The following is a 243,244-nucleotide window of genomic DNA, read 5'->3' as shown; positions in this document are numbered from 1 at the left end:
CAAATCATTTCTTCAATATAAAGATTTTCCTGGAAAGTCACTGGATATATTGATAGATATTTTCATGTTTGACAAACTACAGGATTCAGACCACACTGGAACCCTGTTTCAGTCAATTTTCTTGTGTAAAATATAAGAATGTATGTACTTTAATAACATAACATGCATATTTTTGGGCATTATGTAAAAATAACTTGATACATTAATGATGTGTCACTTATTCTATTAAACAAACAGCATGACACATTGAACGCATTAAAACTTATATAGACATTGACTGACACTGGTTCTGCCACTTGACTTTTTTAATGGGGATTTTAAAACTGAAATGTATGTGGTTTAACAAACAAAACATTTTAAACACACAAAAAAATGCATAATAAAAGATTTAAAAAAAATACTGCTCTAAAAAGAAAAGGGTACTGCTCTAGTGACAGCTTTTGTACCTTTATTTGTAAATGTAAGGACACCAATCACATGCTGGTGATCAGCAGTTACAGTATCAGTATACAATTCTTACATCTATCATTTACACAATTGCACTTAATTGATTATAAGGTGACTTAACTTCTATCAATCACTTCCACACTGCAAAAAGAAAAAATGGCTTTCTTAGTTTTATTCCTCTCCAGACCTCACAAGGCAATGTGATGGAGTTAGTAAAAGAATATAAATATCTTGGCACTATTATCGATGATAAATTATCTTTTGGGTCTCACATAAATAATTTAAAGAAAAAAATTGAAGTTAAAGCTTGGGTTTTATTTTAGAAAAGTTTTGTTTTTCGTTTAAGTAAGAAAGAAGTTAGTTTCTGCTACTTTTTGCCTGTACTTGATTATGTTCAAATAAATAAATGGGACAACACAAGATGAAACAACACAAAGTGTGTTGTTCCAAAAATAACACAGAGATGTTTTAAGAACAACACATCTAATGCAATTGTTTTTAAGTGTTGTATTTGTATATTTGTTGTTTCAACCTGTATGTTGTGACTGTAACTGCTGTTTACTCTTGACTATCATGTGAAAGAGATTTTTAAGACATTTTCCTGGTCAAACAAGGGTAAAAAATAGTATTTTGGTTTTGTTTTCAGTACAAATATCTAAAATGACTAGCAAAATGAACTAAGAAAATAAATAGTTTTTAGACAAAAAATTTACAATTTAAAGGACAAGTTCGGTATTTTACACTTAAAGCCCTGTTTTCAGATTGTTTATGATGAAATAGAACGGTTTTGACTGAAATTTTGACATATGCGGCTGCCCCGAGAATTTTGTGTTTGTGTTTCACCTCCCACCTTTACAATGGGTTTAATGGTGCACTGGAACAATCCTTCCTAAAATGCATTACACTTTCGTTTACAAAGACGTGAAACTCACCGAGTGGTCAGGGGTGTTCACTGATATGCTCACATAAAAATCGCTGCAAAATACGCATTCCAACAGGTTTTATCGTAGTTTTTGCCAACTCCATTGACTAGTATTAGATGTCCTGTGAGGTACGGTATTACTCCGCGCCGGGAACTTTGTTTCTATTCTTGCGATTGGCAAAGGCGGATTAGAGCCACCACCTGGGCAGGAGTGTCTATTATTCAAGCTCTAAGCGGAAGAATGTACGGGTGTGAGGCGTTTGGAAAAATAGGTCCACAAGTTAACAACGAATGCTAAAACACCTGTTGGAAAGCATTGTTTGCAGCGATTTTTGTGTGAGCATATCAGTGAACACCCCTGACCACTCGGTGAGTTTCACGTCTTTGTAAACGAAAGTTTAATGCATTTTAGGAAGGATTGTTCCAGTGCACCATTAAACCCATTGTAGAGGTCTGAGCTGAAACACAAACACGCGAAAATTCTCAGGGCAGCCGCAAATGTCGACATTTCAGTCAAAACCGTTCTATTTCACCATAAACAATCTGAAAACAGGGCTTTAAGTGTAAAAAACTGAACTTGTCCTTTAAGTGAATTTGTGCTTAAAACAACCAAAAATCTCCCAATGGGGTGAATTTTTTTTTCTTAAACACTTAATACATTTGCAGATATTTTTGCTTGTTTTAAATTGTATATTTTTTGTCTAAAAACTGGACTTATTTTCCTAGGAAATTTACTCATCAAGAAAATACATCTTGATTTAAGAATTTTTATATATTTGTACTAAAAACAAGACAAAAATACGAAGTAAGAAAGTCATTTTTTGTAGTGAAAAACATAAAAAATAAATTTAGGCCATTTTATTATTATTTTATATAAAGTTATTTATCATATTTGTCTGGCTGAAGTGTAGCCCGCATCTTACAGCTGATTGGTTTGATGCTATTAAACATTTTAAGGTGCAGCTTTGATTATGTTAAACTTTTCTTATTAATATTTTATGTATCAATATCATAGTAGTGAAAAGAGATTACTGTTAACAATTAAAAGGACTCATTTTTAAATTATTTCACAATTACAGTTTATAAATGCCTCCTCTGCAATGGAATACCACTGAAAGTGCAATGGAGACCTCCATAATTTTTTCCAGCATTTGTTTTTTTTGAATCACTTATTCTGTACATCACCTTCATAGATTAGACAAATGTATAGAAAGTCATGATTGTCACCACAAAAACACTTTATTCTTATGATTCTTTGCAAATGAAACAACAAATAAAAATAAGTCATTTTTTTACACATTCTCTTCGCCTATTGGCAGTTTCAGTAAAGCAGCCATTTATAAGTTTTAAAGTTTCCACAATTTCAGTTGTGCCATACGAGTTTTTGTCAAAGTGAGGCAAGAAGACATCTTGTCACGAAAACATCAATCTATCCGCTACTGCCATTGTGCCAACAAAACTATGTGTCACAGCTCTGACAGGAAGTGTCCGCTGCGGATGAAAAGTTGCTCTCCACAGCAGTGTGCTTTAAATGAAACATGCTGTAATGCCAATTATTACCGATTATTACCGCATCATTATTTACAGAGTTTCCTCATCATCCTCCAGGCCGCTGCTAGGTCTCGTGGGCAGAGATTCCTTCAGGTGGATGTCATCCACCTGTTTGGCGCTGTCCTCTGGCTCCTCGGGTATGGAGGGTGGCAAGCTGTCAGCGTCCGAATTGAGCACGTAGCCTGGCAGAGCGGCATGGGCGCTGATGGTGGGACCTCCGCTGCTGCGGTAGACCCGGCTGGAAAAAAGCGTGGTGGAACGTGTGCCCGGACCTCCGGCCAGCTGGGACTGACTGCTGGTGCTGTTGTTGAGGCCGGTTAATACAGAGCCATAGCGGTAGCTTCCGCAAATCACCGGGCCCTTCCAATCGAAGGCAAGATTCCACCGCGTCCACGTCTTCTTGATCTCGGTCTGGACCTGAGGATTAAATATGAGGACACTGAAACGTAATAATTTAAAGGATTATTAGGAACACCTGTTCAATTTCTCATTAATACAATTATCTAATCAACCAATCACATGGAAGTACTTCAATGCATTTAGGGGTGTGGTCTGGGTCAAAACAATCTCCTGAACTCTAAACTGAATGTCAGAATGGGAAAGAGAGGTGATTTAAGCAATTTTGAGCGTGGCATGGTTGTTGGTGCCAGACGGGCCGGTCTGAGTATTTCACAATATGCTCGGTTACTGGGATTTTCATGCACAACCATTTTTAGAGTTTACAAAGAATGGTGTGAAAAGGGAAATACATCTAGTACGCGGCAGTCCTGTGGGCGAAAATGCCTTGTTGATGCTAGAGGTCAGAGGAGAATGGGCTGACTGATTCAAGCTGATAGAAGATCAACTTTGACTGAAATAACCACTTGTTACAACCGAGGTATGCAGCAAAGCATATGTGAAGGCACAACACGCACAACCTTGAGGCGGATGGGCTACAACAGCAAAAGACCCCACCGGGTACTACTCATCTCCAGTACAAATAGGAAAAAAGGCTACAATTAGCAAAAGCTCACCAAAATTGGACAGTTGAAAACTGTAAAATGTTGCCTGGTCTGATGAGTCTCGATTTCTGTTGAGACATTCAGATGGTAGAGTCAGAATTTGGGGTAAACAGAATGAGAACATGGATCCATCATGCCTTGTTACCACTGTGCAGACTGGTGGTGGTGGTGTAATGGTGTGGGGGATGTTTTCTTGGCACACTTTAGGCTCCTTAGTGCCAATTAGGCATTGTTTAAATGCCACGGCCTACCTGAGCATTGTTTCTGACCATGTCCATCCCTGTATGACCACCATGTACCCATTCTCTGATGGCTACTTCAAGCAGGATAATGCACCATGTCACAAAGCTCGAATAATTTCAAATTGGTTTCTTGAACATGACAATGAGTTCACTGTACTAAAAGCATCTTTGGGATGTGGTGGAATGGGAGCTTTGTACCCTGGATGTGCATCCAACAAATCTCCATTAACTGCAAGATGCTATCCTATCAAAAAGGGCCAACATTTCTAAAGAATGCTTTCAGCACCTTGTCGAATCAATGCCACATAATAAAGGCAGTTCTGAAGGCGAAAGGGGGTCAAACACAGTATTTGTATGGTGTTCCTAATAATCCTTTAGGTGGGTGTATAGGGTTTTACCACCTATTGATAAAACATAAAGGCCCGTGGACTGTCAGCTGGACATTGATAAAAGTATCTGCCAAATGCATGAATAAAAATGTTCACAATATTTTCGCTGGTGATAAAACATTGTGAGCCTATCTATAAAAACCTAAAAAAGAGCATTCTGTAAAAATATTAATCTTGAAATCTTAACATTGAGGAAGTAAGTTAAAGGGAAATAAATTAATAAAACAAATATTTATGCTTACATCACATAATGAGATTATTAGACTTTAGTCTCAACTTCACAGATAGATGGCAGTTAATATTGTGATTATCAAACTGCATTCATTTTATTTGGTTATTAAACATTCTAAACATCGTTTTTTTTTTACAGTACTTTATTGTAACTACAATATAATGTTTGGAAAAATGCTTAACGGTACATTCACTTTGAATGGGTGATGTCATGTGTTGCCGCCACTGTGATTGGCTACACTTTAAAAACATCCTTTGTCAAACGTTAACGCTGGCGCCCCGTGTGAATGTACCGTTACACTTTCTTTCAACAGAATTTCCCAAAATGTTTTTGGAGTCAACTTCAAAAACTACTGAATTTATGTATGTAGCCTTTGATGTCTGCATGCCTTGAGAATTTTATCCACACCACAGTATGTTGTTCGAGGCTTAAAATGAAAGAACGCTGAAAATGTAAAACGCAGAAAAATGTTAAAAACAAGTCATATTGTGTGCTTCAATTCATCTCTCCAGACCCCTTTTGATGCTTGGTAAGGATGTACTTTGTTGTAGGTGTTACCGTCAAACGCTTTCCATTTCCAACAGGGGAGAATCTTTTCACCAGGATTCATAAAGGGAGAGTATGAAACGGCATCACAAAATTGACTTTCACTCACGCAATGAACAAATCCTCTTGCACTACCCCATCCTCTTCACAGTCTACAGCTCTTCTTCATTCTCCTCACAGCATCTTCGCTGTTATTTGTTTAGTTTTGATAGATAACTTCTTTTTATAGCAAACCCATGACAATTGTGCAACAATTGATAACTTTCTTGAATAAATGAAGACAAATTTCTCATAATACAAAGTTCAGGCTTTCAAAACATACTGTACCCATTGGAAAAGCCCCCAAAAGTAAGCTGACCTGACCCAACCCAACCCATGGGGTACTATGCAATAAGACAAAAAGTTCAAGCCCTGAGACACTGCAAAATAGTGACATGCTATGCTGTCATGTAGTCCTGGTGTCCACATCATGTATACAGTGTGTGTTTTTATTACAATAGAGAAGTATTTGCTTTTGTGATCATTTTATCACTGCAGATACTCACCTCGCCATTACAGTAGCAGTAGATGATGGACACAAAGAAGCCCTGCAGAAAAAACAACAACACGACAACGTATTACACAATGTAAATGCTTTATCTATCTACTAACAAACAAAAGTATTGAGCTACATTTTCACAATAAGGGATGCTTGGTTTAGTTTCTGTGCAGTATTTGGGAATCAACAATTTAAATGCTTTAATTTCTATTTAACTTTTAGTTTCACATGCTTTTTGCAATTTATTGGCACATATATGAGCCTATGACTCTAAAAGCAAGCGGTGTCACAAGACAATGTGATATGTGATTTAAAGTTGAGATGCTGCCAAAGACTCTCAACTCATCCAGCAACCGTCAATCACAGCTGAACATCACAGAAATCAATGTGGTGTGTCAAGTGATGTCAGGCCCATTTGGAGAAGTGTGAATTTAACTGAACTTCTGACACTTGAATGTGTTTCTCCATCTTTCACAAGTACTTAACGACATGACGTTTGTAAAACACTATCAGTCTATCAAATTAGATACAAATAGTATAAAAAGATACTTATAACAAAATACAAGTTTTCACTAACAAAGCAATACCTGTTAAGAGAAAAAGAAAGTTATTGTGTTTTTGTTTTTTTGAAAAGGGAGAAGAGAAAGAAGTGCAGTCAATATCTATGTCAAGTATTTTTTTGGAAAAGATGGGTTTTAAATTGTTTTTCAAATGTTGCAAGAGATGTGGCTGACAAGATTGCAATAGGAAGGTCATTCCGCCAGCAGGGAGAAGTGAAGGAAAATGAGCGGGAATGTGATTTAGTGCCCCTTTGTTAATGTTAACACAAGACGCCGCTCATTGGATGCAAAACAGCATGATCGCACTGTCTTTGCAATGTTAAAAGGACAGTTCGTCATCAAAGACAACCCAGAGGTTTTGTGCTGTTTTGGAAGGAGAAATGGTCGTGTTGCCGAGTTGAATGGATATGTCGTGCTGCAGTATGGGTTGTGCCAGAAAAAAACAACTCTGTCTTAACGAGGTTCAGCTCGAGGTGGTGTTTCTTCATCCAAGCTGAGATGTCTTCTACGCAGGCTGTAATGCGTGCTGCTATGGTGCGATCATCTGGGTGAAATGAAAAGAATATCTGTGTGTCATCAGCATAGCAGTAATAAGAAAATCCATGTGCCTGTTTGATAGGTCCTAAGGATGTTGGGTAGATGGAAAAAAGGAGTGGACCAAGCACTGATCCCTGAGGGACCCCAGTGACCATATGGTGAGCTGTGGACCGTGCACTCTTCCACGAAACCCTGAATGATCTCTCGAAGAGATAAGATTTGAACCATTGGAGGGGAGTACCCGTGATCCTAGCGATGATAGGGTGGCAAGTAGGATTTGATGATTGACTGTGTCAAAGGCTGCCGATAGGTCTAGTAAAATCAGAAATGAGGATTTGGATTCTGTTTTAGCTACCTGTAATGCTTCCATGACCGCTACCAGCACTGTTTCGGTGAAATGGTTGCATTTAAAGCCTGATTGCTTGTCATCGAAGAGGGTGTTAAAATAAAATCTGTCCCCATGATGCTAGTAAATAAATTTAGCAATTTTATTCCCTCTTTTTTGTTTCTGGTTCAATCAATCCCTTGACAAAAATTGTGTCCCTGTCTGTGAAATCCCACAAAGTCTCAAAGTTTCATTCCAGATTTCACATTGATTTCCATATTTTACATGCTCCTATTCAGTCAATATTAAAGATACCAAGGTTATATTTTCACAGACTGTTCTTTACATTATGTTGGATGTTTTATTTTCTCCAAAACAAATGACTTTAGCTGGGTTTTTGCAGACTGGGTCACATATTTGTGAAGACATTTTTCCAAACAAACAAGGATGCTGATTGTAAGCTTATTACTCTTAATAACATTTGAATTTGCAAATCTCACTATTTCTGAGATCCTAAATATACAACAGTAGCACTATGACTGCAGTTAATGTTATAGAAGCTCAGCTCTTCCAGGATTACAACAGATCACTGCATCTTGCTACAGAGGCGTCTGAATGCTTGCATACTGTTTTAAAACAACCCACTGGATATTTTGCCATCTTCCTTTACATCTGTGCCCAGGGTGTGCTATTTCGTGTATTCTTGATTTGTTTTCTGACAGCTGCTTAGGTGCCACATGACTCAATGTTAGGTACCATTTTTTATGTACAGTATATGCATCAATATACACTCAAAAAAATATTTAACCCCAAAAGTTAAAACTTATGTATTTCAATTGCATGTCAATTCTCCATCCAATTTATTCACATAAATCTAATGTAAATGTTAACATTTTGGTTTAAGCTACACCATTACGTTCAGTTGATCTGAATGAATTAAATAAATTTTATGTAAATCAATGAACTGGGTTTTAAGACTGTGTGATAAATAAACTTTATTCTTTTCAAATAACTTATTGCTATTGATTTATATAACTATTGTTTCTGTTAATTCTGTTAAATAAATGGGCAAAACATGTTTACTTATTACTGTATGCATTTATTGTGTTGCAATTGCTCAACAAGTCAAAGGTAACATCCACTCTGAGCAAGTAATAAAGGTACTTAACAAATTAAGGCAACCGTTTAAAATAAAACACATTCTTTAGGACAGGTTACTTTCCTTTTCATTTATATATAACTGTACATAACATATCTTGCCATAATTTTGGCAAGACAAGTTTAAACATTTAGGGCAAAAAATGAGTTTCCTACTGGCTCAATAGCACAAGAGCTAACAACTTTTGTGTCAAGAGTATCAGAGCTACAAGGTGCATTATTGTTATCAGTTTGTATAACAAATCCAAAAGTTCACAAGTTTTCAAATGTACTTACAGTTGTTGGAAAAATCCAAACAATCCAAAAATGCAATTTTCACTCAAAATTTTGGTTTTAAGAGCTTAAACTTTTGAGGGCAGCTTGTTGTCATCCAAATTCATCAGTACCTTCTGGAAGAATTCAAATATGAATGAGGCTCTGAGGATAGCTTAAGTTGAGAGCGTAGATCAGTCCGAACAAGATCGCTAATCCAAAGGAAAGATTTTCAAGCGTTGAAGCAGCATCACACCCTCTATCACTACTCCAACATCCCCTAGTTTCTCCTCAGCACCAGCACCTTCTACGGATCACAAAGCCCCATAGTCTCAGAAATTCGTCCCTCAGCTTCTTCAGGGTTGCAGTCCTAAAGCCAGAAGAAAAAAACAACATTAACCCGGTTCAGTTTAACTGAAATATTAGACACATACAGCTTAGAAATGAGTTTATATCTATATATAAAGAACATATACAAACCATGAATTCTTTCACAAGTGTTGTGATGTCCTCATTGAGATACACACACAGACTCTTTATGACACAGTCTCGTTCGAGGTGTATGTCATCACGCTAGAAAATAATAAAACAATATTAAATAAAAAGATTATAGTGCAATAATTGTAATTAGTTCTGAATAGAAACAAAATACATTTTACTACACCTTGTCAGCAATTGCCATTATGCGTGATATATTCTGTCCAGAAGCACCTCCTTTGCTTTTGAAAACCTTATGTAGGTTTACCGCGTATCCATCCAGCTGCCCCAAGAACTTGGTCAGGAGTCGCACTGTTGTTATCCGCATGAATTCAGCGTTTATCTTATAGGAAAAAAGGCACTTCAGTTATAGAGCGATATACAGATGCGATTAAAGTATTTACATGGCCACATACTGCGATTAAAAACTGCATATGCCACCCTTTTTAATACAACTACTTACTGTGATTATAACTTAATGGCATTATTTTTATCGAAGTATTGTGTTTAGTAAAGTATAATCACAATTGACAAAATCCCATTGAGAGTGCAGGTAAACATAGTCAATGATACAAATGAGGTCTCTGCAATAAAGACGACATATTCTATTTCTTGTACTCAGCATTGAAAGAATGCATGTTTCACCTCATGGATTTGTTTAAATGCAAAATCCTATACAAGTTTGCATGTAAACAACTTATATCCTTAAAATAAAAAGCAACACTAAAAAATACAAACCTTAACTTAGTGATTGTCCTAAACGTAATCAAAACATGCTGGAATAATGACACTGTTTGGGTCCCTGCAATAGTAAAGACAACATACAGTTAGATTTCTTGTACTCAGCATTAAAAATAATGCATGTTTCCCTTCATGGAGTTGTTTAAACGTAAAATCCTATACACATGTCCATGTAAACAACTCGTATCCTTAAAAAGCAACAACAACAACAAAACACACAAACCTTAAGTGAGTGATTGTCCCAAACGTAGTCAAAATATGCTGGAATAATGACACTAATGGGTTCTCTGCAATAGTAAAAACGGCATATTAGATTTCTTGTACTCACCATTAAAAAGAATGCATGTTTCACTTCATGAAGTCGTGGATTCGACACTTTACAAGTTTAAACGCAAAATCCTAAACACCTTTGCATGCAAATAACGCGAATGCGCTCAATAATGTCCTTGTAGAACATTTCTGAATATGTGCAAATGATATTTCTGAAAAAGTACGTCGAGAGACAAAGCTCAATGACGGCGTTTACCGTTGATGCGCAGACCAATTATAGTATGACATCAAGTCCCGCGAGACAGTTGTAAGAGCACAGCTCTCAAATCGCTCTCGCGGTACTTTGATGTCATTAAGGATCAGTTAAACGAAGAGATTTGTTTCAACGAGATATCCTATAAACTTTCAAATGTAACTTATTTAACTCTCATATACGATCGATTTTGTGTGTTTCGTGTGTGCAACGTTTTGGCCTAATGGCAATAAACATCGAGATGATGAAGCTGTAATTTTCAGTAAGGTTTTTTTGTATTTTTTTAATAATACATGCTTAACGTTACCTGCCTAAGTTAGATAAATAAATAATAAACACAGCCAATCGAGAGTACGTTGTTTAAAAAAAAACGAAATCCGGAAATATTAAGTTAATTCGTGCATTCCGGGCAAGTTCAGATTTTAGTTAGAACAAGTTTTGATTAAATTATTACAAGTTGATAATGAATTTAAATAATTTATAGATATAAAAAACATCTTACCTTCTATGAATAATTCAAACATATTCCTTGCTGCTGAATCAGAATTGCGCCGTCGTCCACTTGCCTCCTTGGCGCCACCGGAAGTTTATGTAATCAAGCGCATGCGCAACACCTGGCATTGCGCCTTATGGTATCCAATTAAGTATGGTTTATGTAATTTGATCAGATTGCTCTTAAATACATCACATTCATGTTGTGTACGAGTAATTCAGACAGATAACATTTATTTTACATTTTTTCAAATAAATTTAATTTGGATTGTTTGCTTAATATCAATTACTGACAAGAATCATTTTTTTGAGTGTAGATGACAGTATACAGTACTGATGCTACAGTAGGTATTAGTTTATGCTGACGATGCCATTATCTACAGCATCCACCCCCACTTAGGCACATACAGTAACTATTTACAGGTAGCTTTTGACATGGGTTAAAAGCCGTTTACGCCAACTCAAGCTGGTGCTGAACGCAGATAAAATTACAATATATTTTAGTTAACACCAACACCTTTCTTACTGATTAGGAATACACAGAATGTTCGGCAAATTAAATTATTCAAGATGAAATTAACCTCAAAATAATTTTTTGTTATTTTCGCTGAACAGGTGAAAACACTGAATACATTTTACCAAACATGGAGGCTTTTGATGACACAGTCAAATAGCCACCAACACAGAGTCAGAGGTGCGCACGCTTCATAAATGCAGCAGCATTACAAGTTTCATTTATCATTTAACCTCCTAAGACCTGGATGTCCACATATGAGTACATCAAGTTGTTTTGATGTTTGCACCATAATACTTAATTCTATGTAATTGGAGCCTGTTGTACACAAACATGGACAAATACACTGCTTCATGTTCTTAGAAAAATATTTGGTTATTATAATAATTGGTTCTTCCTAGCTCCAAAATAGCTGGAAGAAATAAAAAAGGCAAACCAAAGCTTGGGTCTTAGGAGGTTAAAATTGAAGACATCCTGAACAACATGTTGCGTATGAGAAAGACACGGCGGCGATGATGATCCTGGGTACTCTGCTAAATACACAAGCAGGGAGAGCGAGAGACTCCTTAAAGGGGCCATGTCACAAGACTTTTTTAAGATGTAAAATTAATCTTTATGTTCCCAGATAACACATTAAGCTCCAAATACCATATAGATAATTTATTATAGCATGTTAAAATTGACACTTTGTAGGTGTGAGCAAAAATGTGCCATTTTGGGTGTGTCCTTTAAAATGCAAATGAGCTGATGAAATTCAAACACTGATCGCAATGATGGTGGTTTGTTGCAAGTGAAACTCATTTGTGTTGTCAATTATTCTCTCTCTCTCTTTCTCGCTGCACTAAATGGCAGTGCTGTGGTTGGAAAGTGCAGATTAAGGGGCGGTATTATTATAATAAGAGCTCCTTATGACATCATAAGGAGAGCCAGATTTCAATGAACTAATTTTTAAGTGCTTGCAGAGAATGGTTTACCAAAACTAAGTTACTGGGTTGATCTTGTTTACATTTTCTAGGTTGATAGAAGCACTGGGGGACCCAACTATGGCACTTAAACATGGAAAAAGTCAGATTTTCATTTCATGGCCCTTTAAAGATGAGAAGAGGAACGACGAAAAGCATCAGCAGTATGTAAAAAAAACTTTCTGGAACCAGTTAAGTCCTACAATGATAAACACGCGTATAGAAATAAAACGTTTATTAACAAAAGCATTTTGTTATGCTCCTGTCAATCTCTCGCCATCTCACACTCTTCCTCTTGACCCCGGCTGAGCAAGCACACGTGCATCCACTTCTTAACATAAGTGCTGCCTTTTGTTGCAAAAGATAGAAGTTAAGGTTGTGCGTTCGACCATGTGCGTACATTCGCTCACACTTAAAAATAGACTACAGTATACTCCGGGCATAAGCGCCGTTGCAAGTTTCTTAAGTTGGAGTAATTAATATGTAATTGCATTTTGAGCAGGAAAATAGAAGATCGGATTAATATCCGTTTAGCCAAGACTCATTTATGTGTCTGAATTTAAATGGAACAGTTTAAACAAATCAGCTTTCCGATCAGAGAAGTGAAATCGTGTAAAAAGGCCCTATAATGGCTGCTGGAATGTTAATAGTTAATAAGAAATATAAAAAGGAAACTTTTAAAATGTAACTTGTGCAATGGTAATAAAATTGGCAAAATAATTAAGAAAATGGAAACACATGTTCGGTATTCGGCCTTCAGCTGAGTGTTTCATCAGTTCAGCCAAGAATTTTTCTTTTTGTGCATCCCTATTACTGACCATTATTGACCACATAGCCGTCTTTTGCATTTTTAGCTCTGATAAAAAAAATTTTTTGTTGTTGCATGGGAAATAGTTTTTGGTTGATTTGCATTACTGTGCCCACACTTTCTTTTGCTTTTATTACTTTATTAATATTTTATGTAATATATTTTGTATATCAAGAATGTCCTTGAAAGTTGGTATTTGTATTGTGCAGATATTCTGTCTTAACCTGCTGTGCGCATGTAAACAACACCGTCACACCACAAGCATGTCTGTGTCTGTATTGGTGCCTGTGTGTAAGATAACATTAAATAAAACATTTACTTTAAATTTTTCCATTTTGCTCTACCATCAAACAATTTCAATTGAATGTAAATTACAGTATCAAATCATATTAAACTCTAACAGATATGTTCAGTTGATAGAACAGTTTGATTTGCTTATAAACATTTGACAAATTTACATAATTTTTCTTCCAGCGTTGCCCTTCTAATTTTTTATTCTATCGACTCATTCAATATTAAATCATGCAAATGAATGCTTTCTTATTATGATAAGTGATATTATGCTAACATCAAAATTTAAAATTATGATTCTAAGATTATCAAAAGGGAAACATACTCATCGTGACTTGCAGAGATGACTGATTACATTACTTATGCATACAGTAACAAGTATCAGTTCCACTTACCTGGAAAGAGTTGAAGAAGAGTTCGCAGTACATGCGCACCTCCCAGCCCAAACCTTCGAAGGTGTGAGGCATTCCAACAAACACGATGTAGTGCACCCCAAACACAAGCACCAACACTAGTGTGGATTTGGCGAGCTTCCTAAACAAACAATAAATGAAAACCACACAAAAAAGTTATTCTTTCATCTGGGCTTATTAATTCTTTTTGCACTGGCATGTATTTGTAACACATTGTAACTTTGTGATGTCAGCATGATTTTAATGAGATCTCTATGTGCGTTGGTGTGATATTACAGGTAAAAAAGTTTGTTTTTAATCCTGCTTTGATGAATGTCAACCAACACATCTTCGCATGGCTTTAATCAGAATAAAGAAATATGCAGCATTATCTTAATGGACACGTCTTGCAGTCAGGTTAAAATGTCTGGCAAATAAGTCACGAAAGAGTAAGATTACGAGGTGTAAATCCTTTTTTAATTGAAGTTTGATCAAGCGTTTTAGTAAAAGAAGCATCGCAAATCAAATTAAGTGACGTGAGGCTGCAATTTTTTAGCATTACTGTTTTGTTTTTATTTAAAACATGACAATGAATCATCTGGGGCTAGCCAAGCTTTCTCGCTAACCAAGGGTTTATGGCTTCCTTTCTGTCATGGCAGCTGTGCAGTCTGACACCTGTGGCTGCGCAGACCACAAATTAGCGGGAAAGCAGTAATGACCAAATTGATTACTGTTATTAGCGCAGCAAAATTACATCCCTTGGCATTGTGTTTATTCCCAACTGGATTGTTTAAGAATAAATCCTGAATAACATTTTGACTCGCCAATACCCGACTGAGCATTTATTAAGTCTGAAAGCATTTTATCCCCAAAAGCCAAATCAAAATGAAAGCTAAACATGTTTTTTTCAGCACGTAACAAGCTTGAATCTCTAATACAAAGCACTCGGGAAACACGATGCTGATGCAAGATGGGAGTGATAGAAGTCACAATCAGAATCAAATCATAGGCATAGAAAGGGAAGCTTATTGCGCAGTTTAGAGATGGGGAATTGACTCCAGGCTGTCAGATGAAAGCTTTTTAAATTTCATAAGGAAATAAACGGTTGCTGTAGGCTATATAGGCATGGCTTCTACTCTCAGCAATTTAAAGGCACAAAAAGAGGACGATATTGGTTTTGGCATCTTAATTACACAGACAATTTTTAAGGACACTAAAAACAGTCCCAATGGGAGTGAGAAGAACGTTTAGAGCACATATAGAAGATGGTTCACAAACCTGTACTGTTTTCTCGTGTCATATCTGCCTGCGTTGGTCTCGCGGATCTTGGTCGCAAGCACCCGCACAATATTGACAAACAGGATAAAGTTGAGCTGAAGAAGAGAGTGCAAAGAGGTGGCATTGAGTTGATACTTTGCTTTGAGGAAAAGCCAATTGACCCTTCTCTAAGCCCCGCCCTCCTTAGTTACTGTTGCTACACCTGACAAGCTTTGCCCCGGTGTCAGAAGGAGCTAAAAGTTACACAATGCACCTTAAAAAAATTTTTACTTAAGTGACTATAGCGCATGCAACCCACACACCGGAGGTGATATATTTTAGTGTATTCTGGTTAAAATACAGTGTGCGAAAGAGATGAAAATTATTGATAATTTTTTGTTTAACTTTATCTTAAATCCTTTAAAAATGGTTTATTACTGATAAGTAATAATACTGTCCTAGTATCAGCTTTTGTATATTTTTTGTATATTCCAGACAGTGTGGAAGAATTTTCTAAAATCAGTACAAATTTACATTTTAACACATTCACATTTTACATTTACATTAATTTACATCTAGCAGATGGTTTTATTCAAAGTGACTAAAAAAATAAGCAGATCTAAAATACAAGTTTTAAACAGGGTCAGGTCAGCAATAGACCTGAAATCAGTATTTTGGGGGCAGGCATGAATAATGCTTCAATCAGATCATAATTTTGTAATTTGATCAATTACGAATAACTGAAAAATGAAGCCCTATAGTGGAAACACAGGCAGATGGTCAGCTGAGTGATCTGGATGGTAGGCTTTTGAAGAATGAGTAAGTGACTTGAAAATGCTCATTTCAATCTGCTAAATTATAAACAGTGGGATGTGTGCATGTTTAAAAATAAGGTCAGGACAAAACTTGACCTCAAAAAACATTGAATCAATCAATAACAACAGAAAACAAAAGTGTATTCTGTGGTAGGAAACGTTTTGGGGGTTATGTATAAGTGTTTAATCTTAGATAAGGTATTTTATAGATGCAGATAATAAAAAAATACTGAACTAAATGCACTGTTTAGTTGGCAAATTCATTCAGATATGGTATTAAATTCCAGTATGACAGTTTTAATAAAGGAGAAATATGTCTACATACCTTTTCTATAAAAGACAGTGTAAGATAAAATCTATGTCATTCCCAATCACACATTTTAATTACCCCTAATATCCACCATATTGCCTCCATATCCAGATCTGTTTAGTGGGAGTATGGAATTTTTTGACAGTTTTTGGTATGTGAGTCATTACAGGATTTTACACATCGCTCATCATACATTTGACTTTTCAACTAGAAGCAGTTTACAGATCCCACATCAAAATGCATTTTCCTATATTTAAATAATAGATTTTTGCCACTCATTTTTATTATTATAATTTTTTTCACATCTGTTAACAGCTATACTACAGTCTTGACTTACCAACACATTTTAATTCGGTACTTTTTTACTGAGTAATGAGAAGATATCGCAACACTGTTTAACTGGAGCTTCCCTCTAATTATACAGTATACTGCATGACAAGAGGTTGGAAATATGAATTTACGGCATGGTTTCCAAGAAATGCTTATTGCTTAATATGTTTTTTTCCAAAAAAGTAAATTAGCATATAAATAAGAGAAAGCTAAAAATATTCATTGTATATTCACATTTCAGTGTATCTCATTTTTCAGTGTGTGAAAATGTGTGAACCTCAGTGACACAGTGTGAAAATCTGTTTCTGTGAATCGGAGTGGACCAGCATGCCTGAGAACAACACACCAACACCATTAACTGTAGCTGTACAATCAAAGCTATTTCCCTGTAAACCCGGACAATTTGAATTAACTTTAAATTAAAAATCTTACACTCTTAGAAATGAAGCATGCGTGTAGTTAAATTTAAGTACTGGTTTATGTTAAAATTACTAAAAGTATTATTTTTATACAGTAAAAATAAGCAAGTTTCTTTGCATTAAATTAAAAGTATAACATTTTAAGTCTAAAAAATTTAACAGATTAAAACCAATGTAACCAGATCACTTTAAACCTACTAGCGGATGAAGATTGTCCCAAATCGCTTTCCGTAGTAATCGCACATGCAGAGAAGACGAGACGACCCGTGGACGGCATTTTCCAACTGTTCGCGTACAACTTTGAATCTGTTATCATCCATAAACTATTTGGTAAGTATAACTTTTTTTAGTAATATATTTTATGATTGCACGTTTGTGACAACAGAATGTTGCCGTCAGTGATGGAAATAAAGGAGTTATAAATAAACGCGCTCAATAGAACAGGTTGTTTAACCATCCAAATGATTTCTAGACAGTTTTATTACGTTAAAAAAGTTACCAAGATCTCATTTAAAAAAACTATCGCAACGCCATGGCTGACACACTGGGCTGAACCGTGTTGTAATGTGAGTACCATGTTAAATACGTCGTGTTAATGAAAAAACTATAAATAACTTCACTGCCACACGTGAATGAAGCGTGACGTCACGTCACGTCGGTTTCACACCGCAAGCGTGAGCGGAGCGTGTTTTTCGGCGCCCGTGTTAACAAGTTAAAGCATGTACAACGCACGCGTGAGCAGCGCGTGCTCGCGTGGCAGGAGCGTCGCTGAATGAACAGTGCTGCGTGCCGATGGTTTCGGCGTCGACTCTATTTGTGCTGCGCTGGTCACGCTCAATTAAAGTAATGCATTGCTTATGCTATAAATGGTCGTGGATTGACGCGAAAAAGTGTAAGTTCACCAAAAAAATAATTGTGACGCCTATTAGTCATGCCTTTGAGCAATTTGAAAGAAAGGAATGCAATTTAAAAACACAGACTGCCCTGTCATTCACTGTCTGCCCAGCACTAAATGAGTCCTCATTTATAATCTTCAGAGAAATGGGTACATCTATAAATCTATGCTTAAACCAGGAGTGGGGAACCCTGGGTCCTGGAGGGCCACTGTCCAACAGAGTTTAATTCCAACCCTAACCGAACACACCTGAATTTAATTTCCAAGTAATCCTGAAGACTTGAATTAGATTGTTCAGGTGTGTTTAATTAGGGTTGGAACTAAACTCTGCAGGACAGTGGCCCTCCAGGACCAGGGTTCCCCACCCCTGGCTTAAACTGTTGAAGGGAAACACAATCGACTGCTTCATGCTGTAAATCATGAAGTTTTTTTATTTTATCTTAAAACTTCAGAGAAACAGATTTAATGTGCCATGGGCTTTTTATGTCTATAATTGTGTATTGTTTCTATATCTGTCATTACACAGACCAGAACAGCACGAAAACAATGTGGATTAATCAAATCACAGTTAAATTAATTACACTGACTATCAAAAAGCATCTTGAAGAGGTTTTGCTCATTAATGCATGTAAAATAAAGTAATGTGAACTTGAGATTTTTATACTGTCTGCACAGTATGCGCTGCAAACGCAGCCGGTGTGAAAGCACAATGGACACGCGCTGCTCACGCTACACATACGTGCTGCTCACGCTTGCAGTGTGAAACCGGCGATTGAATGGAATAAATAGCAGAATAAAAAATAGTGAGATGTTCATTGAGATATGTGCTTTCCTTTGTGCATGTTGCAAAGTCATAAAAAAGAACCGATCTTGGCACGTGCACAAACACTCACATCGCTCACTCGTACGCACACACTGTCACTCACGAACACTCACAAGGCTATCGCACACAGACACACACACGTTGCTATCGCACAGACACACACACTCACATTGCTCTCGCACACAAAACACACACTCTGTCACTCTCACTCACTCACTCATACGTGCACACACACAAACACTGTCGCTCACACTCACTCGTGCGTGCACTCTCTCTATCTCTTACACACACACACACACACTCTGTCGCTCGCTCACTTTCACTCACTCGTGCGTGCACACCCACACACACACACACACACTGTCGCTCACACTCACTCGTGCATGCACTTACACACACACACTCAGACACACACACAAACACTGTCGCTTACACTCACTCGTGCGTGCACTCTCTCTCTCTCTCTCTCTCTCTCTCTCTCTCTCTCTCTCTCTCTCTCTCTCTCTCTCTCTCTCTCTCTCTCTCTCTCTCTCACACACACACACACACACACACACACACACACACACACACACACACACACACACACACACACACACACACACACACACACACACACACACACACACACACACACACACACTTTTCCTCACACACTCTCTTCGCAGACTCACTGTCACTCACTTGCACACACACACACACACACTTGCTCGCTCACCGCACACACGTTTGCTTCCTCATTCACACACACATTCGCTGTTGCTCACTCACTCGCACACACACTTGCTCTCTTGAACACGCACTGTCACTCATTCACTCTTGACGAAACCCGTTGTGGAGGACAGAAAAAAAAGAAACCTGCTAGTCTTTTCTGAAGCATCACCAATGCGATGTAGGTTGTCGCCCACTATGACACACTAGGGTATACGAAATTAAACGATCGAATCTTGCGTCCTGACACCCGTCTCTACAAGACCGTACATCTAATGGATTGTGCAAAATCGTGTAATTTGAACCGGGCATTAAGGCGCCCATACACTTTGAACCCATCATGAGATGAGCCAGTGGCTCAAAATATACTTGTTATAGATTTGGAAGGGACTCTGTATCATTAACACTTTCATGTTTTTTTTTTTTAGGCTCTGAATGTGGAGGTGTAAACAGTGTTCTGAAAGTAAATCTACAAGGTACCAATTACTAAAACACTATAAATTGAACCATGGCCATTATGGCCAGGGACACTCCAGATATCCATGCACATACTATGAATGCCCATGCTCATTCAAAACTTGGAATGCACTTAAAACTCATTTGAGTCGAAGTCATGTTAATGTTTTACCTTTAAGGACTACAACAGAACAAGAAATATTGACATGCCTTTTGTGTCCAGGAAGTGAAATAGCATCTAGTAGAGAGTACTTTGCTCATGTTAACAACCATCTGAGGAGTTATGAAACAGTAACTTGTATGTTTGAAAATTGTTCTTTTCAAACCAATATATATGCTACTTTCAAATCCCATAAGAATAGGAAGCATGCACATTGTACTATAAAAGACTTTAAAGTTGAACTATTGAAAGGACGTGATACAAATGGTGAGCGTCAACTATCTGAAGAGGATTCAACTGCTGAAATTGCTTCTGATTTAGATTGTGACAATTTGATTGAAGCGGAGGCAGAAAACGAGAACTTGCAAGATACAATAATTAAAAAATTGGCATCAGTCCTTCTGAAATTAGAGACTTTGTCGCATGTACCAAGCTCTGTAATTGATCAGTTACTGGAAGAGTTGCATTTCATTTTTACTTCTGCTGCAGTCCCTGTATCACACAGTACAGCTTTTGACATTTTCAATAAGCATAACCTTCAAGTTAATCAGTCAGTAATTAATGAACTCATCTTAGCCATTTCTGCCAATAATCCTTTGGCAATAGCTATAGCTAAGGGTGGTCCATTAGCCTCAGCCTTCAAACGTAAACAGTATTATAAGGAAAACTTTAAGGTTGTGGAACCTGTGGAGTATGTACTAGAGGCAAGGTCCAACAAAACCTTTCAGTACGTTCCCTTACTAAATTCTCTACAGCAGCTACTTGAACGTAAAGATATAGTTGATAAGCTTCTTGATAATCATGCAGTTTCTTCTGCAAATGTAGACCAGTATGCTTCTTTTCAGGATGGTGAATACCACAAAAACAACCCTTTCTTTTCAAATGAAGATTTAAGGATTTCCTTATGTTTGTACATTGATGACTTTGAAGTTTGCAATCCGTTGGGTACTTCACGCAAAAAACACAAACTGTGTGCAGTCTACTGGATTTTAGGTAACTTGCCTCCTGGTAGCAGCTCAGTCCTGTCCTCAATCTACTTAGCATTGCTATGCAAAAGTGATCATGTTAAAACTTATGGCTACAAAAAAATATTTGAGCCTCTTTTGCATGATATAGTGACTTTGGAGCAGCAAGGGCTGTTTGTTACACAACTTGGGTCATTTATCAAGGGCACAGTACAATGCGTTGTTGCGGATAATCTGGGGGCTCATGGGCTAGCTGGATTTGTAGAGAGTTTTTCAGGAAAATATTTCTGTCGCTTTTGTACAGCTCAGCATTCTGAAATTCAGGAAACAGAAGTGAAATCAGGGGTATTTGAGCGTAGAACCAAGGACGTTCATCAGCTTCACGTAAAGACAGCTCAAGAAAAAGGTGAAAGCTGCTTTGGTGTAAAAACTTCTTGTGTTTTAACTGACAGTCTGTCTCACTTTAATGTGACAAGTGGTTACCCCCCAGATATTGTCCATGATTTGTTTGAGGGCATAGTTCCTGTAGAACTAGCACGGTGCATTAATGTGCTTTTATCTAAGAAGTTATTCACTCTTGAACACCTTAATAATCTTATTCATTCTTTTCCATACAAAGAGGGGGATAAAACAAACCGGCCTCATTTGCTACCTAAAACCTTTCAAAAGAAACGCACAGTGGGTGGCAATGCCCACGAAAACTGGTGTCTTCTTCGATTACTTCCTTTTATCATTGGTAAACTTGTTCCCAGTGATGAACCTGCTTGGCAGGTGATTTTGGATTTAAAGGACATTGCTGAATTGGTTGTTGCCCCTGTTCATTGTCTTGAATCGATTGCATATTTGGAGTGCAAAATCTCAGAGCATCGAGAACGTTATCAGGAACTCTTTCCTGATCAGAAGTTGTTGCCAAAACATCATTTTCTGGAACACTATCCAGAAATGATTAAATGTTTTGGTCCCCTTGTGTCATTATGGACTATGCGGTTCGAGGCCAAACACAGCTTTTTCAAGCAAGTTGTTAGGCATACAAATAACTTCAGGAACATAACTTTGTCTTTAGCTACAAAGCATCAGTTTATGGTTTTTAATAATTTATGGTTTTTCCTGACAATGAAAAGCCTTCCTTGGATGTTGCACGAGTTTCAAAAGTCCCCATTGATGTCCTTAATGAGGATGTTTTGAACACAATTACCCAGACATACCCTGACATCACTGATGTTAACCTTGCCCAAAGTGTCACTGTTAATGGCATAAACTACAAAAAGGGTATGATAGTTGTGCATGGATCATGTGGGGGTCTACCAGAATTCTCTGAAATAATTCAGCTGTGCATTATAAAAGATGATTTGATTTTCATTGTCAAAAAACTCATCTCATGGTACAGAGAGCACTATCGAGCTTATGAGTTACATCCAACAAGAGAGCTTGCAGCTGTTGGTTTGAAGGAGCTTGCTGACCAGTATCCTTTGGCCGACTACAAAGTTGGATCCCTACGAATGGTGACTTTAAAGAGATTTGTACACATGACAGGTACTTTTTTAAAATGCATTTCTAATTTATTGGTTAATCAAAATGGTGTCGTGTAGCAAAAGTGTGCTCAAATTCATAATACAAAAACTAATTGCATTTTGATAGAAAACATATAGGCCTTTTCAGACTCAATATGAATTATCCTTAAAGAAAATTTACTTTTGTTTTGCAGAATAAATACAAGATGTCTGCAACTCTGAGAGTCATATTGGGAGTAGACGACGCACCAAAATTAATCCTGCCCAATGGAATACCCGATTCCATAGAAGACCTTAAAGGAGAGATTCAAAGACAATTCGGCCTATCTGGAAATTTCAGGCTGCAGTATAGAGACGTTGATTTCGACAATGAGTTTGTGAACTTAACGGCAACTTCAGAAATCAAAGACAAGAGCACAGTTAAAGTTATTAACTTGTCAGATGAGACAGTCACACTCACATTCACTACTATTCCGCAAGGGGAAGATGATGTTTTGCTGTCCTCATCATCAGACACAGACATACTTTCCTCCGCTGAATCTACATCTTCGGGTGCTTCCCTTAGATCACAGCCATGGCCCACAAACTTTGAAATACCTCAGTTCAGTTATGAGGTACAGATTCAGTTAGAAAAGGCAAATCAAGCCTTCTGCAGCAGTGGAACTCTTCTAAAAACAAGTAACAAACTTAGGTCTGATATACTAGATGGTTTGGCATCAGAAATCATCAAATACAAAGTTTATCCTTCTAGTACAGAGCTTGATGATGTGGCTCAGGCTCTGATAACAAAGTATCCCTTTTTAAAGGAGAAAGGATCTGTCACTGGCTTTTATGGATGGAAAATTAGTCTAAAGTACAAAATGGCAAACTACCGCACCAGACTAAGGAGCATTGGCTGCCCCGAGTTGAGCATCAATGCTGTAAAAGAAAAGCGAGGTGCCTTGATTCATGGACCTAACCAGGTAAAGAAGCCACGGAAAGCAGAAGTCAACTATTGTCCTGATTACCCTGCAGGCGAAACTAAAGAGAGCCTTGAGGAAGAAAGGAAAGCACTTACATTGGAGGTGAAAAAGAAGAACAACCAACAGCTAATCAAAAGTAAAATGGAAAGAACCTTTGCCTATAGAAGACAGGAAGTCGTTAAAGATATGCCCTTCATAGCGGAGTTCAAAAACAGATGGCCAGCCCTGTTTTCTGAGAGCCAGGTAAAGTATTATTCATCATCTGTATTTAAAGGAGAACTCCGGTCAAATTTAACATTGAGCTTGTTTTTTGTTTTGTTTTTTGGAAATTTGGATTGCTGTCAATACACAGAACAAAAAAAAACAAAATAATCGATGTTGTCTACACTGTGTTATACCGTTTTTAAAATTTGCACCCTGTTGACTTAATTGGGGCACCTTTTAAAACCTGCTTTTATGCCTGCTTTTAACCTGCAGTAGATGTGGAAAATATGAAAGTTAATTCAAGCAGCGTACATGCCTGTATTTTCTTCCTGTTTTCGGTCAAAATCCAAAGTAGTCGATTGTCGAGTTCATGCACGCCCGTCTGAGTCTACACTGTTGCTTAGTCACGCGCACAAACTCAACAATCGAGTTGCCCCAATTTAAAAGTTGCCCCATTTAAGTCAACAGGGTTTTTCCGTTGTTCTGTGTACTGACAGCACTCCAAATTTACAAAAAAACGAGCTCAATGTTAAATTTGACTGGAGTTCTCCTTTAATTTAAATATATGGAATTAAGGTCTAAATACTGTATTTGGGATTAAAACTAAAATGAGCACATATTTAATTGACAAAGGTTTGGAGGCAATGTGGTAAGAATCTACACATGTGGTTGTTCTACCTTTTATTACAATGCACATTACACACACATCCATATAAAATGGTTACAGATACATTGAACCACCACATCGAGGCAAATTGGATATAATTGTACCATGGACTAGATATAGCCCACAGATTTTGACATTCCTGCTCTACACCATATGTGATCATTTTAAATATATTTGTTTTAACTTAAAAGACTCGTAGTGAATCTGTATTTTAATATGTTTCAGGTAAATGCAGAATTCACCCTCATCACCACAGTCCCTCTGTTCTCAACCTTTATGTCCCGACTGGATCATTACTCCAGCCATCTAATAAGGGTATTCAAAAAGAAGGGGGGAACAGCAAGACATGATATCGACATAATCATTGCAGAAATGGACAAGGTATGTGTTTTGGGTTTATTTAGGGCTCTGACCCATGGGGGTTTAACATTTACTTTTACATAATTATGCTTTTTTTGTATTACGGTCTTGAAAAATAAATTATTTGCAAATATCATAATCCACAAATACTACACTTTGTACAAATATAATTTGCTATCCACAAATAGAAAATTCTATGATTTGTACAAATATAGGTATTTCTGTAAATGTTTGTAATTTATAAAAAGGATACTTTATATTTTGTGCACGTTTACCATGAAATGTCAGTTGTACATCTGCAATTCTGCTTGTGAAGTGTTGACTCTGCTTTTCTGAATTGCCTGATGCACTTGTTCATTCGTCCATTCGATTTTTTTTTTGTCAAACTGAACGATACTGCCTTCTTAAAGGTTGTTAATGGTATAAACTTGAGAAAACACAAATCAATTAAAAAATTGCACAAATCAATTAATAAAAAAGCATGGTAGAATAAGGTCATAATAGATTTGTCAATGTGATAATGGCAGTTTTTTCAAATAAAATGTTCAAAATCAGTTGTTGGTTTACCACAGAATCCCAGTGTTGAAGTACGACGGACATGCATCCTAAAGGCGTTGTGCGTCTATTTGAATGAAAAGCCAGACAGCCTTATTAAGGAGTACTGCGTAAGTTACATTCTTTGTCAATCAGAAAATGTATACAGAATATAGGTATTTTTTATATTTTAATTTCACAAATCTGTGAATTGAGATGTGTGTTGTGTAGGCTAAGAACATGCATGTTATCTATTGGTTTTCAATTCCAGTCCTGGGGGACCACAGCTCTGCACAGTTTGTATGTCTCCCTTATTTAACATACCTGATTCAGATCACCAGCTCGTTAGGAAGGAGCTCTATGAACTGAACTGGGTGTGTCAGATAAAGGAGACATATAAAATGTGCAGAGCTGTGGGTCCCCGGTACCGGAATTGAGAACCACTTGCCCATGGTGGCAATATATCTAATTTTCAAAGAAATTTGAATATGATGGTTAATTGGATTAATTATCCAAAAACATAATGGCCAACAATTTCTACATTATAACATTTTTGTTAAAGTTAAGCCAAGTTAAGTTAAGCCAAATAAACAATCTGCCTTATTCAAACAGACAACCAAAATAATAAGCATATATACTTTTTGGGAATGAGTATTGTGTTCTCTAATTGTAGACTTAACATATTTTGGGTTTGTTACTAATGATGCATAATTAATAATGTGTCTCTTTCAGGCTATTGAGGATATGACAGAAATGGAGAGAGTGGCTTTGGGTGTCTACATTGTTCGACCTGATGGAGCAGATGCTACAGATCCACCTGAGGATGTTGGCGTCGTCATTGAAGGCTGCACAGTGCTGCAAGATCTGAGAGAGATTGCAAATGGATGTGCAGTCCTGTTTGGCTTGATGTACTGTTTAAACTTGAGTTATCCCAAGGAGTTGCGATACACTTTTGAATTTTTTCAGAAAGTGTTGATGGAATTGGATGGGAACAAGCTCTCCACTAAAGTGCAGGTCCTCAAAAACAAACTGCATGAGTAAAACCACTTGCACCAGATAAGACTGGAAAATACTTTAATTGACCATGTTCTTATTTTTGGACTGCTGCCAGACAAAATAAAGCTGCGACCAATGACTGTTTGTAATAATTGCCATTACACGTGGTAAGATCACCTAAAGCAGACAAAATTGTAGTTGCTCATCGACAGTTCTTTTGGATTTTGGACTGCTGCTAGACAAAACATCTAGCAAGACAGAATGTTTGTTGTGGAAATTGAAATTTGTTTGGTGATTTCTAATTGGATCAAAATATATTAAATTGTACATTGTGCACTGGTGTAGAAATCTGGATTGTTTTTTTTTTTTTTGGTTACATAAACATTATACATAAATTGAACGTTGTCGGATGGTAAAAGCTTCACATACAAGTTTTATATTTTTGAATTTTTATTTATATTTGTTTTTTGAATTCATCAATTTGATGGGAATTTAAACGTGCTTAAGATATTAAGTTTATTAAAGTCAGGTGAAGTTACTGAGTTCACTTTACTGAGTTTACTAAGTTATAAAAAATGTATTTGTTTAAAGAGGTAGAGGTTCGGCTCTCCAAATTTCCACTTAAATGGAATGGTTAAATATTACGCTACTGCATATACATGATTATTTAGCCTCATTGTGTTTCTGACGGTAAAAAAAGAGGGTAAATTACTGTATATCTCATTGTCCCAATGTCAGTGATGTATTTTGTGATGGAAAAAAAAGTTGAGACATAAAATCTGGCACATAGTGGACATGGAGTGCGCATGCGGCAATCATTTTTCCATTTAGTTTGTTAGTCTGAGTGTTATAGTTAAAACAGTTTATTAAGCTAAAAAACAAAAGGATTTGCCTCTATTTTTATTTCGGCAGGCAACACCTATAAAATGTTTATGTTGTCAATGTTCAGATTCACTTTTTATCTGACTATAAAGCTATGGGATTAAACATCAGCTGGTGAAAGCAATTCACATAATTTTTTTTGTTTTAATTTTTTTATATTGGTCTAATTGCATTTTATAAGTGGATTTATGTTACTGTCTTAAATTTTATTTGTACACTTTGTATTTGTATGTAAGTTTTGCTTGCATATTTTCAAACATTTTGTCAGTCATGATAGTCCCAGATAGTGAACCTTTTGACAAATTATATTTCAATGTTGAATAAAAATAATTAAAGTTACTTCAGTAGTTTTTATTTGACCTACAGATTTAATGACTGGAACTTAGTTACTCTGTTTAAGCACAATCAACACAAATGGATAACATTAGCAAAGCTTAATTCAGTTTAATAAATTGAACTTAATCAGGTCATGTTAGTTCAAGCTATAGTCATTAAATTCAATGTAATAATTTACATTTATTCAAAATAAGTGTATGATGTTCCATTTAATTAACATAGTTATGAGCGATTTAATTAAAACATTATGTTACAATTAATTGTATATTACCTTTTACATTTAAGCAACTAAGTTATGTGGGACCGGTTGACATAACTTACTTAATTAAATACAACATTTCATTTCTAAGAGTGTACATTTGAAGTTCAGTGCAAGTGTACATGTACTGTAGTGAAGAGATCATCTAAGTGTGTGGTTGCACAGCATTGGCGTGGCCATAACAGGCTAACCACCATGGCCATTGCGTTATTGTGACTGATATAGACACACTGCATTAGCCTTCAGTAAGGATTTGAATTAATATTATTACTAGCCTTTGCTCTTTTTAGGCATAAAGAGAGGCCAAGAAATGTCACAGCGATATAAAGAGAAAATTTAAGCATGCCAGACTCAATCCTGAAAAGAAAGCTTGACTTGTTGGTCCACAGCTGGTGTCAGTCAACCACTTTGAAGAGGTGGCCTGACACCTGTGGATCCATCACTATCACAGCTCTCCGCTTTGTTTTCCTAGCCAGAAAACATTAGCAGTGACCCTCTATGCCACTTGGATGACAGTAGGTCACTCAGAAAGAAGACAGCATCAGGCATCTACAACAGCTGTGAGGGCTGGACAAGACGAGGCTGTCATTTGAACAAGCATAACACAGAATGCTAAATATGTGACATTTCATGGCTTCAAAGACTGTCTGTTATAGCAGAAATAGTGGGCAGATACACAACTGTAGAGAACTTTGGAGAGTATTTCTGAATATTAATACCACCATATGAAATAAATAAATAAATAAATATATATGTTTATGGTGATAGAAAAAGTTGATCCTGACACCCCTGAACATTACACTTTCAGCAAACTTCATGGTTTATCCTACAATGCCTTTAAAAGTGTAAACAATGTAGCAAAAAAAGTGTTAACAATCACACTTTTCATGCCAAACATTTTAGAAAGCCAAATATTTTTAACTTGCATGGTTGAAAATGAATGACAACAACTAAGATAAAGACAAAACAAAATAAACACTGTAGTTGCTAGTTGTTCGATATTATTGGATATAGTGATCAACAAACTCTTTGGTTACTCTACAAACTTGATGATTTACACCTATAAACAAAAATGTATTTGGGAATAAGTAAAATTGCTAGAAGAACAGAAGTTGTTATAAAATATCTAGAATCATTTGTTTGAAGAAGCCAACTGGTTTAATATTTAATATCTTTAAAAGGGCACATTTCATTAGATTTTAATAAGATGTCAAATAAATCTTTGGTGTCCCCAGTTCTAGCTCAAAATACCCCACAGATAATATATTATAACATGGTAAAAGTGCCACTTTGTAGGTGTGAGCAAAAATGCGGCGTTTTTGAAATTTTGTAATCACAAGGGGAGCCAAATTTCAATGACCTATTTTTTCACATGCTTGCAGAGAATGGTTTACCAAAACTAAGTTACTGGGTTAATCTTTTTCACATTTTCTAGGTTGTTAGAAGCACTTCAGACCAAATTATAGCACTTAAACATGGAAAAAGTCAGATTTTCATGATATGTCCCTTTCAATACATTTTTAAGTGTGACTTAAAAGGGTAGTTCGTCCAGAAATGACAATTGTTTCCATTTTTTTCTTTTTTCACAAAAGAAGATATTTTAATAAATGAATGTAACCAACACAGTTGATGGTAGCCATTGACTTCCATAGCATTTGTTTTTGGGTGAGTAAATGATGAGAATAAGCATTTTTGGGGAAACCATCTTTTTAAAGGGACAATAAGTAGGATTTACCCCCATCTAATGGTGAAAGTGTATTTTTCATTCAAACGAATAGTGCTCTTTAGCGCCTTGCTTTTCCAAATGCGTGTTGAAACTACGGTAGCCGTAATATAATCACTGATCTCCTTATCGGTTTCAGCTGGTTCACGTGTTCTGACTGAAAACGCGCTGTGGAAACGCGTTGGTAGGCTAGTGCTTTTTGTCCCTCTCTGCTATTATAGTTTATTAATACGGCGAAACGACATGGAAGCCTCCTTGGACTTACCCGTTCAATGTAAGTAAAGAAAAGAAATTCTAAGCTTACAAAGAAAAGCAGATCACTGGCAAAGGTCATTTGACATCAACGAGGACATATTTATGAATAAAGACATTGATTTTGATTAATAAAACACTTAAAAACCTACTTACTGTCCCTTTAAGCCTTCAAATACATTCTGGGTCAATGTGATGTAAACTCGACTGGCCTTACTTTAACTTGCATTACCTTCATAAATGAGTGCCCTGATGTTTAAAATCCAGCTTAAATCTTGTCTTACTTTAAATGGTATATTGACCAAGAAAAAAGAAAGTGAGGTTGACACATGGACCATCCCTCTGAGATACTTCAGTCTTTGCTAATGCCCATGTCTGAATCACATGGCATGTTACTGTCGGCGTGCAGTAATTGGCAAAACTAGCATAGAGTCACACTTATCCAAACACGCTGTAATTATGCTAATGTTTTTGCCAGTCTTAGACTGACATTTGCCTTCTTTGCCAAAGTACTTTTCATCTTGAGTGTTGCATAATGGAAAAAAGTTTCAATAAAGTCAGATGATTTCTTGCACCTCGGGGAGGATTGCCTCAGTCTTTGAACAGTTTCTCAGACTGGCACTTGGTTCAAACAATGTATTTTGCACGTTGTTCTTACTCACCCCAATGGCTGTCAAAATAGGGACTTGGTAGATCCATTTGATGTTTCCTGCACTCAGCTCCCAGCATCTTTAGATATAATGATTCCGATAAGAGACAGAGAGAAATATAGTGATTGGGAAGATAATACAGTAGGGGGAGTGCAGATAAATCAAATAAAAGTAAGGATATTTATATACAGATGTATCTAGAAAGACATAGTTTTCATTCCCATAGGCGATGATAACACAGTAATTTTATACCGTGCTAAGGAAATTTACTAGGCATAAACAGAGCTTAAGCTTATATTTTCTTCTATGACAACAACATTATTTAAAGTAGCTGTAAATAATGGATCAATGTTAAGAAAAAATACTCAACATGGAGAAAAAAGTTTGGATGGTTATTTTTTTCTGAAGAGGTGAAAATTATTAATGGATACTGTCCACTGAAATGCTGGTTTATTTGCTCATAAAGTTTCTCTCTCTCTCTCTCTCTCTCTCTCTCTCTCTCTCTCTCTCTCTCTCTCTCTCATTCTTGAATCACTGCCCCCCATTCCGTTAAGTGTGCTAAGGAGCTTCAGGGAACTCATTTACATTTGTTTACCCCCATTTGCTTCGGCATTCATAATCCCATTAGAAATGTCGCCATTCATAATCCCATTAGAAATGTTTACTATGAAGTGTAGCTGAATGGATAATCTACCATGCAGAGTTTATTGCCTATAAATAGGATATACTATAAGCACTCAGAGAGATGTTGAATGGCCAACTGGAAGCAAAATAAGGAGTCATAATAAATATATTGAATTTAAATGACCTCTTTATAAATTGTAAAAAAATAATGGTAAATAAGCTTCAAAGCAGTAAGTTTATAGGGCTGAACCTTTTATTACTGTGTATAACATTGGGCAATACGCCCCATTTTGAGATCGTCCTATCGTTAGCCTATGAGATAGCCGATACACAATAGTATCTTGGAGTGAGGCAGGAGTTTACTCATTTATTTATTTGTTAATTTTTTACGTTCATTTACTAAGTCACTTGATTGATGAACAAAAAGAAGCAACTGCAACACTGCCATGACCGCAACCTTCTTAAAACTGATGCCATTGATCCGAGTTTGAAAAAGACCAGGGGCCTCATTTATCAACATTGCATAGAAAATGTTCTATATTTTAACCTACGAATGAAATTTAGTATGTGCATAAGTACAAAAAAATCGAGATTCATCAAACATGCGCACGTGGTTCCAACGCACATCAGTAAGAAATACGTGATGATAAATCCCATGTGTTCTTAAGCACCATGCTCGTGCACGTTCATGGTCATTTGCATTCGGAAACGCCTCCAATGAACCATATATGGTGACAACGCCTCCCTTTATAAGTCACGTGGTTGTGCTTTTTCCCTCACCGCAATAATGGTTAAAAGAGTGAAAAAGAGGGACTTTACCGACAAACAAATTGAGTTACTGGTGGATGAGGTTGAATCCTAATAACAAATACTGTTTGGTTCACTAAGTGCGGGAGGAATGACTAACAAAAGAAAAATCTGCATGGGAACATGTTACCAGTGCATTTAATTCTGTTGGGTATGAAGAGAGAAAACTTACCGGAAATACCAAAAATAAAAAAGTGATTTAACATAAATTATCAGCAAAAAAAAAAAGAAAAATGTGTCACAGCACACAGACGTGAAATCAGTGCAACTGGAGGAGGACAGACAACGACAGAACTTTCCACCTTGAACAGCCGCATATAACCAGCATCATTGGCGCGATCTTTGAAATAGCGCTCCCTGTGGAATGGATGATTCGCTGAGTCTTTCAATAATGCAAGATAAGCCATTGGACTATGTCAAGCATTTTTCATAGCTTTCATTTATAGGGGTTGAAACCAATTTGACGCAAATCACAAATAAATAATTAACTTCAACACTAGTTTGCTGTTACTATATTGACACGGATCATTTTGAACACCTGCTTGTGGATAATAATTATACACTTCTTTACACACTGGGGATGATCCTGTGTAGTATCGCTATTCTACCACTAGATTCTGTGCATAAGCATGCTCCGAGGTGTGCGTATATTTACACACATTTCTACGTATAAGTGCAATTTGATAAATTCCACACTTTGGGTAAAACTTCCTACGCACACTTTACGCACACTTCTGTTTGTATGCACACTTGATAAATGATTTCCTGCATGCCAGAGAGCGGGAACAACACACTCACTGATTTGTCCCCCTTTGCCCACTAACAACCTCTCTAGTACAAGGAAATGTTAGAGCCATGCGTATTACAAGCTCATGTGCAAGGAAGAGTCTGAATCATGCGCATTACAGAAGGAGTCCATGCCGAGCGCATTCAGGTCAAGCAAGAGTACAAGACGCGTGCACTAAGTCCAGGTGCGCGTGAGAAGAAATACACCCGCGTTACAAGCTCTCTCATGCAAAGTGAAACCCAAAAACCGTCTGATGTGAGGAAAAGCACGCAATGCGCATGTTAATGTCAAACTATGATGATAATAATACCCCTCGCCAACTATCGTTATAAAAAGCCTGCTATTGGCAATATGTCAGACGATCGTCGATACACAATACTATCATCTCTCGGCACAACCTTATATAGGTTATATTTTTTTATTATTTATTTCTTTATTTAAGGTGGTATATACTGATTATTTCCAACTGGAATATTACTGTACATATTTTAACATATTTAAATAATTACAATCTGTGTAAATCTTTTGTTGCACATATTAATCAAACTTATTCATTTATACGGCAGATGCTTCAATTCATTGTGTATGCTTTCCCTTGGTATTAAAACAATGACATCTGCACTGTTAGTGCCATGCTACGCCAGCTGAGTTAAAGGCAACTAGAACCATCTGAGAATTCCTGTCATCTTCTCAGAACAGATTCTTTACAAAGTGAAAAATAACAAGCTTACTTTTTTGTAGTTTCATAATTGTATATTTAAATTTTGTTTTAAAATTATATCTGTCGAATAGACATTTAACTTCACTATTTAGACAAATCTGATCACCATCACCTACAGTAGTCTACAAACATATGCTGCTAGTTTTCTGTGCAACTGCTGGTTGATTACAGCCGTTAACTATCACAGTTGAACCAGCTGTTTAAAAGCTTGTAAACAAACTTTAGTTGAGATGGGCTAACTGGCACTTCTTTGCTCAAATAAATAAGCTGAAAACTGTACAGCACTTCATGCCATCAGAACTCTCGTTACGCAAAACTCTAGTGTCAGTGTGCTTTTAATAAACAATCTGTGATAAGCTAACTATGCCACTTTAGTACCAGTGAAAACTCTAAACCATCTAAAAACAAAGCTTTATGTTGTTTGCAAATGTGTAGTGTCCCCAGAGAAACAGCTTGTTGCTTGAAGACATTTGCTTTTGTAGAAGCACTAACAGCCTGCAAGCTTGTCCTCTGAATTCTGTATTCTCCAGGGCAATATCATTCTTGCAAGAGTTTGAAAATAACCCAAGGAGGTAAAGATGATGCCTCAGACATGGTCTAGTAAAAACACACATACACAACTTTACAAAAGATTTAAACTCTAAATGATCTGGTAATAAGCAGTTTAAACAGTGCAAAACTTGTTTACAAAAACATCTCTAATTAAGAGCAAGTGAGCTTGAAGCGATGGGTTGCCACAACATCCATGAAGAACTAAGATCTAAACTAGGGCTTATTTGCAGTATTTTCTTGAACAATATTTGATCACATCTAGAGTATGATTAAAGATGATAAGGACATTCCCAGACAGGGCTTAAGGCTAGTCCCAGACTAACTTAAATGTTAAATTTTCCTATCTTGATCAAAAACAACTTGCTTCGACATAACATAAAATAGATTATGGGCCCTATTTTAACGATCTGAAACACAAGTGCGAAGCGCAAAGCGCAAGTGAGTTTGTGGGCGGATCTTGGGTGCTGTTGCTATTTTCCCGGCGGGAGAAATAACTCTTGTGCCAGGCGCAAATCAATAAGGGGTTGGTCTGAAGAAGGTTCATTATTCATAGGTGTGGTTTGGGCGTAACGTCAAATAAACCAGTCAGAACGCTATCCAACATTCCCTTTAAATGCAAGGGCGCAAGTTCCATGGCGGGTTGCTATTATTATGACGGATTTACCAGGCGCACGCCAGGAGCGGTTCACAGCCGAGGAGACCCACGTTCTTGTAAGAGCAGTCAAAGACAGAGAAGTTGTTTTGTATGGGGATAGGAGAAACCCGCCCAAATCAGCGTAGGTTAAACAGGCGTGAGAGGAAATTGTCTCATCAGCTGGCATCCCCATCGTTGCGCCAAGCGCTACAATGATGTCAGGAGACGGGGGAATCCCAAGCTTGCCAGCATAAATCGGGCACGCCGTGTAACGGGAGGTGGATCTGCCTCTACACAGACGCCAGCAGAGGACATCGCTGCGTCCACCCTCACCGCTGAAAGGGTTTGGCGGCTTTGAAATCGGACCCAAGAAACGCAAGCAAGGTCCAACCCCAAAGTAAACTTACAAATCAAGTTCATATACATTAAGGTTTCTTATGAAAACATTTTAATTATTATTTACATAAAATAAACGTAATACAGCCACACAACAAATATATGAAAATATTTTAATCGTTATTTGCATGAGAATTTTTTTAACGCAGCCACACAATAAATAAAAACTATCACCACAATGCTCACCACTATGATTCCCCTTATCTCATGTGTTAATATTTTTTATTGTAACAATTTATGATTAGCAAAAATAACTGTTGCATCTGTGTAGATTAGATAAGCAAAGTGTGTGCGCGTTGTGCACGCTATACATTATGGTCAAGCATGCGACCTTAAAATAGCATAATGAACCACGCGCAACGCGCCACTGACTTTAGACTAGTTTTTTTTGGTCAGTGGCGCAATTGTTTTTTGAAACTGCAAAATAGCATCAGGGATGGTTTGCGCAGCAACACGCCTCCTTTTTTGCGCTGAGCTGCCCAGGGAGCGCAAGTTCATTCCCTAGTTTGCCGACGTGCGTCTGTGGAGGGAAAAACCCGCTGTGCGCCGGTGCAAAATACGAATGATACATGCGTCACTGACAAAGTCAATTGCGCTGGGTGCAAGATAGGGCCCTGTGTCTCAAAAAGCACATCAGTTATGTTTACTTAAAAATGATGCTTTAAAAAATAAAGGTAAAAGGCTCAAAAATCTGGTCAATATCCTGATAAATTGGGTAAACCTCCTTTAATTAGGTAAAAAAATTACAATTTAAATCAGTCTTTCTTGCAAATTTTTTGTGCACTTAAAGGACTTTGCTGAAAAATCATCGCATAGCATTTAACAGATTCTGCCAACAAACCTGTCAGGATCCTGCCTGAATCTTGTCTTGTTTTAATTAATGTCTGTTTTGGCAGGGTTCTGAACAGAACAATGTTTTGTGTGGGAAATGAGTGGGGTAAGTATTGTTTATATTCGACCGTGTATTTCCCGAGTCTCATCACTTTTTACCCGCTCCCTTGCTTGTTATAATTTTCACCTGTTCCCCTCATTAGGTCTCAGTATTTATAGTCCTTGGCTTTTTCACAATGTACTGTTTAAAATTAAGTCAGAGAGATGTTGGTTTTGCCGGTTGTTGATGAGTAACAGCTGTGAGTGATCACAACACGCTTAAGCAGCCACGTGACAGAAAAATAAGTGAACAGTGTCCCAATGTCAAGCTTACCAGTGCCCGAACCCATGTGATACTGATTCACAACCTCGGGAGCTAGGGAACGAATTGAGACACAGAGCTTGGGTTTGATGTTCTTTAGGGGTTCGTTTTGTCCTGTTACCGTCAGAATATTTAGTCTAGTCATAGTCAAGTCCTGTGTTTAGCCTGTCTTCGGTTTATAGTATTGTTGTGTTGTTTGCTTTCCTGTTTTGTTCATAATAAAGTCTTCAGTGTTATATTACTGTCTGCACTTGGTTTCTTGTCCTGCCAACCCTGACAAAACCTGTATTTCTGAATTGCCCAAGTCCAGGATTACGCAAATTTGAAGGGAAAGTATTTAATGAACATATAATACATGCCGAGAGCATTGGGTCAATATCATTATCTCATTCCTGAGGTGCCGCTAAGCAGCTTTTGCATCTGAGCTTTTCACACACTGTACTTAGACATCACCTTGCATCCGCCAGTGTTGCCCTGACAACTGCCCATGCTGCTACAAAGATAGCAGGAACACCTGCAATTAAAAAAATTAAATTACTGAAATGTTCGCAAACACTGTCAAAATGCTGATTCTGGGCATGACACAATTATTAATGTTACAACATTACAAAATAAACAAACACATTTTTATTAATTTTAACAAAAATTAAAAGCTGTCGGCTTTTGTTGTCAACTTATCAGCATTTACGTAGACAAATAATTTTATGTAAATATGTGGCCTGTATGTATTATTGCAGGCCTCAATAAATATGGTTTGAACCAAACCTAACATCCCTGTGAAGAACTGTTTTAGAACATTTTAGGGAACACATTGAAGCACGATCTGAAACTGCAGGGGTCCGAGAGTTCCCGCAGAGACATGCGCTCGTAGACATTTATCGTGCAGGGTAATCTTAATAAAAATGCTGCTTTTCATTCATTGTCAATAGATGTTTTTTATTCAAAACAAGATACTACACAGAAAGAACATCAAATGACTTTTTTTCTGGAAAGTAAAAAAACATGTTCCGCCGCACTGAATAATTCTTTTCAGGGAAATGTCTAAATAATTTTGTTTTGCTTTAAATGCCCTGCATAAATTTAACATCAGCCTGCTTTGGATGTGATAAAAATGATTTTTAATTCCAGTCAGGTATGCTATTTTTCAGGGTTCAAAACAAAGTTTTATTGTCTTGAAAAAAACTGCTCTGACCATCCCTTTACCAAACAGTTTGTGACAGTTGCCGTTAAATAGCACTTTAGCCGTAACTTTAGATAAAAGTATCTGCCAAAATACATAAATATTAATAAATATCAACTACCGGTATGTGTTTTTCAGTGGAGATATCTATGGTTGATCTGATGCTTTATACATGGTTGTGTATAATGCTATTTAATGTTTGTTGGAATTTTACACTAGAGTATATTTAAGTTTACTTAAATTCCTTACATTTTGTAGCAAGAATGAACAGATACTCAAAATCAAATGACTCGGACTAAAGAGCAAAAAAACCTGAGCGGGACATCCCTAGAACAAATATTTCTAAAAACTGACTAATAATTATGACTCATTAATTTCATCAATCATTTATTTTAAACACATGAGAGCAGGTGACTCTAACTCCACAGAGATTTGGATGCTAAATCTTATAAATAATAAAAGGTATCCTGCATTTTATTCTAATGCATTTTATCAACATGTTTAAAGCCAATCTTTTTTGGGGGGGGGCTGACTAAACAAAAAGGCTGCTTCCCACTGATAAGAAGTGTGGTTAAAAACTCAGAGTAACCGGTATCATATCATGCATATCAAAAAGCAAAACTGTCGGGATCTCAGGGTGAGCGGGTCAGTTAAGGGTCCCCTGCTCTCAGCCAGCAGTTCCCATGGCGATAATGGGGTATCAGTGGGAGTCAGAGATTATCTCTGGGAAATAGCGTATGCTTTGACTCCAACTTTATTCTCTCTGTGACAACATTGAAAGTGTGAGCCTATTTCATGCGCTGTAACAGGCACACGTGCTGTCTTGGAAATGCAGGTGTGCCAGCATGACAACCTGCAAGCAATTAGGAAAATCTATAGTAAATTGAGAAAAAGTAGGGGAGCAGTCAACACAAAAAGGTCGTACATTTAGAGTATAAAAATCCCACTTTAACCATTCTTGAAAGAACAGTGACTGTGTGACTTCTGTGTAATACAAAATCACATATTTTAAGGATGGTTTCACGCTGACAGCATCAATCATACGCTGTCACTGCATTGAAAAATGGACTTGGGACAATTTGCACTTTCTATGTTGTGTTGAAACATGAAACAGCTTGGCAGTAAGTGAATGACAACAATTCTTATTTTTGTAAATCAATTTTAAAATGTTCACTGCCATAGTTTTTGCTAAAGTTTGTTATTATTATAAGAACACAATGCGACACTCTTGTGAAGTATTTTTACAGACTACACCCGGAGGTCATTAATTAGATATGCCAAGCAAATCAGCAGAATGTAGTGAACAGTCGCTTCTAAAACAGAAAATCTGCATATCAAAAGTGTCTGCATCTCTGCCTGTCCAGTAGTAACACATCAAACAGGAACAACATATAAATAAAGAACACTTCAACTTGAAACCCCTTATAAAGAAAACAACCTCTTCAAACAAACAGCACCCAGATATTTTTGTGCTGTATAGAGTATTAATGCTACGAATACTGGCTGTAACCCTGACTGAAAAATTATTCAGTGCAAGTATTCTAACAGTATTATTTACAAATAGCGTTAAAAACCCAGCCACACATGCATTCAGTTTTTGGTCGGGGGTGCCCCAACATATAAAGAGATCTTTACAAATCTTCTCCTTGGCAGTGCATTGAGAATAGGTTATGTAATAAGTCCTCTTTGGCTTCAGTTTAACTGCCTTCCATATACATTGTCCGCAATTGAATGTTCATAATCTGGACCCAAATTTGTCTTAATAATACCTTTGTTCAAGGCCGGGTCTACGAGGGCCTGGGGGGGCCTGGGGGGCATTGCCCCCTCCCAGGTCCCCACTAAAATTGTCCAGCCAAACAAATAGCGTCCCTTGTTGGCAAACGCTATGTCTGGCTGTCTTACACAAAGTTAAGAGGTCTCTTCAGCAGTATTTAACTCACAAAGAAAAGTAGCTTAGAAAGTTTACTTAAAAAAAGCATCTTTAAAGAGTAACTAAACCCTTAACCAACTTTTTTTAGTTAATTATCTGTAAGAATGATGCTTTATTAGTGCTGTTCATTGATTTTAGTAAGTTTTTTGACATTTGAATATAAAGTGTTCCAATACTATAATATATGGTGTAAAAACGTCTGAGTGCTGCCCTCTTCAGGTTGAACGGTGGCTACTGCAGTTGAATTTTCCTATTGGATGTTGGGTCCAAAAAAGAACTCGTGACGTAAGCAGGTTCAAGCTCACCACGCCCTTGTTACGATCTCACCACACACTTGGGACAAGCTTAGTTCGTCCCCTCTATCTCCGTTGGGATCTGCCCACTTTTCTTGCATTTTTCAAATATTGCTAGTGGGTGGAGTCAGGCTCTGAACAGGGGTTTAGTTACGCTTTAAAATATATATCAGGAAAAAATGCAATTCACTATAAACATAATAACACAATGCAAATTAATATGAAACTATTATATTCATAGTAAACATCCCCAAAATAGCCCCTAATCTTTTCTTAGACTCATCTAATTATTTATTCAAATACAACAGCCAAAGGCAAGTCTCCAGCAGCTTTCAATATGTTTGTTTTAGAGATAGTTTTGTCTATTAAAATTTAAATATGCAGTTTGGTTGTAGCAGATATATAGTAGATATAAATTATGTACGATGGTTATACAGTAAATATACAGTATTGTAACAGCTCCGCATATCGTGCAGTTATAAGTGCTTACTATGCCTCATGGAGACACGATTTTCCCCCTGGCATGTATTCCCAGGATATCTTGGGAATACATGCCAGGGGGGCATTCATATTCTCGGGGGGCAACCAATAGGTCATTTGGAAGACCTATATAGCTCATATATATGTAATTACATTGATGACATTACATACACTAAATATAATGGTAAATAAGATGTGATTAATACTGACATGCAGTTTGTTGTTAGTATTAAAGTTGTTTTAATAGCACACGTCTTGTATAGCTGTGCTTTAAGTCCTCTGTGCAGTTTGCTGGTCTATTATACAGAAAAAAACATTGAACAATATTGGTATTGTACGTGCTGGACATTACCTCGAAGTACAAACTGTATGCATCAGGAGATGTGTACAGTATGACGCTATCCAGGCACTGCATCCCAACACTTAGCTTATTAAGACAACTTTATGATCTTCTGCTGGCAAACCATTCAAATAACTTAAGAAGGTTTAATTATTTCAGTGTAGGCTGAAGCATTTAAACGTGGCTGAAAATGCCAGAATCTCTTCGGAAAATGCCAACTGTTGGCACTTGCTTGGTAGCATTTTGGTTGCTATGATACGGGAATGTCCAGAGAAATAATCTCATACTACTGTAGTATATGATTTTGCGGATAACCAACAATTTGTTTAGTTAACAAATAATTATATTATGAAATGGACACTCGTAAACAGAATATTAAAGAACAGTATGTAGGATTGTGGCCAAAACTGATATTGCAATCACACAACTGGTGGCCAATACACAAAATGACAACATAAACATCAGTTGAGGGCTGCAACTCCACTTTTTAAATAACAATATCCTGGCCAGAACACTGTTGTGAGTGATATTAGTATTTGAAATGAAAAATTATTTCTTGATGTCTAGTGACGTATCAGGGCCATTTTATGATTAATTGATATACATTTCTTACATACTGCTCCTTTAAACTTTGCATTGTTTTTCAGTCATTGTACAAGTTTCCAATTGGGGCTGATTGGTTGGTGTGCTATTTGTTGTCTCGGCCTTCCTCCACTGTGATTGGACAGCTAAGAGAAAAGTATAGAGCGCAGCATATTTCCCACAGTTAAACTTTAACTTTTTCCAACACACCCATGCCCCCCCCCCCAGTGCCGGGCTTGAAGAGACCTTAGATTGGTTTCTTTTGGTGAATTTATTTTGACAGTGTTTTTGCCTGTTTATTTAGATATTTACTTATTTTGTTAGTAAATATCTTTCCAAACGAGCCTCTCCATTCTGATTTGGACACCATACTGAACGTGTATCCTTGTACTAAAGGGTCAGTCTCTAAATTAGTGAACATAATTGTTAATTTGCATTTTTTTCTAATAATTCACGCATCATTTGGGCATAAGGCATTGGTACTGATTTTAATAACGTGAAGACATGAAAAGCGTCCCTGAACAGGGTTAACTCCTCCTCCTTCTGCACATGCCACAAACTCATACAGTGCAATTTGATATATACAGGCCACTGGTCTAAGGGCTCGCATTAACCCATCTATTGACCCTAAATGTGACAGGTGTAATTCCGGATCAGCTACTTTAATCCATATGTTCAGAGAGTGCCCGGCCCTGTCTTCTTTTTGGAGACTAATTTTTGACTCGTTGTACGCCATGTTCTCTCGACTTCCCACCTTGCCCAATTACTGATTTGATTGGGGTCCTCCTACTGTCCCTGGCCACTCTTGTCACCCTTCCTCTCACACATGCTGGGCAAGAGATGTTCTCTACTTTATGACGTTAGAGAAAATTAGGTAGTCTTTACACCAATAGCACCAAATTTGATAACCTTTGACAACCACTTTGTGAACATGTCCAAACTCTTTGACCCTGCTACAGTATGTACTTTTTCAACCTCCTGCAGACCTGTATTTTCTGTCCATAGATTGCATCTTCCATTTTTGTATCATGTTTTTACAATGATGTCATGGAGTAGAGGCGGCAAAACTGTAATTTAAAATTAATCCCACCCACTCTGAAGCGGCACTAAACTCCAATGAAAAAGCAAACAGAGATCAAATAAAGCAAGCTGAATCGGCATGGTACTGTACCTGACTGTACTATCCAATGGAAAATGTAAACCAGCATCTCATTTACCAAGAAATGTTACAAACCCATAGCGGCATATCCATAAGTTGCTTTTTTCAGGAAACTCACTATCAATACAAACTCACCCCATCCAATTAAAGTGAAGCCCCACAAGTACTTAGAGTCAGACAGGAAAGCCATGAAGATGAGACTGTGTAGGTACAAGCCTTCCACCAGGATCCAATAGTAGTTTGTAGCCAGGAAATAAATGAACAGCAAGACTGTCACTTTGCAACCCATCTGAAAAAAAAAAGAAAAACACATACCCTCATCACAAACAGCAGTTCTGATCAAATGGAGCCAAACGTCTCGAGTTATTTCAAAAAAGTATTGGTTGAGATGCAATGCTAGCTGTGACAAACCGATTTCCTGCACACAGTTGGATATCACCGCAGTTTTTTTTATAAACAATCCCCTGTTGAGGCACCTAATGTCATGTTCTAACTCTTAACCAGAAACGGCACAGAGAGATTACAGTGATAAGCAATTTTCTGTCCATGCTGGTGGTGGTAAAAATAGGGCGTGACGTGAAGCGATCAATCACATATTACAGATAATCAGAATAGTGTGTGGATGTGTCCTCGCAGTTTGCGTGCTCTTCTTCACATCTGAAAAACACGTGTATTCGACTATAGATCTTTGACGGATGCCATGCTTTTAAAAAATCTACAAAAGTATCATTATACCATTAACTCGGTGTTAGAATAATTGCCTTGCTAACTTTTTTGATAGTACGCTGTCAAAGCCAATGACAGGAAAATTCTTTAGGACAGAGAAACTGGAACAAAATGACAACCTTTCATTACAATCAGTTGACTGCGGGCTGAAGGTGGAGCGCTGAGCACTTTAATGAAGCTATTAGCTTACGGCCATGACTGCACTGTGTGGTTAATGACCATAAAACCCATCCAGACCAATGAACTGAATCAAAAGAATTTTCATGTCACTGATCAAAACAAAAGTCTACTGTTGATGGATATTGCTCTGCTTAATACCATTAATACATCCAGATAATTATATGGAAGTTTTAAACCGAACACAATTATCAAATCATTTTTAACAATTTTATTTGCATCCATTTGCATATTATGTGAACCCATCAAGTCATCCATCCAAATTACCAGTCAGAAGTCTGGACACAGCTTGTTTAGAAAAATAGTAAAGACATTATGCCCTAACACAAATGGAGTATGGGAATTATGCAATGACTAAAAACAACACACGTCCTAAACTATTTTATCATTTAGATTTTTTAATTGGTCAACCTTTACTTGGATGACAGCTGTGTCTCTGGGCATTCTAGCAACTAAATATCTCAACCATCTGTTAAGCTTTTAATAGCCTATACAGTAGTTACAGTATAGTAGTTCCCATTCATGTACGTTGGGAATTTCTGGGCATCTTTTCCTTTTCTGGTCCTCATCTATTTAAAAAACCCATGCAATAAAATAAAAGTACATTTCATAGTTAAAATGTAAAGAAATTCATATGTTGGCAGAACTTATGTTTGTCATTTAAGCATACAGGTAAGAAAAAGTTGTAACGCTCACAATTCACATAAATGTTCAAGAGCCAGATTTACGCAAAACTTAGTTAATCGCATTGCATGATTCATTTAAATAGTCTCCACTTTCAGAAATATTCAGCATTGATGATAATACAGTATTTAACTGCGTGTCTTAAGTACTATTCAGACGGGATTTGTTTTAGGAGGTGGGGTAAAGATATTTTTATCAGGGCTTCTCAGTGATTTTCGTCTCGTCTGAATACTACATGTCAGTAATTAATACGGACAATGTAAGTAAAGATTACAGCGACTTTTACCTTTTGTAAAAAAGGTCAGAAGAATTTACCATAATTTCCTGTTATTTTGCGGGTTTCTTTTTTAATGTAAATGCGCTTAAAGAAGCATTTACTTGCGTTCTAGCAAGAAAAACAAGTCAGTGGCAAGTCAGTTGAATACCACGAATTTTCAGAAAAACTTCTCAGAGGCATGGAACTGTTTCTGAAACTGACATTTTCCCCAAACTGAAATTTAACTAAGTGTTTAGAGTTTTTCTTGTCTGCGTCATGTTGTATGCACATGTGAAATCAAAAGCAAGGTAATGTGCATGTGTAATGAGAGATGTGACAAGCTGCGTAATCGAGTTACCCCTCCCACTTCTGAATGTTTTACTGAGATTTGTAATCGCATGCGAATTGACCATCAATATTACAGACTTCCTGTGGTAAAATTACATTACACCATCTACCCCTGTAAATATAATCCCGTACGAATAGGGGGAATAGTAAATCCTGACAGTAGTTATTTAACTCTTTCGCCGCCATCGACGAGATATCTCGTCAATTAAGAGAAAACGCTTCCCTGCCAATGACGAGATTTTCCATCTTTCCGCAATACCGCTATTATCCACCAGTTCTTAGTATTTTTGTGTTGTTTTCAGTAAAAATATCAACAAATTCTTAAATTAAGATGCTTTTTCTTAATGAGCAAAATGACCTAAGAAAATAAGTCTAGTTTTTAGACCAAAAATACCAAATGTAAGTGATTTTGTGCCTAAAACAAGCAAAAAAATCTGCCAATGGGGAAAGCAAAAAAATCTTGAAAATTTTTCTTAAACACTAAATTCAAGAAAATTTCAAGAAAAAAATGCTTACCCCATTGGCAGATTTTTTTGCTTTTTTATGCACAAAATCACTTAAATTTGATATTTTTGGTCTAAAAACTAAATTTTTCGTCATCAAGAAAAATGTAAGAATTTTTTGATATTTTTACTAAAAACAAGACAAAAACACTAAAAATTTCTGCCAATGGGGTGAGAAATTTTTGCTTAAATTAAGTGTTTAAGAAAAAAGAAATCTTATTTTTAGATTTTTTTCTTACCCTATTGGCAGATATTTTTGCATGTTTTAATCAAAAATTCACTTAAATTGTATATTTTTTTTGTCTAAAAACTAGACTTATTTTCTTAGGTCATTTTATATCTTGATTTAAGAATTTTTAGATATTTCTACTGAAAACAAGACAAAAATACTAAGTAAGAAAGTCATTGCAGTGTAAGTTGCACAGGTATTGTTTGATTTTTCAGAACATTTGAACCAAATGCTTTCAAAAAGTGGTGGTGACAAACTCAGCCATTTCAAAAAGTGGTGGGGACGTGTCCAAAAGCTAAAAAAAAGATTGATGAGGTTTTCTGGGTTTTCTGGTTCCCAAAATGCTTTTTTATAATTTTATTCTATAAAGACAAAGCTTTTGGTAACACTTTACAATAAGGTTCATTAGTTAAAGGTATTGCGGAGGATTTTCTATTTCCGGGTGGATCATCAACACTATTGGTCCTCCTAGTTGTCAATCAGGAGTGTTGTTCAATTGCATTTTTTTAAAACGTGGAGAAGGCGGTTCTTTTCTAAAATTCGAGAAAATCCTCCGCTATACCTTTAACATTAGTTAATGTATTAACATGAACAAACCATGAGCAATACATTTGTTACAGTATTTATTCATCTTTGTTAATGTTAGTTAATAGAAATAAAGCTTTAACTGTTTGTTCATGTTAGTTCACAGTGCATTAACTAATGTTAACAAGATTTTTAATAAAGTATTAGTAATTGTTGAAATTAACATTAACAAAGATTAGTAAATGCTTTATAAGTGCAGTTCACTATTAGTTCATGTTAACTAATGTGGCTAACTAATGTTAACTAATGAACCTTATTGTAAAGTGTTACCAAGCTTTTTTGTTTGTTTAATATTTAATATTATTTTTATTTGAAGAAACTGTTGCCAATAAATCAGATAAATATAAATCTACAGTAAAATACTGGCAAACTGCTGCATAACTACAGCAAATTATTTACAATGTTCATAAAAATAATTGCAACACCTCTTTATGTAGTCCTTCAAGCTATTAAATTTCCAGGCCAGATTAGAGAGCAGGGTTTTTAGCTCAGTTTTGGCATAAATCCAATCACAGATTTGACAAATTGCTGCTGGGGCTTTTCTGAACTGTGAGCATTTAACATTCTTAATAGCGTCAAATGTAATACAGGTGACTAAACACTTTCCATTCACATCTAGATTTAAGTGCACCTTTGACAAGATCAGTCAAACATTCTCATTACTGTTTCACAAAAGAGGATTGGGCTTTCTCCCATGTTCTTAATTGTTTTAGATCCTAAATATCTAGGATATAATTTTGTGTTTTCTTAACTGCAAGCACACACAAAACATGCAGTGTACTTAAAGGGGTTTATTCCGAGATCTGTTTTATTAAACCAATATCACACAAGCTATGAAATGTGCATACCAGCACTCTTGGAGTTTCTTTTTCATCAGCGGTCTCAAACATTTGCGACCCGCTGGCCATTTGCGGCTGCCCCTCTGCCCGCATCTGCTGTCAAAAATATATCATAATCTGGCCCGCAGAAAGATTTTTATTCACTTTGTTTTATATTCGTTAGATTTTTATTAAACGGGTCCATTCACGTGTTGTGTTTAACAAGGTGTGTTAACGTAGAGTCAAGACGTTTCTTATACTTTCCAAAGCTCTCTGGAGGTTGCGCTCCCATGGCGTGGCTTCACGGAACCATGAGTGAGTGATGGTGAGGATAATGAAATGCGCGATCGGATTTTAATTGCTCATCTGCACCTTGCGTCAATCATATCATTGTCACCATGCGATCAGTTAATTTGGTTGGGACTTTGGAGTGTTCATCCAGAAAAGAGCTGTTAATTTGTGGGGTTACTCAGCTGTTACTCAGAAAAGAGCTGCTGCGGGGTTTGGTAGTTTTAGTCACAGTTTCAATGGGAGAGAGAGCGAAAGGGAGGGAGAGCGAGAGATGTAATGCAACACATATTGAACTACAGATGAGTAAAAGAGCGCTCAAGTTTCCAGGTTAAGAAAAGAGGAAAGATACAAAGAAACACAAAGGATGTATGCTGCTATGTCACTCATATCAATATGAGTATAATTTGTATAAAATGAAGCATATCTAATATATGATTATGTAGCTTGCTATGCAATTACACATAGAGCAGTAATATACTTTTTTTCTGTCCAACTAGCTTATGTAACATTGACTACCCATTCAAAAGTATTAGGATCACTTTCACTTATTATTAATATTTTTCCACATATTACTATAATAGCAAATTCATTAAAACCATGGAATAACAGAGATGGAACATAATGAATTCAATACTGTGACAAAAAAAAAAAATCCAAAATAAATTAAAACAGAAACACTTACTGGTGTTAAAAAATGTATAAAACTTCATGAATGTATTCATGAATTGAATTTTTTAGTTTAGTGCAAGGTTTTAATAGGTCTAAGTTATTTAAGATAAAGTTAAGAAAAGATTTATTTACTTTTATAAAATAATGTATATAAAAATTGAAACCACTGCTTTTATATTGTTAAGTATAATTATACGTTAAATTATACAATTTAAGCAGTACATTTATAGAAATATTGTGCTTGTTTAACTTAAAAATAGCTCTGCTGCCTTTCAACAAAATGTCAATCCCAGAATGGCCCCAAACCAATTTGAGTTTGAGACCCCTGCTCTATATTTCTCTCTTCATACCTAGACTTTTAGTTACATCGACAAGTAAATATAAGTTCTTCATTGTTAATATCTTCTTTAACTATTCTTAAGACAATCAGCACAATGTGAATCACACATCAAAACACTTTTAATCATGTTCCTTTGAGGTTTGTAGACCTAACCTTAACCACAACATTGTCAATAACAAAAGGTTTAATCAAACTGGTTCTGATGAAACTTTGCCTGCCCCATGGGAAACATAAAAATCTACAAAAAGGAAACTCAACTGAATTTAGAGTCCACTTTTGACCCTTCCTCCCCTCACAGACACTTAAAAAAATCAGTCACTATGCACACACCTCTTTGATTTTGAAAATCTTCTATGTCATCTAATAAGCATTGTTAAAATAAACTGTATACTCTTAAACAGGGGTCCCCAACCTATTTTACACCGCAGACCGGTTTCAGCTTAAAAAAATTTGCTGAATGGGGGGTTTGCATTGGGGGGATGGCTGAGTTGCTGTTCGAACAAAGTGCTGAAAATTCTTTTTTTGCTAAATGTTTAACATTTTAAATGGAAGTAAAGATGCAAAGACCATGCATTAGGAAAATTAAGAACACAGCTTTTTTAAGTAGACGTGTGCAGATTTTTTTTCATTGTTTCACAAGTTTGACTGCACATTAAGTCATGGGGCCCTATCTTGCACCCAGCGCAATTGACTTTGTCAGTGACGCATGTATCATTCATATTTTTCACCGGCGCACAGCGGGTTTTTCCCTCCACAGACGCACGTCGGCAAACTAGGGAATAAACTTGCACTCCCTGGGCGGTTCAGCGCAAAAAAAGGAGGCGTGTTGCGGCGCAAACCATCCCTGATGCTATTTTGCAGTTTCAAAAAACAATTGCGCCACTGACCAAAAAAAACTAGTCTAAAGTCAGTGGCGCGTTGCGCATGGTTCATTATGTTATTTTAAGGGCGCATGCTTGACCATAATGTATAGCGTGCACAACGCGCACACACGTTGCTTATCTAATCTACACAGGTACAACAGTTATGTTTGCAAATCATAAATTGTTACAATAAAAAATATTAACACATGAGATAAGGGGAATCATAGTGGTGAGCATTGTGGTGATAGATTTTATTTATTGTGTGGCTGCGTTAAAAAATTCTCATGCAAATAACGATTAAAATATTTTCATAAGAAACCGTGAACTTGCGTTTAAAGGGAATGTTGGATAGCGTTCTGATTGGTTTATTTGACGTTACGCCCAAACCACACCTATGAATAATTAACATACTTCAGACCAACCCCTTATTGATTTGCGCCTGGCGCAAGAGTTATTTCTCCCGCCGGGAAAATAGCAACAGCGCCCAAGATCCGCCCACAAAGTCACTTGCGCATTGCGCTTCGCACTTGCGTTTCAGATCGTTAAAATAGGGCCCATGATCTGTAAACCAGTGTTTCTCAAACTTTTTCAGCCCAAGGACTACTTTATCTTCCAATTTTTTTCTGAGGACCACCTAACAGAATCCCACTCTAACAACCCCCAAAAACAACAAAATAGGAAGGATAAGCTAAATTTAAGTTTAATATGCAACTGTTTCAAGTCAAAAACTATTTTTTAAACACAAATGCAATGCTATGTTCAGAAATTATTATATGAATTTTATTTCATTTGAAAAAGTAAATGTGAAATGAGTTGCAGCTTAATATGAACAACAAACTGCACATGTAAAAAAACCCTGCAATTAAACATACTGTAACAGCCTAGGTCCCACTTAATGCCATTCCAAAGAGCCATTACTTTAAAACTGAGGTGGTGGGTAGGGTATATGAAGTCTATGGTTGTAACTATGGTAACAATAAATGCTGGAAAAAAATCCACTTAATGTCCAAAATCACTGAAATTACAGGGATTTTACACAAAAACAAAAACTAGTACATTACAAAACTAATAGATCTGTGGATTTTAGCTGCTTTCAGTTGACGCTTGATCTTTTCTTTTGACTCCTCTTTGATTTAGCCACCAATCCATTTTTACGTTATTAAAACACAATTGCAAGAACTGATATCACAGTTTCGCAACTGCTTAAAAAATACTTAAATAAGTGACGATTGTATAAAGACTTGCCTAGTTTAGGTCATCTTTTGGCGAACAACTGCGGGGGTTTGGCGGACCACTAGTGGTAGTTACTGCTGTAAACAAACTTGTCTTGCTGTTCTCGAAGGAAGCTTGAACCTTAGGTCGGGCTCTGAACCCAAGTTCAAGTAACAGAACAGAAATGAGCAGTGAAGGAGGAGATGAGAAGGAGAAGGGATGCCAGAAGAATTGCGACTGGGCGCATAGGCACGGAGACTCCTGTTTACCATATGCTTTTAATGATGATTGATACAGTAATAAATGTTTAGGGGAAATGTTTTGAAAACTTCCGATGTGGAAAAATGGCAACCAGAGGGATTAACTCATATTCGAGCTGCAAGATGTTCTGTGCACAAGAAATGATGCACATAAATGACAACGCATATGGGCAGTGGTGTAGTGCAGGGTATACGCAGATATACGGAGTATACCCACCTCTTTATTTGATGGCAGGGTGTATACCCACTTCTACTGGGGGCATACATTAAGAGTATACCCACTTCTACTGGGGCATAAATTAAGAGTATACCCACTTCTCCAGACACCACTACACCACTGCATATGGGTAAAGAAGATAAAAAAATCTTCAAATGTGACGAGCCTAGAAATTACCGTAAACAACACTGTAAGTGCGCATCAGAATCTAAATCCCAACTGGCTTGACTGTGTTTTTAAACCGTGGATTAATTTGACATTGATTAGCTTGCTCAGGTGTGTTTGTTCAGGGTTGGAGCTAAACTATGCAGTGCTCAGCCCTCTGGGGTTAGATTTGCATAGCCCTGCCCTAAACCAACTTTTTTTAGTTAATGATCTGTAAGAATTGGGCTTTATTAGTGCTGTTCTTTGATTTTTTTCATTGAGTTTTTGAAACGTCAAATGTCACCAAGCCCTTGTTACGATCTCACCACACACTTGGTACGAGCTCAGTTCTTAATCGCTTACAACTTTAATCAGTTTCCCTTAAGGAATTAGACTAGTCCTAGACTAAAATAAATGTAAAAGCTGTCCAAACTGAAAACTACTTGCACTAACATATCTTAAAATACATCAGTGCCCTGTGTTTTGCCTCAAAATGCACACAAGTAATGTTTTTAGTAAGGCATGTTTGTTAAAACTAGTTATATTTCCTAATTAAACTGAGTCCTAGTCCTGGTTTAAACTAATCCCTGTCTGGGAAACCAATCCCTAATGTTAAAGTTGTGCCACCTCTACTGCCGTGACATCATCGTAAACACAATACAAACAAGCTCTCAACATGGGAGCACAAAGATGGAAATGTGTTATTGATTCTCAGCAATGTGGATGTTTTTACCACTAAAAGGGAGTTTGGGAACTTGTAAAATAAAACACAGACGACACCATCACTTGGTTTGCTAGACGATGCACATGAGGGTATCTAATCTTGAATTTAGCAGTGACACTGCTGGCAACGATGATTCTCTCTGACCAATCAGTGATCTGCAGTGTTAACACGTCATGTTTTAGTATCAGTATGGCTCGCTTGGTACAGTAAAAGTATCAGGTACTAGGTACTGTACAAAATAAGCAGTATAGACGGTTTCATCAGACGCACATGCGGTCACGCGATTGCGCGTCTGGTGAGAACTTTACTTACGGTTTCTGTTTGTTTAATGGTCTGACTAGTTGTTAAAATGAACTCTTAAACAAATACCTCGTCTAAAATAATAAATGTTTTGGTTTCCTAGGTAATCTACGTGTTGATTATTTTGCTTGTCATATAAATAAACTACTTTAAAAGGACTTATTTATTATTGAGTTATTTATTCTTAGCGGAGTTTACCGGAAGTTACGTAATGACCACGAAAGCCACTTGTTTATGTTGTTACTGCTGAATATAAGGCCATGCGATCTAATAGAAAAGCACCATTAGAGAGAAAGAGATCATTATGCAAGCAAACAAGCACAGTTTCTTTAGATTTTATGTCCTATTTCTGGCAAACAATAGTAAAACGTTGACAACAATAATAGACAAGGATGGACAAATTAATAGAAAAATGATAAGACAGTCCCCATCAACAGCTTTGCAGAAAACAAAGCAAAAAAGCTAAAAGTGTGTAAAGAGATGGATTTGTTTTCCAAGAACTGATTATATCATAGACAAAAATAGAAGCTAAGTGGAATATACCTACAATTTTGTGGATGATATAAGTGGTTGCTTACCAGTCTAATTCAAAAGCTTTTTCTTTTAATAAAAGTCTTAGAAATGATGAGCTGCATTAGAGAGCTTTGAGTGGAAGGGATGATTTACATTTTAGTCTCCTCACATAAAGCTCTCTTATAGTCTCAGAAGCAATATAGTGATAAGAAATACTTTAATGATAAAGACTCTAATTACTTTAATGATACCCCTGCTTACGATATGCTTATCTTGTATTAAAAAAAGTGTAAACATTTCTAGAAACATCTGTACTATTGGGTTTCAAGAAAAAATCATGACACCAACATAAGGTTGAGTACACAATGACAATTTTCGTTTCCATTTTTGGGTGACCTATAACTTTAATATTTTCTTCTATTCTTACTCTTTCCTGAGGGGTGCATTGGGGGATTGAGTGGTGTCTGCCTCAGCAATTAAATAAAAGGACACACTGTTCTCAAAGTGGACAAGAAAAGCCACATCGGCTCTAGACACATGAAACTAGTACTGTAACTGCAAAAGTTTCAGTTTCTCTGACAGACGATCAAAGAGATGCCAGAGGAGAGCAAGGTGAAGATTATGTTGTCAATAGACATGGGGGAAGTGAACAGCTCATCTGAACATCTGAAACTTTTGGTTTTATCTTTTTTCTGCCTCTCCACTTACTAGGCATTCTTAAAGTTTAGTTTCACTAAACTAGTTTTCTAGAAAAGTAGGGAGGCAAGCACATGAAAAGTTTTGTCTACTGGTGAGGTTTGGTCAAATCTGTGAAAATGTCATTTGACCAATAGTGGATCAAAACATTGGTACATTATGGTCTTGTAGGAAAGTGTAGTTGATGGTATTTTAATATAACTTAAATGATTAATTATTTATTAAAAACATAAGCACTGCAGTGTAACATCACATCCTGTTGCTGATATTCACTGCAGGCCAAGTTTTTGTAAGTGTAAGCATTGTGCGACTGCACTTTTAGAGACTCCCACCTTTATTCACAGTACTGAACTGAAACACAATGACTAACGCAGACCACCACAGAGAAACAGTAGGGATAGAAACACATTCAGTGAGTCAAATGAATGTCAAAACCCAATGAAACCCTAGGTTGAATGTATACAACTTGAAACAAATGTTAATAAAACAGCTCTATTTATTGTAAGACTTTTATTGTATCCTTTTCCTGTGTTCTTTACAAAAAAGGAATATCCCTTCACTCTCAATTTAGGCAATTTCCTTTTCCTCACTTGTGACGCAGATCCTAGTCATTATAAATAATAAAAAACATGCATACTAGAAATGTGAAGCCAGCCTAATTTTCATACAATATTGTGGGTGGTAAATTGGATTAAAAATTAAATCCTTTTTAGTGACCTCTGGATACAGAAATTTAATCATTTAAGGCTGGGAAATGACTAAACAAACTGAAAAGAAAAAAAAATGAATTCATGGCAAACGTTCTGTGAGTGCACAGTAGCAAAAACAACTCCTTTTGTTACTGTGAATGCTGACAAGACATTTGTTTTAGGGGTCAGATAAAAAAGTGCTGAAATCACTATATTGGTCAAATTAATTAATCAAAAAAAGTTAAATATTAAATATATTATCTAAAAAATTCAGTCTTAACTGTACCTGATTAGGATTTAAAATATTGTAGGACCCTATGAAATCTGTTTAATTTTCCCCAAATTCCGTTTAATTTCTTCTCAAATTTCGTGTTTTCCGTTTTATTATTCTCAAATTCATGTTTTCCGTTTACATTTTTTCTGGATTCTGGTTTTAATGGTTAAAACAGTGGCGGCTTGTGACTGCTCATCCGAGGGGCGCAAATTCAAAATAAGTGTTTGGAGTGTCATGTGTGTTGTTTGCTTTTACAAAATATGTGTTTGTGCTTCATGTGAACCATGTGCATCACGTGTTTTGTCAAAACCGTTTATGATAAAAGAGACGCTCACGTTCACAAATTACACGTAAGACACTCCATTAACAGTAAACTCTGATTACGCATTAGATTATGCGATTATCTGGCAAACGCAAGCGTCTTTTTATCATAAACCCTTTAGACATGTCTGCAGCAGACACTTATTTTGACAAGACACGTGATGCACACAGGATCTCTCGACACGCAGAACACATATTTTGAAGAAAGGAACCAAACACATTACGGGCTACATGCATGTTGTGACGAACTTTGCATCGGAAGTCACCGGCTGCCACTGGGTTAAATTAAATTTCAGTCATCAAAAAGCATATCTTATTAACAGAAAACATTAAATGAATACAGTTTAACAACAATTTATTTAAAGTTTTATTTAAAATTATATATAGGCCGATGTATTTTGGCTGTCACAACACTATGATAAAATATATTGGGTTGTTTTTAACCCAGGGCTGTGTCACTATTGGACAGAACGCATTTCTGGGTTAAAATGACCCGGTTGTTTCAACTTGGTTGATTAACAATAGGTTTTTACCCAACTGCTGGGTTATTCTCAATCATCCATGTTGAAACAAGCCATTATTTGGGTCATTTTAACCCAGAAATGTGTTCTGTCCACTAGTGACCCAGCCCTGGGTTTAAAACAACCCAACATTTTTTAGAGTGTACAACAATGCTTCTGACAAGCAACCAAATGTTTCGTTTTTTTTAATCATAAGATATACTCATCTTGTTTTAGTTTTCAAGCATCTTTATTTAATGTAAATACATTAATTATTAGAATCTATGATTTAACATTAGCAATAAATAAATAAAAACCTGCACAGTCCTCACTGCATGAATTAAATGTTCAGCTGCAGAAGTTGTTTAGTTAAGAGTAGTTTGGGGGTTTTGGTGTGTAGCCTAATGAACACTTCTGACACAGAAAGCAGCAGGCTCTTGTCACTTTAAGACCCAAGACAGACTGATAAACATCCAGCCGTTCATGTTCACTTAAGCAAGAAAGGAAATCAGTGATCACGTGTTGACTGCTCGCTGTGTGCGCACTTAGTGAAACCTTATGTGTGAGGAACATATACGAGCTATACACGCTAGTAAACAGATGTCAAGCCCGACGTGTTGTGGGAACGCACAGTTGCACACACATACAGTATATTTACTGGCTGCAGTGGTGGATCCGCTACTTTTCTTCATCTTTTCTAAATTAGTGAATGTCCTGTAAATATACTTTCAAAGCGGTGCAGATGTGTGTGCGCACAAGGTAGATGTGGGAAGAACGTATACTGTACCTCTTTCATCTACCTAGTACCAGCCTTTGTTTGCAAAGCATGGCGAGAAACGGACCTATGCTTTTCTTTAAAACCACACCGATCGTGGACCCCATTTACTTCCACAATATTCTTTTTTCCTACTATAGAATTGAACGGGGCCCACGAATTGTTTGGTTACAAACATTTCTCAAATAATCTTCCTTCATGTTGATCAGAACAAAGAAATTTCTACAGGTTTGTAACAACATGAGGCTGAGTAAATGATGACAGAATTTTCATTTTTGGGTGAACTTTCCCTTTAAGTCCAACATTACACTAAAGGAAAATGTTTCGTGCATTTCTGTCCTTTTATTTGCCGATTAATAAGTTATAATGGGTTTAAAAATGACTGAATCCAAAATTTTCAACTTTCTGTGACTTTCCGCGTTGTACAGTAAATTTCATTTTAATGGATTCCGCGATTCCGTTTGCGTTTCCTCCATTGCGAAAATCATAGGGCCCTAAATATATTGTACCTTTCTTCTGGGCGTTTCCAAATTTGTTAAAGTTTGTCAGAATGAAGTGCTGGGAACAAAAAGGTGTCCAAAAAAATCTCACTGAACTCAATATGAACTCATATTGTAATTTTATTCACAAATAAAAGCAAGGAAACGCAAGCATGAGACATTCGTTTTGAATACGTGGAGCTTGTGTCAGCCCTGAGAAGACCTCACAGAAAAACTTTGACACATGGTGGATGACACAGAAAGCATATAAATACTGCAAATATTTACCACAAATTGCTTCTGACGTCATACTTTCAATTGAAGAAAACAAATGACCTGCATGTTCCTTGATATGTGAATTCACCTGAGCAATAGCCATCCACTGACGCAAGTGCCTTATTTAACTGAAATATAGGAAATGCAGCAAACAATATTTGGTGGGTACCTGTTATTGATAAACAAAGACAGATGAATGAAAGCCCACTGTAGCTTTGATCTCACCATATGGACTTTATACACAAAACAAGCGGTCCCAAAATCCTCCCTAATTTGCTCATTGCATTTATCTATGCAATGCAGCTGTTTGAAGAAAAATGCCAATGACGCATCGCCAGCACTGGGAATCGACACAAGCGTAGGTGGGAGTAAATCATTTCCCAACCAAAACACACCGAACGGGGACAAGTAAGAGTTTTAGCCTTTCTGAATGGACTGTTAGACAGGCCATGTGGTGGGTGGAATTTAGTAAGATGTATTGTTTATGAGATTTGGGGTGGAGACGGGAGGCGATGTGGAACAAAAGCCTTTTCTAAGTGTGTGGAATGACACGCAGCACAGGATGATATCTGTGAACACTTACAGCTCCTACTGTAGCAATCCAGAAACCTCTGACCTCTATCTTAGCATTTCCTCCAACACTTTTTAACCTACTCTCCACCCACAGACCAAGACGGGGTCTTTTCATTAACATTTAAATATTTATTTACCGTCATAATCCAAACTGGGGTCCAATTTTAACCAGATGTCACCTCTTCCAGGCCCAACTTGACTCTTTTCAATTTCTGCCCCTCTAGGGTTGTTTAAAACTCTATTGTGCATCATTGCAGCTTTGAGGATGTTATGGATAACATTCTGTAGTGATTTCTGCCTCTGGTTATGAATTCAAATAGCACATTTTGCATATAGCACAGTGTGTACCTGGAACAAACAGCAGATGATTTAAAAGAGTGTTCTACATGTGCTATTCTCGCTGTCACGGATATTTGCTCATCTTTTCTGTCTTGCTAGTGTCTAGTGAGACAATGGCATCCATGCATTCATCCATCCATCCATTTATCCATCTTTGATACAAATTTGTCACAGCTCACAAAGTGAGTAAAAAAAGTTATTCTTTCATTAGTTTCATTAGAATAGTTCTTCATTAATTAATGAACAAAAAGCATTAAAAAAGTAGCACGACTTTTGAAAAAGACACAGTCTGAAACTGTAGGATAGCACTTAGTGAGAAAAAGACCTCACTGAAAATGTCCTAATCAAACGTGATACACCAATTTGCATATGGAATAGAAAATGTCACTGGATACCAAATTAGCAAATAACTTCATGAGAAAAACATACTGAAATTATTGTATGCCTGTAAGTAGTGACGTGCATAGACAGAGAGGCACATGCATTTAAATAAATTTAATTAATTTGTATAAAAAATAGTTAGAGTACAAATCTGCTTTTACAGTTGCCTATTCAAGCATTTCTCATTCATTGTAAAATTCCTGGATTTTTCTAAACTAATACCCTTCTATCTTAAAGTCTTAATGGATTAATGCATCTAAAATTCACTTCCTCTCCTTTATCTCCTAAATAACATTTGTGTCTCTAATGTTTTTCTTGTCTCTTCTTTATTTTAAGTACTTTTTGATCTTTACTTGCTTACACATAAATAGATTATTGATGTGTACTTTTTTCTCATAAAATTTAAGTAAACACATTAAAATGAAAATAAGTGAACATTCTTAAATACAATAAAGTGCTGTAATTTTTAGAGCTGCCATAATAACACAGACTTATTCAATTTTTGACTTACAATAAAAAAATAGTCGTACTGTTTATGTGCATGATAAAGTTGACTCACATACTGTGATGTGTCCACTGGTGCCACATCCACTGCATTAGTGTAGTTATTCATAAGAACAGCGTCAAACTCCTGCAGGCCTGCGCTGGTGTGAACTACATGATCCTTTACAAAGATGCTGATGGCACGCAGCATGAAGGATACAAACAGATGCATGTGAATGTAGTTCCTGGTGCAGTGAAGACGCCTAATAAAACACAAACACATGCAAGGCTTATTAGAGCAGAGAATGAAAAAAAAATGGTTTTCACTTCATATGTAATGTGCCTTTATGGATGAAAATGTCTTGTATTTAAACATAAGTTTGCTGCATTTAAGCTCCCTTATACTTTGCAATTGCAAACAAACACCTCCACTTAATAATGCTGGAACAACACCACTGTACTCTGTTTCTCTCCCACTGTTGAATGTTTTATCTTCTTTATAAGGGACACAGACAGGACGAATGCAATACCAATGCACCCTACAGCCATCTGTTCCCAGAAGTCCCCAAGGTCTAATGTACAGTATGTGTACATATTGCACCACTTTAATAAATACTGTGGTGAGCTGGGAAAACTAAGTCAGGCTGCAAGGAACATATTCACATCCAATATTCTGGCTATTATTAAATGCTATTATGAAATGAAAACTTTTGTGGCTTTAAGACCTTGTCTATTAGCATTGATATCATCTTTATGATAGTATACAACTAAACATTTCCAAATTTACACATGTACATATTTAAAAATGAACAGTCATCACTTCTGGGAATACAGATCACAAATAATGATGACTCATACTGCGCACACTTATTTTGTCCAATAAATGTTGTGTAGAACAAGTCCCTCGTCCTGATACCACCTACTTCTGACTAAAAATAACAAGTAGAAAATGTAAATGCCTAAAGTTATTGCCTATTTATTTATTTACTGTAGCCCTTTGATTAGGGGTGGGGGAAAAATTGATCGAGATTCTTTATAAAATGATTTTGGGAATCGATTAGTTTACCTCGGTATATATACAAATACGATATATATATATATATATATATATTATTTTACTTTTCCAAAGAGGTGGTGGGGAGACTTTACCGATTTTATTTCAACAAAGGGCAAAACGTATTTGTTCTTATCTGTAATAGATAATGTTGTATCAGTTTCAAGCTGGAGTGAAAAAGCAAAACCATGGCAGAGACAGGGGAGCAAACCTCTTCAAGAATTATTTCTGCACTTTCAAGTGACAATGACACACTTTGATAATGGCATTTTGCGTGTGAACACGTTGTGTCTCTCCAGATGAGTGCACTGTGCGTTCGCATGCTCTCTGATTTTCAATGAATTTGGTTGCAAATGCTCCGTGTCACATTCAGGGCCCTATCTTGCACCCAGCGCAATTGACTTTGTCAGTGACGCATGTATCATTCGTATTTTGCAACGGCGCACAGCGGGTTTTTCCCTCCACAAACGCACGTCGACAAACTAGGGAATGAACTTGCGCTCCCTGGGCGTTTCAGCGCAAAAAAAGAGCCGTGTTCCGGCGCAAACCATCCCTGATGCTATTTTGCAGTTTCAAAAAACAATTGCGCCACTGACCAGAAAAAAAAGTTTAAAGTCAGTGGCGCGTTGCGCGTTGTTCATTATGCTATTTTAAGGGCGCATGCTTGACCATAATGTATAGCGTGCACAACGCGCATACACTTTGCATCTAATCTACACAGATGCAACAGTTATTTTTGCAAATCATAAATTGTTACACTAAAAAATATTAATACACGAGATAAGGGGAATCATAGTGGTGAGCATTGTGGTGATAGTTTTTATTTATTGTGTAGCTGCGTTAAAAAATTATCATGCAAATAACGATTAAAATATTTTCATAAGTTTGTTGTGTGGCTGTATTACGTTTATTTTATGTAAATAATAATTTAAATGTTTTCATAAGAAACCTTAATGTATATGAACTTGATTTGTTAGTCTACTTTGGGGTTGGACCTTGCTTTTCTTGGGTCCGATTTCAAAGCCCCCAAACCCTTTCAGCGGTGAGGGTGGACGCAGCGATGTCCTCTGCAGGCAGATCCACCTCCCGTTACACAGCGTGCCCGATTTATGCTGGCAAGCTTGGGATTCCCCCGTACAAGGACGTCGGTCTCCTCGGCTGTGAACCGCTCCTGGCGTGCGCCTGGTAAATCCGTCATAATAATAGCAACCCGCCACGGAACTTGCGCCCTTGCGTTTAAAGGGAATGTTGGATAGCGTTCTGATTGGTTTATTTGAGGTTACGCCCAAACCACACTTATGAATAATGAACCTACTTCAGACCAACCCCTTATTGATTTGCGCCCGGCGCAAGAGTTATTTCTTACGCCGGGAAAATAGCAACAGCGCCCAAGATCCGCCCACAAACTCACTTGCGCGTTGCGCTTCGCACTTGCGTTTCAGATTGTTAAAATAGGACCCTCAATGTTTCTGAACTTGAGACGAATTGAATGCATTAAAGGTCTTCACGGAGAACCCGAGTCTGATTAACTTTGTGCGTAAAACACTAGAGTTAGTCAGCGCTAACGCGTTTACGTGCATGTGCAGTATCAAAGATGCCTCCGGTTTCTATGGCGATAATAAACTGGCTCTTGTTTTAAAAGTCATGACCACGTACTGCACTTTCATTCTCAAGCATTAGTTTAGTTTGAAGTTTGTAGCACATATTACTTGTCTAGAGTCTTTAATATGTTATTAAATTTTAAATACATTTTTCAGTAGCTTATTAATTTATTGTTATTTATTGGAACAGTTTAACATAGCACTTTATTTTATTTCAGAGATTGTTTCTACTCATTATGTAGCACATTTGAATATTATATTTAAGTTCAGGGTTTTCGTATAGTTTTATGATTTAAGGTAATTCACAATATGCACTATGTATGTGGTCTGCTCCTGAAATTAAATTCATAAAGATGTAGACCTAATGCATTGTTTTTTTAATATGACTCATATACAGTCTGTTTAAGGGTATGATCAAGTATTTTCAATTGTCTAGCCTTTATTAGGCAAATAAAAATCAGATTGAAACAACTATTCGCAATACTCAAACAATCGCAATATGTATTGAATCAGCACACAAGTATCGGGATAGTATTGAATTGGCAGATTAGTGAATCGTGCAAGCCCTGCCTTTGATACTGTATGTTGATAAGTTTAACGAGTGTGTGAAGTGTGAAGGAAACTCCAAGGGTGGGTTGCACCAACAAGGATTAAATTAAGCAGAGTTTAGAGCTAATCTATGGTTAGATGATCTCAGTTTAATTTTAATTCGAGTTGTGTTGCATCACTTAAATTTAAACACAGATGAATGAGTATTAGATTAAAACTTTTACCTGTATTAAACCCTTCATCTGCTATTTATTTTGTCCGCCAAGAATTTGCCGGTGTAATTAAGCAGCAACAATGTTGATGTTGTCAAAAAATCTAACTATGCATTCAGACCGCCACCGGCGAGAGCGTCAATAAAAGCTCTGGCTGCCCTGACAACAACGCTAAAGAAAAGTTGTAGTGGACGCTCTGACGCTCGAATGCATTCTCTGAACGCGGAGGTTTCCGCCTTCCGATTGGTTGCCGGTGAACATTTCCGCCTTCCGAGTGGTTGCCGCCGAACTGCGTCATATTTCATTACCATAAAGTTGAGCTGATTTCAACTCTCCTCGACGCTCACGCTGTACATGACGCGCCGTGCCACTGCTCGCCGGAGCTCGCCACCGGCTCTTATTGAAAATTAATGACTTCCAGCCACTTTGACGCTCTCACCGGTGGCGGTCTAAATGCCCAGTAAGGATCTATTAAAACAACTTATTGTATTGATTAACAGAGCAATGTGGCAGGAAATATTGCAAAGCTCAGATATTGTGATATAATGAACAAGATGTGCTAACACATTTGTCATGAAGCGCTGCCGTGTGTCTGTTCATTCACTGCCCTTCATTTTCTGACTGTGGCGCACGTCACTGAGGAGAAGTGCATACGAGCATTGGTAGCTGTCACCGGTGCTGTTAATAATCTTTTTGAGCCGCAAAAACTCACTCTGTTAAGGCGTTATAATAAACGTATCTTTGAATAGCGCCACAATGCTTGCGGTGTCTATTTCTAATGATTTAGCCACATATTTAATTGTAGACTAATAAAAAATTATTGAAACCTCCTCATATGCAAGTTTAAGGTTAATCCCTAAGGATTTGTGCAGACCAAAACTTTTAAACGCAGCTAGAAACGCCTGGAGGACGCCAGCTGTTTTTTCAGCTAAGCAGTTTGGTAGCTGTGACACTTGAGCTGTGAACTGATTTGTTGTTGTGATACTTGTCTACTTGTCGATTTTCATGATATGTCCACATTAACAATTATCCTTTAATAATGAATGGAAAATTTCGGACAAAAAGATTGAATTTGAAAGCGTAATGAAAGTGGAATATTGAGTCTAGTACCGAATTTAAGGGAATACAAATTTGGTAAAACCTTTTATAACATGTACTAAATTAAACACATGTGCAGTTACTTACCTGAAATAGCCAATAATAAATATGGCCACAAGTAGGGAGCTGAAGGAAACAGCATAGCCTACTGTGTACATGACATGCAGTCTCTCAAAAAAGACTTGCTGTGGAGACAAAGAGGAGGTGTCAGGAAACTTCTACATCCATTGAAGACAACTGACAGCTTTGTTGTAGCTTACCCTCTTTTTGTTGGGTTCTGGGGATTTAATGCATTCTGTGTAGTTAACCCAGGTCTTGTTTGAGCTCTCAGCGAGCACCCAGGAACCGTTGGAGTCGCACCTCCTGTAGGCATGGCCTGTGAGATTGACATTGACTTAACTGAAAGGCTATGCTTAAAATGATGAAAAAACATAAAGAGTTTGATACACAGAGAAAGAAAATTTTCCAAACCTGCATGGTTGAAATCATAAATGTATCTGGGGCAGGGGGTCTTGGTCAGAGTTCCAGGAAAACCTTGTGCCCAACATATCAAACCATCCCACTCTGGAGTACACACACCAACTGAGACTGAAAGCAGCATTACATTAACACAACAGGAAATATCTTCACAAGCTACTTTCTGATTATTACAATATATATGCACAAATGATTCCACTGAGAGGCAAGCGTAAATGAGAAGAACCCAAGTGCAGTTTAATAAAACATGCAAAAAGAACAAAAACAAACACAAGGCATGGTATGGCATGGCATGGCAACTCACATCAGCAGAACACTACATTTAACATAACGTTAAACAAAGCCAGACAAAGGACAATGGGAACATGACATGAGGTTCTATTTATACAACTACAATTTAAATCTTTTAACCTCACTCTGTATTTTAAAATTTCCTGGCATTGACCCAAGCAGCTACTATAAGTTTACTATAAGTTTTAACTCAGACAATATCACTTAAATATATCAAATACTTTTAGGCAAGTTATTACTTTAAATTTAAAGATTACAAAGACAAACAATGCCAGGAATGTGCAAAGTAAATGGGGTACATTTTGAGTTCACGTTTATCACTTTTTTTATAACTTATTTATAACTTTTTCCCCGCCATTGACGAGTTATCTTTCCTGACCAGTTTTTACGGCAATCTATAGTTCCGCTATTGTCCACAAGGTGGCACTCTTACCCAATAATTACCCACTTGTAAAACACTGAAGCATCCACTGATTCAAAAACCGTTAAAACTCTGTGTATGTTTTGATCATTGTTCTGAATCTAATCGCTCTGAAAGTCCTTAAAGGTGACATAGAATGATTGAACGGAGTATTTATCCTTGTTCTGTGATGTGACATGTTAACAAATTTTTTTTGGGGGGTCTGTAATGCCTTAGAAGCTTCCTAAAAACCTCTCTCAGATAGCTGTATTAGGGTGTGGGATTTTAAACAAGTGGTTTTGCAACTATTTGGCTCCCCCTACTGGCTTAACTTGCAATCTCATTACTGATTGGCTGACTTTGCTGCCACTCAAAAAATGTAGCCAATAATTTTAAAGTGGAGGGGCAGTAAGATGCCTGTGATGTCATAAGCATCAGTTTTTCAGATTGGGCCGTTTTCTGACTGACATTTCTAAAAGAAGAATTTCTATGAGACTGAGATGTTTAGCATGTCTAGCATTTTTTGTATGTTTGTGAATGTGGGTAGATTACCATTATTCAACAAAGACAAGGTAAAAATGGTTCCCTTTCAATACGGTTCACTTCGCATTGCGTCAGTTAGCTGACGCTATGGGGGAAACTCCTGTTTACTCCGTGACTGAAGCCTATTGGTTAACGTCTGTACAAAGTACAGACCAATGACGTTTGAACCCGCGCGCGGGAGGAACGCGTCCCTATATAAGCGCGGTTCAATCGTCAGCAGCTCATTATTTTCTCCTTCAGCGCGAACCTCTCGCTGCTCCGAAGAAAAGAAGAAGCCTTACCTCGCCGTTGACAAAAGCCCTGCAGCGGAGTCCAGGCCTAGCGTCTTCCCCTGCCGTTTTCCGGCTGAGAACCGAAGATAGCAGAGTCCAGGCCTAGCGTCTTCCCCTGCCGCTTTCCGGCCGAGAACCGAAGATAGCCTTCGCTTGCCGTGGTACGAGCCCTGTGCAGCGGACACGCCTGACGAGGTCTCCCCTGCGGCCGCCCGGTAAGATCAATATTTTTAATATAAAGCTATAAGCTAAAAGAGCAGGCGCTGTTGTAATAGCGTCCAGCACAGCGGCTCGGTGAGCCTCTCTGCTATGAATTTCCTCCGAGCGCGTTACCGGTCTGGCACCTCCCACGCCGGGACCGCGCTTATGCTTTGGTTGTCTTATCCATGTTTCGTGCTCCCCCTGCTGTTCCTCTCTCGCCGGGATGAACACACGGCGAGCCATGAGACTAGATGGATGCATAGACAAGCACACACGGACTAACCCCCCCTGTGTTCTGTCACACCGCAACCGTTCATGCTTACAGAGTCCCTTCGCTCCTCTCAAATTCAGTGGCGAGATCTCTGGCACATATATTAATCCCCCGAGTGCATCGGGTGATACCGTCACGACGCATGGCTGTTCTGTCTGTGTTGCTGCTCCCCTCTGCCGTTCCTCTCTTGTTGAGATGAACAAGCGGGGAACCGTAGACCTGGATAGATGCATACGACAAGCAAACACGGGCGGTCTGCCCCTGTCTCTGTCATAGCACAGCCACTCGTGCTCCACGCTCGCGGAGTCCCTCGCTCCTTTCCCCACAGTGGTGAGGTCTCTTAACGGCTTAGCTAGCACGCGGTATTACGGCTCACTGCCTCTAAATGCAGCTGTCCAGTGTTCAACGATTACAGAGCTTCATGCCGCTCCCCTCTGGAGCGGCGCGATCTCATTCGTCTGCTCGATAGGGCTGATTCGCCGCTATTGGAGCACCAAGAACACTCATTATAAGAGAGCTTCATGCCCCTCCCCTCCTGGAGCGGCACGATCTCATTCGTCTGCTCGATAAGGCGGACACGCCTCTATTGGAGCGCTAAAACACTTATTATAGAGCTTTACTGGCCTGAGCCGATCTCACTTCAGATAGCTCATTTTTCGTCTGCCTGGTAATTTCTCTCTGGTTTAGACGGAATCAGAGGCAGAACGAATTTGTTTATAATATACTGAGGCCCGAATACCTCCCTTTATTCAGTCCCGTCCTATATCAGTGCGCTGAATATTGGTACATTCTTATATATATACCCGGTTTTTCTGCCCTTTTAATAAACGGCAAAACCGCGGGCCTCACGGCAGACTTCCTCTCTGCGATGGGTTCAGTCTGACATTAAACCACCTAGACATACTGCTCTGCTCCGTGAGCCGTTCGGTCACCGTCACTACTGAGGCTTGTGCACCTGAACGGCTGAGCTCTGGTCTCCGCAGCACAGCTGCATCAACAGAGAACGAAACTGTCTGGGAGAAAAGGGGTTATGTCGCGCCTCGGCTGGACTGCCCTGTAATGTTTTCTGTGTGCTGTTTATCCAAACATACTGTGTAATACTGTCGGCTATGCGACCTCACTATAGTGGCGAACGGTATTTAATTCCTCTAAAAAGAGTAATTTCCGTGCTTACTATACTGTGTATTGACACCCACGGTTGTACGGTGTCTCTAAACACTTTATCGCCTTACTGACAAGCAATCAGTAATACGCACACACGGTCCGCTGTCCATAATTCTATCGACGCTAGCCGAAAAGACCCCGGTTTGGCCATATACTGTGTATTGACACCCCACGACTGTACGGTGTCTCTAACACCTTTCTGCCAAATTCGCTCGCAGCCCACCTCAGTTTCTCCGCTACGATGCTGATGGCGCAAACGAGCACGGTCTTACGGCTGTTATTCTCTCTTCCTAGAGGAAGGACAGCCTCAGACTTTTGCATGGCTCCAAGCGTTTGAATCGCGCCCTCTCCGGACGGCCACTCAAAGGCTTACAGCCAAGCGGTTTATGACGTTTTTCGGCCATATAGCTGATTTATATTAGCGGATCCGAAGACGCTCACACCTCCGCTCCAATACTCGGAGATATTAAGGGTAATATCAACCTCAAGTGAGCTTGCTACCCGCCACAATAAGTTTCAAAGCTTAAAGCGCGCGCACAGTCAGACGCGCGCGGCATCTCGTTTAAGACGGGCACACGTACCCCTCTAACGAGCCTCAGAAAGCTGAATATCGTGGCATTCTGTTCATAAGTCCACTTCAGTTTGACTAAGCAAAGGTCCCGCCCCGAGCTGACGGCCGGGAAGCTTGCTTAAGTTACACACGGCTGCATGAAGTGCTGTCATTACGAGCTAGCCCAGCATTTGCTGTGGGTTGAACACGCTTTACGATGGCAATCAGCCTTCGGCGCGTGGAACGCCGTTTGTCTCATATAAATCACCTTGTACTGTGAATACGGTACATTATGAGGATGATTTAGCACTGCAGCACTCTCGACCGTGTTATTGTGATAATGCGGTCGGGCAATCTACGGTGGTTTCATTATTTACCGAACCAGACTGAGATCTCGCCCCCTGAACAAGCTGACGAGTCATCTCCTTTATAAACTCATTGCATCGCTTTATAAGCTATGTTCAATCAGAGTGATACGCATCTCATGCTTAAACTACCAATATTAACCCATTACGATGGGCGTGCGGAGATGGCATCCGTGGGACACGACCTACATTACGTGCCTTATGACACATTGACACAAGCTGCTAGGACCCCTTTCACGAGGCGTCCTTATGCAAAGTCTGATCCATTCTGTCTAGTGACATTTGAAAGTCAAAACCCCCCGCGAATCGCCGGGGGAACACTTTTCTCCTCACTACAGAGGCACGGCGGCTCTCTCCCCTACCTATATCTATGTGGCCGTGATAACAGCGAACCACGCTTTTACGACCGACCATTCATTTACTTCACAAGCCTGTCATCTCTCAGATGCGGACGGCGGCGGTAACAGCGAACCATGCTTTTACGGCTGGCCATTCACTTTATTCATAAGCCTGTCATTTCTCAGATGCGGACGGTGCCCGAGGCACAGCGCTCTGGAACTGTCCAAGGTCCTGTATGACACATACGTCTGACGTACATCAGACGATCAGCTGTTTATCTGCGTCACAGATCACTCACTAGAGCACCTGTCAATACAGGCTATTTATGGATCGTTGACGTTATCACCTCCCGTGACAATTATGCTCACTTGTCTTAGAGCATGGGCATGGTCTTAGAGGTTTCTCATTTGACAATTGTGACACGGCCGGCTGGTCCCCGCCGTCCACGTTGTCAGTTTACAGCTTCGACATCCCTGCTTCGCGCACTACTGAGGTTTGTTGCATTAAAGGTGCGCCCATTAGCTCACCTGTATGCACGATATGGGTTTTAATTATATGCGTCCACCGTGCGCTTAGAGAAGCTCACATGTACACGCTATAACATTTTGGTATACAATAAGATGCGCTTGGGAAAGCTCACCTGTATACACAGCTGTGTTATGCTTTGTGACACATACATTGTTGTTCATCTGTGTACGTTCACGGTGCGTTGGGTGCCCACCGTTACGTTCATCAATCATATCTGTACACATTCACGGCGCGTTGTGTGCACTGATTTATCTATACGCATTCACGGTGCACTGAAGAGTTCACCCGTGTGCGCACAATTTATTATCAGAACACATGACGGCGCGCTCGAGAATCTTGCCGGCCTGTGCATTATAACACTCTGATTCATCTATATGCATTCACGATGTATTCAAGTGTTCACCTGTGCCCGTGCAATTTATAGTCAATACACATTTACGGCGCGCTTGGAAAGCTCACCGATCTGTGCACTATAATACTACCTATATGCATCCCGATGCGCTCGAGGGTGCACCGGGGTTCACACTATTGTGGTATCTGTATAATCCCACGCTACGAACCGTTCTGCCGCATATTATAGTCAGATCGGCCGTTCGTGAGCTTCGCAGATCACTCACTACGTATGTCTGTTGCTAACAGTGGTTATTTAGATGGATCGTTGAAACCATCGCACTGGCTCACGCCCCTCTATGAGCTAGGTCCTATATAGAGCCCACTCTGTGCGAGTTTGGCTTCTTCATGAACTTGGTCTACAGGGGTATCTATATCTATATTTAATATCTGCTACGCGGCCGGCTGGTCTTCGCCGTCTACGTTGTCAGATTGTACAGCTTAGACGTCCCTGCCCTACGAGCGCAGGTTCTCTCGGCTCAATCATGCACGCTCATGCGTTTTATGTGTACACCACGGTGCGCTCAGCGAGCTCACCAACGTGACTCTGAATTTACTTGTCTCGCACAGCCGCGGCGCGTACCTCGCCGTCTTGTGCTATGTTATGTGCCCCCGGTGCGTTTAAAACCCCACCGTGTGCGCGTCAACAATTTATATGGTGCTTACACATTTGCTTTTAAAGCTGTGAATATGCCGGGTATAGGGCCACACGCAGTGTCTCTCCGGTAAGGCACTTCAGTACGTTGTGTATGCACGGCGTGATGGGATTACGTTCCCCCATAGCGTCAGCTAACTGACGCAATGCGAAGTGAACCGTATTGAAAGGGAACGCTTAGGTTACTCACGTAACCCCGGTTCCCTGAAATAACGGGAACGAAGCATTGCGTCTCTTGCCATGCTACAAACGTCTACGCAGCGAGTGTTATTCGGCTGCGCGCTTCAGTCGAATAATAATGAGCTGCTGACGATTGAACCGCGCTTATATAGGGACGCGTTCCTCCCGCGCGCGGGTTCAAACGTCATTGGTCTGTACTTTGTACAGACGTTAACCAATAGGCTTCAGTCACGGAGTAAACAGGAGTTTCCCCCATAGCGTCAGCTAACTGACGCAATGCTTCGTTCCCGTTATTTCAGGGAACCGGGGTTACGTGAGTAACCTAAGCGTTTTTCATTCTCTGTCCCCTTTAACAAAAATGCAATTATCTCAGCTTTTTGCTCAAAATCTGGTATTTTTTAAGAAATCTACACATATTTGGGGATAAAAAGAGAGCAAATGAAGATAGGATGAAATGTTTATTTCCATTGTTTGTTTATTTGAAAGCCGATGGTCTGTTCTTTCATTTTATGTGTTGTATCTTTATATATTTAAAGAAGAAAATGTATCTGGAAGGTATTAAACTTTTGTGAAAAATCATAAAAGAAGGCTGCTGCTGGCTGGCAACTTTAAGTGTACAGCAGGTCTTTGCCAGTTTAAAAAATTAAACTTGCTGTATACTTAATAATTCATAATTTATGCATCAACACACTCATTTCAATTTAGGCGTAACCTTACACCTCATGATGATGGATGAAAGGGACTGGGGAAGAGTGAGTCAAATTAATATTTCTCAGTTTGCCTGGTCACTACTAACAAAATGAGCAGGAAGGCCATTATACAATGAGTCATCTCCATCAAATTTTGGTGCACTTTTATAGAAGGACACGTTCTGTTCTCCCTCATCTGGGAAAAATCTGTTATAAACCAAATCTACAAACTGTAAAGACTGTGTCAAACAAAGGTCTTAAAAAAGTCTCTTCATCTCTGATTTGGATAATTTCTGTAATCATAAGTGAGCTGACTCATTCATGAATTCATTCATACTCTTTATGAGTGTTACTATTTGTAACTTTAGGAACAAAAACATGGTTAAAATGGTGAAACTGATATGGCACCTTAATTGCAAAAAGGATTATTTGGTGGTTATGGTGCCTACCTGCAGGGTCATCCATGGAGACCTTTTGTAGACATTGCACCTTCGCATCCAGGAGCATCTGTACCTGCTCTTCAGCTGTAATCTCTCCATCTTCACCTGCCTGTCAAAACAGTCAGGGGTAATTTCTCCATCAACTCCATAATGTGCTACATTCCAAGTCATCTGAAGCCATTTGTTAGAGGAGCAGACTAAAATTTGTCTAAAAACTAAAAAACAACAGTTTAAATAAAATAAAAATGATCATGTTATTTCAAACCTGATTTATTCGTCTTTTCAATAAGCTCTAATATATTTGTGTGTAGACTATTTAAAATAACGATTTGGGCTGTTTATACCTGGTATTAAGATACCAGTGCCCGGTTGCATGAAAGTCCTTAAGATAAGAAATCCTTAGATATATGTCCTACTGACCTTCATTTCTATTTTGATTATATTGTTAACTTCTTAATAAACCTCAAACAAACATGTATACATTTGTCCTCACATTCTTAACTGTAGTTCCCTCTCACATTCCTGCCTAAAGGCTCATTATGCAGCTCATTATGCAAGTCTTTTGTTTGCTCAGCTGTCAATCAATCCTTCTCGCATACAGCCCATCTAAACAAAAAGTGTCTTACAATTTCTAAATCAAAATTGAGTAGGTGAGTGAGTAGGCAGAATGATTTTCACATCATTTTAAAGAAAAAAACTCTACACTTCTAGATTCTGTTTAGAAAAGTCTTGTTAAAGCAACACTATGTAGTTTCCATGTAAAAATGACTTACAGCTCCCCCATGTGGTTGAAAAGCGCAACAGTGCCTGGTATCAGACACTCTTCTGCAGGCAGGGGGAGGGGCGGGGCTGTGTTTCCTACCATCCACCACCACTTTCAGAGTGTGCTTGTAGCAGCTAGGAGGCTGCTCAGGTTGCAGCAACAGTACATTTTGTCCAGTTAAAAGTTGTTCTATCACTGAAATAATTTTAGAGACATTATTTAAAGGTAAAAAAACTACATAGTGTTGCTTTAAAACATGTTTAGTATGGGTTTTGTGGACTTATATCAGTGACTTAAACATTTTGCTTTTTCAAAAACCACGCATAAACATTTTTCTCTCAAAAATACAAACATGTACATACATGTAGTTCATATTATATTGTAGCCCAGTTTGTGCTGAACGCAGTGTTTTGAGACACTTGCCATTATTATGTTTTAAAGCAACAGAAAAAAGACCAAATGTAAGAGCATGTCAAAACCTCTGCCAGTGTCCTAAAATTGTCGGAGCCCAGACGGTTAAGGGTACAAATAATAAAAAAATGTGTTGCAAGAAAAAACCTACAGGTAAGTTCACTTAGAGAACCATAAAGCTGTCGATAAGTATTTACCCTTAAATGCTAAACCTTAAGTTCTGATGCTTGATACAAAGTCCTTAACACCCATTTTATCTTAAAAACTTAAGGGACTATAACAGGTCCCTTAATGTCAAACGCAATGGCTGATTTTATGATTAATTAAGAAAAGGAAGTACCAACGTGCATTTCTAACAATCAAAATAATCCCTTAGCCCTGCTGAAAAAACACATATACCAGCATCATTCCCATGCTGGTCCATGCTGGTTTGGAGCTGGTTTAGCTGGTGGTCACAAGCAAACCAGCACCAAAACACAACATATGCTGGTCTAACTGGTATGCTGGATTTTCCAGCAGGGAGTGATGCACATTTATTAGGAGAATAGTGGTTTGATCGTCAGTCATTCCAAAGTGCTTCAAGTTAGGTAAGGGTGACAGTTAAGACCTTTGTTGCAATGCTCTTAAAGAAATCCCTTACCTCAGGGATTTTTTCTGCCTCAGGGAAACCCTTACTTAAGGATTTTCATGCAGCCGGGCACAGATCGATTAGTCGAATGAATCACAAGTGGGCGAAAGAGGCACATTCACGTTTACAACTGGTGTTTTAATCCATCTTATTTGTCCACTTTCGACCGCTTCTGTCCTAATTAATTCAATTGAATTCAATTCAATTTTATTCAATTCAATTTTAGACTCCCTAGGGGTTGAAAAAACTCAAAGGAAAAAAATGCAGGATCTTCCATGGAGTCCATGGAAATTACTTTGAGGGGGTAATCTGATGTTTTGATTATCTGGTTTTGTTGGTTTTCGTTGGTTTTGTGAAATGATGGATTTCAATTGATACGCACTAAAATTATGTCAGAGTTTGCTGCTTGTGTTGTTAGTAACATGCTGCACAGAGTTTTGTACAAGAGATTTCTCTTAGATTTTAGAGCAATCGATGAAATAAGCTTGCAACTTTTACACGCTCGTAAAATGAAACAAAAATGAAAGGCAAAGAGGCAGGGAGCAGACGCTTTATCAATGAAAGCTAAAAGACTGCTCTGAACACTGTGGGTTTGCGCAAGAAGTCAGGTCCGGTGTAAAGAAACATTGTGCTCGGTACATCACATTAGATCAATAGGCAGAGAGTATGTCTGCTTGAACACATTCAACAACACAAAAGCAATCCAGTCGAATGCGTTTTCGACTACCTGTGAATGTGGTCGAAAGTAGACAAGCTCAAAAATTTCATACCCTGTTTACACCTGTATTATGGAGCTTTTCCATTGCATAGTACCCCACGGTTTAGTTTAGTTTGGGTCGGATCAGCTCACCTCACTTTGGCGTGGTTAGCTTTTCCATTGAGTTTAGTAACACTTCGGAATGGGAGGGATTATAGGCGTGTCGTTATATTTACGCTGCCTTCTGCTGTGACATCATACAATTGAGAGCGTTGTTGTACATTCCCATAAATTCATTTATTTCTCAGTTAACCACAAAATTAAAATTGGCCACCACAAATAGATGTTTGCACATCGCGTTTATACCTCTGTCTCACATGACAGTTTCTGTTCAAACACCCGACCCGTGGCGTCAGTTGCAGGCGCTCCGCTGAGCCTCATTCAAGTTGAATTTAAGCATATATAATGCGGACGTACACGTCACGAAAGTGCCGCCACAAACTGCAAGTCTGGAAAAAACTGTTATGGTGTGCCGGATTCTCAACCTGTGGATGTTTTTCATCGCTGAAAGGGTGTTTGGAAACTTATAGCAGAACACAGATAACAACATGTTTGCTCGAGACAGCGCAAGCTAGCAGTAAGCTAAAGCTAATATTTACATTATAGCGATGACGCTTTTCTCAGACCAATCAGTGATCTACAGTGTTTTCGCGTCACGTTTGGTATCAGCTCGGGTCGCTTGGAACCCCAACCGAGGTGGTACGAAAAAAGTATCGGTACCACGTACTGCACCCAATGGAAAAGCTCCCAAAAGTAAGCTGACCCGACCCAAACTAAACCAAACCGTGGGGTACTATGCAATGGAAATGCGCCATTAGATTCGTCCACTTGTGATTCAATCGACCAAACACATCTTAATACCAGGTGTAAACTAGCCTGGTCCAACCAGACTCTCGTACATTCATTTCATTTGTACAGAGAGTCTGGCCACGCTCCATTGCAAAGCGTTATTTCCGTTAAGGAGGGTCCATTGTTGAAGTTTAAAACTATTGGATCTGATCAGAGTCACTCGGGATCTGCCAAAGCCAATCGCTAACGTGTGGTCGTGACATATATCATGCACCGAAACCGTCCGGAAACAACAAGTCAGAATAATCAGACAAACAAAACTTAGCAAACCTGGTTCTTGCTCCGGCTTTAACTTCTGTATATTCGGCAGTTTTGCAACAACGGACCGAATAGCTTTTCTCACGTATATTTCTCCGCTGCCATTACTGAACTACAACTCAAACTGACGCACGACCTCAACGTCATCGTTCTTAGCCACCCCCATCTGTTCGCTGCTTGGTCCTGCAGATTTTTGCAGGAGAAAACAAAACTCTATAGAGAAATCCCAGACGTACTGCTGAAGCGAAATGAAAATTAAGCGGAAGCACGTAGGAGGGCGGAGCCAGGCTAGGTGTAAACAGCCTCACTGACTCAAAATCTGGCTTTTCTCTCTCTCAATTGTCATTCAGATTTTCAAACCTAGTAGACACACTATGCCATGTATCCCATCAACTAACCCAAACACTACTGGGATGGTTAGTTAATATATCAACTTTAATTTAGTTCTATTCCCCAATCCCCACACAAATAATTGGAATAAAGTGCACCGGCTGCATAAACTACTTTTGTGGTGCTTTTTTGTCACTTTTGCAGCTCAGCAGTGATAATTCCCATTTCTCTTTCACTGCATAAGCCATAGCAGTGTGAACACTCAGCAGTTTTTGAACACTTAGCTCTTACATTTTTCAGAACTTATTTTGTGTTCACTGAAAAAAGCATAATGGTTTTAGAGTAAAACGAGGGTAAGTAAAACTTAACCGGATTTACAGTCAAAAGTACAATCCAAAAAGTACAGTCTCACAACAAAAACTGGCATAATGTTAAATTACCTTTCAGCCTGATAGAGATTGAAAAAAATTATGTGTTATGTAAGACGTAAACTGTGCAATGATGTGTAATGATGTGTTTATCAAAGTATTGGTGGTGATCTTTCAGATCTTTCTGTTTCTCATTTAATTCAATCTGTGGGGGAGTGTGAAGTCTTCTAAATACTCTGAGGAGTTGAAAGACATTTGAAGATTCACTCTCTGTAACAAAAACAGGTTTTAAATTAATTTAAATGCATAGCAGAAGTGTATCAGAACTGTGATTTCTGCCTGACAGACACTGAACTAATTAAAGTAATTTTCTCAGTCAAGCAGAGTAAAAAAAATGTTTATCCAGAAATTGTGCATTGTTCAGGTGGATGGCATAACACAGTTTAAAACTATTATATAACCCACTATAGAAAATAAGTGAGTAAGCTGAATGAAGAAGCATCAATTTATGTCTCGCTTTAGCAGTGGTGGCTCTAGCTTGTATTGTGCCCTGGGCTCCCCACGACCCACCCCCCTTCAGTGCTCCACAACCCACAGAAACCATCCCCTCACTATTTTCCCACCCACAAAAAAAGGCACTTGCTTTAACTTTTATATAGACAATATATATTCTGATTATGTTTAATACTGATGACAGCAAAGCCACTTGTGTGGTTCAATGACATACTGGACCTCTGATAGGATTTGATAAAACTGTGCTAGAGGTTGACACAAAATATTTAAAAAGAGCATCTAAATTTACATAAAACTACAGTATATGAGTCCGACACCCTATATGCATTTGTTGAACATGTCATTATGCACAACTGATCAAGCTTTCAGAATAGGAAGTTTTGAAATAAAAAATCATACATAAACCTCCTTGACAAATTCTAGGCATAAGATACCCCAAAAGACTCTACTAATACAACATATTAGCAAAATATAGAGGAAGCCACAGAGTTTATAGGTCAGCAGCAAGGAAATGCAATCACTATTTAGGTTGTACTTGATTTGTTGCAGGTAACATACATTATTTGATTAAACTATATATACAATAAGTTACATCAAGTGTTATTCAGTTAGCATATTGTAATGAAATGGGTGGCATCATGGCTATATATTTGTATCCAAGTTTCCCATTAGTCAGTATTTTGTGTGACCTCTCTTGGCACGAAACACATCTTGAGCTTTTTTGAGGAGACTGAAGTCCTGAAGTCATTCGATTAGAATTAGAAATTTGAATTTAATTTCATTTAGGTTTGAGAGATCTTGCAGATGCCTGCTATTTAACCTAAATACTTGACACTTCAGCTTATACTTTTATACTGTTTTTAATACTACATACAAGTTTTCTGTATTTTCTGGTTGTATTCTAATAAAGAGACTGAGAAATAATTATATATGATCACTATACAATTGCAAAAACAACAAATCTAATGGTAGCATGGTGCCTTAAAACTTGCACACGCACAGTACTATACAATATATATATAATATATATACACATACACACACACATAAATATATCTCATGGAGATGTGTATAAATAGCACAAAGTGTGAAAAATCATGCAATACATATGCCAAATTCCAATTTGGCGTGCATATGATACGCCAGTCCTTCCGTTCACTTAGGTTAGGTTCACTTATTTGTCGTTTTATGTATTGGTTTATAATTTTTTTTCTTTTTTCACCTTTGTCGCTTTGGTTTGGGGTTAGAACAACTTTTTGTAACATAAAATTCTATCCTCCCAACCCAAACCCCAATTACCCCAACTCCAAGCGATCATGGCTTAAATATAGAGAACCCTATATATTAAATAACATCCTAAAGCAAATCTAAAATCTAACTCAAAACCAGGCAAAAATGGTTTAAAAAGGAAAAAAGAAAAAATATATATAAACCAATACAGAAAATGACAAAAAAGATGCACCGTATTAAGTGAACGGGAAGGACTTGTTTATCATATGCACGCCAAATTGAAATTTGGCGTATTTATTGCACGAGTTTTTATACTTTTTATATGCATCTACATGAGAGTGGTAGGTATATATGTATGTTTTTAAGGATGTTTTGGAGTATATTGCATTACGTTAGTGTTATTCACACAGTTACATGTTTTACTTTTTTTAGTTTTGTGTTTTTACTGTAAATTTACCAGTAAGATTTAGCCTGTAGGCATTATGTTCTGTATAGGCAAACAGTACCTCAGAGAAACATTTCTGGTGAATGTCTAAGGGTTTCTTGTTTAAGAAACTGCATTATGGCTGCTTTGAATATTCAACATAGTTCACATGTTAATCTTTCTCATTCAAATTGAGATGTAATTTTTTATTAAATTTGTTGAAGGCCATATAGTCAAGTGGGCAACAAACCTCTGAATAAATGACTGTATAAATACCTTTAACGTAGATTAAGTCTTTAGAAAGGCACTGTCATAAAATAAGTATTCCTACTTGGAGTTCATGCATATAGCCTCTTGAAACAGAAAATGAGAAAACATGACATGAAAAGCATTTGTACCGCTTGACACTTTCATTTGTAGCAAAGTGCTCAGGGAAGCTGCTAATGAAAAAAATAATTTTAAACTACTACTAAATCACACAAAGAATAAAAAACGTTTACACTTTATTTCAAAAGTCCGCTTAGCCGCCGTTTTGCTTTAGAAGACATTTATTAAAGGTCACGTTCTTCCTGATCCCATTTTTCAAACTTAAGTTAGTGTGTAATGTTAGTGTTAGAGCATAAATAATACCTGCAAAATGATAAAGCTCAAAGTTCACTGCCAGGCAATATGTATATATATTTTAACAGAAGTCCCCTTTCAAAGCCTACAACGAACGGCCGGTTTGGACTACAGCCCTCTACTTCCCGATTGAATGAGGTCAATTAAACAGTTTTTGACTAAACTTCACCCACAGGAATACGTCAATCGCCAGCGTTGGCTCAAATGGCTCTGCTAAGCTAATCTACCATCGAATCACCACACACTAAACAAACTACACAATCAGAACTCGATACGTATTTTTCAAGGATGGACTTCACAGAACTAGAAAGATATCAAGACCGGAGCATGTGTTTTGGCCACTGTGAGTGGCTGTTGGCCACGCTTCAGACAAGCCTTCCATCAAGTGTTAATGCTTTTCGCACAGTGTGAATCACCCTTTTTGCTATGGAATGTCCCCACAAAACATTAAAACCAGAATGTGTGTTTATTACTAATTTAAAAGATAACCTGTATATAAGTTTGAAAGTGTGTGACATTTTTATTCTTTATTATATATTTCCTTTCATGATATGCCTGTACAGTTAGCACATGCCAAAAATAAATCTCACAACTCTCATTCAAACCAAAATGAAAGTGATAAGCCTCCCACATCTTGACATCAAAGGCTTTTTATTGTGTATCTTTTTTTTATCTTCGTGTTGTTCAAATGTAAAGAAACCCTGCTTGATTTCTTCTAATATTCTCAGAAGCAAACCAATCATGCGTTCTCATTAGAGCTAATTTCCATCTTAAAGAAGTACACTATATTGCCAAAAGTTTTGGGACACCTGCCTTTATATTTTCATGAAACTGAATGAAATCCCTTTCTTAATCCATAGGATTTAATATAGAGTTGGCCCATCCTTTGCAGCTGGATTTGAACTCAGTGCTCGAGTAAGGCATCGGGTTTGAGCTCTCTCTGAGGACAGCAAGCCAAGTTTTATTTTACCATCATTTAATAGACTGAATGCGTAGGCAAACTCCTGAACATTCTAGCAGTGATGAGAGAAACTAAGCTTTTCGAAGCTTCGAATCAATTGAATCAACTGCTTCGAAAAATTATTCGCTCAATTGAAGCGTTCGATAACCTGTTGGTAAAAACGTTATAAAAACAACAAGATCTCAGCCATTACATAAGATGTATGGGAATTTTTAGTTTTATTTAGGACAAACAGACCATTAACACTTTAACCCCCCTTTTAATTATGCACAATCTAATCTTATCTATAAACAAAAAAGTAGTAAGAATGGTAATGTTATCATTCTGAAAGATGAATGTTTCATGAACTTGCATAATAAAACTGACCCAAGTTCACCTAATGATATTAGACACAGGTCATTTGTGATCAACTTCTAGTGGTAATCAGTCAGATTTTCGAAATGTTTCGAAACAGTTATAACATAATGAAGCCTCGTTTGCTAAAATCATGTGACTTGGCCAGTTTGAAACGCGCACCGAAATAATGATTCGAAACAAAAGATTCATAAATGTTTTGGGGCTTCATGAAGCACTACTTCGAAATCGCACATCACTACATGCTAGAACTTTTAAGATTGTTTTAGTGTATTGTATTACTGTACTTTATGCTTTTAACAGTCTAAGTTTTATGGTATTGTTTAAATCTTTTGTGATTTTTGTAAATACACTTTGCAGGGCTCTCAAGTTTTACCAAAAGTTTGGAGTGAGATTACATCGTTCAGGGGAGGGGGTATTTGGGACACACAATTCTCAAGTTTTTGCTAACAGTTTAATTTTACCTAATGTTTTGTAAACAAATCCTTAATGAGCCCCATTGACTTCCATATAATTATTTTGTCCTACTGTGGAAGTGAATGGGGCTCATTTAAGGTTTGGTTACACATTCCTCAAAATATCTTTCTTCGTGTCCTTCAGAACAAAGAAATTTATACAGGTTTTTAACAACATGAGAGTTGAATCTTTATTTTTGGGAACTATTCCATTCCCTATTTTCACACACTCCATAATATACTGTACCAAAACTTATTTTTTAGTACCTAAGATATTCTTAAAAAACAAAGGTGTCCTAACTGGTGTTATTTTGAGATGTCATGAATATGAACTGATTTAGTACATGAAAATAGAGCACTTTTGGGGCACTATAAAATCCGTTTTATTTTTTCCCAAATTCCGTTTATTTTTTCCCCAAATTCCGTTTTCTCCGTTATAATTTTTGCAAATTCCGTTTTATCCGTTTAGATTTTTGGCAATTATGTTTTTTTTACCCTTTACTGTTATTTTGTCATAAAAAGAGGGTGCCTTTAATGTCAATGATTAAAATGTAAATGATTTGGGGAAAAACTGGATAACACGATTACTTATTGACTGTAAAACAGGCATTTACACACGCACACACACACACACACACACACACACACAACTCAATTCAATGCATTGTTTAGTGTTGTTGCAGAAGGCTACAGCAAGGTGTCAAAGCAGTGGTGCCTTCAGAAGTGCCTTAAACACATCGGTCCAGCGGAAAGCGATCCATATTTTATACACGATTGCTTGAAATGCATATAACTTTACAAACATACACAGGATAGTAATCTGATTTAGGACAGCATGAGCGTGCAGCTCTTTGCATGTGCGAGCGAAAGAGAGACAGAGAGCGGTGCCATGATGCAGATGATTATATTTTAAATGCGAGGGATTGTTAGTTTGCCTCAGCTCGCTTGAAATGCATAAAACTGAACAAATACATGAGGATTTGTGTTCGGACTTCGGAAAGATGCGAGAGCGCGTGCACGTGAGAGAGGTGCAGTGAGATAGACGTGGATGAGAGAGTGCAGGTATCTTTGCGCTCACCGTGAACAGAGTGTTGACAAAACGTACAAAATAACAGTTCTCCGGTCACAGAAAAGTCATGTGAGAACTGCTCGGAACTAAGTGCTAAGCGTCAAATTTCTTAATTTTTTCGCTGACGAAAGCAGAGTTGTGGAGAGCCGCTTCACCATGGTTTCAGTGTTTTGGAGGGGGTCTGAAACGACGGGAGGGGGTGTGTCGCCCAGATTTACTTCCCCCGGTCTGCATTTCCCCCAGACATACGTTCGTCTCCCACACAAAAACATAATTTTATTCAAAATATGTAATATTCCGCGTTAATACTAGATTCCGTGTTAATTTGCCAATTCCTCGATTCTGTCCGCGATTCCGAGATCGCGGAAATTATAGGGCCCTACACTTTAAGTAGATTATAGAATTGTACTCTTTTAACTTGAGCTTACTGAACACATACAGTATTGCAGAACATTTAATGATGAAAGGGCAATAATAATAATGAAATGCATCTCTATTACATTCATTTCAGGAAGCCTCTGGTACTTTTCTTAGTTTCAGTTAACGTAAGCTTCTGGTTGCAAAGTTGTTGGAGTTTCTGACTGAATCAATAATAATTAAGCACGAATTTGGCTTAATCCCCCAATATTAGTTCTCGTTGTCTTTCATCAAAGGCAACGATTTCATCCAGGAATCGTAAAATCAAAATGCTTCAAAAAATGGGTTATATCTACTGCATTCATCGGATCTTGCTCATCCAACTCTCGCTCCTATAAATCCATGTTAGTAACGAACGTGCTTGCAGCGGGATAATATCATTTATCCAAAAACAACTTCTCATTTCTTTCTGATTGCCTGGTAGGATGCATTAATAGGTGTGTACGACTACGACTAGAAACGACAAGTGGAAGACATCAGAGTAATGCAAGAGCGATTTTAAATCAGCCTCTTGCGGTACTCTGATGTCATTTGATTGTCAGTTCTTGCGGCGCTGCGTAGTTGAGCACACCTAAAAAACTCGAAGCAGAACTGCCCTGCATATGCCTGCGCCTCGTCCATTAAATGTATATAGCAGGACAATTTATCTCTTACTTCTCAGTGTGAGAAATACAAGGTGTGGCATGTGAGCATTTGAAATGACTCAAATGCGTATGTCTCACGGTGAATGCATGAGACTTGACAGCTCTGACTTTGTCTAATGTAATTTCACTTGTTTGTCATCCTTTTAACCTCACTCAGTAAGATCTAACCCTTTTAACTTTTGTAATTCAGAGAATAAGGCTGATTATTACAGCTTTGCATTCAACTTGGTGATGTAAGGCTTGGATGCAGCTGATCTGCCATGGAAACCCATTCCATGAAGCTCTCTAGCACTGTTCTTCAGCTATTCTAAAGGCCACACAAAGTTTGGAGGTCTGTAGTTATTGACTTTGCAGAAAGTTGCTGACTTCTGTGCACTGTGCGCCTTAGCATGCGCTGACCCTGCTCTGTGATTTAATGTTGCCTACCACTTTGTGGTGAGTTGCTATTGATCCCAACTACTTCCATTCTGTTAAATCACTAACAGTCGACCGTGAAATATTCAGTAGTGAGGAAATTTCACGAATGGACTCATTGCACAGGTGACAACCTCTCACTAGGTAAGGCTGCCACAAAACTGACGTTTTCACAATGTGTCAAGATCCCAAACGTAAATGTTTCGAAACACTGCTCTGAAATGTGATTCGAAACACCCATGTCACTTGACGAAGTGAATCGAAACACCAAAGCCACGTGACTATGGCTAAATAAAGCGCCGCATTTCACAAGTGTTTCGAAAGGTGGCGTATCTGCCGAATCTGTGCTTGACTGACAGGGTGGGAAAAAATCCAACAATACCTCATAGATGCGTTTTTGCACAGATTTTTCTCATTTGTATGTAACAGTTATTTCTAAAGAAATATCATTGCATGTCAGCAACAAGTGTCCCTTTTTTTCAAAGGCTGGAGAAATGATATGTAAAAAAGAAGTAGTCCTTCAATAGCCGAATAATTTATATTTCTGAATAAACATCTTTATATGTAAGCAATGTGGCATATTGTGGCTTGATGTACTTTGTTAATCTCTTATTATTTATTTGGTACTTATCTCTATTTAATTTATTAATTAAATACTTAGACCAGAATAGCCTATAGTCATTGACAAAGATGAACCTAAAAGCTCATGTAGTTGTCATACAGAAGTTAAAAACAAAAAAACATATTTGACCTGGGTTCAATCCTAGGTCTTAGCATAGAAGAACACTATCCACTCTCCCATTCGATCACTTGTGTCAATCAAACAACATGTGGGATACAATTTGTCTAAAACTTTGCCAAGGCTGCTTAATGTCAAATTGTGCAAATGACCACTAAGTGTCACTGTGGAGGCGGTTTGGATTGATGTTTCGAAGCCTCGAAACAATACGGCACAAATGCTTTAACTGTTTCAGTGTTTCACAAAGCCTCGCTCTGCCCACCACTACCTATCACATTACCACACTTGAATTCACAGAGTTCCTGTGGACGGCCCATTATTTTACAAATGTTTGTAAAAGCTGTCTGCATGCTTGGTGATGGATTTTATCACCTGAGGCCATGGAAGTGATTGGAACACCTGAATTCAATGATTTGGATGGGTGTCCCAAAACTTTTGGCAATATAGCCTAATAGTTTGAGAGGAAAGTCTGCATACTTTGAAAAAGTGTAAATATGCCGTTGTTAATATAACATATTGTTTTTATAGCATCTGATTCTTAAAAAGCCACTTAAGTTAAAGCAATTAGACAAACTGAACGTATGCCCCGAGACTAAAGTATGTGAGTTCAGTGTCAGCACAGCATTTTGTAATCTAATTGAAAATTAATTTCTCACTCCCTGGTGAGTTCAGAATTAGGCATCATTAATTCATGGTACATAATGTATTGTTTTCAAGTCTATAGTTGTATTGAATTAATTAATATCATGTAAAAGTGCTACTTAATATAAACATGGCTGCAGACAACAAACCTATTTTTCCTTCAGACAAATTTCACACGATCAAAGAAACACTTTTCTTTAAGTTGGTGATGAAACAAGAAGTAGCACAGTGCTGTTATACTAAATATAACCACTAGATACAGTGCTTCACCAATCAAAGGAGGAACAAAACCCTGAAACAATGTTAAAGGGATAGTTTTGTCAAAATTTTTAATTATACCATTATTTACAGACGAACACAATTTCAGTTATTTAAAAAAAATGTTTCCACAACTTTAAAGCCCAAGAAATATGCGATCATATTTCACAAAAGTAATCCACACAGCTCCAGGAGACAAAATAAAGGCCTTCTGAGGGTAACTGAAGTGGTTTTTGAGAAAAATATAAATATACCATATTTTTGCATTTTGTTGAGAAACTGTCCAACACTGATAAAAAACAATATAATCTTCCTTATTTAATCATGTAAAATTTCCTCATTTCTTTATAAACGACCCATTCTCACTCCCCAAGGCGTCGAAATCTGAAGCATGTTCAAACGCCTTCAGCGTCAGTATGAAGACGCGAAGGGTGCCCCTATGCATCACTATATCGACGAAATGGGAACTCTGTTACTTTCATGCTAATCCCTCAGCGTCGGATATAGACAAAAGGGCATCCCGGAAGGTGATGCCGTCACGTTATGCGACGTCAACGTATGCAACGATCGGCAGAATCATGCCGCTTCTGGATGTTAACTACTCAATTTTTGTTCCAATTTTTTTACCATTGTCACTTGGGGTTGGGGTTAGAACGACTTTTTGTTACATAAAATTACATCCTAACCCAAACCCAACTCTAACCCAACCCCAAGCGACAATAGTTTAAAGATCAGAAGACAAAAAGTATAAACCAATACAGACATCCTAACCCAAACCTGAACTCTAACATTGCCCGATCGTGCCAGTGCTTCACGTTCAGTCACTATATTTTCATCAATGTATATTATTTAACATCTTGGAAGCAGACATTTACTTTGGTAAAACAAGACGAAAGAAACAATGCAATATTTTGCACAGTTTGCTGTCAGTTTACAAGTAAAGCGGAAAAGTTGGGAGACTTTTTTCATGGGAACATGTCTGTTGTATGTATACAATTATATTTGACTTTTTAAATATGTGACAGACATTGACATTTTTATATTGGGGCCAGTGAAAATTTTGGCAGGGCAAGTGAAAACCCAAACCACTGGCCCAACCGGGCCAGTATAAAAAATTATTTGCATTGAGCCCTGCATAGGGCACCCTTCGTGTCTTCATACTGACGCTGAAGGCGTTTGAACATGCTTCAGATTTTGACACTTTGGGGAGTGAGAATGTGTTGTTATATATGTATTATTATATACCACATTATGTTGAACAAGTATGAAAAGACTCAGTACTGGCATAAGCACAGTTTTTCATCACTGAGTGAATTAATACACATTATGATTTTTATCATGTCACCTACAATCTAAACACAAGCACCACTCTTCTGAATGATGGTAATCACAAAACTCCACGTCAAGAAGAAACAGAAACTCAATCTCAAAGATAAATGAACATTTTAAACTCACAAGTCTTTCTTTTTAGTTTAAAACACACAAAATAGCATTTGATTACAATTTTTACTCTCCAAATGCCTTCCAACGCAAAGCATGCTGGGAACTACAAGTCTGCCTAGTTAGTTATGTCTACTTATGTCACTTCTACTACTTGTCATTGTTTTCATCAATTGATTTCGATGACAAAAAAGTTATTACTTGAGCAATTTCATTTAAATTCACAAATGTATTTGAGCACAAATAATAAAAAGAAACTGCAAGTAAGTCATTGAAATAAACGTGACATTTTGAAATAGAAAGACGAAAATCTTTGTTTGACAGAGTAGTCTAAATAATGTTCAGCTCTATGTTGGTCATAGCTATTGCAGCGACAGCTCAGTAGCAGATGAAAAGTCGAATGAAAAATACCAGAGGCTTAATACCAGCTGCATCTCTAGACACTCAGCAAAGGCATTCATTCCAATGCCCACGACAGTCAGTCATACAGCAGCAGTCAGTGTAATTTTCATCTTCATGAAAAACAAACCTCATAAATGTTATGAAAATATTCCCAGTTTAACCTGAAAAGCTGTAGTACAGAATTCCTGTGGGAGTCTGGGGTCAAACTATATACAATGCATTAATGGTTGGATTTGTGAACAGAAGTGTAGCGCACAGACTGAAGTGGCAACACAGCTGCATAATATTATAACATGATACATACATCACTCACTGTTTGAAAAACAAGAATACAGGCCAAGACTATGCACAATTTCTCTAGTTTATTACAATGATTTAAAGCAAAAGCTGCTCATGTGGCAGGTTTCCTTTATCTTTTTACCTGCATCGCATGTCTACAGATGCATTAATTGGTCATTGACAACCAAAGACAACAACAGTGAAAATGAGCAACAGTGACAACGATCATATAACTGAAAACTTAAGATGATGATCAGTTGTGCATCATACTACTTTTGTCTTATATACAAGCACTATAGCAACTCTTTATAAGTTTATCATTAGGATTACTAATAATGGAGCATTGTAAAGGCTGTAAATCACCAAACGCTTTTATCAAACCATTGCACTTAATGAAAAAACTAGAGTAAAGACATGCTTTTATGCAAAAATGGGTCGTTAGCCTGTCCACTTGTGTTGAATAATTACCCATGGAAAGCAGACTGCAAGTCAAAGGTCCACAGGTTGGTAGGGTTTAGGATTTTCAGTAGATACAAACAGCATCAATCACATTAAAACATGCCTCTCAAGTAGGTGTGAATTTTTTATGAAACTTTATTTGGGAAAAATTCTGATTTTGCTAGGTTTATTAACATATAGGAGAAAGTGGGAATATTGGGCTTCTTCATATTAACTTAAACAGTGGGTTTTTTCATCTCAGTGATGCTGATGCATGCATGCTGGTTAGAAGAGCACCTTTTCAATTATATGAAGTTTGTGTTTTTCATTGTCCAAACTAAAATCCAATATCATACTATTATTGGGTTAGAGTGAATATAATAAGACCACACTGAAGTTAAATTTGATAAGAAAAGATTAGAGAACAGATTTGAGAAACGTTATATAAAGTTCAGTTGTCAGTCACATACTATCTATTTGTTGGCCAACAGTGGTGTGGTATTTTTGTTTCGATTTTATTTTTAAATGAGTTTAATTTAATTTGAGGTTTATCTTAATCTTAAGGTCCGCTCAAAAGCTTTTAACAGAATGTTTAATGTCACCAATGAGAAAATTTGCCGCGCTGTTGTAGTAGGTATGACCAAAAACGGTCCCTGATCTGCCCAGATTAACAGTGAAAATGTTCAAGAGCTTTATTACATTGCCTACTCAGATGAAAACAGAAGTCGCCTCAGCCTAGTCTAAAAACATTATATGGATTATTATGATGTATGACAGTATGACAACTACCTGGTCTCTAGTGTAACGTTATGTCGAACCCATGTCTTTTTGCATTCATATCAATGTGTAGTTAAGTTGGTAAAAGTCAATTCTTAGTGAACCACGACAACAGTTTTCCAATATGATCCCACGACCGTGGAAATAAACAAAGTAACGTTAGCTTACCTGAGCATCAGCTAATATCCAAAGCAAAATGACTTTCCACAGGAGACAATGTCTCATGTTTCTGAGATGACGTTTTTGGTCGAGATAACAGACAGTACTGCTCCTTCAAGACTTTTCTGTTCTCCTCACATAACCTAGCGACCATGATCTACTCATATCATGAGTTAAAAACATGGTGAAATATCTTCGAAATTGTCCTTGTAGACCGCGGCTCCTCAATGTCGTGTTGAAAGCAGAGAATCACTTAAAAGCGCTCTGCTACGAACTTCACCAGATGTTCGTGCGTAATACAATCTGCCGCCTTCCCGTCGCTCAAACAAGCAACTTTATATAAAAGCAACTTCAAAGTTATAAGTGTTCTCCATAAAGACAATTCCCATATGGCAAGCTCCTTCAAAGCACTCTGCGTGAATGAGACCAGAAGATTGAATGAGACGACCACATTCAGCTCGTGTCTCTCTCGTGTCTTTACACTTCATGGGCGCATAGATCTTGAACATTCATACACCTTAAATGTTGTGCTGCTGTGTTCGCGAAGATTGATTCTTACAATAATATTTTAGATATATGTATATGCTAAGTGATTTGATCAAATAGTGATTTTATTTGATTTATGTATGCAAAATTAATGCGCATTATGAAATGACAGTACGTTAGGAAGTTAGTTGTGTAGTGTAATGTAGGAACTATTTTTCCTTCCGCTCATCTTTTGAAACGCTCGCACCATGCTTTCACACAGATAGGAAGCATTTATTTCCTACCCCACCACTACTAATTAAACTATTACTATTACTTACTTTAAATGTACTAAAATACATAATTACCAAAATATTTTACAAGTAAACTATAATACTAGTATTTATGTAGCCCTAATGCTGCTAAAGTTTATTATACTGTGGCCAATATTGTCTGTGTTTAGTCAGTTTGTAAGAGTAAAGTATTTTAAAATACTTAGTGGTTTAGTGACAGTATGATATCAGAAGGTAATACTATGGTATTTGATAACTCCATTCACAACACAATACCCTAAGGTGGCTTATATTATGGTACAACCATATACTTCTTTTAGAAGTGTTTGTAAATGTATGTATATTGTGTTTGATACATAAAAGATTCATTAAAAATAGACCTATTAAACTTATTAAAAATAATCTACACCCACTCTGAGGATTAGGAAGAACCTCAAGAATGAGTTCATAAAATTATTGTTGTTTGAACCAGCTATGGGTTGTGGACCTGTCCATGGTGCTGAAATTCCCAGAATGGTAGCAACGAGGGTCAGAATTCCTAATTTGCTGACCATGCAACCACAAACTTGCTTTTTTAAAACCACACTTTTACTTTAATAAGAGAAATAAAACAGTTCAAAAGCTATAAAGAAAACTTAATGTTTTATTCATACAAAACCCAAATGTTTATCCATCATGAAAAGGAATCCTGCTGAGCAAGACGCCAACACACTTTCTCACCCAGCACACCGATTGTAGAGCAGAGCTCTGACGATTCAGCACAACTCTTATCATTCAGCCTCAATATCTTTGAAGTGACAATGACATGCCACTGCTTTAACATTCAGATACTGAGCATACACACAATACACATTTTCATATGAAATGGTCCAAATTGGCCAAAAACACTTAAAAGAATACATAACATGTTTTGTGAGATGTATATGAATATGGGGACAATGATTGCCTCTAATGTATATAACTTGTATAATGCTATTATATATATATATGCTATGAGTTGAGAGAGATTCATGTGTGGAAAATCTGGGTATATGTCATAGCATTCACAAAATCCAGGGGCTTTTTAATTTGTTTTCTCTTATGCCTTCAGGTTTACTTATAGCTGAACTGTATACCAAAAGTCTCTCCTAAGAATTACACCCGACCAAATCTTGTTATTAAAGTTCACCACAATCTTTACTCAAACTTTTGACACTTTTGCTTTTTTTAAAGTAAATGTTCGAATTTGTCTTCTCATAGGGTCATTTTCATCAACGGTTGGGACGGTACATTTCATAAATATTCAGCACATAATCCATGTACTGTATAAATACATAATAAATGTGCAGCTTTAAGAGTGCATCAGAACTCATACAGTAAGGGAGAACTATGATCATAACATAAACAATTTTCAAGCAAGTGAGTCATCATTAAATTACCAGCAACAGAGATGTGAACAGGCATTTTTCACAACTTAAAGCATGAATATTCAAAAAAAGACTTCTTTTAGACTTTCATCTATACTTTTTGATTCACGTTTGAATAGATTTATCAAGGAAACCAATAAAAATGAGTCAAATAAATATGAAAAATCTCTGTGATTTTACCTGCTTCTTTTATTGCATGTTATTCAGTAGAAATGGTGAAGCAGTAATCACTACTGCTTAAACTTCAAGTGCAGCAATTATTTTTTCATTAGTTTTAGGAATGTATTATTGTTTTTTACCATTTTTATTAAAAATTATTATTGTATTGGTCTGAAGCCTTCTGTCTTTATTTAATCAGTATTTCTTTAGGACTACTAAATCTACTAAAGAAGACTAACCCTAACAAAATTCACTCTAGTACAAGTATATTACAATGGGCATGGTAACAATGATATGTTCATGATTAGATTAATAAAAACACTGTACTTAGATCTGTTCATGTATCTGTCTGGCTGAAGGTTTCACTTCTGTATTAACATTCATTTATTTACTCCTCCTGTTCCTGGAAACCATCTGAAATATTATAAATAAAGTAAAAAATGTAATACTAGATGTATAAGGGGAATTTCCCAATCATGGGAGTATATCCTCCACATGCTGTTGTAAAACGCCAGTCAGGGCTCAGTCTGATGAATGAGTAATAAATGCAGTGCAGCACTTTTGGGCCAAATGTAATTTTACAACAGGCAGAGTCCTCCAAAGGCCTTACTAAACCAATCTGACCAATAACAGACAGAGTTTTAAACTACTTTTTAAATTATAGCAGACAAATACGGAAAGAATAGCCTACATTAAACTTAGTCACATATATAACAAACAACCACTAGAAAAACATGTTGCATCGCTCTCCATTATACTCCCAAATAAACATTTTACCTGCTAATTGGTACACCACAGGAGGCTGTATCACATCATTATATAAATGCATGAGATTGACTGCATGTACATAACCAGAAGTGACTGGTGTTAATCTAAATGACACAGCAGGAACTTGCTTCTAATTGACTCATAACATTACACAATGAGGGTCAGTCTTCTCTCTTTGTGGAAATAATTGGTTCTGTACTATGACCTCCAGAGGTTATATGGAAAAAAATTCATTTTACTTCAAAAAATGTAGACAGACACCTCTAAATCTGTGAGATAATTAAAGAATGTCATTCTTCCATGGTTCGCTAATTTCTAATAGATTTCAACAGATCACAATACAGTACAATAAGAGCCAACTCCAAAAATAAAGTGTTGGTCATCATAGCTTACGGTGCAAGAGCTCACAGTGATATGCACATATTTTTCACACTTTAAGATATCTCAGCTGTCTACTTTGACAAGCTCCTGCAATGTCTTCTTATTTTAGCGATAGACCACAGAAATATCTGACACAACATAGATGCAGAGAAACATGGTAAAAAAACAAAGATGCAGTGTTTTCCGATCTTTAATACTGCAGAGAAGTTAATTTCTTTTAGTCACATCTTTCATGGGTCTTGCTCTCAGTCTTTAACCTTTTCATGTTGGGTGACTTTATGTCACTCCTGAGGTTTGCTTTCGTTGAAATTCAACAGACACTGAAAATCTAAAAATAATGATTAAAGTCAAAACTGTGGTCTCTTAATATTTTCCACGGCTGTATGTGTTTGTGAAATCTTAATCGTCTTTTGTCTTCATTATCCTGCATTATTTTCGCATCCTTTCTGGGCTTTCAATTTTTGTGCAGTCTTAAAGAATGTGTCATAGGTTATTTATCATACAAAACTTCTTTTCTCGCCTCAGCTAAGAAAAGTAATATTGGACGAGACCATTACTGTATAGTTACTCACAGTAAAAATCGTATCTCATGCCTTGTTACTTTAAAAGGAAAGAACACTGCAAGTAACAGAATCATAATTGGCTAAATTAAACGAGAGGTTAGTAGAAAGTCTGCAAAGTTCTGTATTTTGTCAAAGTTCCTGATCTTGAACGAAGGAGCACTTGTTTGCTTCATACATGCTCAAAACACTGGCTCTCATTACATTATTCTGCTGGATTTCAAGAAGTGATATATTTTAATTTGACTGGCCAATCAAAAGAAAGTTTTTTGGATAAATTTACCTTTTAAAATCCAGTGTTGGGTAAGAAACAGACTGATCTCACGGTTGTGTTATAGTCACGAAAAATTTGCTTAATTTATTAGTGCCCATGCATGCACTGTAAAAAATACTTTGCTGCCTTAAAATTTTTTGTTGAATCAACTCGGATTTACAAGTCATTTCAACTTACTATTATTTATCTTGACTAGAGACTACAGGTGAGTTGTTAGAACTTATAAAATTAAGTTGACTTTTCTCAACTATATTTTATAAGTTATGACAAATCATCTCTGTTGACATGACTTGTAAATCTGAGTTGATTCAACAAAAAAATTAAGGCAGCAAAGTTTTTTTTACAGTGTGGCACGAAATTCACCTTTTTTCGTCCCTTGAGCACAAATGTTTATTTTTGTGTCATCTGTGTCATAGAAGTGTCAACTTCTATAAATAGTTTTTGGTGTCTGTGGCATGACTTTCTTTTTCATTTCATTTTATGTATTGTTTTCTCATTGTTTTCTTACCATTGTCGCTTGGGGTTGGGGTTAGAATCACTTTCTGTAAAATTTTTAGGCATCCTAACCCAAAGCCCAACTTTTAATTCCAGGGGAGAATAGTTTTAAAACCAGAAGAAAAACATGTAGAAACCAATACATAAAAATACATCCTACCCCAATCCCCAAATCTAACCCCAACCCCAAGCGACAATGATTTAAAAATAGGGAAAAAAAGGAAAAAAAGACATAAAAAGACACGAAAAAGAAAGTCGTGCCACGGACACGAAAAACTATTTATAGAAATTTGTGTGACACAAAAAAGACATTCGTGCTCAAGGCAAGAAAAACAGAATTTTGTGCCATGGACACCAATAAATTAATCAAAATTTTTGTGACTATTATACAACTTTCCGTGAGATCATGTTGGTCAGAAAGGGACAAACCCAAACGTTGAGGTTACTGTAAATTAACCCAAAACATTTTTATATCTGACTAAACAAAATAGTTCAAAGCAACCCAGTATTTGGGGTTGAAACAACCCAGTATATGGGTTAGAAAGGGCAGGGCTTGTCCCTTTTAGACCCAAAGTTTGTTTACATTTATCAACATTAGCTTTTTTTCACATTTGCTATGTCTTTACTAATAATATAATATGATGGGCTGTATACATCTAAATACTACATTTGACTGTTTTAGCTCTCAATAAAATGTAAATTACTGTGGCAGTTTGTTTTTTGAAATAGTATTCACAATTTTCTCTCTAGAAGAGCTGCATTTGTCTCTATTGATTCTGCTATAATATATGTTATATATTGAGAATGATATAAACACTGCACAGATTTGTTGATTGTACAGTAAATAGTAGAACTTTATTGTTGAATGCATCAGTTTACAGAAATGATATCATTGCCTGAATATCCGTTTGAACACTCAAAAACAGTCTCCTGCAGATCACTTATAATAAGCACTTTTCACTTTTAAACCTGGATATATTAAGGCATTCAAATATAATTATGATGAGTCACGTTCACGTTCAAAGTTCACTACAATGGTTTCTCTTGCATTCATCTCAAGTGCTTTTATCCAAAGCCTTTGCTTGAAAATAATCAGTGAACCATAAGTGCAGTTTTGGTCAAATGTCAGACCTGTTTCATTTTATCCAAATTGCTTTGTGGCCTCCAATTAAGCCAATCTGGTCTAAGGAAAACATTCAGGTCCCCATGAGCATTTAGTCCTATATTGTTTAATTGGTGTTGACGTGTTTACTCATTTGTATTCAAATAAAAGGGAATGAAACTTCAAAACAACTAACAGCTGCTGTGAGTGACACCTGTAAAAATATGTTTAACTCTGCTGGTGAAATGCATGTAGAGGACAATGTTTCCATCTGCTCTGACAGCTTATATAAATAAAACATGCCATTGGATCAAAAATAGGATCAAAAAAGGTATGCACAAACATATGGAGGGATAATACCCTTTAAATAGGTCCTATGTACTATTTAGGTACCAAGACATACCTTTGATCAACTATTGGGCAGTCTTTGTTACCAGTATGTATCTCTGAAGTACCAATATACAATCTTTAGATGCAAATGTTTTTTTTTTTTTTTTTATAAATACTTTTTTTATAAAACTGTAAAAATAACTGGATGAGCATTTTAGGTGCAACTGGTTGAGCTATGGAAGGGGCTTCATTATCATCATCATACAATTCATACAGAAGCTACCTCGTAAAATAGTTACGAATTCCCATGAGAGCATTCTGCATTGCTTCACTGTTCATGCCTCGCACAATATAATTGAGACTTTCCATTTAAATGAAGATGACCCTGTCCTAATCTCAGCCTCAGTCGGCACACCCATAGCCCACCCGCAGCCTATTTACTTACCTTTTCATGCATATGAAATTGGAAAGCTAAATTGGATGTGAATATGTGATGTTCTAATCTGACTGACTGACATTTTCTTACTGCAAATTTCTGTCAATTGAAGCACAGCAGTCTGAAAACAAAATTGTGTTTACAAGATACTGTGATGACAATGGTTTGAGGAAGAACTAATCACTAGATTTCACAAAATTTGATAAGTTGACTCTGAAAGATATTTTGTATAACAAATACCTGCATATTATGATTGAACTTAACAGTTACTTCTGTGAAACTCTTCTGTTTTGTTTAAAGGTTATTTATATATTTACACCACCAGGATGAAGACAGAAAATAACTTTCCATTTTAAACAGTACATGGATAAAGCTTCTCTGTCAATTGTCTTGCTATAATTCACTATTCTTATCTTTACTCATACCCACATATCAGTTGTTGGTGTAATGCACCTAAAGTGCATTGACTGAGTTTGAGAACCTAACAGATAGAAATGTTTATTTCTTATCGTCACTATATAAAAAATAAATAAGAAAAACTTTGCACGCTCCTGGATTGCATCTCTTTCTCTCTCTCCATGTAATGCTCTACCAGACTGACGATAGTCTATATCTTTAGATCAACCACGCAGGGAACTGTCAATCAAAGCAGCCAACATATCAAGATGAAAGAAACCCTGATCTTAACTTTTTAAGGCTTTAGGATTCTTTTCCCATATCCAACACACCTACTGAAAAAAGAAACCTGATTATAGCATACATCCACACTTCTGACACTGAACTGAGATAGGAGAATGAGTTGAAAAGAGAAGTTTGTGAAGAAATGTCCTTTATATGACTTTGGCGCATGTTATAAAGGTCTAACTTTAAAGAGTTCATGAAACCTGCCAACCATCCTTTCATCTTTGTTATGGCCCACATTGAATGTCAGGGTACCATGCCTTTCATGGATGTCTAAACACATGGAACACCACAAATCTTGTTAAATGAAAGCTAGGAATACTAGACTGTCATCCAATAAGACTGGTAAATCTTTACTTAAGTCATTTCATTAGCGTTTGTCATGAATGTGTGTGTTGTCATCGGTTATGTAAAATGAATGGAGCCATACAATAAGGGTCCTTGAACCAAAATCTCACACTATTATACAAACCAGGTGCTGCATTGTCTGTAATGAAAAGCAAAGGCAGAATCCTTCATTTGCTAAAAAAGTATGTATAAAAAATCTGATAACCAACTGAAATTTTTTTATTATTCTTGATCTTATTTGCATACAAATACAACAATGAATACATTGGTAGAAGCAACTAAAAACTGCTGTAAAATTGTAGGCTTGGCAAAAATGCAAAGAATTGAGCTATTATTGTGCAAGACAAATGGCGCAGGCCATGTGTGCTAAACCGAAAACAATCCGAAATAAATTGGCAGAACTCATTGCTCTCTCACATTTGACCACTAAATTGTTTCAAATAGCAACATAAAAACCAACGGCAACCACAAGAGCAAAATTATTGTAGTATTCGGATGTACAAGTTATCACAAAAAGCTTATCTATACACAGCACTACTGTACCTCTCACCTATCATTGCATGTGCTATTGCTTTTTCATGGAATACAAAAGGAGACATTTTGAAAACACACTTCTCTTCTATACAACAATAACCGACATGTCAAGCTCTCAAAAAGACCATAAAAAAAACCATTATATATAGCATTATGGTACTGTATAGCATTAGCATGAAGCTGTGACTCATTCCAAACATGCTTTTTCAAGTGGCATTTGTAAAAAAAAAAATTTTTTAAACAATCATTGTTTCTTCATCACTTTAAAGGGGACAGAGAATGAAAAACCATTTTTACCTTGTCTTTGTTGAATAATGGTAGTCTACCCACATTCACAAACATACAAAAAGTGCTAAACATCTCAGTCTCATAGAAATTCCTCTTTTAGAAATGTCAGCCAGAAAACGGCCCAATCTGAAAAACTGATTCTTATGACATCACAGGCATCTAACTGCCCCTCCACTTTAAAATAATTGGCTACATTTTTTGAGTGGCAGCAAAGTTAGCCAATCAGCAATGAGAATGCAAGTTAAGCCAGTAGGGGGAGCCAAATAGGTGCAAAACCACTTGTTTAAAATCCCTCACCCTAATAGAGCTATCTGAGAGAGGTTTTTAGGAAGCTTCTAAGGCATTACAGACCCAAACAAAACAAAATTTGTCTACATGTCACATCACAGAACAAGGATAAATACCCCGTTCAATCATTCTATGTCACCTTTAAATAGCTAATCTCTTGCCCAGACTGTTTTTGTGGACAAACTTAAAACTCCACTTGTCTTTAAGCTTTTAGCATGCACTGCAATGAGAGAAAAGGACAATCAAGAGACCATATCCTTCACTTGCATGTCAAGTTTTTGAATATTCTGTAATTAATGTTAAATTTGGTAGTGACCAATGATGCATCATAAGTGTTCTAGTCACACTGAACTACAGGTGACACAACATTACACTGCAAGCTTTCTGTTTATCTCATTATGCAAGTTACAAGAGAAATTTATCACAAGCACTGCCATTTAATAAAATGTAGTCCACTTGATCCTGGGCACCTTGCTTTTTATACAAACTAATTGTTCAATCATCAAAAGAAATCACTTGCCTATTTCATGTTCAGCTGGTGTTTAACTGGAATATAATTGTGTTGATTATGTTTGTGAAACCCACGGTACTACAGTACAAGCTGCCATTTTAGTGAAAGGCAAATGTCAAACATAAATTTTATCTTCTCTAGCTTGGTGTAAAAATAACATAAAATCAACAGCAAATTACCTGTAATCATAGGGTAGATTTTTCAAATTTATAGTTGAATGCAGCAATTGGTTGGCCAAACATAGACTGAGCCTAAACGTATGCCTCTGATTGAACCAATGTTGTTCATCAATCTCGAATTCTCCACAGAGCCATCAACTTAACACTTTTCAGAGAAATGTGATTGGTGTGATCCAATGATTTTTTACATAGAAATTTTGATTAGATTCAGGGGAAAAAAAATCACATGTGCAATTCATAATGAACATGTGATACTGTAAAAATGTTAAATTTGTGTTTTTCCACACTTTATCATAAATGAACAATTATAGTATATACCGTAAATCCCTGCACTGACAACCTTCCAATCTCTCTGATGAAGCCAATACGGAAGTGGTTTAAACTGCAATTGATCGACTTGCCACTAGAGGCAGGCTCCAAAAGTGAGTCAATTCCGATAGACCTCCATGTTAAAATGGCCAACTTTACAGTAGAAAATAATATGTTTACAGCCTGGTACAAAAAGTGTTTTTGGTCTGTATAGCTAGTTTTGCCCCGTCATGATAACTGTGAGGGGGTGAATTTTTTTGTATCTCATCCGTTTAAATTATATTAAGCCTTAAAGTTCTGCATAATTAAGGGCGTGGCGACTTAAATGATGGTTGAACAGCCACTGCTGTCACTGAAGTCGACCTAAGCAGGCGTGGTTTCAGCAACCAGTCAACTCAGCTTCACCCACTTCCCGCCTCTTAACCCATGTCAGGATATCCGCGAGTAATGTGCGGTGCCGTGTGGCCAAGTTGGCAACGGAAGATTTTCATTTTTATTTTATTTTAAAATTTACATGTGCAAACAACAAGGCACCAAAGTTCAATGTACAATATACCTTCACATTACATTGTTGGGAACAGGCTCATACTTCAAGTAAAAAAACAAAAAAACAAAACAAAAACAATACAACTAGAAAACAAACAACATCAAATTTGAGAGCTGCAGGGCTTGTGATCTAGGTCATATTTAATTATGGAGAAAAGTTTAGTGGCATTCTTATTCTGCATAAAAGTAAGGGCTTTGGTAAAGAAAACTAAATCATTGTGAGATAGCGACGGAAGATACCGCCTAGTTTAAGCTTCAAAAACGATCTTCAGAAATCTATGGGTACTTGTGTATAACAAAAAAGCCCTTAAATTATATAATCTTCTTAAGGTATTTTTGATGATAACCCCTTGTGTATTTTTTTTATTTACCATTTATTCTTTGTGTTACCTAGGTTTATAATATTTATATTTTATGCTGCTATTTGGACTTCTTTGTAAAATAATAAGATTTGTATCTTGAGCATTGTTCTATTTTTTTTTATTCTTTGAGCAATAAAAAAGCTTCTGCTAGATTTGAAAGAAAAAAAAAAATAAATAAAAGAAACCTAAGGGTGACATCACGGACACTACGTCCATCTTTTCTTACAGTCTATGTTGACAGCATGTGTAGTGTATGAAAACTAGACAACCTTTAAAACACATGTGGGCAGTTTTATCATCTCAGTTTGTTACCATATTCAGCTTCAGATTGTTAATTACCTCCCATGCACAAAAACTAAAGTATGAGCCTAAAAACTGCTAATTGCCTTTCTTTCACAGCATGAACGACAGCATATTACCAAAGCAATGAACAGCATTTTGTAGTTTTTACAATAAAAATCATATACCCTACCAGCATGTTGCTGTTTCTCAGTGGCATTAATGCCTAAACTTGTAAAAAAAAACCATACTTCATTACATTATACATTCATTACTTAAGTAACACTTTGTTAAAGCACAAAAGGAGACATTTTTGGTGATCTATTTCAAAAGACAGTTCATGATCCATTTTTTTCCCTTCTATTTTAACATCACTCAAAAATGTAATTACATAAAGTACTACATTATCATCACGTAATTTACAACACATTATCATCATGTAATTATACATTATAACCCCATTTAAAAAAAAATCTCAAACCAAAAGTCTCAAGTTTAGTCCAAAATAACCACAAATGACGCACATTCAAGACTCAACGTGTTGTGCAAGCTTTTTCTCTCTCTCTCTGTGTCTATCAATAACATGTTTTTCATAACAGCTCATGCCTTTACCATATCAAAAAACTTTCCTCCTTTTTTGAGCCATTGAATGGAGGTGGGTTCATTTTCTGAGTGTCTGAAAAGCCACGTTTGATCTATCTGAAGTGATGATAATAATTACCACGGTAATGCTCACACAACAATTGCTGTCGGTGTCACAAATGGATAGCTTACTCACAGTTCAGATGCTCAGGATCTACTTTAATTTATAGGCATGAACTCGTGTATTTATTCATGTATACTGTATGTATGAACGCAATAATGTGGGGAAAACACTTAGGTATAGCAAACGTTAACAGAACAACACACTTTCAATATACCAACACCAGTGCGAAAGCCCTAACAATGATAAACACGCTGAGAACAAAGGAATGGACAGAGGCACCACCAACAAAACTTTCCCACAGACAATTTTAAAACTTCTGAACCTCATTATGTATCAGTATTTTAAGAAATAACACAAGTCCCCTCCTTTAACCACCTAGTTTAGCTCAAACATTTATCCTGACTACAAGATAATTGCAAGCGGCATTACCTCTGTTGCTGTAGCAACACTCCATTAATCGTATGTGCAAGAAGTTGTTTGCTGGAAGAAGAGCTGCCATGCCTTTCTTTTATCACATCTGTGTATGTTGTTTTGCATTGGTGTGATGCTCCTGCAATTAGTAGAGAGTTGTGATGATAATCATCTGTGGGACTTAGATCTAGAGCAAGGGTGTGGGGATGTTCTTTTGTAATCACTTTTTCACATCATTACTCTTTCAGTGTTAATGCCACCAAGAAAAAAGCTTTCCACCCTCAAACATCAAATATGTAACAGAAATACTCCAGCAATAAATGGCATAGCCGTTGATCTATGTTGAGTAACTACTAAATCTATTTCATGCATTCTGACTTAGAGTTGGATTCCTCATTTTAAAACAAATTGTCAAAAAAGCATTTGGATGTATGACAGATTATTTCTGTGCCGAATGCACTTCGCCAGGGTTCGTACAAGTTTCAAAAAGTTTTTTTCGAAACATGAAAGATTCATATTGCTTTATTTCTTTTATGGAAAATGCAGTGTAAGAAGTCCAGTGGAATAACCAACCAAGAGCTGATATGAAATCAACATCACATCACCAAAGAAATATGTTGCTGTTTGTGAGGGAAATTTAAGGTTGTAAAGCTTCCCAAAGAACCCAGAATTATTGGCACAAATTATGCATATAGTTTATCCGGGGTAGCAGCGGAGTTGTGCTTGTTTGTTTGTTTAAGACTGGATTTCGTTTAAATTAGTCGCATGCGGTATAAAACTGCATCAAATGTCTGTGTTTTGTTGGCAATTGGTGCGTAAGTGCATAATGTAAAGGACAAAAACATGAAGTGAATCATAAGTTATCTGATAAAACTAAAGACTCTTTGGATATATGAAGAATGTAATACTACTCTATAAGTACCCAATATTAACATGAGATAAGCAGAAACAGCATGTGTAATGTGATCTTGAAGGTCACGTTCTTCCTGGTCCCATTTTTTAAACCCTAGTAAGTGTGTAATGTTGCTATAATAGCATAAATAATATCTGTAAAATGATAAATCTTAAACTTCACTGCCAGGCTATATATTTTCTTTAACAGTATTCCCTTTTCAAAGCCTACAGCGAACATTCGGTTTGGACTTCAGCCCTCTACTTCCTGCTTTAATGACGTCACTAGAACAGTTTTTTGATTAAACTCCGCCCACAGGAATACATCAGTCGCCAGCTAAGCTAATGGCAAGCTAAGCTGCTATCGAATCACAACACACAAATTACACAATCAGAACTCGATACATATTTCTGAAGGAGGGACTTCATGAAACAAGGAAGACATCAGCCGTTTTAGGACAGTGAAAACAGTGCTATAGAGATATGTATTGCGTGTGAAAAATACCCCGTTATTTTACACGTGAAACATGAACACATGTTATATTGCGCACTGTAAACATAACCAAAGCTTCAAAAACACAGAAAGAATGGGACCTTTAAATGAAAATGTGTTTAAAGTAAAGGCAAGCTTGAACAATGCTGTGAGAAAATGATGTTGAATGGTTCAAATTGTCTTTTAAAATCTGACCATTGTAAAGAATGCAATACATTAAATGGTTTAAAAGTAACTAGGGACATAAAAGGCTTATTTCTTACATTTCCCAAGAACCTCTCCGATATCTAATGGAGCGAAAGCTCAAGCCGCATTAGAGGTCTTCAGCTGTAAAATCCTCTAATCCCACAAGAGAACAGCAGTTATCACAATAATAGAGGGAATGGGAAAATGTCACGAGTCCCACCACAGTGCCATTATGACAGATGACACCTTCGGTATTTGAATTACATTCCTCTTAATGTTTAAAAACTGGTAAATGTTCCAACATCAGTCTGCTTTTCTCTCTGTAGGAGATTCTTTCTTTCAATATTTCAAAATTTTGTATAGATGTTTAGTTAGATTTAAAGTTAAAAGATTTCTTAGCAATACATAACCTACATTTTGTCATTTAATTATTATAGAACAGACTCCAAAGCTATATTATACAGTAATGACTTTTAAGTGGACACTACTCTTGCTTTATTTAAAAGTAAATTATTAACAGTGTCTTTTCCGTAACATATTACACATATTACATTATTACATTTGACCAAGCGTGAAGAGCTTTCTTTAGTGTCCTATATTTTCAACTCAAGAGAAGCTCATTCCTCTTCATTACATTTTTTAAATTATTTATTTATGCATCCATTTGTTTGTTTTTCCCAAATGGCCTAAAATGCTTCAAAAATGAAAATGATTTATTATGCCATTAGCAGTGGTGTACTGTACAGTATGCAGAGTGATTTCAGGTCATGTTGTGACATAAACTGCAACACCTCAGTTGGGTCATACAGTATCAGGTTGATGGTTATGATGCACATGTACAGCAGGAATAATGAAGTGGAAAACAGAGCTTCATGTGAGGCTTTCACAGGTGTCACCCTGTTAAAAGGCCAGTGCATGCGTGTGCATTTACCAGAGTCACACAAAACTCTAGATCTTTTTGACATAAAGTTGTAGAAATAAATGTTGCATAGACGTTCCAATGCCTGTCTCTAGCTAAACATGTTATTTTGTGTATTTGGTATAATACAATGTGTTTGCGTGGTTTATGGTTAAAACAAACACATTATTTTCCGCATACTGTACATTTTTGTAGCTCCAGATTTTGGATAGATCCAGATTTCCGTGAAATAGTTACGCATTATTTTGCTCAGTTTTTTTGTGGCATTATCATGTATTTCCACCATTTTATGTGCCCATGAATTTTATGTGCATTTCTTTTCCGTGTCAGTTTCACAAATAGGAAAAACAGTTGAGCAACCAATACGTGAAACTGACACGGAAAAGAAATGCGTGGCATGGGCACGTAAAATTGTGGAAATACGTGACAATGCCAAAAAAATAGCAAAATAATATGTGACTATTTCACGGAAATTTGTGAGATCAGGTTTCAGCTGCCAGCTAATCTATACGTTGAGATTTGCATTAATACCTCTGACGTCAATGGAAATGTGACGCTCCTTACCATGTTTGAAAGATTTGGTTCCTAACAAGAGTTTACTTACTGTGAGTCAGAAGCAGGAGGAATTATGATAATGTCGATCTTGTCTACATCACCAATCCCAAAAACTAAAAACTGTTCCCTACAATCCGTGTTTTTGTTGTAGTCCAAGAAAAGAGATTAACGTTGGAGATGATACCTCGCGTCATCGTTTATTTTGGGGTTTTAACCTTTTTAACCTCGTTAACATGTACTAATACGCTTACATACCAAAGAAATTTTAAAACGTGAATTAAAATTAAATTGGATCGGGAACTTTCATACACACCTTAAAAATGCTGGGTTGTTTCAACCCATACACTTGAAAAAGTGGGATTTACGTGAAAAAAGCTAGTACATAAAAGCTTGAAACTTGTATTGCTAGCAGGTTTTAAAGAAACTGACATGTAAAGCTTAACGCAATTATCCTTCCTGTCTATTATATATTACAACAATGGTTCGGCACGGATTCAGTATCACACAAAAGAAAACATATTTTTGTTACTTAGGTCATTTGAGAAATACTTTTGGCACCAAAAGCACCAGCTCAACAAAAAAAAAAAGCTAATCTGTCATCATGTCAACCACATAGCAACTCACAGTAATGAAGTGTCTGTCCTTTCAGAAAATCCTGGCACCAGCACGGTCGATGAAAGTGTATTGAAAGTGTACTAAATCCATGGCTACAAGATTTTCTGATAGAGACCAGATCAAAGAAGTACCTGCTAATACTTATGGTGTTTTGGAATGAAATCACTTCTAGTTGAAATGAAACTGGTTCTTTCCAGCATCTTTTGATTTAAAATCAAAACAATTCAATTGTTTCTCAAGACAGCAAAGAGATGAAGAATAAAAACAGACGTTGGTTTATGCCTCCTGGTTCTTGTATTTTTCTCTTCTGAAAAAGTTTCAGAAGAGCAAAATAAGGTAAATAAGATTAATCTAACCTTCAAAAACTGTAGCAGATGGTACACTACCTGACAAACAAGTTTAAGAGCAAAACAGTAAATTTTATAATCTAATACTAAAGCCTAATATCGGCAGTAAAGTTACAAATCTCTGCTGAAGAAAGACTGATACGTTTTTTATCAATAAGCATTGTCACTGTGACTGCAGGTCTCTGAAACATTGTCAAATAAAATTAATAAGTCTCTACAATAAAAAATGCACAATACAGCTTTAAAAGCTTTATGGTATCAAAGGAACAGAGCTTTAATACAAAATAATAGAAAATCTTGACTTTGAGGGCAGGCACGGATTAACGCACGGGCCTACTGGGCACTTGCCCAGGGCACTGGGCCAGCAGGGGGCCCTGTCAAATTTACTGTGTCTATTATTTTCAAATAAATATTTTAATTTTAATTTTATGTTCAGTAAAGTTGTGTTAAATATTGAAGAATAATGTAGTTTTTTTGCAGTTGCAAAGTATTAACTAGTAAATAAATCAAATAAATAATTTTAATCTATTGCTGCGCTGTTGAGAGAGACATCTAGAGGCGAGTGAAAAGCATTGCGTAATATAAAAGTCACGCGCAGAAGATGGTTACTCAAAAACCAAAACAAAAATGAGTTTAAAACCACAACCAAGTGGATCAATGATAAGAAAGCACAAAATGACAGCTTTTCCTCACCCTGCCAGTCAGCAACTGTGAAGGAGAACGTTCATTTTCTCTAATGGCAAGTAAAAAACGAACTAAGAAGCAAAATGTGTCAAGGACGTATAAATTCACTGTCTTTAGGGGCTGGACACACAAAGCTTTTACGCCCGCGGCCAGCGCATGTTTTCAATTGATTCCAATGGAAACTCTGCGTTTTTCAAATAAGTAAGCAGCTAGCGAGTTTTTTCCGCGCTGAAAACCGGCGCTCTGGGTTTTTTCCGCACTCAGCGCTGAGAGTTCAAAAATATTCAACTTTGAGTGAAATCTCCGCTCGTCAATGTCAGTTCTCACACGGCCGTCCAATTCAAGTGGAGGAGGGGCGGGACATTACCACAGCAACCAACCGGCTTACAGCTACCAAAGCGCTCGGCTGAAAAAAAGTTTTGGTGTTTCCAGCCCCTAAATGCCTGTGGTGAACGACTGTGAAATGTAATGAAATGTCTGCTAAATGTAGAAATGTAAAATATTTATGGAATTTTCTCCTGTGATATGATTTGGAGAGGTCAGAATCTTTTTGATTGAGTATGTTGTACAGTATGTATGTTGACAGATACTGGTAAGATATAAATAAACCAATTTGTGGTGTGAAAGTACAGAATATTGTGTGCATTCTCTCCCCGTGTATTAGTGCCATTGTTAATCCTGTAAAATGGGGCATACAGGCAGAGGCGAACCAACACTTGAGCCCTGTGCATACACGTGCAACGCTGTTGCCCCAAAAATTGGTAAAGGGGGCCTTTGAGACATCCGTGCCCAGGGCACATCATCGCCATAGTCCGTCCCTGTTTGAGGGATTGTCTGTCTCTCCAAAACCTTGCTAAAGCTGTTTCCTGTTACCTGTAATCAAATTCTTAAAAGAAAAATCTGGTTTTCAAAAAGAAGTTTTGCTGTTACAGTATGCTATAACTATTCTGCTGATAAGCATATAAAAGAATGCAGACATTGAAGCAACTGTGCATTTGATTTATGTTACATGACTGAAGAATTACAGGAGAAATCATGCAACCAGGGCTGAAATGGGAAGGGACTTGGGGACTGAGCCCAGGGATTGAATCTCAAGGGGGACGAAGTTCCATTTCAAAAATTAAAGAGGATATTCATCTTTAGTCTGCGTAGCCTCCAAGCACTATGCAAATTCCATACATAATTATATGGGGGGGCTGGGGTTCTGTGTCTAAGGTTTAAAAATATAAAATATGTTCCTAATTAAAATCTCCCTAGTGAACCCCGGCCATTTCTGAGTACAAGCTTGTCAAGGTAGTCATTCATGATTAATCAAGAACTATGCATGCTGGGTACTGTTCTTGAGACTATGCTTGTGCACAAATGAGTCTATATGGAGTTACATCTATGCTTTCAGAATGCAGAATGGAAAAAGGTCAATAGTTTCATCTTCAATTGAGCAATAACTGCACCTTTTGTCTAACATTGACAACGAAGACACGTTGTCAACTAAAAAGAAATTGCACATATAAGACACAAAATGTATAGGAAACAACCATAAATGTAAAGACCACAGTTTTTGACAAATGCAGTTTATCAAAGAAACTCACATATGTTGTGAGTAACACAGTGACAGGACCAGACAACTAATAATTTAAACTACTTAAGTAGTTAGAGCAGAGTTGCAACTAATCTCTGCATTACGCACATTGTCGCAATTACAAGCATCGTCATGGTTACTCGTGTGGGGTCTCATTTATAAAGTGTGTGTACGCACAAAACGGGTTTGAAAACGTATGTACGCACGTTCCCACGCAAAGATTGTGAACTATAAAAAACAAACATTATGGGAGAATGGGCTTGAAGGGTGGGATCTAAGGATGATTAATGTAGGCACACTTGCAGGTGATCTGTGATTTATAAAGGGAACATTGCTTTGTTTGAAATTTTTGACATTTTGTGCGTACGTCGACTTTTAGTAAGAATCCTACGCACAGTTTTATAAATGAGACCCCTGGACCGAGAGGCAACCTTCCGATGTCTCTGATGAAGTCAATACGGAAGTGATTTAAACTGCAATTCATCGACTGGCTTCAAAAGGGAGTCAATTCCCATATACCCCCCATGTTAAAATGGCGATCTTTAAAGCCTGGTACCAAAATAGTTTTTGGTCTATATAGCTTATTTTGCCCTTTATGACAACTGTGAGGGGAGTGAATTTTTTGTAACTCCGTTTAAATTATATTAAGGTGACATAGAATGATTGAATAGGGTATTTATCCTTGTTCTGTGATGTGACATGTAGACTAAAATTTTTTGTTTGGGTCTGTAATACCTTAGAAGCTTCCTAAAAACCTCTCTCAGATAGCTCTAGGGTGGGGACAAACAAGTGGTTTTGCACCTATTTGGCTCCCCCTACTGGCTTAACTTGAAATCTCATTACTGATTGGCTGACTTTGCTGCCACTCAAAAAATGTAGCCAATTATTTTAAAGTGGAGGGGCAGTTAGATGCCGGTGATGTCATAAGCATCAGTTTTTCAGATTGGGCCGTTTTCTGGCTGACATTTCTAAAAGAGGAATTTCTATGAGACTGAGATGTTAAGCATGTGTAGCACTTTTTGTGTGTTTGTGAATGTGGGTAGACTACCATTATTCAACAAAGACAAGGTAAAAATGGTTTTTCATTCTCTGTCCCCTTTAAAGCATGGTGTAATAAATACTGTAGTTTTAGCTAATGTATGGTACCGTTTTTACATTACTGGAGTTTGCTAATTATAAAGATTTTATTATATGTTTAAACCCATGAGAATAGCTAGATGAATATACACTGAATAATGTTGGTATGCTAATAAATGCGTCCAAAGCTTCAATTATTATGTAAAGCTGCTTTGTGACAGTGCGACATTGTAAAAAAAGTTAAACAAATCTGAATTAAATTCAACTCTACAAAGTCCCTGAAAAATGAGGGCAATATTTCACACCACCAAATTTGCATTATTGGAGGTCAGCATTGAAGTGAACTTGAGTAGGTGCTTCATAATGGCCATAATCTACCTCTTGTGAAGCTGTTTGTATTGATCATGGTTAAATGTGAGGGTGCATGTAAAGTGCTTAACATTCAGTTGTAGAACACATGTAGAATATTTTAATTTCTGATGCATTAGCCTACATAAAATGGTCAGCCACTGTTGTTAAATGTGCAATAAATGAATTTGAACCTGAAAATGAGCTTGAAAATTACTGTACCATCCTGTGCCTGTAAAGCAATAAAGAGGTTGGCTACTTAAAAAATTGTGTCACTACCTTGAATGCAAATTACTTTTAAACTTAAAGCAAGGCACAGACAATTTCACAGGATACTGGTCAAATCAAAAACAATGACACCATGGTTCAATGCATCTTATAATTATTTAATAGAGACTTGGAGACAATCAATTTTACCTGTAATATTTTCCATGTAGCTGTACATGTTCATGCTACGACTCACTCACAAGGTTTTCACTGGGAAAATTAATTGCATCACTGTGCAACCGTAAAATCGCCTATAGACGGTTTCATCTGAAGCACGTTGCTGTGGGCCAAAGTTAACACCCGGTCTGTGTTTGTTTATCGGTCTATAGTAGCGACTAAACTGAGCTCTGGAACAAATACCTTGTTCAAAAGAAAAATGTTTCTGTTTCCAAAAGCCAAGGGGAGACAGTGAGAATGGATCGATGCTCTGCGGATTTGGCAGCCAGGCATGATTTAAAAAACTATGGGACAGTTTCCCAGACAGGGCCTAAGCCTAGTCCAAGACTAATGTAAATGTTAGTGTTGTCTTGACAGAAAAAACTTGCTCTGTCATATCTTAAAATATATTTTCCATCAGTCTTAATACACAATGTAACTACAGAAGAGTCAAGTTTTAAATAGGAAAAATGTCAAAACTCTTTGGTAATTTTTTAGGTGCAATGCCAATGGTCTAATCAGATTCAATGGATTATGCTAAGCTGTGATAAAAGTGGTAGCGCCAGACCCAGAGATCAGCTGAATGGATTCCAAAACTGTAAAAATCAAATGTTTAACTCTAGGGGATCTGGAAAATGAGCATATTTTCCAAAAAAAGTGGAGTGTCCCTTTAAATTTGTATACACATTAATTTTGCACAGTAACGTTATAGATCAATGTAATGGTTGATACGCTTTAGCTATCATTTGAACTAAGGTAATTTGCTTGTTATGTTTTGCTTATTATAAGAAATAATCTACTCTTGTGGAAGTGCAGAAAGTTAAGTTTGTTGGAACACTGGAAAAAACTAGAAAGGAGACACATTATGAGCACGATTTTATTATTAATGTACTGTATGCTGTAATTTTACCTATCAGTTTTCAGTCAGGTTCACCATAAAATTATAAGGTAATATGATATCAGACTTTCCATTAGTATCACTATAATTTATTAAAATGTGCCCTGTATCTTGACGATATGAATTTTCACTCAAAAAAATTAGCTGGACATACACTGAAAAAAACAACTTGTAAAATTTACTTTAAAAAATCCTCGTAACAATTTGCACAAACTTTTTTTAAGTAAAATTTACTGCTTTTTTATAAGTAAAACTAACCTACTAAAATCAAATAAAATGTACTTAAAATTGCATGATAAAACATATGTTAAATAATTAATTAAATGTTACTTAATTATTTTATTTAGAAGTTAAATTAATTTTAATCGTTTAGGTAAAGTCTATTAGGTTTTTTTGAAAATTGAAGCATTGCTGTCCTAATAATATTAAATAAATCGTATTATCTGTTTGTTTTTTTCTTTACATATTTCTATGGACGTAGTTATTTTTAGTGTTATAAATGGCATTATAACACAAAATTCATGACTGACAACAAGTCAGTCATTGAATAAACTTGATTCTGAACAGAAACGCACACAAACTGTGTTTCTGACATGCATTATCAGCACTATGGAGAGAATTACAATACAATGTTCTGAACAGGGTTCATGTAAAGAAACACTGATCACCTGAACGGTGACTTCACAAAATTATTATTTACAACAAAACAACATCAATAATATAAGGGCTTAAACCTTTATGACATTTTGCTAACAAATATTTAAGTAGTTAAAGTTCTTATCAGTTCTTATTCTGTGATAAAGCTTAAAAAATAAAAATATTCAGGCGCAAAGAATTGTGGGTATTCCTTACAACATGTGCAAATAAATGTAAGTACATTTTACTAAGATTTTTTACGTGAATCTGCTAAAGTTTTTGGTTAAAATTTACTTAATTATTTTAGGACTATGTGCAGTGACTATAAAACACTTAAATAATACAAGAAAATATCTAATTAGACTTACTATTCCCACACAGTTCATTTTTTACATGAATTAATTGTGTATTTATCATCAATTTACTTAGGAAAATCTAGTTCTCAATAAATGTTAATATTATTATATAGAAATTATGAGAGTTAATCAATAAATATTACTACACCAAAAAGTTCGTTTTTTCAGTGTAGAAGGAGCCTACATGAGAGCATATAGAGTCTTAAGGTCTTAAGGTCCACTAGAGGACAGCAAAGCTGCAGGAAAAATAAATATTTCCTGGAAAAGACACCTTACTAATAGCATGAATACAGTCATATATGCAAAAGTTTGGGCACCCCTAACCATTTCCATGATTTTCATTAATAAATATTTGGGTGTTTGGATCAGCAATTTCATTTTGATCTATCCAATAACAAAAGGTCACAGTATATTTCAGTAGTGAAATGAGGTGTATTGGATTAACAGAAAATGTGCAATATGCATCAAAACGAAATTAGTCAAGCGCATAAATGTGGGCACCCCAACAGAAAAATCACATCAATATTAAGTAGAGCCTCCTTTAGCAGAAATAACAGCCTCTAGACGCTTCCTATAGCCTGTAATGAGTGTCTGGATTCTGGATGAATGTATTTTGGACCATTCCTCCTTACAGAACATCACTAGTTAAGTTAGGTTTGATGGTTGCCGAGTATGGACAGCCCGCTTCAAATCACCCTACAGCTGTTCAATTATATTTAGGTCTGGGGACTGGCCATTCCAGAATATATCAAAATGTACTTGTTCCTCTGCATAAATGCCTGAGTAGATTTTGAGCAGTGTTTTGGGTCATTGTCTTGTTGAAATATCCAGCCCCATGCAGCGTAACTTCAATTTTGTGACTGATTTCTCAAAATTATTCTCAAGAATCTGCTGATATTGAGTGGAAATCATGCAACTCTAACCAGATTCTGCAGTACTGGCACTGCATGGCCACACAGGCCCACAGCATGACGGAACATCCAACTAATTTTACGGTGGGTAGCAAGTGTTTTCCTCGGAACGATGTGTTCTTTTGCTGCCATACATAACATCCCCTGTTATGACCAAATAACTAAATCTTTGTTTTATCAGTCCACAGTTATGCTGGCCCAAATGTGCGTTTGTATACCTCAAGCGATGTGTGTGCAGAAAAGGCTTCTTTCGCATTAAAATGCAAAGTGCGCTGAATTGTTGAAAGATGCACAGTGACAATATCTGCTGCAAGCTGATGTTGTAGGTATTTGGGGGTAGTCTGTGGGCTGTTTTTGACTGTTCTCACCATCCTTCGCTTTTGCCTCTCCAATATTTTACAAGAACTGTGCCTGTGGTCTTCCATTTCTTCACTATGTTCCTCACAGGGGACACTGATAGCTTATATCTCGCCAAAACTTTTTGTAGCCTTGCCCTAAACCTTAATGTTGACCAACTTTTTGTTTATCAGGTCATATGAGAGTTTTTTGAGGCCTCCATGTTGCCACTTTTCAGAGAAGAGTCAAAGAGAACAACAACTTGCAATTGGCCACCTTAAATACCTTTTCTCATGATTGGATGCACCTGTTTATGAAGTTTAAGGCTTAATGAGCTCACCAAACCAATTGTGTGTTCAATTTAATCAGTGATAAGTTGTTACAAGTATTCAAATCAACAAAATCACAAGGGTGCCCAATTTCGTTTTGATGCATATTGCACATTTTCTGTTAATCCAATAAACCACATTTCACTACTGAAATATTAGTATATCAAAATAAACGGTGTCTCTCTTGATTGGAAATTGTCAGGGGTGTCCAAACCTTTGCATATGACTGTATGGATTCTTATTTACTTTATTGACTGCAGAAGTTAATCTAAATACAAAAAGATGTAAAAGGAAAAAATTTAAAAATATTATACTCTTTAATATATATAAAAAAACTTAACATTGGACTAATTATTCTTATCATCCATATTATTTGTAGCCTATTAATTAATTACAATTGAAAACTCAGCTAACCCGTCAATTTTTTTACTGTTTTTCTACATAAACTCATCCTACATAATGTAAAGAACATTCTGTAAAAATATAACCTTGATATATTTAATACTGCTTGAGTAAGGCCATGTCAAAGATTGAAATTAAAGTGAAATCAAACTTTGATGCTCTTAATCTCATAATTAGATTATGAGACTTCAGCCTGGATTTCACAGGCAGAGTCAAATATTCCGAATGAAAGCTAAACATTTCTGTGTGATTTTGTATTTAGCATGTATCCATAAATACGTACAGTATATGCTCAAATATAAACTTTGTGGGTGTGAATGAGACAATGAGAAGAACTGTAATTTAATCAGATGACTCACCACAGAGACTCCCAGTGTCGGGGGGTTATAAAGCCTTAGATTTTCTCAGCATGTTTCCGGAAATGTGATTTCATTAGGAAGTTGATGTGAATGTTAAACAGTAACTTAAAGTGCAAATCCTGACTTCTCTGGAGGAGAACTTCATGACTCATTTCAGTAGCATGTGTTAGGGGGAGTAACACCAGATAACAACAAAGAATGATCGGATAGACAACGGACGCATAACACATGTATTGAGATTCCCCTGAGCCATCAACACAGTGGAGGAATAGTTATGGTGAGACCATATTCCTGTACTGTATTACCATATTGTTTTTTTTTAACATAGGACACTACTATTGTAATGGTGCCAAAATGGTTAATATGGCTGTGAAATAATACAATGGATGTGTGTATGATGTTTTTACATATACCATATATAAAATTACTGTATGCTTTGTAAATATGGCATGTGATTATGATAATCATTCAGTACTACTTTAGGTGCTACACACTGCATGTCTGTCAGATCTGGAAAATAATGCAAGTGACTGTTTTCCTGTCGATGAGTTCACAATGAGGTATTATCTCCCTGCGATGTACACCATCATCTGTGTAGTTGGACTCACAGGTAACCTCACCGCACTCTTCATATACCTGACAAAACTCCGACCCTGGAAAAGCAGCAGTATTATCATGGTAAACCTGGCAGTGGCTGATCTTCTCTATGCACTGAGTTTACCTGTGCTAGTCCAGTTTTACATTACCAAAAACTGGACCCTGGGGGAGTTCATGTGCCGTTTAATTCGCTTCTGCTTCCATTACAATCTCTACGGTAGCATCCTTTTCCTCACCTGCCTCAGCATCTTCCGTTATGTTGTGGTGGTGCATCCACTGAAAGCCGCTCAGATCGGCAGAAAAAGATGGGGCGTCTTGGCCTGCCTGGTCGTTTGGACCGTTTCCTTGCTGGAGATCGGCCCAATGCTGGGAATGATAACAGTGACATGGAAGGACAATATGACACAGTGTGTTGACTTTGCCAGTAATGATCCACAGGTGGTGTGGTGGTACAGTTGGATACTCACCACCTTCGGATACGCGATGCCGTTGGTGGCAGTGTGCTGGAGTTACGTCCGCATTGCGGGCACTCTGGGTAACAGCATATCCAGACATAACCAGAGTCGTTCCCGAGCTCGCATGCTCGCCATTCTGATTTTGGTTGTGTTCGTGGTATGTTTCTTGCCTTATCACATCATGCGCGTGCTAAGAGTTGATAGCCTGCGCCGAAGTGACGTGTCATGCACATTCAGGAGAGGAATCAATATGGCCTACATTCTGTCCAGACCGCTGACGGGTGTCAACACCTTCTTCAATTTAGCACTTTATACATTGGCGGGAGACAAGTTTCAGCAGGCTCTCTGGAGTTTGGTGCGCAGGCGACACAGAAACAGCAACATAGCTGTGATCCATACACCAAACACCCTGTCAAACCTCCGGAGGATCTGAATATGTCATTTGCCCGCTTCCTAACATGAAAACGAAGTGTTTGGACGGTGTTCTTGTAGCTCGGTGGTAGAGCTTAATCCCAGGGAAAATATATATGTATATATGTAAATGTTTATGTGGCATTTCATGCTATAATGGCCTTTATTTTATTATTAAGGTATTTTATATTTTACTTTTGTTATGTCCAACATATATTAAACACACAACCCTTTTGGTACACTCTACACTGTACAAAAATAATGGTAATAAATATGTATATAATTAATACAGTGGCTCCATTTTATGTTGATGAGTACACTTTACATTACAATGAGTAGAAAATATATACAATATATATGACTATGGACCACAGAACCAGTCAATTTTTTAAATAAAAATGTATACATTATGTGAAAGCAGAATAAATAAGCTTTTCGTTGATGTATGGTTTTAGGATAGGACAACTGTGTGAAAATCTGTAATCTGAAGGTGCAAAAACATCTAAATAATCATTACTAAATATCCTAATGATTTATGATATAAAATCAATAATTTTGACCCATACAATGTGTTGTTGGCTACTGCTACAAATGTACCTGTGCAAATTATGACTGGTTTTGTGGTCCAGGGTGACATATATACACACACACAGCTTTTTTATGAGTGTATTTGTGATATTTTATGGCTTAAAAAGGTTAAACCACAACATTAAAACTGAATTAGCAGTACTTCGACATCGGGTGCAGTAATATTGACGAAAGTTTGAGAGAGAGGGGAAGTAATCAGGTGTGATGATGTTACTGTGCAGGTAAAAGTGCTGCAAACTAAGTGCTCTTCCGCCATACAATATAGTTCTCATTTTTAATTCGCTTTAAAAATAGTCACATTTTGTTTTGTGCCACCATACTTACTCATGTAATGTAACAGTCTTTAAATAGGGAAAACATGGAAGTGATTGGTGGTTTCTAAATTCATCCCTGTGTGGATCCTAAGGAATAAATGGGGCTAGGCTAAATGCTAACATATTTACGACACGCTGTACAACCATTAAAGGGACACTCCATTTTTTTTAAACATTTGATTTTCACCGTTTTGGAATCAATTTAGCTGATCTCCGGGTCTGGCTGTACCACTTTTAGCATAGCTTTTTGTCCTTGATTATTTCACCAGAATGAGAGTATAGTTCCTAGCCATATTGCCTAGAAAATCGCAACTTAAAATTTTCCGTCTGTCTTAGTACACGATGTAACTACAGAAGAGTCAAGTTTTAAATAGGACAAATATTTTTAGCGCAATGCTAATGGTCTAATCAGATTCAATGGATTATGCTAAGCTATGCTAAAAGTGGTAGCACCAGAGCCAGAGATCAGCTGAATGGATTCAAAAACGGTAAGAATCAAATGTTTAACTCTAGGGGAGCTGGAAAAGGAGCATATTTTCAAAAAAAGTGGAGTGTCCCTTTAAGGGCACACAGTGAGAAAAGATAGGAATGTATTAATTTGTCTAAGTTAAGGTACAGTAAGAACATAATAAAATATTGAAAAACGGTGGTGTTTTCCTTTAAGATGTTTGCTTAATGCATGTGACATCATCCCTTAATGTTGGGAAATTTCCATCGTTCTACATTAGACGAGTGCTAATACAAAACAAGACATTCTTTGATCACATGGATGACTGAGCATTTCTACAGAAGCGTACTGTATGGCAGGCATTGTAATCACAGCAGCACTAAAGTAGTTGTTAAGTATTAAATTACTTTAAGGAAACGTTACCGTAAGTAAACCTTCATTCCTTCAGCCAGGTTTCCGGGACTTTCTGTTTTGAACAATGAATCAAAGATTACTCTGTGCTCCTCCATCATGCTGTTTGTGGGAAAGTACTGTCAAGACTGTGTCAATTGAGACTCCTTTTCCTTCCCAAACCAATTACAGTAGACACCATCAGAGAACAGACAGTTACAACATCATAGAGGAGAAAGACTTTATAACATATAAAAAAGAACAATTGAGTTTTCAACCTAAATCAAACATTTTAATGTACTAAAGGTGATCTGCTGTAAAATGACTTTTAAAGGTATTACTTTGTTACTTCTCTTCTCTTACTGTAAAAAGTTTACCTCTTAAGGGAAAGTGTACTTTTTCAAATGTGTTTAAAATAAAGATTCCAGTGGTATCACTGGAATCTTTATTTTAAACACAATTATTGTATTATTGCTTATATTTTAAGCTTTTTTACTGTAAAGGTCAAGGTTGGGTATGTTACTTTGGACACTTAGATGTGATTATGGCAAGTACAGTATAAAGCTCTGTCAATATTGTAGTTAATAATTGACGTTATACAGAAGGTCTACCAAACAAAATTATCAGCCATGTTCTGTGACCACAAGGTAACGCAAACAAATTAAACTAATCTCTGCACCTACAACAAACACTTAGATACAAAAGTGATCTTTTATGTGCGTAGCAAGTCTAACCTGACATCTTGTTATCTTGCTAAATTGTCACTTCTTAATGAAAGCATGACTGGTCTGTAAGCACATGTTTTTCTTATAGTGCTTTGTGTTTGTATGCTTTGCTGTCTAGTACAATAGTGTACTTGAATTTTATTTTGACAGATACTAGCATCATGGAAAATCAATTTATTATCCATGATTCCCTCATTACACTGTAGTAATGTCTAATAATAAGAGGGTTCCTAAGATGAAGGTGAGTAGGATTCAACTGGTCATGTGATCTCATTGTGGTGTTTGTTTGTTTATTTATTTATTTATTAAAACCATTTCAGCATTTATTGCTATATTCATGGTGAGAACTGGTTAATCCAAACACAAGTTAACATGCACACACACACACACACACACACACACACACACACATTCTGGTTTCCATGTTTTGTGGGGACATTCCATAGGCGTAATGCATTTTATACTGTATAAACTGTATATTCTATTCCCCTTACCTACCCCATTCCCTAACCCCAACCATCACAGAAACCTTTCTGCTACTTCACATTTTCAAGAAACATCATTCTGTTTGATTTATAAGCTTCTTTCCTCATGGGGACATCAAAATGTCCCCACAAGGTCACAAAAACACTGGTATTCCTATCTTTGTGGGGACAATTGGTCCCCACAACGTGATAATTACCAGGTACACACACACACACACATTCTGGTTTCCATGTTTTGTGGGGACATTCCATAGACATAATGCATTTTATACCATACAAACTGTATATTCTATTCCCTTCCCCAAACCCTAACCACAACCATCACGAAAATCTTTCTGCTACCTTAGATTTTCAAGAAACATCATCCTGTTTGATTTATAAGCTTGTTTCCTCATGGGGCCTCAAAATGTCCCCACAAGGTCACGAAAATACTGGTATTCCTATCTCAATTGGGGGGAGAGACAATCTGGCATCTCCGATTCATCTAACCCAGTGGATCTCAAACTGGGGTCCGGGGCCCCCAGGGGGGCTGTGAGATGGTGCCAGGGGGGCCCCAGTTTTATGACATTTTATTAAATACATTCATTTATGATGAATTTTGTGTAATTAAACCTAAAAAAAAAGGCTACTAACCCGCAAGCACTACTTTGTATAACTTAATATGTTTTGTTTAATTGAAATGTTAAATTTTAGAACCGTTTTTGTCATACATTTTCTTGGGGGGGGGGGGGAATGCACCGTACACAAGGGAAAAAGTTTGAGAACTACTGATCTAACCTGTATGTTTTTGGCCTGTGGGAGGAAACTGGAGTGCCCGGGGTAAACCCACACACTGACACAGTGTGAACATGCAAACTCCACAAAATAACAGCATTTTCTATTGCAGGAATTGAACTTATACACACAAATTAGAAATATGAAAGTTCAAATGATGACACGTTTGTTGAAGTTTATTAAATTCATAAATATTCTGTTGTGTTCTTGCAGAAACTTGTGTTGTGGTCATTTCGAGTGTGTTGTAAAGGATTCTGAGAACTCTTATTTGTGCCAAGACACCGAAGATCACAGAACATGAAAAACACGAAACATTTATGGAGCATCACTGACCTCTAGTGGTTGAAACAATAATACAGCACCTTTGACATTTTTTCACATTGGCCTCAGACAGTAGTTTGATATTCAAGCCATACTTACTTAAAAAAATGATTGAATGTCACTGCATTCGATATTAAAACATCAAACAAATAATAGTGGACCTTTTTAAAGATAGATTTGTTTGTGTAACTGGTTTACTGGTTTTACTAAAATAGTTGTTTTAGAAAATGGATGTCTTTTTAAAGGGACATTTCAGAAGACGTTTTTAAGATGTCAAATAAATCTTTGGTGTCCCCAGAGTATGTATGTGAAGTTTTAGCTCAAAATACCACACATATAATTTATTATAGCATGTTAAAATTGCCACTCTGTAGGTGTGAGCAAACTTGCAATTTTTGGATGTGTTGTGAAAATGCAAATGAGCTGATCTCTGCACTAAATGGCAATGTCGTGGTTGGACAGTGCAGATTAAGGGGCGGTATTATCCCCTTCTGACATCACAAGGGGAACCAAATTTCAATGACCTATTCTTTCACATGCTTGCAGAGAATGGTTTACCAAAACTAAGTTACTGGGTTGATCTTTTTCACATTTTGTATGTTAATACAAGCACTGGGGACCACATTATAGCACTTAAACATATAATAAGTCACATTTTCATGATATGTCCCCTTTATATGTCCCCCTAACTTAAACTAGAAACTGTTTTACACGTGTTTTGTCTTCTGTTTGAACAATATAGTTTTATTATTAAAAACAAAAAATGAATATATTGAAATACTGTGAAATAAATGCAATGACATTCTTATTACAGTGTTTACAGTATGTGCCAAACTTATTTTGAGGCCACTGTATATAATTAAAACACAGAAATGAAGTATTAAAGGAACACACAGCCGTTTTTCAATATTTTACTATGTTTTTACCTCAACTTAGATTAATTATACCTATCGTTTTCAATGCGTGCACTTTTAATCTTTGTACAGCGCTTTTTGAATGTGTTCACATTTAGACTAGCCCCATTTATTCCCGTTTTATTTTGTGCCACCATACTTACTCGTGTAACTACTCATGTAACAGTCTTTAAATAGGGAAAACATGGAAGTGTTTGGTGGCTTCTAAATTCATCCCTGTTTGGAGCCATATGAATGAATGGCGCTAGGCTAAATGCTAACACATTCACAATGCACTGTACAAAGATTAAAAGATAGGTATGTAATAATTAGTCTAAGTTGAGGTAAGAACATTGTAAAATATTGAAAAACGGTGGTGTTTTCCTTTAACAAAATTATCGCTTATGAAAATTGTCCATTTTAGTGTATTTAAATAGTCATTTATTTTACATGTGGATATTTCATATTTATTTAATAAATCAATGCTTATTAACAAGCAAAAACAGTAAAATCTCTGTACATACAGTATTCCACAAAACATCTGTTTTTCCCTTAAGGGGTGTTTTTTTATATTGCATTGCACTTAAATAAACCAAGCAATTGAAATACATTACAATCATTTCAGAAAACCCAAACTTGCAATGGCACACATCCTTATGTTTTTAGCCTCACAGTAAGAAAGTAATCGAGAAAACACAAAATAGCAGCACAGATTCAAAGTAGAAACATAGAACAACAACAATGAACAAAAAAAGCAAAACAATAAACTTTGATAGTCTTTTTTTTTGGTCTAAAATAATATTTTTCTGGTACTGCATTCCAAATATATTGTATTAAATGGCACATTTTCAAGTTCTCCATAACCACAAAGAGCAATACAGTTTATTTGCTTTTTTTCAAGGCTTAATTGTATCAGCAGAGTTGTATCATTTATTCATTTATACGCCAGATCTCTGAGGATCTTGTTATTGAAAAAGTGCTACAAGGCTTCTTTTTCTACCAAAAAAACCGATGTAAAAACCACAACCGCTTCATTCCTTGTAATCTGGTCAGGCTCTGGCATTAGAAATCTCCCAGCCAGTAAAAGTTGTAATTCAACAGCAATGTGTGAAACACAGGTGGCAGCAGTGGATGATGAAAGAAATGCTCGTCTATTCATTCAGTCTTTCTTAAACTACGTAACACACACTTAAGGACACATTCTCACAATCATTCTGCATTTTTACTGATAAACGAATACTCTGGTCATGGCATCTGGTCACACATCCGGATGAATGCCCAATACACTGTCACTGACATATCTCCATATAACTCGCAGTGGAGGATTTCTTGTTTCTTTACAGAGGTGCTGGAGGTTGTTTAGGGAATGGGCACAAAGCCACAACTTTAGTTCTGTTAATGTCAGCAGGATTTCATTGCAAAGTATCAGCAAAAATCCTGCAAAACCACACAGCAAAAATAAATAAAAATAATTGTCTTAATATTTCCATACATCATCTTATTTCTCAGTAAAAACATCCTCAATATTGGCAGATAGTTGTTTTTTTTCCCTATAAACATAAATTTGCTTAATTAAAACTAAATAAGTATCTGCCTGTAATGTTTTTCAGTGTCCAAGCGTATGTTTCCAAGATGCATCACCAATGGACCACTTGGCTGGCGTAATCCTCAGTTGTGGTGACCTGAGGTTGGTTATCCTCATTGGGTTGCTTACTCTGGTTGATTCTCCATTCCCTAAACCAGCGTCTCTCCTCGCGCCTCTTCAATCTCTCTTCCTGCCGCTCACGTTGGCGGCTAAACTGATATCTCTGCAAAAAAAGGTCTTTTGCAAACTCATACAACTGCATATCCAGGAAATTCAGTTGCTCTATGCGGTGGCGCATGTCATCACGCAGCTCCACGTTGGCCGCGCGCGTACTGTTGAATTGCGTAAATGCCGAAATAAATCTCAGGCGGAAGGTGCGCTCGAACAAGTACTGTGTTTTGCGCTGGAACTCCGTAAGGCCGTAGAAAGCCATGTTCTTTAGGTTGCTCATGGCACTGGCCAGAAGAATATGGTTGCGCTCGCTCTTGTTCATGGTGGAGAGGTTGTAGCAGCCCACCAGACTGAGATCTGCCAGCATACGTACTTGCCGGTTGTTGGCTAGGTTGGAAGGACAGTCCATGAACTCGTGCAATGTGACCCCTGACCAGTCGTCTCCGGTGTAGCAGGTGGGCAGCTCGTCCTGGGTAGGTGAGCGCCCGTCACACATATGAAGGGAAGTCTTCCAGGTAGCGCCACGCTGCACGTGCTTCCATTCGCTCAGGTACCGTGACACAGGGTCTCGCAACATGGTGATGTAATAGAAATTCCTGTAATGAAAAAGAAAAAAGGTTAATTTATTCAAAACTTAACATAAAAACTTAAAGGGATAGTTCGGCCAAATGATATTAAACCCACGATTTATTCACCCCCAAGCTGTCCGAGATGCATATAACCATCATTTTTCAGACAAACACATTTTCAGTTATTTTAGAAAATGTTTTAGATCTTTCAGTTAATCAAATGTAAAGTTACGGGGTCCACGTCTTTCAAATCCAAAAAATGTGCATCCATCCTTCACAAAATAAATCAGAACTGCTCCATGATGATAAATAAAGGTCTTCTGAGGGTAATCCGCGCCGTTTGTTGTAGAAATACACAAATTTTAAACTTTAAAACGGAAATAACTACCTTCCAGTAGCGCCGCCATCTTAGACTCCTCTGTATTCAGGAGAGAGTATCAGTGTAGTGTACACACTTTTCTTAGAAACGTATGACAAATTCGGAGGGCGGAGGCACAGAGCAGCAGCAGAGAAACCTCCATAAACTGCATACGCTCTCATCTTGAATGCAGACGCTACTAAGATGGGGTGTTACCGGAAGTAAGTTATTTTCATTTATAAAGTTTTACATTTGGATACCCTCAGAAGGCCTTTGTTTATCATCGTGGAGCCATTTGGATTTATTTTGTGAAGGTTGGATGCACATTTTTTGGACTTGAAGGAGGTGGACCCCATAACTTTACATTTAATTAACTGAAAGATCTAAAACATTTTCTAAATTAACTGAAAATGTGTTCATCTGAAAAATTATGGGCATCTCGACAGCTTGGGGGTGAGTAAATCGTGGGTTTAAAATCATTTTTGGCCGAACTACCCCTTTAAATGTACATTTTTTATTGTTTCCTGTTCGTAAATTGTAATTTTGGACAGTAACTACTTTAACTGGTGTGTATGAGGACAATAGCGCTTAGATACAATGCACTTAATGATGCAATTGGACATGAGACATACGAAGTAATGCTACTTTCCAATCAAAGATAATGTATTGTCGCTATGTCGTTATTTGCCCTAAATGCCTGAGTAGTGTAATGTGTAAAATACAATTAATCCTGGTGGTTTAACCTCCTAAAACCCAAGCTTTGGTTTGTCTTTTTTTTTTTTACATGAAGCCGTGTAATTGTCCACGTTTGTGTACAACAGGTTCCTGTTATACAGAATTTAGTATTTTGATGCAAACAACCAAAACGTCTTATGGGTTGAATGAGAAGTTGAGATGTTTAAGCATCTTTCATAAACATGCCCTACAAAAGACGTTACTTGTGTGTATCCTGAGACAAATCAATGGCATATTTAAGAGCTGTCAGTGCAAGTTGTTTTTAGTTGAGACAGCTCAAACATGTGTTTTAGTCTGAACTAGCCTTAAGCTTTGTCTGAGAAACTGGGGTAGTACTGTAAATGTATTTAGCAAAGATAGGGAATACCGCACTTTTCTGAAAGAACAGTTTAATCAAATGAATATTTGATTAAGGAAATAGAACTCATTTGTCCATATTGGTTGCAATTCAGCAGAGCTTTAGGCAGAATATTTCTCATAAAAATCAGTGATGCCCGTGATGACCCTATCTGTCAACAGGGTTCAAGCTCAACCCTTCAGTCATACAGTGTAATCCACCAGCACTTTCAGGACAGCGCGACGGCAAAAAGGAACATATTCTTTTTACACACATCACTGCCTTTCTTACAGAGAAAGACCATCTTCTCAATCCTTGTAGGCCTGAGGACAGCCACATGAAATATATTGCAAATCATTCATCCTTAGTAGCGCACAGTGGAGGACATCTGTAGGTTAAATAGTACATATTGAAGAAATTCAAGACTGAACATCCAATGTGACACTAGACAGAGTGGTCTGCAGGAAATGATCATTTTATTGATTATATATATGAAAGCATTGAGCTCAGATGCAAAAACCTCTAAGTACATTTGACATCTTTTTTAACAGGCTCTTATGTTTACGTTCAGTAATTTTATTTTATTGGCAATTTTATTTGGCCATAAAAAGTTATTGGCAATGAAAAATCCAAATTGCCTTATTTTTACTTTAGTAATTTCATTTGTATTTAACAAATTTAAACATCCTTCATGCTTGACCTGATCAGTTGCTTTCTGTTGGAAAACACAAGAGAGAGCAGATGCCACCAAAGTGTTTTTAGCAGCAGGCTGATACATTAATGAAGATAGGAGAACCAGTCACAGTCTGTCAGAGTGAGCCCAGAGAAAGAGATGGAGGCAGGTGGTGATTGCCTTGGAGCTGGGGAGTGAATGAGGCAGCTATGATGTTCTCCCCAAGAGGACCGGCAACTAAGAATAAGAACCCAGAATACCCAGAGCTGACTCTCTCTTTCTCGCTCTCTAATCATAGTGTACTTTGCCATTAATGTACTGTTAGGTTATTTCTACAAGTCTATGTCAGTTTGTCTGTTAGTCAACTTAACGTCAAACCAACGTCATAACCCAACATTGGATTAACATCAAAACCCAAAGGCGGATTGACGTCAAAACTTAAAGTCAAACCAATGTAAAAACCTAACTTTGGACTGACGTCAAAACCCAACTGAATCGAAGTAATAACACAACGTCAGATTTACATCAAAACCCGACGTCATAACCCAATGTTGGATTGACGTTAAAACCCAACGTTGAACTGACGTCAAAACTAGGTATGTTAACAATTAATTGATTAATTGTCAATAAGAATTAAATCGATAAAGCCTAACGATTGTCGAACGCACGTGTGTGTGGCGCCTGCGCAAAACACATACAACCGCTGAAAAAATTAAACAAGTGCAGAAGTTAAACTAGCCATGATCACAATGATGCTCGATGCCAAACACACACCTGGGCTTTTTAACGTCATGCGAGACGAGGCTGGCTGCCAACGCAACGAAATGGCATCCGCAGTGGATCTGAGAAGGTCCGATACAGAAAATGCATACTGGTTAGCATACTGAAAGCAAAGACCATCTTCAGGGAAGCCTGCAAGATTAGCATAGCAACGCTGCTATACAACGGGGAAGGAGAACAGAAGCCGTTTTAATGAACAGATTAAAATATAATCTTAAATTCCGGCAAGAAACTGTAAAATGTAAACTGTAACTGACTGTCGTTATTCTCTGAATTCCCGCAACATATACAGATGTGGCCTTTAAAAACGCGCGTTTTCTCCCGCGGCATTCGCCAAATCGTCTCGCGGAGTCACGCAGAATTCTGCAAGTGTTTTCGGGGGGGCTACTTTCCCTTTTCCCTTAATGTGTTTCGCTTCACAGAAAATCCACCAGGTGGCGCATAAAAAACTACATTTTTATATGCGTTGTCATTGCGGTTGTTTCCAGAAGTTAATAAGGGCATTGCTGAATATTTAATATTTCTATTAAAACAGCAAAGTGACGTCAACCCCTTCTTGCCAGCATAACAGCGCATACATATATTAAGATGACTGTACGTGCAATGGGCATTTATACTAAGTGCAACAAAGAATTTAGTGTGAGCCTAATACCCTTAACTCTATTTACAATGAATATCTTAATTATTTGTGTTGTCGAATTTTGACACCGTTTCATTGTTTGTTTATAATATTAATAATTATGTCCGTTTTTCTAAAAGTATTAATATTTTAAAGAGATTCATGTGGTATAAAAATACATGTTTTAAAGTTAAAAATGTTGTAAAAATATATTAGTATTATTGTTCTTAATATATTAAGAACAATAATATGACACATGTATATTGCGCTAAAATGATATACATATGGACAGAGGAATTCTTCTCAACCACCACCAATAAAGTTAAAAAAATATTCTTTAGAAAAATAGCGTTTAAACCCACGCAGAGCGAACAAGAAAACATGGGCCTATGCTTACATACTGTACAGTGGGCATATGATATCTTTATTTAGTTTTACATATTTAAAACTTTAATAATACCTTTCTTGCGCATATAGGCAGTCAGTGTTATGATTTTTTTTAATCCTTTCAGCCGTTATTCATAACAATAAACAGATTTCCTTATTGAAAGAAAAACGTAGAAAATGTTATTATGGGTATAGTTGATTCAAATAAAGTGTGCAGTATACAAAAAATGCAAACAAATTATTTCTAAAAGTGGCAAGATTTTAAAAAGATAAAGGTGGTATAAAGAAAGACATGAGAAAAGTAGAGGTATGCAAAAGAGCACAGTTTAGTTATTGTTAATTAAAGCGGTTTTATACACCTTTGTTTGAATTGACAAGCATTTATTTATTCGCCACTTTCAACACATTTTGTGATTCATTTACTGATTTATTACAGAAAATTGTTGTCAGAAGCAACGCTATTGTACAAAGCATATTTATATGTATGTTTTAAAGTTAAAAATGTTGTAAAAAATATATTAGTATTCTTTAATTTAAGAATAACAATATGATACATTTATATTGCGCTAAAATGCAATATACATTATTCTGCAATATCAATTATTCTCAACCACCACCAATAAAGTTTAAACATTATTCTTTAGAAAAAAACGGCGTTTAAACCCGTGTTGCGTGGAGCGAACAAGAAAACATATGCTTACATGCTTATTATTCGGCATATGATATCTTTTTTATTTAGTTTTAAAAGTGGCAAAAAAGTTCTTAAAATCTAATGAATACTGGTTTTGTAAAATGTAGCTATATAACTGCAGATGCGTGCGTGGGATCCGGGCAGGTATCATTTTCCTCCAGACCTTGACGCATGGTCGCGGGAAGGCGAGAAATATATATTTTTTTAGGTTAAAATACTTTGCACAATTGATATATTACTTATGAATATTTTAGGAAATTATTTTTGACACACGTAGGTTATTACGTGTATTTTGGATTTTAATTTCATTACTGTGCCTATCCGTGGCCTCATCCGAGCGCACTTTCTCCGCCTTGCATCTTTTGAAGACATTGGTATGCAGCACCATGACCCAGAAAAGACTCACACACCTTTCCCTGATGCATGCCCACACAGAAATACTGAACTCCCTGGATATTAGTCCTCTAGCTCATGAGAGACTTTGGAATCTCTATTATACAACCGGCGCAATTCGCGAGGCGAGTTTTTTCTGTTCGAGTAAAGAGCGCGTTGATAATATGCGTATTAACGGAATGACAACGCGGGTTTGTTTATTACATGGATGCGCAGCAGCACAAAAACGCTTTTTAATATGAAAAATTAAAGGATTAAAATGTAACAGATTATTATTGAGTCTCTTGGACATAAATGATGACCAATTATGAGACGTTAGAAGGCGCAAAGAGCTGCTTCATCTGTAGCTAAGTAAATAAATGCTTTGCTTTAAACAAATGCATCTACTTTTAAATGTTTTTTTTTAAATGCTACCCAACGGATTTATTGTATATAATGACTCTGCACCTGTAGATATGGTGAGATGAGAAAACATTTTAAGTAATGCTTTAAAAAAAAACATTTCGCTGTCCAAGTGCTGAAATGGCTCTCCACACGTTTGTAAATTCTTTATCTTTTGTTTGTAACAAATAAAGTATTTTTACAGTACAAACCTTATATAAAGCCTATTCTAAAAATGTAATTATACACCATGTTTTTCTTTATAAAAGTATACAATATCAGAACTAAACCCATTATTATTTTTGTTCAAATTATGAATTATTTATATGTTTAAAAAAGACAGTAATAGTACTATTTAGTAAAAAAAGATCTATATAAAAATATACTAGGTATGTTAATGTGAGAATATTTTACATCTGTTAATCGACGTGTGATCTTAACTTAAAAACGAAAGTAAAATATGTTCGTCCGCATGGACATTGAAAACTGTGAAGTTTAATTAATATTATATGTTGTTATAATATTATATGTTGTATGTAAATTGTAACGAAAGTAATTCCCCCTGGGATAAGTATTTTTGCTTCTGATTAATAGCGCATATTCATCTGAGAACTGATGATTTCTGTGTTTCAGACCCTGGCTGTGTGCCCTGAAGTGTATATGACAATAAAGTAGTAAATCTCAATGTATTTATTTTTAAAATGTATTTTAAATAGGCCTATAGGCTCATAGGTTTTTTGGTTAAAAAAATTCACAGCACCCCCTGTTCAAAATGACTTCCAGCGGCCCTGCCTTGACGCTTTGTGTGTTCGACTTTAAATGGTGCGGCGCTGACTGGTCGGCGTATGACATCAGAGTACCGCGAGAGCAAAGGTAAAGTCGGACCATTTGTAACATTTCGACTTGCTCTCGCGGTACTTTGATGTCTTAGTTGCCGAACTGTCTGCGCAGCGCCACATAGAAACGCCCTTTGACTCTTTAAGGCAAAGTACCAGCAACATGAGAAGTGGTGGCACGCAAAAGAAAGTGAAGGTACGCAGTACGCTAAAATATAAAGTGTCTGTACTGCGAGCACTGGTTTAGTTATTTACATCGTGTGTTGCTCTTTCACCATTGTGCACCCGCGCACTCGCTCTGTAGTTTGTAGCTCGCGCTCCGGCTTCGATAAACAATGCCCGTTTCTCAATACCAAGTAGGGGAGAGTGGGGCAAAGTGAGCCAGTGGGTAAGTTGACCCACCCCCTTTATCTAGGCAACCATACAGATTTGTAGCCGTGTGACCACAAATACAGGTAGCAACCATAATTTATATTTGGCTATGTTAAAGAGAAGGACAAATTAAAGAGTTATGATTAAAGTATGATTTAAAAAAAAAAAAAAAAAACAGTTTTTATCCTATCAAAGTAAAATGTATACATACCAGGTATAATGGCTGTTATGTCAAAGTAGATTTATCCAGGTCTAAATATTTATACCATACATATTGGTGATAGGCTAATGTATAAAACCATGTGAATGATTTAGCTAAAGATTAGCCTGAATTACTAAGCTAGGCAGTTTTCCAAAACGGTGGCTGTGGGGCAAAGTGAACCAGATGGGGTAAACTGAACCAGGGGTTCAACCCCACCATGAGGCACTGTAACCATTGAACATGTTTCATAACAAAAAGAGCCTAGGTTATATCAACATATGTCAAATTAAGTTACCTGATATCCACTTAATTTTATAAGTTATAAACATTCATTTAAAATAACATACAGCGTATGTATTAGGCCTATTTGCTTAAATTGCATTTTAACAAAGAAACTGCAAGGGTTGAAATTAAAACCAACGCGATGGTGAAAACTGGATAAACCGGTTTTCTTTTGATTCCCTGATGATGAGGTGATCGATTAGCATTGGGGGTTGGCAAAGAATTGGCAGACCTAGGGGTGGGTGGTTTTTAATTTCTTGACTCTGTGTCACTGGTAGCTGCTAAAACAAGCAGCTAAACCATGTACAATTAATTACATTTTGGAATTAACTTCCTTCATGTCTTTTTATTTATACACTGTAAAAAATATTTTCTGAATTTTTAAGTAGTTAGCATTAAATATGTTTACAAACAATTGGTTTTTTCAAACTCTGGGATGTTTGTGATTATCATCATTCAGAAAAGTGGTGCTTGTGTTTAGACTTGTGTTTTACGTGATTAAATCATGAAGATTACATTAGTTTCTTTTCAGTGTAGAACAGTTTGTAATCAAAATGCAAAAATATAGTATATTTATAAACATCGCTGAAACAAAGAGTGAATTAAAATTAAAAAAGTAATAAAGTTAAAGCTGCTGATAATTTTGTTTATATTTACTAGCCTTTTCTGAGTGAAAAATGTTTAGATTTTGTTAAGTAGCCTAAATCCTACTCCAATTTATTTCAGTGTGGGTTTCTCATTTTTATCAGCTTTCTTTTGCTTTTCAAAGGGCCGTCTACCTTTGCTACCGCCAGTGCTTTAATGTGGGCCGGTAGGCGCCAGTACTCAGTACCGCCACTTCCAAATATAGCTCTTGCGTACCACCACCTCTCCCTGCGCCCAGAACGTACTTCTAGCGTACCAGAACGCTCATTTGCACATCTGTTTAAATCAGAGGCTTAATTTAATCCTTTGGCTGCGCTGCCGCTTTTCAAAGCGCCCTTCACAATGCAAGCTACCTAATTCGTCCCACCGAGAGCAGAGACTACATTACCCATACACCTTTGAGTTTTACAAGTTAAAAGCGCATGCGTAGCTTTTGCTGCTGTCAATAGGCTTGTTCGACTTCATGCGGCGCCCCGAGAATCGACAGCCGGAAGACGTCACAGTATCGCGAGAGCGAGGCGAAATATGATTTCTTGAATCATTCTCGCGGTACTCTGACGTCATCCGGCTGTCGGTTCTTGTGGCGCCGCATGAAGTCGAACAAGCATAGTGTTAACAACGTGGTTTGGAGAGGTGTGTGAAACGCGCAACCATTGCTGCTCTGTTAAAATGAAAATACAATGAATACTTAATATGCCCTCCTGGTTTTAGACTCTGAGGAGTAAAAGAACAAGGCCAGAATCAGAGGACTCTCGCTGGCTGACATCCCACCAAGCCAGAATGATATCGCTGCAGGTACCCTTTTGTAGGTACTACGTGACAATCTCTGCTGTCGCGGCTGTCAGCTTGGTTCCCCTCGACGCAACTTCGGATTTCCTCAGACGATGTGCAGTGTAAAAATACACATACTTGCGTATTATACATACTTGCTAAACTACAAGTGAACAAAATTTCAATGAATTTGAACGACGTGCACAGGAGTTTTATCACCCGCAAAATGGAAAACAATGGGACAAAATAAAGTGATGACTTTCGAGTTTCAAATGGCCAATATTTTGTTATTCTTGAACCCATAGACATGGTCTTGGTGTCCAGAGAGTATCTTTGCCCGACAGCGACAATATGTTATTAAAAAATAAATTACATCATTATGGATAAATGAGTGCTTGCAGAATATACATATTTGAGAATGCTTATCAGTACTTTTTTGTTTCTTTAACTTTAAAGATGAATATTCTTCTTTAGAGATGGGCAATTTTCAGCAATAGCACATTATATTCAACATTTTGAGCTCATAAAAAAGATTTTTCGCTTATTTAAATGATTTTTTTTTATGTTTTTATGCACGTTTAGTTTTGGTGCAATTTCATCAAAAGCTTATAATTAGGAAATACACACAACACGCTTAACGTATATTTTCTATATGTTAAAAATGTTGTTAAAATTGCGTATTCTTATATAATAAGAATAACAATATGATACATTTATATTGCGCTCAAAATGATTTAGAAATGGAAAAAGGAATTCTTCTCAACTGAGTGCTTGCAGAATATATAGGCTATATTTGAGAATGCTTGTCAGTACTTTTTTGTTTCTTCAACTTTAAAGATGAATATTCTCCTTTAGAGATGGGCAATTTTCAGCATGCACATTATATTCAACTTTTTGAGCTCATAAAAAAGATTTTTCGCTTATTTAAATTACTTTTTTATGTTTTTATGCACGTTTAGTTTTGGTGCAATTTCATCAAAAGCTTGTAATTAGGAAATTCACACAACATGCTTAACGTATATTTTCCATATGTTAAAAATGTTGTAAAAATTGCGTATTCTTATATAATAAGAATAAAAATATGATATATTTATATTGCGCTCAAAATGATTTAGAAATGGAAAAAGGAATTCTTCTCAACTACCACCAATAAAGTTTTAAAATTCTTCTTTAGAAAAACGGCATTTAAACCCGCGTGCACCGAACAAGAAAACGTATGCTTACATACAGTCCGTGTATGATATATTTTTTATTTAGTTTTACATATTTTTATTTATATGCATTTAATAATAGTCTACCGTAAGGTCATAATGTACACACTGTTAAAAATGATTCAGTGGCTTTGTAAATATCTCTAAAATAAATGATTAAAGTAACTTAATAAAATCTCTTAATGCAGTTATGCGATTTTTTTAGTTGGAAAATAAATTACTTAAAATAGAACAGATATTTTGTGTAAAATGTACATATATTATTTGATGTATACGCCTTAATAATATAAGTATTACATTTACAGATTATTTTAGTCAATATATTTAAAAAGGTCAGAGTAATATATTTAAGTTTTTTAAACTGTAATAATTGCATATTTCAAATTATTATTATTTCTATTTGACATCAAAAATGTGTAAGTTTTACGCCTAACTTGAAGTATGAATTATTTATATTTTCACATTGATATTATTTGAGTAAATGTAGGCAAAAAATAAATTAATAATAAGTAGAAAAAATGTCAATTTTAAACAATCACATAGCCAACGGTTTTTAATCAGCAACAAAGAAACTGCACATTTTGCCGATGACAAACACCTCAGAAACTCCTCCAATTTATGAATATTTACACTCACAATATGATTTTATTTCCTTAGTACAAAAGTATAACATATTATACAAATTCTCAGTGAAATGTATTAAACACCATTGCATACTTTTTATCGTGTTTCATACCATGTAAAGGGAAACATGATAATATAAAAAGTAGCCTACTGTTCAGTAATGCAGAAAGGTGCAACACAACCATGTTAAAGCTATTAAAACGTTCAGATGCAAAAATGAACTAAATGTAAAATTAGATAAACTAGTTAATGATATTGCGTAAATGCGCTCGGTCTCTTCAAAGGTCTTCGCGAATTATTTTGTCATAAGACTCGATTATCATACATCACGTCTCTTCTACTGTAAGTACACGGAAAAAATAAGACAAATGATGCGCGTTAGAGTCGGATTTTTATGAAGAATATGTGACTGTTTATGTAACTGGCAAAAGAAAACTTCGCCAACAAAATGTTTGCCAAAAAGCATGCATTTGTATGACATCAAAGTCTATCGCCTAAACATTGATAATCCGTGTCATGTTACTTCAATATCATACAGTATACGCTAAGCATGAAGTCGAGCACACACATTGTCGTCAGTATGGCCTACATGAAACACGCCTGCCCTCTACAGGTTTTTATATTTCCTGCGTCCCCCACCGAACTCCCCTTCTGCGGGATCTCGCAGAATTTCGGAAGTCTCCGCGGCATTCTGCTCTCAGAAACGCGCGTTTTTAAAGGCCACATCTGTATCAGTGATCATTATTGACTGGCTGGGGTGCTGCACGCTAGCCAAATTGACAGTGTTTTCTAATGGAAGGTTGCCATCTCCATAACATAAGCATCTATGCTGAAAGTACGCGGCAGGTAAGGTGACGACAGAAAAAGTGCTCTTTGTGTGCTACTTGGATGTAATTACAACAAACGGTATTTCAACGACTCGGAAAGAGAGGTGAACAACTAAAGAAATCACACTTGATGATAATGAAACTTTTATTTCGGAATGTCATGGACGCATGGATATGCGACTGTTGAAGAGTGCGCATGTAAGGCGGATTTATACACTGTGTCTATAAGTCATTATATTTCATTACGACACAATTTAAACATTTTCTCATTTTACAATCCCACTAGAATGTCATTTAGTCTAAATAAAATCTTTTAACTTCTTACACCCTGAAGCTATTTTGGGGATTTTCGCCTGGATTTGGCCTACCCAATTTCAAAAGCATCCCATACCCACATGCAGAGGTTTACATACAAAAGTTTGGTATCATTTTACAGGTAACCCTTTGAAATTACATAAAACACTGTTAAAAGTGCTCAACATGGTTGTATGTGATATCAGTCCTCTAATAAACACAAAAATAAATAGGCGCTTTTTGATGTTTTTTTTCTAAAGTTTTTATTTGAAAGTATATAACTCTGGCCCTGGGTATCTCAGGTCCCTGCAGACAGTTTTGTTTGATTCCAGCAATTGTCAGCTTACAGAGGAAAAAGGAATTTTTTCTCTATCATAATGTATGCAAAAGTTATTTTACTCCAACTGAAGGGAGGAATAATACCCTTTTTGTATACAATTTCTGCCTAAGAACATTTGAAGTGTCCCCATAACCACATACAGTGGAATAAATGCAATTTCTTTATATCATTTTAAAGAAAACCCTTTGAAGTTACATAAAAAGCTGCTGTTTGTGACAAATATTGTTATTTATGTTGTTTTTCATATGATGAAACACCAAATTTTCTTTTTTATGTTGTAAATACTGTCTTTGATAGTGTATAACTCTGGTTCTGAGTGCTCTAGCAGACTGCAGACAGTTCTGGTTGTTAGCAGCAGCAGACAGTAAACACCCAAAAAAAGAATGAACTCTTTAGCATGTCGCATTCAAAAGATATTCTTATTTTACTGAAGGGTGCGAAAATACATTTTTCATATAAATATTAATTTTTTGTTTTGCACATATAATAAATAGCCAGGGATTATATATGCACACAACCAAAGAAAATGCTGTGAATGGACTCATTGTTTAGAGTAGGACCTAAGATAAAAGATGATGTATCATTTGTGGCTATATGTGCTATCTGAGGCAGTCCACACTCAAGTTTCCCATATGTTTACAAAAGACCATTTTTTACCTTATTATTCATTCGATGATTGTTGGATATGTGTTGATATTAGAACAAAAATAACACTGTAGCCTTATTCCTGAGAGTGAGAGCTTTCATTTAATATATGACTTGCCCATGTTTGTCATTTTTGAAAAATATGAAATATGTAAATATTAAATGATATAATAAAATATTGGGGGGGTGATAGTGTAAATTAAGTGTAAATAACTTTCTTACTGTAAAAGATGTGTCAAAGTGATGCATATCTGCAGAAAGTAGAGACTCTAAGCTTTCAAACAGTATCTCATATGTGTTACTGGGGTCCATGACGGAGCATCAAAGATTAAAAGAATGTTTTATATTAAGTCAAAATACGAAATTCTGGACCCGGGACAGGGTCCTCAGGGTTGAAGAGGTTAATTCACGTGAGGAAGGTGGCGTTTTTACGCACACTTTTATGTCATTATATGCCACAGTAGACAGTTAACGATTATTCGATTGATTGATCGGTAATTTAAACAATCATCGAATATGGGAAATTGCATAAATTGACATCCCTAGTCAAAACCTAACGTTGGATTGACGTAAAAACCCAACATCAAACCATTGTCATAACCCACTTTTGGGTTGACAATAAAATCCAACATCAAACCAACATCAAAACCCTACATTGGATTATCGCCATAACCCAACGTTGGATTGACGTCATGACCAAACATCAAACCGACGTCATAACCCATTGTCAGATTAAAATCAAAACCCAACCCAAAGATTGACGTCAAAACCTAACGTCGGATTGACATCAAAACCCAACGTTGAACCAACATCACAACCCAGTGTTGAACCAACGTCATAACCTAATGTTGAACCAATGGCAGAACCCAATGTTGAATTGATGTCAAAACCCAACGTTGAACCGACGTCAAAACCCAACGTCGGATTAAGGTCATTACCCAATATCAGATTGACGTCAAATTCCAACATCAACCAAACATAACCCAATGTTGAACCAACGTCAAATGTTGGATTGACAATCGTCAAAAGCCAATGTCGAACCAACGTCATACCGCTATGTCAGATTAATGTCATAACCCAACGTCAAATATCCAAAGTTAAACCGACATTAAATACCAACTTCGGATTGACGTCAAAAGCCAACATTGACTCAACGTCATAACCCATGTCAGATTAACATCATTACCCATTGTTGGACCGACATCATAACCAAACGTTGGATTGACGTCAAAAGCCAACATTAAACCAACGTCATAACCAAAGAGGTTGTTATCAAAGAGGTAATGGTTGTCAGTTTTTTCATTGCTTGTTGTGCCACCTAAACAGAACAACATTAGGAAGCACCACGTTTTCTGGAAATTCATTTTTCATATTGCTTACTTATAGTTGTTTCTGCAATGTTAAACTGGGTGACAAGAACAAGTAATTTAACATAAAATATTACAGTACATACATCATCAAATTGCTAAGGGGAAAATAAAAGATAGGCTACTGTTAAGACTCGCGAGAAAGAATTAATAAAAATATGACATTCTCTTTATTTGTCTCATTGAGACTGTCTCAATGGGAAATCAGTAGATAGCATTACATGATGATTATGTACTGTACATGTAGTGTGGGTGGTCGGAGAGGCGTTACACACATATAGATGGGTGATATTCTGTAGGGTGTGATTAGATCCCTGCCGGCAGCAGCAGCTGTATCCGGCTCGTCTTGCAGAGTGGGCGGAGTGCAGACTCTCTCTCATTAGTCTGTCCCAGCGATACAAACACATGCGGAAAGTAGTGTCAGAACAAGCCAAATGCAGAAAGGTCAGGGCGAATACCATCAGTGTCGCAGTATATTACCCTCAAAGAGTTGAGTTCTAGCCCACAAACATGCCAAAAAACAACTTAGGAAATGTCTTGGAATGTACAAATAAAAAATCCTGCGTGGTTTTAAATATGGACAAACTTCTTTGGCCAACATGGTTTTGTGATTAGGGTTCCCATATGGCAAAAAGTACTTCTCTCGCTCAAAATACTTTTTTTAAATATATGCTAAATACATTTTGCAGAAAATAAAACTTAATTAAATATATTTTTGAATTTGAAAATATATTTTGTTTTAACCTTCATAAATTACACTGCAAAAAATGACTTTCTTACTGAGTATTTTTTTTCCAGTATAAATATCTAAACATTCTTAAATTAAAATGCTTTTTCATGATAAGAAAAATGACCTAAGAAAACAAGTCTAGTATTTAGACAAAAACTATACAATTTAAGTGAATTTGTACTTAAAACAAGCAAAAATATCTGCCAATGGGGTGAGAAAAACAATCTTGAAATAAGTTTTCTTTTTTCTTAAACGCTTAATTCAAGCAAAATTTTCTCACCACATTAGCAGATATTTTTGCTTGTTTTAAGCTTAAATTCACTTAAATTGTATAGTTTTTGTCTAAAAACTAGACTTATTTTCTTAGGTGATTTTGCTCATCAAGATAATACATTGTGATTTAAAGGGGACAGAGAATGAAAAACCATTTTTACCTTGTCTTTGTTGAATTATGCAGTCTACCCGCATTCACAAACAAAAAGTGCTAGACATGCTAAACATCTCAGTCTCATAGAAATTCCTCTTTTAGAAATGTCAGCCAGAAAACGGCTCAGTCTGAAAAACTGATGCTTATGACATCACAGGCATCTAACTGCCCCTCTACTTTAAAATAATTGGCTAAATTTTTTGAGTGGGAGCAAAGTCAGCCAATCAGTAATGAGATTGCAAGTTAAGCCAGTAGGGGGAGCCAAATAGGTGCAAAACCATTTGTTTAAAATCTCCCACCCTAATAGAGCTATCTGAGAGAGGTTTTTAGGAAGCTTCTAAGGCATTACAGACCCAAACAAAAAAAAATTGTCTACATGTCACATCACAGAACAAGTGTAAATACCCCGTTCAATCATTCTATGTCACCTTTAAGACTTTTTTGATATTTATACTGAAAAAAAGACAAAAATATGTAAAAGTAAGAAAATATATTTTGTAGTGTAGCTTATATTTCAAAATGTATTTCAGGGACAACAAATACATTTCTAATTTTACATCCCATAAGGCAAAAATAAAAAAGTCAGGACAAAATATAAAAGTTTGTATAAAATGTATGAAGTATAAAATGTATACATCTGTATCAAATATACATTTCGAAGTATTTTTTGCAATTGAAAATATATTCTGACATTTTCAAACCTGTCATGTTTAACATAAGTTTTTCTTTATATGTGACATGAATATAAATGCTTTACTTTTAAAATATATTTCAAAATATACAAAAAGCGTGCCCAAAAATAGATTGGTGAAAAAAAATATGTATATATATATTTAATTTTATCATACTTGAACTGCGTTCTATTACGAAGCACACTACAGCCAAAGCTCTTTATTGTCATGATGTCAAATTTGCCATCAATATATGCATTTCTGTCTGTACCTCACACAAATCTATTGTAAAACTTTAGCAGACTTGGAATACAGCACAAGGATTTTAAAGTTTCCTAAGTTTTATGGTGCTTTCAGGAGAAAGTCACAGAGGAATAACATCACAGTCAGTGAATGATGACAGAGTGTTCGTTTTCAGATGAGAAATTTCTGCAAATATAGCTCAGCTGTTCATCTAAAGTGAAGAAAGGCAAATGTGTTTAAAGATTACTCGAGGTTTACCAAATGTCTGAAAACAGGATTCCAGTGAAGCTCTTCAAATCCAGGGAGAATAATAGTGAAGTGAAGCAATGTGTCTCAATAACACTCAGCTGTCAACAACCAGAGGCAGTACAGCGCAGCACGAGAGATACTGTATCACAAAGTAACTGCAGATCAAATGAAAACAGGTGTGATTGAGGAGATGAAATGTAACAGAGCATTAATGAGTGACACTTAGATAGTTCCACTTAGTTAGATAGAGAGTATATTGCTCACACAAGACACCACCACTGGACTTTTCTAGGATTTCTGGTTTTAAATTGGTATGCTAATGCTGTTACTCTTACCCCAAAATCACAAAAGTGATATCTTTAATGTCTTTATCTCGATTGTTTCTCCTAGACAACGAGATTAAGGGAGATAGGGAGCAGCTTATAAGTTTGCTTAAAGTCCCTGAATCCCCTGAAATCAAAATTGAAAAAACTAGTCTGTTCCAAAGCAATGACAAAAAGGTTCACATAAATTCACAAAACAGCCAGCAAAGAAACAGAAAAGCACAAAAGCCATACAAAGCTCTCTATTCTTCAGCTGGGTCCGTTTCAGCCCTGTGTTTTAATGGTCTGTAATTAAACACAATGCCATGATCAAGCACATGCTGTTGTTTATCAAATTACATGCTATACCAAGCTTTCCGCTATAGCCCTATATACTGTATGTCTTGACAGAAGCTTACTGATTGGGGAAATGTTTTGTGTTGCGGTGTGGTGTAGTGTGGTGCTTGACGTGACTTGTTGAGTGGTGAATAAGAAAAAAGCTACAGTAAACATTTTTTGTAATCCATACAGAAAGGCATTCAATTTGATTTAACATCGTGTCCTGTGATTCATTACTGTGTATTTGCAGAGCACCTGTTTCGATAGCATGAATATGCAGAAGAATCTGCACACGGGAGACTCAGCCTTAATCTATTCATGTCTAATCTGACTGTATCACATCACAGCTATCACACAAATGTGAACACCATATGACATATGCACACAAAAAAAACCCTCATTTCAGTATCTACACTCTTAGAAATAAGGTACAAACGCGGTGACTAGGGTGGTACCCTTTTAAAAGTACACCTTTGTACCTAAAGGGTGCATATAGGTACCTCAAAGGTACATATCTATACCTAAATAGTACTATAATTTAAAGCTATTAAATATAAAATATTTATCATCGTTGGAGACTTGCAAACAACTGTACCCATTATTAGCTTCCAAAATAAACCTGTTCAGGGCCATGCTGATAAAGTAATGGTAATACACTACAAAGAAATGTAAAAATGCAACAGCTGTCACTTGGATGATACCTTTAAAAAAGGTCCTAACATTTACCATTTAGAATATGTACACATTTGGTACCAATGTGTACCTTTGAGGTACTAATGTATAATTTTAAGTACAAAGGTGTACGTTTCGAAATGGTATGGGGGAGTACCACCCTAGTGACAGCTTTTGAACATTCTGAAAGTGTATAAGGTCGTCCGTATGTTATGCATCTCTGCTTAAAGACCCTTTATGCAGCCTACAGTGTCTTGGTCTTTTAGGTTTAGGGATATTGCAAAACATAAGCACATCCACAAAGATTTGTCAGTCCATTTTCTGCTCACATAGGCACATCCACTGCAATTACGGTGTTGAGATTTTTGGAAACCTGATGCCATAAGGACATTGTGATCGAGACTGAGAAGGCACTCGGCACCTCCATTGGCTTCTGCCCTTTTTTGATTCAGTTTCCTCATCGCATCTCGCAGCCATCAGTTCTTCTGCGGGACCTCAGACCTTTGCTCAAAAGGTTGCTGGATTAATCAAACCTCTGATTCGAATGAATAACACAAAATTTGAATAAAAAATCTTGTCTCTTTTGCTCTGTATCCAATCATCGCTTATTTCGTCTCGTGTTGTTCATTTTAATAATTGGTATCAGATATGACATTTTGTCTCAGTACAAGAATATTCTCTGTGAAATTACATTTAGCCAGAATAATACTGAGAGAGAAGCCTGAAGATAAGGAGGATATTTTAGCACTGTGTGCGGAGGACTTAAATCAGAGGTTAAACTAAAAGTTGCATTGAAAAGAAAGTTTAAGATACTTGTGCATGGTCTTCTCTTCTTCTCTTAAAACGCTTGTCATTCATTTCAAGTCTATGCATCCAACAATTAAAAAGCTCAAAACATACAAATCATTTAAATAAATACTTTGTAAAGTATGATCTACATAATCCTAATAAACATGCATATGAATAGATCATGTGAAAATCTACTTAAAGTTAAATCTAAAAAAAAATCAGAAACCTGGCTGAAGCGTCCATCTTTTGGCCCTAAAAAATCGTTGTGCTGTGTGTAGTTGGTCAAATAGTTTAGGGATACTGGGTTTTATTTCCCATCTAAATGTGGTGTTAAGAACAAATGTAAAGTTACAACAGTCAAAAGGTTTTTATTCTGTGGATCTAAGCTTGCCTCTGGTGGATCCCCAGGCCAAACAACAGCTATAATCCCAATGCAGGTCCAAAGCACTTCATTCCTTAGGCTAGAAACTACTTTGCCATCTACACACTTAATATTAAAGGGGTATGCAGAAAACATGACACAAGGCAGACAAGGACAGACAAATGAAAGTCAACAGAAAATCTGATGCATGTTGTTATGTAACAGAAATATAATCTCATAAAGTCCCAGAAGATTTTTCCTGAAAAACGTTATGACATGTGGTCGGAAAAGAGAAGTTAAAAGATACTGTAAGTGGGCTTGGTAACTTCAGCCAAAAATAAGCAGGGAGAGCAAATATTAGCCACCATACAAAATCCAGAATAGTGTCTGACAGCGCAAAGTATGACAAATAAATACAAAAAGATGGCAAATTCACTTGAATTTTCCTGCCGAGCACCCCACAATCCAGGTCTCCACCCACCAGGTAGCTGGAGAGCAGTCACTTTGCTGATACGCTCCATACTGTTGTCATCGTTGATATCTTACATATTGTTATCATGTCTCACGGAAATAACAGCGCTATTTGGAAATTATTATACTCTCACCTACTATTAAAAACAAAGTTTTAACGCGTGTTTGTATGTGTTTACCGGAACCGAAAGTGTAATCTCATATACAGTGTGTTACGATGTAAATAGTCCTCAGATTGTAGGCTATATTATATTCTATTACACAAAGTTCATACGAATTCTGATGTAAACAGCAGAATATATATCTATATTTCACAGATTATACGCATTTGTGGACAAAAATGGTCATTGGATGTATTTTATTGGACAATTTTCATGGATTATTCACACATCTGAAATGACTGGATTTGATTGACGATCGTTATATCAACACAAAGGTAAGAAGTCATGTTTATATTCTGCATGTTGTTATCTGGACTTCTGTCACAAAATACAACATTTATGATGCTAGAGCATCTGTCTCTCAAAACAGATACCATACACTGATGATAAATCCGTTAGTTATACCGTTTGAACGATTTATAGTAATGTTAATATTATTAATGTTTGTAGACAGTATGCTATATACCTGTAGATATTGTTAGCACCGTTAAAAAACTGACATCATCCGGCCCATGAATTGGTGCACATCGAGGGGGTGAATTGTGTGTGTGTGTTTTAGTTGTCATTTGCCATTGAGAACGATGTGGTGGCTAACCGCTATGCTAGTTAGCTTGCAGCGTGGTTTCTCCTGCAAAGCCAGTGACCAGCTACCGTACTTTTCGAAAGTTAAAAGAAATATTTAACTGCTTTATTTTACAATTCTACATGAACTAACTAAGTAATAGTGTTTTGCCAAACTAACCAAGACTGGGCCTTACCGACCCGGCTTTTCCGACAAGCCTAACGTACCCCCGAGTCCATAGGTCTCATTTACACTGGGGACATGTCCCCACCACTTTTTGAAAGCATTTGGTTAAAATTTTCTGAAAAATCAAACAATACCCTTGCGACTTACACTGCAAAAATGACTTTCTTACTTAGTATTTTTGTCTTGTTTTCTGTAAAAATATCTAAAAATTCTTAAATCAAGATGCTTTTCTTGATGAGCAAAATGACCTAAGAAAATAAGTATAGTTTTTAGAAAAAAAATATACAATTTAAGTGAATTTGTGCTTAAAACAAGCAAAAATATCTGCCAATATCTGCGAATTTAGTGTTTAAGAAAAATTCTCAAATTTTTGTGCTTACCTCATTGGCAGATTTTTTTGCTTGTTTTATGCACAAAATCACTTAAATTTGGTATTTTTCGTCTAAAAACTAGACTTATTTTCTTATTTTTCAAGAAAAAGCATCTTAATTTAAGAATTTTTAGATATTTTTACTGAAAACAAGGCAAAAATACAAAGAAAATTTTTTCTTTATGCTGAGTATTTTTGTGTTGTTGACCGGCTTACACTATGCCCATTTTTGATGCGCTGTTATTCAATATTTTTCCCATCCTGCTGTAATGTTTTTTCATCTGATTTTTTGTCCCCACCACTTTTCAACACAAACTGACGCCCCTGCCCGAGTCTCTATTACGTTCTCAAGATACGGCGGACCTCCCGCTAGCTTCTAGCAATTAGCATGCTGTCCACAAGCAGTATACATTCCCCGCCGGGTCTAAATTTCTGTAATTTACGAAAATAATGCGTTTGAAAATGTTTTATAACGGGAATATGTTAGCATTGTCCAGGGCAAAACGAGTGAATTGTTGAGAATGCTACATCACATCACAATTTACTCTCGAATCATTATGTGTCATGAGTTTCTTCTCCTGGAATGTACTTATTAGTGATACTTTTTTGCTTGATTTGTCTGTTGGCAATACATAAACCGTTAATAATAATATTTAATAATAATAATACAGTCTGTACTGCTCGCGATACCATTGCGCATGCGCACATGACTTCAGGCGTAGTGGGGCGTGGCCAAAGGAGCAGCAGCTCATAAATATGTAATGACCACCTCAAAACGGCACAATCTGAAATACACTGAAACAGAGGCTACTAGAGATGGGTAAGAATCTTTTCCTACAAGCTATTTCGAGTAAACAACTTTTGAAACATGTTTTATGGAACTCATACACCTATTTAACTTGTGGAAAAGCAGTCATAAGATGGCACTTTAAAGTACAATTATCATAAAAACACAATTGTGAAAACCCATAATCCTACCACCACCCTTAACCCAACATCACAGGGACGAAAGCAAATCATTCAAAAACATACGAGTGTGGTCATACCTCTATGAATTAATACGAATTAGCCACCTGTTAAATATGTATGAATTGCTATGAGACTGATTTGAAATGGATAAAGAAAGGCAAATCTAACAAATATTAATGAGACCAATCCCCTTCATTTTTCACACTGAACAGTGACATTATAACAGACATCTTCCCTTAAGGGCAAATTTATGATTCACATTTTCGATATCATTAATGTGTCTGTAATGCCGACACATAGGACAACTGTCAGGGTCTCCATTATTGCACAATAAAGATATATTAATTGTCTGCTAACAGCTCCAATAACCCGTTTCCTTTCGATGTTGGAGAGAAATCACAGCAAATGAAAAAGAGTAAAAAGCTTTTTTACATCTTTCTCACTTTTCAGCAGGTTTGTCTGTAATAAATGTTGAAACAGTGTATGTTAACACTTCTCATGTTATTACTCCATTAGGATGATTTGCTTTGTTGTTTTCCACACTAAGTTGCTTTTGATTAAACTGTCTGCTAAATACCTAAATGTAAATGTTTTACCTTAAAGTGCATTTGAATCAGCCTCGGTCTATGATTACTGTAGAGATCATATATATCTTGGTAAATCAATAGCCATTTGAAAGTACTTTGCTTTAGTCATGTTCACTGTACCTAGTGTAAAATTTATATAGAATCCCTAAATGTTTCCGGTTTACATTTCTGTGTTGTGCAAGATGTCTCCTTTTAATGTTTATCAATGCAAACCAACAAACAAATGTCTTCAGGATAAATGAAAATCATCCTCTCTGTCTAGTTGTTCTTTATTAAAGACAATAGTGACTGTGTATGTCTTGGGATTGTGTAGGAGAATGAATATTTAAAAGCTCCCGCTTGTTTATGGGAAATCAGTCTGGAAATGTCACATATCACATGCATCAAAAATGATGTTAATAGCTCCTTTAAACGTCATCCTCGCAGAAATAAACAAAGCCTAAAATATCACAATTTATCCACAGGGCGCACGATGCGAAGCTTATCACAACATGTATGTAGCTCGTCATGTGTATGTCTCATAATTTCAAAATATGTGTTCGCCGCGTCACGTAAACTTATGTGCATCTTGCGTGATGTCAAAATACAAGCCTGATGCAGACGCTTTTAAGGGGTAAATGATAAAATAAACGCTTGTGTTTCCCAGATACTCGCTTAATCTTATGTGTATTCAGAGTTTAGTGTTAAGTAAGTGTCTTGTGAGTATTTCGTGAACGTCTCTTTTATCATAAATCATAAAAATGCATTATGCACATGGTTCACATGATGCAACAAACACATATTTCGAAATGAAGAGCAACACACATGCCACTCTGAACACTTATTTTGAATTTGAAAAGTTGTCTCTACAGCTCAATAAATATCTCAACCTTAATATGACTATGTCAGGCTTTCTGGTTATGTGCACATTTGAGACTTTAGCACTTTGTAAGTTTTACCTTTATGTTATTGTGAACTGGAAACCATGCTGGCATTGTATGGTTTGTTGTCAAGGCTCCAGTTGTCAAATCTTTAACTTTATTTACGAATGATTAATGATATATATTCTCAAATTCATTTCAATTTACTGTGACTATATGTGGCATAGTTATTAATTACACTTGGTTTGTGGTCGAATACTTATTTTGTATTTTCTTTCCCCAGTTACTAGGAAATTGTCCATTACACCAAACGATTTTATCTGAAAGCAATTTAGCATGTCCATTAAATTCTAATCAGTTTCTTGAAAAAGAGAATGATTCAAGCGAAAGTCACATAAAAAAAACTTCAAGATCACAGGGTGTATTTCTTTTTACATTTACTTTTTAGCAGATAAGAAGAAAAGGAAAATGAGTTCAAGAGCCATCCATCCACTGACTTCCACAAACCAGTTGAAAATAAGGCAATTGTGCAAAGTAATACTTGAAATACTGATGTCACTGCACCCATAAACAGATTATGCACAGTTAAAGCGATAAGAACTGTAAGTTTAATATTTTAAATCCATCTGTCATTTACCATTAAAAACATAACTTAATAAATATTTCAACAGATTTTTTTTAAAATAAAATGCCACTTTGAATTAGTCATTTGTAAATACCTTTATCTAAACTCACAGCATTAAAACTAAGTCGACACATAGATCGAATGCATTATGACACAAAGGAAACCCATATACACTTATAGATATCTTTCTTTAGCACTTTAAAACAGTAATGTGTGTCTCATTTTTGCCCCTTTGCAATCTTCTCTCGTTGCTCTTGACAGAATGGAGCGACATGCATTATTTGTAACGGATATCACCCCCTAATGGTGCCTGTACTCCCTCCGGCAGGCCATAATGGACCGTTTTCCAGACTCTCTGAATCTCCTGTATCTTTAATAGTGACGGAATGGGGACATCGTGTCACCTGGGAAGAAACAAGAGGAATGAGGGGGCCTTCATTTTCTTGTCAGGAAGCTGGCATTAGGAGTACTTGACATGGTGTGCATACTGAAAATGGCAATACAATGCTGCGAGTGAAGCCTGCCCTTTGACCCTGGTGAGCTGCAACAGCAGTATCAGTCAAATAAAGGTGAATGTTGTATTCTTTCCCAGCTTTAAAACAACTTATATGAGGGAAAGCTGGTTTGTGGTCTCAGCTACAGTAGTCTGGCTGAGCTAGGCATTTGTTTGCTGCTCGGGCTAAGAGACTAACTGACCAGCTGAACACCAGTCAGGCTGGGAGACCAGTTTAGGTAATAATTCGGAAATCGTCTTAAAAGGACACTCCACTTTTTAAAAATATATGCAAATTTTCCAGCTTCCCTAGTGCTTATGGTCTAATCAGATTCAATGGATTATGCTAAGCTATGCTAAAAGTGGTACCACCAGACCCAGAGATCAGCTGAATGGATTCCAAAACGGTAAAAATCAAATGTTAACTCTAGGGGAGCTGGAAAATGAGAATATTTTCAAAAAAGTGGAGTGTCCCTTTAAGCTGATTTAGGCCATTTTTTGAGTTATACCAGTTTGGTTCAGGAAGAATTAGTGCTCACTATGTTCCCTTGTGTAACATTTTTGGAAGCCTTGAAATCACACAAACAAACCCAATAAACACAGTGACACACATGAGGCCTTTAAAAAACAACTTAGACTTTATGTAGCCTAATCATGTTAATGCATTTGGTAGAAACTCCTTAATCAAAAGCTACTAACAGGTAGGGATTTTTAATGTTAGTGCCCAAAGTTATACAGTGTGCACAATATACTGATATATGAGCACGATAACAAAATGTGCAGTACTGTGGTTCTCTAGGACTTAAACATTATAACATGCAGACGAATATCTATGGCCATTTTGACAATCAGTTTCTCTTCCAGTAAATGTTATTATAGGTCGGATGGGACATATTTTATGCTTTATCCTTTTTTATTAGCCTATAACCTTCATTACATCACAGCTGTGAACTATGATCTGCTATTTTCTATTGCTAATTTTTTTGTCTTTCCTTCCACAGAAATAATGAATATTCTATATGTGCAAATCTGAAAATGCATATACGTTCTGAAAAAAAATTATTCACATTTTATGACTGTACTTGCATACAGATTTCCTCAAAACTAACAGACGTAAATTAAACGCCTCACAAATCCTATTTTAATTTCAAGGATGCCTCTAAGCCATTATTTGTTGTGCAGTAATGTGAATGCAATTACTTCATTGGTCATTTAGGCTCAGCGAGGTCAGGGCAGGAGAATGAATGTGGCACATCTCACACAGCAGCGGGCACTTACTTTGATTGTGTTTAGCTTCACTCGGCATCACCGCAGAGCATTTCTATCCACTGTATTAGAACCACTCTGTCAGCATGAGAATCAATACATTTGATTACACTACGTATTATGTGTTATCAAACCACCTGTCCAGACCCGTAGACAGAAAGTGAGACAGAGAGAGCGTATTGAAGGATATAAAGAGGTTTAATCTGAGATCTGTGGCTCAGCCAGAGACTGTTTCCTGGCAAATCACTTGAACAGCAGAGAGCTCGGATGGAGCTAATCTTCACCCTGCCAATAGAGATGAGTGTGTATGTGTATATGGGTGTGTGTAAGTGTGCAAAGAAAGAGAGAAAGAATAAGAGAGAGAGAGAGAGAGAGAGAGAGAGAAGAAGAAAGAGAGAGAGAAAAAAGGGAGAGAGATTACTTGCATCTGTGACACGTCTGCTAAGAAAATCGATAACTTGGTCGTAGTAACTAATCCAGAACAGTGCTAAAGCTCAAGTACTTGTATTCTCACTTGGCTTACATTTTTAGGCATGAAGTAATTTTGTAATTGATCCAACATTTTACGGTGTGGTGACGCTAAAAGAAATTGCAAAAATAATGATTTTCAAACAGGCTTCCAAAAGCACTCCTATCACCTCTTTAACCCTCCATCTGCCATTGTTTGGACAATCAGGTAGTCCCACCCCAAACTCATACCACTGATTGTTCCATTGACATTGCCAATGGGATAAACAAGAGTTTTGTAAGCACGTCAATCTACAGTATGAATGACAAATCTATGTACAGAATGAAATCCATATAGGCACTGATATACTCTGTACAATATGTCAGCTGAACTGAAATACATGTTATTCTGCTCTGTTAAGAGATCGATTTCAAGATCTCTTATTTCATTTTAATACACTTTATTCATTGGATATGGTCCGTAGTGCTGGAGGTGATACAAGTGATTCCTTTTTACAACTGATCTGATATCCACATTTATAATTCATATGGCCCTTCGCTGACACAGATTCACTTTCAGCAAATGTCTCTGAGGCAATAAACAGCTCATATTCTGTATTTATATTCTTCACAAAAATGTTGCATTGTGCGTTTTCAAAACAAACCCTTCCTAAAGCAAAGCCTCAGGCAATAGCAATAAAATCTAGCATTTTATTTTTCACAGTGCATTTGATTAAACTGGCCCAAAACAGCCAAAATGTAGTTTTTCATGACTGTTCTTGACATGACCCAAGAAACTGATGGCAATAAAGAATTATTAAAATATCAAACGGATGCACGTAAAAGATTGCCAACATCAACATAGCCTCCTTCAGGGGACACAAAATTATCAATTCAAGTGGAAATGTATTCATGCGTCTGTCCAAACCAAAGCAGGTTCATCAAAATAAATGTCCCTAACAGCACAATTCAAAGTGAATAGTTCTTTCAGTCTCTTGCAACTACCTAAAGTTGTTTATTATTTCACCTTGATTACAATATATAACCTTATTCCTGTGTTTTCTAATTTGTGCTATTTAAATCGACCCATTCTGTAAAGCACACCTGCCAGAGTTTTATTACCCATCAGCCTGACAAGCCATCATGTAATATAAACATCTGGGTTGTCATTTATTTTGCCATTAAAACAGACAAACGGCAGACTAAACAGAGACATCCAGCTCATTAACCACTCTTTAAAACATCTGTTTAACCATACAGAGTGTTCGACAGATGCAACTGCTTTATGCATTGGTTTAAAAGGGGTCATATTGTGAGATTTTTTTAAGATAAAATAAGTCTTTGGTGTCACCAGAGTGTGTATGTGAAGTTTTAGCTTAAAATACCTCACAGATTTATTGCAGCATGCTAAAAGTTTTTTGTGTGTGTCCTTTAAAATGGAAATGAGCTGATGAAATGCAAACACTGATCGCAATGAAGATGGTTTGTTGAAATTGAAAGTCAATTGTGCTGTCAATTATTTTCTCTCTCTGCACAAAATGGCAGTGCCATAGTTGGATAGTGCAGATTAAGGGGCGTTGTAATTGGCTTTGCTACCTACCTCAACAAAACAGGAGAAGTCGGAACAACCTAATTTTTCACATGCTTGCAGAAAATGGTTTACCAAAATAAAGTTACTGGGTTGTTCTTTTTCAAAATTTTTAGATTACATTTTTTTTTTTAAACATTTTCTTAAACATGGAACAAGTCAAATTTACACTATGACCCCTTTAAGAGAGCAAAAAAAGGAAGAGTGCTTGACTTGGATCAACGGAGGATAACACAACTGATGTATGAAAACTATTTAACAACAGGGGAATATAAGAAATAGACATTTAAATGCGGATGTGCCACAAAGACCCCGCGCAATGCAGTGCGGAGCGCAAGTGTTTTTTGCTAGTTTTAGCTAGTTTAGCGTGACGCAAGTGTTTTTTGCTAGTTTTAGCCCAGCACAGTTGTCATTTTCATGTTCAGCGCCATGTTGTTTAAATAGTAAATACATTTGCGTCCATTTTGGTGCCCATGTGTGTTCTGGTCTGAAAACAAGGTGTGTTAGGGCGCATTGTTGGCGCGTTGCTATTTTGAGCCAACTTAAATAGACAAGTCAATGGCGCAATATTGTTTTTGATATTTAAAGAGCGAGTTAGTAATATATGCCTATAAACGGGACAACAACGCGCGTTTGCTTATCAAACACATGGATGCGCAGCAAATGTTTTTGAATAAAGAAAAATTAAAGGACTAATATGTAAAAGATTATTATTGAGTCTCTTGGACATAAATGAGGACAGATTACGAGACGTTAGAAGGTGTAAAGAGCTGTTTCACATGTAGCCTGGTAAGTAATTGAATGTTTTGCTATAAACAAATGCAAATATTGCATTCATTTTGTTTTTTTTGTATATGATGACTTTGTAGCTCTGGATATGGTAAGATGAGAACCTTTTTTAAGTAATGCTTTTCAAAACACTCACGGCGCTGTTCAAGTGCTGAAACGTTTCGGCTCTACACACGTTTGTAAATTCTTGTAATCTTGAATTCTCCTGTTTGTTACAAATAAAGTATTAGAGTACAAACCTTCCCTTGCATATTTGTAAATTATTCTTTGAGATTACACTGATAATGTAGGCTATCCATAAAGTTACAGCAATTAAAAGCCTGCTAATTTTACTTCCATGACTAAAAGAAAACAATTATAACAATTATATTGAATAACAATTTTAATACAAATAAAAACAACACAATTTTAACATCAATCTTAAACTGGTGGTCTTCTTCCTCAGCTTAGTTTTTCCGTTAACAAATTCCACCATCTAAATAAGGAATCGGAATGGTGTGAGTGCCATCTAAATAGGGAAACATCATGGCGCGAGCGCAACTGGCTTTTAAAGGGTCAAAAAAAAACAAGTGGATTCGGACATGGCCTTTTTAGACTGTGTGCCATGCACTTTAGACCAGTGGTTCTTAACGTTATTCCTCGAGGCCCACTGCCCTGCACATTTTGTATGTCTCCCTTATTTAACACACCTGATTCAAATCATCAGCTCATTAGAAGAGATCTCAATGAACTGAACTGAGTCTGCCAGATAAAAGAGACATACAAAACATGCAGGGCAGTGGGCCTCCAGGAATAACGTTAAGAACCACTGCTTTAGACCATGCCCTTAGATGTTAAAGGGGACAGAGAATGAAAAACCATTTTTACCTTGTCTTTGTTGAATAATCGTAGTCTACCCGCATTTACAAACATACAAAAAGTGCTAGACATGCTAAACATCTTAGTCTCATAGAAATTCCTCTTTTAGAAATGTCAGCCAGAAAACGGCCCAATCTGAAAAACTGATGCTTATGACATCACAGGCATCTAACTGCCCCTCCACTTTAAAATAATTGGCTACATTTTTTGAGTGGCAGCAAAGTCAGCCAATCAGCAAAGAGATTGCAAGTTAAGCCAGTAGGGGGAGCCAAATAGGTGCAAAACCACTTGTTTAAAATCCCCCACCCTAATAGAGCTATCTGAGAGGGGTTTTTAGAAAGCTTTTAAGGCATTTCACAGCTTAAAACAACATTGTCTGTTCTGACCACATACTCATACAGTAAAATTACAGGAAAAATAAATTTACAGCACCATACCTGCATAGAGAACTTCATGTAATTATTTCAGTTGAAAGAACCACTGGCTTTGTTCAGGGCACACAATTCAGATTTGTTTCTCAAATTTGTTATTTTGATTTTACTGCCACACTGTCATTTTTAAGATCTCTTTGTTCAGACAGTGCATACAGATACAAACAGTACAGATACTTCATATCTATTGCCATAATAATAATTTAAAGCGTCATAAAACACTATCAACACTTTTTTAGATGTTAACAGAGTTAGTAATGTTGCACATCATAGAAGAAAATGATAGTATCTGTTAATTTTAACATTAGGAGAAAACTAGTTAATTTTCAGCTTTTTTGTGATATTTTTGTCTTCCGGGGTTTAAAATCCATATCGTGTAAACGTCAAGGGCTGTGACGTGGCAAATCACTGTAGTAGATTATGACCATCGGTGTCTCATTATTATGAAGATAGTGTTTTCTTAGTAAAGTAAATGTGAGTGCGCCATTACGCACACTCTGTAAATACATTGGATGATTTTCCCAGTGATGCTTTCAGGGCTAGACTCACCATCAACTGAATTTGCTCGGGAAAGATACGGGGGACAGGTGGACTTTTCTGAGGTACCATGTCCTGAGGACTTTTTATTATCTTCAAACACGCTATTATTTCAACTTTAACAGTTTTACTTTACATTTGTTTAAATAAAATATTATATTCAGTTCAATTATTTCTGTAATACTGCTATTAGTAAATATTTGCTTATATTAGTTGCCCCGCCCACTCCTTGCCGTTCTTCTCACAGCGTTCACGCCCATTTAAAGAGTAACTAAACCCTAAACCAACTTTTTTTAGTGAATGATCTGTAAGAATGATGCTTTATTAGTGCTGTTCATTGATTTTAGTAAGTTTTTTGACATTTGGATATAAAGTGTTTCAATACTACAATATATGGTGTAAAAACGTCTGAGTGCTGCCCTCTTCAGGTTGAACGGTGGCTACTGCAGTTGAATTTTCCTATTGGATGTTGGGTCCAAGAAATAACTCGTGACGTAAGCAGGTTCAAGCTCACCACGCCCTTGTTACGATCTCACCACACACTTAGTTCGTCCCCTCTATCTCCGTTGGGATCTGCCCACTTTTCTTGCATTTTTCAAATATTTCAGTGGGTGGAGTCAGGCTCTGCCCAGGGGTTTAGTTACTCTTTAAGTTGCATTTTTCAAAATGATAGTGAGGTAGACTGGAGCTGAAACAGCGGAGTTTCATGACGCTTTAAGCTCACAACAATGAAAGGACACATTGAGATAGCTGGTAGTGAGAACAGAAATTTTCTTTAATATATTTCTTTTTCTTACTATGTAAATAATGGGTGCCGTCAACTGTTTGCATACCATCCTTTATAGAAATATCTTCTTTTGTGTTCAACAGAATAAAAAATCATACAGGTTCAAAACAATATGAGGGCAAGTAAATGACCTCAAATGTTTCATTTTTGGGTGAACTATCTCTTTAAGGCAAAGCTGTGTAAGCACTACTGCATGTTGTGTATAATATTGGTTAAAACATCTGACCATTCAGACTGAAACAGATATGCAGACATCCTTTAATAAAATTTGTAAAGGTCATGCATAAAACTAAAGTTCATGCATTTTCATTATTCAGACCACAAAATTAAATAGACCTTACTTGGATAAATCTTTGTCTGCACGTCAGAAAAAGCCTTTGTCACAGCAAAGACCAATTCTAAAGGAATCTGAAGTCACTGACATTTCACATTTATGCATTTGCAGATTTTATTCAAAGTGACTTACAGTGAACTGAGGCTAAACTATATTATATCAGTGTGTATTCCCTGCATATCATCATAACTCACAGCCTTTGTGCTGCTAACACAATGATACCTGAGCAACAGGAACACTCATTAACAAACAAGAACACGGGTCTATGTTAAACACTGGTTATTGATGCTGTGCAAAGCTGTTGGGTTTCAGGGATAAACGATTTGTCCCTATGAGCTTGTTGATTTGCCTGCACAGAATACACAAAAAGTAGCGGGACCAAGAATTTGATTCTGACAAATGAATCTGGTTTCAAGGTGCTTGCTGACAATCCCTTTGAAACCCTCTGATGAGGGCTCAGGTTGCGGCCCCTGTCGTATGCTCAATGAATTAAGATGTGTATCTTCTTGGCTGAATTCAAATGAGGAAATGACTTTTTAAATGGCACGGCACAGCACATTTAAATTTAATTGTTTGGTAGCTGCTCCGCTATAACTTTAAATGACTGTATAATGTTACATTATAAGGGAGCATTGTATGCAATGATCGTTTGTAAAAACTTTTAAAGCAACACCGAAGACTTTTTTTACCTTAAAATAACGCTTCCAAAACAGTTTCAGTCGTTCATCCACTCGAAACAGGGTGAACGACACTTTCACATTCGCTTTGCAGCCAAAAACCGCACTAAAGAAGTTTCCAACCGTCGGGTCGCGGTCCTGTAGTTCGAGTGAAAACTACAAAATCTTGCTTTACGACAGACCTACAATCCAATCAGAGCCAGCTATGCTGCAGTATTTACGACAGTGGGTAATGGACAATTACGCTTCTAACCTGTAGGGGGAGCAAAGAGCAAAAACTCTTTAGTGTTGCTTTAAGAGAATAACTGAGGAGCCGCTAAACACCACCTCCATCAAAAATAAGATAATGATCATATTGACTGAACGTATTAAATGTTCATCAAATACCTTTGCTTCAAATCTGCTTAATCCCAGTCTTAGGTCATTCAGAAATACTGCTTTGTTGGCAGAATCCATTAAACGCCACTACAGTTTTTAAGCAAAGTCCTCTAAGTGCACGAAATATGAATAGGATGAACGAAGGCATGCAAAACAACCGAGGATCACATTCAAACTTGTGTCTCTTGTGAGGACTTGGACCTGAAAAAATCCAAAAGTTGCAGTCACATCGATCACAGTGCCATTTAGTGTGCAGTTCAGTTTCTTAATTTTTACATTCTGACTATCATTTGTAATGTTTCTAGTTGCATTTTTAGTGATTTTGCAACTATTTACTTAGTTAAGCCTTGTCCAAAATGCTTTTAGAGGGTTTTGCAGTGAAGGACAGTTAAATTTGTTAAATGCCAATGACTAAAGTGACATATGTGAAAATAAGGCCTTAGAATTACTGACCAATAGCCTTTTTCATTGACATTAAAGTAAAATTATTGAACCGAAACATAAGAGCCTGATAAAAAAGCTAATTTACAAGAAAACAGACACACTTATGCTGCTTTCAGACCAACTGTGGTAGAGGCGTCAAGCGCAAGTGATTTCAATGTTAAGTCAATTTGAAGACGCGTCTTGTGGCGCGAATGAGGCGTTTAGTGTGGTGCTGTAGACGCGATTCTGCCTCATTCGCGCGTCTAGATCACGCGAATGGCACGAATTGAGTGTTGCCGCAGCAAACGCAGGAGTTGAAAAATTTAAACTTTGGCGAAAAACACTTGCTCTAGTAGTAACATGATTACAGAGAGCGAGCGGAATCGCAGAAGCCCCTGCCATGACGCGAATTTCCGCATGAAACCCTCGATGACGTGACTAAACTCAAAATGTTCAAGCGGCAAACTAGACGCGGTAGACACGAATTTGACGCCTTTAAACGCGGCTGGTGTGAACCCATGGTTAGAGGCTTTTGCATCTTCAATTGTTATTCATTCATGCAGCCTAAAATATATTTTTATCTAAACATTGAATGATATCACTGATAAATAAATTTTATTATAAAGAGTTACTGATTTTGGGAGTAGATCTTGGATTTTCGTCATTTTTGAAGCTTCCTGTGGCAAATTAAAAATATTGCAGTCTGTTTAAAATCGCAATTTATTTATTTATTTAGTCAAAAACTGGAATAAATTAATAAATTAGACTTTTGTTCAAATGTTTTGCCTCTCAAAATCTTCTCTAAGAAAAGATCATACTGTGATCAGACACTTCAGTATGAACTCCAACATCATGATCAAAATTACACTATCCACTTTAATTCCATAGATCAATACTAGGTAAGATGTTAACAATTAATTTGATTCTGTTTGTTGTTATTATTATTCTCATACAATTTCAAGTGTGAAAAGTCAATACATAACTAAAGCCTGTTAATTCTCCTGAGCAACTGCTCAGCAGTACATTTTTCTTTGGGTTTTCTGACATTAAAGAAGTGCTGTGAATAAACCTTGAAAAAGTTTTGAATTTGTACAAAATTATCCTTTGATTTCAGCAAAGAACATTATGCCATCTTGAGTGTGAACATCAGGACAGCATTTTAATTCCCACTGACAGGACAACCAAGGGAAATTTGCCCAGGCTTACATGACACAATCCTGTCTCATAAAATCACATTTAAATAACTGATGTGCTTTAGTCTCATCTCTATCTGAGGACGGATGAAAACACTGATGATCAGACTGATGGTCTGAAAACATTCTGTTACTTCAAAGACACAAAGACTAACCACATTATGACTTACATTATGTTTTTAAGCTACTCATTTTCTGCCCCAGTACCTTTATTTCTGAGATTGTACTTTAATGCAAATTTCCTCTACAAGCAAAATGAGTTGTAATTGGTCAGAAAGACTGTACATTTAAAATCTTCATTAATGTGTGTTTTGTTAAAGTTACTATATCAGACATGGACTAAAGGCCACAAAACTTCAATTTCACATTGCCTTTTATGATGACTCAGAACTCTTCTGAAAGTGGCCCAAAAAATGGAACTGTTAAAAATGTTCCCAGCATCTAAGTTATTCCATTTCACCCAAACAGCTTTTCTAATTAAATCCCTAAAACCCCATATCAGTCAGACACCACACATAATCTGTTTCAAACTTGCAATACCAGGTACATGCCATCAAACAAACAAAAAGTGCCTTCCCACCAGCCTCTCTCAGTAAGCAAAATTTTAAAGAGGGGGTTTGCAGAAGGAAATGATGTTTCTGCTGTTCAGCTCTGTCCTTGAGCCAGTATCTGATTCAGTGCAGCACTACTGAGGTAGACTATTATGAGCACAACAAATGATTTGTTAAAGGGCCACTCAGTATGTTTTGTTCATGTTTGGCATGCATTAATATGTACAGCTGTGGGATGCGAGAAATTAGTTTAGTACTCTGCTACAATTCGCTGTTTATTTACCGACCCGACCATATTAATCATATTGTCAAAAGCTGTTTACTTCTTTATGTGTAAAACTTTTTAATGAGGAAAAATTACCGAATGGACGTTTAATTATTCCAGAATGTTTTTATTAAGGCTCCGGAGACGAATCTTGTTTAGTAAACAAAACACTCATGAAGGTAGGATGGATATACCCAATTCAGCTGTTAACTATAATTAAGAAATGTTAATAGTGGAAAAGCTTCAATAGACCTAATTACAACTCTTGTAACCCCAAATGAATTTTATTGTCCCTGACACAATTTCAGTACAGTTTAATCAGTCTCTAATTGTCCTATGCAAAAACAGCCTGTTTAATGTCTTTAAAGACAACGGATTAAGCTGGTTCTGGGTATTTTGTAAAATATCTATATGCTTAAATAAACAAAAATAAAAAATGTTGTTCATGGGTGGTTTGTACTAGCAATGTTTTTGTTAATTAATGCATGAAAATTTAGTAAAAAAACTTAAGGTAAAGCAATAAGAGTATCAGACGAGACCAGCTACCCCTGCCAAACCCAACCTGAGCCATGCACATCAGTTTCAGTCCATGCTGCACTCACACATTTTAAGAATTAATGTGGCTCATCTGTCTATTGATTTGCCAGCTGCGAATTACTGGTCCAGCTTTGATATCATTTTAATGCCACTGTATAAAAGATCCCAGATTAAATTATGTAAGCTTTAGTACATAAGCTTGTTATTACAGGGGATTATGAGACTGCAGCTGAACGATTCTTTCATTCTGTGTTGCACAAACTGGATTACCTCCTCAATTTCACGGAAAAATCTAGAACTCATATTTGATTTCCTATTGTGGTCGTGAACTTTCTCCAGCCTGCAAATAAAAGGGAGAGCTCAGGTGACCAGGGTGTGTGTAAGGGTCAGGGACAAATGTCCCCATGTAAAATCACACACGCGCACACACACAAATAAAAATGACTAACAATCACTTATTCTTCATTCACTGTTAACAGATCATTTCAGTCATGCACTTGATCTGTTGGAATCATGTATAAAAATATAATATAAATATTGAAAATTTGCTGATCATCACTGTATTTCTGCACATATTGACAGAGAATAGTTTGTTTTTAAAGGGACATTCCACTTTTTTTGAAAATATGCTCATTTTCCAGCTCCCCTGGAGTTAAACATTTGATTTTTACCATTTTGGAACCATTCAGCTGATCTCTGGGTCTGGCGCTACCACTTTTAGCATAGCTTAGCATAATCCATTAAATCTGATTAGACCATTAGCATTGCGCTAAAAAATAACCAAAGAGTTTCAATATTTTTCCTATTTAAAACTTGACTCTTCTGTAGTTACATAGTGTACAAAGAACGATGGAAAATATGGATAAAAGTTGCGATTTTCTAGGCAGAAATGGCTATGAACTATACTCTCAAATTGGCGTAATAATCAGTGACTTTGCTGATGTAACATGGCTGCAGCAGACACACTGCCCGAAAAAAGTCCCTTTGGTTACTTTCAATAAGAGGGAACTATTTTTGGGCAGTGCGTAATATCACTACGCCTGCTGCAGCCATGTTACATCAGCAAAGTCACTGATTTTTACGCCAGTTTGAGAGTATAGTTCATAGCCATATCTGCCTAGAAAATCACAACATTTAATTTTCCGTAGGTCTTAGTACACGATGTAACTACAGAAGAGTCAAGTTTTCAATATGAAAAATATCGAATCTTTATGGTTATTTTTTTAGGCGTGATGCTTATGGTCTAATCAGATTCAATGGATTGTGCTATAAGCTATGCTAAAAATGGTACCGCCAGACCCAGAGATCAGCTGAATGGATTCCAAGATGGTAAGAATCAAATGTTTAACTCTATGGGAGCTGGAAAATGAGCATATTTTCAAAAAAGTGGAATGTCCCTTTAAGGTGGATTCTTTAAATCTTGCTCGCCTTTCCTGCTTTCATGCAGATAATCCTGCATGTTGGAGACCTGAATGAATCCACAGCCCTGCAGAGCTGGACTACAGCCTAACCACACACCAACACACGTTTTATCCCATGCATGTTTATACTGTACATACAAACTAGGCACACTTATCACACAAACTTGCAAAAAGCCTCTCAAATCCCCACAATCCTTCACAAATCACGTAAGGGTGAAGTATCGCACTCTGTATTTGAATGGGAATATGACACCTCTGTCTGCACATCTGCCATTGCATCCACATGAGGTGGCACAGCGTGACTCTCATAAGAGAGATTTGTGTGTGTGTGGGATGCAGAGAGCCAACACTGATGGTTCCTCCTTACCTCATTACACAAAAACATCTCCCAGCTAACAGGCAACAGGACAATACCGCCACTGATATATTCTCCTATTTTTGGCCGTAACTTGCTTCTCTCGTTCTCTTATTTATTTATTATCCTCATTTTATTGCAGCAGTGACATTTACTCTCCAGCCCCTGCTTGGCATGATTGTATTTTTCGCTAATTATAGAAAATATGTGTCTTTTTACACCAATGTAACCTAAAACGGGAGCTCTCGTCGACATTAATAGTTTAATCTGATTACTTCCCTTCAAATGTTCCGGTAATTGATTTGAAACATAATAGCTTGCATTGAATCGATCCATGACTCTTCCCCGTGATAATGCTCCACAGAAATTGTGTGTCACTGCTGCCCTCAAAAACCATAATCAATATAAGAAAGGAATTTAATCTAATGATCTATAAAACATCTTGAGCAAGACTACAATCAATAGTCCTCCAGCTGCAATAGAGGTTATACCACAAATGACCAAGAGTGAATGAAAAACAGAACCGTCCAGTGCATCAACTGGTCAACTATGTAATCAGTCACTGAATTGATAAATGTATAATATTGGTAATATCTAACTAGTGATATCATCTCAACATAAAGGTTCCAGGGTGGCACAGTGGCTCCTGTGCTTGAACCTCGGCTGGGTATTTCTGTATGCATGTTCTCCTTGTGTCAGTGTGTCACATTTGACCATTTTACAAACAAACCCCTTTCTAACCCTTTGTTTTGTATGTCCTAATTCACTGAAATATGAAGTTTTCCTTCAGCCAAATTAACCTGCCAAGTGTAAACCATCACACCAGATGGACACAGATGGATCCTGCAGCGTTTGGTGCATCTGCTCAATTGAGCTTCAGACGAAACGTCACACTGAGGTCGTTCATTACTCACACTGATCACTCATGTATCCAGATCCTAGATTTAGTCACTCGGTTGGTCCAAGTTGACAGATTTGACGTACATAGGCAGATGACGGCCCAAGAAATTGGAGGAACCAGACAACCTTCCTTATTGGCTATTATCACATCTAGTACTGTAAGATGGACTTCGTGTTCATTTCAGCTGTCACAAACACCAAGGAGCAACAGCATCACGCTTACTTCTAAACTGTATAGTCTTCCTACTATACAGTATGTCTTGCAAAATGCTATTGAATGCGTAAACCTGAGGAAATCACTGCTCTATCCAGGCCTGTAAAAGCTGAGTTAGTGCTACTTGTAAAGATTTTCATTAGTGTTGTTTGATAATCAGAAGACAATATCACACACCCAAGGGTTCAGGTTACAGAGTCAAACACAGAAAAACAGATGATGAAATGGTTAGATTGAAACAGGGAAAATGCTCCACCTGATCAGAGATCAGAGCTCGCCTATTGTTTCACTCATCTTACCATATGACACCATGGGGCCCTATCTTGCACCCAGCGCAATTGACTTTGTCAGTGACGCATGTATCATTCGTATTTTGCACCGGCGCACAGCAGGTTTTTCCCTCCACAGACGCACGTCGGCAAACTAGGGAATGAAGTTGCGCTCCCTGGGCGGTTCAGAGCAAAAAAGGAGGCGTGTTCCGGCACAAACCATCCCTGATGCTATTTTGCAGTTTCAAAAAACAATTGCGCCACTGACCAGAAAAAACTAGTCTAAAGTCAGTGGCGCGTTGCGCGTTGTTCATGCTGGGATGCCAGCTGATGAGACAATTGTGGCTATTTCCTCCCACGCCTGTTTTATCTACGCTGATTTGGGCGGGTTTCTCCTATCCCCATACAAAACAACTTCTCTGTCTTTGACTGCTCTTACAAGAACGTCGGTCTCCTCGGCTGTGAACCGCTTCTGGCATGCGCCTGGTAAATCCTTCATAATAATAGCAACCCGCCATGGAACTTGCGCACTTGCGTTTAAAGGGAATGTTGGATGACGTTCTGATTGGTTTATTTGACGTTATGCCCAACCACACCTATGAATAATGAACCTACTTCAGACCAACCCCTTATTGATTTGCGCCTGGCGCAAGAGTTTTTTCTCCCGCCGGGAAAATAGCAACAGCGCCCAAGATCCGCCCACAAAGTCATTTGCGCTTTGCGCTTCGCACTTGCGTTTCAGATCGTTAAAATAGGGCCCCATGACTTAACAAGGCACGATGAGACAAAATGAAAATAACATTTTATATGACTATTATATGACTAAATCCTATAATCGAATGTCTTTCGGAGAAAAAGCACCAAAAATACAAGTTAGGTGTTTTAAGTTTTATTCTCTTCGAGATAAGACCTCATCCACACACTGGATGGTTCTGATTGGTTGTAATTTTGTTGCATATTCAACTTTTACTTTCAGCTGCAGACAGAGAAATTGCACGTCACTTGAGTCTTGTCCCAGTGCATATGGTGAGGACAGTGTTACAGCTCATCTCCTGTCATCCGTACATCACCCTTCTGTTCTGCTTTCTACTGTATGCTGTCGTTTCATGACAGTACATACAAGTGTAATCTGAACTGATGCCAACGGTCCCTTTTATACATTGATGCAGACGGTTACTTGTGCTTAATCATGATTAAATGTGCTGCTATATGCTGAGGGGAAGCATCATAATTACTGTCCTCATCACTGCAGGATATTCATCACTGGTTGCCAAGGCGGCTTTAAGATGAAGTCGTCAACATGTGGGCAGGCGTGTGATAATGTATGTATCTGTCTAAATGACAGAATAATGTGGAAGAACAGAGCCGGAGTCATTTCTATATCTTAGTTTCAATAAACTGAATTCTCAATTACAGGATGTTTACATTGAAATTAATCTTGAAATTACATTTTTCTAGATATGACCCGTTTAGTATTTGATTGAGATCCTGGTTCAGGGTTTTCTATCTTAAGATTACTTACATAGTTTTAATTGTTTAAATACAGCAGGGTTTTTATATTTTCAGAGCCAAGGCAGGAAGAGACAGACGTATAAGCTTAAGAAATAAGTTTTGTTTATGAAGAGGCTGTTGTCACAGAGGACATATTAAAACTTCATCAAACACTAAAGTGGAGAGGAGAGACTTCTCGAATGCACTAGACGTTGACAGTGGAATTTGTCATGTTGGCTTGTGAAAGCTTAGACAGGTCTCTACTGAGATATTGATGATCAGATGTGACAGAGAAAGCAAGATCCCAGTCTAATATAAATAGGTCAATAGTAGCATTTAACACATACATTTCTTATAAACCAAATAATCTGATTTTTTTTTAAATGTCTTTAATTAAATATATACACCATGTACCAAGTTATACACAATCAAATAATCGAAAGCATTATTTTATCAAAAAGTCATTGTAACTTTTTATTTTACATGGTCCTGTGTTATGGCTAGGATTGTAACGGTATACCGTCATGACGGTTTACCACGATATTGACATGTGCGATTATCGTACCGTGAACATGTGCTTATACACAGTTTCTAAAAAAAATCAGATCTCACCTGTGCATATGCAACTTCATTCCACATAATCACCATACTGTACAGATGAGAAAATGTCAGAGACAGAGGCTACAAATTATAATCTCTACCCCAGTCGAAAAAAGTTCAAATCTGCAGTGTGGGTATTTTTTGAGTATCCGAAAATGGCCCTGCGCGTTTTGCTATCCCATTTACGCTGTTTGAGGAAGGACAGTTTGGATATTATGCTTGTCTAATCTAAAGAGAAATAACTTATTTCTTATTTTGTTCAAATGGCAGGTGCAGCTTTATTTTATCTTTATTTTTTTCTAAAATGAAGACCTATACTCATATAAAGAGGGGGTTTTTTTCATAAAAAGTTTGATATAATAAACCCAAAATGTATGTTAAAGGGATAGTTCACCCAAAAATGAAAATTCTGTCATCATTAACTCAATCTTATGTTGTTACAAACCCGTATAAGTTTCTTTGTTCTGATGAACACAAGGGAAGATATTTTGAGAAATGTTTCTAACCAAACCATTCGTGGACCCCATTTACTTCCATTGCATAATTTTTTCCTACTATGGGAGTGAATTGGGTCAACAAACAGTTTAGTTACAAACACTTCTCAAAATATCTTCCTTTGTGTTCATCAGAACAAAGAAATGTATACAGGTTTGTGATGACAGAATTTACATTTTTGGGTGAACTACCTTTAAACCCAAAAACCCATCTGTTTTCATTTATTTAAGGGTCATTGTAGTTGATGTTTTTAAAATATTATGATTGTTTAATAGCGTATCAGTGAAAACGTGATATTTTCTGAGGTGGTTATCATACCATAAAAATCTCATACTATTACAACCCTAGTTATGGCCAATGTATTGACAAACAAAAAGTACAAGGAGTCCCTGTTGTTGTTTTTTTAAAGTTCACAAAATCTGCATTTATAATAATAGCAAAATGCTGTTTAACATACTGTATACTGTATGAAATGTCACACTGCAGGACATATAATTTCATGTCAACTACTAAGATACATATGATGGAACATTTTAATAAACAACATGCATTAAATATTTAATAATAATATGTTATGCATAATTTATGTGCCTTTACAAACAAAAGATTTCTATTCGTAAAGAGACAGTTCCCTCAAAAAATATGATTATTAGAATAAAACCAGAAAATACAAGAAATATGTATGTAGTATTAAAAACAGTATAAAAGTATAAGCTGAAGTGTCAAGTATTTAGGGTAAACTCCCCTTCCACTTCAGCAATAGCAGGCAGCTGCAGGATCTCTTAAACCTAAATGAAATTAAATGCTAATTTCTAATTCTAATCAAATGACTTTAGGACTTCAGTCTCCTTAAAAAAGCTCAAGATGTGTTTCGTGCCAAGAGAGGTCACACTAAATACTGACTGATGTCTGAAGAAGACATTTAGTTCTGAAAATGAAAGTGTGTACATATTTCCTGTATCTTAGTAAAAGTAGTGAAAAATAAATATGGATGGATATTAAAACTTTGCTAAAACAACAAAGCTGGTGATGGTGGCCTAAAACTTTTGCACAGTACTGTATATTATTTTTTTCTTCTGTGGACCACAAAAAAAGATATTTTGAAAAATGTCTCAGTTGATTTGTGTTCATAGTGGAAGTCAATGTGGGCCAGTTTGGTTACCAACATTCAAAATATCTTCTGTGTCCTTATAAAGAAAGATATCATGCAAGTTTGGAAAGACATGAAGGTGATGAAAGCTGAAGGTAAATTATGAAAGATTTTTCATTTTTGCGTAAGCTATCATTTAAGATAAAAAACAGACATTGCCACAATTTCTCTTTCTACCTCTTTCTTGCTTAGTACAAAGCAGAACTGTGCCTTTGAAGTTAAAAGAGAATAAGTAATTTATTAAGAAATTTTTGTAATGCGTCCCACTTACAGTATACAGTAGGCTCGAACTGAAGCATTGTTTTAATTTTCCATCTGTTTATTCACATTAGTACTATTTCAAATTTGCCTTACTGGTGCTTGACAGCATACTGTCTTCCTAATATCCTTAAGGTCCTGTTCCTTAAACGGTTCACCTCATCCATCCATTTAATAAGACAATCTTCACAGCATTAAAGGAGATTATATAAAATGTTAGCATTCAGACAGATGACAATTGTTACCAGCAATGTAGGTTAAATGTAAAAGACATTAATTTCCCGAGAGGAAGTCAGATTTACTCCGCCTGTCCCAGCAGGATTTGTTTGTTGGCTCACCGGCCCTTCGTTCAACAAAAGCAGCGTCAGAAAAGTTCATCCAGCCATGAAATTGATTTTGTAATAACAAACAAGGGAGATCTGTTTCTCACTACTGTTAATCAAATCATTTCAGGGAAGATGAGAGAAAAATCATTAACTTCCTGCGCTAAATCACATTCGCCACCAACCTGTTGTCCCATTAACCCTGAAACCTGCTTTATAGCTAATTAAGGCAATTACTCTAAGCATGACATTGTACTTTATCAAAAGTGACAGAAACGTTTATATCGGCGCCTTGCATTATCATCGGCAGCTCTCAGTCGTACTACCAAGTCTCCGATAAAACGAATTAGTACAATTAATGGAATTCGAAACACATCTGGTTAAGAATCTAGTAAGATACTGTAGTCAGTGTACGTACTTTTCGTAGTGACGTATGACAAATGCAGAGCGTTGTTTTGCTCCCTGCTCTGTGCCTCCGCATATAAAAAATGCGTACACTATGTTGATACTCTCTGCTGAATGTGGAGGAGTCTTACCGTGGGTTCACACCAGCCGTGTTTGAGGCGTCAAATTCAAGTCTACCGCGTCTAGTTTCTACTTCTTCAAGCGGCAAATTGGTTAATGCAGCGTGTTTTTCCGGCAAAGTTCAACATTGAATTCAATGTTAAGTCTAAAGTCTAGTTTGCGTGAATAGTGTGAATTGAGCGTTGCCGCGGGAAACGCGCAAGTTGAAACATTTGAACTTTGGTGGAAAAACGTGCCGCGTTAACCAATCAGGAACTTGCTCTAGTAGTGACGTGATTACAGGAGGCTAGCGGAGTCGCAGAAGTCTCTCCCATGATGCGAATTTCCGCGTGAATGTCTCTGACTAGATTTTCACGTGCAGCTTTCACGTGTGAATTAAGTGAGTAAACTCAAAATGTTCAAGTGACAAACTAGACATGGTAGATGCGAATTTGATGCCTCAAACACGGCTGGTGTGAACCTACGGTGAGATAGCGTTGTTATCGGAAGCTGGTTATTTTCATTTGTAAAGTTTTACAAAATCCCATCGATTACCCTTACAAGGCCTTTATTTTTTCCCTGGAGCCGTGTGGATTACTTTTATAAATGATGGATGCACATTCGTTGGACTTGAAGGAGTGGACCCCATTCATTTATTATAAAGCTTGGAAGAGCTATAGGACATTTTCAAAAATATCTAAATATGTGTTCGCATAAAATAGGATGGACATATGTAACTCTGGTGGCTTCAGGGTGAGTAAATCACAGGGTAATTTTTATTTCGTATAACTCTTTTAATCTCCTTTTTTCTCATTTCTGTCCAGGCGTGTAAGCATTTTAAAGGGATAGTTTCCCCAAAAATAAAAATCATCTTTCATCCTTTACTCTTCCTCATGTTGTTTTCTTTATTCTTTCGAAAACAATAGTAAATATTTTGATAGATGATGGTAACCACACAGTTGACGGTACCCATTGACTTTCATAGTAAGATGGAAGTAAATGGGTACTGAAAGGTGTGTGGTTACCATCATTTATCAAAATGTCTTCTTCTGTGTTGAACAGAATAAAGAAACTCATAACTCATTTTGGGTTAACCATCCCTTTAATTGCTTCCGATGGACATACATCGTGGCTTAATTTACTTATTTTTATGAAAACCTCAAATCCGACCAAAAACAAAATTTTACACTTCTTTTGCTTGTAGCTCTACATTGCACCCTGTGCACTCCGACTCATTTAGACACCACCGGACACATATTTAAAAGGAGTTTAAATGTCACTGTCCGTCGTCTTAAAGTGAGTGTTTTCTGCAAGTGCTGCCTCCGTCTGCAATGGTCTGACACCTCTGCGGTCAGCACTTCCTCAGAGAACACAGTGTGACAGACACCACTCATGGAGACCCTGTTACAAACCATCCAGAGTGAGAGTATCGATTTTTTCCCTCCGTCTCATCAAACTGTTCTCGCCAGGGCTTGAACTCAGCATTGCCCTTCATACAACAGCTCAGTGAACAACAACAACTAAGCACAGGCGAATGTGTTCGGCAATACCAATGCAGCAATTTTTTACATATGAGTGAAACCGATTGCTAATCAAAAAGGTGCATGGTTATTCCATGCTTTTCATTTTATGGTAATTGCATTGTATTAAATTTTTTACCGTAACAAACTAAAACTAGCAGTTATAAAAAAAGATGCACCGATATATCAGCAATTTTCCCCACCACAATCAAAAGGAGTGAAAAAGTGATTATTTGGAATTGGGTGACAATGACAACAGAAGTGCAGTTTGTACGCTCTGCGCATCTAGGATTTCAGGATGACATAATTTGAAACAAGGAGTAAAAAGCCAAACGGTCGGTATCTATCAGTATCAGTAGATGTCATTGTCATTGAATATCAGTATTGGCACAGAAATGTTTAATTGGTGCATCCCTAATTAAGAATGCAAATATGGGGATAAGCCATTGGTCGTGTGGGCACCTTCAGAATATCTCAGTCCGGCTGAGCAGATGCCTCAAGTCCTAAATGACAGTGAACACGGTAATAAATATTTCCAACAACACCCACATGAACCTGCATGAGCAAACAGAACGGAGGCCTCACTGGACGGCTTTGACTTTGATCTGCCTTCATTAAAAGCAGCGGAGACAGGTTTATTGCTGTTATTGCAAGTGTGGCACGGTAATTAAAACCAGCGATATCGTTGTCCTCCTCTGCATGTTGTTTGTCTTCTTTACGCGGAGCAAGAACCATTTATCAAAGTCACGCATAAACAACTATGCGTTCGTGTTCATTTGCAATTTATGAAAAGCCCCAGGAATCATGTTGCCATGTTAGCACTGATGGACAAATTAGTAAATGTCTGCAAAGAATCAAACGACAGGAGCAAGAAGGAGCCTGTTCCATTCTTTTTAAAGGTTAAGAATTTCTTTTTGTTAAAATACAATAGCTGAATGTGCAAAAGACTCAACACTTTCCAAACTGATTTGGCTCCACCAGCGGCATGGTTTGGGTGGGGGTGCTGAAATCATTATATTTGCAATTCTGTTTTGTTCCGCTAGTGGTGCAGAACTTACACACTTCACCTTTACATTTCTCAATACAATGCGAGCCTAAATGTCAAGCTGTTATATTCTTGCACATGACCATACAGAGGACAAAAAGCATTTCACACACCATCATATACAAACAGCTCAGACTGATGCAGCACTAAAGCCTGGAGAAACATCTACTGCACCAGACTGTGCATAGAAAGTCTGCAAATAATCTGAGATAACCATGTTAATCATCATATTAAATTTGTCTTAAAGGGATAGTTCACCCAAAAACTTAAAATTGTGTCATCATTTTCTCAATTATATGTTGTTCCAAACCCGCATACATTTCTTTGTTCTGATGAACACAAGGGAAAATATTTTGGGAAATGTCTGTAACCAAAGTTTCATAGTATTCTTTTTTCCTACTATGGAAGTGCATGGGGTCCACGAACGGTTTTGTTACCAACATTTCTCAAAATATCTTCCTTTGTGCTCATCAGAACAAAGAAATTTATATAGGTTTGTAACAACACAAGAGTGAGTAAATTATGACAAAATTTTCATTTTTGGGTGAACTATCCCTTTAAAACAAATTATATTGTATACATTTTATATTAAGCTTATACTATACTTTTACTCTATGGGGCGGTTTCCAGGACAGGGCTCATCCTAGTCCCAGACTAAAATGCATGTTTGAGCTGCCTTAATTTAACTCTTTCCTGCCATTGTCGAGGTTACTTGTCAATTAAGAGAAAACGCTTCCCTGCCAATAATGAGTATTTCTGGCTTTCCGCTATACAACTATTATCTTCCGCAACTTATTAAACCCGGAGGTTTCGCTCTAGGGCAAACAGCTGTTTGTCTGTGTAAGTTTTGAGGATCGCTCTGCATCTGATCTCTATCAAAAGTCCTTCACAAAAATTTAACTACCGCAGCTTTTTGCTTAATATTTTGTGTTTTTGCAGAAACCTACTCATATTTAAGAGGTGACAAAAAGAAAACTTTTTTTGAAAGCAGAGGGTCTGTTCTTTCATTTGATATATAGTATGTTTATACACTTTAAGAAGAACATTTTCTGGAAGGCATTAAACTTTTGTGAAAATCATGAAAAATGCTGGCACTGGCTGGCAATTAAAAAAATACATGGGAAAGAGTTAAAAACATCTTGCACAGACAAATATCAGTGCCATTGTTTTGTCTCATGATGCACACACCAGTATTGTTTTTTTTTTAATATCCTAATATAATGCCCTAATATAACTATGGCCTAGTTTTGGATTCATCTAAATCCTGTCCAGGAAACCACCCCTAAGTCATTTTTTTCTCATTTGCATCTATTTTTATTTCTTTAGAAGTATTTTAGTAGACCAAAATGGAATTTAAACATAACTATAACTATAAATTTGATATAAAAAAGAAAAGGTTTGTTGTGCACCTGTTCTTTAAAACCGGTGCATGTCCAATACACTAACATGTATATGTGGGCATTTATCAGACACTTTCATTCAAAGCAAATTACAAAAGTGAGAAAAACAATAGAGTGATTTGTCTAAAATACACAGCTTCCCATCTAAGTGGATTGTAGTTTTTAATAAAAGCCTATAAAATACATAAGTACCTGTGTTAGGGGTGGGCGATATCTCGATATTCAAACTATATAGATTTTTTTTTTTTTTTTTTTTTTGGAACTCGAAATGGATTTTGACATATCATATATATAGATAAAATGTTTATATTAAATCCTGATTTCGCCACTTTGCTTCTTTGCCTTCTCTGTGTGCTGTGCTCGCCCCCGCCTCTTTGCTTTCGTTCCCCCTCCTCGCGTGTTGTCTCATTTAACATGGCGGCGCCCGTCACGGAATCAACACTGGCCACCACGAATAGATCTTCCATGATTTCCATTTCCATTTGTATTTTACTGTTTAAAACGGCTTAAATTCATTGTTGCGAGCCCTCAGCGCACCCCTCTCTCTCTCTCTCGTTGCGTGAAGCACTTCGACAGCGCGCGTCTCTCTCTCGTGACAGTGAAAAGGTGGCAGTGCTTTAATGTCCGTTTCTCCGTATACTTTCTTTTTCGCGTAACTGTCATCAGTCACGGATGTTACTGACAGAGAAGACTACTGATCTAGTTTATCATGACTAAACAAAGGTTAGCAGGAGTGCTTCACACACACACACACACACACACACACGTTTTCTCTCTCCCTATGATGCGGTGTGCAAGCACACGTGTTCTGTAGTTTTCTTTGTAATAACAACAACATTTGTTTTGCAGTAGTTTTTTGGGGAGGGTATTTTTTCACGCAAAGTCATCGATATATATATATCGACTACCGAGATATAGAAAATATACAGAGATATAATTTTCACTCCATATCGCCCAGCCCTAACCTGTGTGTAAAACTAACCACACATTATTGCAATTTAAAAGAGCTAAACAATAAATTCATCATACACACACAAACCCCCCCCAAAAAAAAACTTTTACATGATGGACCACCCTGAAGGAAAGTGGTTTACACTGCAATTCCCTCTGAGAAGCTGACACTCCCCAACCGGGATGCACAGACACAAGCTCAATTACTCTGCCATGTCACATACTGTCTGCTTTACACTGTCCCATCCATCACGAGGTCATTCACTGTGCCAGTAACCGTGTCTCAGCTTAAGATAACACACTCACACGCCGCTCATCCACCATCTGATGGGCACGGCATGCAAAACCTACAGGAGCTTTCTCAAACTGGAAAGCTCTAATCTGATTGGTTGGCTGCCACAGTATATTACTTCTGTGAGTGAAGTGGCATGCAAACTGATAACAACTTCATTGCTTGAGGTCACAAAAATGCTATACTGAGCAGTTCTTGACCATGATAAGCTGCCAGACAGTTCATTAAAAGTCAGACACTTTGAAATGATCAGTAACCCAGACAGGTTTCCATCATTTGGCAGAACTCATGCCATCCATCCTGCCCAAAACCCAGCAAACCAGACTGTAATGGGTGTGAAACTCTTTTCTTGCCCAGTGACATGAATCAAATCACATTGCATATTACCATTATGAGAAGTGTGTCCTATTGATGGTTAAGAGTTGGCCACAAATGTTTCCCAAAATGATCCTATCAAAGCATTATTAAATATTACATTGTAGGCAAACTGAAAGCTTTCAAACAAGCCTTTAAAGCTTCATAAAGAGGGCATACTGTGTAGCCTGCAGCTGTTTTTGTTATCATTGTTGGTTATTATTTTTGTGGTAAGGTTAAGAGCTCATCTTTTAACTTCATAAGATTTGATTACTGTCACCATTATTGAGATTTGTTGAGGTCTCTTTGTGACAAGTTGAAGCTTTTGCTTTACTTGGTGTTACTTTTGTTTGCAAGGTGGCCTCTTTTTAAGAGGCAAAGATTGCAGAGTTCTCCTAATATTATATCTCCTAATAAGTTTAATAAAATTGTTAAAATGAAACATGTGAAATAAAGTTTCTCATATTGTTAAACTGCCGAATTCTAGGACGTGTAATTAAGATAAAGCCGTTTTCAGTTTAAGCAGAGATATCAAATGATCGTGCAAATGTAAACTATGTCACTTAGTTGCCTATTTATAAACATGCAAATTTAAGACGCAATCTGGACAGCAATCTGCTCACCGAGATCATACCCTGTTCTCAAGCACGAAGCTCTCAGCATTCAAAACCGCTGAAAGCATATCAACAAATTATCCAAACACACAGAAGACAACATTCACAATGTTCAAATTTGACAAAGCTATCAGACTTGATACAAAGACAAAAACAAACCACAGCTAAAATCATCTGTTTCTGTTTCTCAGAAAAGAAAAAAATCTTAAAAAACAAGCTGCTATGTAAAGGTGGTTTAAGTGACGGTAAGCACCACTTGACAGATATCAATGAAACTGGTTTTGTGAGAAATCTTTCCCACCTCTTTGGCAGCCCTAGGCTGCAAATTCAGAAAATATAATTTGACCATGTAATGATATTTTTTGCCAATCAGAAGATTTTCAGGTGCCTTCTGCCTGTCAGACATTTTGAGCATTTGGGTTTACTTACATGTCTTTGGGGACAGGAATCTGAAGTTCAGGGCGACAGTCTAATTTAGAGGCAGTAAGTCAGGCAAATGTTACTGAAAACATCTTTTGTTTTTATCTTGTGGAAGATATTAACAAAATACAATTAAAATTACTTTTAAAAAATCAAAACAACTATAACTACTAAAAGATAACTACTGTATAGAGCTCAAGTTAACAGCGTACTGTTATTGCATTCATTTAATTGTGAATTGAGCTGGGCAATCTACCAGTCCACACAGAATGAGCAGAGAAATGAAATGGTCAAACCCCCCTGAAACAAACCAATAATGGCCACAGTCACCAGTGTAAAGCACAGCTACACTCCAGCAAACACAGCACTATAGGGAAAAAACTCACAGCCTACACGCTGTCAGAAAAAAAATGGACACAAAAATGGTGATAAAATGTATGTGTTTGGTACCTCATGTATATGCACCGTAGATGTACTAAAATAACCTCTTATTAAAGGTGTATTTTTTCAGCATATGTCGGTATATTATGTAAGATCACAAATAGACAAACATAAAAACTTGCTAAGTTTACCTTTAAGTCAACTTATTCCCTTTCAAATATTCCTCTACGTTTTTCTAAATTCACCTGTGTCCACTAAACAAAAGCATATTTTGGGACTGCAGTATTTTCAGAGAGTAAACTACAGCGAAACTGTCACAGGAGCCGAGCAATACCGCAGCAATCAGACCCGCTTAGGTTTAGGTCCACTGATCAAATTAGGTGTTATGAAGGTGACTCTGTTCTGGCCCCATCCCTGCTGCAGCCCACTCGCTACATCATTCACCTGTCAGCAGGGCCAAGCCAAATAAGGAAATATGACATTTCACAGCGTGGCAGTGATGAATCATGCTTGTAGTGACTTATTTTGTACAGATACCTTTGGTCAGGTCTGACTGATTACGATTGAGAAATAACACGTGGGAAGCCTCTGAGCTGGCATTTTCCCTGTCACTGTTTGATCTGTCAATCTGTCAAACAAATAGGGCTACAGTGAAGGAACATGAGGGGAGTAAATCCCTGTTTGAAGCAACACTGACATCTGCAACACTAAATTTGCACTGCACTGGAATCTATCCAAAATACAAAATGTGAAAAATAAGGTCGCTTTAGCTTGGGATACAACTCCAGAATGAGGTATTGTCATTGTGCTTGTAGTAGTGCAAGAGGTTTCCTTTTGCATTCAGTTCTGACCAGTGTGCTGGTTTTATACACAATCTCAGAAAAGACACATCAAACTTTCCAGTCTGATCTTTCGATAAATCATACATATTTTACGAGTTGGCTAATTCGTACCAATTCATACGAAGTTAATCATGCAAAATTGTACGATTCTCATGAAAAAACAACAACGAAACCGAACCCCTAAACCTGGAACTAACCCCAAAGTCACAGGGGTCAAGACAAATCGTACTAAATCTTACGAATGTGGTCGTATGAATTGATACGAATTCGCCAACTCGTAAAATATATACGACTTCTTGTGAGATAGTGTTGCACTTTCTGCTTCACATGCTGTACTATACTACTCTGAAGGTCGGAGAAATAGCTGAATATCCTAAATTTAACAAATGAAGTTTTATCAACACCACAGAAAATAATAATAATAACTCCTTGAAGAAAAATATGGTCCTCGCACCTCAGTGCTCGGGCCCTAATCATTTTGATAAGGGAAATAAGTTTGGTAAAAAAGTTGTGTTTTTAGTAATCCGCTTGATTAAAAAGCATGTGGAGCAAATCAATATTTAATTTTGTGGCTGTTTTATACATTTTTAAATGTTTGTGTTAAAGACCCCCTATGAAGTTGTTAAAAGATTATTATTTTGTGTATTTGGTGTAATGCGATATGTATACATTGTTTATAGGGTAAAAAAAACACATTATTTTCCAAATACTTTATTCTAGACAGGCCTGGAGTGGGTAATCGTGGAGAATTCGCGGTAGGCTGCTTCACTTTTGGGCCGATCGAGAGGCATATTAATATCCCTGTTCTTCAGATTGTTTCAGGTATTTTCATGATAATAGAGAATATTTTAAATGATTGTGTTTGACAAGTGTTGCTTTTTTAAATGCATTTTATAAACGACTCAAACTCATAATGATTTTAGATTGATAAGGAAAGGGTTGTACCATGTGAGGGAGTTCTCCCCTCCCTTCCCATAGAGTTGGTTCGGTCCTTAGCGCGTCTTTTCAAAAACTTTTCTCAGGTAGGCTACTGCTGGCGCCTACCAATAGCTGGGCCAGCCCTACCATAATGGTACGTGTTTCAGGGAGGATGGGTGGGAGGAAGAGGCCAGCAGTGGGTTAAAAGCCAGGCTGAGGAAAAAAAGGGCATTGGGGACGCTGCCAAATGTGCCAAGCTTACCGATGTTTTCTCAAGAGGACAAAAACAAGTGGCAACAGGTAAAGAGAGATAGGCCTAGTAATGATAGCATTAGCAAAGAAATTATTCGACTAATACCGTTGTCAACCTATTCACAAGCAAAATATTAAATTTTATCAAAATATTGGCCTTTTGTGTATCACCCATTACATGGTGATTCATAGACTTTCCAAATATTATTCAGTTTAATATTGATAACAAAACTCAAGCTTGATCTGTGTATAAAGTAAAATAACTTTTTATTATTATTTTATTTTAATTACTAATTTTTTTTGTAATAAGTATATTATTATTTAATTCTTATTTAACCTTTACATTATTTGTTGAACCATGGTATTAATAAAAACTGCACAAAAGTAAGAGCTGAACTGTTGCTTCGTTTATCCAATTTGGCAAAAGTACCCATTTATTATTATTCTTAAGAAATATGTTGAAACTTTGAATTAATAGTCGATTGAGTCTAATTTTTGGCCCCATACATAGACTCGCCCTGGGCACACAAATTTGCTAAAATCCTCAACTATAGGTTAAACACTTAAGCAGCAATAGTTAGCCTCACTGGAACCGAGCTGACTTAAACCACATCACTGTGTGACACTTGCACTACATGTGAATGGCTCCTACGCTAATAGGATTTTGTTTCTCTCTCCCTGTCTCGTCCTCGATCCGAGGACACTGAGACAAACAGACCCAGTTCTGGTAAATGTGAAGGTCGGACCATCCCTGATTTACTAGCCTTCCTTCAACGTGATGCCCAGCTGATGTCTGACCAACGACCACCAGCAGAACACATTTAATCTCTCCTTACTCGTTTCCATATGTGCAGTATATGTATGTGTGTGTATGTGTCTATGTGTGTGTTTGTGTATATATGTACATGTGTATATGTGTGTGTGTATGTATATATATTTGCAGGGTGCGATTTGTGAAAAAAACAGAGGGGGGGATGTTTTCATAGGCGTCGAGTTATTTTGTACCCACCACTAGTTTTTACTTTTTTGACTGTTTTCAGTGGTTATGAAGAGCAATATGAGAGAGAAATTTGGTAATTATTGTCTGACCTAACAAAAATCCATTATAATATTATTATTATTTTTTATATATTTCTAATTAAAATATTTCTAATATTCAGAAATGCGCTCTCCGCTCACGAGCTCTGATCGGAACAAACCCGAACCTCACTGTCTGCTGAACTTGCGCAGAAACATCAAAATATAACCAGCTTTTTAAAATGGTTTTAAAACTTAACATTTAGACTATTTTAGCCCAAATTATGAGCTTATTGACGATTTTTTATCATTCTTGACATAATGCGTCTCTGTCCACAGCACATTTCAAAACATTTTAATTCATAAAAATAAATAATGAGAACATGAACTCATCACTGCATTTGCAGGAATTGTAAAATCTTTTTTCTTATTAACTCATGAAGCAGCCTTACGCAATATTTTTATTCTAATAGCTTATCTTTCCCCACACATATGAGCTGTGATCATGCACAACGAAAAAACACGCAAGAATTAAATCTTGAATGGCAAAACTGTATGGCACAATGTAGTGTCAACTTAAACATAAATATGAACAATGTATTTATTGCAAAGTTAAACCATTACAGTAGAAACAGTTTTACTGCTGCTTTTAAAGTAATAATATTAACTTTACACGGCAATGCGGAGCTACAGTGAAATGATAGAAAAGACAGATGCATTATGTGTTAGTCACTTAGCCTCATTTGCGCAAACTGGACGCGCCCGCGCCTCGCTAAACACCTCATCTGCGTGTAACTTCGGCCATTCTCAGTGGTGTGACTGGGACACTAACTCTGCTTGTCATCATAAACAGATAATCAGATTGTGATGTTTATTCCCGCTTTATTAATATGCGGATGAATATGCTGCCTTCCACCGTTTCGACACACAGCTCCATAACCATCTCGCATGTGTTGATAGGCTACTCGTGAGGTGTAACCGGGTCTGTAACCAATCAGATAGCGCCGTGGGCCGGACATTGAGCAAGTCTGCAGAGTGGTGAATACAGAGAGTCTGCGCGCGGCAGCTGTATCAGAGCCAGCCAAAGCAGCGCATTTTAAAACAAAATTGACTTTAATCAAACCACGGATCAGTGATATGTTTTGTGATCCGTCTCGCCACTAGTGTAGTAGCACTGATCACTTTGAGGGGGGGATAAATTTATCCCCACCGGGGATAAAAATAATTAAGCAGAGGCAGGGATACATTGACCAGAAAGGGGGAAATCCCACGCATCCCCCCCGGCAAATCGCACCCTGTATATTTGTATATATTATGTACACATACATGTACACACACACACACACACACACACACACACACACACACACACACACACACACACACACACACACACACACACACACACATATTCATTGCCGCAGCAAATTTAGCTGCAGTGCTATCGTGTATTATGTTGTGCTATCTGTCGATTTTCTGTGCTTTTCTTTGCTTCTATTAATGTAAAGCTGCTTTGAAACAATCACCAATTGTGAAAAGCGCTATATAACAAAAATTTAATTGAATTGAACTGAATTGAATTAATTTGGAATTCCACCATGGAAAAAGTGGGCCGGTCTTTGGCCTGAAACTGCCGGGCTGAAAAGTGGCCCCACTCTGGCCCTGCCTGACACTGCCTCTACATTTCCTGCCCTGCGTTCCAGTTCGTTTTTTATGACCTTCCCTTGATAACTTCCCTCAGTCTCGTTCACTCAGAGGTACGTCATTGTTGTACGAGTGCCCACTACTGCTAGAACACTTGAAGTAGGTTCAAATAGATCACCCTAAGCACTTGATCACATGGAAAGTGGAGACCGCCCCCTCCATCATTTGAACTGTGCAAAGCGCGAGTTGCTGAAGTGACGTCACAATCGTGTTGCATTGTGGGATATGGAGCTGCATGAAGTGTACATATGAAGTAGACTCCCTCGGTCAAAATCGAGGGAGCGAGGGTCTGTCCATACAAACTTCCCTCGTCCACTTGACGAAGTGGAACGCACTTCAAAATGGTGTCAGGGATTCCCCTGATGGGAAGTGTTTAGGGAAGTTCGTGAGTGCGTGTCTAAAACTGGAGTGGAACGCACCCCTGGAATATTCTGTGGCACAAAGTGCGTTTCTGCATGAAAGCGCCCTCTGGCTTTTGGATGTGGCGGCATTTCACCGTAATCAATTAAAATTAATTAATTGAGAAAACGAACATTTGCACAATTATTTGTCACAGCTTTAGATACTAAAACATAAAACCATTCATAGAAAAAGGCTACTTACAGGTGACTTATAAGCGGGCAGTTTACATTTACATGTACTAACACACAATTACACACCAAAAGAAATCATGACAAGAAAAATAAGAACTGTTTAAAAAAAAACTACTGTGATAGGATAAGGAAGCGCTCTGTTTTGTGCAAAGTTATATTCAGTCTTTTAAAACTAGTAAACTGTAACTTTTGCATGACTTTTGACGTAATAAAACCTAATTTAAACTAATTAATAAACCCTATTTTGCTGTACACACACTGCCAAAGTTTTGTAACCGCACGCACTGTACAAGAACATATATTATGTGCATACCAGAGAATGTATAGCTCAGGTAATGCATTGCAATTAGTCACAATGTGCATGCGTGGAACGTATATGTGTACACGTACAAGTCAAATAAATTATGCTTTGCAAGGCTATGCGTTCGACCATGTGCATATATTCACATCCAAACAAAAGTTATGGTACAGGTGATATCAGGTTTAATTGTTTGTGAGAAATATGCTGTTTAATTGTGATTTTAGAGATATCGGTCTTTCTCCATTCAGGTTGATAAGGCTTGCATGACTTAAATAACTGCCTAGAGACATCGCAAACATATACAGTAGGCCTATACAGATTTCTTACATACAGCAATGACTGTAGCTCACAGAAATGACCCCCATATTCTGCCACACAGTATGTAACTGTATCTATGTAAACTGTCAAAAAGTTTTTAGGAGTAATTTCCCAGCAGGCCTCACCTCCGTCTGTGACTTTTCTCTCATCAAAAGATCATCTACGGTATCACATTGTTCCCGATTTCTTTACATTTTTGCTCTGTCAGTTTGAAAAAAGCCTATATTACAAAAAAAAAATAATATCAGTATTAAGTTTTCAAACAAGCAAGCATTTTGGAATGGTGATTTATGTATGAAGTACAAGATTATTATTGCAATGAAGTCTCTCTATACATCAGCAATAAGCAGCCCAAACTCTGACTGCAGCCAGTAGAACAGCAAAAACGATTGGTTTAGACGACTGGAGAGTCATATATGCTTTAGCAGCAAATTTTCTGACAGCAGTGTCAAAAGAGCTGAGTATCTGTTCTGGCAAGACCTGTCTCATTACACTGAGTAGCTTTCACGGTGTATGCCTCAACCTCTCAAAACTTATACTGAATTTCATCAACATGAGGACATATAGCTACACTTCCTCTCCATGAAGACTGCAGTCAAATCTGAGAGGTAGTGAAATGCTAAACCACTGTTTCGGTTAACTATTTTAGGGGAAAAAATTAAGCGGGGAACAATCTTTGTGACAGAACTAATCTATTTTAAAGACTAAATCAAGAAATGAGAAGACAATGACATGAATTGAACCATTTGTGTCAATTAAATTGAGAAATGTTGTATCCTCTAGTGTGAAATGACCTACTAACTACAGCATACTGCATACTACATGAACCAAAGCAAAGTATACAGTTTATTATATAGAACACTGCTTTCTATAAAAGATAGTCAGACAGACAGAAACTACTATACAGACTTTTTAATATAGCATACAACGACCTGGATTAATGATATGTGAAAGCAATCTTCAGACCCGACCCTGTCTAACCCACAAGGGCCTGCATATCCCAGCACCTAATAAACATCATATACCAGTAAGGACGCATGAGGCTCGGTCAGGATCCTGTGGCAATAAATCCCACAAATTTAGTTCCTCATGCATGCTAGCAGAAAAACTGGGCTAGTAGACCCAGCTGAAAAGATCATGCCCAGAATATCATAACAGCAGTCAAAGCTCAGTGCTATATGGAACAAAAGAAGAACTGTAAGAACAATTTTAAAAGGTGACAAGAAATAATTTATTTTCTTTGCAAAAGATGTCTGATAGCATCTCAGTAGTGATCTATGCAGACATTCACATTAATTGCGTCTCTGTGTTGACCATAATGAATAAAATATCATGCAAAGAATGTGATTGTGCCGTCAGGATGTTATCACTTTCTTCACATGAGTAATAATGGCCCATTAGCGCAGCTGCAGGTTACTCATTACTGTGATTGTCTGGGAAATGAGGAGCTTGTGAATCTATTTGTGCTCTAATTGTTGAGGGGGCGAGGAGGACCTTGGCTGTTCTCAGGTCCCTGAATATTTGTACTTCCTTAAGAACCATGGGAGATTTTTTTGCGTTAGTGTGGGCTTCTGCCTGCACATCATACTTCAGAAACCCTGAAAACTTAACACAGTGGGTATAGCATTCAGGATCAGAAAGAACTTTCTAGATGTGTAAGCGTAGAATAGGTGAATAAATTTAAATCTTTTTAAAGTCCCTCTGTAGTTAATAACTTTATCACAACTCTTTGAGCATCATAATAACATATTTTAAAGTTTTCCTGTGACAGTAATTCATGCTTTAATTTTAACTGTACACCCTTTCCTCATTTAGTAAACACGGATTATGCAAATGAGTCCCCACCTCTGCTTAATCGCACAGCTTGGACCATAGATATATATATATATGAACATAGATGCTACATTTGGCAGTTTCAAACATGTGCTAATGCTACTGATGCTAAGTCCAGTTTCACAATGCATACATGGGTTGCATGGTAGCTGCACTAATTGCATCAGTTAACGCTGATGTTAACAGGTTAGAGCATTCACACTGCACATGTGAGCAGCCTGTGCTCGCATCAACGAAGCAGAAGAGCTGCAGTCATTTCAGCACAGAGTCTATGCATCCATAAATATCTATACAAAGAATAGGCAACGTCGGATCTGGAGTGTCGATGTCCTGCAGATTTTAGCTCCAACCCTGATAAAACCATGCCTACCTGTAGTTTTCAGGTGACTTTTTAGACCTGGATTAGCTTGTTCAGGTGTGCTTGACATCGGCACTCACGGGGCGACGTCCCGGTTGCCTACCCCTGATCTATGCCTCAAACTACTGCCTCTTACACTCTGAGGCTATTTTGGGGATTTGGCCTACCCAATTTCAAAAGCTTCCCATACCCACAAGCAGAGGTGCACATACAAAAGTGTAGTATCATTTTACAGGAAACCCTTTCATTTGACATAAAACACTGTTAAAAGTGCTCAACATGGTTGTATGTGTTGTCAGTCCTCTAATAAACACAAAAATAAATAGGCGCTTTTTGATGTTTTTTTTTAACATTTTTTTAAACAACTAAAGTCTGTATTTAAAAGTGTATAACTTTGGCCCTGAGTGGTAAGGAAACCTGCAGATAGTTTTGTTTGCAGCTTACAGAGAAAAAAGGAATTTTTTCTCTATCATAATAAATGCAAAAGTTATTTTACTCCAACTGATGGGAGGAATAATACCCTTTTTGTATTTAATTTCCGCCTAAAAATATTTGAATTGCTCCCATTATCACATACAGTGGAATAAATGCAATATCTTTATATCATTTTGCAGAAAACCCTTTGAATTTACATAAAAAGCTGCTGTTTGTGACAAATATTGTTATTTATGTTGTTTTTCATATGATGAAACACCAAATTGTCTTTTTTTATGTTGTAAACACTGTTTTTTGAAAGTGAATAACTCTGGTTCTGTGTACTCTAGCAGACTGCAGACAGTTCTGGTTGTTAGCAGCAGCAGACAGTAGGGCTGTCACTTTTTATTCGATATTCGAATATGCATTCGAACATGACGTGAAATATCCGTATTCGAACTATAAATAAACCATCCGGTTTTTAAAATGCCATGTGTGGCGCATTTTTTATAGAAACACCTCGTAATAGGAAGGAGGCTGAGAGTGAGACCGACGACAGCAACTGTGCGCACGAGAGGGAATCAAATGGGACCAAAATGAAGCTAATGTGCATGTCAAGATATAATTATAGTTTGTATATAGAATGGCATATTGTTTATAGTGTTAAATATTAAAGCAAAATAAAAATACGTGTTAAAATGTTCGCATTATGAAATTAGCATGTATGAAGGTAATAGATATTCGCATATATTCGGATACATTGCATGATATTCGAAATCCGTTCGAATTTGATTTTTCTCAAAAGTGACAGCCCTAGCAGACAGTAAACACCCAAAAAAGAATGAACTCTTTAGCATGTCGCACTCAAAAGATATTCTTATTTTACTGAAGGGTGTGAAAATAAATTTTTCATATAAATATTATTTTTTTGTTTTGCACATATAATAAATAGCAAGGGATTAATTATGCACACAACCAAAGAAAATGCTGTGAATGGACTCATTGTTTAGAGTAGGAACTAAGATAAAAGATGGTGTAGCATTTGTTGCTATCTGTTCTATCTGAGGCAGTTCACACTCAAGTTTCCCATATGTTTACAAAAGACGATTTTTTTTACCTCATTATTCATTCAACAATTGTTGGATATGTGATGGTAACAGAACAAAAATAACGATGTAGCATCATTCCTGAGAGTGAGAGCTTTCATTTGATATAAGACTTGCCCATGTTTGTCATACTGTACTTGAAAAATATGAAATATGTGAATATAAAATCATAAAAAATTGTGGGGGGGTGATAGTGTAAATTAAGTGTAAATAACTTTCTTACAGTAAAACATATCTCAAAGTGATGCATATCTGCAGAAAGTAGAGAGTCTAAGCTTTCAAACAGTATCTCATATGTGGTACTGGGTCCATGACAGACCATTAAAAATTAAAGGAATATTTTATATTAGGTGAAAATAAGATAATTCTGGACCCGGTACAGGGTCCACAGAGTCAAACAAGAAGGTGTGTTGAAGTGAAAAACTTCAATTTTATAGAGAAAAGTCTAGTTCTTGGTGATGGATAAAATGACAAAATATTCCCTCTCCCACCATCATCTGGTTAAAGTCAGCAAAACAGTGTAAAGCATCTGTGTAAACTGATTCTTATTTTAGCAAGTGCACTAATCAAAATCAGTACTGTGCAGAAATAAAACCATTTTAATGCTTTGTGCTCGTAATTATGAAATAGCTGTCATAGAGTTTCTGTTTTTAGCTGCAAACTTTAAGAATGTTTCCGTAAACATGTGCAGAACGTTGTGGCACCTTTTTATTTCAGAGCCTGCGTGCAGTTGGCTTAGTTAATTGCATCTCATTTCAGCAGATTGCACATTCGTGACTACCCAGAAACTCCATTTGGTTATAATGCCAAGGGACATGGCAAATTTAATTAGTGCTAAAATAAAATGAGCCACAGAGAGGTCCCGAAGAGAGGCAGAGCCGTAAAAGAATAAAAAAAGGTGAAAAAAGAAAGTCCTTTTTTTATATCATGTTAGGCGTTTTCATCCATCTTATTTCATTTACAACAACATATCTCAAATAGATCTGATGAAAAGAGCATAATCAATGATGGTTATGTGATGTCTGATGGTTGCAGAATAAAATTCACCACGGTCCACATTCATACATTGTTGCTGTCTAATGTATTTGTCTAGTACTGTCACAAAGGCAGGTTACAGGTTATATTGGGTACATTTTTTCACTAGAATGGCTTAAAGGTACCACTAAACATACTTAATGCTACTGTACTGTAGTAAATAAACACAGGCATGAATGCCCGGCCAAGTGTACATCTTTAACTTAATGGCACATTAAAGCCACTTCTTTCATTACCGGGGTGGTAACAAACCTCAGTACTCAAGGGGGTCTTAGAGTTACCTTCAAATGTCTTTGCCATTAAGCAGAAGCATTAGTGCTGACAAACTTTCACTTTCTTAACAGCATGCTTTTGAAAGCCCAAAAGAGAAGGCAAGTCTAAGAAAAAGACACGAGAACTCTCTCTCCCAGATGGGCGGGCTGCAACTCTCCATTTCTATCAACTGTAAGTGTGTCTCTTGATCTACTCTGACATAGCTGACCTTTACAGGTCCTGCGTTGCACTCACGCCGCTCTGTGCCGGGCTGGAAAGGCAGAGAAACCAGGCCACCACACTGCTGGCCCATCATTTACACCAATTAGCCCTGCATAACAATCTACTGCACTTTTTGGGTTTAAGATTATGCAATACTACTGAAAGATTAAAGCAACTTCAACTGTGTAAGCAGCATTTCGATAATTGATTTTGATAATTATATATCCATGAAAAGACGCCTAGTGATCCATCTGAATTGTGATAATCTGAGCTGGGTATCACGATGAAATTTTCATATAGTAACCACTTAGCATACACGGTTCAGAAAGCAACTGCGCGTGATGTCAAAAGAGATTTATTTGTGTCTCCGGGTGTATATTTAGAGAAGCAATGAGAAGCAGCATTCTGAAAGCAAAGCACAGTGAGAGACAGTGATGATTTTATGTTACATTTTGGACATCAAGTCTGTCGCATACAAGCAGCAAACTGGCAGGGCAAGTCAGCTGACTCTGAAGAAATGAATCATGTGGCTATGGACTGTTTTTGGGGTGTGAATGTGACTGGATTTCTCCTCAATGAAAAGAAACGCACCTCTGAAATTTCCTTAAAGCCAACACGCATCCTATCCATCTGTTTTTAACACATCTTATGATCATTAAGAGGAAATGAGGCGACATTTTCGTTCATTACAATACACTGAACCATATAGGAATTGCTGCAGGCTAAGCAACTAATTAACTTGAGCCGTTTGCTTGGCAAATGTTTAAATAAATGGCTGGCAAACAATACAAGGCGAGTTTTTCCTAAGAACAGAACAGATACAGATGCATTCAGTTGTGTCAAATGTAATTCATGAACTAATGCATTAAAACAGCAAGTAGCAGGGGATGACAAGAAAACAGTTTTATATTCCATTTACAACAACAACAGCATTCACAGGCAGTCAAACCACATATGTCTTTTATTCGCAGGCACTTATAAAACTGAAAGTCTGCATGTTTGTACCGTATTAAGCCATAATTATACTTAGCAAACAGCTAAAATAACTTTTTAATAGCTTGCTTGTCCAGACTGGCGCTGTCAAATTTATAGATGGGAATGCTTGACAGCTCGGCTAAGCTCAAGTTTATGATACCTCATTTAAAGTTCATTATTGCACAGGCTCTCCATCATTTAGATGAGAATACGGAATCTGAGTAAAAGGAAATTCTGGGAAAAAAGTGGCCACGGATTGAAAATACGGTCTTGTCCTCCAGTCATTTTCACTAAACTAGTTATCTCTTTGTTTTGCATTTCAATGTTTTGCCATAAATCATGTTGGGTGATAAGTGATTTAGTCTATTTTGAATGTGGTTAATAATATTACACACACATCAGAGCCACAGGCAATAAAAAACTCAATTACACTGCCTTTTCTGAGAGGGTCGTAATATTTCAAATCATATGGTAATGTGGGGAAGATCCATCTCGGAAGAGAAGACTAATGTTGGATCAAAAATATATTATAGAGTATAGAAGAATATACTAAATAAAATATAAAGACGTAATAGATGGCTGGGGTTTGGAAAACTAACTCACAGGGGACATAGGCAAGACACCACAGAATTCACCCACCAATCTTATTTGGAGACACTGCATTCTTCAGCATAGTATAGGCTTATCATCAGCAGTTAAAATATAATTAATTTTTTTCGGAGGTTAAATCATTTTGTCGATCAGAGTAAGAGATCATATCTACAAGGTATGTTGCCAGACCTTTGACTAAACCTCCAAAGGTTGTGGTCTACATTGCAGATTTTTCAAGCCAAGAAACGCCCACTTAGACAGGGACTGTATGACATGTAAAGTTATCAGTCAATCATAAAATTAAAAAAGTTAACTAGACAAAGTATACTTGAGAAAAAAAATATTTCAACCCTAATCTCAAGCAAAAAGCATTAGCCTATTTAATTTATTATAAATGTATAATGTCATATTAAGAATAAGTTTTAGGATTCGAGAAAAATGACGTGTGCTACAAATGTGAATAAGAAAGTGGATTAAGAAATGAATAAGATTAATAAGATCAGTTCGTGCACTTTTTGTCAACTTTTGAACAGAGGCAGAGTGACAGGTGAGTTGTATTTAGCTTGCAGTGAGGAGCGTACCTCTTTCGATTTGCATTTTTCTTTTTATCCATAACCACTGGTACACAGTTGGTCAGTTCCGTCCAGTCGGCGTGCAAACCGCAACTCCAGCCAGTTGAAAACCTCGAAAAGAGCCACGACTCCTGTTTACCGGGCCGGTGGCAGGTGCATTTCTTCTGTCCCGGTTTGCAGTCGCACGGTTGCTCCAAACGAATATTCCTGACCAGATGCCTGCCAAACGTGGTGCCTCCTGTTTTCTGAATGTGCAGAAAAACGATCACATCATCTCCCTTAATGTTGAAATCAACATCGCGGGTCAAATCTCGCTCTGTGAAGTTAAATTTAGACACGCATTTGAGTGGGCTGTCATCCTCCGGGTCCTGGTCCCGGTACATGTCATCGGTAGTCGGGTATGAAGTGGACAGACCGATTCCAACGAGTTTGTCTCCTGTCTTGAAATGACAAGACTGACTGCCTGCCGGGCAAATGTACTGATACCCAATCGTGACAAAAAGGATGGCTAAAACTGGGATAAAAATCCATTTATTAGGTTTATCATTCATTTTAACACAAGGCAAATATTAACGCAATTAGTTTGAATCATCATCTCCTCTCCAGATCTTCCAGGACGTGTTATCCAAACCAAAAGCCCCATGCCACATGTTGATATGGTAAAAAGATGCGCAAAAGTGTGACGTCCACCGTGAAGTCTTCACATCAAACTTGCTCTTTGACAAAGTTGCGCAACACTGATTAAGCCCCACAAAACATAATGAAATAAACGAAGCGATTCTTCTTATGTTAATACAATAAAGTAAAAGACTGAAAAATACTACCGTCTGTCCGATCTGTGTAAATTAAAGCGTCTCGCTAATTCATAATCTGCTTTATTCGCGCACTTGAGCTGAGAGTCTGTCCTCCATACATCCCGCGGCGCGCATCAGCGGGATGATGCGAATGATGTCAATGAGAAACGAGCGGATCAATGAAGAGACAGGAACATCAGTACCACCAGCTATTTTGTAGCACGCGCACACTTCATCTGCACCTGCCCGCGCACATGTACCCAGACCAGAGCTCTGGTAGCAATAAACCTTACCGAGAGAACACGTTGTGGCTTTCATCATTTCTCACTGGTTTTGCGTGTCTTTATTAAGAAATATGTCATTTTTTAAATAAAAAATAGTTATGTCATCATTTGGGATCAGACAATAATGAGATTTTTTTGAAACCTACTACAGCATTATTAGATTAATTTCCAAATTATGACAAATTCCAGTCAAATTTGAACCTTGTCATAGTAGATATTACTATAGTAAGTATTAAATATTAAATAGTAAGTATACTATATAATCATTTACCATAGTTTTTCAATTCATTAGTTAAAGGGATAGTTCACCCAAAAATGAAAATTCTGTCATCATTTACTCACTCTCATGTTGTTACAAACCTGTATAAATTTCTTTGTTCAGAATAACACAAAGGAAGATGTTATGAGGAGTGCTTGTACGCAAACCAATCAGAGGCCCCATTCACTTTCATAGTAGGATAATAGAATACTATGGAAGTCAATGGGGCTTCTGATCGGTTTAGTTACAAACATTCCTCAAAATATATTCCTTTGTGTTCTTCAGGTTTTGTAACAACATGAGAGTGAGTAGCCTAAATGATGACAGAATTTTCATTTTTGTGTGAACTATCCCTTTACCAAGTGAATTGATAAATACTTTTATATAATATTTAAATCTACAAATACTACAATATACTACAATGTAGGCTACTACAGTTAACAAATGTAGGCTAAATACTAAAGTATCCTACAGTATACCCTACAGTTTATTTTATCATTTTATAATTATTATAAAATAAATGTCTATCTTAAAATAGCCCATAGAGTATTTGCTTGCACTGTATGAAATGTTATTTTATTTATCTATTTATTTATTTAATTATTTACATTTAATTTAAAGAGTCAGACCAGGTACAACTTTACAGTACTTTACAACTTTACAAAAATACAAATGTGTTTATCTAAAGCCTTATCTAATCTAGGAAAAAATTGCCTTGGTTTCGTATCACAACAAATTAGCCCACTGGCCTAAATGATAAACTGGTATATTGGTTAAATGTGGAGATTCACATACATACTGTTTTTGTACAAGTATTTGTTTAAATCGTTTACTTACACATGTCTCAAACATAACAGTCAACCAGCCCAGAAGCTCTACCGTTACTTTACCACATTAATTACAATTTAGTTGTCCACAAAGATGCCTGAACAACCCAATACAACAGACAACCTCCAAAACGCGTTTATGTTTAAAGATACTTTATCATTTATATAATACACTACCGTATGCTGAAATGTTACCTTGTATTTTTGTAAAACAGGTGGAAGGAAGGTTTAATTTCTCCATCGGTAGATGAGGTCATTATAGATGTAGGACCCCTCAATGGCGGCGTCCTGTGAAACCGGGGTAATACAGCGGCTCACGGTCTGATGTATGTAACTGTTATGTTTTCATTTTTACAGCCTGTATCATAAGAGCCTGGTTCATTTGTCACTTCTTTGAATTATATGTTGCTATTGAAAGAAAATCTGGGAGGACTTGAACTGTACGCCACAAGCTATTTTCCATGTATTGTTTAGTAATTTATTAGAAAAGCCAATGAAAATAATAGTAACCTTCACCCGATTTGTATAATTTTTAAAAGAAAACGGATAATGAGGCAGACGTCTGCTTTAACATGAAAATAGTTAACTTTAATAGCAGAGCTGTTTGCTACATCGTATCTTTTTGTTGTATATACGTGGCGCTTGCTTGCCGAGGTACTGAGTTAAAGTATTTTCTAGAATAACGTTTATGAATAAATCGTTAAATACGCTAAATATTCGCACACACCAGAAAATGGAAGACAACTGTCAATTGTTTTACTGGTAAATTTTACCCACGGTAAGTTTATTTTTGCTAGTCAGTTGCTGGTTAAACATACTTCGCTTTTAACTACAAAAACGCTTTTAGACATTCTTGCACAGGTTAAATAAGAGTATAGTAATTTAAAAAACTGTCGATCATACAGCATCGTGTATGCACCCTGTATGATATGTGGTAAAATGTACACATAAGTGTCCAAGTTTACCCTTACAGGTTTAGTTATAGCAACCTAAATCTTATTAATTGTTTGAAATTATAAAATCAACGTTTCATAATTTCTAATAATTTTAGTGTTTCATTATTAAATCAAATAATGCAATCAATTTAATTTATATTATAAAGTGGCATGCTTTGCATTTTTTAGCATTGTCTGATCATGAGGGTGGTCTTTGTTATGCTGGTCTTGCTGCTGAGGGTCCAGCATGCACACTCAGCATCTAAAGGAGTAATCGCCAGTCTTCAGGCCAAATGGGCTATGACCCCTCTGCTGCTAGAAACAAGGTGGGCTGGGATCATAATTCCTTACTTTAATGCAGTATTTCAATGTGCTTAATTTTTAGCTGGTTAAAATTATGTGTATTTATACTGCTGTTAAGATTTCAGGCTTAAATGTGTGTGAATATATATATATAAAGGAAAATGTAAATGATAGATAACGTTTCAAGCTTAAAACAACTGTTATTTACAGAAAGGCCAGTCGTGAGAGCAGTGACTTAGCACAGTCTTGGGCCATTTGCAAAGACAGTGTATAGGGGCCTCTATCCACACTACGTATCATAGCTTTTTAAATATTAGTTTATATCAGTGTTTCTCAAAGTGTGGGGTGGGCCCCACTGGTGGGGAATAGGAACATTTCAAGTGGGGCGTGACAAATGGGAAATTTGTTAATTTTGGTCATTGGTAATTTTTGTGCCAATCTCTTCATTCCTTTAGTTATTTATCTATGTGATCTATGTTTAGAGTAAGATAGGAACGTTTATCACTGGATTGGAAACAAGTTATTTCTCATATGTATAGAAATGCAGATTAACGTTCTGCAAGCATTTATTTACACATCACAATATCCGCAAATTAATTAAACAACGCCCCTGCGTGAGAGTGCATTCAGACTTTGCCCCAAACAATGCACACAGTAAATAAGTTGTATTTTCTATTGACAAGACCTTCCGGTGCCTTTGAATTTGATCAACACTTTGGATTTACACCCACTTTGATCCCTCTGTTATTTGTGCTCTCTTGTATTCATCAGTGCGTCTCACAATTGTCTTGCATCTGTTTTGTTGTGCAAATCTGTTATTCGGCAGTGAGTTCATCAGAGAGGACAATGATGAGAAGTTCTGGCAGTTTGTCGATACTGTGAAGGAGTTAACTGTTTACAAAAGTGGAGGTAATGACATTGGTTGAAATTTCCTCTTGTCTGCAATGACTCATAATTCAACTGAGTGGTTTTCTTAATAGCTCATTGCTTGCTTGCTGATGTTTTGTTTAATACAATAATATTTCATTTGTACATGCATTCTTGATTATTGATATGGTTGTGGGGGTGCTCTAATTAATTGGTGTAACTATCAGCAAATATTAATGCAAGAATATGAAATATAAGCTGCAACAGTGTGGTGTCTCTTGCTTTGCTGAACTAAATGTGCATGGAAAGTTATGTAAATATTTATATTCTGTTTCAGAGTCTGTCCGGTCATATTATAACCTGATCATCAAGAAGGCTGGACAGTTTTTGACAGACCTCCAGGTCAACCTCTTGAAGCTCTCTCTGTCTCTCAGGGCTTATTCACCAGCTGTACATGCTTTCCAACAAGTATGTTTTTAAATATGTGCGTCTTTGTTTCATGTAATAATGGGAATCTAATGCTAATGTTCAGAAGTGCTTTTTTACCCTTTTGATGATTCAAGGTATGCATTTGATCAGATTGTGCTTTCCTAAAAAATAAACTCTACACTGGAATTTTGAATTTGTTTTGATCCATTTGCAATGGCCAATACTACGTGGTTTGATTTTTTTAAAAACTAATTATCTTAATCCGTTCTTCTCATCTTGTAGATAGCAAGTGATGAACCTCCTCCAGATGGGTGTGCTACTTTTGTGGCTGTCCATGGTCAACATGCCTGCAACACCAAGGACATGAAGAAGCTCCTGAAGACAGCTGCTGGCAGGTAATTGTCTCTTACAGTGCGTTGTATAGGTATTTGGGAATAATGTACTGTGCAACTTGATTTTAAAAACATTATGTTTCATTTCAAGTTCATATTATCAGCTAAGGAATAGTGCATTTTTATAGTGCATGCTTGTTTTAAATTTTTACATTTTCTGTGTTCTACACAGGCCAAGACCTTATCTATACAAGTCTGATCACCGGTACCCAGGAGTTAATGGGACTGACCTGCCTTTAGTTGTTCTTTATGCTGAAATTGGCACTAAAGAATTCAGCACATTTCATAAGGTGCTGTCAGAGCGGGCACAGGAAGGCAAACTTATTTACATGTTGCGACATTTTGTGGCTGTGAGTATTAGCATTGCAGTTTCACCTTTATGTATCCTAGAGATTTTATATAAATTCATTAAATTACCATTATATGAAATATATTAAAGGGGACATGTCACAAGACTTTTTTAAGATGCAAATAAATATTTGGTGTCCCCAGAGTACATGTGTTTTAGCTCGAAATACCCCTATAGGTGTTAAAATGCCACTTTGTATGTGTGAGCAAAATTTTTTGTCCTTTGATGCAAATGAACTGATCTATCCAACCATGGCAGCGCCATGGTTGGATAGTCCAGATTAAGGGGAGGAATTATCCCCTTGTGACATCATAAGGGGAGCGAAATTACCTATTTTTTCACAACCCTACAGAAAATGATTTACCAATGGTTGATATTTTTCACATTTTCTAGGTTGATAGAAGCACTGGGGACCCAATTATAGCACTTAAACATGGAAATGTCAGATTTTCATGATATGTCCCCTTTAAAATTTTAAGTATTAGTTGCGAAAGACAACAATTTCTGTTTACAGGAGCCGAAAAAGCAAAGAATGCTGTTGTCTGGATATGGTGTTGAACTGGCTATAAAAAACACTGAGTACAAAGCCATCGATGACACACAGGTTAAAGGTACCACACAATGTCAAAAGTTGCTTTTTGTTTAGCAGTTTGTTTTTCTTCTGTTGAAAATTGGCATCTAAAAAGTTAGAAATAATGCTGCTTTTAGTTAGATATTCCCCAACAATGGTCTTATTTAAGGTATTTATTCTTTTCACTAAAGCTGTGTATTTGGTTGTGTTAGCTATAACAAACAAAAAGAGGTTACTTCTTTTTCACAGATTCCAAATCAGCCACCACAGATGAAGAGGATGAAATTGAAGTCCAAGGTTTTCTGTTTGGTAAATTAAAGTAAGCAGTTTAAGTTATTATTTTTGTAACTATCCATCCTTTTTAAATGAATATTGAAATGTGTGCTCTATTTTACAAAAATGTTATAAGGGCCAGCTTCAAGCAGCAAGCAGATTATTTCCAACTATCATTATGTAAAATGATGTCTCAAGTCCTTCTCCACCTACAGAAAGTCTCACCCGGAACTTAAAGAAGAACTTGGTGAGCTGAGGAAGCATCTTTTGGAAGGCACCAATGATATGACTCCTCTTAAAGTGTGGGAGCTTCAAGGTGGGCAGGCTGCAGTTATTGATGGTCCTCTCTTACAGTTTGTCTGGTGTCCAGCAAGATTAAACCAATCCTCATGGGCTGGGGAGAACTGTCCACTTGATGAATTGGGATGCAGCGAGAAGGTTGCAGTTTGTACCCCTTGCTTGGTGCAACGATATGTCCTGCTCCTGTTCGAACATTTGAACAGATGCTCATGTTCACAGCCAAGTGCATTTTTGCTCAGTGAGATTTGAAGCAAAAATCGCTAAATATGTGTGCTGTTAGAAAAATGAAGCAATTTAATTTCCTTGAAGTTAAGAGCTCCCCATGATGGCTGTTGAAACGGTCTGTTGATTTTGTAATGACTTTGGGTAGAGCTGAATTGTAATAGCCAGTAAATTTTTTATTTTATTTTACTCCAAGCTATTTGGAATAGCTTTAGGGTCATGCTGCATGCATGTTAATCACAGTTTCCCATTATTGAATGTACATTTCCTAATTACAGTCTAAGAAGTGTTTAAAGAATGTTAATTGCTTAACTTAATAGATTTTTTTTAATGGTTTATATTACGCATTTTATTATAAATGGTTTAATGTACTTCATATAGATATTCTGCATGAGTTTATTGGCTTCTCTGAAATACGAAATGTCTTTTTTATCTTTCCGACAGATCTCAGTTTCCAGGCAGCATCTCGGATCATAAGTGCACCAAAGTTTGATTCCCTCAAACTGATGCAAGACCTCAGCCAAAATTTCCCCAGCAGAGCCAGGTGCAAAGTCTAAAATTCCCTTTTGATGTATCAGATGGAATCCTGTGTGGAAGTCACAGATGCATTTAAACTGTTGTTTGCTTTCTGAAAGGGAGCTATATTAAATGATTTTTAATAATATCTTCATAATTTATCTTCATCGTACTCAGGCAACCTATATGTAGCAATATTTGTTGTAATAAATGTCCTTCTACATATATGTAATAGCACAGACCGACTGTATACACAGAATGTCTCGGTCATTTTTAATGTGTGACTGTGACTTTGCTCTACTGCTGCTCCAGACATCTTTATGTGCGGTGTTGAGAGTTTGCAGAGTCAGCATTATTGTGCTTTACAGTTTGTCAGCATAGCTGATATGGCATCTAAGGCAGAACAGGTTTTCTGAGATTAAAATGAGTTTTTATGACTGGTCTGGGATGTTGGAGAGAGCTGGTACTGACTGTACATGTTTTACTGTTCCCACAGATCACTGACGAAGGTGGCCGTAAACCAAGAGATGAAGAAGGAAATAGAAGAGAACCAAAAGGTGTGTTTGTATGAACTTTCTCGATGAGCACTTTCAAAAGTTTTAACAGTCAAGTTTACTTCAACCTGCTTGTTTTTTTTATACATCAAGGGGCAGTTTTCAGGACAGGGAATCTTTAGATTTATTGCAAAAAACATTACAGGTTTGCATCTTGAGACAAAACAACAGCAGTTTTTAAATTAAGGCAGCTCAAACATGCCACTTTAGTTGGGGAATAGGATAAGCTCTGTCCGGATGGAAACTGCCCCAAATGTGTCATACCAGGATTTCCAACCAATTTTACACCTCATGTTCTCAGTTTAGTGTTTAGTGTCAACTGAACTACAGGAAGCATTTAAGATTTTACCCTCAAATTTAAAGTCACCCGATCTTTATTTGCAGAAACTGAGTGACTCAATTGGAATCCATCCTGGAGATTCCAGTCTTTTTATTAATGGAATACACATTGACCTGGACCTTCATGACCCTTTCAGGTATAATCCCAGTACATAATTTTTATCTGTATATTAGTGCACATACTAATGTTTAAATAAAGAAGTGCTACTTTATGTTCGTTTACTGGCACTGGTGCCAATATTTTGCTAGCATGTAAAAGCTACTTCAGCATGTGTTTTGTGTGCTGATCACATAACTGTGTACTTGTCTGGCCTGTAGCATCCTGGATATTCTCAGAGGAGAGGCTAAGATGCTTGAAGGTCTTCATAACCTTGGCATCAGAGGAAGCAGTGTCAGTAAGTTTCAGTTTTTACCAACGGCTAACACTGTGGAGGACAGCTACGCTCTAGACATTCGTCACTCAGCCATAATGGTGAGGTATACCAAGTGTGCTTTGAAAGAAATTAAAAAGCATTTGTTTTTTGTCTCCATATTTATTTGTTTCAATTTAATATAATTTAAGCTTTCATTTAAAAACACATGTACCTGTATGAAATAGGACCGACCTTTAAGCACATGTGTTTCTGGTTAGAAATGCATTATAGAGAAACCAAACCCCAACTTGATAAAATAAATGGTTAAAACAAAGTCAAAATATCCTAAGATGTCTTTTTTAGTTTTTCTTTTTACCCCCACCCCCCCAAAACACTAATCTAATGCACAATTTTCAGATGATTTATTAGCGTTTACTTCATGCTCATTGCAGAGCTGACTGGTTTTGTTGAAAGCCCTAAACACAATCGAAATCTGTTTGGATTAAAGAAATGCTTTAGAAATTGGGGATGATATATTGTGACACTTTTGTAAATGCTTGTTTTTATGTGGTTTCTAGTGGGTTAATGATATTGAGAAGGACTCCACTTATCGCCACTGGCCCTCAAGTCTCCAGGAGCTTCTCAGAGCAACATTTCCTGGTGTTATCAGACAAATACGCCGTAACTTCTTTAACTTGGTAAGTCTCCTTATCTGTGACTTCCAGCTGAGAAGTCCAACTTTGTGCAGATTTGTTTTTGGCTGTTTGTTCTCTATATTTCTTCTGCGAGCAGCAGTATCCTTTCAGACCTGCTATAGACGTGTTTGTGTGCATTAGCTTATTCTAATTTAAATATGCAGTGCATTTGAATATGCATTTTAATGCAGTGCAGTTTCTGTGAAATGTCAGCTCATCCTGCGATTTTTGGATGTCTGGTTTATTTTTAAACGAGTGAGTGAGTGAGTGACTGCGCGAGTGAGTGAGTGCGTGAGTGACTGTACGAGTGAGTGAGTGAGTGAGTGAGTGACTGTGAGAGTGAGTGAGTGACTGTGAGAGTGAGTGACTGTGAGAGTGAGTGACTGTGAGAGTGAGTGACTGTGCGAGTGAGTGAGTGACTGTGCGAGTGACTGTGCGAGTGAGCGAGTGACTGTGAGAGTGAGCGAGTGACTGTGCGAGTGAGCGAGTGACTGTGCGAGTGAGCGAGTGACTGTGCGAGTGAGCGAGTGACTGTGCGAGTGACTGTGCGAGTGACTGTGCGAGTGACTGTGCGAGTGACTGAGCGAGTGACTGAGCGAGTGACTGAGCGAGTGACTGAGCGAGTGACTGAGCGAGTGACTGAGCGAGTGACTGTGCGAGTGACTGTGCGAGTGACTGTGCGAGTGACTGTGCGAGTGACTGTGCGAGTGACTGTGCGAGTGACTGTGCGAGTGACTGAGCGAGTGACTGTGCGAGTGACTGTGCGAGTGACTGTGCGAGTGACTGTGCGAGTGACTGTGCGAGTGACTGTGCGAGTGACTGTGCGAGTGACTGAGCGAGTGACTGAGCGAGTGACTGAGCGAGTGACTGAGCGAGTAACTGAGCGAGTGACTGAGCGAGTGACTGAGCGAGTGACTGTGCGAGTGACTGTGCGAGTGACTGTGCGAGTGACTGTGCGAGTGACTGTGCGAGCGTGCGACTGTGCGAGCGTGCGTGCGACTGTGCGAGCGAGCGAGCGTGCGTGCGACTGTGCGAGCGTGCGTGCGACTGTGCGAGCGAGCGTGCGACTGTGCGACTGTGCGAGCGAGCGAGCGTGCGTGCGACTGTGCGAGCGAGCGAGCGTGCGTGCGACTGTGCGAGCGAGCGAGCGAGCGTGCGTGCGACTGTGCGAGCGTGCGTGCGACTGTGCGACTGCGAGCGAGCGTGCGTGCGACTGTGCGAGCGTGCGAGCGACTGTGCGAGCGACTGTGCGACTGTGCGAGCGACTGTGCGAGCGAGCGACTGTGCGAGCGAGCGACTGTGCGACTGTGCGAGCGAGCGACTGTGCGACTGTGCGAGCGAGCGACTGTGCGACTGTGCGAGCGAGCGACTGTGCGACTGTGCGAGCGAGCGACTGTGCGAGTGAGTGAGCGAGCGACTGTGCGAGCGAGCGAGCGACTGTGCGAGTGAGTGAGCGAGCGAGCGACTGTGCGAGCGAGCGAGCGACTGTGCGAGTGAGTGAGCGAGCGAGCGACTGTGCGAGTGAGTGAGCGAGCGAGCGACTGTGCGAGTGAGTGAGCGAGCGAGCGACTGTGCGAGTGAGTGAGCGAGCGAGCGACTGTGCGAGTGAGTGAGCGAGTGTGTGACTGACTCTGCGAGTGAGTGAGCGAGTGTGCGACTGACTGTGAGTTGAAAATTCAAGAGTTGTTTGTGGTTTGCAGGTTTTGTTTCTCGATCCGACACAGGAAGAGAGCATCGAGTTGGTGAAATTAGCAGAAATCTTTTACAAACATAATATTCCACTGAGGTGTGTTCATGTTCTCTCTCACTCAGGCCTTTAGCATTTTTAATAGATTATGGTCTGTAATACTTGATTGTGATTGTTCAGTTGTATTAGACTGTGTGTTTCTGTCTCTCTCAGGATTGGATTTGTGCTGGTTGTCAGTACAGATGATAAAGTAGATGGATATTTGGATGCAGGTGTTGCTCTCTTTAGAATATTAAACTACATTTCAGAGGAGTATGATGAAACGCAAGCTTTTACAGCAATGGTGTCAGTGAGTATATTTTCACTCCAAAAATGACTTAATTCGTAGGGGCACATATATATTAAAATAACATTTATTCAGGGCTGCTAATAGAATTCATCGAACGACGAACCCGATTTTATGTGACATAATGGATATATTTAGTAAAAGTAATGTTCTGTCTGTTCATATTGGATATTGAACACAGAGACGTTATTCCTCTTTATAAGAGACTTTATACTCCTCATGAGGCTGTGAGGTACTTTGACAGTGTTCTGTGACTGTATTATAATGATTTGGACATTATATTCTAGCAAGCTCTTTTTTTGCCACATGCAGATATATAACAGGGTGGAAGTGGGTGAGACTCTGTCAGTGGATACAATCACTGCATATCTAAAAAAGAAATTTCCCAAAGCAAATGCTGCCAGAATTCTTGGAGACGACTCAAGCTATGATGACAACAGAAAGGTAATCCCAGTTGAAACTAAAAAATTCTCACATTTTAGTGTTCCACATTTGAGTATGGATATAATGAGCTCAGATGCAAAAACTGCTGTACTTCCATCAAAATTAGATAATGATATTAACCAAATGCTCTCAGCACGTATTATATGTTGATATATGTCTGCTTCAATTCCGTTTAATCCCAGCCTCAGGTCATTCAGAAATACCACTTTGTTGACAGAATCAGAATCAAATTTTTCAGCAAAGTCCTCTAAGTGCACGGAAAATGAATGGTGTGATCCAAACGATCGTGGATCACATTCAAACTTGTGTCCCTCGTGAGTACTTGGGGCTCAATACAAACCCGAATGTGGTATTGACATGGATCACAGCACACCCTAATGTGCGTTTCTTCATTTTTACATTCTGACTTGAATAATTTGCAATGTTTCTAGTTGCATCTTTAGGGATTTTGCAAATGTTTTAATGTGTCTTTTACTGCGCATGATGGGTTTTGCAGTTAAAGACAGTTAAATACCAACAAAAATGACAAAGTGACATTTTGTGAAAATACTTTATTTCAATTAATTCAATTCAATTCAATTCAATTCAATTTTATTTATATAGCGCTTTTCACAAAAGTCAATTGTTTCAAAGCAGCTTTACATAAATAGAAGCAGTGAAAAGCACAGAAAACGACAGATAGCACAACAGAATACATGATAGCATGAGCAGTTAAATTTGCTGCGGCTATGACTCAATATTATAATTGCACTTATTACTAAAGCAACGTATAGAAGAGGAAGCTAGGTAAAGCCCAAAAAGGCTGCCTCCCCGGGGTGAAAAACCCCCTAGGAGAAAAAAAAACCCCGGGCTTTTATCCGAGGAAAAATAAGTCCTAGGAGGGAAAAACCCTTGGGAGAACGGAAATGGAGATTTAGCAGAGATTAAGCGGTTCTGCCGGTGATCGTTGGTCAGGTATCAGCTGGGCATAACGTTGAAGGACAGCCAGTAGATCAGAGGTGTGCCGACTTTCACATCTACCGGGACTGGGTCTGTTTGTCTCGTCCTCGGGTCGAGGACGAGACAGGGAGAGAAAAACAAAATCGTATTAGCGTAGCGGCCGTTCATATGTATTGAAGTGTCACACAGTGATGTGGTTTAACTCAGCTTAGTTCCAGACAGACTAAATATTGCGGCATAATTATGTTATCCACAGTTGAGGATTTAGCAAATTGGGGGCCCAATGCGAGGGTATATACAATTACTGACTAATAACCTTTTCAATGCCATTAAAGTCAAATTACTGAACCTAAACATGTGAGCCTGATTAAAAAAAAGCTCATTTACAAGAAACATGTCAGATGCACTTAGAGGGTTTTGCATCTGAACTCCTCATATGTAGTTTAATGGTTAATATATTAAATAGCTATTGTTGGTTTTAATGCAGATATTTTGATTTGTATTGCATTTTTATGAATTGATAATGCAAAAGGTGTTTATCACGAAAGCATCCATGTATTCATTGTCACCGATGCTCAACTCTGTTTGAAAACATACTAGCTTTATGATCTTTCCATATGATGTGTTTCTTCAGGCTGGAGGATTCTTTTACAGGAAGAGTGGTTTAGGTGCCCTACCGGTGGGTCTGTTTAATGGTGTCCCACTCAGTAGTGAGGAGATGGACCCTGAAGAGATGGAGACAGTTCTGCTGCAGCGCATCATGGAAACTACCAACTTCTTCCAGAGAGCTGTCTTCATGGTATGGCACTTCGATATGCAACAGTTTTGAATAAATGTTTACTTCACTTTTACTCAATGTTTGTTATAGATTTGCAGAAGCCATGTTCAGAGTTCATTTTTTACATTACGTTACTTAGCAGGCTGTTATTTCTTGTCACATACAGAGTCAGATCACTGAGGGTGTTGATGTTGTGGACTTCCTAATGGAGCAGGCAAATGTGGTTCCCCGCATCAACCCTCTGATTCTGAGCTCTGAGAGGAGATATCTGGATTTTACTGCCTCACCAGGTAATGCTTTAATAATCACCTGCCGCTTTAATGATCGAACCATCTTGATTAATCTTAGTCACCATCACTGATAAATCAACACCCCCATAATAACATCACTGTTGTCGTCTTCTTGACCTTTCCTATTTAATCTCTTGATTATTTCTGTTAATGTTAAACAAATAGTTGCTGATGACTGGGATGACCCCACTATGTTCTCCTACATGGACTCCAGGGACAAAACAGCAGTTACTTCAAAGAGACTGAAGTATTTCCTCAGAGATGGTGAGTGATTCAGGTAAAGATGTTAAAATAGTGCTTAAAATTCAAACAATTATGCAATTAAACATGCATACAATAATGTAAACATACATTACATTAAAACATATCTGTTATTACAGTGCTTGCCATTTTACACTGACGCAACATCAGACTTCATACATCCCAATGGAAAGCATATTTACATTGTTTGAATAATTTTTATCCCCTACATAGTGCACTTTGAATTTTTAAAAAGCCCTAGAAGCCAATATTTTTGTGCACATATAAGATTACAGTCTGAACTTACTATAACCATCATTTTTAGAGAATTTAAAAAATATTTCCTATAGAATTATTTACATTTTTTAGATTATCATGTTCAACAATTATCAATACCGCAACATGATATTACATTAAATCTCTGAATTTACAAACTCATGTTTCGGTAATGAGAACTAAAAAGTTGTCTACTATAACCAACAAAATTTTGACTTTTATCTGGAGAGAAAACATAAGAACTGCTTACCTGGTAGCCATCTTGAGTTTCACAGTCAATTATGTTCCTTCCAACTATTTTTTTTTTTTAAATGTCAGTTCCTTGAGGGCTTAAACAATGATTGAAAATTGTTGCGGAGGATGAGAAAATTGGTCTTGGACACATTTATATCCCTTATTATTTTCTCTACATTTACCAATGATCACCAAATACAACATGTTTCTTTACTGTAAATGTTTATAATATAACATGCACTGAAGATTTTACTTTTTTAGATTTATTTTAATTATAAATATTTCCATGTCAAAAACCCCAAATCCAGTCATGGACACGTTGCGGTACTGAAAATTTCCTCCTTAAATGTGAAAAAAACCTACATAATTGGTTTGTATGATGTCATTTGGAATCATGTGCCAAATAATACATGAAGAGATGTTTGTAACTGTATGCTTCTTATTTTGATACTCTTACTTTGAATTACATTTTTTTATCAAAATCTTTCATGACACCTCATAAGTCTAATTTTGCGAAAGAATCACCCATTTCTGTTTCGGGCAATGTAGGGGGCGAGACGCTTCAGCATCTAGAGCACATTTAATTGGACAGTTTTTGATGTGTTTGATGATGTCACAAAAATTCTTGACTTTTTAAGCACAAGTGCTATAGTAAGTTTTAAATGCTTGTTTCTTCTGTATGCAAATTTTGAACCATACCAGTTTATGTATGTAATTAAGCCTAACGTATTTGTACTGAAAGGAAAAAAGTTTAATTTTGATTTCATGTGGATTTTAAGAAAAACCTTTTAAACATTTGGTTGTTGCACATTTAAAGAAAGTTCAACTTTTAACCGACATCGATGACAGTGTTTTAAACCTGTATATAAATTCTAACTTACATCAGTTTGCATGTTAAATTGTGATTGGTCATAATCTTGTGCATCTATTTACTTATTTATAGCAGCTGCAAAGTCAGCACGGAAGATGCATAACCATTCACATGGGATGCTAAAACTTTAACACTGTTCTTTTACTGCCTAGCAAGCACTGCTATTTCATATCATTAATCTTTATCTAGACTGCTTGATTTCGTAAAGCAGCTGCCACTGATGGAGTGTTTGTTGATGCACTGTGCCTGCTGTTAGCATAGTAAACAGTGACAGGCCCTGCGTCCCAATTTGCATCCTACCATCTTACAAAGTATTCAAAATTAGAATTGGTTTGTCCCAAATTGTAGTACGTAGAAATAAGTATCCTTAAAGTCTTGGTTTTGTGTGCAGATACGGTATATGGGTACTGTAATGGTTAATATTACCCACATGAGAAACTTTAGTGACTTTCTATGATACATTTTGTAAAATGCGAAATTTTCATTTATTCTTCTCCTTAGAAGAGGAGGTGGTGTATGGAGTGACTATGTGGATTATTACGGATATTGAACAGGCCTCCGGGAGGCTGTTGCTGCGTAACGCCTTGAAACATATGGTAAACTACTGCAGTTTTTATTTCCAATTAGTTGTATCCACAGGAAACTCATCTTCAGAGCGGCACGTGCATCGTAGAAATTAATCTGAGGGCAATTAATCTTTAAAAGGTTCTTGTGGTGTTGGGTAATGAGCAAACAACAGAAAAGTGATATGCAATGTTTTGATAGATATGCTTTTATGTGAAGTGCTGTTGATTGCCACAAGATTGCAAACAAATGAGGTGAAACATAATATATTTTTATAGTTTATATCAAATTAATATAAGCGTTCACTAATGTCCTCATGGCTGAGGTTACTTTTCTTTAGCATAGAAGTAACCTTGACTAATACCATAAGAATCTTCCTTATGGCACACATACAGTACTGTGCAAAAGTCTTAGGCTATTATATAGTGACCATATATAATTATTTCTCAGTCTCTTTAATAGAATACATCCAGAAAATACAGGAAATGTGTATGTAGTATTAAAAACAGTATAAAAGTATAAGCTGAAGTGTGAAGTATTTAGGGTAAACTCCCCTTCCACTTGAGTAATAGCAGGCAGCTGCAAGAACTCTTAAACCTAAATGAAATTAAATCCTATTGTTTTGTTTTTAATTTTGTGTACATATTTTCTGTATTTTCTGTTTGTATCTTAAAAAAAGAGTGAAAAATAAATATGGATGGACATTAAAACTTTACTAAAACAACAAAGCTGGTGATGGTAGACTTTTGCACAGTACTGTACATACAGTACATTATACATGCCTGTACAGTATAAAGCATTTTCAGTCGGATGATGTCATTTTAATGCTCATGATTTGGCACTACAGTTTTTTTGTCAAAGGTTAGGTTTAAATTAAGCAGATGTTTTACATTATCTATGATTATGATGAACAAAATGGACTGTGCTGCTGTTCTATCAGGTTTTCTGGATTATTTCTGATCCATTGTTTGTTTGCAGAAATCCAGTGGCTCCAACTGTCGAGTGGCTGTGATCAATAACCCTAGCCGAAGGCCCACAGAGGACAACAGCGGTCTGTATCGAGCCGTCTGGGCATCACTTCTCACCCAAAGCAGCAAGAACACACTCGACTTCACTTTAAAACTCCTCAAAGAGGAGAATGTTGAGCTGCTCAATCAGGGCACCAAGATTAAGCACTTGCTTAAACAGGTTAGTGAAGTGTGAAATAAAGCGTCTGACAAATGTGGAATTGCTTGTAGACAAGAAATTATTTTAAGCCACCTGTTCTTTTAATGCCTGCATTTTTCTATTTTTTATTCTCCTACTGTTATCTTTTAATATTTTAAGCCCCTAGACATACATAACATCTCTTCACCTGTCATTCTTTGTCTTGAGTAACAAGACTGAAAAATCTCTTCAAAACTCCTTAGCTTCCCATGCTTAATGTTTACCCCGGATTTCCACCAACTGCGGAGCGGCTGCAGATAGGCTCCGCTGCGTTACGGCTCCACACTCTGCCCTCCGCCAATACCCACCAGTTCCGTATTTGTTGCAGAGCGGCTGCGTGCTGAAGTGACGAGGACCCATGAGGTCTCGCAAATTCACCTGATGATCGCACGATATCTAGTTCTGTCTCCGCCCATTATGACGCTAAATTATGACGTTTTTTATTATTATTTTTTTTATTAACGAATATAAAGAGTACAAATACATTCAGGGAAAGAAAAGCATTGTTAAATTACAGACGATTCGAGTAACAATACAAAAATATAAAAGATAAATGAGGTTAAGCTATACCGTCGTAAATTCTATACATGGGTAAGAAAAAGTGCATAATTTAAGCCACATCTTTAAATAAATTATCATAACATTTCAAAAATAGCATACATTTTTTGTTTTTTATACGTCTTAGAGATGAGACAATGGATCATATTACAGAGGGGATTTAAGCCATTTTTGTTTGTGGATGAAGAATTTTGCATATAAAATAAAAAAGTTAACAGTAGTTTCAATAGAAGACATTTTGGGATATTACCAGCCCAGATCACAACACGAGATCTCGCGAATTCAGGTATGATCATCACGCAATAAAGTCATGACTCCGCCCTGCGGAGCTGTCCGGCATCCGGCCAAAATAGAAGCTCTGCGTATTTGTGCCAGAGGGCTGCGGATGGCCGCAGCTGTGACGGATTCGGAACGCAGTCAGTGGAAATACACACATAGACTTGAATGGAAACCGATTGACTCCGCTGCAGATCCGCATCCTTTCCGCAGTCGGTGGAAATTGGGGGTTATTTTAACATTAATTTTCCTCTGATTGAATCATTCATGTTTAAATATATTGTTGAAATGTTTAATATACGCACACTTGTAAATGTATTGAACCTACAACTTTCAGATCCAAAATTTTTTATTAAATGAGCTTTGCTGTGATCTTGAGGCTTACTGTACTCCAAAGACTACAATATTAGAGACACAACTTTTATAGGTACTTTCTGGCATCACCACAGAAACCTGATACAAGATCATAGCCTCTCTGCTCAATTGAACCCCCTCAACCACATGTAATTTTGTTAGACTTCTCTGGAAATGTCTGCCCTGTACCTTGAACTCGTACAACTTGAAACTAGGGTCCTATTGACAGAGTATTGCAATTCTCTGAAAGATTGATGGGTCTGTCAGGCACCCGGAGAGGTTTTTTTCTGTCTTAATTTATTGCCTCCTGCTTTCTGTTCATTTTCTCGTAAAGTAAGAGGAAAAACTTCCATCCATCCCAGCGGTTGCATAAGTTTTATTGTTAGTTAAAGATAGGCAAAAATAAAGATGCTTGGTTCCCTGAGCCCTGTTATGGCTCTGTTATTGGATGGCGAAGAAACATGTTGTGCTGATATTAGCACTTTTTCCTTTCTCAGAGAGACCGAATGTTGGAAACACAAAAATCTGACTCTGCAAAGCACATACACTCGAGATTTGTTATCGACAGTGAAGCCATTTTTAATTACAAGTCTGATAAATGAAAATGTTTAATGATTGATTAACACTGCACAGTTTCCTATGGCGACACATTTTTCATAGGTCTAGCCAATTTAATGTTGTACTCAAAATACAGAAAAGACCACACTTCTGCACATGTACACCTTTAGTTATCAATAACGTATTGATTGGATTTTTCACATTGCAGTGTAATCAAAAAACAAGCTAATGAGCCAGTAGTTTGTTCCTATTGTATTTTTTGCACCAACCAGACTTTCATATATGAGTGGTTTTACAACAAAGCATTTAATGTAAACCTGGTCCCATTTTTTACAGTAGTTTTTATAATGCATGTTTATAGTGCTCCAGCTACATGTTCATCTCCCGTAGGGTATGGACCAGGATGCATTTGAGAAGAAGTTCAACACAATGGAAGTAGATTTTCTGCACAGCCAGCATCAGTTCTGCAAGGATGTTCTGAAGCTGAAAGCAGGACAGAGAGCTGTCGTCAGCAACGGCCGGGTGAGATTTACAAACACCCTCTTCTCCTGTATGCGATTTCCATAGGAGTTATGAAATCATTTATAACATAATGACCTGTGGTATGTACCACCGATGTGGATGATAAATAGCCTGAACTGCAAGGTCACACCGTTGGTTGGTACCTCAGATGGGGCCATTGTTTTTGTCGACTCAGTATTAAGCGGTCTGCCCGGCCTGTCGTAACCTGTGAGGGGAAGAGGAGAGAGATAAAGCCTGGCATTAATTCTCCAGCGTTCGTTCAGCATCCTCTGTTGCAAGGGTCAGGTTATATAGAACTGATGAACGTTCATAAAGCTGCTTTTTTTCAGCAGCGTCACTGTTGACATAAGCACAAACAGGCTACAGACTAAAACAGGAGTGACATTTCCCATCATCCTCTAACAAACACAAAAATGAAACTCAGGATTTGTCTACAAAGAGCTTCATAACTCCTTGTACTTTCTTTGTTTTGTTGAAAAATTGATATATTATAAAATGTTTTAATGACATTATTATTAATAAGACATAGCCAACTGATCAGCTTTCATTTTGTGTGCTATAAACACTACATTCAAGGTAAAAATGTATACATTTTGAAATCCAAAGTGACAGTGCTTTTTATACAGGGTTAGAAGTGAAATGATGCTGCATTTGTTTAGAATAGCCATCTGGCACAGAGATGAGCTATGGCAGGTGGCCTTGCTTTGATTTGCATTTAAAATGGTCTGCTGGTGACATGCATACAGATTACCACGTCTCTTATGTAGACATGGAAGGTTGCTGAAAATTGTAGTAAAAATTCAGTGCAAATACCACTTCTTTAAAAAAAGATTTTATTTGTGCACTGTTAACAGTACAAAAGGTGTTTGAATTAATTATTATTTAGAATTTTTGAAATGGTAAAAGTTTTGCTTACATCCACATTAATGTAGTTTATTGCACTTTCAAAATAATAAAGAATCGATTTAGGTGACTAGATTGCAGTGAAGTTCTAGTCAGGTTTAGCAGATCTGCGGCGTCCTTCACCAAATTGCAAGATCAGAAGTTACGCCGTATAAATTGCTTTCAGCATAAAATTGTTGCCTATTTGGGACCTACTTAATTTTCACCTAAATTAAAAGTCCTTTAGTGAATTGATTGTTAAAACAATGCAGACAGCGTGTTAAAATAATTAACGCTATAAATGGGTGCAACGATCCCCCCACATCACCTTCATTATCGTCGCGTTCTGCATCTGTCTTGATCTGCTTGCTTTCTCACACAGATTTTCTTGGTTAATGTCTTTTCTAGATCCTGGGTCTATCGGAGGAAGAAGAGTTAAGTGTGGATGATTTCCATCTGCTTGAGAAGATCACACTTCAGACTTCAGCAGAAAAGATTAAAGCCAAAATCAAGCAGATGCACTTAGACGCCCAAAAGTACATTCTTGTCTTACTTTTACTTGAAGAGAAAATATAAATGTAAAGTTTTGGCAGGGATGTTTGTAAGAGATTTAAAGTTAGCTAATATTTTTTGTTGGCTGTGCTCTTCACAGAAGCAGTGATTTTGTCATGAAAGTGGACGCCCTCCTGACTGCGGCACCTAAAGGAGAGGCCAGAAAAGATGTCAAATTTCTAAAGGACAAACACAGGTAAAGCTAAAAGCTCACTTTTTCAGAAATACTTTACATTTTGGGAATATTTCTACTATTAAAAAAAAAAAACACTTGCAAATGTAAGGGTCATGCATGACAAGTAAGGGATAATGTACTAACATATATGTACTCAAAATATTGATGTTATATATGTTATTAGCTTATTTGAAAAATAAATGCAAACCTTCCAAGAGAAAAGTTTCCAAGACACCTTCAAGTTCAACATTCAAACAAAACAAACATGCATTTGTTTTAATCATTTGTAATAAAAAAGGCATATGTTATTAATTATGCATATTTATATTGCATTTATTTGCAAGTATTAAATCGCACCTGTAAAACTGACTCCCCGTTCCTGGATGATGCTGTGTTATTAGTTTCAAGCAGTTATTATCTGGCAATAACAAACCTCATCATTGTCACCACTAGCCAGTCCGAATCAAGCAGCATTCCAGAACAATGTCCAAAGTTCTTGTACTTTGAGTCTGTTTTCATTCAATCTTAACAATTAGCCAAAACGATACTCGTTAAGAACGAGAAACGGTAATCATTTAGACGGCTCACTCACTGAATTTGTGTAATTCTCACATGATGAATCTGTAAGTCAGCTACATATCCTTACATAAACCTAAAGTTCTGCCCCGCCGCTCAAATGGGTTGCCATGGCTATGATTGGCACCTGTCAATTATTTTTGTTGTTCATTTGTACTTAAATACTGAAGCTCTACCAATATAAGTTACTTATGCAACACTGTCTCTTTGACAATGTATAACCCTGACCAAATGTATGTTGTTACAGCGTTCTTCATCTAGCACAGCGTGATGATGAGGTCTTCTTTGACGTGGTTGCTATCGTGGATCCTCTCACCAGAGATGCACAGAAGTTGGCTCCTCTATTGATTGTATGCATTCGTTCTCTGTTGTGAAGTCTATTGAGGTTATGTAGTTTGAGCAGTTCACCAAACCTCAGGCAGGTGTATGCTGTGATTCATTGTTTGGGCTGCCTACAACTTTGCCGTTCATTGATTGATTGGCAAATGTTAACAGCTAGTAACTGTATCCTGTTAAGACCTAATGTTAATGTCTCCAGGTGACACTAGACTGATCAATGCTGAATTGTTTTATTTGCTTTTAGATTTCAGAATTTTGACGTTTATTGGACATTTGTGCATTTGTGCAAGTTTTACGTCCAATCTCTTATTGATATTAAAAGTCTGTTGAAGTAGGTGGCTTTTTTAACAGAAAGTAACAAGATAATCAAATGATAAACAAGCTACTAAAACATATAGAGTCACTGTTGTATTACAATGTCATTTAAAGTCATACAAAGTAAAGAACTTTCAAAATCATAGTGATAGGCTCTTCTCAATACAGTCCTGTAGAGCATGACCTGGACCTTGGCCAGAAACCTCCCTTCTGAATCCTGTTGTTTGTTTGTGGGTAATAACCGGACCTTCTCCTCTGTGTGTGCGGCAGGTGCTTGGTCAAGTGGTCAATATGAAAGTGCAGGTGTTCATGAACTGTCGAGCCAAGCTGTCTGAGATGCCCCTGAAGAGGTGAGAGCAAAAGCTTAATTAAACTTCAGCTCTAAGATAGTCCAGGGTTGCACAAACACACACACATAGCTCACAGCAGTTATTTCAGCCTGCTTTTGTTTTTTCTTTTTACTGTGCACCTGTTTTGTTTCTCTATAATGCTGTTTTTAACATCTTTAAATGTCAAATGTGATGTCAATGATTTCCACAACTGTAAGTGATGTGATTGTTTATTGTTTTTTAGACAGCTTCACTGTTTAGGGCAGTGGATGCTTGTACTGCCTTTTAGTGGTTCAAGCTTTGCGAATTGATTGGATGTCTTAATAAAACTGGAGTTTAGGGGTTGTTTACTGTCATCTAATAATAAATTACTTGGGAGAAAGGTTCACAACACGTTTGGTTAAGGAGCTGGGGTATAAACTTGTTGGTGATAAATTAGTGCAGCTGTGCTGAAACATCTTTTAAGATACATTTACATATGTAATGTGATGGAGTTCACATTGAATTTTAACAGTGTTTCTTATGTTAATGTGAATAGTTAATGTGTCTTTTTATAATAAAATCATGAAGTCAGGACTTTAGTATATGGTATGTGGGGTGATGCCTACTGATTTCCATCCTAAAATGGTATTTCGGTTATATACTGTAGTTTATGTGTTATTTTCATTCTTGCAGCTTTTATCGATATGTTTTGGAGTCAGATGTTTCCTTCTTCGGCAATAACTCCCTATCGCCTGGCCCCATGGCCCGCTTTACCGAAATCCCAGAATCCCCTCTCCTCACTCTCAATATGATAACCCCTGAGAGCTGGATGGTCGAGGCGGTCAGGAGCCCGTATGATCTAGACAACATCCACCTACAGGAGGTATGAACTCTTGGTACAATGCTTAGGTGTTTTAGACAGATTTGTATCATTAGTTTTAGACTTTTAGTTTTTGGATAACGATAATGTCCAGTTTCTAGCAGTGGTCAAACTAGATATGTATTTAATTTTGTCATACGGACATCTAGACAGCAGGATGACCAATGGCCGGTATCATATGCAGATATAAACATATATTCATTTAATGAGAGCAAATGAGATGTACAGACAGTAAAATCTTATAATATATATATATATATATATATATATATATATATGCCATAAATCCTCTCTACTCCGATGCTGTAGTCATATAAACAATTTCTAGCCAGGCAAAACTGATTTATTACATTTTCCCTGCTTTTGTTTGCCCTGGGCTGTGGTTGGCTTACAGTTTCTTTATTATTATACTGTAACTGATTGGAACGCTGCCCCGCTCAGCCAAACAAAGAAATGTGTTTAATATCAGCAGGATGGATCAGGATAAATAAAGTGGCTGATATTGAAAAGAAAGCCATCTTCTGTCTCTTTTCAGGTCAGTGGTGTAGTAAACGCCGAGTACGAACTGGAGTATCTGCTCTTGGAGGGCCATTGTTTTGACCTGTCCTCAGGTCAGCCTCCCAGAGGACTTCAGTTTACCCTGGGCATGAGACGCGAACCTCTCATGCACGACACCATTGTCATGGCAAACCTGGTGAGTTCATCTTTTGTCCCCTAGTGCTCTGAATTTGACTGCATCCCACAGATGTTACCAACAGTTCAGCTTTTATTAAAACTGGATAATTTCTGTAAGCTAACCCTCGTTTTCTGTTTGGGGTCTGAGGCCGTTTTATAGCTGTGCAGTTACATTTAAGGGTGTCACGATTTCGATCAAAATTAAGTCACAACCTTGAACTTCAAATAAAAAAATGGAATCGTTGATGCTGCCACGCCCCATGTCACGTCCGGTCGGCTTGCCAAGCAGGAAGAAACGCATGTTGAGTGCTGCGAGTCAACCTCCTCTAACTTAGCTAGCTACAGCCGGTCAAAAGATAGCATGGCAGATGCAGGAGACACCACGCAAGCTGCTCTTTACATGGGAAACAAAAAAACAGAAAGCGTCTCGCCCTTCAGCTGAACTCATTCAGAACAGCGTTTTTGACAGGACCGGTCGTTTCTCTGAACTGAGATCGGTTTAAGTTTCAGAACAACTTATTTCAGTTGCTCAAGAGTTATGAAAACAGCATTTAAACATGACTTATTGTGGTATGGTCTCAAAATTTAGTCTGACGGTAATAAAAGCGTGTTTTTAAGGTGCATGTTCATCTGACAGGAAGTTTTGTTTGATCAGTTATGTGCATGTACCATTTTTTTTCCACTGGCAGCACGACTAACATGGCAGGGCATCTCTGGGTTCAAGGTCAGATATTATATTTATTAAAGTAAGAGATTAAAAAAAAGTAAAAAACGAGAATCAAATCGTGGCCTTAGAATTCAAAATGTTATCAAATCGAGGATTTGGAGAATCGTGACACCCCTACAGTAGTTACATTGTGCTATGCTTTTGTCTAAAACAACTTACAAACCTTTTCAAGTACATTGTAAAAATTCCTTGTTGCGCTTAAAAAAATTTTTTGCCTATAAATTAAATAGATGTTGCTATAAATTATAAAAAATAAAGTTGTAATAATTTAAAGCAACACTATGTAGTTTCCATGTAAAAATGACTTACAGTTTTCTACCCTCCACCGCCACTTTCAGAGTGTGCTTGTAGCAGCTAGGAGGCTTCCCAGGTTGCAGCAACAGTACAATTTGTCCAGTTAAAAGTTGTTCTATCACTGAAATAATTTTAGAGACATTATTTAAAGGTAAAAAAAACTACATAGTGTTGCTTTAAGCCCATTCAACTTTATTTTTTATTTATTTGTAGTATCAATAAAAAATAAAGTTGAATGGGCTTAAGTTATACAATTTAGACCAACTCCTCTCTTGTCAAGAAAGTTCAAATGACTTGTTTAAGTCAAGTTGTAGCCTGGATAAAACCGGACCATTTTCAGTAGTAACTGAGTTATGGTCTGGCAAAGCTTAATAGACAAATAATTTCCAAAGGGGCGTCACCAACAGACGTCTCTCAAATGCATCTGTCTCACTCTCCAATATCAGACTTTTGCCAAATCCAGTAGTTAAGACAGCGATAACATCTTTTTTTAGATATGAAGGCTTCGAGTGCTGTTCTTTGCTTGGGTTTTAACGAAAAATAAAAGTTTAAATCGCTTAAAACAGACGTAAGAGCTGATTCGCACGAGTGATGTTCCACGGCGACATCCATCTTTGTAATGTACAAAATCTGCTTCACCGTCGCTGCGCTGTTATCATCGTGTAAAGCCCGTCCCAACGTTTCTGATTGGTGCCGCGATTTCTCGGCATTAGAAATGGCCTCTTTGTCAGACTACTTGCAGAGCAAATCTAAATTTGCCAGAATTTGTCTGGTTTTCTCAGTCTAGTCAAGTTGTGTAAACTTACACATTTAAGTGCAACAAGGAATTTTTTTTACAGTGTGCAAGAAAATGTGCAACTAGGCAATGAGTAGCAGTACTGCTGATGCCCAGTATAGAGAGAGTTGATAGTGTATCAGGTAAATGACTATGTCAAGAAGGGTGAGGATAGACAATCATGAGGGTAGATCTTACAGTACCATACGTACAGTTCAGTAGGACATAAGTAAGGAAATACAACATTAAAAAAATCTATTTTTAAGCCCAGTTGGTTTGTGTCTAGCAGGTTGTTTTGTGAAATGAATGCAAGAAGTTTGATAAAGACAAAGGTTCAAATAGGTTACCAGGGTTTTGGAGCAGGAAGAAAAGCAGAGAGAGAGGTCAGCAGGGTAAAGTCTTAGGATTTTTTTAGCAGTGGGGTTACCTGAGCCTGCCTGAATGTGGTGGAAAAGATGCCAGTGGTGAAAGATTTATGCCTCAGTGTCTATGAGCACAGGAGAGATGGCAGAAATTCTGTGAGAAAATGAGAAGTTTTGAAACACAAGTCTGTGAGAAAAGTTGAAGGGAGATTTGAAGGGGAAAACTTTGCAGCAGATTTTAATGCTTAAATTAAAGTGATTATCAAGAATTGTTCAAAAATGGAAAGAAAAACACTTGCATGTTTAATGACTGTCACATTAGTCATGCTTTTAAAGTCTATCTTCCCACCCATTTTATGGTACAGGGCTATTTTCAGTTAAAGGCCAACCCAGGGGCCTGGATTCTGAGGCTACGAGAGGGCCGCTCTGAGGACATATATCAAATACAGGCGTGAGTGTTTTTTTTAAGATACTAATAAAGAAAAGAGATAAAGGGAAAATCTACTACACCTAAAACTAAAGATTTATGTTCTTTTTTAATATACTTGCTTGTTTCAGCAGTTTCTTTAACGCAGCACTGCTGTGGATCCTAAAGATATAGATGACAGTAAAATGTATATCTTTTTAGGTTAAAGGAATATTCAATTTTTTTAAAAGAAAAATCCAGATAATTTACTCACCACCATGTCATCCAAAATGTTGATGTCTTTCTTTGTTCAGTCGAGAAGAAATTATGTTTTTTGAGGAAAACATTGCAGGATTTTTCTCATTTTAATGGACTTTAATAGAGCCCAACATTTAATACTTAACTCAACACTTAACAGTTTTTTTCAACGGAGTTTCAAAGGACTCTAAACGATCCCAAACGAAGCATAAGGGTCTTATCTAGCAAAACGATTGTCATTTTTGACAAGAAAAATAACAAATATACACTTTTAAAGCACAACTTCTCGTTTAAATCCGGTCGTGATGCGCCAACGTGACCCCACGCAATACGTCATGATGTCAAGAGGTCACAGAGGACGAACGCGAAACTCCGCTCTAGTGTTTACAAGTGTTGAGACGAGGACCGTTCCTACGTTGTTGTATGTCAACTGATACTAATTAATGTCTTTGTGTCAGTTTATTGTTTACAATGGTCCGCAAATGTGTGTTTTATATATGTAGCACGTGACCTCCCTACGTCACTACGCATTTACGTTAGGTCGCGCTGGACCGGATTTAGATGAGAAGTTGTGCTTTAAAAGTGGATATTTGGTAATTTTATTGTCAAAAATGACAATCATTTTGCTAGATAAGACCCTTATGCCTTGTTTGGGATCGTTTATAGTCCTTTGAAACTCCATTGAAAAAAACTGTTAAGTGTTGAGTTAAGTATTAAATGTTGGGCTCTATTAAAGTCCATTAAAATGAGAAAAATCCTGCAATGTTTTCCTCAAAAAACATAATTTCTTCTCGACTGAACAAAGACATCAAAATTTTGGATGACATGGTGGTGGGTAAATTATCTGGATTTATCTTTTAAGAAAATGAAATATTCCTTTAAGGTTAGAAGACATCCCTTTTCACAGGGTCTTTTCTGCTATTCTTCTTTCTCCTTAATTTTATTATGCTCCCTCCCACCATCCGTCTACATTTAGGTTTAAGTTTCAAAAAAGTTGTTATTGGTCTTAGCTTTTTACCATTATTAATCTGCTACTTACGACAAATAGTATTTTCTTTTAGGAAAAATCTTTATTTGCATACAGTTTGAATGTTTTTTACGATGTGGCGTGTTTTAGGCATGATGGTACGGACTCTCCTGCTGATGCTGGTGATGTCACTGTAGTGCTTAACAGCTTTCACAGCAAGATCATCAAAGTGAGAGTAAGTGGTACAGCATTTTCACACTACACTTTATTGTTAAAAAACATCAGAGGGGAGCAATAAAAAGGCATTTTGTTGAAATATTAGGTTCAGAAAAAGGCAGACAAAATCAACGAAGATCTACTAAGTGAAGAAGCAGAATCCAAAGGACTGTGGGACTCTCTAACAAGGTGAGCGAGATTTCTGATGCACTAACTGCACCCTAAGCTCTGTTCCAAAACCTAGTGTGCTGCCTACTAGGGGTGTAAATTGGACCGTTCATTCCAATTCGATGCAATGTCGATTTTCTCTGCCTTCAATGCGGTTTTGCAGATACATTGAAAATTTGTTCGATGCGGTTATGATTTCATCCGATCGATTAATTTATCTTTATTTTTATATTACGTTCCTAGTTAAGCAGTTACATTTTGACCTACAAATGCAACCAAAATATATAACATGAACATAAACTCTTTGAAAATGGCACAATCTCTGTCCCAACTGGAACATTTATAACAACAAACTAACAAAAATGTACTTTTTTCTTTTAAATTAAAAAAAAATGAATAATGACAGGCAAAATGTCACATAAAATCAAGCTTATGGAAGCAACAGTCAAAGTCTTTCAGTATTTTGTGTCAAAATGTGCAATAGTGAAAATCATTGAGGTAGTTTTAGAAAAAGAAATGTTAAATTGAAATAAATATTTAAAAAATAAAGCTGTTAAACTTAAGCATTTGATCTGTCACACAACATCAGATCTAACAGTCAAACAAGTGCTGCAGTGGTCACTTTTGAGAAATGATTCTTTAAAAAATAATCAACTAAGCAACATATGAGAGCGGACACTGCGTTTTGCATAGACAATATTACCTGCAGTGCTAAACACACGCTCGTTTTCTGTCTCGTTCGCTCAACCGCTTTTGTTGCTACATTGGATTCATGTCAAGGACTGAGGATGTGGAGAGTGTAAAAATAAAGGTACCTTAAATCGATTTTTTTATGTGTGCCATCGACACATCGGATCCTTAGAAATAAAATCAATGTATCGATCCATATAGATGTATTGTTACACCCCTACTACGTAAACGGCTATTAATAGATGCCTGTCTCCCCAAAATCAAACACTAGGCAGCAAAACGATGCTGCCTTCTGTGAGACCTTGTTTTTGGCCACAATTTTAAGCAGCATCATTCAAAGTATGAATCACAATCATTATTTAAAAACTAATTATTTTTTGGATATTAGAGTATAAAGCCATTGCCATAATAACTTGTCAGGCCCTATTAGAATCAACTGCAAGCATTAGTCCTGTCTCTAGTGTGCTTTATTTGTAGTGTACTATTCGTGTGATGTCGTAGCCTCTTTCACACAGTAATTGTGGTTCATTGGTAAATTTACCAATATGACTTTACCAGTAAAATGTTCACAACGATGTTACTGTTACTGTTAAAGAGCCCCTATTTCATTGGTAAAAAACACCGCTCTTTTGTGTATTTGGAATAATACGATGTGTTTGAGTGGTTTATGGTTAAATCTTTTCCACATACCATACATTTTTGTAGCTCCAGATTTCACTCTCTCTCCCTGAAACGCACGGATTTGAAAAGCACTGTGTCCTTGATTGGCCAGCTAATCTGTATGTTGTGATTGGCCTGAATACCTCTGATGTCAGCCGGAAACGTGACGCTCCTTACCATGTGTAAAAGATTCAGTTGCTAACAGGAGTTAACTTAGACACTGTCAGTCCGAAGCAGGAGGAATTATAATAATGTAGGTCTTTACTACATCACCAATCCCAGGATTACTTACAATTTGTGTGTTTGTTATAGTCCGAGAAAAGAGATTTGCGTTGGGGACAATAACTCGTGTCATAGTTTACTTTGGGGTATGTACCTTTTGCATATTGTTAACATGTACTAATACTAGGGATGCACCGAATCCAGATTTTTTGGGTTCGGCCGAATACCAAATCCACTGTTTAAGATTCGGCCGAAGCCGAATACAGAATCATATTCGCATCCTTATTCCATTAACCAGGGGTTAAATTGGGATTTGTTATGTGGGGGGGCTCTGCGGGGAGGGGTACTTCGAGGGGAAACATGTTTAATACTGATGACAGCAAAGCCACTGGTGTGTTTCAATGACATTCTGGACCTCTGATAGGATTTGATAAGTTTCAGCTTTAAAGCTGTGCCAGAGGTTGACCCCAAATATTTTAAAAAGAGCATCTGAATTTTAAATGATGCAAATCTATGAGTTTTGACACCCTATATCCATTTGTTCCACATGTCATTATGCACAATTGATCACATTTTAAAGGAAGTTAAAAGAATCAACCTCCTTGAATAATTCTAGGCATAAGATGCCCAAGAAGACTCTTACATGTCTTATAAATTAGCCATAGAGATTCCCTATGCTGGTCAGCAGTTAAAACAATCATATAGTTAGGTTTGATTTGTGTAATCAAAATACATTATTTTATTAAACTATGCCTATACAATGAGTTATATCCAGTGTTATCCAGTAACATACTGTAATTAAATGAGTCAAATGATCCTACGTGAGAGCGCGTTCTTGAAGTTCTGAGTTTTTTCGCTTGAGTTGCATAACTTGTGCGAAGACGCGTTTAAAGGGGAAAGCGCGTGTTTTCGCGGCAATTGCGCCGCCCAATTCGCGTCATTTGCATCGCCAGGACGCACCTGGTTGCTTCTTTGCATTGACTTTGTATGTAATCTACTCGCGCAAATCGTTAAACTTGCGTTGGTGAGTATGCTCTATAATGAATGGAAACACATTATTCCCTTCACGTCAGTGCACACGCACCAGCGCAGCGAGTACACTGGCAAGAGCAGAGCGAGACCTTCAGCCTATGTGCCGGGGCTTTGCCCAGGACGGCCCCTGCCCAATTTAAACCCTGCCATTAACACAGTAAAACACATTAATGAAGTAAACAACGTCCACAGCAGTGTATTTTTCATTTTATTTCATTTTAACTGTAAAAAAAGGATAAGCAACATTATGCCAGGATGACAAGGGGGAAAAACTATTTTGACAATTACCATAAGCCTATGCATAATGAAAGCGATGCGGTGCGAACCGCTCGTGTCCGCGAAATGTGAACCGGCCCCTAAGGCTCACCGAAAGAAAAAGCTTATCTCCACGTCAGCACCCGATGTGTGTAATCAACGGCCGAATGATATCGACCAGCGTAGTGCAAGCCTAGGGTTCGATTCGGTGGAAAACAATTTTAGGAATCCGAATCCTGGATTCGGTGCATCCTTAATACACATTTACACACCGAAGGAAATTTAAAAACATGAATCGAACAATAGGTGCCAGGACATTATTTTTAAAAGTGGTCCTCTTCACTGCAATTCACCAATAAAGACTCTGTGTGAAAGCAGTTTATGTCCGCACGATACAGTGAGATACTTAACTAGGTTTTGGAACAGAGCTTTCTGTCACCATTTATAAAAGGGTGTTACTTCACGCCTGTACATAGAGTTTATATTGATTATTTATGTGGTAATTTGGATAACAGGCTGAGAGGAACAGCGCTGCTAAAATGATCTTTAAATGATGCTGTTACATTCACAGTGAAATAGTCTGCATCTCTGCATTTATTAAGCCTGCATTGAATCTATGCCTGTAAACATCAGCAGAACTCTACACAATGTGCACACCTGTTATCCCCACTCCTTGCCTTTCTATGGGGTAGTTTCCCAGACAGGGTTTAGATTAATCTAGGACTAGGCCTTGGTTATATTAGGACATTTAAATAGTTTTTACAAGCAAATTTTAAAATGTACAGGTGTGCATCTTGAGACAAAACAACAGCACTGAAATATGTTAAGATATTATATTGTTTTTACAATAAAGGCAGCTCAAACATGAATTTCAGTCTGGGTGGCATAAGCCTTGTCCGGGAAATTGCCCCTATAAGTGTTATAAATAGTTTGGCATATTTGATAATGCATTCAATTACTCTGTTTAAAGGGAACATATCATGAAAATCTGACTTTTTCCTTGTTTAAGTGCTATAATTGGGTCCCCAGTGCTTTTATCATCCTAGAAAATGTGAAAAAGATCAACCAAGTAACATAGTTTTGGTAAACCATTATTTGCAAGTATGTGAAAAAATAGGTCATTAAAATTTGGATCCCCTTGTGATGTCAGAAGGGGATAATACTGCCCCTTTATCTGCACCATCCAACCACGGCACTGCCGTTTAGTGCAGAGATCAGCTCATTTGCATTTAAAGGACACACCCAAAATGGCACATTTCTGCTCACCTTTAACACATTTTACCATATTTGAGTAAAAAAGGACTTGCAGAGTCCGTGTGTAACTGTCTATGACTGTGTTTGTGTGGAGGGTTTATATTTTAAGCAGCCCTTTAATTCAACTTTGTGATGTGTCTCTTTTGCTGTCTTTGTAAAGTGTTTGGAGTTCTTTGGAGAAAAGGTAGGGAACTTTATCTCTGCATTTCACTTTCTCTTTATCTGAAGTGAATGACACAAATGAATTTCATTTTGTAGTAGGTCTGCACAATATTGGGGGAAACTAACATTGCATACTGGATGATTTTACCAGATGGCTTCTAAGAGGAAACGCCTTGCGTTTTTTGTATCGCTCACTGGTTTCTCACATAGAAATCTGTGATAAACCTTTTTTTAAATAGCGTACCAGTTGCAAAGGTGTCCAAAATAGTGTTGTTTTGAGGGGTGCTCTATGTGTTTTGTGATTTGAATGTTTGTTCTGCAGATGCAGGAATTGCAATGTCGATGCTGAAACAATAGTGCAGCCCTAGTTTGTAAGCATTACTTTATCTTTTAGGTGAAGGACTTTATTTGTATTATTTATTAACCTGTCTGTATTTTAAAAAGTATATTGCTTGTAATAAGAACAAAAATATTTTATTGGAGTAATCCTATTTAAATGATTTAAAATAAATCTCATCTGAAGATCTATGCAGAGGCAGCAGTAGGTGAGATCTTGGCTGGAGTGGTTGTCAAAAGCTACAGATGGCACATGATTATCTTGTGGCAATGATGTATGCTGAGGTCTTTAGAAATCTCTGATCGTTCTCAAAACATACATTTTCTGTTGAGTTGTTTAACGGTCTAGCAAACTTTTTTGACCTACATGTGGAGTACTATTTTTTATATTTTGAGTTTTTTTCTAAGCTGCATGCACAGATGCCCATAGCAGTTTTAATACAGACCTTTATTGTCCTTCTTTACACTATTTCATATGTACAATAATTTGGACACTCAAGGCATAGTCACAAATGTGATGAATGTCATGGCTTTGGATGTTATTTAAATAAATCTTAAAGTAGATGGCTCTATTTTAAATAATGGAACAATGGATAAACTGTTAGGACAAGTTGAATTCTGTCTGGTTATAGCCTGTAGGCACCTGTCTAAACTTTAGAGCCATTGACTTCATGCGTCCACATAAAATGACCTGGTTGTTAGGAAAAGTCTGTTGTTCTTTACTTGGGTTTAAACGAAAAGGAAAAGTTTAAATCGCTTAAAACAGGCGCGATAGCTGATTCGAACAAGTGATGTTTCACAGCGGCATCCATCTGTGTAATGTACAGAATCTGCTTTACCGTTGCTGCTGCGCTGTCGTCATCGTGTAAAGCCCGCCCCATCGTTTCTGATAGGGGTGTCACGATTCTCCAAATCCTCGATTCGATTACATTTTCGGTTCTAAGGCCACGATTCGATTCTCGATTATTATTATTTTTTTTTTTGAAAGACAAAAAATTATATGCCTTCATTATTATAATTATTATTATTATTATAGTTTCACATTAACATGCACATTGCATGCTTTTACTCGCATGGGGGTTTGTGGGCTTTACTTATGTGAGAGAGCTTGTAGAGAGAGGATTCCTTCTTGCACGCACATGGACTTAATGCGCGCATCTTGTACTCATCCTAGCATCTGAAATAAAACCGGTGCGTCACAAGCAGCTGCGCTTCTCTCTGTCCCACGTGCACGCGCTATTGCATCTGTCCGAAGTCTAAACATAAACTAAAGTAGTAATCCTTACGTATTTGTTCAGTTTTATGCGTTTCCTGCAAGCTTAGGCAAACTATCCCTTTTGTTTAAAATATAACCCGCTGCATCTTGGCGCCACTCTCACGCACGTGCAGAGAGACCTGCGCTCTGTCCAAAGGCAGATCACTAGGTAGTAATCCTGTTTATGATATGCATTACAAGGAGTTGTAGCAATACATCCCTCGTGCTTAAAATATAAATCGCGTTCGCTGGACCGTTTGTAAAGGAACCTCTGAGAGGTTTATTTTTTTCCCCGCTTGACAAGCCGACCGGACGTGACATGGGGGCGTGGCAGCATCGACGATCCCAAATTTTAATTCAAAGTTCGAGGTTGTGACTTAATTTCGATCGATTTCGATTTAAAAACGAAATCGTGACACCCTTAGTTTCTGATTGGTGCCACGGTAATGGGCTTGAATGGCCCCTTTGCCAGACTACTTGCAAAGCAAATCTAAATTTGCCGGAAGTTGTCTGGGTTTTCCTAGGCTAGGTGGATTAACTAATTTTTGGGAACTTTGGGGATAATGTAAGTACACAATAACATGTGCATTTTGGATATTTTATTAAAAAATCTTACATATTGTGGCTTTAAATAAAGGTGCTTGTCAATTGAGTAAATAGGAAGGAAATAATGCATTTTGCATAAAGCAGCATTACAAAAATTACAAAAATAAAACATTTGTCTCTTGTGGGTGTGTGCGTTTGTGTGTACACATTTTTTTGTTTCCCAGTGGGACCTTTATGGGGGTTGAAATCTAAAATGCACAATGTTATCTGTGAGCGTTATGTTTAGGGAAAGGGAATAGAATATACAGTTTGTCCAGTATAAAAAAAAACATTATGTATATGAAACATCCTCAAGGTGATAAAACAGCTGTGTGTGCATGTGCCTGTGTGAATAAATTATCAAAATATTGTCACTTGCAATAGAAAGTACATATGATTTTTCTTGCAATACTCTGATTTGGTTAGCAGAGTCGTGACCATAAACAAGTAATCCATGTAATCCTGTTGTGACATTCGCAGGATGCAGCACAATGCAGTAGCTCTAGTTTTGATGCTGTGCTTGCAAATATGACAGAATAAACACACCACAGTATTCATCTCTCTGTAACAGCATTTCGGCTTCAAACTGGTTACGGTTTTGAGAAGTTTTTTGTTATCTTGCAGCTTTGCAGGTGGCCCAAGTGTAAAAGATGGTGACCAGAAGAAGAAAGACGTTCTCAACATCTTCTCAGTGGCCTCTGGACATTTGTACGAGCGCTTCCTGAGGTAAAACATCCACGTGTATGACGCATACTGACACATGGCCACGTCAGCAGCATCTTTCGTCCTTACATTGTGCTTTTCCTATTATAGAATAATGATGCTGTCTGTCCTTCGACACACCACAACTCCTGTCAAGTTCTGGTTTCTCAAAAACTACCTTTCTCCCTCGTTCAAGGTAAGACTTACACGGGCCTGCAAGGTGCAGTTTCAAGATGCCACACACCCACACGCCAACCCTTTAACGGCTGCCTGACGCATATTGCAAAAATTGCAGAAGCTAGCTGAAATGCTCCCTTGCCTCTGTCCTTTTTATTATAGCCATTTTGAGAGATTTATCAGGTTGGAAAGTTGTTTAAGGCTGCTGCAGTGAGTGCCTCTGGAAGAGGAAAAATGTGTTGCGGGAAACTAGGAAGGGATTATAGCATCACATTTTTGTGTCATAAAAACAAACTGTATTTGGTTACTTTACATGTCAGTCAAGCGATCTCCTTCTGAGTGGGTGGTTCTTAGAAAGTGGACGCAGATGATGAAGTTGTCTTTCTCCAGACCTTGCATTTTCCAATACAGAACCTGAAATAAATACATCATCATATCAAGCTTAGCCAAAGACATATGCATTAATATGATGTAAATGGATATTAGTCTGTTGTCCTCAATTATTAATTCATACAGTATGTCTTTATGTACATGTACAGGACACTATTCCTCAAATGGCGAAGGAATATGGTTTCCAATATGAACTGGTCCAGTATAAGTGGCCACGCTGGCTTCACCAGCAAACAGAAAAGCAGCGCATCATCTGGGGTTACAAGATCCTTTTCCTAGATGTGCTCTTTCCTCTGGCTGTGGACAAGATCATCTTTGTTGATGCTGATCAGGTGAAAATGTGTTACTATACTCAATAAAAAAACAGCTTCTCGTAATAGAATACTTGCATACTGCAATGTACACTAAGTAAAATTTTTAAGAATACGTACATGAAAAGGTACACATTATTTAAAGGGACACTCCACTTTTTTTGAAAATATGCTCATTTTCCAGCTCCCATAGAGATAAACATTTGATTTTTCTCGTTTTAGGAATCCATTCAGCTGATCTTTAGGTCTGGTGGTACCATTTTTAGCATAGCTTAGCATAATTCATTGAATCTGATTAGACCATTAGCATCACACTAAAAAATAACCAGAGCGTTTCGATATTTTTCCTATTTAAAACTCGACTTTTCTGTAGTTACATTGTGTACTAAGACTGACAGAAAATAAAAGTTGCGATTTTCTAGGCAGATATGACAAGGAACTATACTCTCATTTCTGCGTAATAATCAAGGACTTTGCTGCCATAACATGGCTGCAGGAGGCCGGCGCAATGATATTACGCAGTGACTGAAAATAGTCCCCTTGGTAACTTTCAATAGCAAGTGACTATTTTCGGCCACTGCGTAATATCATTACGAAACTTTTTGGTTATTTTTAGCGCAATGCTAATGGTCTAATCAGATTCAATGGATTATGCTATGCTATGCTATGCTAAAAGTGCTAGCTCAAGACCCTGAAATTGTCTGAATGGATTCTAAACCAGTAAAAATCAAATATTTAACTCTAACTCAATACAGTGAGATTTTTTTACCTAATTTCACACATTATCATCATATCATCATCTCATTTCAAATGTATAAGATTAACTTGGTATATTTAAAGCAATGTTCAATTCAATTTTATTTATACAGCGCTTTTCACAATTGTTAATTGTTTCAAAGCAGCTTTACATTAATAGATGTAGGAAAAGCATAGAAAAGCAAGCGTAGTAGTAATGTAACATATACAGTAAAGTAGTAAGTTAAGCCAAAGGAGGTGGACTCTCCAGGGGATGAAAAAACCCCTAGGAGAAAAACCCTCCTGGCTAGTCCAGGGGGAAAACTCCTAGAAGGAGAAAAACCAATGAGAGAGATACATATATATTTATTTATATATATATATATATATATATATATATATATATACTATCGGGGTATGTGAACGGGTACGCAAATTAAACTGGTTCCGCCAGTGGTCATTGGTCAGGCATCGGCTGGGCATCAAGTTTGATGGACGGTCAGTAGATCAGTGGTGTGATGAACTTCACAACAGCAGGAACTGGGTTTGTTTGTCTCATTGTCCTCGGGGTCGAGGACGAGACAGGGAGAGAGAAACAGAATCCTGATGTTTGTATATTCATCTTTAAGGTGATTTTTAATTGCAAATCCTGAAGCTGAATTCTTTATATTTTAGATTGTCAGGGCAGATTTAAAGGATCTGAGAGAATTGGATCTAGAAGGAGCTCCCTATGGATATACTCCATTCTGCGATAGCCGAAGAGAGATGGAAGGCTACCGGTTTTGGAAAACAGGCTACTGGGCTTCCCATCTTGGACACAGGAAATACCACATCAGGTAGACAGAAATACATTGAAATCGCAGTCTATCACTTTGTACCATAAATTGCGTAAGGAATAATTGACAACAATTATTTTCAAAAATTCAAAGGTTCAGAGTCATTTATTCTGCTTATACCACGCTTAACACAAACATTGCTAAAACATTGCTCTGGTTGATACTTTTAGACAAAAAAATGCATACCTGTTGAACATTTTACAACCAATCAGAATTCAGCATTCAACAGCCCCGTGGTATAATGTAACACAATCTGTAAGCTTTGATATTTGAATATGTATTTCATTAAATGTGGCCCTCATTTTCCAGTGCACTGTATGTGGTGGACCTAAAGAAATTCAGGAAGATAGCAGCTGGAGACAGGCTTAGAGGACAGTACCAGGCTTTAAGCCAAGATCCCAACAGTCTGTCCAACCTGGACCAGGTATCTGCGCGACATGACCCTAGCCTTCCACTATAATATAAATTTAATGTGACAAGTAGATTAAATGTTGTTTCTCTTTGTTGGTCGATGCTAACAGGATCTTCCCAACAATATGATTCATCAAGTAGCCATCAAGTCTCTTCCTCAAGAGTGGCTATGGTGCGAGACATGGTGTGACAACAATTCCAAGGCAACTGCCAAGACTATAGATCTGGTTTGTATGCATTCATATCATACTATGCTATAACTCATTACACCCATACAGCAGTCCTACTTTGAAAAGCTTAAAAAATTTACTTTCCAAATAGCTGTTTTTGTTGTTGTTGGATCAATTTATGAATATAGTATATGAATTGTATATGCATTATATTATTATACCTCACATAATTATGTTTGGTGCCGATTATAATTAAAGCAATGACAGATTCATGACTTATTTGTACAATTTACCTGGTACACAAACCCAATAATGTGATATCTGGTCAAAATGCCTGCAGCCCGATCATATCCAGATTTCTTCATTCCTACTGTGGTTAACACACACACACAGAATGACAAAAATAGTAGTCTCATTTACACCCTTTCCCTTCCTGCTGGCTGCTTCTGTGAGGTGGGGAGGGAAATGTCTCATTAGAGACAGCAGTCAGGGAAATGGGTGTGAGTTTAGAAATCTGTTACTGAGCAGAGCGAGCACAGGTTCAGGGTATGGACTCGGGTCTCTTGCTCTCTCACTCAGAATGATGACCGTGTCATTCTGTTGAAAACTTTGCCTCATTTATACATGCCAAGTTTAGCCATTAAACTGTTTTACTCTAGGGATATGTGGGTTTATTTTAACTTAGACTTACAGTAGGGGTTTTATTTCATGGACTACTAGAAATCCACCTGCTACCTTTAGGTGTAAGTAACATCTATATAGTTGTAATACAGTAGTGCTGGTCAAAAGTGATGTCCAATTGAGATCTTTGCTCTTAATTCAAATATTTTATTAAAGATGCATTCATAATTGTGTATGTATGTTGCATTTGTGTTTGGAGTTCAAACTGCTCAGCCTTTAAGATGAATGTAAGGAGGATTGGCAGAAATTTACATACAACACATGTGCAAAGTTTATAAAGACATAGCTCAGGATAATGCATACAAAATATTACCACAATAAAGGATCAATAAATATAAAAAAACAGATAAAATTGTAGTCAATGTATGCTTTATTACCTTTTTGTACTTTTCTTTTTTTGCATATTCCCTATTTTGCTGTGATTTGCCTTTTTGACAATTTTTTGTCTAATAAGTACCTCAAAACTTAATTTTGTACCATATACCTCATATCGGGCAGTCATGGCCTAAAGTAAGAGAGTCTGGCTTGTGTTGCGACTGAGGTGCCCTTGAGCAAGGCACCTGTCCCCCATTGCTCCCCGGGTGCTGCAGTGTTACATTGGTTATTACGTCACATTTTAATCTCATGGTTTAATCTAACCTGAGGGGGAATTAAGTAAAGAATAATTTACGACGGGCCATTGAATTATTAGAAAAAAAAATCTTTTGCTTCGCGTCGTGACCACATCACCACCTCGGGTGTATTTTTTAATAATTCAACGGCCTGGAGTCAATTATTCCGCTTATACTACGGTTACCACACCTCAAGACATCGAATACATGATATATTTAAAGGGATTCGTCCGGGTTTTGTACTTAAATTGCTGTTGTGAGTAGGACTATTTCTTTCGCGTCTCATCCAACGGTTGGTTCCAAAAAGTCATTTTAAAGCTGGCAATGAAGGCTTGAGCCGTTGATAGCATTCTAATGCAGTTATTTATGAAGTTATTAGAAAGAGAACGAGAGCGACAGAGACAGAGAGAGAGAAAGAAAGAAAGAAAGAGGAGCGAGAGACCCTGCGCGTCTCTAAACAGCGCTTTTATTGCTTCGGAAAATCATCTGTCATGTTGTTTTTGTTAGTCTGTTATTACAGTTACCTATGCGAAGTGATATGGAACTGTAATGCGGTCTAGAGAGTTGCCTGGAACTACGTTCACCGTGCAATTCCTAGAAAATAATTGCACACCTCAGAACGTTCATCAGCCAATCAGATTCAAGCATTCAACGGACTCGTAGTATAATTGCTTTTATACCACGGGTCTGTTGAATGCTTGTTTCTGATTGGCCAAGAAATGTTCCATGGGTGTTGAATGATTTTTTTCTGTAAACCGCACACCTAACTTGTCAAATTTATTCAAAGTAGTCAACAGAGCAATGTTTGTGGAAACCAGGGTATAAGGTAAATAATTGACTCCGGTCCTTTGAATTATTTTAAATAATGCACACCCGCGGTGTAACGGCACTCCACTTCGCGTCATACAGCATTATTTCCACCTTGGGTGTGCATTATTTTCTTATAATTCAACGGCCCGTCGTCAATTATTCCTTACATAGTGGACATCACTTTTAGCCACCATTTTATCAATACGAAGTGATACAAAAAAAAGGTTTTACAACAATAAATCCATGTGAAAATCATTCTTAAATGTGTACGATATTGTTACGGTTACCAAATAATGTATACTGTAATTCATGCCTAATTTGAGTCCAAGAATTTTATGCGATTTTAGCTTTTTCTGGGGCGTTCATCTTTCCAAACTTTCAGTTGCAATGATGCAGTGAAAGTGCCGTTATGTTGTAAAAATGAGCTTTGTGACTCACAAGGCATTAAAGTGTTGATTTTAAACTCACAGAATTGGACATTTTAACTTCAAAGAGGGTTCATTAAATTACAGTAAATAAGGTCATTCAATACATAGTCTGGACAGGCTGCCGGTGAAGGAGGAAAACTGATGGATTCCTTTGTGATTGCAGTGCAATAACCCAAAGACCAAAGAGCCCAAGCTGAGTGCAGCGGTGAGGATTGTTCCAGAATGGTCCGACTATGACGATGAGATAAAGCAATTTCTGAGACAGGTGAAAGAGCAGAGAGAGGCGGCGACCCGACAGGGAAGCCCATCCTCATCATCACAGCACACGGGTATGAATGCATGACAGATGACATTTAACAATTACCAACAATGCTGTATTAAGCATACAACGTTCAGAAAATTTTAGTCACATAGCCATCACTGGGGCGGTACCTCAAAGGTACATATTGGTACCAAATGTATGCATGTCTGTACCTAAATTGTAGGCATTAGGTCTCTTTAAAGGGTACGGACCTAGTGACGACTCGTTATAAACTTTTAAATACTACACTGCATCCAGTCCAAATTGGATGTGTCCATAGGAGTCATAGCCCAGGAAGTGTTTTAGATGTTAAAGGAACGGTTCACCCAAAAATGAAAGGTGTGGCTGTGATCATTTACTCAATGTAGTGTAATTACAGCGCATCATCTGTATTTTGACAGGCACCAAACGGGATGAGCTTTAGCGCCGAGTGCTCACAGCGGCATAGAGGAGAGTGATGATTGCACCTGATCTTCCTGCGATGCTTGAAGTCGACAGTCATACAGAGATGTTTTCTCCAACATACACCAGGAAATACCGTTACACTGCAGCTGTATATATCGAACAGTAGGGATAATTTGCATGTGATTGTCATTGCGCATCTTGTCAGTAAAGCCGGTTCCGTAATTAGAAGTAAATCGCCATCACTTGCTTTCAGATGGAGCGGCATTTACTACACAAAGCCGTAGTTCACTGAAGATCGGACCAATTTCACATTATTGCGGACGTATCGCCAGTGATATGGCCCAGCTTGTTATGAACTACAGCTTTGTGTAGTAAATGCCGCTCCATCTGAAAGCAGGTGATGGCGATTTACTACTAATCAAGGAACCGGCTTTACTGAGGGCATGCGCATGATATCGCATGCAAATTATCCCGCATCCCTATCGAATAGGAAATGCACGCTAAAATAAATGGTTTTTAACTTCATGCCATTTTTGTAATTTATATATGATTTTGAATGAAGGTTCAATCTATTCGATTTTTAGATGTAAACTGTGCTGAATACATTAAACTGATTTTTGTAACATTATTGACAGGAAGGATTAAAGATATGCATTTTGAGATGTTTTTGGGCATTGGCACTGGTTTACATGTAGTGTATTTATAAAGGAAATATTGTCAATACTGTGTACATTCATCCATTGAAAACTATATATTTACTGTTTTGCCGTTCGTTTCACTGTTTTGCATTTCATGTAATAGTTTCAATGAGAATTCCGTCACCTTTTTTTCATCTTTGTGGCAGTGTTTACATATGAAGGGTGACTCATTTGTGGCTTTTAAAATGCAGTTTTTTATTATGTATTGAATTTGCTTTAGCATTGCAGAATACACTACAACATTGAGCTCTCTGAGCTTCAATCCACAAAACTACTGTAAAGTAGGTACAGTGAATACTATCATAGTGCAGATACTTAATATCTATTGAGGTGTTACTTATACATTTCTTGTTTTATATGTTTTCAAACAAACATCTTACTATGCCTTGAATGTACAAGGATGTGGATTATCTCAGGAATAAAGCGATATTTTATTCTGAGAGGCATAACCTGTGATTTATGGCTTTTAACCATTAGTATTTGAATAGCACACTGCAAAACAACGACTTTCTTACAGAGTATTTTTGTCTTTTTTTCAGTAAAATATCTAAAAATTCTTAAATTAAGATGTATTTTCCTGATGAGCAAAAGGACCTAGAAAAGAATTTTCTATATATAAAACAAGCAAAAAAATCTGCCAATGGAAAAAGAAAAATTTTCTTGAAATAAGTTTACTTTTTTTCATAAACACTTAATTCAAGAATTTTTTAAACACAAATTTGCTTAATTTTTATAATTGCATATTTTTATATAAAAATTTATATAATTGCATTAACTATTACACTGCAAAAAAATGACTTTCTTACTTATTATGTTTGTCTTGTTTTCAGTAGAAATATCTAAAAATTCTTAAATAAAGATGCTTTTTCTTGATGAGCAAAATTACCTTAGAAAATAAGTCTAGTTTATAGGCAAAAAATATATATACAATTTATGTGAATTTGTGCTTAAAACAAGCAAAATTATCCGCAAATGTGGTGAGAAAAAAAATTCTCACTAAATCTTTTTTCTTAAACACTTAATTTAAAATTTTCTCACCCCATTGTCTCTATAGACTTATTTTCTTAGGTCATTTTGCTCATCAAGAAAATACATATTGATTAAAGAATTTTAGATATTTCTACTGAAAACAAGACAAAAATACAAAGTACTGTACTAAATACTGCAGTTTTGCAGTGTAACTTATGATTGCGTGAAGGTCACATTACTTAAAGTTTTTAAGTTGCTGGTACGGCTTATTTGATCATTCATAACGTCTCTACGCTCTTCAGTTATTGTGACCTCTAGAAACTATTGTGTGCAACTTGGATGTTCAAGTGAAAATGAAAACCCTGTCGTCATTTACTCACTTTCATGTTTCACACCTTTATAAATTTCTTTATAAAAGAAGATATTTTGAGGAATGCTTATAATCAAATCAATCACCATTGACTTCCATTGTATTATTTCTTCCTACTATAAAAGTCAATGGGGCTTCTGATCGGTTTGGTTACAAACAAATAAAAACATACAAAAAATCCTGTTCATTTAAATAAGCATTCACAACTCTTTATTTCACTATTTACAGCATTGATTGATAGAAAAATAGAGTCGTTTTCTATGTACATATTATTCTCGAGAATAAAGGTCAATGTGTGATGCTTTGCAATCGTCAAGCATCTACGCTCTCAAATATAAGATCCCTGAAAGAAGAAGAGCTCTGAGACTGACAGTAAGTTAGATCACTTCACCACTGAACAGCATCACATGGTCATTTTCAGGCCCATTTATATCTGAACTGAGCTTGTGGACGGGGTCAAAGGGTCTCTGTTCCAATTGGCTGACTTCAGCACACATCCAGGTCAGGTCAAATGTCCAATCAGCTGAGCCTTTTAGTTATAATTGAATTTGAAATTAAAAGGTCCAGAACCGAAAGGGTTGAATCCATGGAAGTTATCCCAGCCTCCGTGGAAGTGGTGGTGATGGCCTCCTCCCTGCTGACTCTCTGGATCCATAGGGTCCTCACCTTGATCAAACTTACTCCTCATCTCTGCAAAAACAAAGAATATGATCGCATCAAACCTCTGCTCGAGTAACACAGGGTCTATGAGCAAGTGTGCTGGGATTTAGCCGCTATAATCCGTATTAATTGTACAGAAACTTGTCTTTTACATTTACCATACGACTTTGTTTATACCTGGATTAGTCAGCACTTCTTTGGCTTGAGCGATGTCTATAAACTTCTTTTCTGCTTTCTTCTTTTCTTCTGTATTCTGAAAGTTGTCTGGATGCCACTGCTGTGCCAACTTCCTGTACGCCTTCAAGATCTCCTTCTTTTGTGCCGTCCTGCAGCCACAGCATTTTAACAGAGAGTAAAATGAATATTAGGCCTCAGTACTGACTAAAACATGCTGGTAAATTGTAATATTCAACACTGAACCTTTTAACGCCCAGAATTTTGTAGTAATCTCTCTTCTGTGACTGTTTTAAAAGTCGCTGCGCTCTCTCCAGGCCCTCTTTGATCTGATGATCATTCTCGCTGTGTTCTTTAGCGCTCTCAAAGTCCTTAATGGCTGCCAGGAGAACACAATTTTGTTATCCCACCTGATCATTTTAGGAGCAGTGTTTATTAAACAGCATCAAAAGGGACCAAATAGCTGGGAAATTCTTCAAAATGCTTTAAAAATACAGCAAATTCACTTTCTAAAGCCTTCTAAAAGCCAGGCCAGTATGTCTCTGTTCCCTGGGCTTTATCTAAATGTTTTTTGGGCATTTTATGGACATTTCTTTACATTCTTTCTTATGTGGTCAATGTTGATTTAATTTCAATCAGTGACATTCAACTCCCATCCTGGAGGGCGACCTACCAGAAAGCAATTTTGCATTTAAAAAACATCTGATAGTAGTCCAAACACAACGCAGATGTCTTGGCTAAATGAATGCAAAGTGTGAAAATTGAATAGACGGGTCAGTGATAAAAACGGTTTGGCAAGATGAGAAATTCAAAAAAAAAACTAAGAGCATGCATTAGGTACATGTCAATGCACTTAGTGTTTTTTTGTTGATTTTATGCAATAAAAACATTATATTTGCACCATTTTATTAAAGTTAACACTGAATGGAGCTGAACATGGTGAACAAAATTGTGTAACCGCCAATTGTGCCAAAGAGTGAGAAATATTAAATCTTTTTTCAACCTTGATAGCATGTAAGCGTAAACATAAAAAAATCATTTTAAAATATCATTTTAGTTATTTCTAAATGAAAATTTTAATGCATTTTTCTAATATTTGTCCTGACAAATGCTGGAAACAGCTCTGTTTTCTAAATCATCTTTGACCAATGATGTAAAAATTTATGTAAAAAATCATATTACAATAAACTAAATGATTATATTTTATTCCAAATTTTTTATGAATAGATTTATATTTTCATTTTTTTTTTTAAAATACTAGTTACACCAATTGACATAGACCGGTTGCACCACATTTTTGGAATTATACCCCAAATATTCTTTCAAAATGAAATAAAACCAAAATTTTGAGAGAATGCATGCAAGTAATCTGCTAATTTATTTTGAAATTTTAACCCTTTTACATTTAATTGAACCATACAGACACAAAATAATTAATGTCATGTCATTGACCCAGACGTGTAGCCCAAAAATTTATAATATAAATAAATTCAAATCACCTTGTAAGCACTGTTGACTTTGCTTACATGGTGGAAGATCATGCATCTCACAAGTTATTTAGGCAAAAACAACAGGTAAACAGTGGCGGCTCCTGACTGCTCACCCGAGGGGCGCAAATTCAAAATATGTGTTCGGAGTCTCAAGTGTGTTGCTTGTGGTCAAAACCGTTTATTATAAAAGAGACGCTCACGTTCACAAAATACACGCAAGACACTCCATTAAAAGTTAACTCTTGATTACACATGAGATTATGCAAGTATCTGGCAGACGCCTCTTATCATAAACCCTTTAGACGCGTCTGCAGCAGGCACTTATTTTTGACAAGACACGTGAAGGCACATAGGATCGCTCGACGCGCAAATATTTTGAAATTACGAACCACACCCATGATGGGCTACATACATGTTGTGACGAACTTCGCATCGAGCGCCCTCAAAAAAATAAGTCACCGGCCACCACTGCATGTTAACAAGTTCTAGTTTATTTTTGCTAGAAGTGGGTTACTCGTAGCCGGACTATACTGGGTCTATAGTTTACCTAGACTGTGAAATTACGGCTATTGCTTGCTGGTTTTCTGCACTACTAAAGGTAATAAGTAGCTTGTTATGGTGTGCTAGATAAGGACTGGAACTCATCTTTGCAGGACAATGGACCTCCAGGATGAATAGGAATTCTTAAACATATTAAAGGAATAGTCCATTTTCTTAAAAGAAAAATCCAGATAATTTACTCACCACCATGTCATCCAAAATGTTGATGTCTTTCTTTGTTCAGTCGAGAAGAAATTATGTTTTTTGAGGAAAACATTGCAGGATTTTTCTCCTTTTAAAGGACTTTAATTGAGCCCAACATTTAATACTTAACTCAACACTTAACAGTTTTTTTCAACGGAGTTTCAAAGGACTCTAAACGATCCCAAAAGATGCATAAGGGTCTTATCTAGCAAAATGATTGTCATTTTTTGACAAGAAAAATAAAAAATATGCACTTTTAAAACACAACTTCTCGTCTATGTCCGGTCCTGTGATACACCACGCGACCCCACGCAATACGTCATGACGTCAAGAGGTCACAGAGGACGAACGCGAAACTACGCCCCTGTGTTTACAAGTGTGTAGAAAGAGGACCGTTCTGATGTTGTTGTATGTGGAATGATACTAATTAATGTCTTTGTGTTAGTTTATTGTTTACAATGGTCCGCAAATGTGCGTTTCATATATGTAACACGTGACCTCTCTACGTCACTACGCATTTACGTGAGGTCACGCTGCGCATCAAAGGACCAGACCTAGAAGAGATGTTGTGGTTTAAAAGTTGATTTTTTTTTTTTCTTGTCAAAAATGACAATCGTTTCGCTAGATAAGACCCTTGTGCCTCATTTGGGATAATTTAGAGTCCTTTGAAACTCCATTGAAAAAAACTGTTAAGTGTTGAGTTAAGTATTAAGTTTTGGGCTTTATTAAAGTCCATTAAAATTAGAAAAATCCTGCAATATTTTTCTCAAAAAACATAATTTCTTCTCGACTGAACAAAGAAAGACATCAACATTTTGGATGACGTGGTGGTGAGTAAATTATTATTTTTTTAAATTGACTATTCCTTTAAGCTATTTCCTTTAACAGTTCCACCCATTTTTAACCCTACAAGGAAAACCACTTCAAAAGTTCTCCTCTTGTTTCCTAATCTATTTAAGTCACTTTGGATAAAAATGTCTGCTAAATGCCTAAATGTAAATGTCTTCACAACGAAACTCAAAGTAGAAACATAAACTGAACTGAAATTCAGTCATTATCATTAGAAATGTTAAATCGCATGTAAAAATGCCCTTTAATTTCAGACTACATAAACGTACCTTCTTCATATTGGTCATCCTGCAGATAAGCCTCTGCTCTGTCTTTCAAAGCGTTTACATTTTGAGGATCCAAGCTCAGAACTTCACTGCATATTGAGATGGCTTCAGCGGTTTGCTGGTCCTGTGAAATAAAACCAAATCCCATTCACTCCATTAAAAAGATAATTTACAAGAATGGGTTGTAAGCATTAGTAAACAGCAACACCTGGTGGAAAGGGAGTGCAGTCCTACCTTAGAGAGACAGTGGCATATGCGCTCTTTGGCGTTAAGGATGAACTGAGGAACATTTGGTTCAGTCTTCATAACGGATTCATATTTACTAACTGCATCACTGTACCTGTGGATTTGGGAAATCAAATTCATTAACTTTTAAAATTGAAGTATATTTAGTTTTACGAGTTTAAATAGAGTTATAATATATAAATAGAGTTGTGTTATATTACACAGTGTATTAAGCAGCTCAACCTTTAAAATAATAAATATGGAAACATTATTTTCATCACACTGAACTGACATATAAACCAAACCGCAGTGAGTGGGCATGGTGTAGTTTAGTGGTTAAATATGTGGGTTTCAGATTCAAGAGCTGAAACTTAAACTATCACCACTGCATCACTGATCAAGATACTACTTTGATATTAACTTACTAAGGTCATGTCAAAGACTGAAATCAATAGGAAATCAATGAATGAAATCAATCTTTGAATCTCATTATTAGATTATGAGACTCTAGCCTGGATTTCACAGACAGTGTCACATGTATTTTCACCTGCTGATCCTAACATTTTTGTTTTTTGAATGGTTAGTTACATAATTGTATTGGGACGTACTTCTGTTGCTGGATCAGTTCCTCTGCAGTCTGGATCTGCTTGTTGAGTTTTTTAACTTGCTTATAATGTCCGAAACATTGCTTATGGTCAGGGTCCAGCTTTAGACACTCTCTCACTTCACTGCAGAACAAAGCAAAGCAAAAACAAGAGACTAGAGGTTAGATTTCTTTTGTTTGACTTAAAGGGACACTCCACTTTTTGTAAATATGCACATTTTCCAGCTTCCCTAGAGTTAAACATTTGATTTTAATCATTTTGGAATCCATTCAGTGATCTCCGGGTCTGGCTGTACAACTTTTAGCATAGCTTAGCATAATCCATTGAATCTGATTAGACCATTAGCATGGCGCTAAAAAATAACCAAAAAGTTTCAATATTTTTCCTATTTAAAACTTGACTCTTCTGTAGTTATATCGTGTACTAAGATTGACAGAAAATTAAGTGTTGCGATTTTCTAGGCAGATATGGCTAGGAACTATACTCTCATTCTGCTGTAATAATCAAGGACTTTGCTGATGTACCATGGCTGCAGGAGGCGCAAGACGCAATGCCCCGAAAATAGTCCCCTTGGTTACTTTTAATAGCAGGGGACTATGTTCAGGCGCTGCTTAATATCATTGCGCCTCCTGCAGTCAGGAAAAATATTGAAACTCTTGGTTATTTTTAGCCCAATGCTAATGGTCTAATCAGATTCAATGGATTATGCTAAGCTATGCTAAAATTGATCGACTGAATGGATTCCAAAACGGTAAAAATCAAATGTTTAAATTTAGGGAAGCTGGAAAATTAGCATATTTTCAAAAAAAGTGAAGTGTCCCTTTAAATCCAGCTAGGTTTTAAAGACATTGTTTATTTTCACAGAATTATTTTCACAGAATACTTTGATGACCTTTAAAAAAATGACATAAATATGCAGCATACAACCAGAGCACAGTGTAGCACTCTATATCCCACAATGCTATGTGCTCAACATCACATTCCACAAAACCTCAAAAGTTAATTAAAAATGTATCTATTTATGCTGTATGCGACTACTTCATTCCAAGCAAATACTTAGTATGCACAGCGAGTCTTTACACTCCCATACTTAATGCATTAATAACCATATGTTGTCTTACTTTAGGGACATCTCATGGTCTCCCAGGTTGTAATAGATGGTGCTTAGCTTGTAGAAAGCCTGAGTGTTGTCACTTTTCAGTTTTGAAGCAGCTTTGAGGTCACTGACGGCTTTGCCCATTTCACCCAACTGAATGAAACACTCGGCACGCATCTCTCTGGAGTCTGCATCCCAGGTGCATGTCTGAGAACATCACAAACAAATGAAGAATAAAGACTTGAGTATGATTTACTGTTGTTGTTTTTTTAAATAAAATCATCCCACATAATTTAAAGAACATTCTGGAAAAATATAACCTTGATATATTCAAAATTTTTAAATCATACGGAAATGAATGGTTAAAATCGAACTTTGATGCTCTTAATTTCGAAGTTCTGGTTTTCACGGATAGGGTTACTAATAGCAAAATAAGATAATATTTGTTTTACACTGAACTGCTTGTGATGCAGGTCCTGTAAGGCAAACAAACATGACATTTCTAAACAAAGAGCCCTCTCACAAATCTAAATAATCCTTTATTCCTGCCGTGCAACAAATACAGGGTGGAACACCTAAAGTACATAAAACCCCCAAGTCAAATATTACCATTTGTGCTACTTATAACACATTTTCATGTTAACTCACATCGATGATGATGTCAAGATGCGAGGCTGCAGAGCCGAACTCATTCCGGTTGAAATCGCTACGAGCTTGAGCCACCAGCCTTTGAATTTCATCAGATTTCTTCAGCTGACTCTGAGCTTCCTGCTCTTCCCTGCTGCTTGGGTTTGATTTGAGCTGAATGAGAGGTTAAGAAAATCTCATGAGTCCAACAGGTAATACAGCATTAGTAGCAACGGGAAGTACTACACCCATTTTCTCTATAAAAACGGCAGATCTTTACTGACTGCCTTTGGGTGCATTAGTCTGGTAAAGTGCCACACTAATTAACTTAAGTGAGAATACCCTGAAGAAGGAATATAAAGACATTTTCAGTGTTTAAGAGCTAATGAGGCACTTCAGGGACATTTAATTAGGGAAGACATTAAATGTTGTGTTTGCTCTTAAGTGACACAATTAAAATGTTACTGCAGTATGCGATTTATAAAGCATTGCAATAATTGTCAATTATATTAATGCTTTTTCACACATTTCCTGCACAGATTAATAAAGAATAAAATGAAATGTCAATGCAAATGTCACTCACCACTTTTTTGAAATCACTTTCTGCTTCATCAAGTTTGCCGTGTTTCAGCAGAAGGTTTCCTCTCTGAAGCCTCGCCTGTGGATTATAAGTAACGGTGGCTAATTACTTGTAAGTTTTGATAAATCAATACAGTTTTCAACCCTGTTAGTCAATCAATTCAGCCTGTGGAAATTTCTGGTCTCCAAACCTGGCCACGATGGTTCAGCTGGTCAAAGATTTAGATAGAAGTGATGCACATTACACCAAAGATTTTGAATAAAACAAGACCAAGCATTCCTATTACTATGAAAAGGGGACAATGCAACGCTCAATATGGCGATGGAAGCCCCACCTTCCACTTAAGAGAACCAATCAACAATCAATAAAGAATGATGATTTTCTGGGGGAGGGGCTCTGAACAGTGTCACGTAAGGTATGCGCAGTCATAGATATTTATAATAAAGGCTAGATGTCTTTCGGCTGAGATTTTCAAATGGTTTGGTTTCTTACAAACGTTATTAATGTGGCTATAATTTTGGATGCTTTAACATGTTTCATTATTCTTTTTTTTTTGTATAAGTATGTAGTGTTATAGGTACATCTCTGACGTTTATAACAAAGCAAACCATTTGAAAATCGAAAAGAAATTGAGCAGGTTATGGTCATTTAAAAGTACATGAACCATTAAAACACAATGCTATGAGTGAGCGAGATGTCTGAGGTAGGATGGCCGCCAGGTGTGGACACCGACCTGTATTGGCCAGCAGCACGGGCGAGGCCATAGATATGTATAATCCAAAGGCTAGATGTGTTACGGCAGAGTCTCTAACATCATCACCTGGCGGCCATCTTACCACAGGGAGCTCGCTCACTCTTAGCATTGTGTTTTAATGGTGCATATATTTTAAATGACCATAACTTGCTTAATTTTCTACCGATTTTCAAATGGTTTGGTTTCTTACAAACGTTATTAATGTGGCTATAATTCTGGATGCTTTAATATGTTTAATTATTCTTTTTTTTTGTATAAGTAAGTATGTAGTGTTATAGGTACATCTCTGACATTTATAACAAAGCAAACCATTTGAAAATCTGTAGAAAATTGAGCAGGTTATTGTCATTTAAAAGTACATGCACCATTAAAATACAATGCTATGAGTGAGCAAGCTGTCTGAGGTAAGCTGGCTGCCAAATGCGGACGTTCCACTCAATTGGCCAGCAGCGCGGGTGAGACATCTAGCCTTTATCATACTTATCTATGTGCGCAGTAGCTAAAACGACCTCGAAAAATGTGTTTTTATGGCAATTTGAGCTTAAGAAACAAAATATATGGTACAGTTGATGTCAGGTTTAATTGCTGGTCGGAAATATTTTATTTAATTGTGATTTTAGCACATGATTATAGTGATATCTGTTTTTTCCTTATCCGATAGATAGGACTTTAGTTTTGCGTGCCCATAGGCTTTGCAGACATGGATGCCTAGTGGCATGACTTTCCTAAAGAGACTTTGATTAGACTTACACCAAGTAGTTAATTTTACTCACCGATGTGAAGTCTGGTTTTAGTTCGATCACTTTGCTGAGGTCTGGAAGTGCAGATTTTGATTTCCCCATGGCTAGGTACACAGTTGCTCTTCTATAGTAGGCCATGTAATTTTTGGGGTCTCCGTCTGATTAATTTGGATAAATTGATAAATCTACCAGTACTGCATGTCACACTGATTTGTTATAAAACTCAATATTTAATTTAGTACTGGAGTTTAAAAACTTACCAACAGCAGCGTGGAAGTGGGAGAGAGCATCAGCCAGCTGCCCTGCAGCCAGAAGCTTCTTCCCCATCTCCAGATGATTCTCAACACCACCATCCTTCCCACCATTGACTCCTGTAATTTATGTGAAATGTAGTTTGAAGTCTAGAATGGATCGCATACTACATTATAATACACTTCCAACTTGTTATGTGTTAAACAAGTACATTAGAGTACCGTCTAGAGTAGACTGTACAGGGTATCATTCAAATCTCATTCATATAGTAGAGTACCCTGAAGATAAGTAGGGTTCACTTGGATAGAATCAAGTAGACACTACAAGTCTATAGTACAACACAGTAAAATAAGTGTACAAAGTAGTACACTAGTAGATTATTCTGCTAATGTAGAAAAGAGAATATACACACTATTTAAAAAGTACTGAATTGACTGAAGTAGAGTACACTAGGAAGTGCAGAACAGATTAAAGAGCATACACTAGTATAGTAAATCAGAGTAAACTTCATTTGTTGAGAAATCACACTATTCCAGCAGTAAACAATTGGTTTAACAGTTTAAGCAAAAACATGCAAACACAGAAGGTAACACTATGCAGAAAGTAAAACCACAATAACTATAGATTTGTAGACAATAGCTGCCAAAAAGTTTTAAAAACATGTCTGTCAGGTCTGACATGTTTCTTGACAGATGTGTCATTTGTTTTTCTTTTTGTGCATCTTAGAGACGTGTGACATCTGAACAGCTGTGATTCTCTCACTGACATTTGTAGACATTGTTTTAAAACAACGAGACAGTCGCTTTCTCTAAATAACTTTAATAACGATGAACTTTTAGATAAACACGTCATTAAAAAAATAACGTACTTGAACCAGTATTAATATTGATCACTTACCTTCATATCGAAGATCAATCAAAACTAGTATAAATGGAGCGTAACTAAGGAATTTGTGCGCCGTTGGGTTTATGGCAACCATGTTTCCTTTTTCTTTACTTTGTCAAATCTCTGATATAAAGTATAAACTAACTAAAGAGACACTGAGCGTTCGAATAGCTGTCAGGCTAGCAGACATCATGCCCACTGGTCGTGGGTCCCTCTGATTGGCTGATATTTCTCCAAACCCCACCCACTGCGCGCTGTTCAGCCACGGCAGCATTATTTTGATCTATTTGCGCATGCGCGATACAGTGGAGAGGAATAATGAGTTGAATTCAATTTACATTCAGTGTACTTATGTTGTTTGATGGTTATGTTATGTTTATTATCTTGTGTATTATTTGGAAAAATGTTTATTTTTTGCTGTATCTTACTGTAAATGTAAACAAAATAATGAGTTGAAATAATTTACAAAGTGTCAAGTTTTCCTATGGATTTTAGATACGTTTTAGGAACCATTTTATCATAGTATGTTTGTATGATTTCTGTTGTATGACATGAGTAATACAATGACCCTAAGCTCTTCAGGATTTTTGCTCTGCACAAGAAACACATTAAATTCAATACAGTTGTGTTTCCTAAAGCTAAATTCCAATACTGTATCTTACCACAAGAGGGCGTATAATATCCATTATAAGATTACTTTATTGAAACGCTTGCCTAGTAGTGCACTGGGAAGGAGGGTTATCAGATTTTTATCAATTTCACTTTTTCACTTTTGATAGGGCAGTATCTCGGACAGGGTTAAGATTAATCTAGGACTAGGCTTTAGATATATAAGGACATTTAAGTTTTTTTTTTTTTTTTAACATATCTTACAAAAAACATCAATGTTGTGCATCTTGAGACAAAACAATATATATTAAGATATGTCAGTAGGTGTTTATTTAATTAAGGCAGCTCAATCATGCATTCTTGTAATAGGATAAACCGTGTCTGGGAAACCGCCCCAATATGTTTATTATTTTTTAGCTCCATGTATTGCCTGTTGTATTTGTTTTAAAATGAAAGAAGTTCATTGTTGTTGCAATGTCAGAATCTAACACAACGTTCACTGGCCAGTTGCATAAACGGTATAGGAGTGTGCCTTAAGAACGTGTCTTAATACAAACTAGAGATAATTAGTCTTACTTTCCAGTATACCTGTATATTATGTAACTGCCTTTAAAAAGTCAACATACATTTTTAAGACTAGTCTAAGCAGTTGCAACCGGCCACAGTTCTAACATTGTGCAGCATGCTAACTTGTCGTGGGCAGCAGAAGACAGTGTTTGTGATTTTGATTTGTTTGTATTTTCAAACTGACTCTTGTTCTGACAGCTTAATTTTTTCTTATGTTCTGGGGTGTGCACAGTACAGGGGACACAGAGTTTTAAGTCAAAAGTCCAAATGCATCCGTGCATGCACTGGTTTATTAATAATGTTTCAACAATTTTAGATTAGGACGTGTGAAATACATCCACCAAAATACATGGACCTACTATTGGTTCAAGGCTGTGATTAAAAAAAGTGCACTGTAAAGTTTTGTAATTGTAACTGTAAAGCATTGTAATTTGAGGTACTGTATACAGTAAACTGTAAAATAGTATTTTGCGTATACAAGCCTGAAAAGTAGTGATTGACCGATATGGATTTTTCAGTGCCAATGCCGATACCGGTTTTGTTTCATCAGCCTTAGCCGATGACCGATACAGGCTGCCGATTTTCTTGAGCCGTTATTTGGAGCCGATACTGCTTTTGCTCACTCAATTTACATCATAAAAATGAAACAATAATGATGCCAAATGTTACAGGTCTCAATTTGAAAAAAGTAACATTTATTGAACTTAAAAAAAACTATATTTAACAAATAGTAAAAACAGGTAAGGGTGCTATGAAACCATGAACTGCACTCTCCACAATGACGAGGAACTATCAACAAATTATATTGATTTCTAGCACTTTACTACTACAAATATATATAGGGGTGGTTTCCCGAACAGGAATTATCTTAAACTAGGACTAGAGCTTAGTTTAATTAGGAAATATAACAGTACTTGGACTGTTCTTACATTTATGTTAGTCTAGGACTAGTCTAATCCCTGTCTGGGAAACCGCCCAGATGAGAAATAAAAACCCGCTTTGTCCAGCTACAGTATGATCAGCTGCCTGTCAGGCCGAGCTTTCGATGTTGTCATAGTCACATGACCAGAGATGTTCTCTGTCTGTAAATAATGCGGAAAAAAATCGGTGAACACGGCAGCCACGTATCGGCCAATGCCGATACACATAAAACTCGCGTAAATCACGGCCCGTCTACTGAAAAGCTATTAATTTATATTGATATGTACATTTATTAATTTGTTAAAGATTAATGTAAAATGTATATTAATCTTTGATAAATGTGTACTAGCACGGATAATGTTTTATGTTTAATAGAATATATAATATTATAAATCACAACTTATGAAACGAGGTCTATGGCTTACTTTATGACGAAATTGTTATATATAATCGAAGCGGATGTTTAACACAAAGCATCAGAAAACATTCATACTAAGCACGGTTTCTGAGCTCGATTAGATTTTTCTTAAACAAAAGGTCCGAATCTTAATGCTGCTAAACGCTACGTGACTGCTGTGATTCGTGCAGTACTTTGATCTGATAAGAATCGCAACCCCCAACACGGTAACATGTCACAGTCTTTTTCTCCTCACTCCTCAGTAAATGATGTTTGTGTCAAAAGTCAAATCCATCAATATCGTACTCTCATATACTTTCAGTTATGTGTTATACTCTTAACTTCGTCGTTTTTATCAAATTCAATATACCGTACTACCGCCCTATCCGTCTTTAAATACTTTAATAAACTTAAACTTTAACTATAAAAACAATTCGATTCAGTCATAGGAATGCATTTTTTTACGTCAAAGGAAATGACGTAGTCGTGGGGTTCCAATGATTTTCATTTTATTGGTCAAGACCACGACCGGAACAACTTTTCACCAATAACAGAATAGTTTGGACACGCCCACTACCTTTGCCCACTAGGGCGACCTACAGACATACATATTTTCAACAAACACCTCCTGTTTTCCTTCTCACAGAAGAGTCGAAATTCACAATTTTTATTTATCTCACGCATACAGTATAGGTCGTTCTTCGGTTCGTTTACAGTAAACAACATAGCGAAATATAGCGAAATGACGTCATCTTTGGTAAGAGTGTTACTTAATCGAGCAGCTCTTTCGCGTGTTGCTGCACATAAAACATTTAGTAAAACTAGTACGCTTCCTTCACTCGTGACTGAGCGCTACAGACCGATCAGAAGAATAAACACGTTCATTCATCCACTGAGGTAAGACATGCCTTTTAAAACCAAACAAGCCTTTGAACATTGCGCTGTAATGTCCTGCTAACTTGCATGTGTTTAATGCAGTAAAGTATTAGTACGCATAAACGTACACAGAAATGATCATTCACATAGATAACAAAAAACCAATGAATGCAAAGTAACGTTAACATTTAAAAGCAAAGTAACCATAACTTTTCAGCTAAACATTACACTAAGTCAGGATAACGCAAAATAACAGTGCAGTATGGACAAAAGAATTTAAGGGACAAGTCACTGTCCCTCATACAGTGAAAGACGGAAATCTCAGTTTTGCTTTGACAAGATTTCTCATATTGGTTTGATGGCAGTGTGGACACAACCTTTACTCCTGTGGCAGCCATGTGTTATCTTTTTCTACACGTTTCTATAGCAAGATTGTGTTGACTAAGAGTCCCTCCAAGTTTTTATCTATCACTGTGTGCTATGACTATCTTTTTATAAAAAAATATGGTAAGTTAGGACCATCAATCATACTTCAAAAGATCAAAAGGTTTGTGCAGTGCAACTGAGCCATTCAGATTTTTGGACTTTTAGAGCATTTTATAAAAGACTAAAATCCTGATTTATGCAGCCCAGGCCTGGTTTTAAGAAAGTGGATTTCTTAGGGATTTACATTTCAAGGGAAAACCCTTGGCCTGCTCCACAATGGGCTATTTACGGATAACATTTTCTGCAAAGGGTACTTAAGGACACAACGGATCTTTGTTTTAGAGTTTTTTTATGTAGTTGAGCACAGCTGAAGATATGTGAGGCTTTCTCTTTGCAAATTGTCTTCTCTTTTAGTTATTTTATTATAATTTACACCAAAATATCTGTCACCCTCGTTTCACTCCAAAACAATGATTCACCTTTGTTGTTTGGCTAAATGTTAAAAGTAGGGCTGTCAAAAGATTAATCGTGATTAATCACATCTAAAATAAAAGTTTGTGTTTACATAACATATGTGTGTGTAGTGTGTATAATTAATATTTATATATAAAAACACACACAGTCATGTATATATTTAAGAAAAATTGGTTATATTTATATATAAAATATTTATATTTCTATATAATATAAATTATATAAATGTTTATACAGTATATAAATGCAAATATTTCTTAAATATACACATGAATGTGTGTGTATTTATATATACATAATAATTATACACATTACACACACATATGTTATGTAAACACAAACTTTTATTTTAGATGTGATTAATCACGATTAATCTTTTGACAGCCCTAGTTAAAAGGCTAACATGTAAATTAACTAGATGAAAATGCATATCCTTATTCGCTTTCATCATATAGAAAAACTACATCTCTTTTGTAACAGCATAAGGGTCAATGACAGAATTTATGACCCTGCCTGTTTAATATTGACTGAGCAAGGTCACGTCAAAGATTGAAATCAGTGAATCAAACCTTCATGCTCCTAATCTCATCATGAGATTACGAGACTTTAGCCTGGATTTTACACACAAGGTCACATTTATATATATTTCATCTAGTGTTTTTATGTGACCCTGCAGGACTGAGGAAAAGGTGACAATAAACTTCATAAATCGAGATGGAAAAAATATTTCAGTGACGGCTTTAACTGGAAACTCACTACTTGATGTTGTTGTCGACCAGGATCTAGATTTTGATGGATTTGGTAAGATATTCTGTATAGAGATTCTATACAAAACAGTCATGTAATGGAAAGTACACTAGTCAACATTTAAAGTGGATCAAAACCTTTCCTAAAAGTCGTCTAAAATTTTAAACAATACATGTTATTGTCTTAAGACAAATTTGATGAACTTTTTTTGATCCAGTTGAAATGTTGACTAGTATAGATTAGAATACTAGTTAACGCTATACTGAAGCAACATAACATAATTCAGCCATATAACTAAGGTAACTAAGGTAACTAATAAATAATACAGCCAGCTATATATTCTCTTAATAGCAGCAACTCATTTATGACAATGTTTTGTTAAACGTTAATTAGACGTACATTTATTTGTGATTTGTCCTACAAATGGTGCCTGCACCACTCTGTGACGTCACATGAATGCTATGAATTAAATCTGGTTGTATTGTTGTGTCATGTTTTGGGTTTATTTAAATAGGTGCATGTGAGGGAACTTTGGCCTGCTCTACATGCCATGTTATTTTGGAGGAGGATGTATATAAGAAGCTTGGACCAATTACGGATGAAGAAATGGACATGCTGGACCTGGCTTATGGGCTAACAGACACGTGAGTGAGCCTCATTGGTACAAAAGTTATAATGACCGAATAGACATGGTAAAGATGAAACATTTGTCACAATGTATTTTGTTATTTTCCCTTATCTTAAAGAATGAGCACAAAGTGCCTTGTTTACATACAGAACATACTTTAGGTGTTCTACTGCACTGTTTTTCAAACTATATTTTTATATAAACATTAGTCAAAAGTTTTTGATTATTACTTTTCTAGTCATTATAAAAACCCTTTATTAAGTCAATCTTTAAAAAATATATATACACACACACACACACAAAACATCAACAATTTTGAACATCTGTGTCCTTTCTTCTGGCTTCTTCTTGATTTGGCTGAATGTCAGTGGCCGAAACAAATCACTAGATCTGTGAATATTTTGCTTGTTTGTCTTTTAGATCTCGTCTGGGTTGCCAGGTGTGTTTAAGTAAGGACCTGGATGGGATTGTTTTGCGAGTACCAGAGAATGTGGCTGATGTTCGAGTGGCTAGTGAACAAGAATCCTCCACATAATCCCATCAAGACTGCAGCATGGAGGTTTCTTTTGTAGACAGTATTTTAAAATGGTAAACCTTCCTAAAGTAGAGTTTATTCCATAATATTATTTGCATCACTAATATAATAAGTTTTATTATTTTTTTAATTTACTGATTCTGCAAGTCTTTGTATAAAACTGAATAATGGATCTTCACTGAGATTTAAAATCGTATACTCGATTTATTGTAATAAATGATTGTAACTATTTTAAAGCAGTCTTTATTTATTCTTTCATTATTTTAAAAAGCTACAAAGGTGTCCTCAGTTAAGCATTCACGTTAATACGCTTTGTTAAATTTAATTTGTTGTGTCAATGTAATTGGCATAAGAATGGCTGTTTACTTTTAAGTCACTAGCTGCATTATTAAAAATAGTTTTTGACTGCAAAACAATAAGACTTCATTGAAACATTGAAAACACAGGTCTGCATACTGCAAAAACATGTGA

The 243,244-nt window shown here is 37.0% G+C and overlaps 7 protein-coding genes and 1 long non-coding RNA gene across 11 annotated transcripts; 4 read left to right on the top strand and 4 right to left on the bottom strand.

Moving 5' to 3' along the window:
• Positions 1 to 2,606: 2,606 nt before the first annotated feature.
• On the bottom strand, positions 2,607 to 87,011 carry pth2ra (parathyroid hormone 2 receptor a). The gene is made up of 13 exons (XM_065251672.2): positions 86,578 to 87,011; positions 69,978 to 70,077; positions 62,685 to 62,801; positions 62,474 to 62,589; positions 62,301 to 62,398; positions 57,776 to 57,962; positions 42,190 to 42,343; positions 36,544 to 36,604; positions 30,390 to 30,456; positions 15,179 to 15,273; positions 13,904 to 14,042; positions 5,876 to 5,917; positions 2,607 to 3,337 (listed from the first exon to the last, which is right to left on the bottom strand). The coding sequence occupies exons 1-13, from the start codon at positions 86,632 to 86,634 to the stop codon at positions 2,951 to 2,953; spliced, it is 1,620 nt and encodes a 539-aa protein (XP_065107744.1). The 5' UTR covers positions 86,635 to 87,011; the 3' UTR covers positions 2,607 to 2,950.
• On the bottom strand, positions 8,393 to 10,430 carry LOC135733049 (uncharacterized). Its single transcript, XR_010526875.2, has 5 exons — positions 10,247 to 10,430; positions 9,916 to 9,979; positions 9,365 to 9,520; positions 9,181 to 9,273; positions 8,393 to 9,070 (listed from the first exon to the last, which is right to left on the bottom strand). It is a non-coding gene; the product is annotated as an uncharacterized lncRNA (long non-coding RNA).
• LOC135733268 (sterile alpha motif domain-containing protein 3-like) lies at positions 17,086 to 27,541 on the top strand. Of its 2 annotated transcripts, XM_065251670.2 has the most exons (7): positions 17,086 to 17,361; positions 19,889 to 19,936; positions 22,429 to 22,574; positions 22,747 to 23,757; positions 24,611 to 24,766; positions 25,318 to 25,410; positions 26,012 to 27,541. In XM_065251670.2, the coding sequence occupies exons 4-7, from the start codon at positions 22,759 to 22,761 to the stop codon at positions 26,318 to 26,320; spliced, it is 1,557 nt and encodes a 518-aa protein (XP_065107742.1). In that variant the 5' UTR covers positions 17,086 to 17,361; positions 19,889 to 19,936; positions 22,429 to 22,574; positions 22,747 to 22,758; the 3' UTR covers positions 26,321 to 27,541. The 2 variants fall into 2 exon arrangements, with proteins under 2 accessions (XP_065107742.1, XP_065107743.1); XM_065251671.2 differs by lacking the exons at positions 17,086 to 17,361; positions 19,889 to 19,936 and having other exon boundaries at positions 22,187 to 22,574.
• Positions 87,012 to 111,205: 24,194 nt separating the features above from the next.
• Positions 111,206 to 112,678, top strand: LOC135733050 (2-oxoglutarate receptor 1). Its single transcript, XM_065251366.2, has 2 exons — positions 111,206 to 111,300; positions 111,507 to 112,678. Exons 1-2 carry the CDS (start codon positions 111,298 to 111,300, stop codon positions 112,506 to 112,508), a joined length of 1,005 nt encoding a protein of 334 aa, XP_065107438.1. The 5' UTR covers positions 111,206 to 111,297; the 3' UTR covers positions 112,509 to 112,678.
• Positions 112,679 to 117,319: 4,641 nt separating this feature from the next.
• hs6st3b (heparan sulfate 6-O-sulfotransferase 3b) lies at positions 117,320 to 183,930 on the bottom strand. The gene is made up of 2 exons (XM_065251674.1): positions 182,917 to 183,930; positions 117,320 to 119,776 (listed from the first exon to the last, which is right to left on the bottom strand). Exons 1-2 carry the CDS (start codon positions 183,456 to 183,458, stop codon positions 119,062 to 119,064), a joined length of 1,257 nt encoding a protein of 418 aa, XP_065107746.1. The 5' UTR covers positions 183,459 to 183,930; the 3' UTR covers positions 117,320 to 119,061.
• Positions 183,931 to 185,328: 1,398 nt separating this feature from the next.
• Positions 185,329 to 225,747, top strand: uggt2 (UDP-glucose glycoprotein glucosyltransferase 2). 3 transcript variants are annotated; one of them, XM_065251677.1, is made up of 41 exons: positions 185,329 to 185,397; positions 186,196 to 186,332; positions 187,136 to 187,218; positions 187,514 to 187,644; positions 187,888 to 188,000; positions 188,170 to 188,347; positions 188,861 to 188,957; positions 189,167 to 189,236; positions 189,406 to 189,506; positions 190,157 to 190,256; positions 190,725 to 190,785; positions 191,167 to 191,258; positions 191,440 to 191,593; positions 192,053 to 192,172; positions 193,870 to 193,955; positions 194,070 to 194,205; positions 194,515 to 194,646; positions 196,220 to 196,384; positions 196,530 to 196,653; positions 196,819 to 196,917; positions 198,776 to 198,870; positions 199,817 to 200,026; positions 202,181 to 202,312; positions 203,603 to 203,730; positions 203,847 to 203,942; positions 204,745 to 204,847; positions 205,422 to 205,501; positions 206,156 to 206,345; positions 206,878 to 207,036; positions 209,541 to 209,626; positions 210,957 to 211,041; positions 211,129 to 211,211; positions 215,464 to 215,487; positions 218,266 to 218,367; positions 218,455 to 218,539; positions 219,060 to 219,242; positions 220,632 to 220,792; positions 221,102 to 221,216; positions 221,314 to 221,430; positions 224,067 to 224,232; positions 224,606 to 225,747. In XM_065251677.1, exons 2-41 carry the CDS (start codon positions 186,208 to 186,210, stop codon positions 224,626 to 224,628), a joined length of 4,590 nt encoding a protein of 1,529 aa, XP_065107749.1. In that variant the 5' UTR covers positions 185,329 to 185,397; positions 186,196 to 186,207; the 3' UTR covers positions 224,629 to 225,747. The 3 variants fall into 3 exon arrangements, with proteins under 3 accessions (XP_065107749.1, XP_073668016.1, XP_065107750.1); XM_065251678.2 differs by lacking the exon at positions 185,329 to 185,397 and adding an exon at positions 185,486 to 185,849; XM_073811915.1 differs by lacking the exon at positions 215,464 to 215,487.
• A 1,082-nt stretch (positions 225,748 to 226,829) lies between these two features.
• On the bottom strand, positions 226,830 to 236,799 carry dnajc3a (DnaJ (Hsp40) homolog, subfamily C, member 3a). The gene is made up of 12 exons (XM_065251679.1): positions 236,606 to 236,799; positions 235,717 to 235,827; positions 235,490 to 235,614; positions 233,966 to 234,040; positions 233,404 to 233,556; positions 232,781 to 232,962; positions 231,663 to 231,782; positions 231,064 to 231,169; positions 230,833 to 230,953; positions 227,727 to 227,859; positions 227,484 to 227,632; positions 226,830 to 227,336 (listed from the first exon to the last, which is right to left on the bottom strand). The coding sequence occupies exons 1-12, from the start codon at positions 236,685 to 236,687 to the stop codon at positions 227,179 to 227,181; spliced, it is 1,515 nt and encodes a 504-aa protein (XP_065107751.1). The 5' UTR covers positions 236,688 to 236,799; the 3' UTR covers positions 226,830 to 227,178.
• Positions 236,800 to 239,643: 2,844 nt separating this feature from the next.
• fdx1 (ferredoxin 1) lies at positions 239,644 to 243,009 on the top strand. Its single transcript, XM_065251681.2, has 4 exons — positions 239,644 to 239,984; positions 241,540 to 241,664; positions 242,125 to 242,254; positions 242,659 to 243,009. Exons 1-4 carry the CDS (start codon positions 239,830 to 239,832, stop codon positions 242,771 to 242,773), a joined length of 525 nt encoding a protein of 174 aa, XP_065107753.1. The 5' UTR covers positions 239,644 to 239,829; the 3' UTR covers positions 242,774 to 243,009.
• The last annotated feature ends 235 nt before the right edge of the window (positions 243,010 to 243,244 follow it).

This window comes from Paramisgurnus dabryanus, chromosome 15 (assembly GCF_030506205.2).
Source record: "Paramisgurnus dabryanus chromosome 15, PD_genome_1.1, whole genome shotgun sequence".
In the NCBI taxonomy this organism is placed as follows: Eukaryota; Metazoa; Chordata; class Actinopteri; order Cypriniformes; family Cobitidae; genus Paramisgurnus; species Paramisgurnus dabryanus.
Note: the sequence above shows the minus strand (reverse complement) of the source record. Positions and strands in the feature narration are given on the sequence as shown.

Excerpts from the sequence above, each read along its gene's own strand:
- LOC135733268 (XM_065251670.2), top strand. The coding sequence starts at position 22,759 with ATGTCTGCAACTCTGAGAGTCATATTGGGAGTAGACGACGCACCAAAA. Across the intron at positions 24,767-25,317 it reads TCATTGCAGAAATGGACAAG|AATCCCAGTGTTGAAGTACG; the intron begins GTATGTGTTTTG and ends GGTTTACCACAG. Across the intron at positions 25,411-26,011 it reads GCCTTATTAAGGAGTACTGC|GCTATTGAGGATATGACAGA; the intron begins GTAAGTTACATT and ends TGTCTCTTTCAG.
- pth2ra (XM_065251672.2), bottom strand. The coding sequence starts at position 86,634 with ATGAGACATTGTCTCCTGTGGAAAGTCATTTTGCTTTGGATATTAGCT. Across the intron at positions 62,802-69,977 it reads CTCCATGGATGACCCTGCAG|TCTCAGTTGGTGTGTGTACT; the intron begins GTAGGCACCATA and ends TGCTGCTTTCAG. Across the intron at positions 57,963-62,300 it reads TTTATTATTGGCTATTTCAG|GCGTCTTCACTGCACCAGGA; the intron begins GTAAGTAACTGC and ends GTGTTTTATTAG.
- hs6st3b (XM_065251674.1), bottom strand. The coding sequence starts at position 183,458 with ATGAATGATAAACCTAATAAATGGATTTTTATCCCAGTTTTAGCCATC. Across the intron at positions 119,777-182,916 it reads AAAAATGCAAATCGAAAGAG|GAATTTCTATTACATCACCA; the intron begins GTACGCTCCTCA and ends TTTTCATTACAG.
- uggt2 (XM_065251677.1), top strand. The coding sequence starts at position 186,208 with ATGAGGGTGGTCTTTGTTATGCTGGTCTTGCTGCTGAGGGTCCAGCAT. Across the intron at positions 202,313-203,602 it reads CTGTCGTCAGCAACGGCCGG|ATCCTGGGTCTATCGGAGGA; the intron begins GTGAGATTTACA and ends TGTCTTTTCTAG. Across the intron at positions 203,731-203,846 it reads ATGCACTTAGACGCCCAAAA|AAGCAGTGATTTTGTCATGA; the intron begins GTACATTCTTGT and ends TGCTCTTCACAG.
- dnajc3a (XM_065251679.1), bottom strand. The coding sequence starts at position 236,687 with ATGGTTGCCATAAACCCAACGGCGCACAAATTCCTTAGTTACGCTCCA. Across the intron at positions 231,170-231,662 it reads GAACTGATCCAGCAACAGAA|GTACAGTGATGCAGTTAGTA; the intron begins GTACGTCCCAAT and ends CCAAATCCACAG. Across the intron at positions 227,633-227,726 it reads AAAATTCTGGGCGTTAAAAG|GACGGCACAAAAGAAGGAGA; the intron begins GTTCAGTGTTGA and ends CTGTGGCTGCAG.
- fdx1 (XM_065251681.2), top strand. The coding sequence starts at position 239,830 with ATGACGTCATCTTTGGTAAGAGTGTTACTTAATCGAGCAGCTCTTTCG. Across the intron at positions 241,665-242,124 it reads TCTAGATTTTGATGGATTTG|GTGCATGTGAGGGAACTTTG; the intron begins GTAAGATATTCT and ends TTATTTAAATAG. Across the intron at positions 242,255-242,658 it reads GCTTATGGGCTAACAGACAC|ATCTCGTCTGGGTTGCCAGG; the intron begins GTGAGTGAGCCT and ends TTTGTCTTTTAG.